This window comes from Halichoerus grypus, chromosome 5, assembly GCF_964656455.1.
Source record: "Halichoerus grypus chromosome 5, mHalGry1.hap1.1, whole genome shotgun sequence".
NCBI classification, from domain to species: domain Eukaryota; kingdom Metazoa; phylum Chordata; class Mammalia; order Carnivora; family Phocidae; genus Halichoerus; species Halichoerus grypus.
The window spans coordinates 168669532-168955413 of NC_135716.1; the positions used below are offsets into that span (position 1 = coordinate 168669532).

General features: G+C 46.5%; 6 protein-coding genes, 2 long non-coding RNA genes and 1 pseudogene across 20 annotated transcripts; 5 read left to right on the top strand and 4 right to left on the bottom strand.

Annotated features, from left to right (window-relative positions):
• Window positions 1-21182: 21182 nt before the first annotated feature.
• Window positions 21183-55549, bottom strand: LDLRAP1 (low density lipoprotein receptor adaptor protein 1). 6 transcript variants are annotated; one of them, XM_036114962.2, is made up of 9 exons: window positions 55381-55549; window positions 46164-46306; window positions 45219-45331; window positions 43282-43396; window positions 37678-37750; window positions 37231-37380; window positions 36516-36646; window positions 35110-35144; window positions 21183-21786 (listed from the first exon to the last, which is right to left on the bottom strand). In XM_036114962.2, exons 1-9 carry the CDS (start codon window positions 55466-55468, stop codon window positions 21741-21743), a joined length of 894 nt encoding a protein of 297 aa, XP_035970855.1. In that variant the 5' UTR covers window positions 55469-55549; the 3' UTR covers window positions 21183-21740. The 6 variants fall into 6 exon arrangements, with proteins under 6 accessions (XP_035970855.1, XP_035970844.1, XP_035970833.2 ...); XM_036114951.2 differs by lacking the exon at window positions 21183-21786 and adding an exon at window positions 21794-22115; XM_036114940.2 differs by lacking the exon at window positions 21183-21786 and adding an exon at window positions 31643-33611 and having other exon boundaries at window positions 37231-37317.
• LOC118549879 (uncharacterized) lies at window positions 52256-64070 on the top strand. The gene is made up of 5 exons (XR_004924281.2): window positions 52256-52357; window positions 62691-62823; window positions 62931-63066; window positions 63267-63447; window positions 63910-64070. It is a non-coding gene; the product is annotated as an uncharacterized LOC118549879 (long non-coding RNA).
• A 24750-nt stretch (window positions 64071-88820) lies between these two features.
• MACO1 (macoilin 1) lies at window positions 88821-146844 on the bottom strand. 2 transcript variants are annotated; one of them, XM_036114981.2, is made up of 11 exons: window positions 146586-146836; window positions 132344-132485; window positions 130823-130949; window positions 125797-125920; window positions 124292-124470; window positions 122535-123036; window positions 102417-102575; window positions 100661-100843; window positions 98187-98307; window positions 93961-94135; window positions 88821-89296 (listed from the first exon to the last, which is right to left on the bottom strand). In XM_036114981.2, exons 1-11 carry the CDS (start codon window positions 146663-146665, stop codon window positions 89094-89096), a joined length of 1995 nt encoding a protein of 664 aa, XP_035970874.1. In that variant the 5' UTR covers window positions 146666-146836; the 3' UTR covers window positions 88821-89093. The 2 variants fall into 2 exon arrangements, with proteins under 2 accessions (XP_035970874.1, XP_077929746.1); XM_078073620.1 differs by lacking the exon at window positions 88821-89296 and having other exon boundaries at window positions 94069-94201; window positions 146586-146844.
• A 1984-nt stretch (window positions 146845-148828) lies between these two features.
• RHCE (Rh blood group CcEe antigens) lies at window positions 148829-191906 on the top strand. Of its 3 annotated transcripts, none has more exons than XM_036115006.2 (10): window positions 148829-148878; window positions 164353-164539; window positions 168224-168374; window positions 172598-172748; window positions 173504-173670; window positions 175174-175311; window positions 177520-177653; window positions 183436-183515; window positions 186609-186682; window positions 191656-191906. In XM_036115006.2, the coding sequence occupies exons 2-10, from the start codon at window positions 164373-164375 to the stop codon at window positions 191680-191682; spliced, it is 1089 nt and encodes a 362-aa protein (XP_035970899.1). In that variant the 5' UTR covers window positions 148829-148878; window positions 164353-164372; the 3' UTR covers window positions 191683-191906. The 3 variants fall into 3 exon arrangements, with proteins under 3 accessions (XP_035970899.1, XP_035970910.1, XP_035970891.1); XM_036114998.2 differs by lacking the exon at window positions 148829-148878 and adding an exon at window positions 155677-155946; XM_036115017.2 differs by lacking the exons at window positions 148829-148878; window positions 172598-172748; window positions 173504-173670 and adding an exon at window positions 155674-155946.
• Window positions 191907-192594: 688 nt separating this feature from the next.
• On the bottom strand, window positions 192595-210149 carry TMEM50A (transmembrane protein 50A). Its single transcript, XM_036115062.2, has 7 exons — window positions 209996-210149; window positions 208409-208516; window positions 205681-205793; window positions 203194-203261; window positions 201275-201367; window positions 197891-197951; window positions 192595-193067 (listed from the first exon to the last, which is right to left on the bottom strand). The coding sequence occupies exons 2-7, from the start codon at window positions 208499-208501 to the stop codon at window positions 193022-193024; spliced, it is 474 nt and encodes a 157-aa protein (XP_035970955.1). The 5' UTR covers window positions 208502-208516; window positions 209996-210149; the 3' UTR covers window positions 192595-193021.
• A 74-nt stretch (window positions 210150-210223) lies between these two features.
• On the top strand, window positions 210224-216939 carry LOC144381968 (uncharacterized). Of its 2 annotated transcripts, none has more exons than XR_013448335.1 (3): window positions 210224-210386; window positions 211762-211887; window positions 213775-216939. It is a non-coding gene; the product is annotated as an uncharacterized LOC144381968 (long non-coding RNA). The 2 variants fall into 2 exon arrangements; XR_013448336.1 differs by lacking the exon at window positions 213775-216939 and adding an exon at window positions 213272-213740.
• A 16116-nt stretch (window positions 216940-233055) lies between these two features.
• RSRP1 (arginine and serine rich protein 1) lies at window positions 233056-237626 on the top strand. Of its 3 annotated transcripts, none has more exons than XR_004924445.2 (5): window positions 233056-233243; window positions 233427-234016; window positions 235108-235678; window positions 235904-236588; window positions 237168-237297. XR_004924445.2 is itself a non-coding variant. In XM_036115032.2 (5 exons), the coding sequence occupies exons 2-5, from the start codon at window positions 233488-233490 to the stop codon at window positions 237285-237287; spliced, it is 885 nt and encodes a 294-aa protein (XP_035970925.2). In that variant the 5' UTR covers window positions 233061-233243; window positions 233427-233487; the 3' UTR covers window positions 237288-237626. The 3 variants fall into 3 exon arrangements, 1 of the variants encoding a protein (XP_035970925.2); XR_004924447.2 differs by having other exon boundaries at window positions 236505-236588; XM_036115032.2 differs by having other exon boundaries at window positions 233061-233243; window positions 235108-235259; window positions 236505-236588; window positions 237168-237626.
• A 4816-nt stretch (window positions 237627-242442) lies between these two features.
• Window positions 242443-249350, bottom strand: LOC118549895 (pre-mRNA-splicing factor SYF2-like; annotated as a pseudogene). Its single transcript, XR_013447619.1, has 7 exons — window positions 249203-249350; window positions 248864-249028; window positions 245749-245873; window positions 244665-244782; window positions 244484-244574; window positions 243479-243577; window positions 242443-242761 (listed from the first exon to the last, which is right to left on the bottom strand). The product of XR_013447619.1 is annotated as a pre-mRNA-splicing factor SYF2-like (transcript).
• Window positions 249351-259652: 10302 nt separating this feature from the next.
• SYF2 (SYF2 pre-mRNA splicing factor) lies at window positions 259653-266221 on the top strand. The gene is made up of 7 exons (XM_036115081.2): window positions 259653-259765; window positions 259978-260091; window positions 262299-262424; window positions 262898-263015; window positions 263388-263478; window positions 264560-264658; window positions 265426-266221. The coding sequence occupies exons 1-7, from the start codon at window positions 259739-259741 to the stop codon at window positions 265589-265591; spliced, it is 741 nt and encodes a 246-aa protein (XP_035970974.1). The 5' UTR covers window positions 259653-259738; the 3' UTR covers window positions 265592-266221.
• The last annotated feature ends 19661 nt before the right edge of the window (window positions 266222-285882 follow it).

The window sequence follows — 285882 nt, forward strand, 5'->3', positions numbered from 1 at the left end:
GACAGGTACTATTATTACTGACATTTTACAGAAGAGGAAACCAAAACACAGATATTAAAGAATTTGCCCGTGTCCCACATCTGGGAAGTGGCAGAGGGAGGATATGAACCCAGTCAGTCAGGCTCCAGAGCCCTTTATGTCTTTCAAGCCTATTGCTCTCCATCTTATAATGACATGAAAGCGGGTACTGTAGGGGGTCAGAGCAGAGCACTGGCCTTAGGTAAAATTCTCACTTGTTGGGAGGATTGTATGAGCTCATTACCATCATTCAACAAGTACCTATAAAGTGCCTGCTATGTTCCAGGCAATATACAAGCCTTCAGGGATATAATGGTGAGCAAAAATAGACACATTGTTCCCATTTGTGGAGCTTCCAGTCTCAAGGGGAAGGGGAGTTTCAACAAATAAGTAATCCCCAAATATGTACACAGGCTGAGATGACAGTGAGGAAAGAGAGAAATGCTGCTGTAGGAACATTGCACATAGACAACATGTGCAAAGGCCCTGGAGTGGAAAGAACATGGTGCTTTTGAGAACAGAAAAGCCAGTAAGTGTGGAGTAGAGTAGAGAGAGTGATGGGGGAAAGACAGGTAGCATCACTGAATGATTTAGGGCAGGAGTAGGAATGTGTGTATAGAGGTAGGTGGGTGGGTAGGTTCAGATTAGCATTTTAAAAAGGCTACTCTAGCTGCTGTGTGGGCAACAGAATGGAAGGCAGGAGTGAACAAAGTGGGTGCCTCTCAGAGGATATTGCAATAGTCTATAATGCCTTGGCCTGGGGAAGTGCGAGTCACCAGGACTGCAGGATCCAAATCATATTTAGAATCCAAAATCGATAGGACTTGGTGAATACTTGAAATAGGACATTGATCGAGAGGGAGACATCTGCACTGATTCCCAGCTCTCTAACTTGCCCCGGAGGTGGGGGCATTTGTTGAGATGGGAGCAGTGAACCAGGCTATGAGGGCTTCCCTTCGGTTCATCAGCAGTTGGTGCAGAATATGAATCTCAAGTGGTCATTAGTCCCATTTAGAATCAAAGACCAGAGATAAAGCCAAGTTCAAGCCAAGAGATAATCATCAGGCAGGTTCCTTAATGGTCCCAGATAAATTGAACCCTGGGCAGGAGAGACACTGATGACTGGAGCCCTGCCCAGTGAGAGCATACCCCGTCAGTCTTGAGATAAAAGGACCTACAGCTGCGCTCACTCCAGCAGGCTACAAGACCTAGTCAATACCTCGCTGTGCAGTGGGGGCTGATTTCAGAGCCACAGAGCCGCGAACACCTGCCCACATGGATTTTTTTTTAAAGATTTTATTTATTTATTTGAGAGAGAGAGAGCACACAGAGGGAGAGGGAGAAGCAGACTCCCTGCTGAGCAGGGAGCCCTATGCGGGGCTCGATCCCAGGCCCCCAAGATCATGACCTGAGCCAAAGGCAGACGCTTAACCAACTAAGCCACCCTGGTGTCCCTGCGCTCATGGATCTTAAAAGAAAGTCATGAGATTCCCTTTCACCTCATCTTACCTGAGTCCCCAACCCTGCATCAGAAGTCACCCGTCAGCCAGGAGCAAGAATTCTCAACTGGGAGCAATGTTGACCCCCGGGAACTTTTGGCAAAGTCTGGAGAGAATTTTGGTTGTCACAATTGGGAGAGGAGTGCTACTGGCATCTAGTGGATAGAGGTCAAGGATGCTATTAAACATCTTACAATGCACAGGGCAGCCCCCCACAATAAAGAACTGTCCAGGGGTGCCTGGGTGGCTTAGTCGGTTAAGCATCTGCCTTCGGCTCAGGTCATGATCCCAGGGTCCTGGGATTGAGCCCCGAGTCGGGCTCCCTGCTCAGCCTGCTTCTCCCTCTCCCGCTCCCCCTGCTTGTGCACGCGCTCTCTCTGTCAAATAAATAAAATCTTAAAAAAAAAGAAGAAGAACTGTCCAGCCACAAATGTCAACAGTGTAAAGGGTGCGAAACCTTGGCTTGATGCCAAGGCTTTGAAGTCAGAGAAGCCTGGCTTTGCCACACATTGACCGGTTGATCTTGGGCAACTTGTCTGACCTCTCTGAGCCTTGATTTTTCCATCTGTCAAAGGGGGTGTCAATAGTAATACATACCTCAGGAAGATGATGTGAGAATTAAATGGGATAGCTGACCATAAAGAGCCTGAAGCAAATGTCAGGCTCATCCTCCAAGTGAGCAGGAACTGAGCTGGACTTGTTCTTGATCTACCTCCCAAACCCAAGTCCTCAGTATGCTGAAGAAGGGAAAGCAGAGTGGTAAGAACAAGAACCCTGGAGTCAGAGTACCAGTTCTGAGTCTGGACTTAGTCTCCTACCAGCATTGAGACCTTGGGCAAATTGCCCACCTCTTGAGTCCCCCGCTTCCTCATCTGTGAAATGGACATTTTCACAGTACCCACCACATATGGTGGTTATGAGGACTACAAGAATTAATCCTTGTAAATGTCTGAGCACGGAGTTTGGCACATAGTGAGCACTTGATCAATGTGAACCAATCTTACAAAAGACAAAAAGAATCACTGCTGCTTCATTTCCTAGTAACAAGCAAGCTAGCAACCCAAACTGAAACTTTGCAACAAAGTTTCCAGGAGGGAAGCTCCATTTTCAAATACTCTGTCCATGGTCCCTATGAGAACTCTGATTTGTCAAGTGAAGATTAAATTAGACAGGGATTTTTCATTTCAGATGAAAGTCCTACTGTGCTAAACACTAGTCAGGCAAGCCCCTCCTCTTTAGGAGTTTCTAGATCATCCATCTCAATAGTAGATGTGGAATCTAAGGATCAAAGCATGTAAGTAAGTAACTTGCAGAGCATGTGCCGGGTCTCAGTACTTGAGAATACCAGTGGAGGCCACTTTCCCAAGCATAGTAAGGGGTCGAGGTTCTTCTCACTCCTGAAATTCAGGGTGACATTTACCTCGTTAACATTGTGAGGATTAATGAAATAATCCACATTAATTCCTTAGCAAAGTGTAGGGCATATAGCAGGAACTAAATGTTAGCTATTATTTATGGTACTGGCACTTTTTAAAGAGCATGTAAAATAAATATCTGAGTCTCATAAAAGTACACTTCCAAAAGCTTACATCAAATCCCATAAAGCTAGAAATGAAATAGTATCTTTAAAATGTAACCCTGGCATAATGTAGTCATCTGGTTCTATTTGCTAATATTAGAGAGTTTTAATTTGTTTGTTTGTCTGTCTGTTTTCTAATGTCCATAGGTTGCTTATTGAGGCTCCAGATTCCAGGCAGGATCTCAAAGTATCTGCTCTTACAGTGTTAGGATGATAAGAAGGGCCCAAGGCATCAGGCAGGTGTTGCTGGGTGAAGACCACATGGACCAAACAATCTTGGGCAGTATCCTCAAGCCTTATCCATGATGCCATTCAAGTGTTTTCTAAAACCAGATCAATAAGGCAGAGCGGCAAAAGAATTGTGGTTACAGCCTTGAATCTTACAGACCCACATCCTAGTCCAGGTCCTGCCTCTTATTGACTATGTAACTTTGAGCAGGTTATCTCATCTATATCTGCCTCAGTTTCCTTGGCTACAAAATAACAGTGATGTTAGTACTAAATTCAGTACATGTTAAACATTTGCATTATTCAAAGAAATAGAAAATAGCAAGTTTAGGATTCAAGGTTGATAAACAAAAAAGAAAGATGGGTTTGAAGATGGAAGCCCACCAGTTATCTTCCTTGTCCCAAGCCCCAGCTCTGCCATTTGATTGGATGAGCTGAGCAAATCACTCACCTCTCTGAACCAGTTTCTTCATCCATAGAGGGGACCCATAACACCCAACTGAGATCACCAGTGGTCAAGCACTTACTTTGTTAGTAAGAAAGCAAAAGGGAGGGGTGTCTGGGTGGCTCAGTCGCTTCGGCTCCGGTCATGATTCCAGGGTCCTGAGATCGAGCCCCACATCGGGCTCCCTGCTCAGCCGGAAGCCTGCTTCTCCCTATCCGGCTCCCCCTGCTTGTGTTCCCTCTCTCACTGTCCCTCTCTCTCTGTCAAATAAATAAATAAAATCTTTAAAAAAAAAAAAGAAAGCAAAAGGGACATGTTTGTTGTGGCTACCATCCCTTTTCAGAAAGAATTTTCACCATTCCGCAAATACTTATGGCCCTCACCATAATTTAAAAGCTTTGCCAGTCCCTCTCTTTCCTATTTTGTTCCATTCTACTTTTTCTAGTATTCTATTCTCTATATTTTAAAAAAATTAAAAAGCTGATAGAAACCGAGAGGGTCATTTGCCCCGATTGCCAATTATTTCTGGATGTCCGCCTTTGGAGCACGTGGTAGAATTGCCCCACCCCCTTGTGGTTGAATGGAGCCACGTGACTAATTCTGGCCAGTGAGCTGTAAGCAGAATGGCAGGTGTCACTTCTAGGCCAGAGCATTTAATTGCCAGAGACGTCTCCTCCAGAGCTACGGCTTTCCCTCTAGCAAGGTGACTTACAGCGCTCCAGCCAGCAGCTGCTCCATCAGCCAGAGTCCCTGCATGATTACGATGAGCAGAACCTTCTGCACATCTGCCTTGGCTGCGTTGGCATGAAGCTTAGATGAAAAATTAATACGTGTTGTATCAAGCCACTGAGTCCACAGGGCTTTAAAAGGGTTTTTAACTTCAATAATCTTTTAAGGTGAAGTTAACTTTAATCATCTATTTTACTTAATCCAAAATAGCTAAAATATTATTTCAATTATTTTAAAATCAGTAATAAGATAAGTTACATTCTTTTTTACATACCAAGTCTTCATGGTCTAGTGTGTTTTTTACATTTACAGCACATTTCAAGTGCGCCACAAGCCCCGTGTGCCTGGTGCTACCAGCCGGGACAGCACAGCCGGAATGGCTAATGATCCTCATTTTGAAGCACACTATTCTAAGGCATCCTGAATACATAAATCTTTATCCTAGTCCAGAGGAGCTTTGGAAAAGGAAATCCAGTGTTTCATAAAGTAGGCTGTGGTTACATTTCTGGTACATTTTTCCTCATTAGTGTGAGGTGGGGTATTTTCCTTCCAGCGTTACAACTCCCTGCCATTTCCCTCTCTTTCACTCATTCAGTCACCCCTACTCTCCCTCAAAGGAAAAAAAAAAAAAAGACAGGGGTGTTTTCAAGTGTCCCAGCTTGATGGTAAAGAGAAAACTTGACTATTTAAAATGTTCTCGGGCGCCTGGGTGGCTCAGTTGGTTAAGCGACTGCCTTCGGCTCAGGTCATGATCCTGGAGTCCCAGGATCGAGTCCCACATCGGGCTCCCTGCTCGGCAGGGAGTCTGCTTCTCCCTCTGACCCTCCCCCCTCTCATGTGCTCTCTCTCTCTCATTCTCGCTCTCTCAAATAAATAAATAAATAAAATCTTAAAAAAAAAAAAAATGTTCTCAGTACCCACGGTATTCCAGGAGTAGAAATTCACTAAGCCCCCGGTAACGGTAAGGGACGGTCAGTGCACTTTCTTCTCCACGGGATGTGAACTGTGGGCTTCAGGATCACGAGGGAGGGGAGGTAGGGGTGCAAGAAGGGTGGAACTAAGGCATTAGGACTTGATCTCATATCCTGGGACAGAGAGAATTCCTTCTGATTTTGGATATTGGCTTGGAACTTATACTCAAGGATCAAGGGTTGCAGGTAAGTGTTAATTGCTTTTTTATTCATTTGTTATGATATGCGTGTGCTATTGTTGCTATACAGTACCTACTTCGTGGAAAATGTGGTTTTTTCGATTTACCAATATGTCAGGAGCATTTTTCCATGAAATTAAATATTCTTCTACCTCATCATTCTGACAGCCAGATAGTATTACTTAAATGGGTATACCGTAATTTATTTACCCAATCTGCTATTGTTGAACATTAAGGTCATTTCCAATTGTTAATTGCGTTCGACAATAGCTTACTGCTCTCATAATGCCTCGGGTCCTGCAGAAGGCACAGGCAGAGGACACATGCAGATGGAGGAAGGCATGATCACTCCAAGTCGTCCTTCTGGCAAACTGGGGTTTTACCACATAGGAGGCCAACTCCTGGGGGATTGGTGAGGAGGGCACGGCCTTCTGGGGACACTGCCAGGAGAGCTGGGTAAGATGAAAAGAGTGTTGGAGACAGAGGGTTGTGGGAGGTCCCAGGTCCTGCCTACTTAGTTGCTCTGTGGACACCGTCACTGAGCCTCAGTTCCCTCATTGGGAAAATGAGGGTAATAAGTGGCCCCCTGGTATTGTTGCAAAGATTAAATCAGACTATGAAATCTGGTGTGAGCATGCGCACACCCAACTCGGCTCCCTCCTGATGCTCCACTAACATGGAGGCAAAAGGGATTTTGTTCAAGGCAAAAAAAAACACAAGGATAATTAGCACAAAGAGATAACATTAACAAAATTTGGAAGGCAGAAAAGCAGATCAATGGATTGTAACTTAGAGGAACCAAGGACCAGTGGGGAAAGCTGGAAGTAACCCCACTTACATGATAGGAGCCCCCAAAGGCTCAGTGGTTACCTACAGAGGCCAACGGAAGGAGGAGCTAAAGACAGGAGAGTGGTCCCTTCCCTTCCTTGCCCTGCCCTGTACCCGGTTCCTGCTTCTGGACAGACAGCCAGGGTCAGGGCCTGAGGACAGGTGGGAGAAAGGCTGTCCCTCCCGTGGGCGTGTGCAGCCCACCCTGGGCCAGGCCCCACGTGCCCGTGGCGGCAGAGGACGGCAGACACAGAAGCAGACTCTCCTGGGAGGGGGGCTCTGCAGGACCTAGCAGAAAGGCCAACTTGCTCTGGCGAGTCAGAGATAGAGATCAAAGGGGGGTGGGACAGGGGTCTGATGGGCTGCTCCAACTGCCCATGTTAAGATGGGGGCTCTGAAGCTCAAGAGGAAGGGCCTTGCCCCAAACCCACACTCTTTAGCCTGTCCCTGGCCACGTCCCCATCCCAGCTCTCCCTGTGCTTCCCTTTTGCCACCCAGGCAGACAGTGGCCTCCTCCAGGCCCTCTCCGGGTGCTTTCTCTTCAACCTGTTGCTCAGATAAGGGTAGGGACTATCCTGCTCAGCCAGTCGCTGGGCCCAGGATCCCCAGTTTGGGTCCCTCTCGCTCCTCCATCAGGCCACTCCCCACCCTCCTGGCAGCACTGCCCCCACCCCTTCTGGGAAATCACCACTGAGTTCTCTTCTCAGAAACCCCTACTCCCAATGCGATGTCACATAAAGTACTAACCAATAGTGCTTTAACCCTCCTGGAGGGAGACGTGCTTTCCTAACCATCTGAAAAGAAACAAGTTTCCAAAGACCAAAGGATTGCAGCTATAATGGTGGAAACCTAGAGGCAGTGGGGCCGATCAGGTGGACAGAGGAGCGCCGCTCAAACCATACTTGTAGATAGTCATGTCAAATGGGCTAAGGGGAAAATAGAGGGAAAGGTATTCCTTGACCTGTCTGCTCACCTCAAGTCAAATGCCTTTGGCAGAGGCAGGGAGGGCTCATACGCCCCCCGGGATAGGGGCAAGGTGGATGAGGGCTGCGATTTAGCAAATAAAAACACAGTAAGTCCAATTACATTGAATTTCCGATAAGCAACCAATGATTCCTTTTTTTTTTTTTAAGTTTATTCATTTAAGTAATCTCTACACCCAACATGGGGCTCAAACTCATGACCTTGAGATCAAGAGCCGCACACTCTTCCGACTGAGCCAGCCAGGTGCCCCTAACAGATAATTTCTACTATAAGTGTGCCCTGTGCAATATTTGGGACATACATATGCTAACAGATTATTCACTAATTATGTCTGGAGTTCACATTTAACGGGGCTTCCTGTATTTGATCTGGCAACTCTACCTGCCCCTAGCACAGGGTCTAGCACATAGTAGTGCTCCGTGAAGGAAGGGTTTGTTTGAGCTTTGAGCTGGATGGGAAATCACAATGTTCTATCTCACTGGGTCAGAGTGGACTTTCCAGTCACTGGAAGTGAGTTTTAATTACCAAAATGAAACTGTTATTTAACCCAAAAAGACCAGAAAGTCATGGATCTGCCTGATTGTCATCAGGAGTCAAGGAAGGAAAAAGTGCCTTTGACAGAAGAAGTTTGCAGGTGGAGAAGAAAAATAAGGCCATTTTTTCCTCGTACCCCATTGGTTCCAGTCTATTACATTCATTCATTCAACAACTATTTATTGCATGCCTACTGTGGGCCCCGCACTGTTCAATAAACCAATGGTATTACTATGATCATCTTATTACCTCCATTTGATTGAAGAGGGAAAGTGAAGTCTAGAGCATTTAGGTGACTTGCCCAAAGTACCACAGCAGGTATGGGGGGAATGGGGGACTCACACCCAATGTATCTGACACCTGAGCCCTTGCTCCTTCCCCTTTATGCCTCCGTAGAGGTATGAGGCACTGAGTAACAGGGGCCCTGAGAGTAGCAGGAACAGATCGGGTAAAGCCCACCTAGATGACCCTGAGCCATCACCCAGCATTACAGTTTTATCTCCTAAGTATCTCTGAACCACCCATTTTGCTCCCTTTGAACTACTACCCCTCTCCCCTAGCCCAAACCACAGCCTCAACAATAGGTGAGTCAGGCTGGCTCACCTCTCCAGTCTGTTCTCCACACATCAGGCAGGGTGGTCCGTATGAAAGGTAAATGCTAACATGTCACTTTTCTGCCTAATACCTTTCCACAGTTTTCCTCTGCTCTGGGATGGCAACAAAACTCCTGATCATGGCCAACCAGGTTCCATGTAATCTACTCCTGCTGACCTGCCCAGCTTCATCTCACTTCCTCTTACTCCCTCTGCCTGCATCAGTTGGTATTTTGGTTATCTGTTGCTGCATAACAAATCACCCTGAAATGTAGAGCCTTAAAACCACACCTGTTTGTTACCTCTCGTGCTTCTTGGGCTTGACTAGGCTCAGCTGTGTGGTTCTTCTGAGACTGACATCATCTGGAGTTATGGCCTCCAAGATGTTCACTCACCAGTCTGGTGATGGATACTGGCTGTTTCCTAGGAGTTTGACTGGCACTGTGGACCAGAAGCTACATATGGCCTCTCCATGTGGCTTGGGATTCTCACAGCATGCCAGCTGGAGTGTCTCAAAAGTGAGCATTCCAGAAGGTAAAAAGCAGAAACGTCTAGCTCTTAACTTCAAGGCTAGGCCTGGAATAGAGTACCACGTGTGCCGCTATCTTTCGGTTAAGAAGTCACAGGTCCAGCCCAGGTTGAAGGGGAGGAAAAGCAGCTCCATTGCTTGATGGGGAAGAATTGGTGGCCCTCTTTGATCCACCGCAGCTGGTCTCAGCTTCTGATCACAGAAACCGCTCCAGTTCATTAAAGCAGAAAGGAATTTAATCCAGGAGAAAGTACCTACAGCACTGTAGGGAGGGCTGGAGAGGCGGGTTCTTGGCTGAGCTTCCAGAAATGATCCCCAGATGACACTGCAGCCTCTGCCATGATCAAGCAGCTGGGAAATCAGGATGCTGGCACCACTGCTGCTGGATCCAGGACTAAACTCTGCCCCGATACCCTCTCTGAGAGAATGGGGGCCCCAAGCTCTTCGCAGACGAGGGTCTAGACACTGAGCCCTGTGCAACAGCTGCTGTAGAAGAACAAAGTCTCCTCACCTCTAGGTCTCCTCGCCCCAGAATCAGAGAGGCATGACTCTGCCCTACAGTGTTATTGTCCGTGGTGCATCCGTGGTGATAGGACCCAATTCACATCTGGAGGCCTGGCTTCAGAAGTCTAGCTTCTTGGTCTTTCTAGTACAGGAAAGCACACTACAAAAGATGCTGATCAAGCCAAGCTACAGTATCTCCACCATCCTGGGCCTTCTTCCAGTCCCTAGGAATCGCTCTACATCCTCTTGCCACAGGGCCTTTGTACATACGGTTCTCTTCTGCCCACCATTCTCTTTCCTCTCCTCTTCTTCTCCTCTTCCTTCACATCTCTGACCTTCTACCTCCTATCTTCTCTGATCTTCCTATTAGTTTATATCTCCATTTTATGGATGAGGAAACTGAGGCCCAGTGAGGTTAAGTAATTTGCCCAAGAACACACTACCAGTAAACAGGACGGCTGGAATTTGAACTCAGGCAGCCTGACTCCAGAGTCTGGTCTTAACAGCTACATTATGTCATGCAAAGACAAGTTCACCTGTGTTAAAAGGCCAGGGGCAGGGCCTACAGCCAACCTATAAATAAACAAGAGGGACGCTTCAGCAAATGTTGATAAGCCTAGAGAACTCTGAGAGTGATAGGCGGTGCAGGTGGAAGGTCTCAGGACAAGGTCAGGTGCTGTGGAGCTTGGCCCCTATCCCCAGAGAACATCGATAGGCTGAGTTTCAAATACAGCTGAGCTAGATTTCCACAGAACCCTGACACTTCTACCCTCCACTAGGGAGCAGAGAGCAATTCACACTGTGTATCAAGGTCGGCCTCTCATACCTCTCCCAAGAGGGATTATCAATTTCAACAGCAAAACCCACAATCACAGTGAACAAAGCGTGTTCAGTTCTCATAACTTTAATAGGCAGAATTTTGTAGAGCAAAGAGACAGCTGTTAAGGAGAGAGAGCCATCATAAAGGAAGGGCTTGGGGTATAATTGGTGCCCCTGCTTGCCTCCCCTTGGCCCAGGGCCCAGTGAAGGGAGTCCAGGAGTCCAGAGGACCACATCTGATTTTTGAAAATGTAGTACGTCCTCAGTCCATAAGCCGTGAATGGGATCGCTTGCCCTCCCTAAGCTAGGTGTGGCATTCCTCAGGGTAAAAGAATGGCATTCCCTCTTCCCCAGCCACCACAACTCAAGTTCCTCTAAGGTCAGCAGATGCTCAGCAGAGGAAAAAGACAAGACCAGAAAACCCTGGTTAGCAAACCAGCTCTGCCACTCACCTCTGTATGACTTTGGGGAAGAACCTTCTCCTCTCTGAAACTAGTCCTTGTCCATGAAATGAGGGCGTTGGATGAGAGCAAAAGATTTAAACTTTGCTTCTTAGCACCAGAAATCTTTGTTCAAAAAAAAAAAAAAATCTTACAGGGCACCTAGGTGGCTCAGTCGGTTAAATGTCCGATTCTTGATCTCAGCTCAGGTCTTGATCTCAGGGTTGTGAGTTCAAGCCCCACTTAAAAAAAAGAAGTCTTACATGTCCCGTCCTCTAGGAAATAGGGATGTAGGGACTAAGAGACCAGACCACTTACAACCCCCTCTTCTGTGAAGCCCATGTCCTTGAGTGAAAAGCCACTCAAGGAAATGATGTCTTAGGATGCCTCAAGCCCTGCCATTTTGGAAATCCATGAGTAGTTTGTGGGGACTAAAGGATTTAGCTTGGGAAAGAGAAGTTTCCTAGTACTGTGACTGGCTCACGCTGTGACTTTGCCCACTCTGGACCCCGGCTTTCCCATCTAGAAGCTGAAAGCTTTGGGCTCAGTGGTCTCTGCAGTCCCTTTCAGTTTTGACAATCCAGGACACTGCCCTGGTAAGATTATGGTAAATAAAACCCATGGTGGGGAGGAGGGTGTGAGGGGAAGAGGTCGGGGACAACAAGAATAAGGTGATTTTCAGAGATTCCATTTAGGCACAAGGGCAGCTCAGGGAGAACTGAAGCTTGTAAGAGGCAATGAACCCCAAGTCAGAGCTCAGTAAAAGAGGTCATGGCCACGGCTTCTATTTTAGGAAGAACAGAACCAGGAGTTAAGACAATAAGTGCGGAATTTAATGTGTGGGATAGATAGATAGATGGAAGGGCGGATGGATGGATGGATGGATGGATAGTAGGTGGATAGGTAGACAAAGGAATGGATGGGGAATGTTCAGTAGAGTATTTGGGTGGAGGGAGTGAGTGCATATATTTGGTAGATGAGACAGGTGCATATATTCAGGTAAATGGAAGGCAGGTGAGCAAATGGGTAAGTAAATGGGATCTGTGAGTGGGCAAGCAGACCTGCAAAAAGGTGGGTGGGCATAGGGACAGGCAGGTAGATGCCCAGGTGGTTGGATGGGTGGGTGGGTTTTCCAGTGTAGGAAAGCTTAGGGGATAAAATTTGATTGATTGGTTTGTTCAGTTTTCTTGGCCATTTACTCCATTTCCTCTTCCATACTCTACTCCCATTCAGTCAAAGACACCTGAAACATTTACAGTGAGTTTCTCAATGTGTGGAAATTGTACCAGTGGTCGTGCATAAAATTATTTTATGTAGTTATAAAATAATCTTAGAAGAAATCCAGACACAGCTTGAAGTAACACTGAATCACATAGCAAGGAAGATATTCCCTTTGACTCCTCTTTCCATCTTTCTGATGATTACGTCAAGGAGAAAGTCCCACCTGGTGCTATTATGTCTTTAGCACCTTGCTGATACTTTAATCTCCCTTTTTAACAAGAAAAGATCAGAGCCTTAGGCAGGCAATGGGATGTAACAATATTTCATTTTCATTAGGTTTCATTTTACTGTCACTTTGTATATTTGACACAAATTAGGATCGTATTACAAAGAGTTTCCCTTTTAAATGAATGCATATACAAAAAGTGAGTCAGTTACATGTAAAATATTCTGTGAACAGTCTTGATCACTGGGACAAGAGATGCTGGATATGGTGAGAAAACACTGGTGTGCAGAAGTGCAATCTGGTTATGTTATTCCAAGCTCAGCGTCTGCTCCAGATCCTTCACGAGGGGACCCCTTCCCAGCCCACCACCCAGCCTGTACTGCATCCCTTCTCCCCTCGCCATTCTGGTCCAGTGCCACACGATTTCTTTACCTTTTTCCAACTTGCCAGGTTCTCTCTTGCTTTCAGGCTTTTGAACCTGTACATCCCTCTGCCCAGAACTCAGTCCTCCCCCGCACTTGGAGGATTCCCACTCAGCGCTCAGGTCTTAATGAGATGCAGCCTCATGCAGGAAGCCTTTGCTCACCCTCCCAGCAGGGTTATATGCTGTCCTCACTGCCCCCGGAGCATCCTGCGTGCCCCCATCGCACCAGCCAGCCTGCAGCGGAGAAACTGCCTGGTTAGCTATCCGCGCTGCCTGTTAGAAGGGGAGCTGGTTGAGGACAGGGACTCTGTCCAGGTCACCCCTCCCTTATTTGTTCGTTTTACCGAGTGCCTACTCAAGTGCCAGGCACTCTTCTAGCAGATACAGCAGTAAATGGGACAGAAAAAGTCCCTGTCCTCATTCTAGAGGGGGAGTTGGACACAAAGAATTGTTTTTTAAAAACCATATCTATTATATATACAATTACAGGTTGTACGAAGTCCCTTCAATAAATTAAAACAGAGTTAGGGAATTAAAAGAGAGAGAGAGAGAGAGAGATGAGCAGTGATAGGGACAGCGACTGCTATTTTAGATTGGGGCCAGGAAAGGCCTGTCTGAGGAGGTGACATTTGTACAGAAACCTGAAGGAAGTGAGGGAAAGACAGACAATGGAAGGGGGGAGGCTTTGAGGTGTGTTCGCCTAAGTTGGCGTGTTTAGGGAACATCTAAGGGGCAGGAGTAGCTGGGAGCAGCGTGAGCTTCCGGGAAGCAGCAAGCCTGGACAGTGGCCCCCACTCTGGGACTCAGGGAGCAGGCTGCCCGAGGAATGAGGCTGCCTTGAGCAAACAGAAGGGAGGATGGCTTCCTTGCCTGCATGCCAGCCTACCCTGAGCCCTGCCGGAGAGACCGCCAACATTTGTAGAGGTACTTCCTGTTAACATTTACCTTGGCTGAATGTTTATTAATCGGGTCTATTAATAGACCTTTTTTTTTTCTTTGCCCTTCCTAAGGAATAACTCCTGGAAGAAGCATTCCCCCCCCCCCCCCCAATTATCCTCTATCTTGAATAATGCTTCAGGTTTGTAAATGGCTTTTCTGTCCCTTATTTACTGATGTGTGTGTTTATTTATCCATATGGCACCCATACAATTTATTGAGCAGGGAACCAGACCCACTCAGCTCCTACCCTCATGAGGTGTGTACCCTTATGAGAGAAAAGCCTGGGGGGCCTCTCACTTTTGGTGGCTCAGCAGAGGGCTGGCTTGGCTGGACCAGGCCAGTCTGCCAGGAGCCGCCCACGTCCGCTTTGGCAAATATTGGTGTTCCTGCATGCCGAGACCTTCGAGGCTCTCCCCAAATCCTTGGGGAGCTGCTCACGGCCACACATTCCTCGATGTATTTCTTATTACTTAGAGAAATTGCGTGTCCCCTCCTCCCTCTTAGCCCAAGAGTGATGGGTAGGTCCTTTCTCCTGGAGACTGTTACACGTCCCGCCCACTGGCTACTGGCGGGCCCCTCTGTGCTGGAACACTGGCCATGTTGAGGACCATGCTGAGGATCTTGAGAGTTCCAGGGGCTGCGGACACTCTACTACTTCTCTGCCTCTCAGTTCCTCCCTGGTGATCTCAACCTGCCCCAAGGGGTGCTAGTGCTGTGTGTGCATGCCCCCTTGCACGAGAACTCTAGTGGAAGTAGACAGGAAATGGGCAAGTGCCCTAAATTATTATGAGTGTTACATAGGAGATGACCAGGCGCCGTGGGAGTGACTTAGGACTTGGACTAGGGGTGTCACAGGCTGGGTTCTCTGGAGGCAGAAGTTTAGGTGGAGGTCAGCATGTAGGTGCTTATTAGGGAGTGTTCTGAGATCAACACCCATGGAAGGGAGGAAACTGGGTGGGAGGAAAGGGGAGACCCTAGTACTGGTCCAGGGACCTCAGCTACCCCTACGGGAGCAGTGGAGTGAGAACAGCCCTTCAGAGTCGTCCTGAGTTGGTTGGGATGTCTGGGAGGAGTTCTTTGATTCTCCCTCCTGCCAGTGGTCACAGCAGTCCCCAGGCACGGGCAGCCCTGAACGGGGTGGGGGCTGAAGGGTGCAGGCTCTCTGCGGGAAGCACCCCGGACCCAGGACACTGGATCTTTCACTGAGGGGCGATCTGCATGGTGCATCTTATGTCCACCACAAGGAGCTTCAGGAAGACTTCCTAGAGGAAGGGGCATTCCACCTCGGGGATGCAGGGGTGAGCAAGGAGAGGAACAGCTGTTCAGGCAAAGGAGACCGTACCTAAGAAAAACCGAAAGGCAGATGGACAACAGTGTTCTCAAGGAGCTACACAACCCATGAGGAAAGCAATCAGTCCATTTTAAGGTGAAGAAACCACCTCACCGAGGCCAGTGGACTCGCCCAAAGTAAGATTACAGGGGCACCTGGGTGGCTCAGTCGTTAAGCACCTGCCTTTGGCTCAGGTCATGATCCCAGGGTCCTGGGATCGAGCCCCACATCAGGCTCCCTGCTCCGCGGGAAGCCTGCTTCTCCCTCTCCCACTCCCCCTGCTTGTGTCCCTCTTTCGCTGTGTGTCTCTCTGTCAAATGAATAAATAAAATCTTTAAAAAAAAAAAAACAAAAAACAAAGCAAGATTACAGCAAATGAGAGAGTCCGGATTAGAATCCGGGCTGCGCATCCCAATTCCAGAGCCCTCCCACACCCCACTCCCATTTGGATGCCAGTCCTCGTCAGTCTCTTCGGTGAGGTGGCCGCTGTCAGTCTCTGGTCTCCCCTGGGCGCCTGCGCACACCGTGCCTACAGCTCTGCCTGGTGAAACTCGAACATTCCTTCTAGTTCCAGCGCCGATTCTGCCGTCTGAAGGGACCCTGGCTCCCGCTTGGGTTAGGTTTCAGATCAAGGGTTGACTTGTGGTTTGGAAATTTGAGATCAGTCTGTGGCCATGGTCACAGTTCAGCCAAGGACAGAGGTCAGGACTGAAGTTAGGGCTGGATAATGATTGAATTTCTGACCAGAGCCAAGATTTAGTTAGGGATTAGGTTTAGAGCTTCATCTATAATAAGGGCTCAACCTGGAACCAGGGTCAGGGAATGGTCTGGAATTGGGTCAGAGCTCAGCCTAGAACTGGGGTCAAAGAACAGTCTGGAAAAAAGATCGGGGCTCAGTCTTAGAATAAGGCCAGGGCCCAGTCTGGAACCAGGACCAGGGCTCAGTCTAGGGACTATGATCAGGGCTTAGCATGGAGGTCGGGGCGAGGCTCTGTCTAGGGGCTGGTTTGGGTCTTGGCCTGGAAACAGAGTCAGGGTTAAGCCTCGGGCTGGGGCTCAGGGATGGGAATCTGTCTGGGATGGACTGAGGACCTGCAGGCCTCTGACTTCCCAGCCTCTCAGCCTGAGACCTGCCCAGGGCGAGAGGAGGCAGGAGAAGCCTGGGGAAGAGAGCCACACCCTGCCCTCAGCCCAGCTGAGGCTCCACCCCAACTGCAGTGCGGTGCTCCCCATCACCTAACTCATGCCCCTCCCTCTCGCCCCCCTCGGCCCAGCATTTGCAAGCACACATGGGTACGCAGTATGTGGAAAGGAGGGAATCCAGGTAGGAGGCCCTTGGGAATGCTGTGGTCCTGCTGAAGTCTGGTGTTTGCAGGGAACGGTCTGCACAGATCAGATGGGACCCCAGGGAAATCAGAGTTAGCTCCCAGGAAGGCACAGAGGTGGGTGCAGGGAAGGGGGGGTGCAGGGTCCACCCCCCCCTCCCGCAGCCTATCATGAGAGCCCCAGGGCCACCAGCCTACGGAAATCTGGGCCTCTGCCTCGACTGCCTACCGTGAGTCCCCCGGGACTGGCCCTGCCCAGACCCCTGGGAGGATGACAACCAGGGTAGAGGAAAGAGCCCTGGGCTGGATCTGGGGGGCCTGGGCACCACTGCCTTGCTTCCTGTCTCTGAGCCATCTGTAAAATGGAGATAAAATAAATGAAGAAGGGTGAGTATTTGACAAAGGAGGAAACTGACAATCAAAGCGCGGGGACTGATCCTGGCTCACAGCCCAGTGAGGGACTGTGTGGGGGCCAGAACCCAGGCCTTCCAGCACCACAGCCCTTAGTGCTCTTGCCAGCCTCTGTCTCTGAGACTGACCAACAGCCTGCTCCTATCCCACCCCACGCAGGCTCCCAGGGAAAGGAAGTATAAGAGAAAGAATGGATAGGGTGCAGGACAGACACCCCACTTGGGTCTCTCTTTTCACACAGGGACCCCTCCTAAGCCTGTGGGAGAGATGCCACATTATCCTGCATTATCTTGGAAGTAAGAAGGTCCCTGCTAGGAGGTGACGTTGGCATCTCCCTCTTGGGAATAGTCGCTGGTGGGGCAGACTTGTTCTGGGCCCACCTGAGCAGTGCGGGAGAGAAGCAGAGAGGAAGAGCAGGTTGGAAAGAACTGGCGGGGGGGGCAGCCTGCATGCCTGCCCCTTGCTGAGGGTCAGTAGATGCTACAGAAAAGAGCCGGGCTTGCACCATTTTTGGTACCCATCCAAGAAGGCATCCCCCCACACAAGGGTCCCAAAACAGGAACCATGGGGCAGACTGCTACAGGCAGGAGCTGGGGAGAGGAGGTGATGGAGGAGCCAGATATCCACATCAGGGGACTGTGGAGGCCGGGGCTCCCAGGACCCCCAAAGAGCACACTCGTGTGCCCAGTAGAGAGCCAGCTTTCAGGCACCTGGCCCGCTGAGGGCACCGACAGCTGGCAGGATCACTCCACAGGGAGGAGCCCGGCCATGGTGGATAACAAGGAGATGTTGTCTCCTGAGCCCTGATTCCTTCAGCCTCTGCATCTGTGCCTTAACAACAGAGAGGGGGGAATGAAGCCCCTGCTACCATGTGGACGCACGTCAGAACCATAGTGCTGAGTGCAAACAGCCAGACGCAAAAGGCCACGTATTGGATGATTCCATATATATGAAATGTCCAGAACAGGCAAATCCACAGACAGAATGTAGATTGGCAGTTGGCTAAGGTGGGGGGCCAGTAGTGGAGGGCTTCCAGTGGAAAGGGGATTTCTTTTTGGGGGGATGAAAAGGTTCAAAAGTGGATTGTGATGCTGATTGCACAACTCTGTGACTATACTAAAATTCATGTGTGCACTTTAAACAGGTGAATTGTACGTTATGTGAATTATATCTCAATACTGCTGTTATTTAAAAATGGAGGTGGATTTCTTTGGGGGTGATGCTAAAGTTCTGGAGATGAACGGGGGTGATGGCTGCACAAGGCCGAGTGTGCTTAATGCTGCAGGGCCGGTACACTTCCACGTGGCTAAAATGATAGATTTTATGTTAGGTACATTTTACCGCAATTTCAAACAAATAAAAATTTAAATTTAAATTTGAAAAAAATGGCAGGGGAGGGAAGTATCCCGGACAAGACTACGTACTCCCAAATACTCCAAGATACTAGGGACCGAAGAAGAACCCATACTGCGTGCACACACACACACACACACACACACACACACACACACACACACTCCAAGTCCCACAAGTCTGTCATCTGGAGACAAAGGAAGGGAAAGCTTTGAATTGCCCCTGGGATGAGGATCTCCGACAGATGGCCGTGAAATAACAGTGTGACCACGACACCCTGGGATCTGCCACTAAATAGTTGGGGCCTGTGACTGGAGAAAAATGAAACTGTTTCCTGTTAATACCCCTATAATCAGGGAGCTCATCAAACTGGCTACAGATGCTCAATGTCAGCTCCCCATGGAGCGTAAACTCCTTGAAGGCAGGGACCACTGGGTCTGGCTCTCGCCTGGGGCCCAGCACAGAGCAGAACACATCGGAGGTCCTCAGTCAACATCTGGGGAAAGAATGACGAGCCTCCCCCATTAGACAGAGAAGAAACTGAGGCCCAGGGAGGCCATGGCCCTGCCCAGGGCCACACAACCAGGGAAAGGGGGCGGCCAGGACCAGAACTCAGATTTCCATCTCCTGTGGCGCAGGCCCCTGACGGGCAGAGCTGGACTCCCCTGACAGCGCTTCTCCAGCTGTGCACATCTGTTGGCCTCAGTGGGAGAAGGCAATCTCCCAGGAGGCTGGCCAAGGACTCAAACCTACAGGACAGAACAACAGAAGGTGCTTCCAATGGGTGGGGTTGGCAGCCCAGCGCTAAGCCTGGGTCCCCATAGGGCTGCCTCCTCCTACCTGGCTCTGGGAGCTGCGTTCCCCAGGCCACACGTCACACTGTCACTCTAATTCCTCTTGGCTGGGAGGCAGGAGCCCTGGGATACCGTCCTGGTCGGCTGCTCTGTGGGGGATGAACTTGGCAGGTCCCTGCCCTCTCTGGGTCTCAACTTCCCCTTCCAGGGGATCAGCTTCCATCCAGTTCTGTTAGTTCCAATCTGGCTTTGCTGACACTGACCTCTTAGGACACTCAGCCCTGCCTAGTCTGAGGGAAGTGACATCCCACCCTTAGATGCCCCAGTCCAACCCTGTGCACATAACCTCCCGAGAGCTGAAAGAGATGTCAGGCCACTTGAAGGATCCCCCAGTCTAAGGAGGGCGAGCAACTCAGGTTCAGGAACTCCCAGTCCAATGGGGGAGACCTGGGCCACCAGCAGGAGGCCCTTGTGTCAATGCTTGGGCTCTGGCTGGCTTCTCTCTATTTTTTTGGAGATTGATTGATTGATTTAGAGTGCAAGTAGGGGGAGGGGTAGAGAGAGAAGGAGAGAGAGAATCTCAAGCAGACTCCACGCTGAGCGCAGAGCCCGACGTGGGGCTCGGTCTCGCGACCCTGAGATCAGGACCTGAGCTGAAATCAAGAGTCAGAGGTTTAACCGACCAAGCCCCCCAGGTGCCCCTTCTCTCTATTTTTCAGATACAGCTCTCCTCTTCCCACTCACAGGCTTAGAAACACCTGTTTCTCAGAAAGCAGCATCTCTCTCAGTTTACACGGCAGTGGGCGCCAGCTTCATGACAGACGGCCTCTGCTGCGGCCTGACAGAAAGCACATGTTCCTGATACACCGTTTGCTTTGGGAGAGAAGCCCTCTGGCTCAGCTGTGTCTGTCACAGTCCCCAAGGTGCCACCTTGGTCCAGGACCTGCCCCAGGCAAGCCAATAGCAGGAGGGTCTAGAATTGGTAAGTGCTCAGACCGGACAGGCTCCTTCTGCCTGTGGGAGACCCAAAGACCCAGGCTGGCCTAAATTCAGGACAACCTCTCCAGGAGCCTGGCTCTGAAACGTCTGGCATCCATGGTGCACAGCCTGGTCCCCACAGGACCCCCCAAAAGTCTGGGTTTCTTACTGATGAAGAAACTCAGAGCTTGCTTCCCCAGCTACAAAATGAGGTTGATAAAAGTAACACCCTTCAAAAGATAATTGTGAAAGATTCCATTGAGGAAAGGCAGGCAAAAATGTTAGTTAGCATGGGGGCACCTGGGTGGCTCAGTCGTTAAGCGTCTGCCTTCGGCTCAGGTCGTGATCCCGGAGTCCTGGGATCGAGTCCCGCATCGGGCGCCCTGTTTGGCGGGAAGCCTGCTTCTCCCTCTCCCACTCCCCTTGCTTGTGTTCCCTCTCTCGCTCTTGCTGTCTCTTTTAAATAAATAAATAAAATATTATTTAAAAAAAAATGTTAGCATGGTGCCTAGCTGAGAGAACATTTGCTGTTTTATGGGGTTCTCCCCCCTTGCTCAGCATTCAAACCCCTTTCTTGTTTGCGGGACTATCTCATGGGGTGAACCTTACAGGGAGGCAGCTGTCCTCCCAGTGCAGAGGCTGAGCCTCGCTGGGTCAGCCAGGAGCAGGCACGGGACTGGACTCCATCAGGCAGGAGCCGGCCCTGAATTCAGGGACCACTAAGGTGGCGCAGAGGACAGTGCAGATCATTCGTGGGGCACGGCAGCCGCGCCCAGGCTGTGACATTCAGCGATCGTGGCCCGGGCCGCAGCACCGGAACCACGCATCTCCTCTCGGGGCCCCTTGGTGCGTCCTGAGCTGCCCGCCTCCTTCCACATCTGCCCTTTCCCTGAGCCGGGTTGGTGTCCTTCCAACAAATTCCTGTCCTGCTTCCATTAGTGAGCGTCAGTCTCCATTGTTTTCCCCCGGGGGAACTTGACGGGTTTGGAAATTGGTCTGAGGGGGTGGGTTTCAGAAAGCACACCCTCAGGGAAATGGGGGAAATAATGATCTGGTCCAGCTGGGACTGAAGGTAGCGAAAATCCAGTTGGTATCCAGGGATGGGAATCTAGCAGGCTGTGGTACGTAGTGGTGAAACAGCTAATTAAATTAAATTAATGAATTACATTATGGCCTGCGGCCATCTGGAAAAAAGTGCCATTGAAGGCAGAGCTTGGAGGGCCTGATTTGCTACTGCCTTTGAGCACATGAATGGCACGAAGATTTTAAAGATCGGTTGGCTGCTTCCATGACACTGGACAATTAAAAGAATAACAGCTTTAATCCCTACATTCTTGGCTCAAGGCATGGACTGGAGCCTAGGAACTTCTTTTACAGCTGGGCTAGGAATTCTCTTATCTTTTACTGCAGCAGGACGAAGTTGGAGGAAAACTACATGCAAACGTGATCCTTTGCATCGCCCAGGTGCATTGTCGGCAGAGTGCCCAGCCTCCTCTTCCTCGGCTGCACGGATGCGGATGGGTCAGGCTGCTCCTGGGACCTCTTCTCTTCCCGCTCCACGTCCTGCAGCGTGTGGGGTGCATTTGGCCGCAAGTGGCTGAACACCCTGGGAAATGGAGGCCCGGGGCAGGTGGGCCCCCGGGCACGGCCCAGCTCCCAGCGGCTCCCAGCGGCTCCCAGCGGCTCCCAGAGCTGTCAGAGGGGCCACTGCTGTTCTCTCAGCTCCGCCTTCCTCGGGGTTGGCTTCATCTGGCAGGGCTGGAGCTCGCTTTCGCTGGCTTGCAGGGCTGATTGCATGCACTCCACGTCTGTGTTAGGTGATGTCCTGTCGCAGCTTGAAAGCGGCCCCGGGGGGGATATTTACACCCTGGAAATCCGCAAACGCCACCCATCAGCACCTTCTTTTCTGTAAGGGGGAGAGGTGGTATAGCAGCCCACGACTGGCTTCCTGCTAGGTCTGGTGGTGCCCTGAGGGGTGGCAAGGGGGCCACTGGCTTCTTTGTGTTTGTACCAAAGAGGGAGAGGGGGAGTGACAGAGGGAGGGAGGGAGGATCTCTCTCCCCTGACCGTGGAACCAGGTCGGCTTTTCGGCCTCACTGAGCACCTGCACCAGGCGGAATGCTATGACCGGGCTGGCTGAGTCTCTCCAGATCCCTCTCTGGAGCTGGAGTGTGGGGTCAGCTGCCCTGAAGAGCACGGGCTGTGTTGAGGGCAGATCTCTGAACAAAATGGGTCCTTCAGGGAAGGAGGAAAAGAGGGAATGGAGAGGATGAGTGGCAGGATGGGTACCCACCACACCCTCTTAGGGTGCCCAGCGGCACCCGCGGCTTCCCTGACCACCACCAGAGCTAGTCCCCGCCCAGCCTCATGTAACTGATCACGACTGGACACGTGCACTCGGGTGGTAAGAACGACAGTGCTAACAGCTACACACAGAGCGTTGGCCATGTACCAGCTGCTGTTCCCAGTGCTTTACACGTATCAGCGCATCTAACCACAGAAGAGCCCGTACGAGGTGGGTGCTGTTGTTGCCCCCATCCACAGATGAGGAAAACGAGGCTCAGAGGGGGAGCATAACTTGCCAGAGGCCACAGTGGTGGCACCGGGATGGGGAACCAACTACCTGGCTCCAGGTCCTGGCTCCGAGACTCCACTCCACCCTGCCCCCACCCCTGCTCCCACAGGAGCCTCAAACTCATTGCCTTCTCTCCAAACCTGCTTAAAGCCCTTCCCTGCCTCGTCAACTCCAAGTCAGCGTTCAGGTGTCACCAAAGGCATCCCTGTTTTCTAACCGCATGCCAGGCTAACGCCCTCTCCATGGCTGGCATAGCACGCTCTGCATCCCCCATCCGAGCCCCGAGCACCGGGCGTTGTAACTGTCTGGCTTCTTGTCTGTTTCCCTGGAGGGCAGGAAATGGGTCCTACTCCCCCCCACATGCCCAGTGTCCTCAGTGCAGACCTGGCACGCAGGGGCCACCTGGTGAGAGCCCAGCCCTGGGCCCTCCGTGCGCTCCCCTCCCCCCCTGCCAGCTCCTGCCCTAGCGGCCCGGCGCGTGCAAACCCCTTCCTCACTTTGCAGGCAAATGTCCCAGCAGCCCCTCCGCCACTCCACCTCCCCAGCTGGGTCTACTTCACACGCTCAGCACGGATTTCCCCACCTCCGCTCCTCAGCCTCCTTCCTGCTTTACTCTTTTATTAAGATTCTAATTAAATAATTCTAATGAAATGTAATGAGCTGAATCGACAAACTTACTGCGATAAAACAGCATTCGAGACATTCTCTCCCCTGCTCTTTCTTCGGCAGTGGAAGCGGGATGGCATGGGGCCTTTACTGCCAGGGAGGGGGTGGGGATCGGCAGGGCTGGGACTGAGCGCCCCGCTCGCAGAACATCACCTGGGGCCAGAACCACTGGCCTGGCACCCCCAGCCCAGCTGAGGCCTCCCCTGACTGAGCCACCCAGGGGCGCCATGCTTAGCGCAGAGGTCTGTCGTTCAGGGAGACCAAGCACCGGCCTGGACCTCACTGTTGGGCCCTCTTCAGGCCTGTGCCTCAGGCCAGCCCCAAGGCCTCTGCCTGATGGCCCTGCATGGCCTTCTCCACACGAGGAGGGGCAGCTGAAGACTCCAGACCTATTTAATTGGGGTTCGCTGCCCTCCAGCCCTGCTCTCTGCAGAGGAAGAAAGGCCTGGACCTGCGTCTGGCCCCCGTCTCCAGCGTGGCCTCAGACAAGTTCCATCCCTCCTCTGGGCCCCAGCCCAGTTTCTGCCAAACATCAGGCTGATCTGGGCACGAGGGAGCTGCTGTGACAAAGAGCCCCGGGATGTTGAGTTGGGCCTGGCCTCAAATCCTGGCCCTGGCCCTTCCTGCCTCTGTGGCCTGGGGCCAGTCACTTCACCTCTCTGAGCCTGTTTCCTCATCTATAAAATGGGACCAACATCACCTGCTCTGCAGAGCCGTCGTGGAAATGACATTCAAACAACAATAAGGCACGGACTAAGTACTCGATAAATTATGACCACGAATTATCCCAATCCCTGTCCCCTTCCCCATGGCAACCCTGGGGACTGAGAGCTGAGGTGGGGGAGTGAACAGCTTTCAGTATCTTCCAGACCGGACGCACCTGCCTTCCCACTCTGGGGTAGACCGGAGCCATCAGCCAGTGTGGGACACAGTGCCCTGGTGGCCTCGGGCAGGACTTTATAGCCTCACTCACGGGCCCTGCCCAGGCAGCAGCCCCCCGTTACAGCCCCTCGGAGCTTCCTCCCATGCCTGATCTCACCACCTCCGTGCAGGGAACGTAGAGATCCATTCGTGGTCCCGTTTCGCAGACCAAGAGACAGGCTCAGAAAGGCAGTGGGGACTTGCCCCAGTCACACAGCCAACAGCAGGAGTCAGGGCTGGAACCCGGGGCCCCCGGCTCCAACACCAGTGAACCACTCACTGCCATCTCCCCCTCCAAGGGCTCACGGCCAGGCTGTGAGACAGACCCAACAGCCCTGGCGGTGGGCAGGGGTACGGAGGATGGGAAGAGTCCACAGAGCAAAGCTGAGGAGCGGGGGTGGGGGGCCCCGGTTCCTGGGCTGCCCCGGGCTCTGGGGCCGGGCGCAGCAACACTGACTTCGGAGTCAGGCAGACCTGGGTTGAAGTGCTGACACTGCACTCACTTGTTGGGCCGTAGGACCACTGACGGCACCTCTGGGAGCCTGGGTCTCTTCACAGGGTTAGTGGAGGTGGGGGGGTAGGGTGTTTGTACCCCCGGAAAAAATGGAGGGCATTGTGGATATTGTCACAGCCTGTGTATTAGCTTCCTGGGGCTGCTGCAGCAAAGCACCACAAACTCAGGTGCTCAGAACGACAGAAATGTATTGTCTCACAGTTCCGGACGCCAGAAGACTGCGCTCCCTCTGTCACCCGCAGGGGAAGGATTGTGCCTGGCCTCTGCCAGCCCCTGACTGCCCCAGAAGTCCCCAGGGTATGGCAGCATCGCTCCCGTCTCCACATGACGCTCTCCCTGCATCTCCTCAGTCCCTCCTTGGTGCGCGTCTGTCCTGTCCAAACTCCCCCTTGTACAAGGCTATCCGTCGCATCCGATTAGAGCCCACCCGAGGGACCTCGTTTAAGCTTGATGACTTCTGTGAAGACCCTATTTCCTAATCCGGCCAGATTCTGAAGTGGGGGTTGGAACTTCCGCATAGCTTTTTGGGAGGACACAAGTCAACTCATAACAGGATGCAAAGCTCTTTTGTGCACGAATGATCCTGATGGGTGGGCCCCTCCTCACTCAGGGAGGGGACGTGACCCGCACGAGGTCACGCAGCAAGGGAGTCACGGAGCCGGGGTTTGAACTTCGGTCCCCCGACTCTGGTGATTTTCCACTACCTTCTTTAAATTTAAAATGAGAGGAGAGCCCAGAGCTATCCTTCAGGGTTAGGAGTTTGACCCTGAGTAGCCATTTGGCATCAGTAACACCACCATGGACCAAACACCGACCAGGAATCAGGCACCCTGCTTTCTATTCACTGTCTCACACTCCTGCTCTTGCAGCCGGACTACCTGGCCCAAACCCAGGCTCTGCCCATTCCCAGCTGAGTGACGGGGCAAGTAACTTCACCTCCCCGGGCCTCACTTTCCCCTTCTGTAAAATGGGGACAGTAGCCATTGCAGAGGGTTAGTGTACAGACCAAATGAGGTGCTCCATATAAAGCCCCTAGCACAGTGCCTGGCACACGGTGAGTGCTCACCTCAGCTCCACGGTAGGTCCCCACTCTGCAGATGGGGAAACTGCAGTCATCACACCGAGGTTAGGAAGGAGGAAGTAGCAGAGATGGGATTTGAACCTGGGTCCCTCCGATCCCTAGCTCTGTGCCCTTTCCACAGTACTAAGGACCTGGCCTTTCCGGAAGGCCCTCTGGTTCAGGAATCTGGCTTTTACTTAAGGCTGGCAGGGCCCAAACGTCAGACAGTCTTCCTACCTGGGTGGAGGGAGCCCTGATCCAACTTGGTCACTGGGGAGGGATGGAGAGTCCTCCCTAAGCTGTCAGAGACCCCCAGGAGGCAGACCGTCCACCCAAGTCCCCAGGAAGCGCACATCAACTCTGCTGGGTCCCAGGGGCCCTCTGTTTTGATTCACTATAAAAACTCTCGAGCTGAGCTCTGTGGAATGTCAAGCAAGCAGGGGCCCCAGTGACTGAGCCAAAATCCAAGACATTCCCCATTGCTGCCCCCTACAGACAAGCAGGGACCCACATGTACGCACAAAGGAATACATATGCCCCCGCACCCCCCGCCCCGAACTCACATGTTCCCAGGCTCACATTCAGGTTTGTGCGCCTGGGACGCCGCACACAGACCCACCCAGCCAACATGGGCTTGCTCCGCACACCCAAAGTGATGACACGGCGTGCCTGGAGATGCCTGGGGCACCACGGCTTGTGGCTGGCAGGCACTCAGAGATGCCAGCCCTGCACACCAGACAAGTTTGCACAAACTCTGGACCCAACCCCACAGAAACCCACAGTGTCCCCGGTGCACAGATTTGGGTCCCTGGCCAGGCACATGGTGTTGTCCTCGGTTGGAAAACAGAGGGAGGAAATGCTGTTCTGCTTTCAAGCTGCTGCTGCCCCTTTCCTAGCCCCAAGCCGGCTTCCTCTAGGGCCGGCCCGTAACCTTGGACCCCCGAGGTCTCTGCATCCACCCTGGCATACCGCCTCTCTGCAATCTTGTCTCTCTCTGCACAGAACCTTCTGATGACCGTCTCACTCAGAAGCCAGCCCAAGGCCCCTGCCATGGCCCGGAGGTCCCACGTGCTTGACCCGCTCTCAGACCCCACTTCTCCTCTCCAGCCACATGGATCTTGCCCCTCCTGTTCCTGCCACATTCTGCTTCTGTCTGCCTGGGGGGCTTTGCATGTGCTCCAGCGCTCTTTCCTCCAATAGCCATGTGTTGGCCTCCCTACTTCCTGTGGGGTCTCTGCTCAAGAGTCCCTGCCCACCCTGGGTAAAACAACACTGCCCACCGGGTGGTCTAGCCTCTTCCCCTGCTTTTTCTCCTTCATGGGACTGAGCACCACAGATGACTGATTCATAATTGGGCGGGGGGGGGGGGGTCTCAGTATCAACCATAGCAGAACGTCAACTCCACGAGGATGGGACTTGGGTCATTTTGTTTCCTGCCATGTTCCAACCACCTGGAACCCTGCCTGGCGTGTGGTGGGTGATCAATCAATGGGTGTTAAAGGAGTGACTCTTGATCCCTGAAAGCATCCAGGAGCAGGCTTATCTCCAGACAGGCCTGGGGTACAGTCCTGGTTCTGTCATTTATCAGGTCACTCTCCTCAGTCTCGGCTCTCACAGGGCTGTCCTGAGGATTAAGATGGGGTGTGAGTCTCAGTGTAGCACCTGACAGGTGGTGGGTGGGGCAGGGAGGTTCGCTCTGGACCACAGACCCCCGCACCGGAGTGCAGGGTGGGGGGTGCCAGGTGGTCTGGTGGCTGCTCGGCACTGCTTCCCTTCCCTTCTAGATGCCCTCTTGTATCTCAGGGCTAGACGCCTATAAACCACTTTCCCACTTCCCTTTGTGGGCAGACTCCGAGCGGCTCCTGCCCGTGAGACCAGATCATGTGAGAGCTGGAGGTGAGGGCGCCCCGGGATCCCTGGCAGCAAATTGCCCCACCCCCGCCTTCCCTGATTCCCTGAACCTTTTCAGGGGCCTCCTTCACTCCCCTAGCCCTGCCAGTGGTTTTGTGAGCTGAATCTCTTTATTAAGAGATTCATTTCCTACTTGAAACAGCTAGGGTAGAATGTTTTCTTAACTGAATCCCAAATGGACAAGAAAGTTTCTCGAGTTTTCCCAGAGGGCATGTTTCGATGGTGGGGACAAGCCAGCATGTGCACTTGAGTGGCATCAGGGTAGAAGCTGGTGGGACATTTGCCACCAGGAAAGGTGGGGGAGGGCCTCTCCCCTGGGGGGAGACTGGTCCCCGCCCTCCCCCTCCCTCCCCGCCCAGAGCAGACCTCACTGCAACAAGGACAGAGGGATAGCCCCAGCGGATGGTGTTTTCAGCACCTTACAAATATGAAGCATTCGTTAACTCATTCTCTCCTCACAACACCCCAACTTGGACAGTACTGCTCTCGTCCCCTTTACCGGAGAGGAGACCCAGACCCAGACTAGGAAGTCATTCGCACAGCTCGGAAGCGGCCAAGCTGAGATCCCGGCCCAGGCTGCTAGAGGGGCTGTGCTCCTCAGCACAACTCTTGGTTCTCTCAGGCCTTCTGCCAGCCCCTCTGGCTGCAGAGCAGACTTCGGGGCTCGAGGAGGGGGCTGAAGAAGCAGATGATGAACTGACGCTCGTTCCATGCCTTGGAGTTCACCAGGCCCTTTCTCCAGCCCTTCTTACAATCCTTTCCAATTCCCCACAAGCCCTTGGACCTCGAGCACAAGTGTGGGGAAGGGACTTCTCCCTCTGGGGTGGAGGACTGAGCATGGGGCTGCGGAAAAATCTATGGCTGGAAGTGCAGCTCTGCATAACTAACTGCCCACACAACCTGGGGGGAGTCCTGTCCCTCTGTGGGCCTCAGTGTCCCAGGTATAAACAAAGGGGGTGGCCCGGAGGACCATTAGGGGCTCTTCTGGCACTGACAATCTAGAATCCTGCTTTAAAGACACTTTGAAAACCAAGATCCTTGGTCAGGGCGGAGGAGGAGACCACACGTTTTACGAAACCAGGCGGGGCTGTGCATGGCGGAGACCTAGAGCGCCTGGCCCAGCGGAACTGGGGGAGCTTGCCATAGGACGGGTCTGCCTCCGGACAGACAGCCTGCGAAGTGGACCATGGTGCCACAGAGGCTGGCCTCGCCCCCTCTCTCAGCGGGTTCTCACAGGAAGCCAGCTGGCCGTCCCTCTTTTGGTCACTGACTGCCACTCGCTGCCAGGTGCTATGCTGGGCCCTGGGGCCACAGGTGTCTCAAACACAGGCCCTGGCTGCGCAGAGCTCAGGGTAACCAAGGCAATCTCCAACCTTTGTACGCTCCTTCAAGGCCCAGTAGGAACACTCCCCTCTTCCAGAAGCCTTTGCTGGCTTCCTCAGCTCTGACTTCCCACGTCCCCGTGGTGGGAGGCAAACCTACATCATGCCCAGCTCTCCAGGGCGCTGTGACCCACAACCCCTGGGCTGCGAAGAGATCAGGGCAGGCCCTGGAAGCCCCACCCCATGCAGGGGCTCAGCAGGTGCAGTCAGAACTGTTGCTTGGCAACCAGGACTTGTGACACAGCTCACATCTGTCCTGGCTGGAAGCAAAGGCACCAACCTGATCCAGCACCTGTGTGGTGGGGGCTCAGCTCAGAAGCTCCTGATAAGCAAGCAGGGTGTTGTCCAAATGTTCCCAGTGACCCACAGAGAGAGGCAGAGCCACACTGGGACAGTAACCTGCCTCTTACCATCTGTGGGAGGCTGGCAGGTCACATAAGCTCTGTGAGCCTCAGTTTCATTGTCTTTAAAATGGGCTTATAAGCTTGCTAGCACAGTCACTGCACAGCAGCTTCGACTAGCTAATGTGTGCAGATGCAGCCGGTGTTCTGGAAAGGTGTTCCCCTCCCCGGCACCTCTGAGGCTGCCGTTCACCACCAGCCACACATGAGTCTGCCCCCAGAGGACACCTTCCCCCTCTGGGGGACCCCAAAGCTCACTCTGGCCAGCCCCCTTCCCTGCCCACCCCAGGCTGGGCAATGCCTACCGGGGGCAATACAAGGTGCCGATGCCAAGTCCTAAACCGGGCATGTCCAGAGCAACAGCCCCGAAGGGCAGCTACCTAGTGAGCAGGAAGGATGTGTTTGGACCCGTCTGGAAGACGGCCCCTGCTTTGGGCGCCTAGCCTGGCCCAGGCCCGCTACCCTGCCCATGGAGACACCCATTGGCCCGCAGCTCCCATCTGCCACATGGGAGAGGCTGCCCATTTCTGGGCATGGGCCGCTCGGCTCGGCTTTGCCCTTCACTCCACGGGGTGGGTAGTGCTGTGGAAATAAGCACTAGTCGGACAGACTCCTTACTGGCTGTGAGACTTTGGTCAATTCACGTATCCTCCCTGAGCCTCCGTTGTCCCATCTTGAAAATGGGACTAGGACCACCCACCTCATAGCACAGTTGTTAGAATTAGTATCACCGATGTTGGTGTAAAGGACCTAACGGGGCCTGGCATGTATAAAGCACTGGAGAAAGGCTCCTGTCCTAACAGGTAAGCAGGCCACCTGTTGTGATCTGTACACACGGGGTGGCAGGAGGAGGAAGGCCAGAGCCAAGGGCACGGAATCTACCCCAATTCCCCATCTGGGCTTGTTGAGAAGTCCTTGGAGAGATTTAACTGGGATGGCATCTCCTCCTGGGAGAGAAGACCTTGACATCCACCCGGCAAAGCTGAAGGTCCCATCAAATCTGAAAGGCGACTTTGTTCTTCCTGGCTTCATCCGTTATGCATGAAAGAGCAGACGGCGGGTGCTCAGGATTCGTAATTTGAGACATCCGGAGACTAAAGACATTGGCCAAATTTAAACCGAAAGATGAACTTGTTGGGTGTCTTTTCAGATTATGGGAGAAGAAAGGAGAGAATTTCTTAGTCATCTATGATCCACTCAGAATTCACAGTGAGTCGGCCTGACATCAGAGGGCCCCGCCTCTGGGTTCCAGACATTTTAAATATCACTGTTTGAAAGGGACAAAGAGATACGTGTTGGAGGAGACCCCCACTGGAGCCCGAAGAGAGGGGCCTTTCTGTGGCCGGCACCGTGGGGCTCACAGGAGGCCACGGGCAGCATGACTACAGGTGTGGCTCCGGGGAGGTCAGGACGTGGTGGGGTCAAGGGTCACACAGATCTGCGTCTGGCCTGGGTGCAGGACCGCCTTCCGCCCTAGCCTGGGTGCTGCAGCAGTAAGGGCAGCTAAAAGCACTGGGCTCGGAGGAGATCAAGTTCAGCACGGCCCCAGGCACACAGGAAGAGCTCAGTGACCCGCAGCTGCCTCTATTGTCCGTTGTACTTTGACTTCCTCAAATGTATTGGGTCCAAATGCCTTTTGCTCTGAGATGAACTTTGAGCCTTCTCAGTAGCCACCAACAACATCATGGTTACCCAAGTCACAGAAACCAGGGAGGTGGGAGGGGTGGAGCTTGCTGCAGCCTTTTCCCAAGTGGGGAAACCGAGGCTTAAGGAAAGAAGTGACCGATCCAGTGTCACAGCCTGAGTGAGGCCTTGGGTCTCCCACGTCGCTAAAACACTTTCCACCATCCCCCACCCCGGTCCCCACTCACACCAAAGCCACAATCTGGAGTCTACTTGGACCCTGTCCGAACTGCCAGCCCCAGCACTTGACCCCCAGGCCCGGGCTGTGTTCAGCACAGAGTTTGCTAAATGAACGCATATCAAGGACCCATGTAAGAATGTGACGGAAATGATGGACATCCTCCCCAAGAAAAACGCACACGTGGACCCACACATGATCATATGCACGTTCCATGGGTTCGCAGACCCCTGGCCAGGAGGCCCCACCCTAGGTTTCCACTGCCCTGGATCGCTGGTGCAGCCCCGAGCTCTCCAGGGATGACCTCGCCGCACACCCACATCTGCTGGGTGCGAAAGGGCCCCGCTGGGCTTCTACCAGGGGAGCACAGACCATCACCCCTGCCATGCCTCGGCCTGTGGTCACTACCACTGCAGTCCCTAAAGGCAGGAGCGCTCCCACCCGGCCACAGGCCACTCCCTCCAAGTGCTCTTTGTCTTTCAAAAAAAGAACCTTTATTACTTAGTCTTTTCCTCATTAGAATGTCTTTTACAGCAACACAAAGCAAAGCACAAGACTCATCTGCAGACACACGGGAGCACAGACAGCTTGTCAGCCAGGGACCCACACAAAGGCCAAGTCCGGTTCTCACACACACACACACACACACACACACACACACTACGGCCTCTCGGGGTTTCTGGACCCTCGTGCCAGGGACAGCCGGTGTCGGGACCTAAACTTGCTGCCTCATAATAAATCCAGGGGCCGGTACCAAGGTCTGGGGTGGGCAGCAAGGTGCAGGCGCTGGGCAGGGAAAGGAACGGATGCCCGTATTCTGATAGACACTCTACAAATGTCACCCCACCCCTCGGCCAGGCACTTCTCTGTGCTCCGATTCAAGTGCTTAGAGAAGTAGATGCTGAGAGATGGTGTGTGTTTCTCCTGGGCTGTGAAACCTGCGACCATCAGCGCCTTGAGCTCAGTAAAGCCATGCCTGGGAGGCACCCCCAGGGGGAGAGGGCACTGGCAGCTTTGCTGGGAGCCCCGGGGTGGGGGGGGGAGCGGGAGGAGGACGGGAGACAGAGGACAGACGCCGCTGCCATGCGCCGACCCAGGGGTGAGGGTCGGGAAAGAAGAGTGTGATGCTTCGGCGTCTAGTTTGGTTTCACCCTCCAAATTAGCATCGACACTTTCATTCCACGCAAATCGGCAGCCAGCCAGCGAGCAGGGCGCGGAAGCTCAAGCCAGTTGTCTGTGGAAAGGCACCAGATGGTTTGTTATGAAACACATTTTGGTCAGAAAAGAGCTGGGGTTTTTGGTTCCTGGGAGGACAACAACGCCAGAAAGAAGGGCGGTGTGAGCTGGGAGAGGCAACTTTGGCATCAGATCTGGTTCTCCTCTGCCCTCCACCCTTTCCACACTCGGGGCCTGTCTCCTCCTCTGTAAAATGGCGACAAAAGAGTCATGACCAAGGCTCGGTGTTCGGCACTACACGCTGTCCCCGGAGGCGTGGGGAATCGAGGCTCAGAGACACCCACGCGGATGAGACAGGAAGAGCGGACACGTGCCCGTCCAACTCGAGAAGAGTGGGTTGGGGGACCCCGGCGGAGGGCAGTCACAGATGATCCCCACTGTTGCAGTCAGACCCTGGGGACCCATGGGCAGCCAGGTACACTGGTTCCGAGCCCCGATGTGAACCATCTTGTGGAAGGGCAGACAGAAAGCTCTATGCAATGCAGCACCTTCGAGGAGCCCCTGGGGGCCACACCTGCCGTGTGCGCTTTAAAGTGCCAGCTACACGTTGTCTTTGGTCAGGGGCTGCCCCTCCGCTGGGAGCCCCGGGGCAGGGGCGCAAGCCCAGCGGGGCCCCGGCCGAAGGCACACTTGAGGACGCAGCGTTCTGCTGAGGCTGCGGGGCCCTCCTGTGCTCAGTAAGGAGTGGGGCCACCGCCAGGGAAATCTGGGTCCTTAGAAAGAGAGAAGGGACAAGAATGCTTTGGTCACCAACACCCGCAGCAGAGCAGAGCTTGCTCAAGAGAGGGCAGAAAGCTGGTTAAAACACGCGCTCGTGCCTGACGCAAATTTGGCTTCCGAGCTGAACCAGGAGTCACTGAATAAATATTCAAGGCATCCTTCAGTTCTTACAGAAAGAGTGGGGCTGAAAGAGAACTTTCTCCTTCCCCCCTGCCTGACTGGATGCAGCTGGGATTCGCAGGCCGCCACCCAGCAGAGGGTGGCTGGGGGTCCTGGCGCTGGCCCTACGCCGCCACCAGAGGCTTTGGTCTGTCACGTGTCCCACCAGCCCCGGGGCGCTCAGAAGCTGAAGAGATCATCCTGCTCGGCGCTGCTGCCATCAGGCTTGTCCCAGTCGACAGGTGAGTGGCACTGGGCGTAATGGATGTCCTGTGCTGTCAATCCAGTGTCCAGGACCTGAGGGTTTGTCCGAGACTGCGCAAGCCTGGAAAGCAGAGCTCTGTGAGCCCGGGGCCCCCGAAGGGGCGGAAGTGAGAGGGCACAGGTGGGAGAAGGCCAGGACTCAGGGGCCAGAGAAGACAGTCCTGGATATCAGGACGGGTGGCGCCTCTGACCGGAGTCTACTCTTGAGGACCAAACGGCTCAGAAAACTGTGGGGCAGGCAAGGGCATTCCCGCCATGGAGAGAGGGGCCAGGGGAGCCACCCCTACCCCGACTCCACCCAGAAAGAGGGGGAAGGGCAGCGCTCGTGCGGGCAGTGAGGGGCACACGCGCGGTGGGGGCAGTGCAACCAGGAGCAGACCACCGACCAGAACTGTTACAGGAAGGAAGATAACCTAAGCATCCAAAACTAGGGGAGAGGTAAGTAAATTACAGCCCAGGTCCTTAGAAGAAGGTGAGGCAGTCAATAAATGAGGTGTTTACAAGGAGTTTTTAACAGGCTGGGGGGAATGCTCCTGATAGGTCAGTGTTCAGTGAAAATCAGGATCCGCAAATGCAAATACCATCTTGAGTGATCAAGGCAAAAAGAAAAAAAAATGTATATGTATAGGATGAGCATGAATTAAGCCCAAAAGTCTGGGCTGTGGGATTATAGGATGCTGTTATTTCCTGTTTAATGCTTTGCTGATTTTCAAAGTTGTTAATAAAGAGCATAGGATACTTAAGTAATCTGGAAAAAGCAAATGGAAGATTTTCTTAAAATGAGGGGGTTGCAGTCAGCAGGAAGACAGTAAAAAGAATGTCTTTGCCTCCCTGAAAGGGCCATCCATGCTGAACCCCCACCTCCCCAGGCTAGGCCCAGGGGTTTCTAGCAGGTTCCGGCACGGAGGGGTTGGGGAGGAAGGAGAGGGCTGCAGGGGGCTGCCCAGGGTCCCCAAGGAGACAGGGGCGCCTGACTGACCAGGCCCAGTGCTCAGAACCCTGGGCTGCCCAGGGCTCTCTCCAGCCCAGCCTTTTCGGGGCCATGTCCCCAAGCTGAAGGTAGCCATGGCTATAGGGCTGGCCCCTGGGAAGATGGGGAGAGGCCACCACCCTCAGACAAGACCAAAATATCTCCTTGCTGTGCCTGACATTCCTCCTCTATGTATCGCTTCATGGGTTTCATTAAGCATTACCTCCTCCCTGCCCCTTTCCACAACTGCAAAGCCTCTGGAGGGAACAAAGCCTGCAAAAAGCCAGGTTTGGAAGGCTCCACCAGGTGTAGGAAGAGGGAATCAACCTGAGCTGCAGAGTGTTTAGTTCATCTCAGATTGTGGTAGAGAAGCCACTAGGAATAGTTTTTGATTCAACAGCAAGAGCCTTTTAGCAGACCTGGCCAACCCCAGATAGTGAGTTCCCCATCCCAGGAGGCATTCAAGTTGACATTTTTTTGCTCTGGGAAAGGTCAGAGTTCATGTTCTCAGATATGGCAAAGGACCCCAGAGACCAGCCCACAAATGCCAGGCCCTCTTCCCCAGCACAAGGAGCCCAGCTAATGTTACCTTGAAAATGCTTCATCCAGGCCGTCATCCAGCTCCTTGGGGAAAACAAAGCAGGAGATAGAACCCTCAGTGGGGGAGCCCGTGCTCACAGCCAGGAGCTAGCCCAGCCCTGGGTAAGCTATGGGGACTCGGGACACAAGCGTAGGAGTCTGGTGAGTGCCTGGGGAACAGGTACACACATCTCAACCCGCGGGCCCAAACCTGGGGTGTGGAACAGGAGAAAGAGGATCTGGGTGGGTAGAATTCCCAGCTCAGCCACCACTCAAGGGACACCTTGGGCAAGTCGCTGCTCCTCTCTGGGACTCAGCTTGTCCTTCCGTAAAATGAGGGGGTTGGACTGGATGAGGTAGATGGCTTTTAGGTTCCAAGAGCAAAGAGGGTAGGGAAGAAGGTTTTCTTGCTTTCATCCACTTCTAAGCTCCTGAGGGATAACCGATGACAGGAACCCCACAGCTTAGGTGGGAAAACAATGGGAGGGGCTCCCTGCAGCCTCCCTGAGCAGACAGGTGGGTGCTAAGGGTGGTTCCCAAGCAGCAGAGAGCGGGCTCCTGATGCCTACTCGAGGGCGCCATATCGAACGGGATTTGAGTTTCCCAAGTCCGTCACCATTCCAGGTATTTTACAATTAGAAACGTGTGATTCTGCAAGTGATCTGAGAGCAGAAAAAGGACGTGCAGTGGACACGTGGGGAAAAACGTGCCTACGGCCTGTGATGATCTACCAGCGTCGGATTGATGGTAATGATTTCCATCACTGTAACGTGCTTGTGTGAGATGCTGATATGTGGACAATTTGGATGAGAGGTGAACAGGAATGCTTTGTACTGTTTTTATAACGTTTTTGTAAGTCTGAAATTATTTTCAAGTGAAAAAATTTTTAAATTTTTAATTAAAAAAAACCCAGTTTCCTCTGGGAGATTCTGCAGGCAGAGGTCATCATCTTTATTGAGGGGATGAAAAAGCTGAGACACAGAGAGGTCGGGGGCTTGCCTCGAGTCACAGAGCGAGTCAGGGCCCAACCGCTGACCGCCAGGCCTCAGCCTCCTCCTTCAGATGGCGGAGCAGGGAGGGGTGTGGGGAGCAAACTGTGCCCACGCCCAGAACAAGGGAGCCTTTGCCTGGTCTGTGGTGGGCCGAGCCATGGGCACTCCGACCAAGAGCCTGTGCATTGTGAGGAGACAGCTGTGCTGGGAGCCAAGCCTGCTGGGGAGGCAGCCCCGAGTTCAAAGGGACATTGTTTGCCCCCCACCCTGGGCCTGGGCGCTGCTGGGCTGAGTCTGGCCCTCCCAAAGGACTGAAGTCATGGGTGCCAAGGCCTGGGCCCTAGAGAAGCCTTAGGCCTCAACCAGGGATCAGGCGGAGGCTTGCCGGATCCCTGTGGGGTCCCCAGGCCACATGACCACTCACCCAGACAACACTGCTATTGTTCAAGGCTTGAGGCCTCGGTGCCTCGTCCATGTTAGTGGTATTAGCGCTGACTGTGGACAGCGGGGCCTTGGCCGTCTCTTCCAAGTCCAGCAGGTTCCCAGTGGCAACCACTATGAGGGGTCCGGTCAGGTGTGTCAGTGGGAAGAGCCTCCTGGTTCCAGGCCTCATCTCCCAGCCCCGTCCCGGAGACTCCCCAGCTAACCTGGTCCTGACTCTGTTCTCAGGTATGGCCTTCCCAGGCCTATCAACCAGACTACCCAGAGCCCCACCGGAGCCCCCCACCCGAGCCCCCCCCCCGAGCACCTCCCGAAGCAGCTGGACGGCTGCCCACAGGGCGAGAATCTCACCCCAACTAATGTTTTAGGCTGAAATTTTTACATTCACAACAGGTGTTAAGTTTTTAAGAGATCACATAAATAAGATGTTAGATGTACAGAAAGAGATGTATACATATATTTATATAGTTGCATAGAGACATATTTGGAAGAACATGCACCAAAACGAGCAGTCTTTCCCTTTATCTACATTTTCTAATTTATCTATGATGAGCATGTATTATTTATTTAACAATAAAACAAAAATAAAAAACCAAGGGTTTGCCCCAGCCCAGGAAGGAGTGAGTAGGGCCCTCTGGATAAAGGGAAGACCCGGATCATGCAGCTGATTCTGGCCCCACCCCCGGCCCAAGACTCACGGCTCTTCAACGTCGGGGTGCTGTCTCGGAGGCCCCCGCCCAGGACGTCCCCTCCCTCTTGGCTGGCTTTGTCCCTCTTCTCCTTCTCTGTGGGACCAAGGCACAGAGCGTTGCAGCCCCCGCCCCCAGCAATCGCTGGACAGGGGCAGCCTGCAGCCAATGTCGGGGGGCAGGCATTAGGTCTCCAGCAGGGAGGAAGGAAACTGCAGATTTGACCCTCACAAGCACCCTGGGGGAGGGAGACAGCTGTTCCCATTTCTTCGCAGGGGGACAATGGGACTCAGGGAGGTGAAGGGAGCTCTCCAAAGTCACACACCAGGTAGGCAAGGAAGAGGAGAGCCGGGCCTGGACTCCAGGGCCTTTACCACCCGCTCCCCACTCCTCTCTCTCTGCCAGCCTTCCCCCGTTTCATCCCCGCCCCCCACAGTGTCCCTGAACAAGACTCACCTTCCTTGGACACCTGCCAAAACTCAAAAGCGACTTTGAAGGCCTGGGCTACTGTGAGGGTGACAGCCTGGGCCTGAAAAACAGGAAACGGGGCGGGGGGGGTGCCTGTCAGGCAGGTAACAGCAAGTCTGAAATGTGGGCCCGAGGCTCTGCTCCACCAAGGCTCCGAACTGGCAGGTGGGTGAAGGCAGAGTCCTGGCCCCTCCCTGGTCGCCAAGCAGCCCTGTGGTGTACCAAGGCCACGCCCTCTCCAGGCAGATGGGGCCGCATCCTCAGCACCGGCAGCCCAGCCAAGGTTCCTGCCTCTGTTCCAGCCCCCACGTTTGCAATGGCTGTTCGCCTCCACTTTTTCCCCTCTCCTTTGGGCTTCTCTATATTCAAATAACTAGGGGCTGGCTTCTTCCAAGAAGCCCTCCTCTAATTACCCGAGGACTTCACACAATAACTTAGCCCTTGGAATGAGAGAGCAGAAAAGCCAGAACTGGAAAGGGCCTGGCTACTGCCTGAATGACCAACAGCCAGAGGCAAAGGTTCGACCTGGTTAGCCCTATGCCGGGTCGGAGGGACTTCTAACTGGATCCACGATGTCAATGCGTGCCCGTGGCAGGGGACCAAAACCATTCAGTGCCATAACTCACTGGGAAGAGGGGGCCACCCCTTGGCCCTTCACCCCTGAGGAACTCCCATGCACCCCTTCACACCCATCTCAGATGTCACCAGCTCTCTCAGGTCACCTGCACTGGGGCCCCACAGGCCCACCTGGCATCATGCCTATCAAAGTGTCACCAGCTCACATGCCTGTGACACCCCATCTGGGTGCTCCCTAAAGGCAAGAACCTAGTCTAAACACCCTGACCCCCCAGAGCAGGCCACGCCCTCCAGAGGTGCAACGCTGCATCCGCCTAAGGGGCCAGCCTCCTGACGCCTCCCTCAGCCAGGACCTACCCCCAGCCCACATTCATCGCAGCCTCTTCCTCTCTCTGCTTCCAGTTCAGGGTTAATCACAGCTCAGCTGCTGGGCTCTGGGAGTCCCAGAGCTCAGCTGTAGCCGGAAGCGACATCCAGCTTCCTTCTGACAGCCCGAGAGTACGGAAGAAAGCACCAGATTCTTCCAAGTGCACAATAAGTTCAGGCCTAACCAGCCTTGGACCCACTCCCTTTCCCTCCACCAGACGACTTGATTTAATTGAGAAATGAATCTGTGGCTACTGCCTTTAAAACTCTTTTTTCTAAAATTTAAAATCCTTAAACAAGCTGACTGATCCATGCCAATTAAACTTCATGAAGTATAAAATCTCATTTGAATCTCTCCGTCATTTACATTTTTGATGCAAGTATGGGTGCTTTATAGCAAAACTTAAATATGGTAATTAAGTATGAAACTCTTCACAGCTGTTTACAATTTAAGCTGTCACGTCTGAATCAAGTTTAATAGACCCAGTTACCATTGAGAATTGCCCATGAACTAAAAATATGGGCTGATTACCAGCCGGAGTCAGCTCACTATACACCCAAGACAGGGTTGGTCACCTAATGTGGCAGGGAGATGGAAACACCATTATTTTTGCCTCCAGGATATCTGGGGCATGAACCTGATACTGTTTTTGCATAAATCTACTTGTTCACTTGCATACATTTCTGCCCTTTCGCCCCGAAATCCCGAGCTGCAAGTAAACCAAATATAACCCAAGATGCACATGTGCGCAGGTGGCTACAAGCCCAGGCTGGGCAGGGACTGGGGGTGGGGTGGGCCCCGCTCTCTGGGGCGGGTGCAGGAATCTGGGCAGCATTACAAGAAAGGATTGCTCGAGCCTGCCCATGGGCAGGTCTTCCTTCCCTGATCCCGCAGGCTAAATGCTTATCCCTCCCAGGAGTGCCTCTGGCCTGTGAGTCTCTCAGCACCTGAACTGGGTTCTACCTCACCCAGTTTTTCATGTCTCTGGCTTGTTCCCAGTAACCAGGCTGTGAGTTCCTTCAAGGGGCCAGGTCTAGCTCAGGACCCCCCAGGATTCCAGATCCCAGCCTAGTACACAGACCAAGTCCGGCCACGGGTCCCTTATGGCCCTGCTGCCCCGGAAGCATAAATCCTGCACAGAAGGATTACCTGAGGAATGCCGACGGCCATGTAAGGGATAACAGCCCTGCCGCAGCGTGCCCGGGGTAGAATCACGGGGGTCACTTTGTTTCCTGTCAGTCCACCTGCACTGCAACCCTGGGCCCCCCATCAAAGCCGGCAACCCCACCTTCACTTCAGAACCCTGAGGCTGCAGTGCTGGTGGAGGCCTCCCCGTTGGGCAGACAGAAGCATTTCTTTCTGGAGGAACTCATCCTGGCCATGCCCAGCAGGAGTCACCAGGGGAGGGAGGCCTGGTGGCTGTGCTGCCCGAGCTGAGCTGAACGGGTGGGCAACCCAGAAAGGAACCCCTTCGCCCCCACCCTGGGTGGTCACCGACTTCTCGCCCAGAGAAAGGGTGGGGATGTGTGGAGACTGTGGGGCCCAAAGGCTAGGGGGCTAGGGCAGCATGCAGGCTGACTCTACTTTGCCACCCAGCCCAGCTCCAGTCACATCTGAGTCCTCGACCACCAACCACACCATTTAATTCTGCACCTTTGTCTTTGCGCGAGCTGACTCCTATGCCGGGGTCCTGCGCTCTTCCACCGCCTCACCCCTTCTCTCGGCCGGCAAACTCTCACTTATTACTCAGCCCTCAAAGCTTGATTCAAAATGTCTCCTTCTCGGGACGCCTGGGTGGCTCAGTTGGTTAAGCATCTGCCTTCAGCTCAGGTCATGATCCCAGGGTCTTGGGATCGAGTCCCGCATCGGGCTCCCTGCTCCGCGGGGAGCCTGTTTCTCCCTCTCCTGCTGCTCCCGCTGCTAGTATTCTCTATCTCTCTGTGTGTCAAATAAATAAATAAAATCTTAAAAAAAAAAAAAGTCTCCTTCTCTGGGAAGACTTACTGACCTCTGGTGAGACTTACTGACCTCCACCCTAGAACTGAGCCCACCGTGTTCCAGTTACCAAATCCTGGCCCTTCTCCCCCACCATCTTGTTGGTATCTCCACGGCCGATTCCCTGGGTCCCCGGTGCCCAACACAGGGCTTAGCCCGGGACAGGCAGCAGCGGACATCTGTGGGGCACCTGGCCGCTGGCGGGTTGCAGAACCTGAGGCCCCCATCTCACCTTCTGCCTCCTTCTCAAAAATGTCCACTAAGCCCTGAGAATCTCAGGATTTCCAACACGGCCAGGATCTCCAACTGCCAACTTGGGCTCAGCGGAGGCCTGGGGGAGGCACGAGAATACCACTCTCACATCGGGTGGCCTATTTACCATGTCCTGCCCTGGGCTGTCGGAAGGGGAAAAGCCGGCTGAGAAAGGGTGGATAAGCCGTAATCGAGCCAGTCAGCTCCTGACACAGAGCAAAGTGTGTGAGGAAAAGTGAAGAGCCCGGGCCCAGGTGCCCAGCAGTAGCCATGCCCCCTGCCGGACCCGGGTGCGGCCGCCAGCACCAAGCGCCAAGCGGCGTGCAGGCTGTTTTCCTCAATAACTGACCTCTCGGCCTGGGCCAGGCTGATTTTGTCCAAGCCTGTCTAAAGTCCACTGGCCCCAGACCAGGCCTCCCTTCAGCCACTGGGCGAGCACCCGCTTTCTTTTACCCCCTAGCTCCCCTTCCCAGAGGAAGCCTCCGGAGCGCGGCGCCCCTCCTGCCCAGGGTCCGCACCCCGCAGAAGTGGCTGTGGGCCACAGCTGCCCCTGCCCAGTGTCTGCTCTGGTCAGTGGGAGGAAGAGACGAACAATGGGGACATAATGAGCCTGTATTTTTAAGTCTCTGTGGCCTCATAAGAGACAAAGCCAAGAGTCACTGTCTGTGAGAACAAAGCCGTCATGGGAGAAGCCACTGCAGCCCGGGGACCCGGGGCATCACGAGGCCTGGGTGAGTGGCTGGTGACACTGAGTCTGCAGGAAAGAAACAAGGTCCACAAAAGAAAGGGGCCTTTCAGAGCAATCCTGGAGGTCACTGAGGTGACCTTCATTCTGCTGATGGGCAAGCAGCCCAGAGAAGGGCAGGGTCTTATCCACAGTCACAGAGCACAGCAGCCAGGACCAGACCCCTAATCTGTCTCGTCCTGCAGTGCTCCCTCCAAAAGACCTGTGGGAGGCTGAACCGTGGCGCCCAAAGATATCCACATCCTAATCCCTGGAACCTGTGAGGGTTAGCTGGAACGGCAAAGGGGACTTCACAGACGTGATTAAGTTAAGGATTTTGAGATGGGGGGTTATCCTGGATTACCCAGGGGGCCGAATCACAACAGGCCTTCTAAGAGGGAGGCAGGAGGGTCAGAGCCAGTGACAATGGACTGGGACAACGGAAGCAGGAGGAAGACTGGGAGGTGCTGCACTGCTGGCCCTCGGGTTGAAGAAGGGGCCAGGAACCAGGGAATGGTGGTCTCTAGAAAGTTTAAAAAGGGCAAGGAAACGTATTCTCCCCTGGAACCTCCAAAAGGATGACAACTCTACTGACCCACTTTAGACTTCTGACCTCCAGAACCGTAAGAGAATAAATCTGGGTTGCTTTAAACCACTAAGTTTCTGGTAACTTCTTACAGCAGCTACTGGAAACTAATACCGTGTCTCGAGCAGGCCCTGATGGGTGGCAGGAAGCCTGGGGGCCACTTAAAGACTGTGCTGTCCTTGATGTGTCCGTGAGGAGAGGAACAGGCGAGAGGATCTTGTCTCCTTGGTTCCAAGGACCACAGGGTATGGGGAGGAGGGCTCTGGGCTCCGTACAGAGGTTAACAGAGGCCAACACTAAACCAATAAACGTCAGAAATCTCCTCACAGAGCAGATGTTCAGATCTCCGGGCCTCCGAAACGAAAGCATCAACACCAAAGGTGGACTCACTCTGCCTGCTTGTCCCAAAGTTCAAGACAAAGCCCAGAGACCACAGAGGTCCCCGCCTCGTCTCAGCTGGATGGGGCGAGGGGGGTAGCCTGGAAATGGGGCAAGGAGCTCGGGGCTCCTCGCGGCCATGCGGTGAGGGGAAGAAACATGGGTTTAAACCCTCGCTCTGCCCAGCTGGCTGTGTCATCTTCAGCAAGACAGCTGACCTCTGTGAATCTGCTTCCTCACTGAAAATAAAAACAGCGAAGCCAGGAGCAGCTGCCGCCTCACAGAGCTATGAGGACTAAAGTCCACCACTGAAAGAGGCGCATGGGAGGTGCCAAAAAATGGCCATTTCCCTCCCCACTCTGGCTACAGCGAGCCAGGTCCCCTTGCCTTTCCCCTGGGCCCTCTGATCACCAGTCTCTGAGGAATAATTCCTACAAGGCCCTGAACCCTCAGACTGTCCTACTGACAGGAGAGCGCCCCCCCCATTCAAATCCAATCAAGCATGTTAGAGAGGAAGGGACCAGGGCACTGACTGGTGACATGGGCTTGTCACTGCCCACAGGCCAGGCTTACTCGGTGCTCTCAGCATCCACGTGGGGTTCCCAGGAATTTCATACTTCATATTAAGTGATGTCACCTCTGGGTCCTGCCTCCCCCCAGGGGCAGGGCTGCCAAGGCCAGAGCCTGCCTGGGCCCCAGCCTCTCCCCACTGACCAGTTTCCGCTTGGTGCAGAGGAAGGCATGGCACTCGAGATTCTCGTTGTGCTGGCTCTGGGCAATGTAGGCAAACACTTTGTCGTGCATCTTGTCTGCTGTGCAATAGGAGATCCTGAAAGGCAAGTGGGAAGTGTCACCAAACCCGGCACAGGGGCCTGCCCACATCTGGGGTGCCCCACAGGGCATCTCCCGAGTCCCCGAGAGCCAGCTATCCTACTCCACCAGGGGGAGACTCTGGCTTTGGCCTCTGGACCTGGCATTCTGGGCCATCGATGGGGGGCACCCAGGCTAGGCAGGAAGGAGTGGAGGGTACTTCCCCCCTCTACTGAGTCATACCCCAAAATGGTAACGGCTATGCCTTTCCTGCACCCCAGGCAACACTCTAGATATGACTTAATTCTCAGAGCTGCCCTGAGATGGGTTCTATTATCATTCCCACTTTTCAGGTGAGAAAACTGAAGCTAACGGTCGGATCACCAAGCAAGTGGCAGAGCTGAGACCTGCACTCACCTGCGGGTTCCAGAGGCTGTAAGCACTGCCATGCTACCCTTCTGGGTGTGTGCTGACCACACGGAATGGGGAGCAGGACACCGCCCCGCGCACCGATGCCCTTCACTGGGCCTTCCCTCCCCGCCCTCCAGTCATGCCCCTGCCCAGAGGTCGGAGGAGCCCCAGGCCCTCTCTCCCGGGGTGTGGTCAGAGGTCGAGGAGCTGGGAGTCAGGTGAGGGTGTGTGAAGATGACCAGCCCGGGAGCCCCAGCGGGTCCAGGAGGAATACACAGCAGCTCCCTCCTCTTGGAATACTTGCCCCCAAACCCCTCCTTGTCTGTTCCCTCCCTGCCAGCTACTCAGCCCGGGAATCTCCATCAGCAGAGGAACTGGGGTGGGAAAGGAGCTCAGCAAACTCCTCCCCCAGTTCTCCCGGCTTCCCTCACAGCCACTGACACAGGGATCGGCACCACTTAGGACCCCCAGGCCAGCAGCTACCTCTTCTCCACCCCAGTGGATCCAGCCTCCTGCCACCTCCCCAGGGAGGCCTTGCCAGGTCTCCCCAGACAGGCCCCTCCTTCTCTGCCCTCCTTGCCGGCAGGGGCTGGGTCTGAGGCCTCCCCTAGTTAAAGGAGGCAGGCAGAATCAGGAAGGTGAGGGGAAGACACCAGCCAGAAACTCTAAAACCAACCCCCCCCCCCCCCCCCAGGACTGGCTTGTGCTCCAGGGGATTGAGCCACGTGCCTGGAGACAAAACAAGAGGGTGGAGGAGCGCCCCGCAGCTGAGTGCCTGCTGGACAGAGCTCCAGCCTCCGTGCCCTGGTCCCAGCTCAGCCACTACCTCACTGTAGGGCCTTGGGCAACTCCCCGGGCCTCAGCTTCTCCATCTGTAAAATGGACTGTCCCTTCCAGCATTGGAATCCTACAACTGACCAGCCAAGAGAGGGAATGGGGAGAGCTTAAGGTTCCAAGGGCTGGGTTCTGCCTCCCTGAGAACAGTGCCCCCCCCGCCCCCCCATACCATCTACGCTCTGGCCTCCGACTCTGCCCTGAGGCCTCCCTGAATGCCTGGCCAGATGTCCAGAGCTGAGCTGCTGCGTTCACAGCTCTCTGCACCGAGCCTGACTCAGCAGCACGCCTGCGGAGGGGCGGCGGGGAGGGGGTCCTAGCCCTGAGTAGGCCTCAGCTGCCTCCTGCAACTCGGAATAATGACAGCAGCAACTGCCCTTTAACCAAATACCCACTGTGAGCCAGGCACCGTGCACTCAGCACTTCCTAACAGCACTGAGAGGCAGGGTCTGTTTCCATCCCCCCCTGCCCCCCACACACGAGGAAACTGAGGCTCCAAGGTCACCCAGACAGAAAGTGGTGGAGCCTGGATTCAGAAGGGGCGCCCCACCCACTGCCCCAAGCGGCAGAGTGAATGTGGGCGACACTGAGCGTACCTGTAAATGGACACATTCTCAATGAGCTGGTTGGTGATGTTGTCAGTCAGGATAATCCCCCGTGGCGACACCTTGAGGGTCACTTTCTGCAGCTTCTTCCCGCTGGCCTTGGCCTTGGGGTAGATGTGGGTCAGAGAACCTGCCTGCCCCACTTGGGACCTACTCTCGTGGGCTACACCTAGCTGGTCTAAGCCCCAGACTCGAGGCCCCCGGGAGGCCTCAGCGTAGAGACGCAGACACGCTGGGGAAGACAGCCGTCAGCCCACTCTTGTGATAAACCCAGGGACAACCGCTGCCCACGGAGCGCCTGCTATCTGCCAGGCCCTGGACCTCGAGTCGTCCTTAGAGGCAACAGAGCTTCTCCCGAGGAGGAAATGGGACTCAGAGGTTAAGGGAGCTGCCCAAGGACACACAGCCAGGAGGGACTGCAGCATCTGAGCACTGAGTGGGCTATCACAACCCAGCAGGGTCACTCCCGGGGACTCTCCACTCCACCCACTATACCTGCGAGGGTCTGAGCTGAGGGGTCCAAAGGCCACCAAGGGAGGTGCATTTATAGGGCCATGCTTACTCAGGATGGCCAGCTGGGGAGGGGGGAGATCTGTCTCTGGTGGGTCACCCTATCCCTCAGACCAGAGGACAAGTGGTTGTGTGACAGCAACCTCCCCACTACTCCTTGGCACTAAGTCACCAACCCTGAGACAGGGGACCTGAGTTGGGGGAGGGGAGACTGGGAGAGGCCATGGCCACAACAGCTGGAGAGGAGGACATTGACCCTGACCCCACAAGCCCAGTGGCTCCCCTCTACCAGAGTCCCTAAGCCGGATGCTAGGGGACGGGAACGGCTCAGCTGCATCCAATCAGGGTAATAAGCAGAGGATGAGTGGTACCCCAAGAAGAAGCTGGCCCTTGGCTCATGGCTCCCCCACCCTGACTGGGGCTCACCGTGGCCACAATCCTCTTGACAGCAGCAGCTGACAGCTCCTCACCCTTGGGCTGCTCCACCAGCGTCATGCCCAGGTACTTGAGGCTGAAGAGCATTCCCTCGAGCAGCGTCTCCCGAGTGTCTGTCCAGTTCTCCGGCAGCTCTGTGCGGAAGGAGAGGCCTTCAGACCCTGTCCTCCCAGCCCCCATTTCCTAGGAAGACCAAGCAAGGGGCATTGGGGTCGTCCATCTACCATTATTTTTACCTATAATAAAGGATCAACATTTTCCAGTACCTACCAAGCACCATGGTAAGAAGCCTTCCATAAAATATTCTCATTAATCCTCATGACAACCTATGAGGTAGACACTTTTATCGCACGCACTTACAAAGACACTGAGGCCCCGGGAGGTGAAATCACACAACCAAGTCCACAGAGCCAGCAAGTATAAGAGCCAAGATCTGAACCCATATTTTCAAGTTCAAAACCCAAACTCTACACTTCAAAACTAATACCTGCTGAGAGCAAACCATGCTATTTTCTTACTGAATCTTCTACACGATCCTGTGAGGTGGATGTTATTCTTACTTTACAGATTAGGAAACAGGCTCAGAGAGGCAAAGTCATCAAAAGGTCACATACAGTGAGTAAAGGGTTGGGAGTCAGAACTCAAACCTGGGCCCCAGCCTGCTCTGCTGGCCTCCATCCGCACAGCCATGGAGAGGAAGAGGCAGGGAGGAGAGGGACCAGGAGAGAGGCAGGGGGCAGGGAATGGGAGAGGTGATTGCTCAAATGACATCCTATGAAGGCCGCTGGAATCCAGGGGGTTCAAGTCCCAGCTCTGCTTCCCACCACCTGCATGTGTTGGGGAAGTCCCCTCTCCTCTCTAAGCCTAGTAATGCTGAGGCCATGGTACGGAGCAAGGGTCCTCTGAAAACTGCCTAAGACTGAGATCAGGAAGGTTGGGAGATGGGGGAAATGAGCCCAGCTCGTTGGGTAGGGAAACAGACCGCAGGAGAGCGAGCTGGAAAGCCCCCACCTCACCCCACCCACGCGAGAGAGGGCCCTGAGCAGGCAGAGGGACAGGAGGGCAAGTGTGGTCTTCATCAGCGGTTTGAACAATCCCAAGGTTCCTCCCCAGATCACTCAGCTGGAAGCAATGAAGCCAGAAAGCGGAGGGAAGGTCTCTAGGGATCCTTCCAAGCCCGATCACCAAGACAAATGAGCACCCCATGCTCCTGCCTGTCAAGGCCCTTTGCCTGTCCCTTATGATCCTTTCTCCGACGATGCTGCAGTGCAGGAGGTTATTATGATTGTAGCCACATTAAAGAGGAGGAAACAGCTCTTCAGCGTCACATACCATTTGGATGGGGCAGGATCCACAGAGGAATCAGTTTCCAGGGGCCAGCATGGAGATGGCCAGGACCACTTCCCTGGACCACTTTCTGGAAGAGGAGCTGGGAGAATCCTGTACTCTCCCTGCTCCTCCAGGGACCCTCGGGGGCTCTAATGGAAGAGCCACAGGAAGAAAGCTTCGGACTGGGCATCACTAGTGCCAGGGCAGCTGAGGCCCCGGCAGGGCTGTGGGCGCCGCCTACAAGGCACAGCCTGGTTTGGGGGTTCCTGCGCTATTGGGCCCAGGTGGCAGTACTGGGCCCTCCACCCTGTCTGGCCCATGCTGCCCCTCCCAGCAACTGTCTTGGAGTTCTACTTCTCCAGGGGCTCTGCCTCCTCCTCCACCAGCCAGAAGGAGCCTTGTACACCCACACCTCTCTGGTTTTGACTTGAGCAAGCCACTGTCCCTCTCTGAGACTGCTTCTTCATCTGAAAAAGAATGCATGTGTGTTGGACAGCAAGGTGTCTTACAAGAACTTACAGGTGTACCCAGTCCCCCTGTCTGATGTCCAGGTGAGCAGGGACGTGTTGGCTGGTTATCCCGAGCCTGGCATGCAGTTGGCACTCAGTATCTGCTGAGTGAAGAAATGACCTGGACAACTCCAAGGCTTCTTTCAGGTCTGCAATGTCTCAAACCCCATCCTCAGCTCCGGTCCCCAGCCCACTGCCCTCCAGCCCTTGCACTTGGGCCACCACCCCAAGAGGAGGCCCAACCCCTGCTGAGAAGACCCCCCCCCCGCCAAGGGACCCTATCCTCTGCTGTATCAATCACGAGCCTGTCTCATTTGATCCCCCAAAAAGAATCAGAAAGTCCCTGAGGTGACCCAGTCCTGGGTTGGGTGATGGAAGCCCCCTCAGACCTGAGCCTTTCTCTCAAAGAAACCAAGAACACCACATCATCAGCGCAGAACAGAGCTATCAAGTAAGAAAGACAACAATAACAACAAAGCAGCTCTGACCATTACTTCTAACATTCACAGCTACCTGGCAGCCAGGCACCCTCATTCCCCTTTCAGAGGAGGGAAGGGAGGCTCAAAGGACACGTGATTTGTCACATTAGTTGTCTATCTGACTCTAAACCCAAGCTCCAAGCTCCTGACCAGTAGCCCATACTATCTTCTCATGAGGCAAACGACCTTGATTTTAGCAAAAGGTCAGGAAGAAGTTCCTAGAGCCAGAGGTATTTCCTCCCACAATTCCTAATTCCTGAGGCTTCCCCTCAGTAGGTACTCAGACTACTGCTTTCAACCTGAGATGCATCTAAGCAAGGATGGCCAACTACATGCTACCATGCCTATCACCGGTGTCCTTGACAGACATTGCTAATCAATTGCAGCTCTATTCCCTCTGATTTATAGGCTTTGGACTGTTTCTCAATACAAGGCTCCATGCAGGCAACACCAATCGATCAGGGGTGGCCTCGTTCATCTCACTATCCATACCTGCCCTATAGCAAACATCCTTCCTCCCCGCCATTTTCATGTCCCCACTATCCCATTTCCTTCGGCTCAGCCTTTCCTGGCCCATCTCCAAAACCACTTCCGCTCTTTCCATTCCAAAGGGCCAAAGCTTGCCAAGGTCACAGATGACCTTTTTGTTGTCAAAACATTCCCCAGTCCTCCCTGACCTCTGAAATGCTTGGCATATTCTGCATTCTTCCTTCCCTGGCCTGACCCTTACCCTACTCCATGGCCTCCTTCATGAGGGCCCTGGTAGACCAGTTGCCACTCATCAGCCTTGGAGACCCTCTGCCCAAACTCCTCACATGACAGATGACGAGGCCCAGAGAGGGATGGGACTTGTGCAAGATCACACAGCAAGTCAGAGCTTCACCCCGCTACCCCGCCCCCACCAGCTCCCAATCCACTACAGGCAATTCCCACAATGACTACTGGGGAATCACAGGTGTCCCAGTGTCCTCTCCCACAATATCGCTACATGCACACACTCATTCACATGCACATGCACACACAACGGAAGCTCCAACCATGCAGAGCTTCTTCCTCGTGATGCAACATTTTCTTTCCCACTTCTATGCTTTTGCTCAAGGAGTTCCTTCTATCAGAAATGCCCTTCCCTTTATTTGATTGGAACCCCTTGCATCCAGCCTCACCCAGGAAGCCTTCTTGACAGCAGGACTGCCTAGCAGTTAAAAACAAAAGCCTTAATCCTAGAAACCCAGTTCTGACATTGTTTGAGTGATCTTGAGCAAATTAATTACCTTCCCTGGGACTCAGTTTTCTCATCCATAAGATGGGGGAAACAACAGTCCCCAGCTCACAGGGCTACTGTTTTGACCCTTTGATGAGATAATAAAATTAGATAATGAGATAATAAACGTAATGTGCTTATTTAGCACGGGACCCCGCCCACGGTCATGCCTCTTGATGGGGCCTCGTCCCTCTGTGAGCGGGTCACCTGTGCCTCTCTTGAGCGTGGATTTCCTTCTCTTCCTTCTCCAACCACATCACTCACAGCCAGCAGCTGTCTACCATGTGTCTTCCTCTTGAAGGACGTCCGTTCCCGTGTGTCTCCCCCAGGAACTGGAGAAGGTGCACCCCTATCCAGTGTTGCAGCTCTGCCTTGTCCTTCTCCCCTTTCCCATTACGCCGTCCTCCCAGGCCCAGCAAGATCCTCCTTCCCCTCGAGGGAGGGAACCCTGCCTCTGCTCCTATACTGTCCTTCTGGGCATGACTCATCTCTTCAATGAGGTGGAAGGTCTCTCAGGCCCCACACCCTCCCTGAAGAAACCCACACCTAAGAGCACTCAATAAGGCAAACGCAGAGTTGGTGCCTACCCAGCAGCCAGCCACCTCAGGCTGGAGGCCACATGCTCCTTCCTAAGAGGAGCCCGGGGCTTCAGGAAGAGCTCCCAGAGGCCCTCAGGCAAATACAGGCCTGAGTCTACAGCCCTGTTCCGGTCCTGGTTATTTTTGGCCCTGTGGTGGATAATGACTGCGCTATTTTAACTTAGCAATTTTACAGATGACCTGCTGTCAGAGTTAGCTGGGGACGGACCATATGCCCAGTTTAACTCACGGCTGCAAACGTGTGCTCTTTCCTCATTAAGCCCCCCGCCCAGGACTCAGAGCTGGGCCGGGGGCCCCTGTACCCCTCTTGCTGCCCAGGAGACCCAGCCTGGCTGGTGTCTGGAACATCAGAGCGATAGCCAAACCCATGGGCCAGGGGGAACCTCTAAGAGCCCTGGCCTCCAGCCTCCTCCAGCCTGGTGGGGAGGTGGCCTCAGGAGTGACAGAGTAACGTCTTGGAAAGGGACTCAAGCTCTGCCATGACCCGGAATGTAGCTGCTTCTCTAAGGCCAGTCTCTTTATCTGACAAATGGGTTCAGTTCCTCAAGAGCATCACCAGAAACAGGTTCAGCATGTAAAAAGTGCCAGCAAATTTCAGAAGTTGTTAAGATTGTCAAAAGAAAATAATTAAAAAATGATCATAGCATAAGCTCTCATTTCCTGGGTACCTACTTACTCTTGTAAGAGAAAAACGTGCTGTCAAGGTTAAAACCATGGGGTCTGGAGATGGGCTGTGCGGTTCAGTCATTCCACCTCCCTGGTCCTCAGTTTCCTCACTTAAAAATTGGGACAAGAAGCATGTCCACCCCATGGGGTTGCTGTGAGGATGAAGTGAGTTCACACACCAGGTGGGCTTAGAACCACGCTTGGCACACGCTGAGGGCCACTGAAGTGTGAGCTCCTGTCCTTACCAAGGGCCCAGGGCTAAGAGCTTGAATGTGCACACAGCCATTTGCAGTATTTTGTGAGGAGAGGCAAGGATATATTAGGATTCCCACTTCACAGGATAGAGGCTCAGAGGAGTCTGGCCATGACTCTTAATTGACAATGCTGGTCTTTGCCTCCCGCAGCCCGTGCTGTTCACCCACCAAGGGTGCCCACCAAGCCCCTTCCCCCGTGAGGCAGGGGTCACGCGCAGGATCACCCAGAGGCGTGAGCATCCTGTCCTGCACGGCTGCCTGAACAGAGTGCCCCTCAGTGAGCAGGGGATGACCTGACTCCTTCAAGGCACATGTGCCTCCCTAAGCCACCAGACCTGTGAGAAGCAGGGCCCCAGCCTCCAGTTAAATGTCCCCTGCACCTGCTGCTCTCTCTGGCTGGAAGGCTGTTCCCAGATTCCTCCCTCCTGTATTCTCACATGTGCTCCAAGTCGCCTCCTTGGAGAGGCCTTCCCTGACTGCCCGCACTGACGCTATCAGAGCCCCACCTTTATCCCCTCACTGGACACCATTTCCACACACGCCACCTGACAAGCCACCTCTCGCCTGCAGCTCTCTGGCTACCGGAGGGGCCGATGCCCATGCACATGGGGTATTCAGGGCTCCCATCCCTGAACCCACCGCTGCCAGGAACTGCCCCTCAAGCAGAATAACTGAAGAGCACATTCTCCACTGCCCCCCCAAAACTCCCCACGGGATGGCGCTCCAGTCACCCACGCTGGTGACTGGCTTCATATTGTCCACGTTTTGGACTTTCTTCCCTTCCCACTTCTGAAGATATTTCCTGGGATCTTTTCCCAAATAGATGACTCGTACTCAGATCCTTCTCTTAGCGTCTGCTTTCTAGAAGAACCCAAAGGAAGATACCACTCTAAGGAAGCGGTCCCCGCCATTTCCTCAGCCCACTTTATCCTTCTTCATGGTGTCACCATTACTTATCACCAAACCATTCATTCGCACCCTGGTCATTCTGCTTCCTCCACCAGACCGTGAGCACTGCTGGGAGACAGACGGACTTGTTCACCAGACTCTCCAGTACCTATCGGGGCATGTCACATAGTCTGTGATCAGTAAGTATTATGACTTGGGGGTTTATTTATAGTATCTTTTATTGTAAATATTATAAGTAAGTACAAATAGATTCTCTGTCCCCCACATACCACCATACTCTAGCTTTTCTGGAACCTGTATCTTGTATTTCTTTACCTGCTCTGAGTTCTCTGACAGCCTGTAGGGAGCCTGAAGATCAAAGGGCCCCCTCTTGGAAAGAAGGGTACTGAGGGGCCAGGGTGAGCCACCTTTCAGGCAGCTAGAAGAAAGGAAAAGCCCTGGCTAGGGACTGAGATAAAATATTTATTTTATGGGAATATTTATTGAGATGGGAAAAAGGCCATGTGTGGGAGAGGGAGATAGTTCTTCAAACTCAGGACCAGCTGGGAGACAGGGGGCCGTGAGGTTCAGTGCCAAAAAGCGTGGGGTTCTAGCCTACTGTGTGACCTCAGGCAAGCTGCCTCCCTTCTCTGGGTTTCAGTTTTTCCACAAATAAAACAATTATCATGCTAATCCCAGCTGAGGATCTTGAGTGGTTTGGTGAGGAGCAAGTCACAGCTGATAGCAGGTGTCAAGTCTAACCTTAACTCCCCTGGCTTCATTTTGGCCGCAAAAGTCAACCACAGGGCTCAGTTCCAGTTGGCCAGAACACCACCTCAGACCAAGCTACCCCAGCACCTCCACCCCAGACACACCCCACAGCGTCCCTCTCTACCTTGTGGCCACCATTGTTCTCAGGGGCTGTCAGCCGTCAGCCCATCCTGGGATGGGGCCTGCCCCAGCTCATCCCGTGGCCAGAGTCCAGGAGGCACGCTGATAAGACCCCTGGGCTGGGGATTCGGAATGCTACCTCTAGGAAGCCGTCCTGGAGCCTGAGCCTCCGGTCTTTTACCTCTGACACGGGTCTGTTAAGAATCCCTGCTCTGTCACCTCACAGGAGCAAATGAAATAACAGAAGCAAAAACTGTGTAAAACATAAAGTGACAAAAGCAGTAGTTACTATTTATTGAATCCCTTTGCTATTCCAGGCAAAACACTATTTCATTTAATCCACACCCCCCCCCACACACACACCGTACTTAATCCACGCCACACACACACACACCACCACCCCCACCACCCCCACTACTGTTATTTACAATTTACAGATAAGGAAACTGACAATAACGAGGGACAGGTGAAGGTTCCACCCAGATCATTCTGGGTCCAGAAGGCTCAGGACAACACTCTGGGGGTCTGCAGGGGAGCGGGGTTCTCTTCTCCTTTTCTCTGCAGGTGTAGATAGGCTCTGAGCCCCCCAAACTTGTTCCCCCACAGGAATAGTCATGTTGAAGGTCCACATGACACGAAGGGGGAGTGGGACAGGAGGAAACCACCAATGAGGTGCCAGGAGGAAGCATTATCAAGAATTTTCTCAACACCTCTATCAGGTTAGAATTTTTATCCCCGTTTTTCTGGTGAGGAAACTGAGGGTCAGAAAGGAAAAGGACTTGTCAAGATCAGAGCAGCACAAGAAACTCTTTTTCACCATCCAAGGTGGCTACCTCTCCCCCTTCCCCAGAATCAAAGAGGCTTCTAAGCTTTCTTCCCTTACCCAGCACCCCCTTCCTCCCCCACCCCAGAAGAACTGCAGGGTTCCACCACTGGAACAAACCATTATTCTCAGAAGTCCCAGTCAAATCCCTTAAGTATTTAAAGGGGCTATTTAGGGGCCAGTAAGTGTGGGAGACAGTGCATCCTGGCCTGGCCCAGACCAGCCCTAATGGGTCTCTGACCCCACCCCCACCAGCAGGCACCAGCCCATGTTCCCAGTGCCAGTCTTGGTTTAGGAGGTGGCCACAGCTGGAACAGCAGAGTGGGGCAAGAGGGAGGGGAAGGGCGGGCTTTCTAGGCCCAGACACGCTGGCACTGGGAACTCAGGCTCCCCTGGCGGAGCCCTGGAAAGAAGGAAGGGGGGGTGGGGTGTGACTGTACTGTCAGGGGTTTCTTGGAGGGGGAGGGGGGCGAGGTAGGGGGGAGGGGAGTCCTCCCCTGGAGGTCCCAGGTGTTTGATAGGAGGGTGGGAGTGTACGAAGTCTTGGCTCGGGCTCCACATCTACCAGGAAGGCCTGTGTGACCCCAGGCAATCCACTCCCTTTCTCCTGCAGAAAAAAGAGGGACTTGGGCTGGGTTTCTCAGGCCTCAGGGGAAGGTGCCAGGTGACGGGTTCCCTGAGAGTAATCTGAGACGGGGAGAGGAGGGGGGGGCCCCCTTCCCAGCCTCCCAGACGCCCCGGGAGAAGGGAGAGGTGGCGGCGAGTCTGCCATTCGCCTGCGCGCCCCGGGACTTCGGAAGCCCGAGGGGAAAAGTGCGAGAGAAAACAGGTTTCAAAATTGGCCAGAACGCCAGCCTCGCCACCTAGACGTGGGGAGAGGAGGGGACGCCAGGGGTCTGGAAGGCTCGGGGTGTGGTACCTTCTGAGACCCCAGGCTGAGCCTCGCCCCGAACCTCAAGTAGGTACCTGCGAAGCCCGCTCACACCTGAGTCGGTTCCTGGACGCCTGGGGGTCAAAAGACGACCTCAAGGGTTGGCGGTGGGGCGGGGGGCACGCGGGCTCCCCCCGGCCGCGGACCTCGCGGCGAGGGCGCAGGGCTGCGGGCATCTCCCCGAACCCCGGTGCCCACTCCTCCTCCCCCGGGCACTGTCTCCCCTCCCGCTGAGCTCCGGGCTCCCCTAAGCTGCCCAGCGCGGCGAGGCGGCCAGGTGCCGGGGTTCGCGCAGGTCTCTTCCCCTCACCTGCGGCCCCTCCGACTGCCGCCTGCACCTGGGGTCCCCGAGCTCCGCTCGCTCCCCCAGCTCCGCCCCTCCTCCCCAGCCGCCCAGAGCCGGGACGGGAGTGGGAGCCCGACTTGACCGCGGGCGACCCCCAACCCCGCAGGACCGGGCAGGGCCGCAGGGCACCGGGCAGACCGCGCCTCTGCCCCCGGCGCCCGCGGGAGGCCGGTCCGCTCCGCCCGACCCCCGCCCGGCCCCCGCCCGGCCCGGCGGACGCGCACACACTCACTCCGATGCCGGCCGCCGCCCCCCCAGCTCTGCTTAGCGAGGCTGGGGCTCCGGATCAGCGCCCGCCCGGCGGACTTGAGCGCGTCCATGGCCGCTCCAGCTGCCGCCGCCAAAACTCCGTCAGGAAAAACTTTCCGCCGGGGCCGCGCGACGCGCGGACTCCGCGCTCCTCCCCCCGCGGCGCGAGCTCCGCGCCGACGTCCGACGGGGCGGGATGATGGCCGGCCAGGCCCCGCCCCCGGGCCCGCCCCCGGGCCCGCCCCCGACCGCCCTGCCTCGCCCCGCCCAGCCCGGGCTCCTGCTCTTGCTCCCCAGGGGGTCCCCACAAAGGGCGCCCCTAAGGTAGAGGGCCGAAAGCCCTAGAAGCCCCTTCTTTTCCTCCCTCTCCCAATCCCCTTATTCCTAGGATTTCTAGACAGCCCAGCTGTAAGGTACTTGGGGGCCATTTTACAGATGGTCAGACTTAGGGTCGGAGAGAAGGGTGCTGCCCAGGGCAATGGGAGGCTTAGAAGGAGAGGTGGGAGTCGTAGAACTTTGCTGGGAACCGGGCAGGACTATAAAAGTTTTCCTTAGTAAGACCGGCTGGGCATTTTACTCACCCAACAGCACCCAGGCTGCTCTCTGGCACCACCTGGGCACCTGGGCTGCCCCACCCCACCCCACTCCCCATGTAGTGATATGGCCTGGGTGTTATGCTCTAACACTGACTTGCTCTGTTACCTTAGGCAATTCCTGCCCCCCACTAGGTCTTAATCTTTATCTGTCAAAGGAGATGGGATCCTATTTCTAGTGATCCTTTCAATCTGCCGCGGCCAGGTGCTGCACGACCTTGACCCAGAGCCTCCCAAGCTTTGTAGGAGGCATTTTGAGGGGGGTCTGGATTCTAGAATTCCTCCAGCACAGATACTCTAAGTCCAGGATTTAGAATTCTCTCTAGGATCCTATACCCTCCCGTTAGGCTTTGCAGTCAAAAGAGCACAAGCCTCCGTGCCACAGTCTGGCTTCTTCTAGATGGGGAGCTTCGGCAAGGTGAACTTCAGCCTCTAGGATTGCTGCTAGCTCAGAAGACAGGAGTCCTGTTCTTGTGTTGGGGGAAAGATGGGGTTGTGCTGTCCCCAGCTGGGTAGTGAGGCCCCACTGACATTCCTTTCTCGGTTTATAAACTAAGTGCTTTTTCGGCCATCTGTCCTTTGCTCCTCCAAAACCCTGCAGCCAGCAATACACCCACTTTACAGATAAGATTCCAAAGTCTGGGAGAGAAGCACTCAAGAAGGGTCTCTGCAAGCCAGCGATTGGGATCAAACTCAAACCCAGGCTTGTAGGCCAGAGTGGAATGCTGGGAATTTGAACCTGACTCCTTTTTTTCGGTGGTTGTGACCTCACCTTTCTGAGCCTCATCTGTAAAAGCAACAACACCTATTCCACCAGGCTGTCTATCAGAATTAAAAACATGAGTTCTTGAGTTGGAAATGCAGAGAGCAGTCCTTGAGAACTCGCCTATGAAGTTGCCTCCTCCAGAAAGCCTTCCCTGACTGCCACCCATCTGTTAGGCTTCTGCCTTTGGGATCTCACAGACCTGAGCTCTCAGCATTGTGAGTGTTGCTGCTGCCTATTTCTACTCTGATTGCCTCCACTAGACTTTAGGTCCTTCAAGGGCAATAAGTTTTTCTGATTCATTTCTGAACACCTAGCAAGGGGTCCAAATGGAGTTGGAATATAGTCAATGTTCCTTTCCTCCCTCCCTCCCTCTCTCTAGCTTTTTACCATATGAGGCTGTCTTCTCCCACAAAGGGCTGTGGTGATGCGTAGGTAGGTCCTCAGGGCTGAGCCCCCCAGCTCTCTTACCCTGAGCCTTCTGGGTCCTGGGGCAGTAGAGAGAGAGCATTCTGGAGCCCGAAGGAAAAGCAATCACCCAGGGCTGGCAGGTGAAGGGCAGCTGGTGGTGTCCGGCTGGCAGGGGGCACCATATGGGCCTAGTGAGCAGGCAGGCCTGGGAACGCTGAGCCTGCAGTGAAGGCTGTTTCCAGGCCCATCACATCGTCCCGGAGGTGACTTGCTGGGAGCTGTCAGCCATGCGTCCCCCACAGAGGGGCAGCCTGCCTGTGCCCCTTCTGCCAATCCAGGAACAGAAGCAGAAACAGAAGGTCAGAGCTGCAAGGGGCCTCCTCTGAGGTCACCATGTGCAAAGCCTCCTTTCACAGGTGAGGAGCCTGAGGCCCAGGGAAGGGCAGGGACTTGCCCAAGGTCACACAGCGAGCCAGGACAGGGAGCCAAATCTCTTGCTTCCATCTTGGATGCTTATAAAAATAGAGAGAGAGCAGAGAAATCTTGAAAATGCACCAGTATTCAAGGAAGAGTTTTAAGGTGATTTTTTTTCTTTTCTCTCTCTTTTTTTCTCTCATCTGATCTAACTTTGTAAAAAAAATTTTGCAATGATCATATAGCCTTTAGTAATCAGAAAGAAAAATAAAAGAGAGGGAGAAGCTACCTCTGGTTATAACTGGCTTTTGTCTTTAGGAAAATGGTGCCAGAATTGTAATTTTACTGTTTTCTCCCCCACGGGACCCTCATGAGACCCCAGTGAGATAGTGGGTGCCAGCAGGTTGGGAGGGCTCTCGGCTTCTCTCCAGCTATCACTTGGGCTTGTAGCGGGACCAAGACAGAAACCTAGCCTAGGACTAAGAGCCCTGATTTCCTCAAGCGATCTGTCCTCCTTACTTGCCTGAGCCAGTCCCTTTACCTGGTTTGGCCTTAGTTTTTCCATCTGTAAAATGGGAGTTTTTACAGCAGAGTGTTTTCTTGCCCCCCACCAGCAGAGCACAGGGCTTAAACACGTGGATACTGGAGCCCGAGATCCTGTCTCCCCTACTCCTTTACTTCATGACCTTAGGTTGGTCACTTAAATTCCACAGACCTCAGTTTCCTCATCTGTAAAATGGGGATTATATGTCATGGATGGTTGCAAGAATTAAAAGAGTTAACGTTTGGAACATGTTTAGAATTATGCCTGGCTTATAATAAGTGCTATATATATATACATATATATATATATATATATATATATATATATAGCATATTTTAATAAAACTAGAATCACTTTTCTGACTGGATGAACAGTAAAGGTGGAATGGCTATTATTATCATAATTCTTGACTGGCCCTCAGGGAAGGGAGCTCTCTTGCGATTGGAACCAGCCTGGCCCAGTCTGAGCTGCAGGTAGTCCAGCCTCTCCCAGAGTTCCCACCCCCACACCCGACTGCTCAGCACTGTCCCAGGGAATCAGAGGGAACCTGGGTTACTGGTGAGTCAGAAGCCCAGGGATTACTGCTTAGACTTGACCTTTTACCTGACCCACAGACCTCTCCTGCCTTCTGTGTCCCATTGATCCAACTGCTCCAACCAGTTGCTTCTGAACCCTTCCCTCCTCAGACCCTTCCCATGCTGCTTCCTCTTCCAGAAACATCCAGCCAGATTGCCTCCTCAGCTTTCCCAGACTACCCACCTTTGCCCCAAAGATCTAGCTGGCTCCTCCCTAATACCCAGTCACAGCTACCTACACAATTATCTTCCCTGGCAAACGATGACAACAACTGTTTGACCTTGGAGTTCTACATATTTGGGCCCTGAAACCAAATGCTCCATCTATATGTATGCAATCTTAGCCAACTGGGCTTCAGTTTCCCCATCTGTACAGTGGGCATAATACCTGCTTTAGAGAGCTTTGTAAGGCTTCTGTTGGATAATACGGGGGGAAATGCTTGACTTAGTGCCTGCCAAGTGGCAAGTGCTCGGTAAATGGTAAGTCTGGCTACATTCATGTTTTATGGTTCTTGGTGAACCCGTTTACCTCCTCCAGCAGCTGAGCATGCCCCAAGCATGGGAGCTGGGAATCATCCTTCACCCCAGGGTTCCCTGGAGCAGCTGACTAGTGCCTGGCAGTGAGGAAGTGCCCAGTACACATCCAAGGACTCCACTTAAGTTCTGTCCTCTGGTTCTCAGCATGTGCCCAGCAAGCAGGCGACCCCTCTGCAGCTGGAGAAGCAGCACCTAAAGGGGCTGGGGAAAGTGCTCCTGAGGGGTCCCTACCCACCCAGACTGCCCACCTGGGTAGGACCAGCAGCTGTCTCCTGCTTCCACAGGGAACTCTCTGCTTATGGAGCTGCTGAGCTAATGAAGAATGACAAAGCACCATGTAATTGCCAGCAATTGATGAGTCCCCTGCCTCTTCCTGCCCCTCCTTCCCTTTGCCCTCCTTGGCCCTGTCTGGCCTGGAGGCCTGGCCCAGAGGCAGGCAGAGTGGCAAAATGGAGCACAGACTAGTATCAGGAGACCTGGAGGCTGGCTGCTTCTGCCCCCCTCTGGTGTGGGACCCTGGCCTCCATTACGTTGGCTCCATTTCCCCATCTGCAGGGCTCCTGACCTTGTGTTAAGAGCAGGGACAAGGCTACGGGGCCAGGCCAAGGGGCTCTGCCGAGGGACTGGGCTGCACCTGCCAGGTGGGTTGAGGCAGACAGGCCTGGGTTTAAGTCTAGCCCCGCCTCTCACCTGCTGTGTGATCCTGGGCAGGCTGCTTACCTTCTCTGAACAACAGATTCCTCATCATCAAAATGGGATTTGTTTGATAGCACTTAGCTCTTACTAGGAGAACCCTCATTTGTCCTAGACATGTGCCTGTAACAGAGACTCTCTGGACAAGCGCATCTCTATCAAAGTGAACACAGAAATTAAGGGTTGAAAACTTGTAGTGCAGTTTGATTGAGCAATTGTGTCTTGAATGTCATAATAAAAAAAAGGCTTGTATTTTTTTCATTTTATTTTTTAAGTAATTAATTTTCCTTGTATTTTATAAAAGTATTGGTCTGTGACAGATTAGAAATTTTTTTAAAAGTGGTCCTTCTCCACGGATGGCTTGAGAAGCATTGCTTTAGAGAACCTTGGAAAACAGACGTGGTTAACAATCTCGCCACATTTTCATAGTTCTAGGGTATAATTTCCAGGGACCTTCCACTTCCGTGGCTCCCAAGCCTTCAGGATCAAGACCAAATCTCTTAGCCTGGCTTTCAAGGTCCTCCTTACTAAAGTCCCAACCTGCCTTCTCATCTTGCCTCCTTCCCCATGACACAACCTTGTAATACAACCCTGTGCTCTCCCCCCGCCTCCTCGCCTCCTGAACCTCTCATGCCTTCTCACTCCTCCATGCCTTTTCCTATGCTTCTCCTTCCATCTGGAATGCCCTTCTTCACTTTGCCCTTAAACTGGCAAACTCCTATTCATCCTTCAAGACCCAGACCAAATGTCCCCACTCTTGGGAAGCCTTTTCCAGTGCCACCCCTGCACCTGCCCCAGGCAGGGCTAGTTGCTCCCTGCCCCGGGCTCTGTAGCGCAGCATGCTACGGGGAGGCAGGACATGCAGCGGTGAAGGCTACATACACGCTCAAGAGTCAGGACAATGTGGGATTTGGACCTGACGGTGCCGGCTGGGTGATCCTGGGCAGGTGCCTTTGTACTGTTGAGCTTCATTTTTCCCATCTATAAGTGGCATCTACTGTGAGGAGTAGAGATGATGTGTGAAAAGTTCCCAGCACCATGACACATGGGAGAGACTCGAGATACAGCAGCTGTTGTTAGCTTTATTTCTCTGGTTGATAACGTCCCAGGTTGTTTTTTCTGTCTCCCAACAGACTGGTTGCTCCTTGAGATCAGGGACACTGAAGAGCATCTGATGTACCTGGATGTTTCCTGGGCTCTGTGCGGGGCTTTTTGCACAGAGGGTGTGTTTTGGAGAAGGGTCTCTGGCTGCTGCCTGCCCCGTGGTGACAGTGGTGTAGGGAAGAGTGAGGGTTCGAAGCCCACGGCCAAGAAAGAATTCTTAAGACGTCATTTGGTGCAAAAAGGTGGTTTTATCAAAGCACGGGGACAGTACCTGTGGGCAGAAAGAGGGGCACTGGGGTCATGAGGACTGGCCCATTATATGCTTTCAAGTTGGGAGGGGGTTAGGGATAGCGTAAGCCTCTAAGGAATGTGGAAGCAAGGTTTCCAGGACCTTGAGGGGGCTAGCTATTGTTGGGGAAAGGTCATTTATTACCGTCTAATAAAACCTGAGTCATGAGACCCCTCAGGTGTATATCGGGGGGCCATATGCTTGGGGGGTGATTGCCAACACGTATCTTGGAGGGTTTAGAGATAAAGGAAGTTTCCAAAGGAATTCTTATACGTTAAAGTAGACTTACAGGATCCTGGGGTGGGGGTGGGGGCAGGGGGGAGGCTAGGATTGCCTTTTGCCCTTAGCAAAGTATTAACATCCAGGCAGCTGAGTCCCTAGAGGAATGTCACCCTGCCTGTTTGAAGGACTTGTTGGTGGGCTGTAGGTGGTAAGGAAACCCAGTTTTTCTTTTGTCTTTAGTTTCCCACATCCCAGTGGCTATGGCTCCTTGTCAGTGGAATGCTGATTCACCAGCTCTGTGGAAGAATTAAAAAAAAAAGACCCTTGATTTTTTATTTTTTGCCAATTTCCATGTAGTAAAAACACCTATCAAGGCCAATTTCAGGTAACCAAAAGTTTAACAACCAGCTTAAAAAGTTCCTGAATATTTTAACAGTCTGCTCCTGTGAGCCACCCAGCTCCAGCACCCAGCTTCAGCACTCAGCTCCAGCACCCAGCTCCAGCACCCAGCTCCAGCACCCAGCTTCAGCACTCAGCTCCAGCACCCAGCTTCAGCACTCAGCTCCAGCACCCAGCTCCAGCACCCAGCTCCAGCACCCAGCTTCAGCACTCAGCTCCAGCACCCAGCTCCAGCACCCAGCTCTAGCACTCAGCTTCAGCACTCAGCTCCAGCACTCAGCTTCAGTACTCAGCTCCAGCACTCAGCTCCAGCACCCAGCCCCAGCACCCAGCTCTAGCACTCAGCTCCAGCACCCAGCTTCAGTACTCAGCTCCAGCAACCAGCTCCAGCACCCAGCTCCAGCACCCAGCTCTGGCACTCAGCTCCAGCACCCAGCTCCAGCACCCAGCTCCAGGACTCAGCTCCAGCACCCAGCTCCAGCACTCAGCTCCAGCACTCAGCTCTAGCACCCAGCTCCAGCACCCCTCTGGCTGTGATTGCTCAGAGCAGAAGGGCAGCCAAAATAGGCTGGGGCCCATAGTTGAAAGACAGGCTGTTTCCTGTGCCCTCTGCCCAGCCAACCCATTGAGGGCCACCCAGGGAAGGGCCATAAGGTCATGAAGCTCCACAGAGGTCCTCATTCATCCCCTCCCCCAGGCCTCCAGCCCCTTTGTTCTCTGTGAAATCGCCCATCCATCTCCTCCCTCAGCAGGAAGAACAGCAGCTGGACCAATGGACCCAGATGATCCATCAGTGACTCCTGGGGGCCTGGGCAAAGGGGGGCTACCTGTACAGCCAACAGGGGCCCCTTTGCAATAATGCTGTCCCCACAGCCGTTGCAGGTAACGCTGATCACCTTGTCCCCTTGGTCACAGTGGGGAGCAAAGAAAACGTGTGCACAACCTCCTCTCACCTTTCCCCCCTCCTCCTCTCCTCTGGTCGTGCCCAGCCTCCAAGTCTTTGCCTCTGCAGTCCCCTCCGTTTGGAATGCCCTCTCCCTCTCCCCCTGCAATGCCCAGCTGCAACAGTCCGTCAAGTACGTCAAGAAGTCATTCACCAGCAGAAGTCTCCAGGCCCCTCTGCAGGTGCAGTTGGTGCCCCTTTTCCAGCTGCTCGCCCAGCTTCCCTGCCCCTCCCCCTGCAGCAGCAGTTCTCCTTGGGATCCTTTTTAAAAATACCCTCTGAGCCCTCCTAGCTACAGGCAGGGCGGGAATCTGTGCCCCAGGACCTTTGGATATAGAGGACTGAGAACCTGACGCTGAGAAACCCTATCCTAACTCACCAGGGCTGTGGCTGATTCACACCGAGGCCTCTAACCCCTCACCAGGACCACCTGCTCAATATGCCTCCGTGGGATGGAATCCAGTGTCTGCTGCCGAGGCCGGCCAGTCTGGAGGGCCCATCCTCCGGGCCCAGCTAAGGGTTGCTCTGTACTCCTCCCCGGGGGGCTGAGCACCTCGCGGCAGGTGAGCTTTGCACTGAATTGTGTCTCCCCACCGCCCCAACAATTCATACGTTGAAGCTCCCCAGTGTGGTTGTGTGTGGAGGTGGGGCTCTCAGGAGGTAATGAGGGTTAAGTGAAGTCAAGAGTGTGGGGGGCCTAATCTGACAGGATTGGTGGCCTCTGTAAGGAGAGGAAAGAGAGCGAGAGATCGCTTGAGGGGCGCTGTGGCAAGGATAGGTGAAGACCGTAACAAAAAAGGTGCCTGTCTGCAAGTCAGGAAGGGAGCTGTCACCAGAACCGAATTGGCGGGCACCTTGATCTTGGACCGCCCAGCCTTCAAATCTGTGAAAAAAACACAGTTGCATTTCAGCCAGCCAGTCTGCAGTATTCTGCTCTGGCAGCCTGAGCCAACTGAGGCCCATGCTGTGCACTGTGCTTGGAATGATTTTCCCCTGATCTCATGGTGGCTCCTTATGTCTCCCAGATTTCAGCTGAAATGACATGTCAGAGGGGCCCTGCTCCCACCTCACCAGAATGTCGGCTCCACCGCAGCTGGAACCTCGGGTCTCCTGCTTAACTCCCTGAGCCTTGAACCCTACGCGGCATCCTGGGGCTTGAATAAATATATGTTAGGTTGTTCCTAAATATCCAGAATCTGACCACGAATCCTTCAAGCCTGGTCCTTGCCACCCTCATCCCTCTCCTGGATGACTGCAGTGGCCCTCTGTTTATCTCCCTGCCTCCTACAGTCTCCTCTTAACCCCTCAGGAGCCCCCCTAAGTCTGACCATGTCACTCCTCTACTGAAAACCCTTCCTTGGCTCCCCCTTTCTCTCAGACCCAAAGCCCCAATCCCTAAACTGTCCCCCAGGGCCTTGCGTACTGGCCCCTTCTCCCTCCACTCCAGCCACACGGGCCTCCTTGCCACCCCATGGATGCATTAGGCACATGCCCAAGCCACAGGGCCTTTGTACGTGCTGTTCCCTCTGCCCATAACACCCTTCCCTCTGGAATCTGAGTGGCCCATTCCTTCTCATTCTTCATCTTTGCTCAAATATCGTCTTCTCACGAAAGCCTTCTCTGAACATTTGTTCGGAATGACAACCGTTCCTCCCTCCGGGGCTGGATTCTGGGAGCGCCATCAGCCCCCTGGCGCAAGACCCTGTGCTCAGAAGGGCCCCGTGCTTTGCACTTTATGTTCCACCATCGCTGTCTTGAGGTTCTTGATAATTTTATCTTCGGATTTGTGTGTTGTAAGTGAAGTCTGGAGGGACAAGGGAGTGTGCGCCAGGAACTTGGCCTCAGCTCCCACACGTTGCCTGCTCCCCTGCCCACTGGTCCCTCTGGCCCCAGTCAGCCTCCTCTCTCTGGCCCCACGCAATGATTGGCTGTCTTGGGTGCCTGGCAGGACCCTGATCACAGGCACAGGACAGGGGTGGGACGGTCAGGGGGCACGCACCCCACAGTGTCTTGGGGTGGGGCATGGCCAACCCCACCCTGCATTGGCAGCTCCAGGGCACATCTGGTAGGTGACTGGCCAGAGGCCACATCTCAGCGGGGTAAGACCCTGATCCAGGTTCTGAGCACATCCTAGAATGGAAGTTTCAAGACCCTTGGGGGTTGCCCATCTGCCAAGGGTTGGAGCAGTGGACGCATGGAGAGGAGTTGAGTTCCACAGGCCCCACCTTCATCTGAGGTGCTATGCATCAGTCCTGCATCTGGTGGGAGGGACGATTTGGTAGGGGAACTTGGCAGCCGGCAGGCTCTGGAGAGTGGGTGTGTCCCCCATAATGGGGCAGGGCCCCTGGGAACCCAGGGATTTTTTACCCTGAGGGTCTCTCTGTGCCCAGGAGAGCTCCCTTACTCTTTGGCTGGGTGGCTGGGTGGATCAGCTCTTCCTCTTTCCAGTCTTTCTGTTTGGCCTCTTCTGGCAGGTTTGGGGCACGCTTGGGGACAAGCCATGAAATAGAAATTGTGTAACTTCTGTGATTCCACATACAAGTTGAATGCTCTAATATTTTCATTTCAAAGCTGGCATTGCACAATATAAAAATGAACGGTAAAACCCATGCTGATAATTTAAATTTAATTTTTTTCTTTACTTCACATGACATTAAATAGCAAATAGAAAACAGTGACAAGTCGAGAGAGAGAGAGAGGAGAGACTGCAGAAAGAAGGAAAAATTTCCTGTGTACCTTTAACAGCTTGTTTTCTCTGCTTTTAGAACAGGGCCCCACATTCTCATTTTGCACTGGGCTCCACAGATCATGTAGTCAGCCTCATCTCCATCACTCCAGGTCCTGTTGTTTTGTTTTGCTTTAATAGCACATGCTGCATCTTGGCACGACAGAACTGACTTATTTCTTGTGGTTGTCTTTTATGGTCTGCTTCCCCCACCAGCATGTGGAGCCCACGGACAGTGGGGGTTTTTTTTCTGTTTGGTTCATGGCTGTATCCCTAGGCTACAGAGGTGCCCAGGACGTGGTCGGAGCTCCAGAAATGTTCAGGGAATGTTGAATGAAAGGATGTTACCTGGGAAGACTGAGGCCCGTCAGGTCTTTCCTCTCCCTCGCGTCTGGGCTCCAGGCCCTCCCCAAGGCCAGTTTTGTCTATTTTGGCTGAGACAATTCACATTAGAACTTTGTGGTTCTGGCATTTCCTTTTCAGAGCTCAGTGCTTGAGCTTTTGAGTCTCCCACCAGCCCCAGCTCTGTCGGCGTGAATGGTGGTGGTTCTGCGGGCTGCGAGGAGCCCGCCAGGTGCCTGGACCAGACGCTTCTCTCCTTCCTGGAATTCCTTAGGTCATTTCCATCCATTGTCTTTGGCTACAGCTTCTTGAGTTAGTCTTTCCACCTCGGCAAGGTTCCCTTGCTGGTTTCCCCATCTGCTTCCAGGTCCAAATCCTTTTTGGCTCCAAATCCTTTCTTGGGGTTTCCTTGGCCCTTCCGCCTCTAATGGCCAGGGTGACCTTGGGCAAGCCTCCCACTGTCCTCTGGGGAGGCCCTTGTGAGATGAGGGGGGCTGCTCTTGCCCTCCCCCCAGGGAAGGACGGCAGGAGCAGAGTCCTTTAGAAGAAGAATGGGGGTTGCTTCTGTTGCGTTTGAATGTCAGCACTGAACCTGGATGCCGGGTGACCCTATTCTTTTCCCTTCCCCTTTAGTTACACAAGAAACTGTCTTGCTTCATTGCCGCTGCGAGCACCCCTGGCCATTCTGTCATGCCACCAACGTGTGAGGCAACAAGAGTCCGACGTGCAGGGGTCCCAGACTCTGCTCCCCCTTTCTCCTAAAGAGAATTCTGGTTGGGGCTCCTCGGCCAGCCTCTCTCCCTTCCTGGCCCTCTTATTTACCAGTAAGACTAAACTGCTCCTTGCGGAGGCAGAGAACCCCTGAAGAGAGCGCCGTAAGGAGGACAGGAGCGTGTTCCCCTCTCACACAGCAGGCCCGGTGAGCGTGCAGGTCTGGAGGCCGCTTGCGCGCTGCCCACTCAGAGAGCCATCTCCTTCCACCGTACAGCCCTTCCATCCCGCGGGCTCCGTCAGCACCTCCCTGGGCTGTGACCATGTCTGGCCTCAGCCAGCGGGGAGGAAGAAGAAGGCACGCGGTGACCGGAGGCCTAGGGCTGAAAGTGGCTTCCATCACTGCAGTGACCTTCCAGGGGCTGCGACTTGGTCCCCAGGGCCCCTCCTGCGAGGGAGGCCGGGAATTGGCACGCCTAGCAGAGCGGCCCTGTGCCCGGGAGCAGGAGGGGCCCAGGGCTGGGAGGACAGCCGGCTCTGTGCCCATAAGGTGACTCTGGCTTTTGGACAATCTGGTTTCCAGGTTTTGTGTTACAGAGTGGGAGAGGAAAAGGGACAGGGACGCGGAGGGAAGAGGATGTTAAGGGTATTAGAGAGACACAAGTCACAGTTGGAATTATTTTTAAATTACTTCTGCTTACTGGGCTGTGTCTTATTAAGTGCTCTGGCCTCGCGGTGCGGAGACTGGGCCCCCAGGGGTCCCCGGAAATGTGGGTGACGCATGCACAGTGCACTTACAATCTCCCAGACCCTGTGCTGAGACTGAGGGCACGGGACACGGTCTCTGGCCTCCAGGAATCTACAGTCCAGTGGGGAAGACAGATGCGGGATTAGAGGCAAGTCCAAGCTGCTGAAAAGACGCAGAGGGAATTAACTCGGGCTTGGCGGGGTGGGGGAGGGGCGGGCAAGAAGGGACACAAAAGGGACATCATGTGCTAGATTTACCTCTGCGTGTGGGAAACACTCCGTCGTCTAACACACTGTACTCGAGCGATGGAAAGTAAAGGATAGAAGATGAAGTAAAGATTCCAGAAACTCAGGTCCTGGCCCTGCTGGTGTCTGTCCTAGGGCGAGTCCCTGTCCCTCTCTAATCACCTGTGCTTCATGCTGTGTGCTGGGCCACCGCGGACACCGTCCCTGCTCTCGGAGGAAGTACTGAAAGGCTCAGTCGCCGATGGACAAAATACAAGAAGGTGACCCCTTCCCCAGGCTGACATGGGCCTCACGCGCTGACACAGGTGGAGACACGTAGATTTCAGCCACACCTCCCCCTTGGCTTCCCACCCTTGTTCAGTGCATAGTCCGCACAGCTGTGCGTCGGCAGCAGCCTTGCAGATCAGCTCCTGAGATGCTATGTGAACCCAAGAGGGTGCTGCTGTGAAAATTCCCCAGAACCCGAGTAATGCCTGGAGCACCCTTCTCACCAGCAGGTTTCCTTCTTCCTGGGCTCTGCAACAGGTGGGGGGGGGGCTCATGTGGGGCAAGCCAGGCGCCTAGAGCACGTGGTTAAGGAGACACTCACCATCGGGGTGACCACTGACAATGGGTGCCTCCATAGATTTTGCACTTGGGGCACCTCACCTGCCTCACCCTAGTCCTAGCCCTGTTCTACAGGATTCCCACAGATCTGAGTGGTGGGGGTGGGGGTAGCGTTTCAAAGGAAGGTGCTAGAAAACCACCTCAGACCCTCTGAGGGCAGCTTCTCTCTGCAGCGGGGAGCCACGGAGGAGACTGCACCCAGAAGAGGAGGCACAGGGAAGGTGGACTATGGTCCAGGGAATGGGGTGCCAGGAGAGGCTCTGTGCCAGGGAACCTCAACTTTACCTAGAACAGTAGGGAGTGAGGGGGAAGGCCAAGTAATCAGACCCCTTGCTTGTGATTTGAGAGGTCTGTAGGAAAAGCTATGGGGAAGGGGTAGGGAAGAGAGGAGGGCGACGCTTCCAGGTCCCGAGTCACAGGTGACACAGCAGCTCCCACACCCACGAGGAGGCAGCCTCCAAGGGAGGGTGGCCTCCACTTAGCCATCTGCCTTCAGGACCTCCAAGGTCCACCCCAGTGTGGCTCTGGAGGCAGGGAGCCTGACACTCAGATGCTTTTTTGCAAGTCACAGACTCGGGCCACCTTGAGTCAGTTAGGACATGTCTGGGCCAGGGTCCCTCCAGCAGGGGAAGCCAGGACAAAGTCAGCCCCACCTCCCAACCCTGGAAAACCTCGGACTGCCTCCCGAACTTCCCAAACATTCAAACCCACTTTCCCTTCCGCCTGTGCTGATAGCTGCTCGGTGTTTTTAGAAAAATCAACTCACCTCCACTTAAATAATTTATTTTCAAAGGAAACTATGTAAACGGGAAACTTGCAGGATCATCATAAATAGAAGCTATGCAATCGCATGAGGACAATGTTAAATCAAGTAGAGTTCTGAAATTCTAGCTGGATTCTGGTGCCCCGACTGTTCTGAATCTGAGGGCCAGTCTTTGTGTTCAAAGGGAGGTTAGCAAAGGTCAGAAAGGTCAGGAAGACGGATAGTATCCACCTGAGACTCCCCTTTCATGTCAGAAATGGAACCATATTCACCCACCGTACGTCTGAGTCCTTTAATGCGGCATCTGTGGCCGCCGACCCCATTTCACGAATGTGTCCCCTCCTTGTAAAAAACGGCTCCTAGGGACATGACAAGAGCGACCTTTCAGAGTTGGGGTGGGAGTTGCTGGGGCCTCTGGTTCTGGGAAAGGGCTGGGCCCTGAGCTATACCCCAGCTCGGCCTGGTTACTCCTGTCTCAATGAGTCTTGCACAGGCTGGTCTCGATACCCTTTAATCTCAGTCATGCAGGAGCTGGTACGCAGTAGTAGGTGCTCAATAATTGCGTGAATGCAGAGCTCTTGGAAGAGGGACGGGTCAGACCCTGGGGGCTGGGCGCCTGGCTATGGTGGGGGCTCCCAGAGCGGCTGGTTCATCTCAGGGTCCAGCCTCATCCCTGACATCGGGGACCCCAGTTGTGTGGGCCTGGAGTGAGGGGGTTGGAGGCAGACATGGTCCCCGAGAGAGGCCACTGAGAGTGATGGGCGTGTGCACAAGGGAAGCCTGTGGGTTTGGTGCTGCAGTTTTGTGGTGACGACTATTTCCCACGACTACAGCGGTGATAAAAACAGGAAGTATCAAGCAGCTGAGACCTTCCTCGCCTGACTTCAGCCTTCCTCCATCCCACCAGCCCTCTGTCTCCTCCACATCCTCACACACCAGGCTGGGCACCTGTCCGGTGTGAGGGCTTCTGAGAAGTCCCAAGAGCCTCCCCGCATTGGACCAGGCCCATGGCCTGCCCTCGGACGCACCAGCACCACGGGGGGTGGGGGGGCACCGGGTCTGCCGTGGGGTGTCCGGGGTGCCTGGCCCAGCCCTGCAATCATCTCAGTGTGGGACATCGGGCAAACCACCCCCCCTGGACCTGGATTTCCGCATTACTGAATGGAAGGGGCTTGGTGTCTGATGGCCAAGGGCTCTTCCCTCCCAGGCATCCCACAGGGTCCTGGGGGCAGCAGGAGGAGCGACTGGGGAGACCGGAGAGGGGTCTCCCTGTGGCAGGAGCAGACACGAGCCCAGTTCCCCGCAGGCTCCAGATCCAAGACATACACAGCCACACACGGACACCCACACACGGACACCCACCCAGACACACAGACACACACACAGCATGGGCACAGCTCCGTCAGTGAGAGAGAGAGCGAGCGCACAGGTCACACAGCGGACGCTGCGGGCCGGGAACAGGGGCCACAGAGAAGAACGAAATAGCCAGGCCCCACCACGGCCTTGAAGGGTCCCCTGGGCCAGGGAGCCAGACCGGCCCGTAGGAACGACAAAACAGACAAAGGCATTATAATGGGGACTTGCGGTTTTGGGGTGGGGGCGAGCAACTCTGCAGGGGGCTGGGGGGGCCCTGACCATTGTTTACCCATTGTTTATTTATCATCATTATTTATTTTATTTATTTTGATTTTTTATAATATTGAGATAGAATGCATATAACATAAACGTCACCATTTTAAAGCGTGCGATTCAGTGGGTTCTTAGTGTAGTCACAATGTCGTGAACGGTCCCCACTAATCCCAGAACATTTCCATCACCCCCAAATGAAACACTGTACCTCTTAGTAGTCGCTCTTAGTTCTTTCGTCCCCCTGCCCCTGGCAGCCACCAATCTACTTTCTGTCTCTCTGGATCTGTCTACTCCGGACAGTTCCTATAAGAGGAATCCTAGAGCCCGAGACCTTTTATGACTGGCTTTTTCACTTGGCATAAGTGTTTTTAAGGTTCATCCATGATCATATATTGGGACTTCACTCTTTTTCACGGCCGGCCAGTACCCCATCATATGAATTCACCACGGGTTGTTTAGCCGTTCATCCACTGATGGATGTTTGCGTGGTTTCCACTTCTTGGCTATTATAACCCATCATTTATCAAGTTCTTCCTCCCTGGTCCCAGGCACTGTTTCAAGAGTTCCTCAGCGTCGTCCCACATCGCTCCAGTCCTTGGAGCTGGGTACTGTTCTAGTCCCCTCTGTGCAGACAGGGGAGGAGCCGGGCGCCAGGATTTGCCTCAGTGTGGTGGCGCTGTCAGCATGCAGACTCGGAGAGGACGTGACTCCCTTCCAGGCCAGAGCGAGACCCCCGGAGCCCTCTTTCCCTTGGCTCCCGGCACAGCAACCATTGAGTCGATTGAGTCGGTGGCTGCTCCTTCAGCCTCTGTGCCCGAGTGCCTAACTGGGGCAGAGCTCCCGCTGAGCCACGAAGGACGGGGACAGTGACTGGGAAAGGAGCCTTTGTTGTTGGAAGGCCCTGAGACTGGGGGTCATTTGTGACTGCAGCAGAGCCCAGCCTTCCCTGACGGACCTGGCGCTTCCATGGGCTGGGACCCACGCCATCCCTGTGCACAGAAGCAACGTCCAGGCTCGCACACACACACGCACAGCTTGGGTATATTTTGAAACAATGAGTTATGCACCAAACTGGATAAAAACCAAGGTCAGGCAGTGTGGCTTGAATTTCCAAAGGCTTGGCAAGTACGTTTGGGAGCTGATTTTCATGAAAATTCTGTCTGCACAGTGGCTGAAACTTTACCCAGATGAGGCTCTCAATTGTGGCTAAGGCTCTCCCTTGAGCTTGTTTCCAGATGCCCCTTGTGCTCTCGAGAACAACAACTCACCACTCACCTTGGCAGATAATCAGAGCCAAAATAAGCACCGACGGAGAATTTACCAGGTACAGCATCGAGCACTATTCATACATGTTAACCTCCTAGCCACCCTCTGGAACAGGTACTATTATCACCCCCATTTTCCAGATGAGGAAACTGAGACTCAGAGAAGTAAAGAGACTTGCCCAAGGTCCCAAAACAAATAGGTGGGAAAGGTAGTTTGAACCTAGGTCTGCCTACTTCTAGAGCTCACATTCAACTCATTGTCTTTGACCACTAAGGTCCTCTTGATGACCTATGAGCAGCTCAGCATCTACCAGTGTCTTGTGCTGGAATTTACCATCAGGTCTTCTAGGGGCAACAACACCATAGTATATAGACAGAGCCCAGGAGCCCTGGGTTCAAGTTTCAGATCCAGCTTTAGCTTACTCCGCGGCTTAGGGCAATTCCCTCCCTCTCCTTGGGCCTCAGTGTTCACATCCATGAAATGGGACATTTTGACTAGATCAGCGGTTCCCATGTTAGCTGTACATCCAAACTACCTAAGCTGGTTAAAAATACTGATTGATGGGCCCTTCCCCAGACCTGCATTATCAGGTCTGGGAACCCCGAATCCATAGGTGATTCACACCCGAAGCAAGCACTGGGAACCCTGCTTCTAGGGACCTTCCATAGCTCAGCCTCTGTGAATTTATGGAGGCAGAAGAGACCAACCCAGTATCCATGCTGGGCAGTCTGAGTCAAAGACCAAAGAAAACACTTTCTGGAAAGTATGTTGTGGAAGATACTAAAGGAAGTCGGTTGGACTGTGGACGTTGGGGTGGGAGGGAAGTAGAAGCAGAAGCTGGCTTTAGTCCGTTTTCATGGTTTCATTTTCTCCTCGGAAAAAAATCACATTTCCAGTGAAATGATCCTTCCTGCCCCCCTTGCAGTTAGGGGGGGCGGTCCCGGCCAACAAAGAGGTAGAAGTGATGGGTGTCAGTTCCAGGCCTGGCCCTAAAACTCACAGGACCCTGCACGCTTCCTCCCCATTCTGTGGTGAACTTGGACATGAAGTGTCAGTGGCGGCGGAAGGAAGCTGGGCTCCAGGGGGAGGAGAAGCGCCCCCAGCCCGCTACGACGTGCAGTGGGCGGCAGGATGAGGCAGGATGAACTCAGGCTGTGCTGAAGGACGGAGGTGACGGGGTTGTTTGTTGTAGCAGCTGGTGGTACTTAGTCTGCTACCGCCTGGAGGAAGTGGGACCAGAGCAGGCTCTTCGAAGGCGAGTAAGGTTTGGACACACGGACCTTCCAGAGGGAAGGAACAGTGGTAGCAAGGGGGTGGGAGCTGGACCAGGGCGACGTGTTTGCACGCTAGAGAGAGATCCGGGATTGGAACTGAGGGCCACCTCGGGAGAGCCGACCATTAGCATCCTTTCCCAGCTCTGTGCTCAGTGACAGCCATCACTTTGGTAGCATGAAATTGGCCATGGTGGGAGTATTCACACCATGGCAACCAGCAAACGCTATAAGCCAAGGCTTTTTTCTCCTATTGTTACACAGTTACCAGCATGCTACTGGTTGCAACCCACATGCAAATGGGTCCTGCCCATCTGAGAGGCAGTAGAAGGACCAGAGACCCTGCAGCCAGGTCTAATCCTTGCCCTGCTGAATTGAGTGGCCTGGGGCAAGTGAATGTCACCTCCGAGTCTCAGATTCCTCATCTGCAGAATGGGGCCCTTTACAAGGCTGCTTGCGGACAACAATGAATGAGATCACCTATGTGGAGTCCTGCCGGCATCTCCTCAGGATCACCATTCCCGTGCACAGGACAGCCTCGGAGAAGTACCTGTGACTCTCTGGGAGCTTTCTCTGGCCCGAGGGCATGCTCGCCAACACAGGGCCGGTTCGCTGACACAGGGCAGGCTGGGAGTGCTGGGACCTTGATGTCTTTGGGAGCAGTCCTCAGCCAAGGGTGGATGGGAGCTGGTGGGCAAAGAGCCCAGCCTTCTCACCTCTTCATTAGGACACATCTGAGGCCCATTCTACCCTGTCTCCTGGAAGTCTCCAGAGGGGCTGAGCCTCATCTGTCCCCCCTGCAGCCTGTTCACTAGCGTATCCTGACTTGGATTCTTCCTTCCCTGCCTCAGTTTCCCTCTTCCCTACCAGTGCTTCTTGGGATCACCGCCCAAAGAAACTTCTCCCATCCTTATCTCAAGGTCTGCTTCTGGGGGAGCCCAATCCAGAGAGCAGCCAAGATGATCAATAACTGGACTCAACTCTCTATGTGCACGGAGGTTTACACAGTGAGATCACATCTGCTGCTGGCTCCGACCCTACAGAAACCCCAAGAGGCAAACAAGGGGGATTATCCACTCCATTTTGCAGATGGAGACACTGAGGCTCAGAGAAGAGAAGAGATTTGCTCAAGGACAGACCACCATCAAGGAGAAGGGCTAAAACGAGGGTGTCCATGTTCAAGTTGTTAGCTTTGAGCTCCTGGAGGGCCCTGAGCTGGCTGGGAGGGCGGTCTCTACCCCTCTGACTCCTCTCCCCTGCGGATGAGGCTGCCTCTGGCCCCTACATGGGCCTGGGACTGTGAAGGGCAAATGGGCAGGCGGTAGGAATGGCCAGTTATTAAATCCATCGATCACTCTGCAGGCCTGACCTCATTCTGTCCTGGGAAAGCCAGTTCTGCCCGGGGGCAGCTGTGAGGGGAGGGTGGGGGGTGGGATGCTGACCCAGCAGGAAAGGGTAGGTGGGGGCCTGCAAGGCCAGAGTAGCCAGGGTAGGAGGAGGTCAGAGACAGCTCCTGGCTGTCTGTGTCCGGACAGTGTGAGGACAGCCAGGGGCCCAGGGACAGGCAGAACCATTGTAATGCAGATGGCCACTGGCAAGCCCCTCAGGCAACGGCCTGAAGAGGGGCCCTTCTTGGGGGTCCCTGCCTCTAATTAATTCCCCGTCACTGCCTGAGCCCCGCAGACCCAGGATCCCAGACCCCAGAAGATAGGAGTCGAGGGCAATACAGCGGCCATGACATGCCATAAATTTGGATGCGCCCACGGGGGCCACTACTTCGCTATCTAGTGAGCACCTGCTGTGAGCAACACACTTGCGCTAGGCCCTCAACACATGACCCGTTTCATCCTCAGGCCACGTGGGGAAGGGTGAGGGGCTTGAGTTCTGGAGGCCGAGGGACCTGGGTCAGAATGCAGGCCCCACCCCGTGGGCGCCCGTGCACCTCCTCCCCTGGCTAACCTTAGCTTCCACGTGGGTGAAATGTGGTTAATAATAACACCCATCTCGTGGGAGCAACGTGGTGAGGATTGGATGGTGGATCCTGTGTAACTTGCTCACCTCAGAGCCGGGCACGTGGATACTTAGTAAGCGGCAGCAACAGCGGGGACATTGGTCCCTCCGCTGTGCAGGGTGCTATCTTGAGCACTTCCCATGCTTGTCTTAACTTACACTTTGCAGTCACACCGAGGGGCAGGGGCTATTGTCAAGCCTCCTCTCATAGGTAAGGAAGCCAGAGCTCAGGGGGTGAGGTCACTGGCCCAAGGTCACACAGCTGCTGGGTGGCAGAGGTGGGATTTGAATCCAAGTCTCTCTGCCTTGAAGGTCTGACTAGCAAGCCCCACCCAGTCATCCCCCCCTTTGTACCCCCACCCGTAACAAGTGAGGTTAATGACCCACTGGCTCCTCTTTGGTCCTTTAAGAGAAGCTTTCCCGGAGGCCCACGGAGGTCAAGGCACCAGCCCGGGGCTGCAGACAAGATGGGACCGGAGCTGGGACTGCCACCCAGGGCCTCTGGCTCTCTGGCCAGGCCTCATTTAGAACCCTGGATGTCATCTGCAGCTCTGCTCTGGCCTCGCAAGGCAGGGTGTCTTATCTGCTAGCCCTGCCCCCACCTCGCTCGCTCTGAAGAAAGGAGGGAGCCCCCACCGGAGCTCCTGGGCTTTTCTTCCCCAGGCCACTGAAGTGTGGTATTGAGGCCCCATTCTTTTCTCTGCCACTGGAAGGTAATTTGCCTGGAACACATTGAGCCCTTAAAATATTTGGTGACATTGCCACCGTCTAGGTTACCATGGTGACCTCACTTTGCATTTGCCTCCCAGGGGGCGTGGGTAATAATTAATACAGCACTTAGCACTGCTGCCCACAGCGAGTGTGGGGAGCATCACAGAGTTGCCCTGGGACTTACTTCCTCAGGGGAACAGCCTCCCCCTCTAAGCAGGGTCCTGGGGCTCCCCAAGGAGGCATGGAGGGGAGAGGACCCCCCACAACCCTGCCCACCTCTTCAGCGGCCCTGGCAGCCACGTTGTGGGAGCTGGAGTGGATTGGAGAGCTCTCTTTTACCAATGGGGGATTCGAAGCTCACGGGAGTAAGCGACTCGTTCAAGGCCACAGGACAGGACCCAGGCAGCATCAGCATCCGGAAGGCCGGTTTCCTAAGCTGCAGGACAGGGCTCTCAGGCTGCCAAGACTGGGGAAGCCCAGCTCCAAACCTCTTCCCTTCCCCAGTGCACTTGAGCCATTTGAGAGGGTGAAACACTGCCCTCTCTGGACGCCAAGGAGGGGCCGATGGCCCTGTGCTCAGTCACTGCCCCTTTAGACCCAAGCGGATTATGAGACGGTGCAGGGCGTCAGGAACCAGGCTTGGGAAGAGGCTGGAGGAGCAGGGGGCTGGACTACGATGGGGAGGAGAGCGGGGGAGGGAGCTCCAGGCAGCGAGGGCTTGGCCATTTTTGGGGGGAGTGCAATGCGGGGGCATTCTGCCTCTCTGCTCCCCTCCACCTGTTCCTCCCCTTCATTTCTTGGTCTCCGCTCACTCCAGCTCTGTATGAGGAGAAGGAGAAAGACATAGAGTAGAAAGAATAAGAAGTCCCTTGAATCCAGACTCCATCCCATTTCTCTGATGGGGAAGTGAGGCTCATAGAGGCCTTAGAGAGGTCCACAGACCCACAACCAGCAAGTGGTCAGCAGGGATGTGGACCCACATCAGTCTGTAAATCTGTACTCCTAACCGGTACCATTGGGCTAGGTTCTCTCCCTATTCCCACTTTCCCCTTGGGGGCAGGGCTGAGGGCTTGGGGAGGTGTTAGCTCCGATGTGCAGCTGAAGGGCATATGGCGGGCCTGAGGCTGCCTAGGGCTGCCCGAGAGCAAGATACAGGGAGGAGGGGCAGGCGGACTTCCTTGCTGGGAAACTGGAGCAGGCACGGCTCGGGCCAAAAGCTGGGAGCTTGGGAGCTTCAACTAGGGAGGCTGGGTTGTAGCAAAAGGGTAGGGAGAAGGGGAGAGTGGGGAATGGCTTTGATATCTCTAGCCAGGTCCAAACATTGAGCTTGCGGTGTTTTGTGCATGGCAAACGAAACAAACCTGGGATTTCAGTATGCTGCCATCAGGTGGCGGTGTAACTTGGCTGCTCATAACATTAACTGCCATTAAAATTAAAATTTCACTCATTTTTCAAAAAAGATAAAAGTCTAAAGAATTAGATTTATAATGATGTCACATAATTTTTAAAAATGAAGATGATATTTTAGGAGAAAAACACCTGAATACAAGTTGGTTCTTTCTTCCTTGACCTTTAACTTTTATCTACCTACCTACTCCAAACCTTCTGTCTGACTTGGGTCAACAACTAGAGCCCACCCCTAATGTTTCCATGCCAACTCAACATACTGGAAAGATCAGAGGGCATGGAGTCAGCTAACATCCCTCACCTCAATTAGCCCAACTCCAGAGGTAGCTGCTTACCACCTTACATCTGTACAGCAGACTTTCCATACACCGTGGCTCTCCTCCCACTGGGTTTTAACCCTTGACTGCCTGCCACATCAGAAGGTGGATTCCTCCAGGCAGAGACCATGGCCCATTCATCTCTGTACTTGCCCCAGATCTTAACCATAATACCTGGCACATGGATGATGACCAGCAGTTCGTTGAATAAACGAATTCCCATTTCACAGATGAGGAAACTGAGGCTCCAGAGGGAAATGATGATGATGATAATTATAACTGATATTTGTTATGTACCTACTATGTGCCAGACATGTATTAATTCGTTTAGTTCCCACAATAATTCTGGAAGGTAGATCCCTGTATTATGCTTATACGTTAGGGAACTGGGGCTTAGAGACATTTGGGAGGGGGAGCTGAGAGCAGGCATCATCCGTCTATCCATCCATTCATTTAGGAAGATTTTGCTGCAGCTAGATGCTGGATGTCTATGGGATCCCTGGTCCATGCTAGGCCCTGTGGTCAGTGAGCACCAGGGAAGCACCGGCCCATGTCCCCTCTTTACCCTGGCCAGCCCTTGCATGAGGCTCTTCACCCAACGCCTGGGGTACAACCTGTGACAGCCTACCAAAAATGGCTCCTGTGGCCTTGAACTTCATATCCTCACACCCAGTGGCAGTTTGGGGGGGGAGGGAGAGGAAGTGCTCTTTCTCAGAAGATGGGTAATGTTTCCTTGCATGTCTTTGGCCTTCCTTGGGTTGAGATTCCGTCCCTGAACCAGTCAGGATGCCATTGGTGGGTTGACTCCACCCCCGGAAGTGGGCAGGTGTTCATTCCAGGCCTGGGTGCAGTTAAGAAGGTGAGAGAGGTGAACCGCCTAAACAAAAGGCAGAGTCCGGCTGGAAGAAGGCAGGTAGATGCCGGGAGGTGGCCACACCTGCCCACTCACTCCTGTTGCCTGAAGCTGAGAACTTGAGGACAGATCCCCACGTCTCTCAAGGGAGCTGCTGGACCCTCCAAGTCAGGGAAAGTGGCCTCCCCGCCCCGTTCCTCCTCTTGTTGGCTGTGGGTGCTCCAGCTCAGACAGGGCCTCAGTGTGCTCACCCGCACAGTGCTGTGGTGAAGGTCCAGTGGAGGCGAGGCCCAGGAAGGCACCTTGCCCACTAGACCCTTCCCTGCAGGTGCATGTTCTGAGAGGGCTGAATCACACTCTCTGTGAATCTGTGCACAAAGCCCCTCGTTCTGACTGCAGGACGAGTCCCAGGTGGGACCCAGAGTGGGGCTCAGGGAGGCTGGGAAATTGGGGGACGAACACTTCTCCACTTCCTGCCTGTGTGACCCTGCCTCCCTGAGCCTCAGTTTCGTCACCCCTGAGGACTGGATACCCACCAACATCCCCAGATTGTTGTGGGAGTAAAGGAGCAGATATGGACATGGGGCCTGGCTCGAGGGAGTCTCTCAGAGAGATTTTCTCTACTTGTTGGGAGGACGTGCAGAATCAGGATGGGAAGAGCATTAGGAGGCTCTCAGTCAGATTCTAGTGCTCATCCTTTGGATGACCAGCAAACATTTATTGAGCACCTACTATGTGCCAAGCATGATACAGAGCACGAGGGATACAGCAGTAAACAAAACAGACAAAAATCCCTTCCTTCATGGAACTGGCATTTCTGTCAGGAGAGACAGACACACCACAAAATCAGTTTAAAAAATTGAAATATGATAGCAATAAATACTGAGAAGAATAAAGCAGAGAAGACAGATAGAGACTACTGGTTAGCTGGTTAGGGAAGGGCTCTTAGAAGGTCATATTTGAGGAAAGATCAGAAGGAGGTAAGAAAACGAGTCTAGAACATTCTAGAAAGAAAAAATAGAACTGTCACAGGCAAGAGTAGTCTAAAGACATGTAATGACTAAACGTAATGTGATATCCTGGATGGGATCCTGGAACAGAAAAAGGACACTGGGTAAAAACTGAGGAAATCTGAACTAAGTATGGATTTAGTTAATAATAATGTATTAATATTGGCTTGTTATTTGTAACACATGTACCATATTAATGTAAGATATTAATGATAGGGAAACTATATGTGGGGTATACAAGAACTTCTGTACTATGAGTTTTTCTGTACTTCTAAAACTATCCCAAAATAAAACGTTGATCAAAAAGGCGGGCAGCAAGTGCAAAGGCCCTGAGGCAGGAGTGTGCCACCTGGTGGGATTAGCAAGGAGGCATTGCTTAAGGGAGAGTGGGAGGTGAGGAGGTCAGAGAGTTAGATGGGGCATGAGTTGTGTGCAGGCTGGTGGGACATTCTAAGGACTCTATCCTTTGCTCTGAGGTGGCTGTAGAACCACTGGAGGGCTCTGACATCTTTGGACTTGTGTTCTAACAGCATCCTTCCAGCTGCTTTGTTGAAAATGGACCATGCAGGGCAGAAGCTGAAGCAGAAAGACCAGTGAGGAGGTTCCTGCAGAAGTCCAGGTCGGAGAGGATGGTGGGTGGAGGAGGTGAGAATGGGTTAAGTCCTGGAAATATTTTGTAGGAGGTAGAGCTGACTGGATGTCAGATGTGGGATGTGAGAGAAAGAGAGGAGTCGAGGAGGATTCCGGGACAGCCTGAGCCACTGGAAGGATGGAGGAAGACAGGTTTGGGTCAAGTTAGGAGCTCAGTTTAAACATACTGAGTCAGAGGTGCCATGAGACATCCCAGAGAGGTCAAGAGGCATCTGGAAATACAAGTCTGGAGCTGAGGAGGGAGGTCTAAGCTGCAGATTATGAATGTGGGAGTCGTCAGCAAATAAACAGAAGGGAAAACTCTGGAAGCCAGGGAGGGGAGATCCCCTGGGGCGAGGCAGGGTGAATGGTGGCACCGCGCACGCACACATGGTCACTTAACACGCTTGGCTGCTCTCATCCTTGCAGCCACCTCCCCAGCCCCCTTCTTGGACGTTCCTCCTGCATCAGTGGTGAGGACTAGGGACGTGACGGGGGAGGTCAAGGGCTAACTAGCGTGCGGCGCCTGGCAGGGGTGGGCCCTCCGAGCTCCCCCAGCAACCCGGTGGCCGGGGCCTTTTTCATCACCCCACATGACGGACAAGGAGAGTGAGGCACAGAGAGTTTAGGGGATGTGGCCCCCCTCTTTCCAGCAGAAAGCATCCTGACCATGGGGGTCACATCGAAGCCCTCGGTTCTCATAAGGAATTCAGTTTATTCGAAGTCAGGGCTGATCAGTGGGCGGAGCAGCCTCACCCACGGGGCCTCCCCAGAGAGGGCCACCAGCACCCGCTGTGCCAGCCTGCGCGGCGCCCGAAATGCCCCCGGGAGCCAGATCCTGTGGTGCTTGGGACATCTGTGGCTTCCAGCGGCAGCGGCTGGAAGGACACACTCTCCGGAGAGGGAGCGGATGAGGCTGCCAGTTGCCACCTGGGGGCCCGGATAGCCAGAGGCCTGGCAAGCTGCAGCATGCGTTCCCGAAGCTAGTTCTGATCGTGCAGAAAGGCGGCACATGGGCCCCGGAAAGGCTGAATCCTCTTGCTTTTCGGCTGCCCTGGAACATCTCCGAGCGGCGGCTTCTGAACTAACCCAACATCGGTAGTAAGGCATTAATACATGTAGTTACTTGTGTTTGCTGGCAAAACCCTTCAAACACGGAGCTCACGGGAGAGGAAGACATCCAAGGGGCCGGGGTGGTGGAAGGCTAGGACTCGCTGCCTTGGGCTTTGGCTACCAGAACGATCGGTGTGGCAGCCATCTGTGGGCTTCCCGCCCTCCAGCCCAGCAGCACGCTGGGTTTCTCTTCCGTAACAATCGGTTCATGCGTGCAGCCTGCGGTGGGCACAAGCTCTGTCTCCCATGTGAAGCTGAGGGCCCAGTGCCTCCTCCCCCAGGCTCTTGCTCTCCATCCCGGGGCTCAGCCAAGGGGAGGGCATAGGACCCAAGCTTGGACCCTTTCTCTGGATCGGTCAGCTTTGCTGTGGTAACAAACAGCCCCCAAATCTCAGGGTTTTGTTTGTTTGTTTGTTTTTAAGATTTATTTCTTTGAAAGAGAGAGCAGGAGCAAGAGGAGGGGCAAAGGGAGAGGGAGAGAGAATCTCAAGCAGACACTCCACTAAGGATGTAGCCTGATACAGGGCTCGATCCCAGGACCCCAAGATCATGACCTGAGCCGAAATCAAGAGTCAGCCGCTTAACTGACCGAGCCACCCAAGCACCCCTGTTTTTGTTTTGTTTTGTTTTTGACTTGTGGGCATGAGGGTTGGCTTTGACCCTGCTCAACTCTCAGCCAGGCATGGTCCCTGTCTGGGAAATACTATTTTCCTGGCAGAGTGAACGAGAAGCTAACCTGAACCACTCAGGTGCATTTACTTCTGCTCAGATTGGGCACATGTGATGTCCACTCACATTCCATAAGCCAATTCTGACACCCGGGAGGGTGGGTATGTAACCCTCTCAGTGGGGATGGAGTGGATCATTGGGAACAATGGTACAAGTCTACCACAGTCTCCTGACTCTTGCTCAAGAGAGGCTGGGTCATGGACTCATTCACCCCAGGGGCAGGGCCCTGGCCCGCTGAGCAGCTTCTGCCTCCGAGAGCCCAAGCTGGCGGACTGCTGTCTCTCCCAGCTGGCTTCTCAGTCTCCAGACAACCCTGTATGTGCTCGCCCCCCTTTCCACTCAATTCCGTTTTGGATTTATACTGGCCTCAATCTGTTTGTATGACATGCAATATAAAATACCTCAGATAAGAAGAGAACACATAATAACAACAAATTTGAAATGATGCTAGCAGAATTTCTTTTTGGAAACCCGAGGGCCAACTATTTAAATTGGTAAAGATCAGTGGGATAAATGTGGGTGGCAAGGGGAATCAGGACAAGGGCCTGGAGGGAAGCCCAGGGGTCACAAGGATGAAGAGAGCTGACAAGGGTCTCCACAGGGGAGGTGGGAAGACAGACCCCCTTCCCTCACATCTCCGTTTGGCCAGTTCAACACCTTAAGTCCTGGCCCACAGATGCTCTCTGAGGCCCCAGGTCCCAGCCAGGACTGAGGCTTCCTCTTACTACACTCCAGTTCCCAGTCTCTCAACCTTGGCTGCATTATTAGAAATCTCTGGGGAGTTCAACCACCACCACCACCACCACCACCACCACCACCACCACCACCACCACCACCACCACCACCACCACCACAACGAAGTTGTTGCTCCCCAGCCCTGTTAAATCAGGCTCCTTGGGGGCCAGCCCTGGAGATGGGCATTTTTAAGAGCTCCAGGTGATTGTCATGAATAACCAGGATTGACACCCGAGGCCTATTTCTCCCAAGCTCCACAGTGCATGGGGAGGGACGCCAGCCCTAGGATTTCAGATCTTCGATATTTCAGCAGAAAACAAAAAAATCTGGATAGTATGAAACCTCCCAATATTTTTAAATGTTAGCTCAAACTTACTCAGTTCTATGCAGGCCAGACAAAATATGTCTTCAGGCCACTAAATAGAAACCCCTGGGCCATAAAGTCTCTATGTTTTAACATCTCTGGCCTGCTCCCATCTGCTCGGCCCCGGGGAGGCCCTGGAGCCTGAGAATAGCAGTACTGAATGGGACCCGGGGCTGTGCTTGGGTTGGGTGTCAGGCCACTACAGAGGTGACAGAGCCCTCACACGTCATCCCTTGGTCCCAGTCGGGTCCCCCTGAGCACATGGCCTCTTGGGTTCCACCCTACCTCCCCCCCCCCCACTCAGGTAGACACCTGGGCAGAACCAACTAGGAGGAGAGGGGAGCAAGTTCCAGTTGGGGGTTCTCTTTACCCTAAGCTGCTCACCCTAAGATCCCCCTTGGGTTGTTGTTGGCTTTTTTTTTTTGAGTTGTTTTTTGGCTTTTAATTACATTTAAAATGTGTTTTTAAAACAAGTATTGTTTTTTATTATAAAAGTAATAATAAATTTATTGTAGAAAATTTGGAATGTAAAGTATAAAGAAGAAAATGAAAATCCCCTATAATCTTAACTGCCCCTTGGGTTCTGAATATGGAATGATTGCAGGATGTTCTGAAAGCAAGTCCGTACGTCAGTGTGCTGAGGAGGGTCCCCTCTCAGGGGCACAGAGCTCCAGTTCTCGAAAACTGGGCTATGCAACACCTTCAAAAGACTTGTCCATCAGACCTTTGATACTTGTCAGACACAGATTTTGAAAACGTTACCTCCTTTTTTGGATCAACATTTCTTCCTCCTAATACATAACAACAAAGATTACAATTAGAAAGAAATCTTTAGCGGAGAACCTCTGCTGTGCAGCGGTGCGGCCGCCGGAGGTGAGAAAGGACCCCTGGTTAAGGCCGCAGGTGCCCTCTGGTGGCAGCTGGAGGGGATGGCTTCAGGCCGGGCTGGGCCCAGGGCAGTGGTTCCCAGAGTGGGGTCCCAGGACCCAGCCTCACTTGGGAACTTGTAAGAAACACATTTTCCCGGGTGCCATCCTAGACTTCCTGAATCAGAGCCACTGGGGGTGGGACCCGGGAATTTGGGTTTTAACAAGCCATTCCGGTGGTTCTGATGAACCCTGAAGTTTGAGAACCATTGTTCTAGGTAAGCACGGGTCTGGTCCCAGGTAGCGTGTCACAACAGCACAGGCCTCCGAGGACAAGAGGGAGGCGAGACGCATCTCATAAAGGTCACTGGCACGCTGTCTGGCCTCCCACTCGACCCTCAGGCTCCTGGCGCTGCAGAGCTAGGGAAGAGGGGTAGGCCGGGTAAACAAACCTGTCAGGCTTCTTGGGTGGGGCTTCAAAGGCCACAGCACATTGGGTGAAGCTATGCCTGGGATTCTTCGGACAAAAGTCAGAGGTACACTGGCAGGGTGATTCCAGAACCCTATGAAGCCCATCCTGCGGGGGATGTAAGATTTGAACCTCGGGCAAAGGCAGTGAAAAGCAAGCACTGAGACAGGAATAAAGCAGGAACAGAGTAAGCCCAAGGAAGGAGGGAGGCAAGAAGAGAAGTGTGGCCTCTGTAGTCAGACGGAAGGAGATCTTCGAGACATTCATTTAACCTTCCTGGAGGAAATGCTTTATAATTCGATTACTGTCAAAATGAAAAATCCCCACACTGACTCAAGATGCAGTGGGGCCAGCACTTGGGGAAATAGGGTCTAAGGCTCCAACTGGGTGATGGGTGGATGGATGGATGGATGGGCCCAGCAGGTTCCCTGCGGTGAGGTTTCCCTGACAGAGAAGTGAGTGTTCTCCGTGCATCCAGCTGTTTAGGAAATCTTTGCACCTGGCTAAGTCAAGCAGGCGTTTGTAGAGAAAATCTGACAAGGAAACAAGGTTTCGGCAGCAACCAGAGACAGGCAGATGGAAGATGTCATGGTAAATATGCCACTTCAAATTTTCCCATCTCCTTCTAGAAACAGTTCTGTGTACAGTGTCATTCTAACAGCACTGTTCCAGAGGCGCTCTGTTAAGACACAGGAGTTCAGATTACATGTCTAACCTAGTAACCTTATTCACTCAGTAAATGTTTCCTGAGCACCTATTATGTAGCAGTCACTGCCCTGGGTTCGAGGGTTCCAGCGGTAAACAAACAGACACCCCTGCCCTCACAGAGCTTGCACTCCAATGGGGGAGGGGGATAATAAACGAAATAAGCAAACTGTATAAAGCTTAGGGCTCTTCATCTCCAGTTTGCCCCTCCACCCTCTACCAAGCTCTTAACTCTGAATTTTCAAAGTCTGAGCGTTGGCTCTTTCTGATCTAGAAGAGAGAGAGTGACAGTGTTTAATCTTCAGGTTAGGAAAGTCAGCTCAGGATGGGGCTTCTAAGCAATTACCACTGCAAAGCAAGGGAATCCTCTGGGGATCCTGTTAAAATGCAGATTCCGATGGGGGGGTGCTGGGGAGAGCTCCCAGGGGAGTCAGGCTGTGGGGGAGGGAGCGAGCCCCGGGAACGGGAATTCAGCCACGTCCCTGCCCCTCCATGGCTCCTTGCTTCTGGACTTGCATCTGGGAGGTCCTGGATAGTTCGCAGAACACTCTTTTGTGTCAGCTCACCCAGTTCTCACAGCAACTCCTTCCAGGAGGCAGGGCAGCAAGGAACAAGGCTCCTTGAAGGTGAGGAAACCACACCCCCGAGACGTTAAGGGAGGTCACGGAGCTGGTGGCTGCAAAGCTGGGAGCAGACTCCCATCTGTGTCTAGAGGGCTTGCCTAAGCCACCAGGCTTCGGGGTGGGCCGGAGCCCTTAGAGCAGGGTGCCCCTGGGCAAGCGCCGCAGGCCCGTGAGGAAGCCCGCTCAGAGGGGTAGGCACTGAGAGGAACAAGGCCGGCACTTACCCGGCTGCCTCTAGCCGTCACAGCCCGGCCCGCCTGACAACACTTTACTAGATGGGCTTCACTGAATTGGCTTCTGGGTAGGCTTCCGGTGTCCCTCTTCGGCTCCGTCTAGTGTGATGTGAATTTCGCAACAAGCCGTCTGATAGCTGCCTTGAGAAGGTTCGGCCCTCCCGGGTGGCTGGCATCACCCCCCTGAACAGAGCCAGGTGAGCACGCGAGCTGCGATGGGAGGAGAGAGGACTAGTCCCTTCCTTTAGGCCCAGAGCCCAGAGGCATTGTTCATTCTCACTTTATAGGAAAGATTACCACAGAGAATGGACACATGACAGCTACTTCCTTGTCAAGTTGGGGGATGTCAATAAAGAGAGGTAATTCAGCCAGTGAAAACACACTCAGCCCGCTCCTTCTGTCAATATTTAACCATACAGAATGGCAAACACGGCTTTATGGCAGGTCATAAATTCTAGTGTACTAAGAAGTGGAACCTCTTCGTCATGGACCTAAAACAACAAAGACAACAGGAGATTTTCTTGGGGGAAAAGAACATGCCAGTGAGAATGCTGTGGGCAGACACGTTCCTCTGGAGAAGGTGAAGGCAAAAGCCAAGCCAAGGTGCTTCCCCCGGGGGGGGGGGGGAGGGGGCTCTGCTCATGGTATTAAGTATTAAGTGTGGCGTGTCTGCGAGAGCCAAAGTGGCTGAGCCGGAGTGGCTGAGACTAGGGAAGGCTATCCAGCAACAGGGACAGAGGGTGAGGTGCCAAGAGCAGAATTTTCCAAAACCGGAGCCAAGATCAATTCTAACAATGGCCAAGAGAGGAAAGCAAGGACCAAGAGAGGCAGCTGCTTCTCAGAAGATGTAAAACAGACAAAGCCTCTAGAAACACAGGAGGACTTATAAGTGGCTATCTTGGAGGTCAGTTCAGGATCTAGAGCAGATAGGAAACCCAACAGGCTACTGGTCACCAAGTGGCCCCAAAAGATTCTGGAAAATGGGAAGGAAATTTGCTCTCAAAAGATTTTCTTGCCAACTACCTTCCAACCCCACCCCTAACTTGCTTTTTCAGGAAAGGAGGGTTGTACCAGAAAACAAGTCAGCCGTGGTTCTAACCATATGTGAGGGAGAAAGAAAGTGGGGGGGGGAGGGAGAGAAAGATGGAGGGAGGGAGGGGAAGAGAGGGAAGCATGAGGGAGACAGAATGAGAATGCATATGTCTTAAGTTGGACTAGAACTAAAAACAACTTGAGACCCTGCATGGATTCATCCCAAATCCTGTTTCTGCCCCCCACATGGGGCACTGCCCCCTAACAGGGCGCCGAGATGAGGAGAGAGCAAGAGCGACCATCGAGGGCCCGTTCAGAACAATCTACCTTGTCCCTCCTGCAAAGTTTAAAAAGGCAGAAAACTAGTTTTATCTGTAAGAAAATGTTTATTCTTTTGAACCCCACAGGAAAAAAAAAAAAAAAGAATGCAGCCAAGACCACGTGTTTAACGAAATAGTGTCCCCAAAGGCAGCAAAATGGGGGAAACCTCAACACAAAGTCAGGGACAATTTTCCATGTTTTTGCACAAAGATGAAAAAAACCTATGACAATTCTGAGTAACACTTCCATGGCAACAATTACACAAGATGATTCAAAAATGCAAAATGGCAGCAACATGCACACCTGGCTAAAGCTAGAAGTTTTTTTAACCCCAAAATAAGATCTGTGATTAAAAGGATGATTCTTTTTAATACTTCTATTTTGCTGACTTGCTTGTCCTACTTAATCTGCTTTAAATATGACGTACATGCCAATTAACAGGAAATTTGAGAAGAACTGTGTCCTTCCAGAATCCATGGCAAGGAAGCCAAACCAATCTATTTGGTTTCTTAATTTTCCTAGTTTCCCAATACAATTTTGCTTTGCCCCTCCCTCTCCCAGCCCCTCCCCCCACCCCCACCCTGATTCTTAAACACTTCCAAAAGTTGCCAAACACTTTTCTCCAAGTGTCTGATATACACTTGATACTGAAATCTTTGTGCAGAGTTTTGAGTTTAAACTCTTAAAAAAAAAACCCTCCTTGGCACAAGAGCTGAGGAATAGTCGTTTCTTTTAAATCATCAAACACAAGATGATGAAGAGAGGAAAGCACAGTTAAATGAAATGAAATTAAAAAAACAAACAAACCCCGAACTTAGAACGGCAGCTTGTTAATTAGCTGTCACCGTAGTCTCTGGCATACAAACACCGCCCAGCTCCCCGCCCCGAGGTGCTTGCCTCAGGACGAGTCCAGAACGCCTTGGTGCCTTCTCTGGAAGGGCACAGGGGCTGGAGCAGCGGCGGTCACGAAGAGCCCCGCTACCCACCAGTTTCCAGCAGGATCCGCAGTGAGCTCGACACAGACAGAAGACAGATGATGGTAAAGGGGGAAAACAGTTTAAAATCAGCAAGTTTCCTCTTGAAATGTCTTTTCCCAAGGCACTGCTAGCAATTTTCTAGGACTGCACCCCCAAGGGGAACAGGAATGTTTCCGACACAACCCCCGGTGACACTCTCACAGCTAGTCTCATCACCTTGCTCCCCTCGGCTTAAATGACACTCCCGGAATTTGTTTGGTCCTTGGAGGGGTAATCAACTTTTGTTTTCTGTAATATCAAGAATCATCTTCTGTGATGCAGCTATAAAATCAAAGCCGTGTGAGGTTATTAACCCTTCTCTAGAAAGGAAACGTTTTCATTAGCATCCCATATGAATCCAATGTGCAGGTTTTGCTTGCTTATTTAAGAACAAAACCAAAAGAAAGGATTGAGAAGCAAAAACCCTGCTTTTTTTTTTTCTTCAAGAGGAAACTGTAAGAATACATAAAAGGCAAAATTGGCTACTTGAAATCCAAGAGTGGTTTTAATGTATTGGTCGAGAAAAATAAACTGCAAAGTTCTGTGAGGTCTTCTAAAAATTTACAAGAAAAACTGATGGGCAGTTCTAATCAGACTTGGATGTTATCTTCCCCCCCTTTTTAAAAACGACAACATATACAGTCCCACAAAATACAATATAAACTTTTTTTTTTTTTTTTTTTTATCTTGACTGCCAGAGACGTTCCTTTGTGGTGCCTTCTGGTAACCAAATGGTTGGGCAAAACCCGCAGCTGGTCTTCATTTCTTCAGGGGCTGGTAAACAGAGGCATTGGGATCGAGTCCAGAGGGGCTGGTCTCCACAAATTTGGAAGAGTAGTGGGGGGAAACGGGGCTCAGGGGGCTGGTGGCGGCACTGTACGTTATGCTGGGCATGACGGCCATGACTTCAGCTATCTTCTGTTTAAGGTCCTTGATTTCCTGGTCTTTCTGAAGAATTTGTCCTGGAAGATCAAAGAGCCACCATTAGTGGGAAGGGAGGGCTCCTCTAACACGATGCCCTTGTCGTGGGCCAGCCCCAAGTGCATTCCGCTCCAGCTCTGGCGGGCTGTAAGGGTAGGAACTTTTCCTGTTAAGGGCCAAATAGTAAATATTTTACGCATTGTGAGCCACAGACTTTGTTGTTTTCTTTTTTTTTAACTTGGAGAAATACAAAAACCATTCTTAGCCCACGGGTGGTGCAAGAACAGGCAGCAGGCCACATTTGGCCTGTGGGCCATGGTTTTGCAGGTTTTTGAAAAGGGACTCTGTTTATGTAGGTGTGACAAGCAAACAGGTCACTTCCAGGAGCCACGTTCTGAGCACGACAGCGGCCTACGGCAGCCTCAGAGGGTGGGGATTTTGCACTAAGGCTGCACCTCTTGAGCTGGACTATTTTTCTGGGAGGCTGGATATCTGAGTGTCAGGCCCCAGGCACAGAGAACAACTGAGGCCGCAGAGTCAGTCCCAGCACCCTCCGCGTCCAGGTGCTCTGACAGAAGATACACGAGGCTCTGCAGCCGCTGCACCGGGGGCCCCCACGTACTCAGCGTGCTCGCCCCTGCCTCTGGGCATCGTGCCCCCGGCTGGACGCTCGCACAACACTGCAGCACACCCTCCCTCGCTATGCTCAGTTTCTAGATCCGACCAACTCTTGCCTGCCTTGGGCCGCTTCCCTTTCCATGCTTCTCCTGCTCTCTCTGTGTTCACTCTTGAGGTTTCCACTTCCTCACATGGCTTTCCCTGACCCTCCCTTCTAAATCAGACCCCACCCTGCCCCCCAGTTCCTAGATTCTCAACACACCCTACACTTGCCTTTTCGTCACTTTCTTCTAATAAGGATAATAATTACAGTAGCTAACACGCATGAAGCCAGGTCCCGTTCTAAGTGTTTACGTAGACTTGTTTATTCAGCACAATGACCCTGTGACATGGGAATTATCATCATCATCATCATCATCATCCATTTTATGGATGAGGAAACTGAGGCAGAGAGAGGTTGAATGACAGAGCCAGGACCCGGCTCCATGCGGTCTGGCTCCAGAGTCCTCACCCCTATGTACGGCCTTCTTCCATCTCTTGTAACTACTCATCTGGTGATGACTCGTGTCCATCATTTCTCCAGTGGTCTATGAGCTCCATGAGGGCAGAAACTGTGTCTACATCTTTATTCACTGCTAGATCCCTAGTGCCCAGCCCAGTAGAAAGCTGAGGCTCTGCAAGTTATGTATCTTGCCCAAAGTCATTTAGTTATTAAGAGGTAGAGCAAGATTTAAACCCAGCACCAGTGTTCCAAAGCCCGTGTCATTTCCATCACGCTTTGAAGTTCCTTGGTCTACTCGGGGAAGAACACTTAGGAGTAGCCCCTCAGAAATTTAAATGCTTAAAAAAAAAAGAGAGAGGTTGCATTTGAGTTGCACTCATTTTGATTCCTACGGAAGACGGTAATGTATCTGAAATGTTAAGAGAGCACGGTGGCACGTTTTTAAAAAGAATGTGAGAGAGATGAAAGTCATTTTGGAACTGGGATGAAGCAAATGATATTGAGAGTAGGAAGCAGAAAAGCAACAAGGGGTTTGATTTGAATTACAAAGTTGGATCCTTATTAGAATATTCTGAGCTTGACAGTGGAGGGAAGTAGTGGGGAAGGCAGCAGAGCCATGGAAAGGAACTGCCCCCTGACTGCCTTCATGTCCCCTCGGCTTCAAGTAAGCATCAAATAGCCTCCTTCCCTTTGAACAAAATAAGCCTCAGATGAATAAAATACCTAACAGCATCTGAGAGATGAGCCACCGTATCTTTTTTTTTTCCAGGCAGATTTAAGTTTGATTTTTTTAATCAGCAACATGCAAACATTCCCAGAGCTTTGGAAAAGGCAGTTCTCTTTGCTTTTTTTGTCGCTTTATAGGAATTCCTGGGCTGACAAGGAAGCTGTGCTGGTGAGCCAAACTCCCCTCGGCTACCCTGCGACCAGGTGCTCCTCACTCCGGGGGCTAGCTCCTCCAAGTGGACAAATCCAAGTCAATGAAACGAGTCAGAGAGGGGTGGCTACTTCTCAGCAAGCTGAGCCAGGAGGGCAAAAAAGCCAGTGTATGGTCAGAAGTTCAGCTTGAAAGCAGAATTCCCAGGAACCTTCTTTTTAAATGCTTTCCCCTGAGTCCACAGTAATCCGCCTGACCCTCAGCCTACTCTTCTTCTTGCTCTACCCCTGTGCCAACCCAAGCCACTCCTACGGTTCTGTTCGCTTCTCACAACTTCTATATTTCTCCCTTCTCCCGGGGTTTGGGCCTCTCTCTGGGTATTAGACCCTAAATTCCCACTGACTGATGACAATCTTCCACCTGGCCGTCAGGAAGCCACTTCAAATCAGAACATCTCCAACCAAACTCATTCTCTCTTTTTATCCTTCGAATCTTTCCTGCTCTTTTTTCCTTTGCTCCTGGGAACTTTATCCTCCCACACCCCTCGGGTGCCTCCACTCTCCTTCACTCCCTGCCTGGACCATCTCCCCCCTCCCCCAAGCCTCACCTCTTAGATGAAAGACAGTGACCGCTTCCTCACAGGCCCCTCTTCGTCCACCCAATCTCACCTTCAAATCCATCTTTCACGTTGCTATTCCAAAATGATGGCCAGAACACGTCACCCCCTTCCTCCTGAAAATCTAGGGAATACATTCTCTAGTATGGCTTCATTTATGGTTCTCCTAATCTCCCATGTCCTCCAGCTGGAAGCCACTGGACTGCTCACCTGGACATTCCCAGCATTTCTTGCCTTGCCTTACACGAGTCCCTCAGGTAACAACGTTCTTCCCTGCCACTCTCTGTTCTCAGAATTCATCCTTCAAAGCCCACTCCATGTCCCCTCCCTCATGAAGCCACCCTTGATCTCTGCTCTGGCTTTTCAAGCCCTCCTACCTCTACCTAAAGGCAGTAGGCCTTTCTGCTTGGCTTGCCCAAGTGCAGTAATTCTCACGGGGTCCACAGGGTCCAAACCAGCTTCGTGATAATACTAACACATCATTTGCCTTCTTCACACTCATTCCCTCCTGGGGTAAGTGGAGTCTTCCAAAAACAACATGCAAGTAAAATTACAACAGACTGAATGTAGAAACAGAGATGAGAAATGAAGTATCTTCTACCGAGTCAGAAATTAAAGAGATTTGCTCAATGTAAAACAATGCCATTTTTCTCAAATTTTTTTGGCTTTGGAAAATATAGTTATTTTTCATAAAAATATGTTGAGTTATGTTTATTATGTTATTTTAAAGATGAATTAATAAATGTTTTAAATTTTTAATTTCTAATAGGTAAGTATTGATAGATATAACCCACTTGGAAAAAAATCTCCTTGGGGAACTCAATAACTTTAACAGTGTAGAGGGGTCCCTGAGACCAAAAAGTTTGAGCCCCACTGCCCTAGTCGATCCCCCCACTAGACTGCGTCTTGTTCATCTTTGTCTCCCCTTTAGCTTCTAGTACAATGCTTCAAATGCTCTTTAAGTACGTGTTGAAATACTCTTCTCCTTCTACTAAGTCCAAGTGTTTGAAAATTTTTTCAGTAATCTGTTGCTGGCTAATCAAATTCTTGGACAAAATCTAAATTGCTTTTCATCAGACTGTGTCATGCCTCTGTTCAGAAACCTTCCAAAGCTTTTCGAGTCCCTCAGAGTAAAGTCCTCCCATGGGCTACCAAGTCTGGCGGAATGTGGTTCCCACCAGTCTTGACTTGCTGACTCCAACAACTCTGCCCATCTCTCAGGCTGCAGCCCCACCGGCTGCCAGGTGCTCCTTCCCCCTGAAGTGCTTTCCCCCCCGCCAGACTGACATGGCTCACGCACTCTCTTACTTTCAGCCTCTGCTCAAATGCTCCCTGTTCAAAGGATCTTCCACCACCACCACGTGGAACCCTTGGCCCCACGGGGACACGCTCACACATCCTGCCTGACACTGTTTCACTTCCATCCCCGCACCCATCAGCATCTGCTCCGCTCTGTGCTTGCTTGTGGCTGCCTGTCCCCTCGGGGGACCTCACAGTGCCTGGCACACAGTAGGCCTCAGGAAAGACCTGCTGAGTGAAGAGCCGGCTCTCTAGAGGCTGCTCGTTTGTAACCACGTGGAACACAGCTTCCCTGGCCTGGCCCAAGCGGTTTCTTCTGTTTCCAGGCCTCTCTGCCCCTTACCCCCCTACACTGCTTCTTCACTGGGCTGACCCTTGCTCATCATTCAAAACCCAGCTCAGACACCAGTTCCCCTGGGAAAGAGCCCTCTCGAACTCCCACACGGGCTTGGTCTCTGCTTCTCCCTCTGTTCCCACCACCTTGTACATACCGCAGCACCAGCACCTTTTGGTGGCTCTGCAGCTCTCTATTTCTTCAACAACACCGTGAGCTCCTTGAGCACAGAAATTCATACTCTTCTCTGGATGCCCTGCACTTGACATATTCTCACCTCAAAATATGTCTGCAGAATGAATTAATGTGATGATTCCTAAATATCAATGTTGGGCACTTCTCAAACCACTTAAAAAGAAAACTGAATGCCTTTGGTTCTGAGCTCTGAGGGACCCTGCTCTCTGCGTCCCTGTGCATTCTTAGCCATACCACTTCATCTGGGGCCCGCTGCTCTCCTACCTTGGGCGATCTCGAGCTGTCGCTTTGCATCCCCCAGTGCAGAGAACAGGTCCAGCTTGATTCTCGTCTCTGCACTCAGACTGTTCTCCAGGTGCTGTGTTTTATCTTGCATGGCCGAGAGGGCTGACATTAACACCTCAGTGTCCTTCTCGTTTTCCTTATACTTCCGAAGCTCCTATCAACATCATCAAAGCAGCAAGATGTTACAAGATAGTTTGGGCATCGATGTCTACAAATTAGCCTGAAATCACAAATAAAATCCCGCTATTACTGACCTGGTCCCTAGAATACAGAATCCTGGTGTTTCATGGGTTAAGACCTCACCACTTAGATCCCTCTAAGTGCAAGATGTATTTATATGATGATAAGACATACAAAAATATTTTAGTAGATAAATTTGACTGTGTTGGGCTGTTTCTAGTAACAAGGGACTGTCTCCAAATGAAACACTTTCTCACAAGCCTAATTCAGAAGAACCACAAAGAACTTGTTCCTTGCTACCAGCTGCAAATGTTGCTGTAATCAAATTTGCCAAAACTCTACTCTCAACCTGCACTAAAAATTACAAAAGTGTTCATTATTTTGACAGGACATACTGCAGAATAAGCCCACTTAAAACATCTGGTAATGTAGCCCATATATATAATATATAATATATATTAATATATATCATATATTTATTTTATATTATATATAATATGTAACATATGATATATAATAATACATTTATTTAATATATAAAATATGTAATATATTCAATATATATTTTAATACATATTATATATGTGTGTGTGCATATATGTATATGTATATATATACACATACAGGTATTTTAATTTTTTAAGAGAGAAATCCAAACATATTATAGAGAATTTAGAAATATATTAAAGTTCAAGGAAGAAAATGAAAATCACTCCATATCCTGACACTGTGAAAAACTATATATTTCCCTTTAATATTTTATAAGCATATGTGTATCTTTTAGCATAAATGAAATCATACTATAGACAGTTTTGTATACAGTTTTTAAAAAACTTATATAATCTCAACTGTTCTTTGGAAATGTAATTTTTAATGGCTGTATAATATTCCTACTTACATGTATCATAATTTATGAAACAAATCTCCCTTTCTTAGTTAAGGTTTTTTTTTTTTTCATTTATATACCATTATGATGAACATCTTCGTATATCAATCATTGACGAGATTTTTAAATATTTATCTTAAGCAGGAGTTGTAAAATGGGAAATACTTAAAAAGTATATGACCCTTTCCAGAAAGTTATACTTCCACCAGCAATTATGAGGCCTGTTTCATTCATCCTCACCCAGGCTGATATTATTATTTAAAAACTCTTTGCTAATTTCACAAGAGATAAGGGAAACAAAAGCAAAAATAAGCTACTGGGACTATACCAAAATAAAAAACTTTTGCAAAATGGAAAGGCAACCTACCGAATGGAAGAAGATATTTGCAAATGATATATTCTGCAAAGGATTAATATCCAAAATATATAAAGAACTTATACAACCCAACACCAAAAAACCCAAATAATCTGATTAAAAATGGGCAGAGGATCTGAACAGACATTTTCCCAAAGAAGACATAAGATGGCCAACACATGAAAAGATGTTCAATAACACTAACCAGAAAAATGCAAATCAAAACCACAAAATCATCTCACACCTGTTAGAATGGCTATTATCAAAAAGACAAGAACTAACAAGTGTTGGTGAGGATGTGGAGAAAAGGGAACCCTTGTGCACTACTGGTGGGAATGCAAACTAGTGCGGCCACAGAGGCTCCTCAAAAAATTAAAAGGAGAAATACCAAATGATCCAGTAATTCCACTACTGGGTATTTACCCAAAGAAAACAAAAACACTAATTCCAAAAGAGATATGCACCCCTATGTCTATTGTAGCATTATTTACAATAACCAAGATATGGAAGCAACCTAAGTGTCCATTGAGAGATGAATGGATAAAGAAGATGAACACACACACACACACACACACACACACACACACACACACACAGAATATTACTCAGCCATAAAAAAGAATAAGATCTTGCTATTTGTGACAACATGGATGGACCTAGAAGATACTATGCTAAGTGAAATAAGCCAGACAGAGAAAAACAAAGATACGATTCACTGATATGAGGAATCTACAAAACAAAACAAAGGAACAAACAAACAAACAAACAAAAGCAGAAACAGACTCAAAGATACAGAGACTTGGTGGGGTGGGCAAAATGGGTGAGGGGGAGTGGGAGGTACAGGCTTCCAGTTACAGAATAAATAAGTCAAGGGGATAAAAGGTACAGAATAGGGCACAGAGTCAACGGTACTGTAACATCATAGGGTTGTAGGGTGACAGACTTGCATGGAGCACAGCATGACATACAGAGTTGTGGAACTACTATGTTGTACATTTGCAACTAATGTAACATTGTGTGCCAAATTTACTGCAATTAAAAAAAAAGAAACAGAAATTTCACAGGAGATAAATGATATCTAATTTTAATCTATAGGTCTTTGGTGATTGATGAGGATATATTCTTATATTCTTATCAGCCATTTATTTTTCTTCTGTGAATTATTTTTTCATATTCTTTACCTATTTTCCTGAATATCTGAGCTTTGCTTAACAAATTTTATGAGCTACCTACATACCAAGATATTAATTCCTTATATTTGTTGCAATATCTGTACTCACTGCAACTGATTTTTTTTTTCTTTTTTTTTTGCTTTATGATTTCTTCCATTATTTTTGTTTAGAAAGTCTTTCCTGGTTGGGGCACCTGGGTGGCTCAGTCGGTTGAGCGTCTGCCTTTGGCTCGGGTCATGATCCCAGGGTCCTGGGATCAAGCCCCACATCGGGCTCCCTTGCTCAGCGGGGAGCCTGCTTCTCCCTCTCCCTCTGCCTGCTACGCCACCTGCTTGTGCTCTCTCTGTCAAATAAATAAATAAAATCTTAAAAAAAAAAAAAAAAGAAAGTCTTTCCTGGTTTCAAGATCAAATTCTGGTTTAAAATAAAATGCTTTTCTTTTCTGCCTTTATTCAACTCCATCTGAAATTTCTTTTTGTATGGTATGAGATGAGCTTTTTTTTTTTTAAGATTTATTTATTTATTTCTTTGAGAGAGGGATAGCGAGAGAGCACGAGCAGGAGGGAGAGGGAGAAGCAGGCTCCCCACTGAGCAGAGAGCCCGACATGGGGCTATCATGATCCCAGGACCCTGGGATCATGACCTGAGCCGAAGGCAGACGCTTAACCAGCTGAGACACCCAGGCGCCCCATGAGATGAGCTTCTAATTTTATTCTTTTTTTCTAGTTATCTAACTGTTCTGAAGCCTTTTTCTCACCAGTCCTCACTGTTCCCCATCCATTTGTGCTGCTACTTTTACTGCAGACTTTAGGCTCTGTCTCTAGGGCATCTATCCTACTCCACCGACTTGCCCATAATTCCCTACCAGTTCCACGTGATTCAAATTACTGTAACTTCACGGTATGTGACATCACTTTTAAATGTCCCTTTGGAGAACCAATGCCAAATACCGGACTAAGATACACACCGCCCAGCGTTTGTGTCCACAGCACTGGCCGCTTTCCCCATCATGCACTGCTCAGAATTGCAATCTACAAGGCTGAGAGCCATTCAGAACAGTCAATTCCCTGGCGATGGACAGAGGGTTAGGGCTAAGAAGAGATGCAAAAGCTCCAAAGCACACTAATCTAGCCTATAACCTGAAAAAGTGAAATGAATCTACAGTAGGACAAATTCCGGTATAAACTGGGTCAAAAGACTGTCAACATTTCCGGTTGTATTAGAATCTGGCTAATTAAATATGACTTGAATGAGCTGGACAAGGCTAGAGCTTTTTTTTTTGTCAGAGATTTTCAGATGCAGTGGGATTTGGCCTATTATCAAAAGGCACCATCTCAAGGCTCCTGGGTGGCTCAGTCGGTTAAGCAAAACCGTCTGCCTTCGGCTCAGGTCATGATCCCAGGGTCCTGGGATCGAGCCCCGTGTCGGGTTCCCTGCTCAGTGGGGAGCCTGCTTCTCCCTCTCCCTCTGTGTACTCGTGTTCTCTCTCTCAAATAAATAAAATAAAATCTTCATAAAACAAAAAGGCACCATCTCCACATTGCAACACTGAGCACACAGCTAACACAGAAGGAGAATCCAAGTAGGAGAAAGTTTTTTGTGCTCCCCATACCTGAACTTTCAGTTCTAGTTCTCTGATCTGGTCTTCTTTCACCTTCATGTCCATCGTGAGCTTCTTGCCCTCTGCTTCTAATTCTCTGATCCGATTCCGTAAGGTTTCGGTGCACTCCCCCCTTTTGCAAAAGAAGAGAAGGAAAGAAAAGGATTTAAAAGACTAGAGGTTTACTTATGCTGCAAGATTGGTATTTCTCTTATACTCCAGAGTCTGTCCGGTTTTAGCTTTTGGCTCAGTCTACTCATTCTCTGTTCTTTGATAATTTCAACAATGATCTGAGACAATTAATTGGGTATCTAATATGAACCAGGCACCAAGTGAGGTACTTTACCCATTCTGCCTTCTTTGCAAGGGTAGGATACATTGTCCCATTTTCCACAGACGAAAACTAAGACTACACAGATATAATACCAGTCCAACCTCACCTAGCTGGTAGGTCACAGAACTCCAGGGATAAGAACTGAGGCTTTCCAGCTTCCCAATGCAGCAAGCTCCCCCCAGGCCACATTGACCTGAGACAGTACCCGGGAGCTGAGCAAGAAACTGGATGTGTACTATCTCCAGCAGGGGGCAGTGAGCTAAAAAATTTTTCACTTTTGAGGGTCTATGCCTTGGAAAGTTCACTTTCTTGAGTCATGAAGTTGCCAGAGCGTTAGGTTGCTTCTCAGGGCTGTAAGAAGAACAAACTAAAAAAGATGATGGCAATAGCCAGTCCAAAGCTGATTAACCGTTTAGGTTTCAGAAACAGCCAGATGGAGAAGGTAGGTGTCTTCTGCCTACCAAAAAGGAAGGTCCAGTGAGGGACTTACACCTTGAGATTTACTTGAGAATAAAAACAGCCTCTACCTAAGTGATGGTAAACGAGGACCATCAAAGGATAAGATCAAAACAAATAAGCTTGACTGGAAGCAAAAGGGAGTCAGGGAAGAGATTAAAACCAATGTACTGATTCTCAGGCATAAGATACTGAACAATACGGTTAAGGAACTGTCATATCCTCCTCAGTGGACTTTTTTTCAGGGTAGGAGGTGCTGGATGAATTAAGGACAGCACAGGCCACATGCATGACTGTTCAGAAAAATCTCCTGCAAGCCTAAGTGCTTCAGAAACGTGTACTTTTTACAGAGGTCTGTGCTTACAAATCTTTAAACGAATGAACAAACAAAACCCCCACATCCTAGGCAGGCTAGTGAGGTGTCTTGTGAGTCTGTCTGGATGCTGATGGGCCAAGTGAGCTCAGCCATCTGCACTACAGAGTTGGCTGGGGGAGGCAGGAGCCCAGAGGAGGAAAGAGTTCTCTCTGGCTATTATTTCCTTAAACGTGAAATGATGATCCATCAGTTCTTCTACCAATGCCAGAACCCAAAAGAAGGCTTTTAACATGCCACATACAAAAAAGAAAAACTTAAGGAAGAATTACAGTAGAATTATACTATATCGAGGGTGCCTGGGTGGCTCAGTTGGTTAAGCGTCTGCCTTCGGCTCGGGTCATGATCCCAAGGTCCTGGGATCGAGTCCCACATTGGGCTCCCTGCTCAGCGGGGAGCCTGCTTCTCCCTCTGCTCATGTGCTCTCTCTCTCAAATAAATAAAAAAAATATTTTTTTAAAAAGAATTATATCAATACAAATTACGATAAAAATTTAAAATGAAATCAATCATAATGTATCCTCACTCTGCAACTATAAACCCATAACTGACCCCCGCCACACAGATGGACTTTGCTAGTCAAAAAAAAAAAAACCAAAGAAAAGAAAAAGCCATAAAGTGAAGGCTCTTAAGGCTCTTAAGGCTCTTCCCTCCTTGCTGGAATTCAGTTTCTGGAATACTTGAATACTTTTCAATAGTTAGAAGTAGTCCCCAATTCTCAACCCTCCACAAGTTCAATGATATCTAATAATGACTTATGGTTTTGTTTTTTTCATCTTTTCCAGCTCATGTGACAGTTTGCTGATACCTGACAAAGACAGGAGCAGTCAGTCAGTCAATACAAAGGACTTGGGCAACCAAGATTTTCCTTTCTTCTATTTTAAGATAAAAACTTCAGAAACACATATACCTGAGAGCAGAGAGTAATGACAGTTCTATAAAGGGCATGGAATTCCAGACTGGAATCTCTCCAAGTGTTTAGTAGTTGTTGGCCACACAGAAAGTGACCGGAAACCCTTTTACAAGCAGCACTTTGCCTCCTGGGTGTGGGAGGCATGGTGACGCCCACATCCCGCTCCCTAGATGAGGTCACTGAGGGATGAAGCTGTTACAAGACCGCGCAAGTTGTACGGATGGGCCCTGGCCATCTCAGGAAACAGTACTTGGTGGCAACCTATCAGTGCGTGATGGTTGTATTTCAACCCTGCCTGAGGCCTCAAACTCCCATGCTGGTCTTGGGTCTTGGTGCAAGGCAGGCCCACCTCAGATGCAGCGCCAGGAGCGGGGTCGGGGGTCGGGGTGGGGGGAGCGGCACGGACATACCTAGACGCGGCAGCAAATGCCACGGCCCGGGCAGCAGTAGCTTCTTCCAACTTCTTCCTTTTTTTCTCCTCCATTAATTGCTTTTCTACAAAACTTCGGGCTTCCTGCTCAGCTTTTAGCTTTTTCTCCAACTGGCTGATATTTTGTTTGTCTTTTTGCTTCATTTGCACAGCATTATGTAATCTATATGGAAATGATTATCATACAGAGTTTCATCATTAGAAATGCCCACTAGAAACCCTGGAGAAACGTGGCTCCTCTTTTGAACAGCAAATCATAAATGTCAGCTTCCAGAGTGCCCGGGAAAAACATTGTCGTTATTCTTTAACAATTCCTAAACACCAACAAACAAGCTGCCTAACAACATACAGAATAAGACCTAGCCTTTGCCCTACTATGGTAAGCGATCTACAGAAGGCAATCCAGGAAAAAGGATAAAACAAGTTTCTATCAGAGGGAAAGACAGCTGTACAACTAATTCTAGTTGTGCCCCAAAGCACCGTGAGAGAACCGGAGTTGATCAAAGAACTACTGATGGAACCAGCCCCACAGAAGCCAAGGTAAAGGGTGGGATGGGGAAGGTTTTTCTCTGCCTGAATACTATCATGCTGCAGGCTTTCCTTTTCCAGCTGTGAGACGTTTTCTCAAAGTATCCCAAAATAGACCCCGGAGTTAGAGTCACAGGGTGCTTAATTTCAGATAGAAATATCAGCCATATTCCCTTCCCTGCCTACTACCACCCCCAGCTCTCTATATCAGTACAAGGTGAGTTCATCTCAGAGTATCAGCGTAAGGTGAGATGCCCTCTGTCAGTGTGAGCCATTAGGTATACGGGTCAGAAGCAATGGAGAAGTTACGTGCTTACAATGCTCTAGCTTTGGGCGCCTGGGTGGCTCAGTTGGTTAAGCGACTGCCTTCGGCTCAGGTCATGGTCCTGGAGTCCCGGGATCGAGTCCCGCATCGGGCTCCCTGCTCAGCGGGGAGTCTGCTTCTCCCTCTGACCCTCCTCCCTCTCATGCTCTCTGTCTCTCGTTCTCTCTCTCAAATAAATAAATAAAATCTTAAAAAAAAAAAAAAAAAAAAAAATGATGCTTTAAAAAAAAAAAAAAAAACAATGCTCTAGCTTTGAGTTGTGTTCCTCAAGAATGTTGAACGACCCCTCTTTCAATGGGGAAAGCCCAGAGCCTATCATAGTAATCATTACCCCAGGCACACACTGCTGAGAGATTAAAAAAGAAAAAAGATCGATATTGAGTCAAGAAGTAATTCCAGGATGAATCAATGGGAAGCATAAACAAATTCACACAGAAGAGCTGGCTTTTGGCTTGCCTCTTCAAATAAAATCAAAGTTCTATGTTATTTTTTAGTTCCAGATATGAATAAATAGAGTCTTTTCCTCTGGAAACTTTCATTCAAAGGAGCAAGATTTTCAAATTGTGGCAGAACGACTGCTCGTCAGTTTTACTTATAGTATCACAAAAGCTCAATGACTATTTTAAACTAAGAGAAGAACTTAATAAATGAAAAGAGAAAGAACAGTAATATTAATAAACTGTTCTGTTGCGATGAAACAAGTTTTTATAGATTTTGTAACATGTTGAATATCTGGTACTACATTAAAGATTTTAAACATTTCATTTAAAACCCCCTCTGCCAGGTCCCTTTGTCATCACACATCTTTTGCTCCAGTCCCTGGAAGCCACAGGAACAGTGAGGTCGCTTGGCTCGTGACCAAAGGCCCACAAGGCGCACGTACTTGTTCTGCAGCAGCTCGTTCTCCTGCCGGAGCTGGCCCATTTCAGAGCGGATCCCCCGCTCGGTGCTGGAGAGGGAGCTGATCTGACTGCGGAGCTCCTGTTCCACTTGTCTGCTGGCCTGCAGGTCGGCCTTTAACTTTTTAATGTCTTGTTCCAGCCTAGGAGAAGGAGAAATGTGGCATTCTCATCATCAGGGAAAGGACACCCACAGGGTTCTGCGGGAGACCCTGGCTGAAGTCCCAGACTCGCCGGTTGCGGGGGGAGGGGGTAGGGGCGGGGGGTGGCAAAAGACCCCTCCGGCAGCTCCGGCGTTCAACACCACGACTCCCTCCCGTCTGCAACTGGCTTTTCACTGAGTGCTTCTTTTGGCCTGGGTCCCCACCTCTTCCCATCCCCGGAGAGTGACCTGATTTCCTCCACATGTTGTGAGCACCGACAGCCGACAGACAGCCGAGGTGCTTGTGAATTCCTGAGCTGCTAATTAAGGGGGAGGGACAAGCAGAGAGGGTGGCTGAAGGTGTGGGAACCCCAACACACACACACACACCCCCACCCCGGTGACTCTCCTACGCCCCTCAGCAAGGGAGATGTATTAGCAACGGCCCGCACATGCCCCACTGGCTCTGAGGTATCCTGATACACCAGAGTTTACCGTCTCAAGATTCCCTTCCGCCGCGGGCCCAGAGAAGAAGCGTGTCTAAGGCAGCCTCGGAAACTGCTAGCATCCTTGCTACACGATGTTCACACCTCTAGTGACTGTGACAGAAGAGCTCATTCGACTCAACAACAGTGCAAATAGGAACAAATGACACGCTCTGAGAATCGTAAGAAAACTCCATCTGTGAACTGAAGCCTATCTTTTCTCTTCAGTTCCTTAACCTCTGTTCCATCTATTTTCTTTTAAGACAGTAACAGCTCCATTTTAAGCGCTATGTTTTGGGGAGTTATTGTATGCGCAGGTAGGACTGAAAAGGGTCAAGAGAAAGTATAAAATCCAGACTCTCTTCATGAGAGGGCTTTATAATTTCACTAGAGGCCCACAAATGGCGACTTAAAGTGGTGAGACAGTAGCACAAGGAAGACCGGATTGAATACATGTGAGAAGGAATAACAACTAATACTTAATGAGAACTTACAGGCCACGTACTGTTTGTTCCACAGGCTTTAATGGTATGAACTCATTTAGTCGGCACAACTGTGGGCCAAGGACAATTGGTTACTCCCGTTCTTACAGATGAAGAGGTCTAGATTCAGGAAAGGCTCCAGCCCCAGGTGACACGGGCTCCAGAGCCCATTCTCTTCCCCAGCAGGCTGAGCCGTGGCTATGTCACCCACAGCCGTGGCTATGTCACCCACAGCGGCAGAGGTGCCAGGGGAGCCCCGACAAGAGAAGGTGGGAATTAGGTTGGGCCTTGAAGGCTGGGCAGGATTTGAAGAAGAAGGGGAGGAGGGGGCAATCTAAACAAGGTGAAAACATGCTCAAAAGCTCAAAAAAGTAAGGACAGCCATAGATATTTGGGCACGGAACAATCAGCCTGGCCTCTGAGGAAGCCGTGCCCTCTGGGAACAGAGTGAGAAAGGTTAGAATGGGTCTTGTGGATGGGACTGTGGACAGCACTGAAGGTCAGGCCAAGGATGGCTGCAGGTGGGCCTGAGGAGGTATGCTTTCTGATAAACAGGCAGCAGGCAAAAGTCAGTAGGCTCTGATGAGACCCTATGCATGTCGTGAATCCAGCATACCAACAGAACCGAGATTTCTGGAGGGCAGTGGTGACCTCTCCTTGGAACTGCCAGCCCCATAGACTTCAGTCCTTACAGACATGTTTTATTAAGCCCTAAGTCCCCAGGGCCCACCACAGTGAACAACACTTACGAAATATATGTTGTCTGGCCTCCCTTGGAAAATCAAAGAGAGGCTTTATTTACTGATCTACCTTTAGTCAACTGAAACAAAATCTCAAAAACAAAAAGTCATAACACATCGATGGTCATTTCCCAGGCACCGTAGCCTGTCCCCCTGTCCAGTGCCCAGGAACAGACAAGAGACCGTATTCCAGAAGCACTGCCATGTCTCCTGACATAGCTCACTCCCCAGGGAAGGGTCACAAGTCGACATCACGCCACACTTTCCCTATTGCCAGGGTTATTCCAGTTGAATGCACTCCCAGAACTGCTCTAAACAATTACAGACTGGCATTTATACTATCCCCACACCATCCCTCATTCACCCGAAGTAACCCAAGGGATATTTTCCAAAGCAGGTCGATGCTGTTAGGTCATCCCCGTTAAGAAGTTTGGCTGAAAAACGTGTTAGGTTATTTATCTTTCTGGAGAAGTTGATTTCACAGTCTGAGGGTCGAATTTTTAGTAGAAAGGGTGAGTTTAAAGATGAGAATAGAGGCTTAGCATGGTTTATAATGGGGTTTAGGACCAGGATTCTAGATTCAGCTCTGGTGCCAAGTCCACGACCCTGGGCAAGGCATGTAACCTTCCAAGACTCAGTTTCCCCATTGTAGGCTAATGACCTCTAAAGTTCCTCCCAGCTCGGTCTAGGGTTTCTAGGCCTGACACACTCACCACTGGCTGCTGATCTGCTTCTTCAGATTAGCAACCTAAGCTGTATCATATGCGGAGGCCCAGGAATCAAGTTCCACACAACGAGCCGACTGGGGCAAAGCACTGCCACAGTTGGGAATGAAAGAAAAATGAAATCTGCAGAGGCTAGATGTCAATAACTTTGCAGTTATTATTTTGCATCTTTAATCTGTAAGGGCCAATTTTCCTACCCTGAACTAAGAATAATGACAATATTCTGAATGAAACTTTAGAGCTCCTTGAAAAATGTAAAAACTCAAAGACTTAATGCAATTATGAGAACAAAAAGTACAAAATATCTTGAGTGTAACTTCTGGAGACCGCAGAACCCTGAACAAAAATGTACTTTCTTATGTAGGATTGTGAAATTTTGTCAAAGACAATACAACAAAAATAGAACGACGTGGTTACCAGGGTTATGAAAATTCGTAAGATTTGTGCCCTTTCATGAATGTGTGTTATACTTCAATAAAAAGCTTATTTTAAAAATAAAATAACCTAATTTCACAAGACAGAGAAGTAAAATTAAAATGCTTCAGGATTTTCATAACTGCCATTAATTTTGTGAAACTCTGAATTACTGTTCCCCAAACAGCTGCGGCAAGCTGGGGAGTAACACCAGCATCCCCAGTTGAGGAAACACCAATCTGGGGGAGCACTGCATGTTGACACACAAGATAACTTCAAGTGCTAAATGGAAAACTCTCAGGAATTTTAAAAACGTGTAAGGGGCAATTATACATTGTCTCTCAGAGAAAGCATTAATTTAACCTTGCATGTTCACTATATTTTAAATCTTTCCTGAGGTAGGTGGTAAAATGATTTACAATCCCTTATTAGATCTATTTTTTATTGCAAAAGTGACACCCAGTCCAGGTTAAACACTGCATACAACAACAGAAACAACAGAAAAGTAAAAATATAGAATGAAAATGTCAGTAATTCGGGGCGCCTGGGTGGCTCAGATGGTTAAGCGTCTGCCTTCGGCTCAGGTCATGGTCCCGGGGTCCTGGGATCGAGCCCCGCATCGGGCTCCCTGCTCGGCGGGAAGCCTGCTTCTCCCTCTCCCACTCCCCCTGCTTGTGTTCCCGCTCTCGCTGTGTCTCTCTCTGTCAAAAAAATAAATAAAATCTCTAAAAAAAGAAAAGAAAATGTCAGTAATTCTTAATCCTCTCATTCAGACAGAAGCACTCACTAGTCACATTTGGTTTACTTCTGTTCTGCCTGCGTCTTCTTTCTCTTTGTTCATATATGTCAATATTTTTTAATACTGATGAGAGAGTACCACATATGCAGTTTGCATATCGTACACACCTTTCTACACCATCAGAAATTGTTCTGTTTTGTTTTTGTTTTGTTTTCTTAAGTAGGCTTCGTGCCCAATGCAGGGCTTGAACTCACAACCCTGAGATCAAGAGCCGCATGCTCTACCAACTGAGCCAGCCAGGCGCCCCTGGAAAATTTTCATAAACAATTTAATCGCTGCATAATATTCCACTGTATGGATGCACTACACAATCCTATTTTCTAAGATATATTTCAATTTTTGCATATGCTCAACAGAAAAATGTACACAAATTTAAAAAAAAAGAATTATGTGAATTAGTAAATTGAATTGAATCAAGCCAGTCAAAGTGCCAGGGACATTTATTAGACAAATAACTACTGCTTGTCTTAATGGTATACTTAACCCTTTGGTGCTGAAGGTCAATACTTCCTAGATAAAATGCAGATATATAATTTATTGGTGTGAGGCACCAAGAAGTACTGATTAAATGGTGTTAGAGGTTAATGCAAAATCTTCAAATGTATTCATGGGATTTTATTAAAATGTCAATAGCTGTAATCTGAATCAGCAGCGAGTGGTCAGGAAGAAAATGAGGCAGAAGTAACAGTTTATAACCCTTAAAACCGATTTCTGTAAATAGGGATCAAAAGGAAGGAGGAAAGAAAATGCATCCACGAGCTCAGACCCCTTTTATCAGAGCTAAATCCTACTCTCTTCCCTACAAAGAAGATGAAGGTATAAAAGGGAACTTTACTCCAGAAGAACTGCACTCTCATCCCCAAAAAAAGAAAAGAAAAGAAATTGGGCCAGACAGATCTTAACAAACTTGGTAAGGCTCAGGCAGGAAGTAAATGCACCTCCTGCTTGCCCAACTCCTGTGGCACCAGTTTTCACGCTTACAAAGCCTGCCCAATGCTGTTACCACTTGGGATCCAGACAGGGCCCCTGGCAAAGCTAGAGTCTGTGTACCTAACCAGCATGTCCACTTGTGCCCAATTAGACAAGCCAAGGCTCTAAGCAACCCAGAATGTTACCTATTAGGTCCAGACACCTTTCCTAGCCACTTTTATTAATAATTTTAAAAGACAGCACCCAACTTGTAACCTGTGAAGCAAGCTCTGACCCCCAGCAGACTACCTCACTCCCGGGGGTGGGGTCATTCAGAGCAGCCCTTCTTCAGGGCGTCACAGCCTTCAAAGCCCAATTAACTGTCAAGGTGAGGATCCCTCTTACCTGCTCCAAACCCGAACTCTATCTCATTTTCTCCCTCATCCCACTCAACTAGGGTAAGTAATCATATGAATGTTTGATAATTATTTAATATTAAGAGGAAAGATTTACATTTTAATAAGGGGTAATCTCCTAGCTGACCAAAAGAATGGAGCTCAAACCTTAGTCTCCCAGGCAGGCTAAGTAGCAAAAGTATCTCTGAATATCTTGAAGTACATACACCTGGTAGTAAAACAAAGTACAGTATTCAACTGTCAGCTTTTAGTTGAAAGGGGTATTGTTTTGAAGTATCTGAAAAGGTAGGGAGATATTTGTGTCTAAATGTTTGTAATCCTTATCTTCTGTGAATTACTTGAATTACAGCCCACAGTACTATGACTTCATTGAAGGTGTACAAATCTCCAATGGGTACTGCCAATAACTTCAGGGTTTTTATAAAGCCTCAGGCTTTATGAGGCTTGACTGACAGCTCAGAAAACTTTAAGGCTTTGGGGCAGTAAATTTCCCTAAGAAGTTAAGTCCTGCAAAAAAGAAGGAGATCTTTTTTCAGCCAGGACTTCACCTAGGGATGACTAGGTTCCCCAAATACTCTATGAGTCACACTCTATACCCACTCCAGAAAACTACCTAAGTGTGTATTTCTAGAGCTGCCGGTTTGACCCCATGAACCCATCAGAAAGATGAGGAGCCTCGGCGCTGCTGGTTATCTCTGAACCCTAAAGAGCTAGTGACCGAGAGGCTATAGGCTCTGCAAGACAACACAGAACTGGAAATAACAAGCGTCAGCAAGGATGTGGAGAAAAGGGAACCCTCATGCACTGTTGCTGGGAATGTAAATTGGTGCAGCCACTCTGGAAAACAGTATGGAGGCTCCTCAAAAAACTAACAACAGAAGTACCGTAGGATCTAGTAATTCCACTTTGGGTATTCATCTGAAGAAAACGAAACACTAATTTGAAAAGATATATGCACCCTATGTTTACTGCAGGGTTATTTACAATAGCCAAAATATGGAAGCAACCTAAATGTCTATCTGACGACAGATGAAACGATAAAGATGTGGTTGGTATATATATACACAATGGAATACTGATCAGCCATAAAAAAAGAATGAGATCTTGCCATTCGCGACAACATGGATAGACCTAGAAGGTATTATGCTAAGTGAAATAAGCCAGACAAAGACAAATACCATATGATTTCACTTATATGTGGAATCTAAAAAAAAAAAACAAAAAACAAATGAACAAACAAACAAAAAACAACAAAAAAGAGAGAAACAGACTCATAATATAGAGCGTAAACTGGTGGTTGCCAAAGGGTAGAAGGTGGGTGAAATAGGTGAAGGGGATTAAGAGGTACACGCTTCCAGTTATAAAATAAATAAGTCACAGGGATAAAAAGTATAGCACAGGGGATATAATCAATAACATCACAATACACTTATCACAGTGAGCATTTCATAATTATGTAATTGTTGAATCACTATGTAGTACACCTGAGACTAATGTCAACTATACTTCAATTAAAAAAAAAATACAACTTGGGACGCCTGGGTGGCTCAGTCCGTTGTCTGCCTTCAGCTCAGGTTATGATCCCAGGGTCCTCGGATGGAGTTCCACATTGGGCTCCTTGCTCAGCGGGGAGTCCGCTTCTCCCTCTTACTATCCCTCTGTTATCTCCCTCTCTCTCTCTCTCTCAAATAAATAAATAAAATCTTTTTTTTAAAAGATTTTATTTATTTATTTGACAGAGAGAGACACAGTGAGAGAGGGAACACAAGCAGGGGGAGTGGGAGAGGGAGAAGCAGGCTTCCCGTGGAGCGGGGAGCCCGATGCGGGGCTCGATCCCAGGACCCTGGGATCATGACGTGAGCCGAAGGCAGACGCTTAACGACTGAGCCACCCAGGCGCCCAAATAAATAAAATCTTAGAAAAAATACAACTTACAACGCTCCTTGCTCTGTAAGAAAAGGGGCTTCGGAAGAAAAGGGGCTTTGGGAGATCATCTCCAAATTATACAGCCAAGTGACTGAAAGATGGATGATTCTAACAAACCCGTCACACCAGCCAAAATTACCTACTCCTTGTTTCGAGACATCTTCTGCCTTTAATTATACCACCCTGTGGGGGAGGAATGGCCTCCAATTTTCAAATTGCACTCTTCAAGGCCCAGTTAAAAAATAAAAACAAAAACTAAACAAACTCTCCACCATGAGGTACTGATCTCCAGGGCCCAAAGTTCTCTCTCCCTCTGAAATATGAAAGCCCTTACTGTTGGTGCTTCTTGTTTGGCACTAAACCACTGCCCTAGGCTGTTTTTTAATTTGTTTTGGTTTTTAATCTTTTCCTGTGTATGTATCTTACTTCTACAACTACTATACATTCTTTGAAGCCAGGGACTGACTGTGCTATAAAATTAGAAGCTGGAACTGTACTTCTGAAGTTTCTTCCAATCCTTACAGGCCACTGTCTCTAACCCTCACTCTCTGTCCATCTCCCTAGTGCTAAGAACAGGGTGAGGTCTACCTACAGCAGACCGTCAGATTCTTAGTTTAATAGTGGCTGAAGGAGACAGGGGTAAATGGGCGTCTGCTTATCAAGAAGGCAGGTGTACATGAAAAGAATGAATGAAGAGCAATTGCTTCATCTTGGTAAGGACCTAATTCCATTAGGAAATCCCCTGGTATACATTAATCATACGAGACAAGACTTGTTTAGGGCCACACAGCTGTCTGTGCAGAACATCGAGCTCATACATTAAAGCTCTGTCCCCAGAAGAAATAGTATTTACCCTCTCCACCAACTCCTTCCCCTCCCCCCTTCCAGGTCGTTCTCACTGGCAGGAAGGGCAGCATGGGACATGCACATAAAAACCCGAATGCATCTCATCTTCAGTAAGGCTTACACTAACTTGAAGCTGCTCCAGCATGTTCTACAGACCACATCTCTGGAAACAGTGAAATGAAGCTGCCTCAGGTCTCACTGTGGTCACTACCCTTGCTTACTAGGCACAAGTATCAAAAAATAAGCAACAAACGACGTGGATGGAACTGGAGGGTATTATGCTGAGCGAAATAAGTCAATCAGAGAAAGACATGTATCATATGACCTCACTGATATGAGGAATCCTTAATCTTAGGAAACAAACTGAGGGTTGCTGGAGTGGGGGGTGGGGTGGGAGGGATGGGGTGACTGGGTGATGGACACTGGGGAGGGTATGTGCTCTGGTAAGCGCTGTGAATTGTGCAAGACTGTTGAATCTCAGATCTGTACCTCTGAAACAAATAATGCAATATATGTTAAGAAAGAAAAAAAGAAGAAGAAGAATGTAGCAGGAGGCGAAGAATGAAGGGGGGGAAATCGGAGGGGGAGAAGAACCATGAGAGACGATGGACTCTGAAAAACAAACTGAGGGTTCTAGAGGGGAGGGGGGTGGGAGGATGGGTTAGCCTGGTGATGGGTATTGGGGAGGGCACGTTCTGCATGGAGCACTGGGTGTTATGCACAAACAATGAATCATGGAACACTATATCTAAAACTAATGATGTAATGTATGGGGATTAAGATAACAATAAAAAAAATTAAAAAAAAATAAGCAACAGCTTGATGATTACTAAGTAAAACCATATTACAAAGTACCTTATGTCTCTGCTCCCTAATCTGTCAAACACAAAAGGTAAACACATTCATTTTCACCGAGAATGCAATGAAAGAAAAGGAATCCTAGAGGGATTCACATAACTGGTCATATAGGGAAATAGGGAAACTGACTTCTTGAAACCCTTCAAGAATAAAGCTATGAGTGCTACGACTAGTATTTTTAATAAGGTCCTTACAGGATGTGGTCAGATTTGATGGTTTGTATCAAAAGTCTTTAAAATGTTCGTATCTATTGATGCAGCATCCCACTCCCCTGACATTCATTCAGGGAACTGGAGACACCCAGAAAGACTTACGTAACAGTGTGTCTGTTGCAGCATTATTTCTAATAAGAAAGAAATCAGAAACACTTAAATATTCAACAGAAGACTGGCTAATTGTATATTCACGTGTCTGACACACAACCATTAAGAAATCATTAAGGGAGAGTATTTGATGACACAGGAGAATGCTCATGATATAGTCAGTGAAAAGGCAAGTTACAAAACATTATACACAGTGTGAGCTCCATTTGTAAAAAGAATATGTATGTACGCAAGAGAAACAGGATATATATTAAGATAGTGGCTATCTCTTCTTGATCTTCAAAACTGGATATAATCAACACGTAGAACTTATTTTTAACATTTTATTATACACACACACACCCAATGGAATATTACTCAGCCACAAAAGAATGAAATCTTGCCATCTGCAACCACATGGATGGAGCTAGAGAGTATGATGCTAAGCAAAATAAGTCAGAGAAAGACAAATACCATATGATTTCACTCATATGTGGAATTTAAGAAACAAAACAAATGAGCAAGGTGGGGGGAATGAGAGAGGGGCAAACCAAGAATCAGACTCTTAACTATAAGAGAAGAAATTGATGGTTACCAGAGGGAAGGGGGTTGGGGGGATGGGTTAAAGACATGATAGGGATCAAGGAGTGCACTAATCATGATGAGCACCGGGTCTTGTATGGATGTGTTGAATCGCTATACTGTACACCTGAAACTAATACTACACTGTATGTTAACTAACTGGAATTTAAATAAAAACTTCAAAAAAATAAAATAAAAGAGGAGGCTGTTAATCTGCTTTCCATGGTTTTTCAATGTTCATTGTTACTCTTAGATTTGCCCATGTCATAGGTCAGTTTCAGAATAATCTGAAAGCCTTAGGGAAAGTCCAACTCTTTCACTTTATAAACTTTTTAGGTCACTCCAGAAAAGGGGGAATTTAACCTTCTGGAGTAGAGAATGCCTCACTTCCTGAATCCACATCAACTACTTCCCATTCATCAGTTCCTATCAAATCAATAGTTTTTCTAAATCTAGACTCTAGAGCTACAATTTATTGCCCCGGTCTGGCTCCCTCTGGAAAGGGGAGAGCAGACATTGTTCTGACATCAGGCTTCACAGTATACACACATCATAAGGGATGGTGCTGGGAGGTCAGACTCAAAACCAGCTGGCCTCTGAAGTCTGAGTAACCAGCATCCAGGTCCTGAATTTTGGTGTATTTTATGCTCCAAAAACACAGTAGAGGAACATCGTGGTGTGGAAGAAGTCACCAGTCGTAGGCACTGGAGGGCTAGACAGCTATCTACTGCATGGTTTGAGGAATACCAGAGATCCGCATCACCCTTCTCACCACAAGGCTTGCTGTCCCTTCTCCTTCTACGTGCTCTGAAAGCCTCACAGTCAGGTGTGAGCATTCAATTACATAGGGGTGGTCTTTGACTGGGGTGGGGGTGAGGGGGACATCGTCAACAGGTGCATGTTTTCCAGGAATGCCACAAACTGAAGGAAAGGAGAAGGCAAAAAGGTCCCATTAATACGTGGCAGATTAGTTCATGGGATTTACTAGATATTTCCTAACAGAAAAGTCCTTCCTCTGGGAGTCAAATTTTGATTGGTGGGGCCAGGAAGTGGGAGGGAACAAGATACAAGAATAACAGGAAGGGTCAGGTGCAGAGGTTCCAAACTGGTAAGTCAATCTGGCCCAGAAACCTGTTTTGTTTGACCCTCCTCGACTTTATAACTGGGAGATTTGACATAGATATCTATCTTTGGCATCTCTTCAAAATCTCAGAAGATTTAGCAACACTAGGCCTGCCATTCCCCACGGCGACGCCTGGCCGTCCCACTGGAAGGGTATGTGCTCCCAGACTCCCAGGGGCCAGGTGCAGACGTGAATGCAAATGATGGCACCCCTGGCCTGCCCCGCTCGTGCCTGTGCCCTGCCCCGCTCCTATAGGCGTCCGTCTGTAACACCAGCTCTTGGGTGGAGGGTGTGGGGGGGGGTCATAAGGGCAACAGTCTTTTCCAGTTCATTATTCTGATCTGTTACAACGCTCTACCAAGAGAGGTGAAATGTACCTTATGAGACAGAAGAGCTGTCATTCTTCCCATAAAAGAGAAACTAAAACTTGTTCTAGTCCTGAGAGTCCCGGCTGGCTAGGAAAAAGGTCTCAGAGATTTGCAAATACTGAATGCCCACACTGGCTGTCAAGGATTCAAACAGCTAGTTTCTAAATGATAGCGTGAGTAACATTTAAAGAATATAGTTCCTTTTCCTTGGAGTACCTCCCCCTTCAGGGAATCCACCGCTAATCCCCTTAGCTGGAAATCTCAATTCATTATGTGCCAGCAGGGATACTGACTCAGAATTTAACACAAGGTTTTATAGTAATTCCTTCTAAATTCTAGAGAGGAAACTTTCCAATTGTCTAACTAGAAATCCCTGTTTTGTTAGAATAAACTCTTAGTACTCAACATAAAAATGTTTCTAACGTGGACTCCCTGCCCCAAATAATTTGTGTTATTTCATAATTTAGTTACCCATACAATATAATTATCTTCTTTGATCACCTGGATATGAAGACATTAGGTAAACTGCTGACTTAAATTCACTGATGCCTAGTTTCTTAAGAGCTACATCGTTTTCAAGTCACAAACTAGCCCTGTTCAAGTATAAAATTATCATGCTTCTATTACCACATTTATATCTCAGAATATTATAGTTTTAAATCACTGCAATGGTTAATATAAACTCTGAATATATTGTGAATTAATATAAACAGAGCCAACCAAGTAAAACCTATAGGTGCCGTACATATTGTAAGCATGGCAGAAATGGAAATAAATCATGTCTGCTCAGAGGCAATGCTATCCAAACATGAATCAAAAACATTTTTTCGGGGCGCCTGGGTGGCTCAGTCGTTAAGCGTCTGCCTTCGGCTCAGGTCATGATCCCAGGGTCCTGGGATCGAGCCCCGCATCGGGCTCCCTGCTCGGCGGGAAGCCTGCTTCTCCCTCTCCCACTCCCCCTGCTTGTGTTCCCTCTCTTGCTGTGTCTCTGTCAAATAAATAAAATCTTTAAAAAAGATGTGGCCAAGGTGTGGATTGTGCCTAGATTCCCTGGCCCTGAAGCACAACCAACCCACTGCCAGAGCAAATGGCTTTTTTCTGAGAGCAGTTCCTCGGAGGAGTTTCCTCTCTTTGTCCCTTGTAACTTCCAGAAATTCTTGAACCTCCTGCACAGCCTTAGAAAATAGTATTGGGTACCTGGGTGGCTCAATCGGTTAAGCGTCCCGACTCTTGATTTTGGCTCAGGTCATGATCTCAGGGTCGTGACATGGAGCCCCACGTGGGGCTTTGCACTCAGTGGGGAGCCTGCTTGAGATTCTCGCTCTCCCTCTGCCCTCCCAACACCCCCCACCCCGTTCTTTCTCTCTATAATAATAAAATACTCAAAAATAATTTAAAAAATAAACTTTTAAAGAAGAGTATTGACAGAGTACTAAATTTCAAAACTTCCTAGGAAATACCAAGGAAAGGGGCTTAGGGTGGAAACTATTCTATTTTTTAGAAATCAGACTGATAACAACCTACTCAGGAGCAACAAATAGTGGGACACTGGATGTTGGTGCCTGGCCTGGTCTGATGTAACATTTAGCTTTTCTAATTTCAAAAGCCTCTCTCAGCTGCACGGCAACTCAACTTGAACTACACTGCACTGCACTTAGTGAGGCTCAGCTTTTTCTCCCCCCTCTCTTTCTAATATTTTCCCTGCACAAAGCTAATACTCATTCAACAAGTATTTATTATCTACTCTGTGTACCATGGCAGATAAGAGAAAAGGAGGTCCCTAACCTCACTGAGCTTACATTCTATTATGGATATAACAAGCCTGTGTAAAAATTCACACTATATAGAAATGGACAATGTAGGAAGTAAATATCCCCTATAATCAACTACAATTGACTGTCTGGTAGATACTATTTCAAATAATTTTTTGTGTACCGAGAACTACATCCACCCTTATTTTGTAATGGCCCCATAATATATAATGTTTTGCTACTTCCTCCCCTTTAACAATCAATCTTGGAGTCTTTCCATTACCTTCTTTTAAGATGGATTTCCATCTTTCAAGAGAATCCTTTGTAACCTTTCCTATTCACACCACTGTGATTCCCCACTAAGGACTCTTCAGGCCTTTGGGGAGGGCTGCAATAGTCCATAAAAATGCCATCTCCCCTGGGGCACCTGTCCCAGGGACTGCTCATAGGCTCTACCTCCTGAATTGACTGCTCTGTCTTGTTTCTTCCCCATAGTCAGGTCTCAGCTTTGGCATGTATTCCTGCTTTGTGCCTACAATCTTGGGTTCCATGCACAGACTCTCTTCCCCACCTTCTGTTGTAACTTGGCACCAGCAAGTTCCTTGCCCTTCCTTGTCCCTGGAGCTAGGAGCTAGCCCTGCCCACTCCTAACCCTGAGATGGGCAAGTACCTGGATAGCTTTCTACAAGGGACAGGAAAGATGGATAGTTGTTAGAAGAACTGGTGTCTCTTTGTTCTTCTGGTGTATAGCATCTGCCCCTAATTTTCCTTGTTGCTTTGAAAAGCTTTTCTAAGATGACAAAATAGGAGTTTCTTGGATTCTCTCTTCGCATAGGTCTTTTTTAGTTATTCACACCAAGTCATACTGAATCCACGGATTATTAAAAATCAGTACCCAAAAATATGGCCCTTTATTTTCAAAGGATATATAATTTTTAGTTGTGCATAGACATCTTGAAATGTAGGGAAATGAAAAATAGGAAGTACTATAAACAGTCTCCTGTTGTCGGTGCACCTGGGTGGCTCAGTGGGTTAAGCGTCTGCCTTGGGCTCAGGTCATGATCCCAGGGTCCTGGGATTGAGCCCCGAGTTGGGCTCCCCGCTTCGTGGGGAGTCTGCTTCTCACTCTCTCTCTCTCTCTGCCCGCTCCTGCTCACTCGCTCTATCTCTCAAATAAATAAATAAAATATTTAAAAAAAAGAACAAACAAAAAACTGTCTTCTGTTGTTTTTTCCCAAAGAGCAAGACCACACTAGGGAGGCTTATATAAGTCAGAGGTTATACAACAATCTCAAATGATAGTATTTGGAAGACAAGATTAAATTCAGAAATACAAAATGCTGTGAACTGCTCGTCAAACCAAATTTGGGCAATCTGTGCCACCAGGAAGTCCAGTCAAAGGGGAAAGCCAGCTGTTTTTAGCTGGCTACTTTTGTCCCCCCTTTTGAAGAGAAATCTAAAATCATAAAAACAAATACAGGTTTATTTGGGCTAGAAAGTGGAATGAAGAGTAACGACATTCTGCTCGCCCACCAGCTTAAACCAGAAAGAGAGGAGTCACAAACACATGACAGCCTGCTAAAACACAATACTAATTGATATACTCATTGATGGACTAGAACATTATATAGCCCATTTAATAAAATACGTTATCATCAATCTATATGTTCCAGAACAATTTCTCTAAGATCCAGATCTGGTCATGTAAGTTAATCCCTGGGCATGAATGTTCAATACTCCTCAGTATAAGTGAATGAATTAGAATTTCTTAAAGTGCTTCTCTATCCCTCCCCTCTCCTCCCTTCCCTCTGAGGCAGGGCCACTACTTGCTTAGAGATTATCTGAAAAATCCTGATAAACATTTTCTCTTCTATCTCCCCCCTCCCCCGGCCCCCGATTTCAAGCCTCCAAATAAGCAGAATTATATGAACAAACTAAAGTATAAGTGACTATATTTTGGGGTGCTTAAAATAACCAAATAAATGTAGAGGAATGAAAGAGTGAGTATTCAATATAGTATAGCTTTTCCCAGATTTCCATGTTTCCCTGAAGAGAAGGCTCTCCCTGGCTCCCTTGCTTCAAATTTTCTCCAGAACTTACTCTCATGGCAATGCCCAAACCCCAGGATCCCAGGCCTCCCAAGCTGTCACTAGTGGCCTCTCCTCAGGGTAAGCTGATGGTTACATCCCTGGTCTCAAGTCTTCCTGTTCAGGGCCCTTAGGTTTGCAGGTGACAAGTTAAGCCTACTCCAGAATTACCCCTCCCGAACAGGCAAATTCCATGCTGGGTGGTTCTGGGCTGTCTGAACCAGAGTAACTCCCAAGCTAGCTCTAATCAGAATTGGAATTCTCAGAGACTCTGTAAGCTTTCAAGGGTATGAGTGGATAGCCCCTTTATGTTCAGAGATTAAGTACGCCCTTGTGTCTTTGGGCAAGAACAAGAATTTTAAAAACACTTTAGAACAGCATCTCTCTATAAAAAAGGAAATGGATGAATTCTGAATAATTCATGAACTAATAATACATGAATTCTGAAGTTCTAGGCATTTCTTCTATAGATTTTGGCCATGAGAGCTTAAAATCTAGGTCTGGTGCCAATCCTTGAGCCAGCTTTAGTTGTATGAAAATTTGAAACAAAAAAAATATAAAGTAGAAAAATAAAGCAGGTTGATAAACCTCTTTAAAGCAGTGTGGTTAGAACAAAAAAGGCAGAAGTCAAGAAGCAACTTCGGGCTGGTCCTGGCACTGCTACTGTAGCTTGGTCACCTGGACTAGCCATTTAATCCTCCAGGGCTCCTTTACTTCACTGATAAAAAGACAAGGTTGGGGAGGCTGGTCTAGATGCCTCTGAGAACTCTTCCATCTCCAAAAAAATAATCACCATTCTAAATCCTACTCAGTTTTGTTAAATGCACCTCTGCTCGGCAAACTGTGGATACTTTTCCTTTGTGAATCTTCATACCAGATACTATGCAACTACATTAAAGTCAAACGTGATCTCTTATTAAGAACAAGTGCTAAAAATAAAAAAGATGAATCTTCTGTCTTGGGTACAAAAAAGAGACTAGAAATGAATCAAGAAGAGACTTTTGTTTCAACATTTCTACAGAATATGGATCACTTTACATCTTGTAGTCAGTTTTAAATTCTCTTCCTTGACCAGGAAACTGAAACAAATAACAATCAGCAAGAACTCCTCCAGTCTTGGGCTGTATCTGAGAGGGAGCTTCATGCCAAGTGCACAGAGCACCGTCGTCTCTTCTGCTTGCAGGCCCTGAAACTGCAGGAAAGCACCTCAGGTGTCACCCTGACCTGCCCCATCTTCCAGTGACGGCTGAAGGAGCTCACGGACCTGCCATGGATTATTCCACATCAAGGGAAAAGAGGGTGAAGCTAAGTTGGCAAAATGATTTCGGTATAATTTTTTTAAGATTTTATTTATTTCTTTGAGAGAAGAGAGCAAGCGCGAACGGGGAGGGGCCGAGGGGGAGGGAGAAAGAATCTGAAGCAGACTCCAAAATGAGTGCACAGCCTGACTGCGGGCTTGACCCCATGACTGCTGTGAATCACGACCTGAGCCGAAACCAAGAGTCAGACGCTTAACCAACCGCGCCACCCAGGCGCCCCTCAATATAATTTAAGTGAAAAAAGCTAGATACAAAAACTATACAAATGCTAGGGCCACAGCGATAGAAGTTTCGTCGGTGAAACGAACATAGAACAAAATTTTAATAGTGATTCGTGTCATGTGGTGGGACTATTCCCCCTTTCCTCTGCCTAAATTTTCTGTAATTTTTTTGATATTTAAAATGTTTTAAAATTGACCACTGAAGAAAAAAAATTTAGCAAATCTCATTCTAATTTACGTTATTCCCAGCACTTAGTAAAATAACTGATCTTCCACACTGCTTTTTCTGTTTTTATCTAGAATTTTCTCAGGTCAGAATTTAAAATATTTTGGCTACCCACATTACACATCTGTTTCTAAATATCTCGGGTAAAGAGCTCAAAAATCAAGCTGGCAGAGATCAGGTCATTTTGTAAGATGTATTTTTCAAACAAAAAGAGGACTTTGGGCTGGCTTTCGCAAGTTCCCAAACTCTCCCTGGGCAGGATCCGACAGGCAACACTTATTCCCGGGTCCCACTTTCCCCCACCTTCCTTAACCTTCGCAGGCTATCAGCATCCTTTTCCGTGCAGGGCTGGAGGGTTAGTATCTTCACCTTTACAGGCCACACGGCCTCTGTCGCCGCTACTCAACTGCAACTGTAGCACAAAAGCAGCCACGGACGCGGGCGCCTGGCTGGCTCAGTGCGGTGAGGCCCCCAACTCTTGGTTTCGGCTCGGGTCGTGAGATCCAGCCCCACTTCGGGCTCAGAGCTCAGTGGGGGGTCAGCTTGACATTGTCTCTCTCCTTCTCCCACTGCTCGCCTCCCCACCTTGCCCCACACGCACGCTCTCTCTCAAGTAAATAAATCTTAAAACAAAAAAACAAAAGCAGCCACAGACGCTACATAAATGAATGAGCGTGGCTGTGTTCCAGTAAAACTATTTTTTACAAAAACAGGCAGGGGGCCAGATTTGGCCTGTGTGCAGTCATTTGCCAACCTGTGGTCTACAGCACACTGGAGAGCATCCATGGGGCTCAGAGGGATGGAGAAAAGACCTGAAGGACTACTTGCTCCTTCTAAGGAATGGCTGTCAAACCTTTTCACAGCCACACCAATCTACCAGAATTCTCTTTGAAAGTGGTACTGATGAATTTTTCCCCCAGAAGTCACAGAATTGGTTCCTCAAATATAGCAGTTCTCAACCACGATACCTACAGAATAATACCTATAGAATGTTTTGCAATTAATTTACTATTAATAATACAGTACTGGTTTTTCAAATGATTTTTTAAAAAACATTTATAAAACAGGAAGCAGTCGATCAGTCTTCTCCCAACAGCCAGCCTGGCCCGTACACAATCCTGGGCGTGTCTGCGGTAGCTAAGGGCTCGCGTACACACTTTTAGCCTGTGTATGTTTGCATCAGAAGGAGCCTTACAGGGCGCTGCATCCAGCCCCTCTCCATCTTAAGATAACCACCCCATTCTCTAGCTAACAACTCAAACAGGTCAGGTTTGGATCAGTTATAGTCTTAACTAATATCCATCAAAGCATACATGAAGTCAAACAAGAGGAAATGGGAGATAGCCAAGAAGGGCAAGAGGAAATGTGATAAGGCCTCCTACAAGCTGAATAATTTGCTCACATACTCTTCTTTTTATAAATTTCCATTGTCATTCATCTTAGAAAAATTGGAAAATGCATGAAAGTAAAAAGAAAAATTAAAGCCCCAATACTATCATGAGGCAATAACTATTGTTATCATTTTAGTTCCTTTCGCTCCAAATTATTTTTCTGTGTCTATTAGGGGAAAAAAAAGATGTTTTTGATAAAACTGCTTTTTACTCTCTTCATTATTATGTCATGAGCTCTTCCCTATATTGTTTAATATGGCTCAAAAATGTGATTTTTGTAATGTCTATATTAAAAGTCCATCAAATGGATGGACCATATTTTATTTAAATTCTCCCCTGTTGTCGGGTATTTATATCATCTCCCTATTTTTTAGAATACATTAGAAGTTGAAAATAATCCTATGGAAGCTTACAACACTATTTACACATAATATTTTCTATTTATGTATTTGACAGCAGATATTCCCTAGAACAGAGTAATGTCTGGGGCCCTCCAGATCAAGGCACATCAGAGTACGTTAGTGACCACAGGAAGAGGCATACAACCCAGGATGAGACATGGGGGCACTGGACCCACGCACAGGAAAACTGGCCACCTGAGTCCTTGCACTTCTTTACTAAAGGCAGGTTAGGTGGTAGAGTCAATCAACGTTGGAACTGTGGTCCACGTGAGATACTGTCACGAGACTGAGCCTTGTCTGCTCTCTCTGCAAAACCCAACAGAGGAAAACTGTTTTGCCTTGACTGCTATTATTAAAACTGTGTAGGAGAAAGGAGGTTAAAAAGCTTGTGGCCCATGTTTTGTTTATAGCATACAGTAAATTTGTGGGACATTTCCTTTGAAATAGAAGGTCAACTAATTGGTCTTGCTCCCATGGGTGCCTGGAGGAGGGCTCTCTGCTGAGTGTTTTCTCTGCAGGGCATCATGGGCAGAATGTCATTAACGAACAGAGGTGGATGTCAGCCTGGCAGCGTCAACAGCATGGAACGCTTCTACAAGTGCTGGGGGCTCGGAAACCTCTGGAGCCTTTAGCGGTAGGTAGAACCCAAATATATTTCCCTTAATCTCGCTGCCAGTCAGAAAATTCAAACAAATGAATAATCTAGTTCATATAATTTATAATGCTGGAAACCTGCCCTCCTAGAATAAATTGTCTGCTCTTAATTAAGCCAAAGGAAGAGGGATATAAGATAACTTAGCGGAGGGAGGGAGTTTTAAGTGTCCTCTCGAGTTACACATAAAAAACACTCCAGTTCAGATCCCACTTTCCATATTGAAAGATGTGAGGTGAAAGGAACACATGTATATTTTAGAAAATATAAAAAACACAGCAAAATTAAGGCTGAGCCAGTCAAGGTAATGCAACAATGTTATTCTTTTACTTAAAGATGGGAAAAGGAACATTTCTGATTAAAATTTAAATCTCACATTGTATTTACCTATGGGATTTTTAGAAATTACTTTTCAAACCTAATTTTCCCAGAATTATCTGGGATATAATTCACATTTTAAGTGGAATAACAAAAGCAAGCACAAGGTGGTAAGGACAACTCTCTCCACACCAGCCCCACCCCATCTTCTGTACCTTTCTGACAAAGAGCTGCGCACGAACAGGACATGGACTCTTCGCTTTGTGTCTATGCCACAAGAACTTTGGTATGCAAACAGAAAAGGACCAGCACTACAGATACGTCTCTCAACACCACAGGAGGAATCAAGTTACATGTGAATTGGTCAAATGCGCACAGAAATCACCGTCACCTCTTACTCCGAACACTGGAAAGAGCTGGAGTCAATGCTTCAGGACAATGGCACCAGGGGGCCAACAAAGCCATGCGAGATAAACACTAAAATGTCAAATCCCACAGAGTTATTAGTCACAGTATCTGATCACAACCAAGGCCTACAGGCCTGTATGGAAGTATCTGGTTTTCAAGACCTAAGTCAACTTTACTGGAAAGTGGTGTGGAGGACACAGCACGCACTTACCTTACCAGTGCATCTGGTTTGCTTAGCTGGTTATTAGGAATACAGTTTTCCATTAAGTCCTTGTGTGTACTTGGGCTCTTGCTCGGGCATTTTTGCTTCTTCTCGTTTTTACTAGATGAGGAAGGAATGCTCCCATTTGTGGCGCTATGACTGCGAGGTGAGGAGTTCACAACTCCACTGGCATTTTTGTAATTTTTTGAGGAAGCAGTGCATGAGTCCTCTTTCAAGAGATTTTCTGTACTTCCCACAAGATCATTATTTAATCTTTTACTATTGATATGGTTTTCCATATACTCAATTTCTTGTATTTTCGAGTCTACAGGTTGTAGAATATTGTTGTTGTTTATTCCAAGGTTGTGTTTTTTGGCATCCTTGTCCTTTTCTTTCCCTTTTTCTCGGTATTCTATCTCTGGCAAAGTTGTGGAGAGTTTTTTGTTGGCTGGGATACCTCCGTTGTGGTGTATAAGGATCGAGGAATCCATATCAGGCAATCCTTTGGCTGCTACAATACCAAAAACAAACCAACAAACAAAAAAACCCACACCGGAATATTTAGTTGTATAAAAACACAGCACAGATTGATTCAACAAACTGCATTATCTACACTTAGAGACTCACTATATCAATTTGCAAACTCATTGAGAAGCAATAACCACACCACATTATGCTAACTTCAAGAAGCAAATCCAGATAAATTTGAGAAGCTGCCCATTTAGAAAATCACCATCATTTATAAACACCAAGCCATTATAGTTTGGACCTTGAAAAAAGATGAGGCTTTTTTATAATTAAATCATACTTATCAGTCAAATCAAACTTGTCTATCACTGGGATGAAGAAAGAGCACACAGGCAGGTCAGACTCTTAAGTGGCCATATTTTAAGAGATGCTAACCAAACTGTTAATAACTTCACTGAAAAAACAGCAATTAAATGAAACAAAAGAAGAGGTGTGATGTTAGGATATAGGGCATTACCCTTTTCTTGACTCTAGCATTAAGGTAATAAGAAGTCTGTGTCATTTACTAGACCACTCGAAAAGAATTTTCTGTATGAGGTCTACACAGTCCAGTTTGTCCAAGTCTACTTGAAGAGATTTTTGAACCATACCAGAAAATAAGATTTTGGTATATATGAACTAAAAACATGACTCCAAACTTCCAACTCTCAAATCAAAGAAAACTGATACTGCTGTCAATTCAGCTACTGAATTGGATATATGCTCATTAGAGAGATCCTGTTAGAAAAAGTTCACTTTAAGATCCACATTGCATTATATGAGCCATTTAAAATGGGACCTACTTACCTTTGCTCTATTCAGAAGAATTTTAACTTATAAAACAATTGTTTCTGTCTACCTCTCGATCTTGCTTATACTTTGGTTCTTGGCTTGCCTCAACTACAAAGTCACAGAGTTATATATACATTGCTACTGAGAACAAATATTTTAAAATATTTATAACAAAGTATTGAAATATAAAATAAGCTATAAAAATAAAATATATAAAAATAATAAAATAAAATAAACATAGTAAATAAAAGCACATGGTCTTCAGACACGAGGTAGAAAACCCCCACACCCTGTATTTCATGACCAAACAAAGCAATGGCCCTGAAAGGGAACACCAGAAAACAGGAAAATCCTTGGTCATCTTCCAAAGTCCTACCAACGCTGCCAGGGGAAAAAAAAATTCTACTGATAGCAACAAAATAATGACTAATCTACCGAGCCAACACAACGTTAGGGTAAAGACCTACCTTCCTCGGCCTCTTTTTCTTGCTTCTGTAGCATCTGTTGCTCAGGGGGGAGAGCTTGTTGAAGAAGCTGCATGTAAAATTCGTTCTCTTTTTGCACTTCCTTCTGCTTCCTTAACCGCATTTTGTAGCTTACATAACTTTTGAAGCCAAAGCCCAAAGTCACCACAGGGTACCCAATGCTAGAAAGAAGAAAATCTAGCCAGTTATTGCCAGTAAAAAACAAACAACACATGCATCAAGCACATGAGGACATCTAGGACTGAAATTAAGAAATAAATTCTAGATGATAATGGTATTAGAGCACTTAGTAAACACATAAATATATGGGATGTCTGCTGTGGAAATGAGAGGCAGCCGGCACACAGAACACCCCCAGGGAGCAGCAGGACTGCTAGACCATGAGAGGCTGCCCACCAGACTCCAGCATTCTTCAAACCAACTCAAGAACTTAACCCAGTGAGTGCTGGATACAGTGGCTAATGTCTTTGATTAACACCGAAGTCCCTTGTGCATTATTAGAACTTGGCCATCTGTATGCTTTTAAGAACTAACAGGGTGGAGATTTTATGAGTGGGTAAAAGTAAACACTGTAAGTGTTAGAAAATCAAAACGGACACATATTCATTTTTAATACCACAGCCAGGGTCAAATTCAGGTGACTACTTTATTCTTGCTGCCTGAGGGGTATTGTCAACCAGCTGTTCCTGAAAAATCAGTTCATAAATACTCTGTCATACATAAATTCAAGAATCATTTAAATGAGGATTGATATTATCAGTGCCAATATTTGTTTTGTAGTACCAAGTTAAACCAGCTGCACTTGTAACTCTAACCTCTGGGATAAAAAGTTGAAATATTTTCATTCAACTCATCAGTCTGTCTAATATCATTTCAAAGCCTCTGCAAACACTGTCAAAACTCATATTCAGCTTCATTAACATTCAAACTTATAAATTATAATTAGTCTAAATGTGATCTCACTACAAATTTAAAGTGACAAGTTTTATTGACCAAGTTTACTTAATTCACTTGCTTGTGAAAAGACTTTAAAATATTGGAAACTATATCTTTTTAGTTGATACCTGTTTATTTTGGTTTCTGCCATAAATATTAGCAAAAATTAAGTCAGTTCATTTAAGCTTCATGAAATAGCCATACATTTCATCAAGGCATTTTAGAATCATTATCTGATTATAATAAAAATAGATAACATTTATCAGACACCTTTGTGCTTGAAATTAAGTTAAATACTTTACATATATCCCCACATTTCCTCTTTCCCATGACCCCACAAGACAGGTCCCTAAAACACAGGTGAGACAGCTAAGGCTTAGAGAGGGTGACAGGCCCAAGGCAACAATGCTGTTAGGGGAAAGAGCTGGGGTTCAAACACTCATCTGCCTGAATAGAGGGCTCATGCAAAATCTCTAAAAAAAAAATTTATAATTGAACTTACCATTCTACATTGAACTGAATTATAGATTAAGAATACACATAATACTCACCAGTGAGCAGCAAATGGACGACAAAGGTCTACATGAAAATTTTTGAGATCTTTAAATCTAATTGCTGCTTCAATATAAACAAAGAGTATCCAGAGGGACACTGTGGGCAAACACACTCCCCTTTCTGTGGGAAAGCAGCAGAGAGACAAGCATCAGTGATACATTAAACTAACATAACAGATGGGTTGTTTGGGAGACTAGTTCAACTACCATAACTTTCTTATTTTTTTTTAAGTATAGTTGACACACAATGTTACATTAGTTTCATGTGTACAACATAGTGATTCAACTTCCCTATATGTTATGTTGTGCTCACCACAAGTGTAGTTACCATCTGTCACCACACAACCCTATTACAATATCACTGACTATATTCCTTATGCTGTGCCTTTTACTCCCGTGACTTACTCATTCCATAACTGGAATCCTGTACCTCCCTCCCCTTCACCCATGTTGCCCCTCCCCCCATGCTCCTTCCCTCTGGCGACCATCACTTTGTTCTCTCAACTACAGCAACTTTCATTAAGACTTCAAACTAATTAAAAAGCAATATGGTTCAGGGGCACGTGGGCAGCTCAGTCAGTTAAGTGTCCGACTCTTGATTTTGGCTCAGGTAATGATCTCAGGGCCGTGAGATCAAACACCATGTCGGGCTCTGCGCTCAGCAGTGTCTGGTTGAGATTCTCTCTCCCTCTCCCTCTACCCCTCCCCACACTCTAGCTCATGCTCTCTCTCTCTCAAAATAAATAAATATATCTTTAAAAATAAAAAGGAATATGATCCAAACTGAAAGCTTTTATATGACAAAAGATGTGATGGAACCATAGACAAAAATAAAAGACAAACATTCTGGCAAAAAATATTTACAATATGTAAAAGAAAGGAGTCAGAGCCCTACCATACAAAGAGCTCCTACAAATCAATAAAAAGACAACTGAAGAAAAGAATTTGCAAATTATAAAAGAAAAATATAGATGGCTAAAAAACATATGAAAAGATGCTCAACTTCACCACTGATTAGGGAGATACAAATGTTTCAAAAATGAGATTCCATTTTTTTTTAACCTACCAGATAAGCAAAATTTAAAAGACAGGTAGTATAGGGAGGGTAAGGCAAAGGGTTCATTCTCATACTTGGCAAAAATATAAATTGGGGCAACATTTTTAGAAGGCAGTTTGTCAGTATAATTAAATTTAAAATATTATACATTTGACCCAGAAATTCCAATTCCAGGAATCTACCCTATAGAAATATTAAAAAAAAGCCCTGGAATAAATGTATAAGAATATTCACTATATTATCATTTGCAATAGCAAAAAATGTAGAATTATTTTAAATGTGTATCAACAGAGAACTGTTTATGATAAATCTGTATAATAAAAGATGCAGCTTTTCAAAAGAATGATCTGTACTAACATGTAAAAAAAAATAAATTCTGAAGAATGAGTTATTGCACAAAGAAATGTTTCTGACATTTAAGTTTTGTTCTACAATTTTTTTTTAAAAGATTTTATTTATTTATTTGAGAGAGAGAGAGACAGAGACAGAGAGAGCACAAGCAGGGAGAGAGGCAGAGGGAGAGGGAGAAGCAGACTCCTCGCTGACCCGGGAGACAGACAGACAGACGAGGGGCTCAATCCCAGGACCTGCAGATCATGATCTGAGCCAAAGGCAGACGCTTAACCATCTGAGCCACCCAGGCACCCCTGTTCTACAAATTTTTTTTCTTAACTACAAGCTTATATTTCTTTTATAATTAAAAACAATTTTGGGGAGTGCCCAGGTGGTTCAGTCAGTTAAGCATCTGCCTTTGGCTCAGGTCATGATCCCAGGGTCCTGGGATGGAGCCCTGCATTAGGCTCCCTGCTCAGTGAGGAGCCTGCTTCTCTCTCTGGCTGCCGCTCCCCCTGGTTGTGCGCATTCTCTCTCTCTCTCTCTGACAAATAAAATCTTTTTAAAAAAATAAAAAATAAAAACAATTTTCAAGGGAGTAAAAAGCAACTTGCAATAGAATAAATAAGATACAAATAACGAGGTAATTTTCATTGATTTTTAGAATCAAAATCTGCAGGCTAGGTTTATCTATGTCAGGACATGATTAATAATGGGATTTTTTTTTTTTTTTAATGAAGATGGACTACATAGGCATGAGGTCCAATAACTCTGGAAAGAGCTCCTTTGAGACTATTTAAGGCAAGCGAGTTACAGAAGAGAGAATAGAGAGGCAGGGGAGGGAAATCAGTGATCTGAAGGACTAAATAGCTTTTTACTAAGGATCTTTGGGATGAAACAAAAGAAAAATCATGGCATCTTGGAACTACAAAGATCATTTAGTCCAACCTCCTTATCATACTGAAGAGTAAAGTAAGGCCCAGAGTTTATACAAATTGGGTCCAAGTTCACAGAGATAATCCTGGGTCTGCTCCTAAGGAGAACTTAAATCCCCTTAGACCTAGTCCATGCAGTAAGAAAACGCTAAAAGCTCTGTGAAGGCAGCGAATGGCCTCAACCATTCTTATAGATTTAACATACAAAAAAAGGGGCATTTTCACAGTGTACGAAGATAAATAGCAACTCTTAGGATAATGCATTTTCAAATTCATTGCAAAATGCATTTTCAAAAATTTATATTCTCTAACTCCCTGTATTAATTTCTGAAGTTATCATATACATAATCACATTACAGAAAAAAATAGAAATTTTTGGACAAAATACCTGTATTTCTACACTTATCAAATAATAAAATTACGTTGAAAATATTTTTGAGCAAGTGAATCATGTTGTACATACAGTTTTGTATTCTGTTTTTTTCCCTCTTAACAGCAAGGAAGTTTATGATATAATCATTCTTTTGTGGCAATATATAATTGCATCAACGATTCCTAATAAACTTAAGAATTTTAAATTTTAACAAATGATAAGAGAAATTATTCCCAAGTTATATAAACTGTACTTAGATCTCTTCGGCCCAATAGGAACACAAAGTTTGCTTTGTTTATTTGAATATTAATCATTCCAAATTAAAACATACTTCACAACTTAGCTATTCCAACATTTCTGAGCCTAGGGCTAAAGAGAGGCCAGTATCACTTATGATATTCGCTTCACTGCTGCTCTGTGGGTCACCCACTGAACTCATTCCCAGTAGGTTCTGTTAATAGTTATAGGAGTTGTTTTTTCCAAACTACTAAGACATTATTAAAGTAATTTAGGAAATCATTATAGTTCATCAGAGTCATGGATTGTTAAGCTGGAAGGCTCCCCTAAACATTATCTAGATTATTCCACCATCTTATGACAAAGAAGAAACTGATGGGGTGCCTGGGTGGCTCAGTAGGTTAGGCAGCCGACTCTTTATTTGGGCTCAGGTCATGATCTCAGGGTCGTGGGATCCAGCCCTGTGTCAGTCTCCTTGCTCAGCAGGGAGTCTGCTGGAGATCCTCTCTCTCCCTCTGCCCCTCCCCCCCAAATAAATAAATAAATCTTAAAAAAAAAGAAGAAACTGAGACCTAGACAGAATGACATGTGTAAATGGCAACTCACTTGAAACTAAGACCCAGGACAAGAAAATACAAGGAAAAACTAAAGTATGAAAAAATCACTTTAATTAGAGGAAAGCAGACTGAGGAACTGTCGTGTTAGCTTTAGGAAGAAGGGAGAGGACTGTGTGGCTCCACTCTAGTCAGAACGTACCAGAAACAGCACATTTTGGTGAAGAGAACCACTAAAGAACTAGGGAGATCAGGATGGTGAAAGTGCTTCAAATAACATATAAGGAAAAGCTGATGAAACCAGAGATGTTGTGCCTACAGACAAGACGGCCTGAGAGGATATGACAGTGTCTTTAAATCTCTACAAAAATGTTAACCATGGATGGGAGACCACACTCCTTTCGTGTGGCTCCAATGCAGGCATGCAGTGTTGGGGCTTGAGGGGATGGTCTGTAGACCCCTTGAATCTGAAGGCAAAGTGTTGTACACTTCCCTATGCTTGTGGGGGAAAGCCTCCTTATATCCTCTAAGAGATAAACAAACCCCAAAACAGTCAAGATGTACTGGGTCAAAAGTGTAAGGAGGATAATTCTGGCTCAGTATCAGGAAGAACTTTCTATTACAGCTGCTCCAAAAGCTGAGTTCCTTGTCACTGTGGCCTTTCAATCAGAGACTAAATCACTATGTGTCAGGGATGCTGTGAGGATTCTTATACCAAATAAGGGTTCAACAAAATGACCTCAGACATTCCTTTCAAAGCTGAAACTCCAGGAACATTTTTCCTATGTGGAACATCGCTGTCTACGAGTCTACCTAAACATAAATCATTTCAACTTAAAAAAAAAAAAAAATCTTCATAATGAGAATAGGTCATTGAGATGCCTACAATTGAGATGTCAAATCATAAAGACTTAAACTTTTCATTTAATAATGAAAAAAATATAAAATATATTTTAGAGGTATAATCTATTAGGAAAAGGCCACTTAAAAATGTCCACATGGGGGGCACCTGGGTGGCTCAGTTGGTTGGGCCTCTGCCTTAAGCTCAAGTCATGATCCTGGAGTCTGGGGATCAGCCCCCGCATTGGGCTCCCTGCTCAGTGGGGAGTCTGCTTCTCCCTCTGACTCTCCCCCCTCTCATACTCTCTTTCCACTCTATCTCTCAAATAAATAAATAAAATCTTTAAAAAAGAAAAAATGTCCACATGAGCACCTGGGTGGCTCAGTCGGTTAAGTGTCTACCTTCAGCTCAGGTCATGATCCCAGGGTCCTGGGATTAAGTCCCGCATCAGGCTCCCAGCTCAGCAGGGAGTTTTAGTCTCCCTCTGCCCCTCCTCCCACCCCGCCCGTGCTCTCTCTCTCTCTCCCTCTCTTTCTCTCTCGTGTGTGCATGCGCACGCAAAAATAAATAAATAAATCTTTTAAAAAATGTCCAAATTAAACTCAACTCTAAATAATGTAGTCAAAGAAATCATTACATTAAAAAAGTTTGAATCCAAGATTTCTATCCATCTAAGAAGCCATTAAGACTTACCTGTGTGCCATACATACTGAACCCATACATATGTGCTAGCAGCAAAAAAAAGCCATTGTATGGGGATGAACAGCAGACATATTATATTTGATGTGAAAGCTACACAAACAAAAAATACTGAGAAGGCCTAAAGGAAAAAACAAAACAAAATTAAAAACTCATCTTAGAACTTGTTATTTTCAAACAGATTATTAAAAGCATGTTGAACAAAATCTCTGAAATTGACATGCAAGAACTATAGAGCAAGTGACAACAGGGAATTTTAAACATATAAAAACCACTATGTAAAAAGTAGAGGTTAATTCAATATTAAAAAGTAATCCTATTTATGTCCTCAAATCAAGAAGAACTGGACCAGAACACGCTGAGTTGGGTCCCAATGAGTTCATTTGGACTCCGCAGGTGGGTTACCTAAAACTAGAATTTTAACACAGAAAAGGTTCCTCTCTCCTCTTAAAACATTCCTAAAGAGCCTCATTCGTGAAGAACCGGCTGTTGGAGCACAAATGAACCATGATAGTAAGAATTATGCTGATGTTAAGGATTTAAATAATGCAGCCTTTCTCTGGACACACCACTAGGTATTCCCAAGAGGACATGAGCCCGAAGCCATCTTTTTGAGGCTCTGGATTTCTGAGTGGAAGAGTTCCAGGTATAAAGTGTAGCCAGAGGACACAAGAGAACTGCAGATCAACCAGGGGAACAAGCCCAGGCCTATGCCCTTGCTCTAACCCAGTAGCTTTCAAAACATAGTTTGGGGATTCCCAGGGTCAGTGGGGCGGTGTGGGGGGGTGTCTCTGAGATCCTTTCAGTGGGTCTTCCAGGTCAACACCATTTTCCTAACAATATTAAGATGGCATCTGCCTTTTTCATGCTCATTCACTTAGGACTAAGGTGGCTTTTTCGAGAAGCTACATGATACGTGATATTGCAATCCACTGAGTTCAGACGCAGATATGAAAATGCAGCTGCCTTCCATTAAGCCAGACATTAAAGACATTTGCAAAAATGTAGTCAATCTTCTAATTTTTTTGTTTTGGAAAATATAGTTATTTTTCATTTAAAAATGTAATTTACATTAACATGTAATGGGCTTGTTATTATTTTTAAGTGAATTAATAAGCATTTAAATTTGTTTTCAGTTTTGATTTCTAATATAGTAAATATGGATAGATCTAACCCAGATAAATAAAAGCTCCTCGGAATCCTCAGTAGTTTTTAAGAGTTTAGCGGGGCCCTGAGACCACAAAGTTTGAGAACCACTGCTCTAACTCTAACCCAATCACTAACATGGTGATAGGGCTCCAGAAATACTTCAGAGTAGGACTGGGTAATTATTGCTTCCTTCACTACTCTGTTTCCCTCCCAAGCTCTTTGTCCCTCCCCTTCTTTTCATTGGAATGGTAGAGAAGGGTGGGTGAGGTATAATGATTTGATAGTGGGTTTTTTTATCATCAGTTACTAAAGATTTTCTTAGAAAATTAAACCCCTTAGACTTGAAAAACATATTAATAAACATACCAGTCCCTGGTATCTGAAGGAATCATAGACGCTCCTGATGAAAAGCCAAAACGGCCACAGGTATTCAAATCTGAACTCCAGGACAAAATCTGCCAGGAGGACAAGTGCCCACACTACCAGGAATTTCAGGTATAAAAATGTACTGCAAAGCATAAAAATAGAGAATTAATTCAAGGTCATTGGTGAAGCACTAGAAAAAGAAAATACACTGCTTTCTTTGAGAGACAAAAATATCTTCACATACCATGAAAATAACGGCGATAAAGGACAGAGGGAGATGTTGCTACAACCCACCTAAATTTTAAAAGCTCTGCCATTCACTCTGAGACCCACAACTATCAAAGTAAGATGATGACCAAAAATGCTTAATTCTATCTAAGATGGAAAAAAATTTTACATTTCACCACTATTTTAAAATGTGCTAAGTGTCTGATTTAAAATACTGCAACACTCTCAAAATTACAGCTTTCCAGCTCTTCTTCATTAGAAGAAAATGTCATGGTTGAAAGCCTTCGAATTTGCTGTTTGCCCACCCCTCTACATCTGTTTGAAGAGTCTTTGAAATTCTTGATGCACATCCCTACATGCTTGAAGGATTCTGTCTTTTTCCCTCTTTTCTCCTCTTGCCTTTCTGTGTGGTATTCACCTGTATTAACCAAAGGACATCCCCAAACAGAAACTAACGTAGGGAGCAGTTGCCAATTACTACTATGGGTTGTGAGAACACAAAATGTACATTAAAGAAAAAAATCCTAAAGTATCCTAGCCTTGCTCTAGCTAAGATGTAAATGTGTGCTTCCAGCTCCCTCTGGATTTATGTTAAGTAGAAGCAGACTTTGATAAGCCAGGCAGGACACATATTTAACCACTGCAGTAGCTCAAAACAAGGTAAGGACATGGATTAAAATCTCAAAGTCCATTCTTCTAGTTCATGAGTTGTACAATTGATAATAGAAGCCTTCAGATTAATAAGCCCCTTACTAATAAGCCCCTAATTCTATGTCCTTAACGCAGTCAATTCTGGAGCAGGTTAAGTTTAGGCATTAAAAAAAAAAAAAAAAAAAGGTTTTCTTAGCTATAGATTGGAAATACCTAAAATTTACTTTGATTTGGGCCAGAGCCTTGTACGCTGCTTTGTAATACAAACATTCCAATATTGATGTGATTACATTAGCTGTTTGAATATACACCATCAACAACAAAATCAAGACTTTAATAAATCATTTTTAAGTATATTAAAATAAGCTACAAAAAAATTATAAACTTGGGGTGGGCGGCAGACAACAAAAGCAAGATCCAGCACTGAGGATTCTTTCTGTGCCCTCTGAAGCCACAAGGGTAAAAAGATGTCAAGAACGGACAGGTATGACCCTCGATGATACAGTAGCATAATGAGACATTATCTGCAGCTAGGGGCAATTTCTAATACTAACTCTTGGTAGAACTTCTTAGGGCTTGATAATAAGTTTCGATTAAGAGGTTTGCTATACAATCAAGGAACCCAAGGCAAACCAGAAGAAAACAGGCAAGTCCCACCTTTTAGTTTCATTTCACTAGAATCATATTAGCCAGATGAAGATGGGGCCCTCATTCTCACCCATCAAAAATCCATCACTGACCCAGTGGAGAGCAAGGCATATTTTACTAGAAGGAACAGCTGAGTCATGTCGGCATTCGGGAACACAAATCTAGTTTCAAACTAGATTTTCAAGCTGCTTGGCTTTAAAACTGAAAGGTTTTTCCTTGTCTCTAGAACTGTTTCTAGGCACATATGGAAATGTTTTTACCTCTCCAATGAACACTTTTCCCCATGGGGCTGCCTCTGGATGAGGTGAATGAGATGCGGGGAGTATATCATCGTGTGCAGTCATCACCACTCCCCAGGTGGAGAAGGTAGAGTACTACCAACTGTCTCTGCCCCAAATGCTTCCAAGGCATGGCAGGATCCCAGTCTAGCAGGCAATGTTCTGTTGCACTATTTAGATAGCATTATCCAAAGAATGACAGCCTACTGAATAGCTTTTAATAGCCCAATCATTTAAACCAAAGGCAATACAGAAATGATCATCTTTGTAACAATGACTACTCTTTTTCAAGTCTGTGACTTCAAGAGAGTTCCTTTTTATATATTTCAGTTCTTTTCAAAAAAACTGCTCTCGTACTTTCATGTTCCTTGACACCCAGCTCTTACTGAGTCACAGTTTAGAAGTACAGATATCTAAGGAAACTTGACCTTTCACAAACATATGCCATACCCTCAACTTTCCTCAGGCTCCCCTTTTAGGTGGCCCTGCCTCTAAAAATCAAGAGGCAACCTAATTAACAAATTAGATTTTACAAGTTTTGCAAAAGGAGTTCTAGAGCTTAGTCGCACAATCATGCGAATATATATATTGTTCCTGAACTGTACACTTAAAAATGGCTAAGATGCTGAATTTTACATTATGTGTTTGCCCACACTTTTAAATGTAAATAAATAAATAATTCTTTACTCATCTTTTAAAAAAAAGTTGATTTTACTTTAGGACTAGTACTGAATTCTATTGATTCATTTCTGCCTTCAGGGTTTTAGAAAGCTTAAGACAGTTGCCTGATTCAGTATTCACTTAGTCCTCTGTATCAGTAACTTATGCTTATTATTCTTCTATAGGTACATGTAAAAAAGTTAAAAGACAAGTAACCTAAAATGACCGCTTATCAGTACCCTAATTCCTTTCCTTCCATGTTCTGAAGGTCATAAGATTTTGCCAAATCCAAAGAGATGACATTCTACTGGGGAGAGAAAGTTAGGTTTTAAGCCATTATAGCATTCCAAAATATTTCTTTTAAACCATGAAGAGAATGTGATCAAATATAAAATATTTTTATACATACAGTTCACAACATGGTTCATAACTTGATGTTACTTTCTCTGATCCAAACACATTTATGAATAACTATAAAATATCTTGAACAAAAATTTAAAGCATAACTACAATGAAAAGATATTTTCCATAGTAATATAATCGAACAAGGGCAGACCAATAATGTCTCTTGATGGTCTTATATGCTTCTGTTCTGGATGCCAGTGAAATTAAGAAGAGACGTGTGATTATTAGGCTTAATGGTGGTGATTCTTTCAAAGGGGTTATTAACTATAAGTTTCTTTCCCCTCCTCCATTCTATTCCTACCCTTGCCATTTACAACCATTTTTAACCTGAATCTATTTGGCAATACTCTTCACCTATGGATTAATGATTAATCATCTATGATTAATGAGAAGTAGTATTGAACATTTTTCTTTTTCCAAGTAAAGTGCACCTTCTTTCTAGTACCACTAGCTGCTATCATGTAGATCATTTTTGGAGCCCACATAATTACCATGAGTGTGGCCATCAATCCTCAGTACCTGACCTTTTCCCTAGGCAGACTAATGGCCATTTAGTTCACTTGGTCCTCACCACAGAAATGACTCTGTAGAAGATTTCACTGGCTGTGCTAGTGGCCATCTATCTCAATCCCTAGCTTTCCTGTCTTCTCTGGAATAGCAACTGTGAATTGCTTTTAGCTTTCAGTATGTGGCATGATACTTCTTAAACCAAACTGCCGTCTTCTCTGTTATCAAATACCTCTCCCTACTCCACATCACCTCTAGAATAGTCATCCAGCCTCTTGTCCAGCCCATACTCCTACTGAAATCAGATGTGTAATTATAGTCCTGCTACTCAAAGTGTGGTCCATGGACCAGCATCATCAGCATCACTATGAGCTTTTTAGAACAACAGTATTTCAGGGCCCATCCCAGACCTATTTCATCTAAGCCTGCATTTTCACCGGATCCCTAGACCATTTGTCTGTACATTAAAACTTGAGAAGTACTGGTCCATGGTATAAACTTCTCATTGTCATGGAACCTCCACTGAATTCCACAGTGTCTCAGAAATTAAACAACTATCTACTTAAATAATCAATACTTATCTCCAAACCCTTAGTTCTCCTTCCCTCAATTGGGAACACTGTTCAGGGTTGATTCTTCCATTTTCTTACTTTTCTATCTGAGTCACAGACAAGATCCCCACCTAAGTACAATTTAACCAAATGAAGCACTTCTGCTACTATACCCATCCTTCAGCACACAACACAGACATCACGTCATTAAAAAAGGCCTCCCTGATCCCAAAGTAAACACTGTTACCCCATTATATGCTCACATAGCATCCCGTACTGTAAGAACATTTAATCACAGTTATAAATAAATAGTATTTTATTTAATTAACTATTTAGATGTAAAGTCCACAAGAACAAAAGAGCTGCCTATTTTGTTCCCTACTTTATCCTCAGTGCCTGGCAGAGCACAAAAACTCAACAAATATTTGTTGAATGAATGGCCTGCAATGCACAAGAGTGTTTAGGATTGACAGTAAGGCCTTTACCAGAGTACACACTTAAAATGAAGGTAGACAGAGAAATCATGCACAGATGACTGGGAAGGGTGTCTGAATAAAGCAACATCAACAAAAGAAACAAATACAGCTTCTGCTCCGAAGATTACCATGTACCTGCTCCCAATCTGTTGTGGTCTTCAATAGGAAGAAATGAATCTAATCAGCCTTGCTCTGTGTACCAGACTATCACTCCATTTGGCCTGCCTGCCACTGGCTCGGCCTGCAGTGGGGGTTCTCAAAGTGTCTTCTATTTAGCCTAACATTAAAGAAATCTGCAAAAATGTAAAGCCACACCACTCTTCTCATGGATTTATTATTTTTATATCAGCTTGTAATTATTATTTAAAATGTGTCTGTCTCAATTTCTAATACAGTAAATATTGATAGATATAACCCATATAAACCCAGAGTGGAAAGAGGTCCCGAGACAAAAATAATTGAGAAATGGTGGACTACAGAAAGTTGTGCACAGCATCAAGATAAAACGGCCTCGCCCCTGCTGCTAGGTTCTGCACCTGCCTCCCAGTGTGCAATCCAGACAGGAGGATGCCTGAGAAGACCTAAGCTACTCCTTATTTCTCTTTTCTATTCTAGGCCTCTTGCAGACTGCCAAGAGAACCTTTCGAGTGTCAATTACACACACACACACACACACACACACACACAGCCACTGCAATGACAAATCTAGCATAAAATATGCCCAATTTAGAAAGCATAAAGAAAACCTAGAATAAGAAATCACTTAAAAAAGCTTTTAAGAATTGTGTGGTGGGGTGCCTGGTGGCGCGGTCCATGAAGCGACCGACTCTTGGACCAACTCTTGGTTTCGGCTGGGGTCATGAGCTGGGGGTGGTAAGATCGAGCTCCGAGCCCCGAGCCCCACGCCCTGCGCAAGGTTCAGTGGAAGGTCTGCTTGGGATTTTCCCTCCCCCTGGCCCTCCCAACCACCCCCCTCCCATGCACACACTCTCTCTCTAAAATAAATAAATAAATCTTTAAAAAAAGAATTGTGTGGTATAGTGTTTTTACAAAGGATCACATAGACTGCAGAGATATCAAGGACAGGTACTGTAACTTAACACAGTTGGAGAATTTAGAGTTTTGGAAATTCTGCTTCAAAAACACTTTCATCTAAAAAAAACAAACAAACCACACCACTTTTGACAGTGTGGACTCTGTGAGGTTTGGGATGGGGGGCTGCAGAAGCACGTGAGGAGAAAGAGAACAACCCACAGGATTACACTTCACATCTTCAGCAGTAGTAATCATCTACCTAATCACACCTTACACTTACATCATATGTGCAATTTTTCCAAATGCTTTCATATTAATTATCTCATTTTAGCCTTACAACGGTGAAATAAGCAGGGCAGTTATTACCCTTTCATAGGAAAGAAACCTGAGGAACCAGGAAGTGAGAGGCTGCGGAGCACTGTTGAAAGAGCACAGAAACAGGAGTCTGGAGACCACAGAGAAGTGAATCCTACGTGGAATGCTGTGCTGCTGCTAAAAAAGTAAATGAATACATTTCCATGGAAAGAAATGGAGAAGAGATTAAGTGAGGAGAAAAGCCAAAAAACTTTTATGTAAACTGGAATCGTACTTTTGTTAAGGGAGAAATACACACGTTTGCTTATATAGAAAAAAAGAAAAAAATGATACTTAAAAATTATATAACAGTGATCATCCCAGAGCAGGAGTACTAAGGTCTGGTGCATTATGCTAATACACTATCACGTTAATTTTTGCATACCAAGTGTGTTACTTTTATTTTTTTTAACTCTTCATTTTGAAATAACTTTGGACTTACAGAAAAGTTGCATGAATAGTACAAAGAGTTCCCTTATATTTTTCACTCAGAATGCACAAATGACATTTTATCATGTTCTTGATATCATTCTCTCCCTATATATGTGTTATTGGTTTTTTTAAAATCAAAGTCAGGAAATTAACATTGATATGTTACTATTATTTGATCTAGACACCTTATTCAAATTTCAGTAATTATTTCACTAACGTCCTTTATTTTTTTAAAAGATTTATTTATTTTGGGGGGGGAGGACAGAGGGGGAGGGAGAGAGAGAATCTCAAGCAGACTCCCCGCTCAGCATGGAGACTGACACGGGGCTTGATCTGAGATCATGACCTGAGCCGAAACCAAGAGTCAGATACTCAACCGACTGAGCCACCCAGGCGCCCCTCACTAATGTCCTTTAAAGCAACAGATAAATAGATAGAGCTCGATCAATCAATAGGACCCTGGTCCGATCACATTTTGCACTGTTGTCATATCTATACTGTTTTTTAAAAATTATTATTTAATAGACATTCCCTTTTTGAGAAGGAAAAAAGGTTCCTGGTACCTGTTGCTTCACCTGGAAAATGAAGACAATGACACTTGCTCTCCGTGTAGCAGGAAGTCTGAGAGTATCATATGAGTTCTTACACATAAACATCACTCAGAAACAATGAAGTGGCACAATACTGTACAACAGAAAGAGGACAGACTCTAGGGTTAGACTCATATGGGCCTCTATCAAGTAACCAAACCTGGGGCAACTGTGGTTTCCTCACATATGAAACTGAAGCTAATACCCTTACTGGAACAAAATAAGACAATGAAGAAAAGATAATAATAGCAGTAACAGCAAATAACTTTATGAGCAATTATCTGTGTCAGGCACGATGCTAAGTTTTTTATGTGACTTATCTCAATTATCCTTATAGCAGTCCTATAAAGTAGGTGGTATTATTTACCATCCTCATTTTACAGATGAGAAAACTGAGGGCTAAAGCAAGTAAGTGACTTGTTCAAAGTGACACAACTAGTGTCAGGGACATTCTTTGAAGTCGAGTTCAAATAACTTTAAAGCCCATATGTTTATCTATCACACTGGACTTTCTCATCTCATATTAGGTATTCAATAAATATTATTTTCCTTCTTTATATGCTTTCCTATATACACATTCAACTTATATAATTCTTTAAATCTACAAGAGAACCAAGTTTTAAAAAAATGAGCAGATGTACTTTATGAAAGAATAAACCCTCAGTATCTCATTCATAAACTATGAATTTATAAACTTAATTTGTAAACACACTATGAAGCTCTACAGAAAAAAGTTTTAAGTCAAATTTTTTTTTTTTTTTTTTTAAGATTTTATTTATTTGAGAGAGAGATAGAGAGAGCAGGAGCGGGGGCGGGGGGAGAGGGAGAAGCAGATTCCATGCAGGACCCTGGGATCATGACCTGAGCCAAAAGCAGATGCTTAATCATCTGAGCCACCCAGGCGCCGCCTAAAGTCAAATATTCTTTACAGAAATAACTATGGCACGAAACATGGGACAACTCAAGACTGCTTTCTAGCGAAATTCACACTCCTAGAATGATCACTGTAATAGAGAAACATGTAATTCAAAAATAAAAAGATAATTCATTTTTTAAAAAAGTCATAATTACAATAAACCATTAGGTATAGCTTGTCAAGCCTAGAGCAAGGCAAGAAAATAATGCTTATTACATCTGAGAAAAAAGATTCTAGCCTTAGTATTTCTCTCATCTGAGACAGGAGTTTTTGTTTGACCATGAACACGGCACTCATTCTCTCTATAACGCAAGTACCCTCACTACAAGATAGGCAAAATACTGACTTTAATACTGAGCAACTTATTTGGTTTTTAGAAGTGCTTTAAAGATGAACAAAGTAATAATATAATTTAAAAACAGAGCTAGACTGTTTCTGGCCACCTCCCCTGTGCTAGGTAAGGAAAGAGATCTCAAATGGTCTAAGTCCACTAGTGATGTCTACAGATATACCTCAAGTGGACTAGCTGCACTATTTCAATCCACTAAAGGCAAAGCCTCTAAAAAAGAAAAGGCAACAGAAGAGATGGATGAGAGAGAAATTATTTCTGATGTCACAATCCCCTGACTCAATGTGAGTACGTTGTCCTTAAAAGCAGCAGAGGAAAACAAAGGAATGAAGGTTAGTGGTATGAAGGGGCTTCCAAGTCTGGGGATGATAGGCATTTTGGAAGGTTGATGAGCAGAGGCCAATTTGGTATTAGTTAAGTTAAATGTCAAAGATATAAAGCCTCAAAGAATACATTCTAACAGTTATTTTTTTTTAAATTTCCATTACCAGGATCCATGTGACTAAAGGTGAGAGACCTTGAGGAAATATTCACTCATTGGGTATTTGAAGAAATTCATGATGGAAAAAAAAACATCTAGCAAAGGATATGTGTTTCTGCTGTTGGTCTGTACCATTATACTTATGTAGCTTGTTGGGCAAACAACTTTTTTCTTCTGGACCTATTTCTTGAAAACGATCCAAGTAAAATAATTACACCCAAATCTAGTAAGCCTAGAGAATAAAAGTAATCAGTATCTTTGAAGAGCACACTAAATTTCATCAAGAAAAGTAACCCAGGGGCGCCTGGCTGGCTCAGTTGGTAGAGCATGCGACCCTTGATCTCAGGGTTATGAGTTTGAGCCCCATGACAGGAAGGAGGGAAGGAAGGAAGGAAGGAAGGAAGGAAGGAAGGAAGGAAGGAAGGAAACCTAATTACAGTATTTCACTTTGAGCTCTTAACCATGTTTAAAATTTCTATCTGACCCTCCAGACTCCACAAGGTATATGTTATATTTTATTATATTCCCTTAAGTATCACCTGGATGGTAGCCTAGAAAACGACAAAACAAAACAAAACACACATATATATACACACAAAACCCCAAAGGGTTAATATCAGTGGGAAGATCTGGGAGAAATGGCCAAAGAAAAAGACTCTAGACATATAAGTGCCTATAGAACAGGAACTGGCTCCAGAATATTTGGCAAATAACTAACAAAAAGTGAAAATAATAAGCTATTAAGTCTACCATTAAAACCAATCTCCAAATCTAGTGAGGTTCAAGAAAGGCCATAAGGAATCAAAGAAAAAGGAGAATATCACTAATGAAACAGGAAGCTTTAAAGCAAATAATCTGAACTAGATCACGTTCCCTCCTTCCCCTGCCTCGACTCGTAGCAGAAATTTAAAGGGATTTTCAAAACATCTAATGAAACTAAACTGCCAAGAGTACTCAGACAAGAAGAATCATAAATGAGAGTTGGAGGAAAGTACCTTTCTTTTAAGGTAACACACTACTGGCAAAAACTAAGTACAAAACTCCATTGTGGCAGATTTGTTCAAATGCATTTCATGCAAACTGTAAATATAAGGATTAGGTAAACACCTCACTGGAAAGGTTAGTCAAAACTTACCCCCTTCCCCAACACCCCTCTAAAACAATACAGAATCTATCACTTTCATGTCAGGTCCAGTGTGGCTGAAAAAGCCTCCCAAGATCACCAAAATGCTTTTAGGCTGTGAGGTTGCAACACTGGGGTGTCTGGGGTTTCGGCAGGACACATGTACAATCAAGGCAGCCAAGGGTCAGGCCAGCCTCTAGTGGCTTTAATAAGCATAGCCCAAAGGAGCTAAAACTAGGCTTAGGAAACATCATTAATTAAAGAGGCAGGAACGGCAGAAAAGTGAAATCTCTGGAGATCAGATTATTTCGACTAGGGTCTGAAAAAGGAAATTAGGAAGCTGAGAAGGATGCAAACTTGGATCATTCCAAAAGTCAGAGGCCAGGAAACTCTTTTCTGAAACAAAGACGGGCCAAGGTATTCTACCTACCAGGGACGTCCGAGTCCTCAGCTCTAGTCTGAAGGTGCGAAGCTGTAAGAATCTACGAGTCAGGCACAGTCCTGCTCGTCCAAGCTGCAGGTGGCGTGCTACACGATGACAGGAAGTATTCATAAATTCACAAGTGAAGGGGCGCTTCCTTCAACCACCAGTAACAAAGATATAGAATAGTTTCCTGAAGCTTAACACATGTGCCTTACTTAAAATGCTTATTATGCCTACTTGGGCAAGTAACAATTTTAACTCCAGAAGCTTTCAACGTAAACGTTTCTGCCCCTGTCTTCTCCCTACCACACACATCATCTCATCTTTCCATTATAAAGTCAGTAATTCTCAGGGGGAAGGAAGTGGGGAACATGGCAAAGTGACAGGTGGCTAAACCACACAGGATCCCCTTAAGGCTTTTCAAAACTACAGAGCACTCCAACCCCACCTCACCTGGAGAATCACCGCATGTAATTAGACGTTACTGCTGGGAGTGTCTGGTGCATGTGTGAAGGAGCAGACATGGACAGAGAATCGCTGCCATAAAACCTGAGGACGTCTGGAATGTCATAGTTAAGTGCAATTATTTATTTTACTTTCTCTTATTAATAACCGTTCCTTATGATTTCCGAAGTTCTTTCACATTTATCTCATTTGAGTTAGAAAATATTCCCTCACTTACTGGCGACTGTCTACTTCATCATAAAATAGCACAGGGCAAAATAAAGCTGTTAATGCATCAGGTGAACAACTAAAATAGCCGGCTAAAATATAATTCAACAAAAATATTTTTCCTTGAACAGAACGCAAAGTTCTTTGGAACCTCAAAACCACTGTACAAATTTAAGAGGGCATTACGATGATCTACTAAACTGTAAACTCCTTGAAGACAAGAAACCATATCTAATTCTGTATCCTCCACGATTCCCTGAACAACACAGGTTCTTAACTAAGTAGGATGAATTAGTTTATATTCATTTATTTATTAACTCACACACTCAACATTTATTGAATACTGAATTTCTACTCTGGATCTATGCTGGCTCGGATTGTTTTTAAATGTGTTTTGAATTTTAGTCCTTAATAACATAAAAGGAAATCATCACCATCCCTGGTTCTTTTCTCTTATTCTTGATTATTAATTTGACTGGAATAAGATATATGTACATTTCAATTTTCAAACAATGGGCACACATATAAATGTAGATAATGCTGATATGTCTAAAATCCATTTTCCTTTTACCTTGCCCCGAAACAATTCTATCATAGTCATTATACTGACAATAAGCATATCATCTGACAATCACCTCAGTCACAGTTGCTGGATTGGAGCCCATGATTAAAAGCATCTCAGCAATAGGATTTTTTTCAGCAAGACCAAGCAGCAACTGACCCTTTGTTTTGACTACTCAACTTCTGTTTATAACTGTAGCAAATCTTATAGTCTCTCTTGCCTCCTTAAAAAATAAACCAAACATGTTAAACTGTGATAACAACAACAGGGTAAATAATATTTGGATAGCCTGCTAGAATTTATAAGAGTTTCACAAACTGAACATGAGCTCCTTTAGTCCTCAAGACTCATTTGACAGATGAGAGAATGGGGCTCAAAGTGGCAGAGCTGGGATTCTGAGTCCGAACCCAGGTCTCCTGATGCCCACAGTCCAGTGCTCTCTTCATCACAGCTGCCTCCTTGCTATGCCCAGATTCAAAAAGTTGTGCAGACTGAGAACATGAAAATAATGTTCATGAAAGGTCATGCTGTGAAACAGTAGACAGTGGTTATCAAAACTGTCAACAGAGCCTCAGGAAAAAAGGTCTCTGTTTAATGAGACCAAAATTGGCCAGGTGTTGAGAAACAAAATGGGTAATAGATGGTATGAAGAACAATTAATACAGAGTTAAATTCGATGATCACAGAAATTTGATATTCACAAATCCTCAAACACCATAATTTATAACTAGCCCACTCATTCTGTTTGTTTTAGGAATAAAGGAAAAATTTCTAAACATATTTTTAAAAACAGAATTGGAAAAAAACAAAACTATGATCTTGTTCTTTAGTCCAATACTCCATATTATAAACTAAGAAACAGGTAAGTGAATTAAAACATTCATTTGATATATGATGCTCCAAAAGGAAAGACAGGTCGAAATATATGTAGGTCTTTGATTAACATCTAACTTAAAGAATGCCAAACAGAGAAGGGCAAACAGATTTGAGAGCTGTTGGGTTTTAAAATTTTACAGCAAAACCCTGAATAACTTGCATAGCATATTTACTTTAGGGTAGGAACATTTGAATTCCAAAAGCTCATCACTAAAATAATAGATCTTCATTAGACAATGAATTCACATTGTTCACATTGATTGAGTGGTTACTATCAGGCAGGTATTAAATTGGGCATCATCTGTTCAAATATAAAGAGATGTCAAAATACAACACATGTAAACAATATGGGATCCTCAGTCTTCTTTCTATAAAGGTATATCATCATATGTTACTGTGACTAGCAGCCATTCAAAGTCCTTGGTCTACAATTCTGTTTAATATGCTTTTTCTATTCTTGTGTCACTATTAAGTTGTTCAAATCTTTTTCAATGGGCAGAAAAAAATCCTTCCTAAAGGATCACAGTGTCTTCAACTTAAAGAGACATTTCTCCCCCACCTATTAAATCTGTAGGAAAACGGTTTTTGCTTTTTCACTTTTAGTTTAAATGGTCAGGTTTGATTAATTCAGCTTGGATTTTGGCCTGTTTTACTGACTGCTGTACCCTCATAGCTAGAACAGGGCCTGGCACATAGTATGTACATTTGTTGAATGAATGAATGAATTATTCCTATGATCTATGGCTCATTACATAAGGATATATCTATAGAGAAGGATAAATATACATAAGAACTTTATACTTTGACTTCTTAATGCTTTTAAACTTGAAATAAAGGAAAGCCCTGATGTTTACATCACTCAGCTGCTTGTGAAAAGCAATCTTCCATATATGTAAACAACAGCATGTGCAAGGTGTACAGTTATGCTAAGACGTGGTCATTAGCTTGGTGACAACTTGGGTGTTATCAGCTACCTCACATATTTCTCTAAGTCCCACAGCTCAAACAGCTAAATCGTAAAATACCACGGAAACTCAATTAAGCCTATATACACATGCTGATAATTCTCCTTTGTAAATTAATGATTTCTCCACCGAAATCATTTATCAAGGCAAGTACCATTCAGAATTAACATTCTAAGAAGAACCAGAAAAATGACAGGTCGTACACAAGTTTTGCTTAGGAAGCTGTGATTGTCACCAAGTTGCCCCATGAACCTGTTGTCCTTCTCCCCCTCAGAGCAGCGAATTCAGTTTCTATTTAAAGGGACACTGCCTTTTTTTTTTTTTTTTCCCCGGAAGAAAAAGAAAATTTTGAGTTTGGAAAAAAATCCCTTTTAAAAGGTTCGAAGAAAACTATCAGCTTAGAATGGTCAAAATAATGTTTGCTAAGAAAATGATCATCAGCTCCTGAGTTTGGAGCGGGGCCACAGGGCATGATTAGGGGGTATCGGCTTCAGCCCTCGGTGCCAAGTCTGAGATCCCGCAAGAGAAGTAGAGGGCGAAAGACCGGGCAACGTGGCCACCTGCCCAGTCTGCCGGGGACCGTGGGGCCACCGTCTGCTCCCAACTTTGTCAGCCTTTCCCCCTAGTGCATATGGTCCACCCGCCTCCCGATTCAGGCCGGCGACTCCCAGGCCAGAGCGGAACTGGGGGGCCAGCGGAGGCCCGGCGGCCCCGGGAGCGGCCCTCGGGGCCCGGCGTCTTGGGCTAGGGGCGCGGGAGGGGAGGGGGCTTGCCGCCCCTCCCCCCGGCGGGCCCAGGGAGCTCCCAACGGCGGCTCGGCGGCTTCCTCCGCCAGCGGCCGCCGCGCCCTCCCCGCCCGGACGGCGGCCCTCGCCACGCCCCGCGCCCCCGGGGCGCACCCCTGCGGGCCGGCCGGAGCCCCCCGGGCCGCGCTCCTCTGGAGAGCCCCCGGCGCGGGCGTGCGGCCTAGTCGGGGTTACATAACGGGGCCGGGCCCCTCCGCAACCGACCGGGGGCCGCGGGGCCCGCGCGGGCGGAGGCGGGGGCGCCGCCGCTCACCTGCCGTAGATGCCCTCGGTGATCCGATTCCGCTTTAGGGGGCGGCGGAGCTTACTGCAGTCGGCGTTCCGCCGCTTCATCCTCCCGCTGGGGGGCCGGGTGCCCGCGCCGCCTCCGCCGCCGTCTCTCACCTCAGCCGCCGCCGCCGCCGCCGCCGCCGGCCCGCCCCGCGTCGGGCCTGGACTCTACCCCTGGGGCCGGTCACACAGACATGGAGCCAGCACCCGGGGGGGAGGGGGTGGGACGGGGAGGGGGGGCTCAGAGCCTCCTCCGCCTTCGGAAACAAAGAAATGACAATTCCGGGGCCCGCCCGCCCCAGCACCAGCCAGCCGCCTGCCCCGCCTCCTCGGCTCCGACGGACGGCCCCCGAGGCCAATCGAAGGCGTCGCTACGCCGCTGCCGGCCAATCCAAGGGCCCGCTGAGGCACAACGGACTCGAGAACCCGCCTCTTTGAAGGACAGAAGAATGCGCCAATCATTATAATGTCTGTGTGCGTGCCTGGGCCTATCAGAAAAGATTTAAATAGAGGCTTATAAATAGGCCCTATAAATATAACATCCTATATTATGCCTTATTGCGAAGGCACACTTCATGACTGTTGGATTGCGCTTCATTGTATTATAATCCATGCTAGAGCATATCGTGCTATATTCATTGCCCGCTATCACTAGCACCGTATGAAATCGGGAGGCCTGGGTTTGCGGCATGTGCTGTTTTCTGCGCTGACATGTGCCCCAGTCAGTCGCGTCATTATGTAAGGGGTTCGCAGCATCCTCCCCCTCCGGGAGCCTCCGGGGTCAGCGCCGGGGGCCCTTTCTGCGGATCCTGGAGCGTTCGGCCAGGCCGGCCGCGTCAGCGCGCGACGGGGGTACGAATGACAAAGCAAACCCCACACACACATACACACACACACCCTGCCAGCTCCCGGCGACGTGGTGACAGCGCGGCGGCCAATCGGAGGAGGCGCGGGGCGGGGCTGCTACGGTCCCGCCCCCTGGAGGCGCGTCACAGGGGGCGGGGCCGTGGGTGCGCGCGACGTCGCGCTGGGCTGCCGGGGGTGTGTGGGGCGGTGCGACCCTCTCTCCACGTCCGCAGGACGGGCTGTGCGGATGGCTCCGCGGGCCCCGCGCCTGCTGGACACGGCGAGCGTCAGCGTCGGGGACGTGTCAGTGCTGTGCGAGGGGTCGATGCCGCGGGGACTAAGGGGAGGCTGCTCGGCGGCGAGGGCCGGGCTTTTCAGATGTTGGGACACCGGCCAACGACCCCTCTCACCGGACCCTCCTAGAGCGCCGATTTTGTGCCAGGCACCGTGCTGAGTGCTTTGCATCTACTTGCTCATTTACTCCTCATTAATTCCTTGCAACGTAGGTCTGGCAAAATCACATTAGAAAAGACAGCAAAGATTCTTTTAAAAAGAATGTCATTAATGAAAACTGGGAAGCTGTCAAAAAGTAGCTGAAGGGAGAAGAAACACCCATGGATCTCATCACCTTAACACGACCACTATTAGCACTCTAAATTTTTTCTTTCTTTCCTATTTTCCCCCATGGGTGATATCATTATTACTATTACTGCTATTATTACTGAAGAGTTGTGATCATACTAGATATTCAACTTTGTATTCTGTTCTTTTGTGTGTGTATGTGTGAGTAAATTGATAGAAGTTTACTAAGTGAAGATACAGAAAAAGCTCTCAAAAGTGAGAGGGGTCCCGACAGGGTTGCCACTGAGGGCCTTTCAGGTTGGTCTTTTTGTATTCTGTTCTTTAATGTAAACATTGTCCCATGTTATTATGCATCCTCCCTAAATATTTCTGATGGCTGCTGAATCTCCCATCACGTGGCCATACCAACTTAACCGCACACCAACAGTGGGACTGTGAGGTGGTCTTCCAGCACATTTTAAAAACTTCCAGGAAGTAGATGGTATCTGGTTTTGTCCTGAGTTGGGTGGACCTCTTCCTGCCCTGTAATCACCCCCTTAATCAACACCTACCCCAAGGAGGAACTTGTAATTTGTATCAAAGTCATCATTCTCATCTGCTGTTCTTCGTTATTTTATCCTGCTCACAAATTTTTAAAGATCCTCCAATGCCTGAAAACCATTCTCTTTGTTACGGCATCCAGAGCTGTCACACTGGAGACCCACTCTCCTTTTCCAGGCCTACCCAGGCCAGCAAGCCTTATCTACTCACTGTCCTAAAACCCACTGCAACCTTATCTTCCCTCCTTTCTGCCTTTGCTCCCACACAGAGCATCTCCAGCAGTGCTGCTCCTCAGTCGGGTTTCTTGGGTGAGTCTTGTTCATCCACCAAGGATGAAAGCTTCTTGGGGGATTGGATCCTTATTCTGAAGAGATGCAGTTTTGAAAAATTGCAAGAGTACCTACCTTTTCAGACCAGGATTGAAATTCCAGCATGGCCACTTACTAGCTTGGGCAAGTTACAGAATCTTAGAACCTCTGTTTCCACTCAGGTATGTTTTAAGGCTTATAGAATAATGAACTTTCAGGGCCAGGCATACAGTAGGTAACGGTAAGCAGTTACCGTTAATAGTATACTTGTTTTTCATCCCTCACTTCTCTCCAGCATGTTGATAAAGTGGCACTGGGTGGCCAAGGATAACAAACTCCGTGAGCTCAAACTTTCACCAAGGCTGCCCATCATTGTGAAAGGGTCTGAATGGAATGCTCTGCTTGGAGCAGCAGAAAAAGGCTTCAGCTGCCAAGGTGAATTGGTTCATGGAGAAGGATACAGGCAGGACCTACATCAATATTCTGGAGGCTTGAATGCATTAGGAAGGTTACATGGTAAGATCCTGGCTCTAGACTCCATGAGGCCCCAGATCTGAATATAGCCATCAACTCCATGACTACAAGGTTCCAGATTACCTGGGCCAGAGACAAACAGCCAACTCAGTAAGGTTATTAACAGGGCCATATCCATGGTCTTTTCCACTCCCCCTTATGTCCCTGTTATCTAGGACAGTGCCATGGCACACTGTGGAACGAATAGGTGAGTAATCCAGGAAAAGATGACAGAGGCGCTGGAGCTCACTGTCTAGCCTACCATCCTTATAAGGACATTCCATGCTGTGGCAGAAGTGTGGAGTGACTGGGAGTTACTCTCAGACATAAGGCTACATGGGGGAAAGAGAAAGAACAGAGAAAATCTGGTGGTCTGGGTTCCAGTCCCAACACCCTGCTGTTGAGTTACCTGCATACATCTGTGCCAAGATCCCCTCTGGAGACTCTTCAAGCCCTGTGTTTAGAAGCAGGTCATTTTAGCTCCATTTTACAGATGGGAAAATTGAGGCTCGGAGAAAATAAAATTATGCATTTGGCTTGGTAGAGCAGTTTAGCTCAAGGAACAGCTGAGTGAGATCAAGCTGTGATGCTATAGGCCAAACCTGGGGCCTAGAGATGGTTATTGATGATTAGGTTTATTGATCTGGTGATGGGCTGGAGTAGGATGACAGGAATTGTCCCCTTGCCAAGAGCCCACAGTAAGACTGCCCTTCTCCATTCCCTCCTTCTGCCCCAGCCAGACCATCTCTTTTCCTGGGCCACCCTAGCCCAAGCTCCTTTGGGTTCTAGTCAAGTGCCAGCCTTTCCCCTCTGAGCCCTCAGATGGCTCTTTGGGACCCTAAGGGCACAGGCGCCTGGGCAGAGGTGGGGTAGCCTCCTGCCTGCCACAGAGCCCCCCCAAGCTCTCCGTACCTCCACCATCAGTCAGGAACCAGGGGAGAGCAGTGGCCATTTTACAGATGAGTAAGACAGGGAAGGGAAATCATCTCTTCGTATTCAAAAGACCAAGGCCCAGCCAAGAATTCAGGGTTGTCCCTCCTCTTCTCCTGGGATGTTCAATGGGCAAGGGGTTGAGATTTGTCCTTGAGCTTCACCTGGCTCAGAATAGCTCAGAAGAGCCTGGAGAGTGATCATCACATCCCGTTTCACAAATAAGAAAACTGCATCCCCCCTTCTTTCAGTAGCTTCAAATCCCCTCAAGCCCTCGAGTCAGCTGCTCAGCTGCCTTGAATTTGGTTCCCATGCCACAGGAGTCACCGAAAAGTCCGGACGCTGGGGTGGCCACCTCTTATACACGTATCTGTGTCCCCCAGAGAACCCTGTTAATGGAGGATATTCATTGTAATGTTTAGAACAGAAACAGTTTAGAAATAACCCAGATAATCCTGCAAAGGGGGCTGGTCAAACATGGTCACACATTCTTACCACGGAAGTCGTGTGGCATGGAGAATGGTGACACGTAGCACTTACCACGTACAGTCACTGCTCTAAGCACCATATGCACTTTGATCTCAACCTCACAACAACCCTGTGAGGTAGAGATGTTACTGGTGCCATATTACAGACGAGAAAACTAGCCCAGAGCAACTCAGTTCTTTGCCTAAGGTCGCACAGTTAAGTGATAGAGCCCGGATTCAAACTCAGAAATTCTGACATCAGAGCCTGGGTTCTTAGCCACCCTGATAGAATGTTGTAGAAAGATATTCCAGGCTTGGAAATGACTTAGGGTATACTGTTCACGGAAACAGCAATTACTCATTTTTGTAGGGGAGAAAACAAGGCCTAAATTCACATGAATAGGAAAAAAAATCTGAAAAATATACAAAAAGAAGAAGAACTGGTTTTTGGAGATATGGAAATCACGGGTGCTTTATGTAAACTTTATGCACGTCTGCATTTTCAGAGTTTTCTACAGTAAATATACCAACCCTGTGCAATAATAATTACTAACATTTATGGAGGATTTTCTACACATCTGACACTTACATGCACTTCCTCATTTACTCTTCATGACCGGGGTTCTCTGGGTGGCTCAGTGGGTTAGGCGTCTGACTCTTGATTTCAGCTCAGATCATGATCTCGTGGGTCGTGGGATCAAGTCCCACGTTAGGCTCTGCACTGGCGGGGAGTCTGCTTGAAGATTCTCTCCCTCTGCCCTCCCTCCACTTGCATGCACTCTCTCTCTCTCAAATAAATAAATCTTAAAAAAAAAAATCTTCACAACCACTCTATGAGATTGACACTGATTTTCCCTACTTTACAGATGAGGAAATAGATATTGATCATCATACCCAAGTTCACACAGCCAATAATTTGTGGAGTCAGGATTTGAACCCAGATTGCCTGACTCCCAAGCTCATGTTTGTTGAATGAATGAATGAATGAATGAATGAATGACTTAGCCACAGTTTCCCCAGGCATGCCCAGAGCAGGATCACAACCTTGGTATGGACAAACTTCCAGAGAGGGAATGGAGGACTTACCTACGTCCTTGCTTGCTGCCCATGACTGAGCCTTACAATGCCTGGTGAGGACGGTATAGTGAGTATTCTTATGGAGTCCTGTTTTTACAGAAAATGCACGATTACATGTGAATTCTGTAGTCTCTCTGACTTGATTCGTCACCCTTGGAGGAAGCCTGGTCACTTAGATCAGAACGTCACAGGCATGGCACCACTTGCCCACCTTCCTTTCTATAACCCAGCCGCCACTCATGCTTATGTATTCATTCTCTCATTTGTAATAATTCTGTGAGGAAAGTAGAGCAGCTCATCTTATTTGACTCATTAAGGAAGTTGAGACTGTGAGTGGTTTACTAAATGGAAGGCAGAATTGCAAAGTAGTTGACAGCATAAGCCGTGGCATCAGAGGGATGTGGGATGGGTCCCACCCCTAGCATTTATTAGCTGTGTGACATTGAGCGCTCACATCACCTCTCTGAGTAGCAGCTTCCTCATCTGTAAGACGGGATGACTGCGCCTGTACTCACAGGCTTGAGGGGAAAAGTAGATGGAATAATGTATGCAAAATGCTTGGTCCAGTGCTTGGCATTCCGGAAATGGCAGTTGTTATTTATTCAACAAATATTTAGGGGCGCCTGGGGGGCTCTGTTGGCTAAGCATCTGCCTTCGGCTCAGGTCATGATCTCATGGGTCCTGGGATCGAGCACCGCGTCGGGCTCCTGGCTTAGCGGGGAGTCTGCTTCTCCCTCTCCCTCTGTGCACTTTCTCTCTCTCTCTCAAATAAATAAATAAAATCTTTCAAAAAACCAAAAATTTATTGATCACCTCTTATGGATGAGCAGTAGGTGCTGAGATACAACAATCAGAAGTCCCTGTGCTTGGCTCTGAGGCGGAGAGGGCAGGGGCAGTTTTCTGACAGGAGGAGGCTTTTAGGCAGAGGGAGAAGCAGGTGCACACAGTGCTTTCCCCAACATTTTATTATGAAAAGTTTCTAACAGACGCCAAAGAAGTTGAAAGAATTATACAGTGAAAAGCCCTTTACCTCCCGCGTAGACTCAACAATGAACATTTAACTATATTTGTTTTGTGACATATCTGCCCTAGATCCCCGTGCTTTCTTTCTTTTTTTTTTTCTAAAGATTTTATTTATTTATTTGACAGAGAGAGAGACAGCAAGAGAGGGAATACAAGCAGGGGGAGTGGGAGAGGGAGAAGCAGGCTTCCTGCAGAGCAGGGAGTCCCATGTGGGGCTCGATCCCAGGACCCTGGGACCATGACCTGAGCCGAAGGCAGACGCTTAACGACTGAACCACCCAGGCGTCCCCCCCTGTGCTTTCTTGGACCAGTTGAGCTGCCTTGATGGTTTGAAGACAGAATGTCTGGAGCAGGAGTGCGAAAACAGGGACCTTTTGCAAGAGTCAGAGGGGAAGAAAGAACATTCCCCTTTTGACAAATCTGTTGGGAGAGGCCAAGTGTGGGGGACACCTCCCTTTACTAAAGAAAGCCTGTTTGGCAAGGAGCTTGGCCCTCTTGTCAAGCAGTCCGTCCCTCACTGGGGTAGGAGCAGGCCGCACAGGGGCTTCCGGGGTGTGGAACCAGCTGCCACCCACACTAAGTTGGCCCGAGGGTGAACACAACCATCAGGGGGCTCCAGGCCCAGGGGCTGGCAGAGACTGAAAATCTTCAGTGTTCATCTGGCTGACCTTTGGTGCCCCTGGGCAGGTGAGCCCAGCTGCCCGGTTTACACGGTGCTGGTACAGGACCCAGGCCAGCTCGGGTCATGTTTATTTGTCCCCCACACAGGGGAGCCCCTCCTTACGGAAACCTAGTTCATAAGAAGAGCTGATGGCCAGAAATCAGAACCAGGGGGTGACCATGAGGGGATGGAGACTTCTATCTCTGATCTCTAGCAGTCAGGGTACCTTCTCTCTATTGCTACTGTTGAGAGGGCAGAGGGCTGGGAATCCCATGTTCCTAGACTCGGAAGAGGACTTAGAAGTCGCCTGGGCCACAGTTGTGTGGTTAAACACCCAGTTGCTCAATCCGGGCTTTGGGTCTGGGTTAAATCCAGGTTCTCCTACTTATTAGTCCTGTCACCTTGGACAAGTCACGTAACCCTTCTGCACCTCGGGTGCCTCATTTGTCATAAAAGGCTAATAGTACCCACCTCCCAGGGTCATTAACTGAGTTCATGCATGTAAAGTGCCTAGAACATTGCCTAGCAATGGTAAGTGCTTGGAAAGTGTTAGCTCCAGACAGCATCTAAAGCAAAAGGAGCTGGTGTTGGTGGTTTGCAGCCATTTTTCCCCTATGCATGCATTAACATATTGGGTTTTTATTATTATTTTTTACAAAAATGGGAACATACTGCACACACTGTACTACAACTTGCTTTTCCACCCAATAGTATATCCTCTGTGTCAATTTTGATAAACCTTAAAAGCATTTTCCTCTGGATTTTTCCCACATATGTTCAGGACCATGATGTTGGTGGCAAGATGTGTGTCCTGTAGCTTATTTGCCAGTCCCCTACTACTGGACATTTAGGTTACTTTCAATTTTTTTTCCTTCTGCCAATAAAGCTGCGCTGAGCAAGAAGTGACTGATGTCAGCTGGCTGTATGACCTTGGGTATGACCTTCTGGTGTGAGTTTCTTCATCTAAAAACAAAATGAAAAGATTCTTCTGGGTGATTAAAATCTCCAGCAAACTGCATATTGAATCACTTCCAAGACATCGCTGACAAGTAACCATCAGCTTCTGTTTGCATTCCGCTAGGGACAGGGTGCTCACTACCTCATGAGCAGCCTGTTGCACTGGACAGCTGTAATGGTCAATAAAGTATCCACCATGCTGGGCCAGAATCTGCCTCCCTGCAACTCCTAGTCTAGTTTTATTATCTGAGGCCCCATAAATTCAGTCTATACCCAGTGGCCAGTGGCTGGGGCCAATCCTTCCCTTCCTTCCTTTCTCCCTCTCTTTCTTTATGCTTATTATAGATCAGACCATCTGCTAGGCACATGGATGGGGCTCCAGAAGTTAGCTGCAGGGTAGGAACTGGAGCCCAGGTGCCCTAAGTCCCATTTCAGGGGACTGCCCCTGCTGTGGGACAGGGGTCCTGAAGCTGGTGGTCTGCCTCATGCCCCAGGCAGAGTCCTGGGTTGCTCTGTGAGGAGGTGACCAGAGCTGGAGACAACTACAGCCTAGGGCTGGAGCAGGACCCCACCAGGTTTTTACTAGAGCTGGACCCAAGCCTCCTTTCTTTTCCCCCACCTACCCTTAAAAGATTTACAAACAAGTAGATTTAAGTACAGATTCAAATATAAATAATTTCAACCATGTAACTCGGAAGAGTTAGTTCCCCAGGGGCTCTGTCTGGATCTCTCTCAGGGCTTAGTGTTGTTCTTTGCTTTCATTCATTCATTCATTCATTCATTCTCATTCAATACATTCTTATTAAGAGCTCACTGGGTATGGTCTTAAAGAGAAATTTTGCCAATCCAAAGCCCCCTCTGAGACTCCATTTCCCCATTTGTAAAATAGGAGTGCTGATCCACTCTCTGCCTTGCAAGGATATGGGGAGGGTAAACTGAAGTCGTGAGCAAAGGAGGGTTCTTATGTGTGGGTGCCCAGTGAACGGATGCCCTCTTTGAAACTGCGCACAGTGCCCGTCCTAGAGTAGGAATGCAGCAACTACTTGTTGAATGAACAAATAAGTGAGGGACTGAATGAATGAGTTAGTGTTGGAATAAATGCATCTCTTCCGCTCCCTGTCACAGTCCCTCTGCTCCTATGTTAACTCCATCAACAGGCCAGCAAAACCAGCCTTGCAGCCGGAGATAAGGCTTTTGGCGGGTGTCTCCCCTATCACTCCTTGGAGTGGGGGTGGGGGCAGAGGGGTGATGCCTGGTGCTGGATGCCACACAGACACAGACAAGGACACAGGATGGGCTCCAAGTACCCACCATCTATGCGGGGCTGCCTGCCTCTGTGGATCCTAGTGCTGGAGGTGGCTCTCATTGTCATCTTCTTCTTTTTCACCTCCTCTGACACTTCCTCACAGGATCCGAAGAAGCTCATGGGGAACTTTCGAGGTGAGTGTCCAGAGGGGGGTGGTCACAGAGGCAAGTAGCAGGAACAAGGGAAGAGGAGGTCTGTGGTCCTCCAGTGGCTGACATGTTCCTTTCCACAAAGTCTCTGAGTAAATGGGTTCCCACACCTTCTCCCATAGGTTGCGCAGAGACCCAGCCAACAATGTAGGCTCCCCCTTTAGGACCAACGTGGACATCTCCTCTTCCATGAAGCCTTCCTTGATTTGTCAGGGCAGTGAGGGGCCTCCTATTCTGTATTTCTAGAATTTCCTTTGCCAAATGGTTTTCATAAGTCTCTGCTTCTCTGTCCTTTCCTCCCCTTTCTCCTGAACAGCAAGGAATTTCACGTTGTTTGGCTTTTAGTTTTTATTTCCTTTTCTTTTTTGGTCTCTCTTGCTCATTTCTGTACCACCCTCCTTTTGGTAGCTTGAGTCTGTTGCCCCTCCCCCACCCCCAGCCTTCTCCTTCTCACTCATTGGCTGGGAAGTCTACATTCTGTCTGCAAATCCAGAGCCATAAGGTATGGCTGAAGAGGAGTGTAGGATGGTTGTGATTTTATATGCAGCTAAAAATATTCACAGACTGTAATGAGAACAACTGTAAACAAGACAGATATCCACAGTGGTGTGGCTTCTGCTTTTTTAAAAAAAAATTGAGATGAGTTTCAAGCATCTCATTGGGCCGATATCTTATCTATGATAATGGATGGGCCTCCTTGAGTGTCCTCCCTGAGACAAAGCTGAAGCTCTAGTCTGGTTGAGTGCCTGCTTCTTCCTGAGTGATATTAACTGACTAGTTAGCTGAGAGCAATGGAAAAGCATCACTGGGCCCTAAGCAGGAGTAAGTAGGACAAAGAGATGACTTGGGGAGGGAAGCGTCTACACCACTTCAGGGGCTGGTCCAGAGAGGGGCCCTTAGTGCCTGACGAGCAAGGCCTAGACAAATTTAAGTTCATTTCAGTTTACTTTAATTCTTTTCAGTCCAATACAATATAATTCAATGCATGCATTCATTTGCGCATGTATTCATTCAACCCTGTATTACATCCAGTGGGGGATCTAGACATGTGCTAATCAGAGCTAATATTTATTTTCTCTTCCTATGTACCAGGCACTATTTAAATGCTTTATATTGAACCCTCACAACAATCCCATGAGTTGGTATGATTATGATCTCTGTTTCTCATATAAGGAAATGAGGCACATGGACGTTGAATAATTTGCACAAAGTCACTCAACCAGTGATAACACAGCAAATTTAAACTCACGCAGCCTGGTTTTAGTTTCCATGCACGTAACCACTATGCTTCACTGCCCCGTTTTACAGTGAGCTTGAGTCACCTGTCATATAACCAGTGGGTATAGGAGCCAGTATTTCAACTCTGTATGTTGGCGCCAGGGTCCACATTCTTCACCCCTCTGCTATGCTGGTAACACAGAAATGAAGTGTCCTCAGACACTCACTTTACATGGAAGCACAGAGGAGGGCCCATAACCCAGGCAGGGGAGATGATGGTGTCAGGGAAGGCTTCTGGAAGGAAGTGACTGACCAGCCACATCTTGGAGGCTTGGTAGGAATTAACCATGTGAAAATGGATCATCAGCCAGAGTGAGAGGACAGCAAGAGCTGGTGTGTGCACTCACTGGAGTGGACCAGGTTAGGGTTTAACATCGCAACATCGGAGCCCAAAGAAGGCAGTAGGGCATGGTGGACCCACTGGGTTGAGTAAGGAGCTGGACCTTCATGCTGCTGAGCTGATAGGAAGAAGCAGGGGTGTGGTGAGTTTGGGTTCAGGTTGTGGAGAAAGCCATTCCAGGGCTAGTGGAGGGGTAGGGGAAAGGGCCATGACTTGAGGTGGGAGACCAGTGTGCGGGCTGGTGTGTAGTATGGACCAGAGGGCTTCAAATGCTTCTGATCACATACACCATTTTTTAAGCACATACCATACCTACATGTCATCATCAAGTACTGTTGCGTGAATATATTTTGTACATTATAATAATACACACAAATTAGAAAATCTGAAAGAGGTCAAAACAAATACATAATATTTTCAAATTATTGATTGTGATGGTGCCAATCAATCTCAAGGCAAGGTCCATTGTTTCCATTACTGAGAGTGGATGTAAATCCATTCCTAGAGTCTTCTTGATAACTTCAAATTCTCCTGGTTGACTTCCTGTCAGATCTAATTAGACTGACTTTTTTAAAACCTCGAATGTGACGGATGAAGAGTTTACACAAGAAATATCACTCTGCCCTTTTTTTTCATACGCTTGGCTGCCATTATGGTTCTGCCTTCATTCTGTGGTTTTAGGCAGGCATTGTTCAAGCCATTAGTCCATTTTGTAAAGGTTAGTTGAGCTAAAACTAGGTTACCTTATCTGTCAATTCACTTAATCTAATCCAGTCCATGTGAACTCAATGTTATTCAAACCAGCCAATTCCAAAAAGACATTTTTGAGGCAATCAGCATGAATCCTGTATGACATACAGGAATTATTGTTAGTTTTGTAAGTCTGATAATAGTATGGTGGGGTTTTTTTTAAGGCCCTGTCTGCTAGAGAGGTATATTGAAATGAAGCAATGTCCAGGGCTTGCTTAATGCCAGTCAAAAAAAAAAGAAAAGGAAAGAAGTGGAAAGGATAATAAAAACCAGATCAGCCCCGTGTGGGACAGTCATCAAAGCTGGGAATGGGGACATGACATTCACCATGCAACTCTCTCTGTTTTTGTATATGCTTAACGTTTTCCATAATAAAGAATTAAATTCAAAATGAAAAGCAAAAAAAAAACCCTGCCATTCACTGCACCATGATGAATTTGGAGAAACACGTCACCCTCTTCCCAGTGGCCCAATATTCCCTCAGGACTCCTTCCAAAGCTAGGAGCCTAGAAACTGTCTGACATCCTGAGCGAGCAGAGGAGGCTCCTGGGTCAATGTGGATCTTAAATACTTGCAGAGCTGCAAACTTCACCAAGGCCCTTTGGAAGTAGGATAGCCTAGATCAGTGGTTCTCGAAGTGTGGTCCCCAGGATACCACCTCAGCCACTAACAGCTCAGGAATGTGTTAGAAATGCAGATTCCCAGGCCCATATCCATACCTACCGATCAGAAATGTTCAGGGTGGGTTTTAGCAAACTGTGTTTAACAAGCCCTCTAAGTGACTCTTAAAACACGAGAGTTTGAGAAGCGTTCAAGGCAGACTGATTCAAACCCTGCCTCTGCCCCTTCTTAGCTGCGAGATCTTGGGCAAATTATTCCACCTCTCTTGCCCTCCATTTCAACCATGTCACGTGACATGGGGCACGTGACATGGGTCACATGACAATAGTACTTTTTCAATTTGTTGTTGAAAGGTTTGAAAGAACGAATACATATACAGACTAAGAGTATTCACTTTCATTATTAATAAACTTCAATTTCTTATATTTTTATAAAATCAAATAAAACTAGAAGGGCTCATATCTTCTTCCAGCAGCCCCTATGGATTGTCTGGAGCATCTTCTGAGGTGTGTGTTCCCTGCGCTGATGACCACTGGTCCGCACGGCCAGTGATGAGGCCATATGGGCAGGGAGAGCGAAGGAGACGCAAAGCGTCAAAATATTCAAGAGACAGCTAGGAGATCAAACGAGCTGTACCTGGTGGAAGTGAAGGAGGGGTTTAAGGATGGCTTCAGACATGAGCTTTGGTATATGGAAGTGCCAATTCCTGAGACAAGAAGCACAAGGGGAGGAGCAGTTTGGGAGGTAAATGAACAACGATATATTCATTCTGGGCTTGGGGCTGAGGCGCCTATGAGATGCTTAGGAGAAGCAGAGTGTAGCAGCTAACTATTGCTGCATAACAAACCACCCCCAAACTTAATGGCTGAAAAAAGCAACCATTTAATTTGCTCATGATTGTGATTAAGTGGTTCAGCAGAAGAGTCATAGCAGTAAAAGAGGATAAGCCCCAATGAGTGGGTGCTTTTCAAACCTCGGCTTGTAACATGTTGACTAATGTCGCATTGGCCCAAGCAAATCACAAGGCCCAACCCAGGCAGGAGGGGTCTATACTGGAAGGCGTGATTCATCGGGAGCCATTACTCTAACAATCTGCACACAGAGCCTGCTCTAGGAATGCCACATTGGGGAAACATCCTGGACCCTGCACTGTGGATACTACCCAGGTCCCCTCCCCTGCTCCCCAAAGGGAGGAGAGCTACCAAAAGACATTTCCATGGATATGTAAATACAGTACCCCCAAATCCTACAATGTTCCAACCCCCTTTGATTGGGACATCCCTTTTTCCATTCCCTGTATGCTGTAGGGGTGAAGGTAGGGTGGGAGTAGAGGCTACTGGGGAACAGAAGTCAGCCTAGGGCTCTATGGTTGGTCCCAGTCTGGGGCTGCAGAGGTCTTCCCAGTCAGCAGTGGGGAGAACAGTGTGGAAGTCGAGCCTAGAGCCTAAGGGCCAGAAGCTGGTTCTGGCTTCAAAGCTGTTCGTGCTGAAGTGTCTGCAGGCCAAAGGAAGGAGGAAAGGTGGGTGGAAACACAGGGGCAGCCAGGCCAGAGGAGGGGGGAACGGTCTTGCCCAAAGTCACACAACCAATAAGTGGCAGACACAGGATAATAGCGTCTAACACTGTGTATCCAATGCCAGGCTAAGTGATTTGCACGAGCCAGTGAAAATGTTCACGGCGATCCTCTGAGCGGGTGCCATTGTTTCATACCCATTTTACAGATTAGGAAGCTGGGACACAGAGGTAGAGCCAGGCTCTAAACCCTGACAACCTGACTCAGAGTCTTCACCATTACACCCTGTGTGCTGTGTGGAAAAGCATGATGCATCGTGGTTAAACCCAGACGGTCAGCATTCAGATCGCTCACCATTTGCTAGCTGTGTGACCTGGGCTAGTTCCGGCGCCTCTCTGGGCCTCCCTTTCCTATCTGTAAAAGGTGGATAGTAAATAGTACCTACTGCATGAAGTTGTTGCAGGTGAAAGCCATAAGGCACTTAGAATGGTGCCTGGTGTGTGGAGGGCATCACGCACGGGCCTGCTGTTGCCAATGCTGGTCATCATTGCCTCCTCTCACACCAGCGGGCTCTCAGCTTAGACCCTTCCTGCAAGTCGTGGGGCTTCCATAAAATTCTCCCGAAGGCCTGTCTTAGACTGTAGAACTCCCCTCTTGGGCACATCCACTCCTTATCACCTCCAAACACCTTAGAGTCCCTTAGCTTATCAGCCCAGCAGCCGATGTGGGGTGCAGCGCAGAATCTGAGAGGGGGAGGCCAGCACCACTGGGGATGCCCTGAGCCGGGACCTGGCCCTGAAGTGGGGGTCCCAGTCCTGAGACCGAGGAGGAGTTGGAGGGGGGCCTAGAGCTCTGGGAGGCCGGGAGAGGAAGCAGGAGGGTGCAGAGAGTGAAGAGAGGCCTGACATCTAATGTTATTGACTCACCCATTTGGGGCGACTGGGCTCTGTCAACAGCTCCAAGAAACTGCCCCCCGACTTCATCCCATGGGGTGGCGTACAAATATCCTCCCTCAGGGAGAGTGTGGGGCCTTGGGGAGGAAGGCCCCGAGCTCCTCCGCCTGACAGCAGTGACAGGCATGACAGCTGTGCCTGATAAAGCCCCCCAGCCCAGATCCTCCGACTCTCTGCCCTATCCTGATTCCCCCCTTTTCCCCACCCATTGATCCTCTCCTCAGAATATGCCAAAGCTGTAAGGGCCTTAGAGAGTACCAAGTCCAACTCCCACATGTTCACAGAGAGAGAAATTGAGGCCCCAAGAGGGTAGGGGACCTGCTTGGGGTCCCTTAGTGAGGTGGGGGCAAATAAGAGCAAGAAACAGCCTAGCCTGGTGGAAGAGCACTGTACCTGGAGTTCAGAGCATGGCTTTGCTGCTAGCGTGCTGTGTGGCCTTGAGGAAGTCACAGGCTCTCTCTGGTCTGCTCCTGTAAAATGGGAGGAAAATGAAAGGCTCTCCCTACTCACGGGATCTTCAATAAGTCCAGACCCTACGCATATGGCGTGGCTGCTAGATGGCAGATGTGTTTGGTTTAACAGCAGGACTTAATATGAGATTGAACTGTAATACCGATTGTTGGGTGTGCGGTCTCCAGTGGGCCACAGGCCTTACCACTCCCAAAGATGCACTGTGCCTTTCACACACATAGTTTCCTGCCTGGCTCCTGAAGGAATTTGAGTGATCCCTATACAAAATGTGCCCTGTCACCCCCACTCCTAAGAGGATGTAAGCAGGAGACAGAAACATTGCCTGCACCTCTCTCACCCCATGGCAGAGAAGGGGCAAGAAGTTGAAATCAATGCCATTTCTCACCTGCTCCCCAAGTTCCCAGACCCTTTGGAGGTCCTCTGGGGTCTCCAACATCCTGGTGTGATCAGATTGTTCCGGAGGCATCAATACCCACCCACATCTCACACGCAAGATCCTGTGCGTTTCTCAATGAAGGTGAATTTAAATGTGACTTGAAGGGGCTTTCTGAGACTTTGGAGCGTTCTGGAAAGGAGTGCTTCCTCATTGTTATCAGAGCCAGGGCTGGAGGGGGAGACCAGGTGGGTTCTTATTACTGTGATGGTGAGGATGGTGGTGGCAGGAGGGGGAGAACCACCATTTCCCGAGCGTCCTCCCTGCGCCAGGCGCCGTGCCAAGCCCTTGAACAAAACCTCACCTCCTTCAGCTCTCCCGGCCCCCTCTGGGGTGGGCACAATTGCCCTTATTTAGCGGATGAGGAAAGTAAGCAACCTACAAGTCCACACAGCTATGAGGTTGAAGCATGTAAAACGCCATTTTTATAGGTCAAAAATGGTCAAATGTTGGCAATTTTAATATGGTTTAACCTGATAGGGAAGGACAGAGCTGGGATCAAACAGAACTGTCTAAACTTGAAGTCTGTGCCATTTTTCGTCTGTGTGTGTGTTTTGTTTTGTTTGTTTTTGTTTACTGTCTGCATGCTGGTTGTAGAAAATTTAAACACCGAGAAAAAACAAGTAAAACACCCCCAAACCCAGAGATAATATCATGGGGGGACAAATTCTTTCAAGTTCTCTCCCCAGGCATTTATACATGGGAAATAGTTGGTGTTTGTTGATTAAACAGTCTTCCTATTCTGAGCAATTGGGTGCATTTTATCGTTGGATTCCGGCCACCAGACGAAGAGTGTGATTATTTTTCCCATTTAACAGATGAGAAGACAAAGAACAGCTAGTGTGGTAGTTGAAGGCACAGGCTTCAGAGCAGATCACTAGGTTTAAATCTGACTGGAAGAGCTGGGGCAAGTTACTTAACTCCTCTGTGGCTCAGTTTTCACATCTGTGAAATGGTGATAATAGCACCCACCTTGAAGGGGGGTTGGGGGAAGGAAGCGGGCTGGTCTGTGTGATGTGATTAAAACCGTGTCGCTGGGGCTCCTGGCTGGCTCAGTCTAGAGAGCATGTGACTCTTGATCTCAGGGTGGTGAGTTCAAGCCCCACGTTGGGCGTAGAGATTATTTAAAAAACAACAACAACAGTGTTGCTACATGAGAAACACTTAATAAATGTAGGCTGTTACTAAAGCTCAGAGACATTAAATAACTAGATGAAGCCACACAGCTAGGAAGTTCCAGATTCCTGATTTTGAACCCACGTTTGTCAAGCCGCTACCCATTTTTCGAACTTGGAATTAAATAAAAGTGGCCACCCTTTTCCTTTCGCTGGACCTCTCCCTGCCATCAGGCAAGTCCCTCGCACTCACCTCCTGCAGCAGCCCCTGAACAGGGTCCGAGGCTGGAAAAGGTGAGGGTCACTCAGATGGCCCTGGTGCTTCCTGCCTGCCCACTGGGTCCCTCCCAGCAAGTGACAAATGGAGAGATCTGCTTTCTGAAAAGATAATTTGGTTCTTACCAACAGAATCTCTGAGCCTCCTTTGGCCCCTCTTTTCTGGGCCAAGTCATTGGCTTCTGTACTCTTACTTTCTCATGCACATGATCAGGTCGAATCTGTTCCTCAGTAGCCACAGTAATTACCTTTACTGGGTGTCAACTGTGAGCCAAGCACTGGTCCAGATGCTTTACACATGTTCATATCATTAAGTTTAATAATAACAATAATTGCCACAGTTACCGAGCACTCACTATGGGCCAAGCCCTGCCTTTGTGCTTCACCAGCATTAGCTCATCGAATCCTAACCCCAACCCTGCCTGGTATGTATTGTCCGCATTATTCAGATGAAAAGACTGAGGCTCAAAGAGGCAAACTAACTTGCCCCAGCACTCTTTAATGATCTCTTCCAGCTGCCATCCCATAAATTCATACAGAATGTATGTAAATTCTAATTCTGTAAGCTCTGTAAATTCTAATTTCTAACTTTCCATCTTGTCTGCTTCTCTTGCTCCTTCTCCATATCTGCTCCTGGGCAGTCCTCCAGGATGTGACCATCATGGCGGCCCTTGGCTTTGGCTTCCTCAACTCATCTTTGCGGAGATATGGCTGGAGCAGTGTGGCCTTCAACCTCTTTTTGCTGGCCCTGGGGGTTCAGTGGGCAGTCTTGATGGATGGCTTCCTGGAATGGTCCTTCCGTAAGAAGGTGGTCATCAAACTGTCCAGGTAACCAGATGACAGCTGTTGTCATTTTTTGGGTCCTTGAGGGTATGGGGCCCAAGAGGGCTGGTTCTAGACGAGCTGGATGTCCCCTTGAAGCCATGAAATATTGAGGATATCCGCTAACAAATTATTTACTGTTTATCTAAAATTCAAATTGCATCAGGATTCCTATATTTTATCTGACAACCCTGAGCCCAGATCTACAGCCCTCCCCAAGTTCTTTCTTTATTATTGAGTATGATTTTATAAAGTTACACAAGCAATATGGGTTCAAAGAAAAGTTAATAGAGATTACAGAAAAGAAATAGAAATGTCACAGTCTCTTGAAAACAAAGGAGTACTCTTAGTCCTCAAATGTCGGTGAACAAGAAATAGCCATGCCTTTAAATTACCTTTGATCCATTTAGATGCATGTATATGAAATTCTAAAAACTAGCAAAATTACCCATGTTGCTAGAAGTCAGAATAATGTTTTCAAGAAGAAGGTGATGGTTATTGATTAGGAAGGAGCGCAAAAGAACCTTATGAGACACAGTAAATGTTCTCTGTGTTATCCCAGGTAATGGTTACACAGGGGGATAGATATATATATCCATCAGGCTGTACACTTTTTTTAAAAAAGGCATTAGCATGGGGCACCTGGCTGGCTCAGTTGGTAGAGCATGCAACCCTTGATCTCAAGGGCGTGAGTTCAAGCCGCATGTTGGGCATGGAGCCTACTTAGGAAAAAAAAAAAAAAAAAAGACAAAAAATTAAAACAAAATAAAAAAGGCATTAGCACTTGACAGGAGAAACTCGGTAAAATTTACATTGTACATTGTTTTTTGCTCTTATCCAACTCTGAATCTCTGTTCTGCCCAGATGATGGTAAATCCCATCTTAGGCATCTTGGGGAACCGGCCACCTCTCTAGGCCACTCCATCCTCCCCTCTGATGAAACCCTGCTAAATCTCTGGGCACTGCTGTTGACCATCTCCCCACAAGCCAGACATGGTACGAGGCAGCACACAAACATTATTTTGTTTAACCCTTCCAGTAGGGGTCTAACTGGGGTCCAGGCTGGGAAATAGAGGCTCAGAGAGCATAAGGCATTTGCCAAGAGTCACAGGGCTAAGTGGTGGTGATGGTTTTAGCTTTTTACTATCTGCAACCCTCCCCACACCCTCCAGGGTGGTTATGACATGAGCCATAGCCCAGTCAGTTCCTTCCCTATTGGCCCTGAAAAAACCCTCCACATTTTTTCTTCCAACAAGTTTTAGAGCTAATCCCCATGGGGATTTGATACCCACCCACCCCCACCCCCACCCCCACCCCCAAGAAACACCTGGGAAGAGGCAAAGGGTACTCTCTGGAAGAATTCTGACAGTGATGGCCCTGGTCTGGCGTTTCTGCTGCCTTGCCTTCAGCCTCCTGCCCCTTAGTGTCCAGGCATCATCTCTGGGCTGTTCCTTCTAAGGTACCGCGCCCACGGAGGCCAGCTTGTTCTTGACTCAATCCAGGAAGACAAGAAGAGGCCATGTGCAGCCTGAGTGAACTCCCCTGCCCCACCTCTGACAGCCTGGATCCTCCCAGCTGTGACCCCTGCTGGGACCGGCTTCACAGATTTGAATAATGAGCTCCATCCTGACCTTTCCAAGGGCCTGGCTGCTTCAGGGGGTGGTGCCCAGGCCTGCCTCCAGGACAGGGTCCTCCCTTCTCCCTTGGCCTCACCCACACTCTGCAGCCTGACTTGGCACTGAATTGCCTTGAGTCACCGATGACCAGTCCCTTTGGGGCAGGGGCCTGTCCTGCTCAGCTTTGTCCTTTGTTTTCCTCCTGTAGTAAAGACTTACTAAATGGTTTTTGGAACCAAAATGAAAATAAAAGCAACCCTGAAAGTTGTGATATATTTAATGCTGTATTTTGAGAGGTTCAGGAGGGCTCCGCTGGAGGATAGTAGCAATAACCAACCCTCTTACTGTGCTTGACACATATTAACTCACTTTACCCTTATGACAGCTTCACAGGCCTGGCCTCCACCTTACAGATGAGGACACTGAGGCACAGAGTGGTTCAGTAATTTTGCCAAGGTCACACAGCCAGGAAGGGGCTGAGCCAGGATTCCAACCTAGGCTGGCTGGACTGGAGACTGCACTCCTGAACACTGCACCTCATTGTCTCAACACCTCCCCAGCACCAACTGGCCCCCGGGGTCTGACATCCCACCACTGGGACACATCCCCTTGAATTAGGCCCTTGCCAATTAAGTGAACACTCACCAAAAAGACATAACATGGCCTAACTTTGAGTAACTCCTATTCTAAATAATTCCCGATCCCTGTGAGACTCCTTCCCCAGGCCCTTGGCCCTCTTCTGATGGTCCCTCTGAAGTCCTTGAGCCTTAAGCAAGGTACTACGTTGGCAGCAAATGCCAGGGAGGCTGTGTCCAGACTTCAGAGCACGGGCTTTAGATCCAGGCCAACTGGGTTTGAACCTCACATTTGTCATTAACTAACTTTATGGCAAAAAGTGTCACCTCTGCTAGTCTCAGTGTCCTCTTCTGTAACGTTAGAGGTACTGAACGAACGGTACCCTAGCCACATTTCTAGAGGGCCATTGAGAAGATTAAAATTTAAATGAGGTGATGTAATCGTTGTAAGCCAATTATACATAATGCTTAATAAATTATTGTTATTTTGTAGTGGTGGCTGTAGCATCAGGGAGGGGAGGTGGTCTCAGAGCAAGGTGCCTGGAGAGGGTGAGTGAGTTGGTTTAACCACCATGGATTATTCTGCTCATTGCCACCTCCCCCAGGAAGCCCTCCCTGATGAGTCCAGTCCACACTGCTCTCTCCCTCCAGTGAACCCCTCTAGCCATGTAATATCATGGATAGTCTTAGTAGACAGACTCACGATGTCAGCCCCGTCTCCCCAGCTGGATCATAAGTGCCTCAAAAACAAATTGTTTTCTCTTCCTGAATCCCTATCCTGAGCTAGCTCATTTCTCAAGGGACGGAAGAAATCAGTAGTAGTGCTAATAATGCGGGCTTCTACTCCTGAGTTAGTTCTTTGTGCCAATCATTGTGCTAGACACACAGGCACAGATATTCCTTCTAATCCCCACAGCACTACCACAAGATAAGTATTATCATCACTCTTATTTTACAGATCAAGAAACAGGCCCAGTGAGATTAAATAGTTGCTCAAGTGGAAAAGCTGGGACTGGAAGCAGGCTTGTCCTACTTCTAAACCGTCTCCATTACCAAGGAGACTGGGGGGGGGCTGCAGAATGGCAGGCAGGCCAGCAGGTGAAGAGCGCCCTCTATTGAGCATCTTTGTGAGATGCAGGCAGAAGAGAAGCCATGGGCAGAACCCCAGTTGTCAGACCTAGAAGGGGGTCCTGAGGGAACAATCAGCCTCTGTAACTCACCATGACATTCTTACGAGAAATTCAGAATGGCCTCAGTAGGAATGAGTATGTGCAGATCAATTTCTCACCCTGATGCCACCCTGATGGGGGAAGGAGCCCACGGAGACAGCAGATGGGGCAGCATCCGTTCCCATGAGGGTGGAATCTTGTTTCCTTGTTCTCCTACTGTGTCCCTAATTTCTTGGACAGCGCCAGGCTTGCCGAATGAGTGAATGAGTGAATAACGAATCAGAGGATCCTTTTCAATCATCCCTGTCTCTCTCTCTCTCTCCCCCCCAGTATTAAGTTGGCCACCATGAGTGCTATGTCTGTGCTCATCTCAGCGGGTGCCGTGCTGGGGAAGGCCAACCTGTTGCAGCTGACATCGATGGCACTGGTGGAGGTGACAGTCTTTGTCACCATGAGGATGATTGACAGGCAGTACCTCAGTGTGAGTCACGATGCTGTGAGCAGGGGACTTTGGGGAGGAGGGGTGTGGAGGTGGAGGGGGGTGGACAGTGCCTCCATTTGGTGGAGTTCCTGGGATTTAAAAATTATAAAGACAGACCCAAATGGGGTTCCAAATTGTGATCTATGCTAAATGTTTAAATATAGCAACCTAATGGTTTTAACTGGAGCTGGCGTAGTCACTGGTGATGACAAGGTCTAAGGTTTGACAGGGGATATGGGTGGCAGAAGTGTAATGTAGGAAAGTTATTAGTAGAGAAGGCATCAAGGAACAGAGAGAGTTGGACGGATCAAGATGATGACCTGGAGGAGTGATAGAAAGATGGTAAGGCAGCTGCTGAAATCCTTAGAGACCAAGAAGCAGGTGGATAATCAGCAAGGAGTGTAGAGTTCACCAGCATGTTCTTCACGGGAGCTGGAGATATTTGGGAGGGAAAATGAACAATGGTCTAGAAGCTTAGATTTTAAGTTCTTATTATTTACTAATTTTTGGTTCTCTTCATCTTTCTATATGACTTTATTTTAACCCCTAACTACTTCGGCGTATATTTCCTATAAACAAGGGCATTCTTTTACATAACCATTGTTCAGTTAACAAATTTTAGAAATTAACGTTGACATAATATTATTATCTAATTCAAATTTCCCTAATAATATCCTGTTACAGCAAAATATATATATGTATTTCTTTCTTTTTGGTCCAGGGTCACACTTTCATTCAGTTCTCATGTCTCCTTAAACTTTTTCAATCTGGAACAGTTTCTTAGTTTTTCTTGATATTTCGTGAACTTGACATGTTTTGAGGTTACAAGCCAGTTATTTTGTAGAATGTGGGTTTGTCTACAGTTTCCTCATGATTAGTTGGAGGGTATGCATTTTTGGCAGGAATTACACAGAAGAAGTGATGTTGTGCCCTTCTCAGTGCATCGTATCAAGAGACACATGCTGTCAATTTGTCCCATTACTGAGGATGTTAACTCTGGTCACCTGTTAAGATTTTGTCTTCCAGGTTCTTCCACTGTAAAGTTACTGTTTTCCCCTTTGTAACTAAAAAGCATCTTGTGGGGGAGATAATATTCTGTAAAATCCTGTTTCTTATCAAACTTTCACCCACTGTCTTTTTTTTAAATATTTTATTTATTTATTTGACAGAGAGAGACACAGTGAGAGAGGGAACACAAGTAGGGGGAGTGGGAGAGGGAGAAGCAGGCTTCCCACTGAGCAGGGAGCCCGATGCAGGGCTTGATCCCAGGACCCCGGGACCATGACCTGAGCCGAAGGCATACACTTAACGACTGAGCCACCCAGGCGCCCCTCACCCACTGTCTTTAGCAACTGCTGATTTTTTTTTTTTTTGCCTGAATCAATTAGCACTCTGATGACTACCAATATTGGTTTTCTTTCTCTTTTTTTTTTCTTAAAGATTTTATTTTGGGGGCGCCTGGGTGGCTCAGTTGGTTAAGCATCTGACTTTGGCTCAATCATGATCACAGGGTCCTGGGATCAAGCCCTGCATTGGGCTCCCACTAAGCAGGGAGTCAGTTTCTCCCTCTGCCCCTCCCCCTGCTTGTGCTCTGTCTCTCTCTCTCTCTCTCTCAAACAAATAAAATCTTTTTTAAAAAAAAGATGTTATTTTTAATTAGTCTCTACACCCAAAATAGGGCTCAAACCTACAACCACCAGATCAACAGTCACGTGCTCTAAGGACTGAGCCAACCAGGCGCCCCCAGTATTGGTTTTCTAATTCCATCTTCCCTTCCACGACCATTAGTTATAACGCATTCCACTGTAAGAAAGAACTTTCTTTTCTCCTCCGTTCAGGCATACACTCATTCATTCATTCATTCATTCATTCAACTATGGGCTCACGGAGTCACCCAGACATACTTTCATTTTTTTTCCTCTCTGCTTACCATAAGAACTAACTGCAACTCCTTGGTTTCAAGGAAGAAAACTGCACTGGAACTTCTTTTAGGCAGAAAGAGGGGACCACCAAGGGCAGGAGTAGCAGTCAGACTCAGGACTGGAATTGTGTATGAGAAGCCTTTAAGATCCTAGGTAGTTCATGCTCTCCATCTGTTGGTTCTGTTCCTCTCTGTACATCTAACTTCTGTGCACATCAGCATTCTCTTCAGTGGAGAACATGTTCTCTCCACCCCTTTTTCCGGGCTTCTAAGTCCCAGATCCTGCAGGATCCTGCCCTCCTCTCTGAGCTGGTCCCAGTTCTAGGGTCCAGTAAGAAAGAACCTGATTGGCTCACGCAGCCACGTGTCTGCTTTGGCCCAATCAGCTGCAGCCAGCGTGGAGGGCGGGTCACGCAGTGAACACGTGGCCAGTCCAGAAAAAGAGGTAAATTCCTAGAGCTGGAAAGCTCCCTGCGGGCCGGGCGTGGTAAATGTTTTCCTACTTTTAAAGGGCTGCAGTGATGCAAAGCCATATGATCTCCTCTCTTTGTGGCTTTGACTCCAGTTTAGTTGGTGCCGGGGAGGATTCAGCACTGATTTTGAGAGTTGGCTGCTTTACCTAAAAGCGTCAGTTCAGCCTGGGTTTATTGAATGGAAAGGCTCGGGGAAAACCAGAGACAGCAACCAGAGCTGCTTCGGTGGCGGCGACTCCAGAAACGAGCGTAGGGTTCCACTCCAGTCATCCCCACGTGTGGTTCCTGGATGCCTGGGAGACCTCAGACATTAAAAACGCAAGACCTCTTTTCATTTCTTCCAGGCGACTTCATTTTCATGTATGCCTGAAATGTGTGAATGTATCCTTCCCATTCACTCATTCCTTTCACAAATATTTATTCCGTGCCTGTTATGTACCAGGCATCTTTTCGGCAGTGGGAAAATGCTACTGTGGTGGACCTTCCATTCCAGAAGGAAAGACTGCCAATAAGCAATCAACGTAGGCAAACGATACGGCATGTTAGATAGAGAGAAAATAAAATGAGAAAGGAGATAATGAAGAATCGAGAGGGGGATAAAATGTTAGATAAGGTGGCCAGGGAAGGCTTCCCCAAGTAATTTTGAGTAGAGACATGAAGGCGGGGAGTGCACAAGCCACGTGGGTGCCTGAGCACAGTGGCAGGTCAAGGGCACGGGTGGGGGGTAGTGGTCTGCCTCTTCCAGGAGTATTTTATCACCCGCACTGTTTAGAATTGTTGGCACGGGGTAATAATAAAAAGCAGACAGCCTTCTAATAGCTTTTATTATCGTTTTAAATTCTCCAATGCACCCCCTTACTGCCTGCACCCAGGGTGGGCCACTCCCTCCACCTTGCATTCCACGCACTGGAAAAGCCAGAGTGAAGTGGGACTGATGTGGGAGCATGCCTGTGGGTTGGAGGAAGAGCGAGGAGAGTGTGTCAGGAGTGGAGCAGGAAATGAAGTCAGGGAGGTTAGGGGAGAGCAGGTCACACAGGGTTCTACAGGTCATAGCCAGAACGTGGACTTTGAATTGAGCGAGAGAGGAACCATTGGGAGATTCTGAGCAGAGATGGCCATGAACTGACTTAGATGTTCGTAGGGTCACTCTGGCGGCTGTGTGGAGGGTAGTCAGTAGAGGGACAAGGGTGGAAATGGGGGGGGGGGGACCAGTTAGAAGGTTACTGCAGTAATTTGGAGGTGGTGGTGATGGTGGGGCTTAAATCAAGGTGGGGTCAGTGAAGCCTGGTGGTAAAAATTCTGCCAATTCTGGATATTTTTTGAAGGCAGAGTTGACAGGACTTACCAGTAGTCCACCAGGTGAGTTATTAAAGATTACTAACTTTGATATTCATAAAGCAAAATTAGCATATGTCTAGAATTTACTAAAGACTTTAGTTTCGTATTATAAAAAGTCTGGCTGCTTCCTGCCGCAGAGTTTATATCACTCATCACTCCACAAATTCTGCTGAAAAGTAGGAAGCAGTGGGGGTGCATGTCCATGTGACTTTTTGCCTCACCTAAGTAGATCTCAGCCAAAAGCATTTAAGAGCTACTGATAAGGCCAAACCAGCAACTTCCCTGGAATAAATCCATGGCTGCTCCTGGGTCTCTCCTGGGTCTTCTCTGAAAGGGGAACTGCTGGGTTGGGGAGGCTCCAAACACCAGTGTCGTGACTCCAAGTCACACCTTCTGAACTTGAGTGAAGTTCGGAACTGTCTCCCGGGAACAGGGGGTTGGTGTGTGGGCAGGGGCTGTGGGCACTCACCGCCCTGCTGGCTTTGTTGCAGCTGGACGGCCACGTAAGCATGATGCACGTCCACGTGTTTGCAACCTATTTTGGGCTGATGGTGGCCTGGTTCCTCTCGAGGTCTCTGAATGACAGAGTGACGGAAGAGAAGAATCAGACAACCAAGAGCTCCAGTTTGTTTACCATGCTGGGTGAGGACAAGGTGGGGTGTGTGTGGAGGGGGGGGTCTCTCCCTTGGAGTGAGCGAGAGGCTCTCTGATGGCTCTGTGGAAAAATCTCCCTCCTTTACCAACCTGCCCAGGGTGCTCAGAGCCCCTCCATGATGACTCAGCTCCCCAACTAGTGTTGGATGGATTCACAATCCCTTTTAGGGCAACGCTCTTCATTAATATCCACAGGAGAGGGGAGACGCGTTACCCTTGAGTTTAAATCAGTTTGCCTAATCCTTTTGTCATCGAGCGAAGGAAGGGAACTGGACAAGTGGAGAAGGGAGAGGCCAGCAGTGGAGAGAGGGAGAGGGTGGGGAAGAGACCAGTAATACTGGCGTATCTGGCAAAGCCCAGCGGAAATGCAGAAGCCTGACTGTGGGAGAAGCCGAGAGGAAATTGGGCAGTGAGCCGGGCGGTAGGTGACCCAACAGCCAGCCGCGAGGCCAAAATCAAAGTGGCACATTACATTTTCAGAATAAGCATTTGGCCATCACAAGCCGGGCTCAGGAGGCCTGGGGGTTGGTGATTTAAACTCTCTGGGCCTTTGGTTTTTTGCCCATGAAGTATGTTAGCTGGGCCCTATCAACTTGAGAATTCGGAGGAGACATGACTTGCCCAAAAAGTCACATAACTAAAAAGGGACAAAGCTGAGACTTGCCTGCTCCAGGAAGCCCCCGCAGGCTCAGGCTTTGGAGTAGCAGTGCTGGCTCTGGCCACTGACCCTCTCTGGCCCCCAGGAACCCTCTTCTTGTGGATATTCTGGCCGAGTTTCAACTCCGCTCTGCTGGATATTCCAAAGGAAAGGAGGAATGCCGTGTTCAACACCTACTATGCTGTCGCGTCCAGCGCGGTGACAGCCATCTCAATGTCGTCCTTGGCTCGCCCCCAAGGGAAGATCAACATGGTGAGGAGGGGGTTGCCCCTCGGGCAGCACTCAGGTCTTCTAGGCTGGACACATATTCATGCCCCCTGTTCCAGAACCAGCCCCACAGGGTGGGAAAAAGTATTCCGGGTGACAGAGACTTGTCTGCAGTGTCCTGGAGCAAGGGGAAGGGCACTGGCTTATCAAAATGGAGGTGGAATTTGGAGACTATGAAATGATCAAAGGCTCTCTGAGGGGAATGATTAAGTCTATCAGTGTTGACACCAAACAGACACGTGGGTGTGAACCCTGTTTCTGCTAGTTACTAAAGCCAGCCACCATGAGCAAGAGTCAGCAGAGAAGAGCTAGAATAGAATCAGCCAGGCTCTCCCTTTCCCCTAAGAAATTTCAAGAATGGGATGAATGGAATTGGAGGTAAAGAAGGATGTTATTACCCTAGCCGTGTGACCCTGGTCAAGCCACTTAAACCTCTGGAGCCACAACTGGCTCATATGTAAGGTGGAAATTAAGAGGCGATGCACATAAAGTGCTCTATGGGGGAAATAGTGCTGGGCAAACATTAGCCATGTTACCGATGTAGCCAGGAGACTGTGTGTGTGAGTTTTGCGGGGGGAGAGAGAGACGGGTGAAAGGGTAGAGCTAAAGATGAAACAAGTTTCCATGACGATCAGGTATGAGGCCAGCCAGCCAGAGGTGGTGGGAAAAAGTCTAGAGAGACAGCAGGGCCTAGAGTGGACAGAATGTGGCCATGCATGATAGGTTAAGCACTAAGGGGAGTGGGTGTCTTTCTGGGGGAGCTCCATGGTGACAGGGAGTCTAGGATCAGACAAGGTAGGGACATCTAGGGAGGCAGGTGTGGCCAGAAGGTCAGGGAAGCCCAGAAGCTGGTCCCAGGCCCCAGAGCTCCAAGACCTGGTTAGAGTTGGGAGGGCAGAGGGAAGTAGCATGAAAGCGAAGCAAGGCCCCAGGTCTAGGGGATCAAAGGACATAGCGGAGATGTGACCCAGGAACGAGAGATAGCTGGTTAAAGCTGGATCCAGTAGTACAGGGTGGCGTAAACACCAAATAGCCAATAATAATGATAAAAATAGTAAAAACAATAATAATGGCTTATATTTCTTGAGCCCTTGGCTCAGAGTCTTCCATGTGGTAACTCGTTTAGTCTTACAATAACCGTATTAAGTAGGTACAATCAAAACCCCGTTCTTCTGGTGCAAAAGTTGAAGCATGAATGGCTCAGTGCCCAAGGACACATCGCTAATAGGTGTGAGGGTGGCTAGGATACACTTTCAAGTTCAACGCCTCCCAGTCAGGGTGACTGCTCACTGAGCCTGAGAAGTGGAGTAAGATAAAACCATTGATGAAGGCCCTGTAGTCTCAGCAGAGAGGAGGGGATGGTTTCAGGGCCAGGGAAGCAGGGAAGACATGACAGTGTTGCTTGCGACCAGCTTACCAAGTAACTCTGGGCAAGATGCTGTCCTCTTTGTACCTCACTTCATTCGTCCACAAGCTCTTTCTTTGCAGACTCATATCCACAATGCGGTACTGGCTGGAGGTGTGGCTGTGGGCCCTTCGTGTCATCTGATCACTTCTCCTTGGCTCGCCATGCTGCTGGGCTTTATGGCTGGACTGATCTCCATCGGGGGAGCCCTGTGCCTGCCGGTAAGGAGCTGGGCTGCTACCACCTGCTTTGGCTTAGACCAGCAGGGCCCTGGGAGCATGGTGGGCCATCGTGTGGTGTCATGGGCTGCACGAGGCAGACCTTGGCACCTTCTCAGGCAGGCTTCAGAGCTTGGGTGAGCGACCCACCCAGGTTGTACTGTGTATTTGTTAGGATCTGGGGGAGCAAGTAACAGAACCCATTCATGTTTGCTCAGGCATGGGGGGAATATTGTAAGGCTACTGGGGTGTCACAGAACCCAAGGACAGGGATGCTGCTGGGAACCCAGGATTGGCTGACACCAGGGACAGGAATCTTGTGAGGAACCCAAGAAGTATCCGCTCTTCTTCTTTCTTTGCTTTTCATGAGTATCTGCTTTATTCTCACTCCGTAGACTTCCTTCCCCTTCTCCTTCTCCTGCTCCACATGGTGGAATGTAGTCTTGCTCTTCAGGAAAGCAGCTGGGTGGAATTTCTCGGCCCCATTCCCAAGTGTTCTGGAGAAGGGACTCATGGGCTTAGTTTGGACAGTGTGCTTATCTTTGGCTGGGAATGTGGGAGACCCGAGCATAACATACGTACACAGCTGCTGCCCATGAGCCATGTGAATGGGGGGGGAGGGGCAGCAGCTGGAAGAGGGATGCTGGGCTAACCCAGGCCATGTCCACTTCTGATTGTTTAGTTCTTCTTCTAAGTGGATGGGCTTTTCTTCCTTCAACATCCAGCAGGTGCTGATAATACCAGCATACCCCATGATAGCCAATTTGTTATAATACACTTCTAAGAGAAATAATTTCAGAGCAGCAACTCTTTGTGGGTTTGAAGCCTTGGTAGAGGAGAAAGGAGTAGACTTTTGGATGGCTCAAGAAGCTGAATTTGGATGAAAAATGGATATTCAGGGAGGCAGTTTCACTCCAGAATAGGGGAAGATGTACCAACAGTCTCGTCTGACCAGCGATGGGGTAGCCTGCTTTTCATCTTTGGAATTGCAATGAATGTCTTTTATCTCCTGTGCTTTGAGGCCCTATGATGAAAGGCCAAAGTGCGCAGGGAAACTGCATAAATTCTCATCAGGCTGGGCGTCCACTCTCTGTGCTTGTTTCCTTGACTCCATCAGTGGGGGAACGATTCAGAGATGATTCACTCATTCATCTCTCCCTTCATTCATTCGGCACATATGTTTTAACATGTGTCCTGCTCCCTGAGCTATAGTGTAGTGAGGGCAATGGACAAATAAACATAGCACAGCACGTCTAAACCAGCCTGAGTTGGATCAGAAAATGCTTCCTGGAGCAGAGGGTGTCTCAGCCGAGTGTTGACAGATGACTAATATTACCCAGGCAAAGTAAAGGGAAATGTATCCCAGACAGAAGGAGCAGTGTGTTCAAAGGCTCAGTGGTGAGAAGAGCAGATGGCCCAGCCAGGAAATAGACGCTGAAGCACTGGGTTCACCTGCGAGTGTGGTGGGACCACAGTCTTGAGAGATGGGAGATACTCAGGTGTGGCTCCTGGGCAGCTTGAGGAGTCTGGGTTTTTATTCTGAAGACAGTGGGGGATCCCAAGGGGGAAACTCACCTGTCCTATTTGCATTCGTATCCACATTTGTTGGCTCATGGTCCCTTGGGAGGCTAAGTGGTGGAGGGGAAGGGGTGCTGAAGGAGAGTCCGGAGTGGGGGGCGGTCAGATTCTTTTCTTCTCATTAGTCATGTTGTCTTTGGGATAGCAATTACATTTGGGCTAGAGCAGCGGGTCTCAATCACCCTCCGGGGACTTTCTGACCATACCTGGAGACATTTTTTTTGGTTAACACATGGTGCGAGGGTTGCTCCTGGCATCTCGAGGGTGGAGCCCAGGGATGCTGCTAAACATCCTAGGGCCTTTGCACAACACAGAAGTATCAGCCCAAAGTGTGAGTAGGGCCTGGGCTAGGCCCTTGCTTCTGGAAGGGTGGTCAGGGGCCAGTAGCATTGACATCACCTGGAACTTTGTGAGAAGTGCAGCATCCCAGGCCCTAGGCCCACTAATCTGACTCTGCAGCTTCGCAAGCTCCCCACGTGATGCAAGTACACATTCAGGTCTGAGGAGCCCTTGCGGAGGTGAGCCCCAAAGCCTACCCACTGTGGGTGGCCCTGGATGCCAAGGATCTGTGGAAAGCCTGGATAGGGGATATCAGTCTTTCATGTACATCTGCTTATCTGACGTTCGTTCCAGGAATACTTTAACCACGTGCTGGGGATCCACGACACCTGCGGCGTGCACTACACCTTTGGCTTGCCAGGTCTGCTCGGGGGAATCGCCTACATTCTGCTGATAATCTATGAGGTCACCTGGACCAAGCAGTCCATGTAAGTGACTTGGCTTATCCCCTTCGCACCCCGTCCAACTCAGGAAGAAACATGCCCAAAGCCCTCAGCTGAGGTGCATGCGTTCAGAGCCAGGCACTCCGCAGGCCTTAACAAATATTTGTTGGCAGATTTATTAATACATTCTGCCTAACCTCTACCTCTCCAGGCCATGTCTTCTTTCCAAAAAGGACAGCTTAGATGCTGGGCAAAGGCAGACAGTTGTGAGTCCTGCCCCCCAAATGTAGACAGAGCAGGTCAATTGGGCCCAAGCCAGCTGAGTCCATTGTTTAACCCCTGGTGGTTTAGGTCATGGTGAAGAGTGTGTCATGGAGTCAGACTCATCTTGACCTCTTACTAGCTGGGTGTGCTACCTCGTCTCTCTGAGCCTCATTGCCTGGTGTAAACGCAGATAATGACAGAGCCTCTCCTCATAGGGTAGTTGGAGGCCAGGTGCTTGCGGCCAGACACCTTGTGGTTAAAAGGATTTAATACTTTAATGTAGGAATATGCTAAGCACAGCCCATCCCTGAGGCCCAGAGAGAGAAGGAGCTTGGCCAAGGTCTTGCTGTGAGGCAGGAACGTGGGCCTTGGGACTAGGGTCAGATTCTATGTTCTCCGGACAATGGACGCCAGTGACTGATTTGACATACCTGAGACCTGGCCATCACCTCCCAGAGGTTGTGTGAGTATCTTCTGGGCGTGGCTCACATAAAATGAAAGAGTGACTTGGGCATGATACAGGGATAGATTTTTCCAGATGGACTGACACAGTGATAACAATAATAATAGTACTGGTGACAATCACCACTGCTTATGGACTGCTCTCTAGGTGCGAATAGGCCTGTGCTAAAAGCATCACATGCATAATCTCATTTAATCCTCGCACCCCCACCCGAGATGTATTATTATCATACACTAAGATACGACACATAGGGGGAGTTACCTGCCCTGAGTCGCTCGGCTGGAATGCAGCTGTACAACTGACGGGCGCCTGAAGTGGGTGATGGGAGCTCATCGCATCTGGAGGCAGCTCAGAGAAACCACGGAGGGCTGGGTCCCTTGTAGCTCGAACAACAGATGGCCACAGCCCCACATTGTAGGAATCACATACAGCATGCGAGACAGCCCTCCTTAAACTGCTTGGGGTAAGGGGGAATCCCACCTCCGGGTGGGGAGGAGATGGTCTGCGTGAAGCAAGACACCACAGGGATGGGCTCCAATGATGTGTCTGCCACTGTTTTAACAGTTGTGCAACTCAGCCTCTCTCTGAGCCCCTGAGTCCCTCTCTGTAAAGCTCAGGTGACTGTAGGGGCCAGGCAGGTAAGGTTACAAAAAGAGAGCAGCGAGAGGAGGCTGGGAAATCGTGGGCAATTGCTCTGAATTCAGCACCAGGCAACCATGACGGTGCCGGGACCCAGGCTCAGTGTCCCCAGGTCTAATGACTTTTTAAGAGAAACCAGAAATCCAGAGTTACGCACCTGCGCTCCCAAGCATTGGCAAAAGATTCAGAGTCATTAGAAACATTGTGTGGGCCAAATTCTGTTCCTGGGTGGCCAACCTGTGATTTCTGAACCACCTACCCTTCTAGCTCCTTAATTCTGTGCTTCTGTGGCTCTCCTAGAGCAGTGGTTCTCAACAGCACTAGCATCACCGGGAACTTGCTAGAAATGCAAATCCTACCCTAACCCAGACCTGCACTGTTAGAAATCTAGTGGTGGGGCCCCAGCAATCTGTGGGTCAGCCAGCCCTCTAGGGGATTCTCCTGCAAACTAGTTTGAGACTACGAGCCTAGAGCAAACAACAACAAACAAAGAACAACAAAACAAAAAACAAACAAAGGCCAGCCAACCAATGGTGTGCTACTAAAGGACTAACAACCTGCTCTCCAGGAAAACAAAGCCCTGATTGCAGAGGTGCAGATACTCCCATCTGTAACCATGGAGGGGCTATCACTGAACTGCGGGTTGGGAACGGTTGAGAACAGGGGTCGGTCAGCCCGCCCCTGGGAGCGGGCTCTTGCACACCTCTGCGAGTCAGGTCTCACCAGGATGGGACAGTGGAGTACCAAGGAGTTGTCCTCTCTCCTCTGCAGGAACCCGGCAAAGGGAAGGACATAGCGACAGCAATGACCTCTCTTAGGGAGGCCTCTGGTCAGCTGGAAGTCAAGGGCACAGGCTTCAGGGAGGGTTCCATTTACCAGCCGTGTGATCTTAGGCACAGTATACTCAAACTCTCTTCAAGTCTCAGCTTTGATCTGCATGATGGGATAATAAGATCTGCGTCCCAGGGCTGCTGTGAAGATTCAGCATGGAGGGAACACCCTCTTGTCTTCATGATGATTCTTGCTACTGCTGCTTCTACAGGAAAAGCACTTCTGTGTATAGAAAGAGGGACAAAGGACTAGCTGGGAGTCAGAACACTTAATGTGACACGTGGAGCAACTGTTTATTAGCTTCGTGTCATTGGGCAACACGGTTGGCTTTTCATTCATTCCACAGTGTTTGCCGAGCTCCTATTCATGGGAGCAAATGTGAACGGGTCACGTGCTTGCCGCTGGGATGGGGCAGGGTTTCACAAACTGTGGGATTTAAGTGGTGTAGAGACACACTTAACATTGAATCATGCAGGGCAGATGCTGTTTTTCAATTATTCCGTCCTTGGATTGCATCAGGGAGAAAGCCTGCACTCAGGTGCTAAGTGCCTCTGTGCTTCTGACGCAAGCTGACGTCAGGTTGGAAGGCCAGCGAGGCAGCCTCCGGCTGAGACACGTGCTCAGGCTGCATCTGGGGGAGATTTTAGCAACACTTTGTTTGCACTGTATCTTTTTACAGTGACCTCCCATTTCTCTACCATTTACACTGGTGACTCAAAGTTTCCTTTTAAATACATTTATTTAAATGTAAAAAAAAAAAAAAGTCCATTTAAAGAAAAATATTTAAAAAAATAGTATCCTTGGAATGTCAATATGGCTAAATTTGTGAAGGTAACTCACAGATGCCGAAATTTGGGAAAGATCTGTCTGGCCTTCGTGGGTAGATGGGGTTTGAATCCCAAGAGCCACCCATGCCAAGCCATGTGACATTGGAGACTCTGGTTCACTTTCCTAACCTGGATCTTCCCATTTGTGGAACAGGGATGCTGACAGCTCGCTCAGAGGGCTGCTCCAGCATCATATGAAATCAGATGGTAAACACGGGGAGCAGAGGGCGTGGTGCAGGGGAGCCCACCCTGCGTGGGGACTGTCATTATGGCTAGCTCTGTGTCATCCATTGCTGCTTTCAGATGGCATCAGGAGAGAGTGAACTGGGGGGTTAGCAGTTAGCAGATTTAGATTTAGCTTCTATGCTCCCACTTAATCTTATTTTTAAAAACAAAACGTTTTTGGGCGCCTGGATGGCTCAGTTGGTTAAGCGACTGCCTTCAGCTCAGGTCATGATCCTGGAGTCCCAGGATCAAGTCCCGCATCGGGCTCCCTGCTCAGCAGGGAGTCTGCTTCTCCCTCTGACCCTCCCCCCCCCATGCTCTCTCTCTCTCTATCTCTCTCTCAAATAAATAATAAATAAAATCTTAAAATATAAAAAAATAAAAAATAAAAACAAAACATTTTTGTAGTATAATCTACATCCAGAGAAGGGCAAATATCCTCAGGGCACCACTTGATGAATTTTCTGACACGCCCATGTAATCAGCACCCAGAACTCCTTCTTGTCCCATCCCAGGGCAACCGTGACCCTGACTTCTAACACCATCAGTCAGTTTTGCCTGCCTTTGTCCTTCATGTACGTGGAATCCTACAGGAAGTCTGTGCTCTTGTGTGCCTGGCTTTGACTCTACATTGTAGGTGTGAGACTCTCCCACATTGTTGAGTATCTCTGTAGATTGTTCATTTTCATTGGGGTAGAGTATAGAATTGTGCTGGGGTTTACTTCATAAAGGTGACTTGAGTGATGACATGGAGAGGTCAATGTCATGGAAGGAAAAGTTTAATGTTACAGTTGTCCTGGAAATGAGAGGCTCAACACACCATGTAGGGCCCCACAAAACCTTATTACACCCAGGGACCAGGCAGCAGAGAGAGAGGGGAACTGAGACTATATGCCTTCAGGTTGATGGCAGTGGGGTAGTGGTGGGGAGGGGCGGGAGTCCCCTCTTGGGCAAGAACTGAAAGCATATGTTAGAGTTTGTGGTCAGGGGGTTTATAATATGAATTTTGCACTCCCATGAAAGCTGACTTGCTGGAGAGAGAGTGGTAAACAATTCCGGCCATTAGTTGGGCCCTGTGATAAATGAGTGCCATGTAGACAAATACAGAATCTAAGAAACACAGTTAAAATAAGTGTTCCATTGTGTGAATACAAAACAATTTCTCCATCACTGATGAACATTTGGGTTCTTTCCGGTTTGGAGCTGTTATGAACATTCTAGTATGGCTGCTATGAACATTCTAGCACTTTTTTTTTTTTTTTAAGTACATACAAATGCTCTTCTGTTGAGTAAATGCCTAGAAGCAGAGCTGTTGGATCATGGCATTCATATGATCCATTTGAGAGGATATTACCAGTTTTCCACTGTGCCAGTCTAATCACCCATGGCACCCAAGAGTTCCCTTTACCCCATATATTCTCCAACACCCCATATTTTCCTTCTCTTTAAGTTTATCCACTTAAGCACCAAACATCAATTTAATTTTAATTTCCCTGATGACCAATTAAGTGCAGCACTTTTCATTGGCTTTCTGGACATTTGAACATCTCCTCTTTTGAAATATCTGTCCAAGTTCTTTTGCCCATCTTTCTGTTGTATTGTTCTGCCTTTTTCTTATAGATTTGTAGGAATTCTGGATATAGAGTCTTTGTTATATAAATGTATCATAAATATCTTCTCCCATTTTGTGGGTTATCTTTCACCTTCTTAATGGTATCTTTTGATGGACAGAAGTTCTTAATTTTAACACAGTTCAATTCATCACTGTTCCCTTCACGTTTGTGAGTCCTGTTTAAGAAATCTTTGCCTACGGGTGCCTGGGTGGCTCAGTTGGTTAAGCGTCTGCCTTCAGCTCAGGTCATGATCTCAGGGTCCTGGGATTGAGCCCCATGTCAGGCTCCCTGCTCAGCGGGGAGCCTGCTTCTCTCTGTCCTTCACCCCCCCGCCCCGATCATGCTCGCTCTGTCTCTTGCTTTCTCTCTCTCTTAAATAAATAAATAAATAAAATCTTTAAAAAAAAGAAAAAAACCGAAATCTTTGCCTACTGCAAGGTCATGTAGATGTCCTCCCAGGCTACTTCATAGTTTAGAGTGAGGTCCTGGGGTCGCCTAGAAGGAGAGAGGACAGGGAAGTATGTTCAACAGGGGTGGGCAGGGGAGATGAGCCTGACAGCCAAGCTCTACTCCACCTTGCCCTGATGGAAATAGAACTTTCATCATTAATTGCCTCATGAGGGAACTTGGGGCTCAGAGAGGTTAAATGACTTGCCCAGGATTATGCAGCTAGTTACAGTCCTTGGACTTGAACCTGGGTTTTCTGCCTCCTGGTCAAGTTCATCATCCATGGTTTCCGAGAATTGAAGGCAGCCAAAGAGGATCTTGGAATCGCCCCTTTCCCTCCTCCATGTCTGTGTGGCTTTGCAGGAACACGGCAGGGGAATGGGTTACCTGGGGAGAGGAATTATTCTTCTGATAGCCCTTCCTGACAGCATCACTGCTGTTGCAAACAGTCCTTCTTGACCCCAATGACCTCTGCAGTCTGATGGTTGAATGTGACTACATCCCGCTTTGTCATCTAGGATCAGCTACCAGGTGTTCATTGGCACTGGGACACTCAGCTTGGCCGTGGCTTCGGGTCTGATAGCTGGTGTTTTGACAGGTAAGTGTGAGACGACCCTCCTTCCCCCATGGCCCAGGGCACAGGTCCTGAGGCCAGAGGGCATCTGGCCCATGGCCACATGTGTCTGTGCCCATCCCCTTCTCCGTGAACCCCCGCAGCTCAAGCTAAATGATGCAAAGGGGCTCAGACCTTGATTAACAACAAAAACAGAATCACATGATTTCAGAATTAGAAGGGCCCTCAGAGGTCACCTGTCAGAGGTGTGGACTCTGAGGGCCAGATAAAGTAAGAGACTTTCTGGAGGTTACAAGTAGCAGTAAGTGGCAACATTACAGTCTCCTGAGCTCAGGGCTGGTGATTTCACCCAATTTTGTACAGCAAGCCCAGGAAACCCGTATGCCAAAAAGTTTACCTTCACCCCTGAGAATACCCATACTATTATTTTGTTCAGCAAGTATTTATTCAATATCTACTATGAGCCAGGGCACTATTCTTAGGCACTAGGGACACAAGAGTGAACAAAACACGTTCCCTGATCTCATGGAGCTGATATTCTAGTGAAGGGGGAGGGGATAATAAATAAACAGATAAGTGGAGTATTTACTATGTCAGAGATGGTAAGTGCTATGAAGAGAAATAACTCAGGGTAGAGGAACACAGAGTCGGGGTGAGGATGGGGTGCTCTTTTAGAATGGTGGGAAGGGAAGGCCTATCTAATAAGTTGACCTTTAAGCAGAAACCTGAAAGGAAAGAGGGAAGGAGACATGCCATGTGTTTATTTGGCAGAAGAGCATTCCATGAAAAGAGATAGCAAGTGCAAAGGCCCCGAGGCGGGAGCAAAGCATGCTCAGTGTGGCTGATATGGACAGAGTGAAAGGGAGAGTGGCAGGGGTTGAGAACAGAGTGGTAACAGGAGCCAGATCATTCTGAGAGATGGGAAGCCATTGGAAATCTTTAAACACAGGATTGAAGTATGCTTTTGCTCCTGCAATATGACAGAACAGCAAGACCCTTAGGGAGTTGCTCATCTGCCAGTCTTATTTATATGCTAGGTGAAAGTATGGATTTCTGTCCAGAACTGCTCACCTTTATTCTACGAGCAAACAGCTTTATTGGTTAGACATTCATATACTGTGTCCCTAAGCAGGGAATGAATGCCAAATAAGAGACCAAATAGCATAAGCAGACATAAAGGAGTTGTATGGCATTGGGCACATCAGTTTACTCTCTCTGGGCCTTGGGTACCTTCTCTGTAAAATGAAAGGACAGTGGTAACTAATCATTTGGCTTCTTTTCTGCTCCAAAATGTAGAAAGATACTTTTTGGAATTGCCTAGGTGATTTTAGAGAGCTAGACTGACTAGAATTACTCTAATATACTCACTGGCCTCAGCTTTCAGCAGAGTTGAGGTGATTAAGTACCAGATAAGACAAATGCCTCCCTCCATAAGTTTACATTCTATTCATGGTGACAGTCTAATCCTGAGTAGGGTTACCAGATTTAGCAAGTGAAAACCCAAGGTGCCCATTTTTTAAGTTCAGCATTAACTGAGCATCCTGTATTTTATCTGGCAACCCTCCCCCCAGACTGTGACACCATTCACCATTGTCACTAGTATTCACAAAGTGACACTGATTTGCACCATCTTGTAAAGCCCCTGGGAGGGCTTTTTTAATGCTTGCCTGGAGTCAAGAAAGAGAATAGAATATTGTTCCTTTAAGAGTTAAGACCAACGAGTGTTCCTCTTTACATGTGGCTTTGAACGTAAGAACACTGGTAAATAAAAAGAACATGAACACGGAAGGGGGAAAGAGGCCACCAAGCAGCCAAGATAGCGCCAAATTGACCCCCTAAAGCTGAGCATTTTGCTTGCCAAGAGCCCCCCCTCCCCCCCGATTTGGGCCTGTCTACACTTACGTAAGAAACAATCCCATCAAGCATGGTTATTGAGTTTCCCAGTTCTGGCAGATCAGAAATGGCAGGTTAGAAATGGGACAGGTTTCTAGAGGTAAGGCACACTGGTAGAAGTGAGAGGTGAAAAAAGACAGCCTAACGGAAGAAAAGAAATTCTTAAAGCTAGATACTAGAACATGAAACTTGGGCTGCTAAGAGAATCCAACAACCCTCAACAGCTACATACTTCCTCTGCATTAGATAGCACATTTCATAAATGGATGTTCCTAGCAACGGTTCCGATTAAAAAAAAAAATCTAAATGTGTTTAGTGTTGTCTCATAAGACAAGAAAATATAATATATTTTGGGTGGATTTTTGTCAGTGGTGAGTAAGCCTCAGCTATGTGGAAAGTTCATGTAGGTGTTAGAGATCATTTCTGAATAATTCCAGCTAAATGAGGTGTGCTGGTTACACCCTACATGTCAATATCAGTTAAAGGTGTGCATTACAAAAGGAAAATGTGAATAAGTACACGCCTACTCTTGTTAATCTTACTACTTAATACATTGGGACCAATCACCATTAAAAATACACATTAAAAAAAATACACAGATAAATCTATCAATGGCATTTCCCTGGTTCATATGAAAGGTGAGCAATCCCTTCACGTATCCTGGGAAATTCGGTTTGCTTTGCATAGCTGGAGGAATACACAGGGCCAAGCTCTCTGGGCAGAGGCTGGATGGGTGAAAAGAAGAATAGCGCAAAAGCAAGTTGGTATAAACTACTTTCCTAACTACACAAGTGGAGTCCTAAGCTGAGGTCACAGAGTTTATTGAAGCCAGTGACGCCGGACTGACAGGAGCACCTAATTGGAGTTGCTGTCCATGGTAGCTCTCGTGTTCCAAATAGATCAGCTTTTAAGTAGGAGCACCGTCTGACAGGGCTCTTCTATTCCACCTTGGGAAGCATGTCAGATAGGTGGCTACTGTACACCTCTCAGTATCATCTAAATCCTTTGGAGATAATTGCTCTTGCCAGTTTCTTTTAAAAGATGTCTATAGAATTAATAAAGCTGGTCCAGGAAGGCCAGTGCTTCAATTTGTCCGTCTCCTGGCTGTAGAAGAAAAAGGGATTTTGTTGAGATAACCATAGCTGGCCTATGATATTTTGATTAATTTGGAGATAACAAATGCTGTGCTCTAAAGGTTTAACACATAATTATGAATTTTAACAGGTTTGGTCTTAAACCTCAAAATATGCAAGGGACCTCATGCAGCTAACTATTTTGATGACCAAGCTTTCTGGGAGGTAAGATTTTTAACCTAAGGTCATAGATCTTGAGTGAATGAACTTAGAACGATATCTGTTATATCTGTATGTATGTTGACTTGGTGTTTGTGAGAACAAACTAAAAACAAAATTGTGTGTGTGTGTGTGTGTGTGTGTGTGTGCTGGTAAAAGCTGGGGAGGGAAGTGGTAAAGGTTACCATTCCCCTGACGCCTCAAAGTCACTGAGGGTCAGAGATGTGAGAACGGCTGCTGGCCACACTTCCCTTATCTGGGGTCATCAACGTGGGCAAAGGGTTTGACGTAAAGGTGATCGAATCCTGCGGTGCATGAGCCAGCAGGTCCAGTCTCATTTGATAGACACACTGAGCGGAGCCGTGACCATCTGGGTTCTCACAATGAGTGTGCGGCAGAGCTGGATCTAGAACACAACTCTTGATAAGCGGTAGCTAGCGGACACAGGACCACGTGTACTGTTGGAGTCTGGGGTCATTTAGCTAAAGGACAGAGAACTCGAACAACGCGGCTGCTGCTGAGGGTCTCTGTGTTCCGTGTAGTGTTTGTTGTCATGACTAGTCTAGAAAGAGGCTCAGGGCTCATTCCCTGTCACCCCACTACACTCCTCCCTTTGGCCAGCACTCATAGTCCACCATGCAGTCTGATGTGTCACCTTAGGTAAATCCCATGTGATGCTGAGGTTGGCTGGGCAAACATTGCAAAATTATAAATGGGAAGTGGAGGCTGACGGAGGCCAGGCTAATGCCCAGCATCATACCTTTGCGAGCAGCAGAGATAAGACCAGGAACTGTACCTCCCGAGTCCCAAGCCAATCCTTTCTCCACCTGGCATGCCTAGATACTGATCACTAAAGGGACAGAGAACCAGCCTCATTATGGGCCTTGGCATTAGTGTTTGTTTTTATTTTATTTTATTTTTTTTAAAGATTTTATTTATTTATTTGAGACAGAGAGAATGAGAGAGAGAGAGAGAGCACATGAGATGGGGGAGGGTCAGAGGGAGAAGCAGGCTCCCTGCCGAGCAGGGAGCCCGATGCGGGACTTGATCCAGGGACTCCAGGATCATGACCTGAGCCGAAGGCAGTCGCTTAACCAACTGAGCCACCCAGGCGCCCGGCATTAGTGTTTGTAGAGAGAACCTGCCTCTTCTTCTCCTTTGCCTCCTTCTTTATCTCTTCTCTTAACTCCGCTTCTTCTTCCTTTTCCTTGTCAAAGAGCTTTACGGAGGTATATTTAAATTGTATATTTCAAATATACAATTTGATGCATTTCAACATATTTATATGCCTATGAAACCATCACTACAGTCAAGATAATGAACATATGCATTGCCACCATGTTTCCTTGTGCCTCTTTGAAACTATTCCCTCCCTAGGCCACCCCGTTCCATCCCCAGGCAACCACTGAACTGCCTTCTGTCCAATAGATTGGTTTACATTTTCTATAATTTTATATAAATGAATCATACAGTACATTCTTTTTCTGGCTTCTTTTACTCAGCATAATTATTCTGAGAGTCATCCATGTTGTTGCTTATAAACGGTCTCATCTGGTACCAGCTTCTCCCTACAGCCAGTCTCTCTCAGTCCCTGCCGAGTGTTCTTGCCCCTTTGGTGGTAGCAGGGTAATCTAGTGAAAGGACTCAGGAAGCTGGTTTAATTCATCCATTCATTCCACAAGTATTTATTGAGCAAGCCCTATATGCCAAGCATTCTGCTATTAATGAGGGATGCCACAAATGGGACCAATATCCAGCTCAGTTATTTGAGTTGCAATAAATATTTGCTGAATGAATGAAGGAAATTTGAGGAACACCCCCACCCCCAACGCTGGGCACTGCAGCAGCAGGTGAAATGAAACCACGGGTATGGACCTGGAATGAGAAGACCTGAATTCCAGTTGCCATTCTGCAAGGTCTCATGGAGGCAAGTTCCTTGACCTCTCTTACTGGTAAAATAAGAATGGTAATCTTTGTTCTACCTCACTGGGTTGTTTTGAAGACCAAACGAGGTAATAATGGCTGTAACTACATTCTGTAAACTGTAAAATGCAAAGCACCACGTGAACAGGAAAGCTTATTACTGGGGGTTTAGCCAACCATGAAGGAATGCATAAGCATAATAGTTATCATTTATCGTAAGACGATGGTTTCCGATTTTGTGCTAGATGCTTTTCAGCATTATCTGACTTTATCCTTACAACAACCCTGCTCAAGAGTAAGCATCCCTGTCTTAAAGATGAAGAATGGGGCGCCTGGATGGCACAGTCAGTGAAGCATCTGACTCTTGGTTTCGGCTCAGGGCATGATCTTGGGGTTGTGAGATCGAGCCACACGTTCGGCTCCGGGCTCAGCACAGAGTCTGCGTAAGACTCTCTCTCTCTCTCCCTCTGCCCCTCCCCACCACACTCTTTCTCTTTCTAAAGTAAATGAGGAGGAAGAAGAGGAAGAGGAAGAAGAGGAAGAAGAAGGAGAAGGAGAAGAAGAAGAGGAGTAACTTGTCCAAAATCATAAAGCTAGTAAATGGAAAAGGAGGAATTTGAACTGGTATCTATTTGGCTTGAAAGACACAGCTGCTCCTGGAGGATAGTTACTACTCCCCCCCACTATTCTGATTTATCCTTTTACAGCTGAGCAGAACATTTATTCAGCAGTAGAACACTGCTTTCATTTGAAAAGCCAAATATCCATTAAAGTGGCAAGAGTTCAGACTTCCAAAGCTGATAAATCCAGGGGTAATTTTTTTTAAACCATCTGAAAAGACATTTTAATCATCATCGAATGTCCTAACGCACTTCAGAGAACCAGACACCTGGGGGTTGGAAAGGACATTCCTTCACTGGTTGCCCAAACCATGTCTGACAGTTCTTGGGATGGGGCATTCACCACTCCCCAAAGGTACCCATGTCATCCTTGGGTGGTTCTATTACTAATTAATCATTCATTCACTAATTAATTCCATTTAATGTATTCCCTAATATATGACAGAACTCTTGTGTGAAGAGCTGGAGAGACAAATCTAAATGTAATGCAGCTCTCGATCTCAAGGAACTGCATCTTCTAATCCTCTGTCTTCCTATAGATTACAATGATCCTACCTCAGATACTGGTTTACAAAAATTCAGTTCCTGACACAATTTTTCATGAATTCCTTCCTTCAATTTTTTATTTCAATTTAATAACCCATGGATTTTATTTCATGCTTTCCAAAGCACAAGGACTCACTGACATCCACTTATTAAAACTAATTCCACAGTTAACCTTTCTGAAGAAAATAGCTTTTTTTGCGAGTCTATCGCAGACAAGGCCCTGTCCTGGGTACTGTGTGGGGGTTCAGAGAAACTAGGACTTTCACCATGTAGAAGGACCGGATCTTTCTATATGCACAGCTCTATCTGTTAAGCACTGAGTGAGTCATCCTGGCAGTAGCTGCTGGACAAATGAGAGAAGGTAGAGTTTGGGGAGGTCAGGAAACATGGAACTTGGAGCTGTGTTGGATTTGGTTAAGTGGCAGGAAGTGAAAGACATTCCAAGCAAGGGGAAGGTTGTGAGCAAGAACTGGAGAAGCAGGAGGCAACCTGGCTCAGATGGTTGGTGAAGGGAAGGATGAAAGGTAGGCGAGAGCCGCTTGACTCATCCTCCAGGCAATTGGAAGCTCCCAAAAGTTTAAGTGGGGAAATGATAGGATAGTTTTAGAGTTGAGTGGAGCAAGACTGAGCTCGTAGGATGGATTCTGAAATGAGTGCCATGTGCTGAAGATCATCCATTGGCTTCTGAACAAGTATTTGCAGTTTATTTTAAAAATGATTTTATTGCCAAGAAACATAAACACCACCGTTTTAGCATATAAATACCTCAGAATCTGTTGAGTCCCTCCTGCTGTGTTAGGCAAAATTCTCAAAACCTAGCCTCATCACACTGGTATTACCCCTGCTTCTGATTTAAGATACACATTGTAGACACACAGTAAGGATCCAACAAACGCTTGTTCAACAAAAATGAGGAGAGCGGGTTTCTAAAGCAAAGTAGGAAGACAGATTAGGAGCCTGCCAACGGACTCCTCCCCTCTTGGAGAGGCCCCTGAAAAGAGCCTTGTTCTGGAAGGCGGATCTGAATTCGAGTCCTAGTTCACCCACTGGCAGTCTAGTAGTGCCTTCAGGCACGTCTCTTTACTTCTCTGGAGCTCAGTTTCTTCATTTGTAAAATGAGACCAAATTCCACATTCCAGAGTCAGACGGATCTGGGTTCTACCACCCCTTGTTCTGTGATCTCTCAGAGCCTCACTGTTCCCATCTCTGTGGAGACAGGAATAGTAATAGCTCACCAGGTCGTTGTAAGGGTTTAAAGGACATAATGTGTGGGAAATGCTAGCACACTGATCCTCAAAAAACACCCCATAAATATTAGCCACTCTGATTCCCACTTCTACAATTCTGTGGTCCATGTTACCGGACACGCAGTGATTTAGGGCAGGGTATGACGTGGCACCACCCCAGGACTTAGGATATGCTCAGCTTGCAGAAGAGAAGACCCAAAGGAGACCTAAGAAAAATCTTCAAACACTTGAAAGATTGTCATGTAGAAAAGGACAAATATTTGTTCCTATGCTTCTCCAAAGAATTTACCTATATCCAGTGGGTGATGCTGTATAAACTGCTAACAACTTGAACTTGTCTGCAAAATTACTACGAAGTAATTCATAGTGCGGTGAATTCACCCATTGAATGAAGTGCGTCCTCTGTCACTGGGGGCAAACAAAAGCCAGATCACTATTTATCAATGATGCATGTAAGGAGCTGTAAGAAATGAGATCTAAGAGTTCTTCCAATTCAGATTTTGTGAAAGACCCTCTAAGACGTCTGTGATAAGACATTTTCGTCAACATGTCAGTTTCCAGAGTTCAAGCCAGAATCAGTATGTGTCCAAATTTTAAGACCATAAGGGTTCATCTGTAATAAAAGTATTTGTTTTGTTTTCAGTTTCCTCATTTGGCTATTGGATTTTAAGCAAAAGCATCCAAGAAAAACAAGGCCTGTCTGAAAATGAGACAACTTCCTTTCACTGTTGCCCCCCTTTTTTTGTGGATGACAGACACTCGTTACAGCAAAGTCTCCTTATATACAATGGAACAAGGTCAGAGATGAATTTGGTATTAAAAAATAAGATTAAAAATTTATTTGAATTGGTAATTTCATAATAGTTTAAAATAAATGTTTGGTTTCATTAAAAATGATGCTATCAGTATTTTTTTGAGTGTGTCTGGATGCCCAGGAGATATTCCATATGTACACAGTGAAGACCACATGGCTGGTGTGGACAAGAGCACCACAAATTTAAATCATCTAGGAGATATTCTGTGTTTGAGGAAGGGCTAACTGTAGCAAATTTTATGAAAGAAAACATTTCAAGCTGTATTTCTAAAGAACAGGTACCCCATAGTTAGCTAGTTCATTTAAAAAAAGATTCCCATTTTGCCAAGGTGGGGGGAAGGGGAGAGCCTGACAAAAGGAACAGACCATGAGAATTCTCAGTAGTTAATGTTTGTAATTTTAATTGACCTTGCTGGTCTATTTTGAGGTTAGTGGTTCAGTACAGAGATACGATGAAACTTGGAATCCAATTCACTGTCAAACCAACAACAAAAAATTTGTCACCTGAGTAAAGCCTAGTGTCAAGTCTCTATCCTTTTCCTCTTTCTTTCAATGGTGGATGTGGAGTGACTGTCAGCATCCCACCAGGACCATGTGTCATGGCTGAGTGATTGCCACTCCCCACCCCCCCCATTAGGGGCACCAACACGGTCACTCACCCCTTGGGAGACCCTCAATGGCTACTTACACTGAAATGTTTCCAGAATTTTTGGCAAAACTGTATAAACCAAACATAAAGTATAGTGAGAAAGAATTCTGACCACTGCATAGATTTAAAAACAAGAAATGTTTGTATTTCATTTAACATTCGACACAGAATAGGCCACATTTAAACAGACACAGTAAATCTTCAGAGCACTTTAATCTGTAGTTTTAGACCTTGGATATGACAAATGCTCATATAAGATGTATCCATAATTCCTTTTGTAATTTATTTTTACAAATTACACCATGATAAAACTTAATAAAAATTACTCATGTGGCATATTTTCAACATTTTATAAGTTAATCCAATGCACACCACAATAGATTTTTGTTGCTGTTTACATAGGAAGTTCTCATGATTTTAGTATTACACAAATTGAAGCTGAGACTACACTCAAAAATGAGTTTAGAAAATGACATTACAAAAAACTGGGGTGTGAGTAGTAAAAAACCCATGCAGGACTGCTGTGCGGAAGCAAACCGGATGTTTTCACTGCCATAAGTCTTCAGTGCGGCCAAACTTAAAAACCAGTCCTCTGCAAATAAAATAAGAAACATCACATCTAGTTGAGTTTGGGGGGAAAAAAAAGAGTATGTGAGACTGGGAGAATGGTGGGAAACTAGCAACAAAGGATTGATGAGTTGTATGAAAAAAACCATGGAATGTATCAGAACAAAAACTGATCATGTGCTTCCCACGTCCTTGACTTCCGGGTAGGTACTGGAGACCTATGCCACTCTTAAAAAGTTAACCGATGTTAAAAAAAAAAAAAAAAAAAGTTAACTGATGTTTAGTATTGTAACCATTATATGTCTAATTTTATCATATTCATTCAACAAACCTTTTTTGAATATAATGTGCTAGGTGCTCAGGCTATAAAAATACAAAAGATATGGTGTCCCTGCCCTCAAGCTGCTCACATTTCACATTCTTGGTGACACAATGTGGTAATGGCAGAGGGAGCGTGGGGGGGGGGCGGGGAAGAGGTGTATTTATCAAATGTTGAGAGAACATGGAAACATATAGAATTTATTCTGCCTGAATGTGTTAGGAAAGAAGTTACAGAGGTGGTAATATTTGGAATGGGCTTTGAAGGATAAGCAGCAGTTTCAATGGGAGACTGGTAGGAACAGGAGCTAGTGTGACGAAGGAAGATGTTTCAGGGAGAGGAAACAACATATCAAAAGGCAAAGAGGAAAAAAAGACCACAGGGCCTCAGGAGAAGCCCGAAAGACTGTTGTGTCAGGAATATACCCACACAGAACTTACCATCCAGGGTTTAGGTGGGCAACTGTCTACAGCTGTCCTCAAGGTTTCAACTTAAAGAGGGGCAAGACGGCAATTATATGCATAAGGAGATTACGGGTCTATGTCGAGATCTAGATCTCTGGATAGACGTAAAGATACCTGAAGTGTAGTAGAGAAGGGAGGAGTGCAATATGGCTGGATTATAGCTTAAGAGATAAGAAAGATAGGGAATGGAGGTGGCCAGGATTTGGTAAACCAACTGACCGTGGTGGCTAATTGCCCACAGGGGCCGCACATGCCTTAAATGAGTCAAGAGGGCAGGTGCCAGCCTGTATGTTCTACTATAGAGGGCGACTGATACTCACTCCCAGGCAATTGATGAAATGGGGTTTTGCAGAGATGCACCCTCTATTTAAAAGGAACAACTATCCACCTCCACCTGATTGTTGCTGTGCAAGGCTCAGGATTGTCAGATCTTCCAGTTTTTGAGAAAAAGCCAAAAATTCGGATTTTAACGTAAAAGTCTCTTGAGTTTTAAATGTTGGCTCAATAAAACAGAAAATACTATATAGGATAAATAAAACAGAACTATGGACAGAATTTGGCTGGATGGCCACTAGTGTTGAGTTCCTCTGTAGACAGCTCCAAGTTTTTAACAAATTTTAAGATGAGAAATGACAGGATTAGAGGCATGTTTTAGAAGAAAAAGTGACACAGGAAAACTGGATCCAAGGGAGGAACCATCAGGGATGTGAAGTGCTCAGGAAGGGATGATGGTGACCCAACAACAGAAACGGACAGGAAGAGAACAAGTCTGAGACCCTTCAGAGGCCGTTCAAGAGGCCTTGGATGTGGGGGGCAAGTGGGAGGAAGAAACTGAAGATGGTGATAGACAGTGGCAGGGCTGGTTTGCATTTGTTTTCTCATGTCTTCCAGGCCCCAGTGTCTACTCAAGGTTAAGCCTGCAATCGTAATGATCAATTTAAAAAGGCTTTCATAAGCCTTTCTAGAGGTAAACACTTGAGTGTTTTTTGAGGAAAATAAAAATGCAGCCAGGAAACTGTCTGTATCCTCTCTTGCAAGTATGTTAATTTCTCTTTATAAAGGATCTCATAAAGCTCCAAAAGGGGATTTGATCTCTGATCTTCTGGTTAATAGCAGGCCTCCACCCTCCAGATAGCTTGGATGAGACATACTTCAGAACACTAGTCAACAGATGTAAACTGTAATCTGAAGAGTTTCTTGGGCAAAACCCAGTCCCGCCTACACTGTCAGATGGTCACCTTTGGTACCGACATCTGTGTCTGATTTCTGGAACAGTAATTTCTCAGCTGCTGCTCAGTATTATTGTTCTGTTACAAATCAGAATGGTAGGCAATCTGCTACAACTATTCTAGTAACAGTGTTTATTAGTTGAATTTAATTTCAATTTGCTTATTTTAAAAAAACACGGTTTTTAGTCTTTATAATAGGGACAATAGTACCAAATAAGAAACTAACCAAACTTGTTTCATATAAAAGGAATTTATCATAATTTGAGACAAGTCAATGATCGGTTTCCAGGGTTTTGTGACATGAAAACTGCTTCGTGAACTCATGTGTTTCTTCCCTCACTGGAAGAGACAACACATTTCCCACAAATCTTCCCCCTCAATCCGCTGTCCCTCCCTCCTGTGACAGTGACTTCTCTGCTACGGCAGCATCTCAAGATGGACCTTGCTTTACCCCTTCTCTCTGCCACAGTAAAGAATGATAAAGAAGGCTGCTGTTTGCCCCTCCCTGGCTGGTTCTCAGTAAATCCCCTCCCCCCAACTCCATCCTGAAGCTTTTCTTCCACACCCTCACACTACCTCCCTTGGCTGAAGTTGTGGGGCCCTGAGTTCCCAAGGGCCTCCCACCCTGTGGAGACATTGGGGTAGTGAGCTCAGGATGCTTGGGGTCCCTCTATACAGATGCCCAAGCCTCAGCCCTGCAGCTTGAAAGGAAAAGAAATCCTACCTACCCACACCGTCCTGCTCATAAACATGCTACACTATCCTACAAAATAACAAACGTACCCGAATTTTATTTCATAAAGCTGAGGAATGAGGTTTACTCGTGCTATATTTTTGAAGTACAGTGTTATACTGCCAAAAAAGGAGGGGAGAGGAGGGAAAGAGAACTCATACTAAACAACTGGCTGAGGACAGCAAAAGGAGAAAACATCAACTGAATTCACCCCCAAATCTGGAACGTCATCCTCCTAGTAGCTAGAGCCTGAACTCTGGAGTCAGACAGCCTCAGTTTTAGCCACATGAGCTCAAACAAGGAGCCTATTTTTTCTGTGCTTCCTTTCTCACATATAATATGGGGATAATAATGGGGCCACCTTCAGAGTTGTTACAGGAATTAACGAGAGCATACAGGTAAAATACTAAGAATGGTGCCTCGCACATAGTAATTGCTCAATAAACTCTGGTCATTATTATGTTCTGCATAAAATCAGTGGCTTAACTTTTTGTTGTTGTTGTTTAAACCCTTTGGGTTTTCTCCACTAGTTTGAGGATCCAAGGAAAGACCCAAAGATGTGCATCTTGCCTATCTAAGTTCATATCTGCATATCTAAGTTCACTTTTTTCTTATTTCCAAACTGATATTATAAAACTGCAAGAATTCCTGGTGGAAAAAAAGTTTGGATACCACTGCTGAACGTTACTGAAGGGCAACTATCAGCATTTCATGAGTGGCTGAAGTAGATATGGGGCTTCAATTTCGTTTTGGGGGGTCAGTAGGAAGGGATAGAAAAGAAGTCCTACAATAGACTGTCCTAGAATACAGATCAGTTTTTTAACCTTTTTTTGGATTAGGGACTTCTTTGAAAATCATGAAAGCCATAGACTCTCTTCCTTTTCTAGGAAGACACCAGTGTCTTGCATACAGAAATGTCTGGCGCTTCCCCCTCTTCAGAACCCTACCCACAGGGTGATGGTTAAGAACCCCGGATGCAGGGGCACCTGGGTGACGCAGTCGGTTACGAGTCCGACTCTTGGTTTCAGCTCAGGTCATGATCTCAGGATCCTGGGCTCGAGCTCCAGGCTCAGGGTGGAGTCTGCTTGAGATTCTCTCTCCCTCTGCCCACCACCCCCCACTTTCTCTCTTTAAATAAATAAATAAATAAAATCTTAAAAAAAAAAAAGAATCCCTGATGCAGAGGATAAAGAGAAGATTTTGGGTGTGGGGTTGGTGGGGGTGGTGGTGGCAAGGGTGGAAGGCTAAAGGTAGGGAAAAGGGCAGGCCCTTAGTATCCAGGAAAGAATGAACATTAGAGAAGATTATTGATAAAAGTATTAAGGTTTTTAGGGGTTTTAGTAATCTTTTAATTTGTCATTGCATCAGAAGGATAAAAAATGTTAAGGCTTCTCCTCCACACCTCAATTCTCATGCATAAGTTCTAATAACACCAAGGATAGAACTAACTATAAAATGCATTCAGAAACAAAATTTTAAGGAGAAAAGGTTTTAAGCAGGCTTTCACTGAAAGCAACTGTTAGAAATACAGATTTAAAATAAACATGGTTACTCTCTCAAATAAATAAAATCTTTAAAAAATAAAATAAAAATAAAATAATATAAACACGGTTAGTATTTTGTAACGAAATCTACACGAATCACAGTTCTTCGTTAAAGGGGAGGTGGTGACACTTTAATAAAGTCAGTGTGTGTTCCTGAGGTTGGTAACAACCAGCCCCTATATTAAAGTATCTTTCTTAGTCTCATTCTTCATACTTTATGACATAACATGGGGGAGGGACACTGGCCAGGGTAAATTAATCAGCTAAATATAGTAACATAAAAGAAACAATTATAAAAAAAGAATTCAGGGGTGCCTGGATGGCTCAGTCGGTTAAGCATCTGCCTTCAGCTCAGGTCATGATCCCAGGGTCCTGGAATCGAGCCCCGCACTGGGTTCCCTGCTCAGTGGGGAGCCTGCTTTTCCCTCTCCATCTGCCCCTCCCCTTATCTGCCCCTCTCCTCCACTCATGTTCTCTCTCTCACTCTCTAATAAATAAAATCTTAAAAAAAAAAAAAAAGAATTACAAAAATAGGATAAAGAATGCAAAAGAAACTTACCCAAAAAAGATGAAGGCATTTTGGAAAAATACAGCAATTCCAGGGTATACGATCGCTTTTTCTGTAAAAATAGTTGTAATATTTAAAGGTTTATGGTCTTAAAACATTTAGTTTCTGATATACTGGTGAACAGCAGGTTTCCTGCCTTACATAATTGAATTTTCTGGTAACCATGGTTGGTTTGAGTATTAAATGACATAATACATGTGACAGAGTCTAGCACTGGTATAGTTAAGTGATAGCTCCCTTCCTTCATTTAACATATATTTAGCGAGTGCATACCATGTTCAGCATTGTAATGTGGAAAGTAAATAAAACAGGCAAAATTTTTTTCATCTTCATGAAGCTAAACAACGTAGAGAATAAGTAAATGAGGAGAAAAAATAAAGTGAGAAAAGGTAAGAGAAGTGCAGTGAATGATGACATTTTATCCAAGTGGCCAGGAAGACCTCATGAGAAGGTGACAGTGGCAAAAGGACAGGAAGTACATGAGGGCAGGACCATGGAGAAGCAGCAGAACAGCAAGCACAGTAAGCCTGGAGGTAGGGGCGGGCTGGCACATGAGAGGAATGGCCGTGTGGGCAAAAGAGAGAAAAGCAGGACACAGATCAGAGAAGAATGAGGGGCGGGTGGGGGGGTGGTGAAGATCATATGGAGCCTTGCAGTCACAGTGAGGGCTTTGATTTTCACTCTGAGGAAGATGAGAAGCCACTGGAGGGTTCTGAGCAGAAAAGTAATGACATATTTTAATAGGATTCCCGTGGCTGCCGAGCTGAGTAGACAAAAGGGGGTAAGAGGAGAAACAGAAACCAGTGAGGAAGCGGTTTCAGGAAATCAGACAGGAGACTAACAGACTGAACCAGGGTGGTAGCAACGGAGATGGTAAAAAGTGGTGGGACTCAGGGGGTGCCTGGCTGGCTCAGTTGGTAGAGCATGTGACCCTTGATCTAGGGGTTTTAAGTTCAAGCCCCACACTGGGTATAGAGATTACTTAAAAAAAAAAAAAAAAATCTATATTAAAAAAAATGGTGGAGGGGCACCTGGGTGGCTCAGTCGGTTAAGCGTCCAACTCTTGATTTCTGCTCAGGTCATGACCTCAGGGTAGTGAGCCAGAACCCCACACTGGAATCTGCACTGAGTGTAGAGCCTGCTTAAGATTCTCTCTGTCCCTCTGCTCCTCCTCCCTGCCCCCTCCCCCGCTCACGCATGCTTGTGCACTCTCTCTCTCTCCCCCTCTCTCTCTCTAAAAGAAAAAAGTGGTAGGATTCAGGATATATTTTAGCAGCAGAATCAGCAGGATTTGCTGATGGACTGGGCTATGAGAGAAAGAGAAGTATCATCTTTGACAGGCCTTCACCACCCAGTTTTTACCTGAACGTTTGGAGGGACAGAGAAGCCATTAGCTAGGATGGGCAAGACTGCCAGAGGAACGTTTTGTTCCAATTTATCCCAGATTGAAGCTGAAATCCTCATAAATTTCTACTATTGGAGCTGTCAATGATTACTCATTAATTGACAAACCAAGCATGGTAAGTAGATGAATTATCAACTTTTTCTCAGAAGAGTTTTAAATTAATCTGATTACCGTGACAGCTGGTTTGCATAGGCTTCACTACTGTAAGGCCAGATCAAATATTCCATAGTAGTTGGAACTACTACCACTAGAATGGCTAGAATGGCTCCTAAGGACCCTACAGAAAGGCAACTTATAAAATTACAGATCTCCTGCTAATAATTCTCAAAGCATAACCTGGCTCCAGAAGTCTTTAGGAAAATGACTAAAAATTCTGTGAGATTGGGGCGCCTGGGTGGCTCAGTCAGTTAAGTGTCTGCCTTCAGCTCAGGTCATGATCCCAGGGTCCTGGGATCGAGCCCCACGTCGGGCTCTCTGCTCAGAAGGGAGTCTGCCTCTCCCTCTGCCCCTCACCCTACTTGTGCTCTCTCTCACTTTATCTCTCAAATAAATAAGTAAAATGTTTAAAAAAAAAATTCTGTGAGATAAACACATTTCTACAAAAAGGGGCTCTGTATTAATAGTTGCATCCGGGAGAGGAAAATTATCAATAATTTTATTTTCTTCTTTGAGCTCTTTTATATTATCAGTATTTTTTTTTTTTAAAGATTTTATTTATTTATTTGACAGAGAGAGACACAGCAAGAGAGGGAACACAAGCAGGGGAACTGGGAGAGGGAGAGGCAGGCTCCCCACAGAGCAGGGAGCCCGATGCGGGGCTCAATCCCAGCACCCTGGGATCATGACCTGAGCCGAAGGCAGACGCTTAACAATTGAGCCACCCAGGCGCCCCTCTTATCAGTATTCTATAATGAACAAGTACTATGGAATTCACATGATAAAAAAGTAACATTTTTGTTTTTTAAAATATGATGGTGATAAAGATTTTGTAGCAGCAAGAGAACTACTGAGGATATCATGTAAAATGCAAAAACCTAGGTTCAAAATTATATTTACACTATGATTATAACTACACAAAAACATAAGAGAAGAGACCAGAGGAAATATACCAAAACATTTAAAAACAGTACATTATTATAGTTTCTTTCTTCTCTACATTTTTGGGAATATGGCTTTAGTAATAAGTTATATAAACAACAACAAAAATACATATTTAAAATGCCTATCATTCCTGTCTATAAGACTTAAATGATGTTAATAAAAAAGTCAGGAAACCCATGATTTTAATCCAAGAATTACATTTTGTTTAAAGAAATAAAGGGTTAAAATATGGGCTAGATTAGATCTCTGCTGGTCCAGTGTTTGCAAATCATTAATATCATATTTTTACTGTGAGAAGCATAGTCAATTTTACCTGGAACAATAAGGGGTGTTCATATTTTTCTGAGGTCCCTCAAGGTAGAATTTCACACAGGGATCTAAGAGCAGGCCTTGTCCTGCGGGCCTTGCTTTCCACTGGCTTTATACAGCAGATGCCCGTGAAGTGTGAGTTTACTTTCTGTCTAAAAGGAGATGATGTCATAGTACCAGGGAGGCTTAGCTCAATAAATTTTAATTCTAGGATGTTAGAGCTTTGCGTGGATATCATTCACCAAGACAAAACTTGCCAAATAGCTACAGAACATATGTATCCCGGTTTTGAGGTTTTTGGAAGCCAAAGAGAAGCAAGGTTTGGAGCTGTGTACCGTTACTTCCAGACACTAGATTAGAAGAAAAAATACAGAAAAGGGAATAGTAAAAACATACCAAATTAACCAAATGCGGATAGGGTGAAGGGAGGTCCCAGGCATAAATGCTAGTAGCTAGGAGCTGAGCCACCTGTATGAAAAATACCTTTACTCTAAAATAACCAGCTCTAATGCACAACTTCAGTATTTCATTGAAGAAAAATGTGAACTGTTTTCTCTTACCTTTAGCAACATAACCTCCAAAGAGAATCCACATAGATGCAATCAGAGATCCAAAGGCCAGCATGAAACCAATGAACAGCCAAATGCGAGCACCTTAAAAGAAATAACATTTTACCAGAATTGCTTCTCCTATGGCAGCAGTCAGTTCAATTAACTTCTCAAAAGGAAAGCAAAAACCAGAACAGAAAAAATGTGTAGTTGCCATTTAAAGTCTAAAATAAGAATGGAAGATGTGTTGAGTATCTTTCATCAGTGCAGACGTTGGCCTTTTTCTTGTTGGCTGGTCTGTATATTCTAAGTGCCTATAATTAATCTCCTTAAATATGTATACTGAGAAAAATTCCTCAACCATCTTATAAAAATCTCACAAAATATGTTTCAACATATTTACAGGCTCATTCTCCATATATTTTTAGAAACTGTATTCCAAAACTTAAACTCCTCCAAGAGAACTTCCAAGCAATAACATAGGTATGCTTAAGAAAAAATCATATTCAGTGATATGTGAATCTAAACACACTACCATACTTCACTTTCAGGTAAGTCAGGCAGCGAAATAAATTCAAACTTACTGTGACTGGCACTTAGGAAAGCTACATTAAAATTATGTTAACAGAGGAGGACAAATTTTAAATCCCATTTATAAAATATTTATGAAGATTTGCTATAAAATACAATCCTTAGACTGTCTAAAATGAATTGAGAGGAGTTTCTTTAATTAGCACAAATACATTTTAATAAAAACACTGCCTTGTTCAATAAAGCAAAGCAAATAGAAGGCTACATTTAATTTCTGATTTCATTTCCAAAACATAAAACCAAATAATAGTTTTGAAATAATAAGCTGACAGTCATAGATGTAGTATTAAATACAACTGGCTCTGGATCCCCAAAGCTGTACTAGCTAACAAATTTTAGTTAGAGATGTGATGGCCATATTCTAGTCCTAGCCCTCGCTATTACTGGCTTATCATTATCAACACCAACTGCTAACATTCATATATTTGTTTATAGTTTATGATTATGGCAGATCAGTGTTTCTGTATCTCTTCTACTTCAGTTCATCTATAAAGAGAGTGAACCAAAGAGTCTGAAAGTGTAGATCAGGGCTGACTCCTGTTTCATTAAAAAAAAAAAAAAAAAAAGGAAGAAAAAGGAAAAAAAGTCACTTGAATTCTGCCTATTTATTTTTTTATGGATATAATGTAAATTTACCATTTAGATTGTTTAATCAGTGTCCCCTCAAGTCTTTGTGTAAGCTGGACTCTCGAGGAAGCTGTGCCACACGCATCCTGTACTCAGCCTGCCTCACTCAGGTGCATGGCAATGGAGGCCAGGGTACGGGAGTTGCTCAGTTGAGGAGGAAGGGACTTGGTGAACCTAAGCACCAAAATTCTATTAATTCTATTCAACTTTGCAAGATGAAAAGAATTCTGGAGGTTGGTCACACAGTAATGTGAATGTATTTAACGCTACTGAACTGTACACTTAAAAATGGTTAAGATGGTAAATTTTATGTTGTATATTTCAAAACACACCCAAATCACTATGATTCTATTTCAAAATGCCAATCCAATCAAATAAAGTTGGCAAAAAAGAGAAGAAAATAATTTATATGGTAAAGCTTAAAGTGCTATAAAGTCTATTTTGCACATGGATTCTTTATTACATACTGTCCTTTATACTGTGTACACTTGTATCTACGTATTACTGCACGGGGCTAGAAATTCAAGACTGCGTACTTGGGCTCTACAGCCAGGCTAGACTAAATGTGACTTGTACCTTATGCTTTGAAATCTATAACCTCTGCTCTAGATACACTTCCATCCTATCTCTGATCTGAAGGACTTAGACACGTGGCCCTTCCATGTATAATTCTATCAAGGGTGTATAGTAAGATGTTGTTTACACCTGTTTACCTGTTTGACCCAGGCAACCTTCACTGTAACTATCACCTCGGACTTGTCCATTTGATACTGCATTAATCCTGTATGAATAAAATAAAGCCAAGATATCACGGTCTTTGACTCCAAGAGAAAATACCCATGACATCAAATTACCAGATACAATAAACTAGAATGCCTCAAATTTAAGATTAGGCCTCATGAGTCTTGAGTAATGGGTTCATGTAAACTTAAGCAAGTCCCTTCAACCAGATACCCTCTAAGCAGTGGTGACAGTCCCCAGACCAGCAGAATCATCACCTGGGAACTGATTAAGAAAGAAAATTCCCTGGCCCCACCCTAGACTTACTAAGGCAGAAACTCTGGGTATGGGGTCCAGCAATCTGACTTTTAACAAGTCCTTCAGGTGATTCTGATGCTTGGTAACATTTGAGAGGTAATTTTTCAAAATGATGTCTCACTTGTTAAAATTTGAGAGTGAAATTCTCAAAATTACGTCTTGCTGAGATGGAACAATCTTTAGCTTGGTGCTACCTAGCTTTCCATTTGTACACATGGGACATACTCAACATGTAATATGCATGCATGACAAAACACAGAGAGAAAAAGGTCCCTAGAATATCCAAAAACTACTTAAAATTGGCTTAGGAATGAATTTTTTGTGATAATTCTGTACTAATGTCCAATATTTGGAGAAATGATTATATATTAAGCAAAACAATAACTTTTTGCTCTGAAGACATTATCAAAGTGATTCAAGTGGTAAAGTCTTGTTTTTCAATCCCCGATACAGGTTCCAAACATAGCAAGTCTTTTGCTGACTCTCACAGAGTACCATTCTAAATTGAGATAGCCTTGCTTTCTTTAGAGGTATCCTTTCAAAAATTTAAATATCATGGGAAAATGTTCACAATATATTAAGTTAAAAAGTTACAGAACTTTATACATACTATGTACATATATGTACACATACATATATGTATATAGTATATATATATTGTGTATGTATGTGTGTGTGTCTACCACTACAATGGAAGCTTCATGAGGGCAAGGGTTGTGTCTATCTTGTTTCCCATTTTTATTTTCGGCGCCTAGCACATAGTAGGTGCCCAATAAACATGTTGACTATATGCACCCTGACTTTTTAAATAATAATATGAAGTCTTACTTTATTCATTCAAATCTAAGTTTTAGAACGATCAAAACACTCTTAATTATGTTCAGTGATCTCTGTACCAACCACATTATTTGGTACACAAAATAAATACATTTTAAAACAAGCTTTGTTTTCAAAAAAAAAAGAAATGCAGATGTTCTTAGGTTAGTGATTCTTTGCTCCTATTTTTTCCTTGCTGAGCCATCTGAATAGACTTTTTAGCCCTCTGTCAAACAGCCATGATCTGCCCTGTCAGTCTCCACTACCAGGCACATTCTAAAATGAACAATCTCTATTTGTTCTCTGGCATTACTAGTTTCGTATATAATCTCAAACTTACAGAAAAGTTATCTAGTTCAAATAATTTTTTTTTCTGAAACATTTGAAAGTTGCCAAACTGATGCCCTGTAACCCTAGAAATGTGTATTTCCTACAAACAAGACAGTTCCACAGAACTCCAATACAACCATTAAAATTGGGAAGTTAACAATGATCCATTACCACCATCTACTCTTCAGACCTCATTCAAGTTCCTCAGTTGGCCCAATACTGCTCTTAACAAAAGCATCTGCTCATGCAAAAAAGCAGAATCATGAGGTACATTTTGTTCTCATGTCTCTTTAGTCTCAGTCTTCTCTGGCTTTTATGACCTTAACCCTTTACTCCAGCCATCCTGGTCTCCTTGTCATGGAGCCTCTGTCCTTGCTGTTCCATAGGTCTGGAATGATCCTCTCTTATATATGCCCATGGTCAGCTCCTTCATTTCTCCAAGTCTTTACTACAACAGCGCCTTCTTCATGAGGCCTTCCTTGACTCTATTTAAAATTTCTGTACCTCCTCCTGACATCAACTTTCTCCCTTCTCTGTAATGCTAGCATTCTATATACATAATTTATTTCTCCTTGCTTACTATCTGTCTCACTCATTTAAGTATAAATTCTGTAAGTGCATGGATGTTTCTCTGTTTTATTCACTACTATATTTCCTATACCTAGAGCAGAGCCTGAGAAGAGAAAAGCGTAATGAATATTTGTTGGATAAATGAATAAACAAACACTTAGACAAAGTACATGGTTTCTGACCTAAAAGTAAAGTTGCAACATGAGCAGTGTAGCAACAAAAGGAGAGCTGAGAGGAGCTGGGGGATGGAAGTGGGAGAGGAGAGCTGGAAGGGAGACTAGAAAAGAGAACTGTTGCTTTTCTTTGTAAGTCCTCTGCAAGCTGACTTTTAAACCATTCCAGTACATTGATGACATTGAAAAATATGAACTCTACTAAACTATATGGAAGACATTTTTATTTTGTGATAATCTATGTTAAGTAGTGTCATGAACAACGATGCTTACATCAGGAAGGCTATGGTTGCTATAACACCACAGGCATGGTATGAGTGGTTGAAGTCTTCCATAGTGGGATAAATGACAGCTGCATCTATGATAATCCACCAGCCTGTAAAAAACTAAAACAGACATTAAAAAGTGATGCTAATGAGAAATTACCGTAATTTCATATCTTACTAGCTAAAAAGAAAGCAACATTTCTAAATGAAAATATCCCTTCTAATGAATTTCAAAAATTTTTAAATATTCTAGCAGTTTCTTGTATATAATTTGAACATGGCTTAATATGTGAATAAATATTAGATACCCTTAAGTCTGCCAGTAATCACTACGTAATACGAATTTCTTTTCTAAGCCTACTTCAATCATTATTTTATATTGTTGTAATAAAGTCTGTCAACTTATTTTGTGAACTAGAAATAAGTTCTATTTTCCCACGGCAGGAGAAAGGAAAAAAGCGATTCAGATTCTGACTGACAGGAGTGGCTTGTTGCTGACATAACCTCCAGAAAGAGGTTATCATTGAAAATGAAAAAAAAAAAAAAGTATTCAAAATAATAGTGGGAATAGTTATTGTTGACAGAATTTTAGCTATTCTCTTGGTGTTGTGAAATAAGTAATGGTTCTGCAGTTCTGCTTTTCCTTTTGATGTATACAGTGCAGTCTACAGATGGTTTTAGGTGTGATGCTAAATTCAATTTAAACACCAAATATAATTTATCTTAATTGAGTTTGGTTTTGGATGTTATCAAGGGTAAATACATAATGAAAAAACATTAAAACTGCACAAATATCAGCTGACCACAAGCTTAGAGTAAGATATTAGCCAAATTCTGGTAAGTAGCTTAGAAAGTTTTAAAAAGTAACCCCCTGGGGATGCCTGGGTGGCTCTTTGGGTTAAGAGTCTGCCTTCGGCTCAGGTCATGATCCCAGGGTCCTGGGATTGAGTCGCTCATCAGGCTCCCTGCTCAGGGGGTAGTCTGCTTCTCCCTCTGCCTGCCACTCCCCCTGCTTGTGCGCGTGCGCGCTCTCTCTCTCTGACAAATAAATAAAATAAAACCTTTAAAAATAAATAAAAGTAACCTCCTGCCCTACCCCCACTCCCAACCATGACCCAGTTAGCTCTGGGAACTGCCATCTTCTGGCAATTCTTTTTTTTTTTTTTTTTAAAGATTTTTATTTATTTATTTGAGAGAGAATGAGAGAGAGAACACGAGATGGGGGAGGATCAGAGGGAGAAGCAGACTCCCCGCTGAGCAGGGAGCCCTATGAGACTCGATCCCAGGACTCCAGGATCATGACCAGAGCCAAAGGCAGTCGCTTAACCAACTGAGCAGCCCAGGCATCCCCTGGCAATTCTTTAAAAATAACTACTGGGGCACCTGGGTGGCTCAAGCCTTAGGCGTCTGCCTTCAGCTCAGGTCATGACCTCAGGGTCCTGGGATTGAGCCCCAGTCGGGCTCCTGGCTCAGCGGGGAGCCTGATTCTCCCTCTCCCTCTCCCCCTGCTCATGCACTCTCTATCTCTGTGTCTCAAATGAATAAAAAAATCTTAAAAAAAAAATAACTACTTTAGGCTAATCAAATTACTTTTATCAGGTTATAGACAGTTCCATACTCTATTAATGACATTTTTTCTGGCTAGCACAAGTACTCTTCCTTTTCTTTCTTTCTTTTTTTTTTTTTAAAAACTCTCACCTCAGTGTATTCAAGATATTTTCTTCATAGACTAAAATTTAAAGCTTTTTTTTTGGGGGGGGGGAGGTTTGTAAGAGCAGAATTTCTATAGCAGTTTTGTTTTTTATTTTTAAGATTTTATTTTTAAGTAATCTCTATGCCCAATGTGGAGCTTGAACTCACAATGCCAAGATCAAGAGTCCCACGCTCTACAGGCAGCCAGCCAAACGCCCCTCTATGGTAGTTTTATATTTTGCCATTACTTTAGGATAATTATTTTTCATAGATTATAAATGTCAGAGAATAAGCAAAAGGAGCAAAAATAAGCAAAGAGGAGATACTTAAACTTAGATTTTTTTTTTAAGATTTTATTTTTAAGTAACCTCTACACCCATCATGGGGCTTGAACTGACAACACAGAGATCAAGAGTCACATGGTCCACTGACTGAGCCAGCCAGGCGCCCCTAAACTTAGATTTTTGTTTATTTAAAATCCACTATTTAGAGCATATGACAACATAAGAGCATAAAACACAAGTATCAGATGCCTTGAGGGATTTGCAATGTAAATAAAAATTTTATACTATAAATTACTTCTAGGCAATATGCTTTAATGAGCTTCCTGTGTGGTTTTTTCTTTTGTTTTGCTTTTTAATGAGATTGAGAAGAAAGCTAACTCTGGATTATGAAAAAATACAATCATATCTCTCCACTGGTTTTGACCTGTTTCTTAAACACTTCCTGGTATCTCAATGTACTCACAAAAAGGAGGCACTATCCATATAATGAATAAATATACAAAGCATACTATCTTATATATCATTTTTAACATGCATTTAAAGAAAACCAATCACTCTACTAATCATTTTTCAAACCATAATTCCAACTCTTAAAATGGAGTAACTCAACTCCCTCGTAAACAAAACATCAACGTTTATTAAAATAAATTCAGTGGTCAAAGATAAATAGTACATATTTAAAAACATCATACAGAATTCAAAACACATAAAAACAAACACAACAAAATAATGAAGGCCCAAATTATCAATGACACTTACTAGAACACCAGCAGCAATGGAAGCAATAGTATTGCGCTTTTCCCCCCAGTCAATGCATTCTGAGCATCTCAAGCCTTCTAGAAATCCAGACATTTTTTTCCCAGGTCACTTAAAAAACAAAAAACAAAAAAATCAACTCCATTAAAGTACTCCTATTTACTTGCTTCAAACATGAGTTATGTTCCTAGAAAATAATTAACAGTTCAGGAATAATTTAATAAAAGTGAAATACTTTATCTTGGCTACATATACTTTTTCAGAATATTTGATTTAATTTTTGATCAATCTCCACATTAAAACCTTGGTAAACAAAATCTGGATTCATTTAGTTTTTTTTTTTTTAATTTAAAAGATAGTTTTGGTATATTTAAGAAATATGAACAAAGGTGGGTATCCAAATATGGAAAAATATTTGTCTTGGGAATTTACACATTTTATCATAGAACATGTGTTTCTTCACACTCAGATTAAGAAATTAAACAATGCACTGCAGGTCTTCTACTCACATCACTTTCACTTCATTATTTTTTCCAGAACCAATCCTGATTTTTGGTGTTATTTCTATGTAAAGAACACCCATTTCATTTTAACATCTGTCTCTGATTCTAAGAGATGCCTTTCCAGCCAAAAGAAAGCATAAAATTGAAGCTAATATTAATTCAGACCCCCCCAAAAAATGCACTGCTGAATTACTATAGATGAATTACCACAGCCGACCTAACAAATTACATAAAACACTCCTCGGAGCCCAGCTATGCAGACCTGGCCTAAGACACATCCGGACTACCGCTATTTCAGAGTACTGAAAAAGCCTGAATTGGGTATAACTTGCTAATTATCAAGACACACCCAAACTCCTACAGAGACTCTGAATCCGTCTGTTTAGCTACTCTGTACAGAGCAATTCTGATTGCCCAAAACCATGATATTCTAAAGAAGAGCAAGGAGTCCAAGCGTAACATCCCTTTTAAGCATTAAATATTAACACCTGTGATTATAACCAGTGCTAATATGCTTTGGAGACAAGCCCAGTTTTGAAAATTCACCTTTCATTTTCCCTGGAAGGAAGTGCAATCCAGGGCGTGTTACTTTCGGTTCATCTCTATGCCCCCGCCCCAACCCATCCGAGCCCATTCTTCTTGGGTTTATTACCCGCACCCTGCTGCGCGTAGCCCGCCCCCAGACCCGGGATTCCAGGTCTGGAGTGGACGCGAGCTGAGAGGATGTGTGAACTCGTTCTAGCTCGGCCACCCCACCCCCACCCCCCCACCCCCCGCCGCGTGAACCCGCGGGTGACACTCGCTCTCGGGGGCTGTTTCTCCAACCCTCAAGGAGGAGACCACGATGATTTCCACGGATCCCGGGACGTCCCGGGGAGGGGCGCTGTCCGGCAGTCCGGCGCGGTCCGCACGCAGCCGTCCGGGAGGAAGCGGCCGGGAAGGGTCCAGGGAGACACAGCCCGAGCCTGCAGCCTTCCAGAAGGTGGAGATAACGACCCCGTCAGCCCCGGCCCGGCAGACAGCCCCGGGCCCGAGTCCTCTCGGCCTGTGGCGGCGACCCCCTCTCTCACTCCTGCCCGGCACTTACGTCCAGCCCCGCCCGTGCAGTCGGTCCCGAGCCCGGTGTCGCGCAGCGCGGGGCCGCCTCACTTTCTCCTAGTTTCCAGCCAAGAAAACAAAACAGCCACCGGCCACCGGGTACCCGGATGAAACAGCACCGCCCCCGGAGCTCGGTCGCGCATGCGGGGAGCGGGGCTGAGGGAGCAGCACGGTGGGGGGGAGGAGGCGGGAGGAGAAGAGCGGAGGGAGGGCCAGAGGGAGCCACGCCCACCGCGCCAAAGTCTGCGGGTGCTCCAGGTGCCGGGGGCTGGGGATTTCCACGGCGCTCAGTTCGCGTCTGCACCTCAGGAGTGGTAGTCTGAGTGCACCTTCCAAAGGAAGGCGTCTGTTGGGCCTTTGTATTCGTCCAGTATGAGGTGGTAAGTTTTCTAGTGCTGCGGTCGGCTCCTCAGTTATCTCAGGGTGACAGGAAAAGTGTCGGGTCCCGCGTGGTGCAAAAATTGGTTCTGGGGGGACGTCTGGGTGGCTCAGTCGTTAAGCGTTTGCCTTCGGCTCAGGTCATGATCCCAGGGTCCTGGGATCCAGTCCCACATCGGGCTCCTTGCTCAGTGAGGAGCCTGCTTCTCCCTCTCCCTCTGCTGCTCCCCCTGCTTGTGCCCTCTCTCTCTCTCTGACAAATAAATAAATAAAAATCTTAAAAAAAAAAAAAAGCGGTTCTGGGTTCGCGGCCCCCCGCTCTAAGTTTTTAAGTCTTGTTTATTTTCTCAGCGCCTGGCCCCGCCCTCACTGTAGCTCCGCCTCCATAAGGGGTGGAGTCACTCCCAGGAGGCGGGGAGGTCCCGGGTGAGCGACCGGGTGCTGTGCCCTCCTAGTCCCCGGCGGGCTGACACTCTTCTGGGACTTGACGTTTTATTCCCGTTGGGGAAAAAGGCACTGCTGACATTTGGGGCCAGATAATTCTGTTTATGAGGGCTTGTCCTGTTGTGCACTGTAGGGTGTTTATCTGCATCCCCGGCCTCTGCCCACTGGATGCCAGGGTCATTCCGGCTGTTGTGACAGCCACATATGTCTCAAGAGGCTAACTATCCCGTTCGCGGGAAAGTCATCCAGGTTGGAGCCGCTGTTAAGGAGACAATGTGGGTTTTGGGGAGGTGACCCTTTTCAAAAGCCAGAAGCAGTGAAGTCTTGCCTACATGAACGACTTGTGGCGGCCGCTCAGAAGCTCTCGGTCCCGCTCCAGCGGCTCGAGTCGGGCGTCGTCCCGGAGTCGGAGCCGGCCCCGGAACCCGAAAGAAAGCGGCGGTTGGAGGAAGAGATCCAGGAAGAGGTCGCAGAGCAGAACCCGTTTTGCTCAAGGGGTTTTGCTAAGTTTGCGTGGGTCATTTGTAGTGAAGAGGGACGCAAGGTTCACCTCTTTTACATGTTGAGGCTACAGTATATGAGTAAGCTAGGAACCAAGGTTATGTCGTTTAATTTCTTTGATTTCCTTTGATGCATAACATCTGTAGCTTTGTGATTTGGGGGGGGCATTAGCTGATTAGTAGGCAAAACTGGACAATACAACCCATTTAGCCTATTTTTAAATGGACATCGTTCTTACCCCTCAGGATTAAAGATTAATTATGACTGTTAAATGGCTGGGGGTGGGTAATATACTGCAGGCAGTTCTTCGTAGAACCTTTTTAATGGTTATTAACGACTTAAGGTTAGTTTTGCAGCTCTGAGCAGCCTATAACAAATCTTGCCTTAAGCTTTTTTTTTTTTTTTTAAGGATTTTATTTATTTATTTGACAGAGAGAGAGAGGGAACACAAGCAGGGGGAGCTGGAGAGGGAGAATCAGGACCCTGGGAACATGACCTGAGCCAGAGGCAGGAGCTTAAGGACTGAGCCACCCAGGCGCCCCTCGACTTCAGCTTTTAGTAAGTTAACTAATAACTGGGGGGAGCGGTATTAACTTTTCCTTTTTCTTTTCTTTTTTTTTGTCTCTGCCCTTTTTTTACATTTACTGGAGTTAACAATAATTGTCAGGTATTTTATAAACATAAGTAAGCACCTTTATGTTGCTTTTATAATAAAGTACATGCTTAATTTGTCATTCTTAGCCTTTTTGGAATACGTTGTAGAATTAATGAGTGCTTGTTTTTGTCTCTTCTGCATATACAGTGGAGCTATTAGAAATAGCAAAAGCCAGCCCCGCTGTCTCTTTGGGAATAGCCAACCTTGACTTGACACCCGTCTCAATATTGTTCTTGCAGCTAAAGAATGGAATTTTGGAACAGCTATACCAAATAATGCAAAGTTCTAGATAAGCCAGATTTATCCAAACAGAACCTTCCAAAAAACAAAAAAAAACTGTTGCCAGAAAGATCTGGTTAACCGTTTTTATTTGATTTACCTTAGAATACACTTCTCAGAAAGTCTAGCTAAATATAATTTGTTAATGTCAAAATAGCAGATCTGAAAATACTAGACAAGCTCTCACTCATGGAAATGGGAGAGTAATCAACTCTATTTTTGGTGACCAACCACACCAGATTGGGACTAGCCCTGAAAGTCCTATGTTCCAAGAAACCCTTCCTGGATGTAAAAAGTCCTGGTTTTAACAATGAGTGCCGTAGATTGGAAGAGGGGAGGAGATACAAAACCCGTATTATGCCCCCCCACCACAAAAGGAAGACAACACCGTTTTTAGTGACACATGAATCGGGTGATTATCTGCCTTCTGTTGACCACTGACACTGGCAGCCATGATTTGTGGTTCACAATAATGTATCTATTGTAGCATTCTCTCAGAGCAACTTAAATTCTAATCATGAGTGTTAACAGTCTAATCATGAGTGTTAACTCTTGTGCTTTGGAGGGAGATAGCGCTAGTTTAATTTTTAATTTTGTGAATATTGTGACTGTGCTTTCTAAGAATTGAGATAATGAAAATGAGAGTGAGTACAATGTCAACGCCAGCATGACCCAGACAATACCAAAAAAAGAAGACTAAATGGCTGTGTTATTTTAATGACAGTTGGAAGGACACATACAACTGGATTAGGGAGGCAAATGATCCAAAGAGAGCATACTGCGCAATTTGTAGAAAAGAATTTGGGGTTGGGCATGGCAGAGAAGGGGATATGAAAACATGAAGAGACTGAGTACCACAAGTCTGGAATGAGACAAGCAAGTACTTTTGAATCAATGAAAAGTGTCTTCATCTCCCAAAAAGACACCAGTGTTCAATCAAAAAATAGCAGCCGCAGGGCACCTGGGTGGCTCAGTCGGTTAAGCATCTGACTCTTGATTTTGACTCAGGTCATGATCTCAGGACCAAGTCACGAGTTGGGTTCTGCGCTGGATGTGGAGCCTGCTTAAGATGATCTCTTTGCCCATCACACCTCCCCACAGGCGCGAGCGCTCTCTCTTAAAAAAAAAAAAAAAGAACAGCTGCTGAATTAGTGTGGGCATACCACACGATTGAACCTACGTTATCTTTTCGCTCCCTTGATTGCTCTTTGAAACTGGGTAAAGTTACATTTCCTGATTCAGAGGTTGCAACTAAAATGTCCTGTGGGCGAACAAAAGGGGAAATTTTGATCACAGTTGTATTGGCCTCTTACAGTGTAGAGCTGATTCTGTCAGATCTTACCAATAATCGTGCTTTCTGCAGTATATCAAGTGATGTGTTGTATTATGGCAATAAAAAATGTTCGCCCTAGCTCTTAAGTACTTTGATCTGAAAAATGAAGTTTCAAATCGTCTTCTTGATGGCTATGAAGATTTTTTTTTTTTAAAGATTTTATTTATTTATTTGACAGAGACAGCGAGAGCAGGAACACAAGCAGGGGGAGTGGGAGAGGGAGAAGCAGGCTTCCCGCTGAGCAGGGAGCCCGATGTGGGGCTCGATCCCAGGACTCTGGGATCATGACCTGAGCTGAAGGCAGCCGCTTAACGACTGAGCCACCCAGGCGTCCCGATGGCTATGAAGATTTTAATGAAACCTTAGAACACATTAAACAAAAGATCAAGCAGACGATGCAATAGCAATACAAACTAGATCTGGCTCACCTATCTGTATATTTGGTGGGTAGTACAGATGTAAATTTCAGCAAATTCCATTCAGTCTATAAACTTCTTACCAAAGAAAATGAAAGCTGCTAAATGTCCAGCACACCTTGCACACCACAGACTGCTAAAAAGGGATGTGATTTGCTTTCTTGGACATTGAGGCTTTCATAATGAAAGTTTTGGTGACTTCAGTTTCCTCAAAACACACAGAAACACTTAATGAGACTTTTGACTTTTAGAAATGGAAGGAGATAGACACCTCAGACATATGCCTACAAGATGGTTGTCACTTGCCAGCCATAGAAAAGATGTTAAAATGTTGGCCAACCATAAAATCCTATTTTCAAAGTGTGGGAAAAGACGAATGTCCTTCTCTAATTTGGAAATACACTGAAGATGAGAATGAAGAAAAGGATTAGACTGCAACAGAAATTTATCTGCTGTTTCTCCAGACCTGCTTGCTGATCTTTGAAGAAACTCTCAGGAGCCTAGAAAAAGATAAACTGCCTGCACCTGAGTTATTTGATGTTATGTATAAGTTGCAACAAAAACTCATACAGTGAAGAAATGACTCTTTTGGAAAGAAGACTGCTTCAGAACGGAATAAAATGTCACCAGAAAAGGGCAACCAAATTAAATTAAACAAGACTTTCTCCATTTCTTTCCTAGAATGATAACTTACTTGGAATCCAGTTTCAATTTCACAATCAAATTATGTCTGTGTTTGAAAACCATTTTCCCTGAGAAAGAGAGGTTTAACTTACAGTGACATCCAGTGTGCTTCAGAATGTTTAAAAATGATGGGCATTTGAGACATGGACAACCTCTCCAATGAATTTATAGATGCAGAGGACCTGATTGACAAACAGCTGGTCTACCAAAAAAAGCCTATAGATAAAGAATGGATGGGCATTTTTGGACAGCTGGAAACAAATTCCTACAAGTCTAAAAACCTGTTGTTGCTCATAAGTAAAATCCAAAGTATTCCATGCTCAAATGTTTGTGTTGAGAGGCTGTTTCAGTTGATGTTATTGCATTGGACTGACACCAGCAATCGATGTAATGCGGGCTTGGTAAGAGCACAGTTTCAAGTCAAAGAGAAATTTATATTTGACTATATTCAGTTTTACTGCTACATAAAAGAAAAGAAGGATGTCCTAAAGGCTGCAGGCAGTTCACAGAAGTATTATTGGAAAAGGAAACAGAAAGAGTAAAAATATCCTGTATTATGAGACAGAAAGAAACATGCCATTGTCATTTTTAATAAATATAGCAACATCTGTTTAGTTCACCTTATTGAATTTATGTTCTTTTAAAAAGTCACATATTTTGTGGGTACCTGGGTGATTCAGTTGGTTAACTGTCCAACTCTTGGTTTCGGCTCTAGTCATGATCTCATGGGTTTTGGGATCAAGTCCAGAGTCGGGCTCCGTGCTCAGTGCGGAGTCTGCTTGGGATTCCCTTTCTCTCTCTTCTCCCTCTACCCCTTCCCCCACTCATACTCTCTCTCTTTCTCTCTAGGATAAATAAATAAATCTTTTTTAAAAGAAAAAAGCCACGTATTTTACATCTTAAGACTAAAGACTAATATAGCCTTTAAAATTTAAATAATTGTTTAAAAAAAGTTAATTATTGTATCAGAGGAGACAAAGGCATAAAAATATTGTTATTTTTCATACATATTTCATACAAAATATGTTTTTCATACATTATTTAATCAGTCCTATTATTACTAACTGTTAATGTTAACTAGTCCTATTTAAATAATGGCATATAGGTAACCTAAAGATAAATAATGGAATATATATTTTCAAGCAGACACCTGTCTTTCATATTTTTATGTTAAATAATACTACTTATGTATAATTATTTTCTATTATATTATGGTCTGTGTGTATGTTTTTTAGTTTGTTTTAGCTTTGTCCTGAATTGGCTGTCCCTACAGTCAGTTCTTTTATCCTTCTTAACTACGGAATTTTGGTTCCTGTTTTAAGTAGATTCTCTTTGAGATTTTCCCCTACTGTGGTACCAGTTATCTTTTGCTAAAGAGAACCACCAAATAATTACTTTTGGCTGAGGGGATAAGGAAGGGCTTTGTAGGTCGAATTGGGTCTGTTAAAATAAAATGGAGACGAGGCTTAAAAATCCCCCAGGCAGATAAAACCAGGTAAGCCATGTAAGCAAAACTTAACCTAGCTTATTTCATGAATGTGAGCAAAATTTAGTTTAGGCTCTGTCTTGTGAATGCCTCTGATAATCATAAACAAAACTTAAATTGTTTTACGAAAATGGTGTAAGATAATCACTTTTTTTTTATTTTAGAGAGAGGGAGTGCACACGTGCAAGCTGGGGGAGGGGGAGAGAGAGAATCCTTTTTTTTTTTTTTAAGATTTTATTTATTTATTCAACAGAGACAGACACAGTGAGAGAGGGAACACAAGCAGAGGGAGTGGGAGAGGGAGAAGCAGGCTGCCCGTTAGGGAGCCTGACACGGGGCTCGATCCCAGGACCCTGGATCATGACGTGAGCCGAAGGCAGACACTTAATGACTGAGCCACCCAGGCACCCCGAGAGAATCCTAAGCAGCCTACAAGCTGAGCACAGAGCCAGATGCAGGGCTCCATCACACAACACTGAGATCATGACCTAAGCCAATATCAAGAGTCAGACATTTAACCAACTGAGCCACCCAGGTGCCCCTAAGATAAACACTTTTAACCAATTCCTGTGAAACACCCATTGTAATAATGCATCATTGCAAAGTTATCAGTCTCATGTTATAAGCCATCTTGTAATGATACGCCTTTGATCTTCTTGCCATTTTTTGTTTGAACTTCTTGCTAGTTTTGGTTTGAAGTCTCCCAGCTTGTGAACTGTTCTTTTGTATGCACAATAAACTCAACATTTTAATTTGATCTGATTTTAGTTTTGACAATTTCTGGTGTCAGAAATGGGATCTGAAGAAGAGCCCTAAAGAGCCCCCAGCTGGGTGAGGAACCAGGTGCAGTACCTAATGAGCCCATTGTGCTCACTGCTTTCTCACTGACTATGGAGTTCCAGGTTAAGTCTCTCCTAAATCAGAGCTCCATTTTCTTTATGTTTTGAGCTCTCTGACTTTATTGTGTATATCTGTGTTTTGTTCAACCTTCTTGGTTACCTTTCTGTTTGTAAGAGGAGAAAAACGCATGATTACCTGTGTTTCTAGGCAGCAGTAAAATTCTCAGGATCCCTATAGATACAGCCATTTTAGAGAATCTAAGGCAAAGATTCATTCCAATTGGTCTAAAACTCTTTACCCACTTCTTTCAAAAACTCCTGCTTTCTATATGTATATCCACTTAACCCCAGGATCTTACCCTTTTTGGAAAAATGGGTGCTCTCTACATAGGATAACTTGGAATTTCAGTGGCCACTTTGGGGAAATTTTAACTTAAATAAGATAGTCCACCTTAGGGGTACCCTGAAAGAGATGATCCTGAACCTTGCCAAAACAATGGAATGTATTCCTTGATTGGTATAAAGGCCTCCAAAAGACAAAACGACTCTAAAATAGACTCTCTAGAGGAATCACTACAAGCCAATGAAAAATTTAAGGCCAAAGCTCTGACTGACATGAGTGACTTGAGCAACCTCCAACTAATCCCTCTGCTCCTCTTTATCCTCCTCTACCTGATTATTCTGAACCCACTAGCCACTTTGATCTTTTGCCCTTTCCCTTCAAACCCCCTAAATATCAGCTGTCCTTTAAGATAAGACCTTCTAGTGAACCAGGGATCCTAGCCTCAGCAGAATTTAAACTCTGGTCTCAAGCCAAACTTTGAGCTATTGTAAGTGATTTTCCAGACCCTAAAAGGACCAAATTAAAATTATAGAAGAACTTAAAACTTTTGTTGGTGCCTATGTTCCTAGACTACCTGATTTTTACCAGTTTGTTAACATGATAGTGAGTCCAGAAGATGCTCAAAAATGGCTTCAAGGGGTGCCTGGGTGGGTCAGTCGGTTGGGCATCTGACTTCAGCTCAGGTCATGATCTCAGGGTCCTGGGATCGGCCCCAGCTTGGGCTCTGTGCTCAGAGGGGTGTCTACTTGTTCCTCTCCTTCTACCACTGCCCCTCCCCCCACTCATGTGCTCTCTCTCTCTCTCTCTCTCTCAAATAAGTAAATAAAAATCTTTAAAAAATGGCTTCAAGAAATATATTGGAAAGTCCCTACCTAAGATTTTGAGAAGCCCACCAAACATGCTTCTAGAGATAAATAAAAAGAGCAAAATAAATAAATAAATACATAAGTCAACTGCTTCTTGCAGCAATTCCTGAAGTTTTTCCTATGAGAATATACTGGGCTGTAATATAACCCTATAAACAAAAATGGGTGAGTCAGTGGCAGATTTCTGAATTCATTTAGAGTTAGTATTTAGACAACACACTGGTCACAAAGACCTGGGACTAGTTTCGCCCTGTGTGCCCATTTTGTTAATGACCAGTACTCCTCAAACCTGTCCATCAAAAACAAGGGAAGTCTGAGAAACTGTCACAGCTACTATATCTCAACCTTATTCTTAGAGTATTTTCACCTGCAGTGAACTCTGTGAAGAGCACTTAAGCTTTCTCTTCTAACTCCAACAAGAGGCAGTGCTTCTCAAAGTCAATTTGTTAAAGAGTCAGAGACCTAGAGCTTGAAAGAAAACTGAGCTGTCATAGTCATCCTCTGAGGGAACAGGCTCCAAGTTTTATGTGATTTGCTTTTGGACATAATGAAGTAAATTGGGAGAACTTGGACTAACCCATATCCAGCTTCCATGTCAATTCTCATTCCATTATCCATATGGATTGAACTTTAAAACATTGCAAACTTAAACTTTAGTAAGATATTAAGAATTTTCTGGATAGCATTGTTGCAAAAGTTGGCTTTGGTATCTACTGGCATGGGTGGTAACCATAGTATAACTACAGAATTGGAAACTTAAACTTTAGGAAGTTATTAGACATTTTCTAGATAGAGGCACAGGGTTTTGTTCGCTTTGCTCCCCTGTAGACAGTGGTGCTAACTGGCAGTATATGGCTAAGTCTTTGTGCAGTTTTCTTTCTACTCCTCCCTCAGCCCCTCCTCTCCCCCATGCTTTATCTCTCTCTCTCTCTCTCTCAAAAAAAAATAACAATCCAGTGAGAAAGACGATTGGATATATGTATAGGTAAAACAAGATTGACCAAGTGTTGGTAGTTGTTGAGGTTACATGATGAGTAGATGAGGGTCTCTTATCCTGCAATATTTACTTCTGTATTTGCCTGAAGTTTTCCATTATCAAAAGTTAAAAATCCTTATTTATATTATAAAAGACAAGAATGATGGGTAATAGGAGCTAGCTAGCAATAAAATAATGATACGATGGGCTGGTGGTACACCTGGTAGATTTTACCTTCTTCTATACTGTCTTTCTTCTATTTTATTGTATATGGACATAGCTGAACTCACTACACTACCACTGGAACCTTCAGTATCACAATCTTACTTATGGCTCTAAGGTCTTATACAAATCTCCATTCCCATCCATGAGGTTTCTTCATAGGCAAGGCAGGAGTATTTCAAGGACTGGTATAGGGAATAAGCCTCTGACTTACTAAATCTTCTGTTATAGGAGTGAGCTCTTTCTGGCCTTGGGCTTTAAGGGGTATGGAGGAAGCAGTTTAGAAAGATCAATCTGAATTTTAATGGGTTTGGTACTTCTGATTTTTTTCCACATCTGTCGAAGAGGCCCACAGAGTATCAAGGATTTCAGAGAGATCTATCACATCTACACTTCCATCGAATTGAATAGTCTCCTCGGGACAATCAATTTGGACTTGGAGAACACATAATGCTTCCGTGTCTGATGAGTCTGAAAACTCTATTTCTCCTGAGGAAAATTTTATGTGGCCTCCTAATATAGAAAGCAGGTCTCTACCTAGGAAATTCACAAGGGCGGTAATCACATAATAGAAAGGTATGACCTTCAGAGAAAGGGCCAAGGGTAACAGTTATGGATTCCAGTAAAGAAACTCTTTGAACTTGACTAGAAACTTCCACTGCTAAGATATTTTTATTACTCCAAGTTCTTCATGTATAATGGTGGGGTTTCATGTATAATGGTGGGGTGTAAAGTAAATAGAGTTGCTCTGCTATCTATCAACACGGTAGAAATTTCCCCATTTAAGTGTAGTTTAATTTTCCTTGTTAATTTAACGAATTATTGGAAGTAGCTTACCAGGCAAATTCTCGGAGCCCTGTCACTGTTGACAGTGATCACCAGAGTCTGGGAGCTGAGGGCTCTCTTTTACATGGCAACTGGATTGTTTAACAGGCCCTCCATTTAAAAGTAGGCAATTCTTTTTCCAGTGTCTCTTTTGAGTACAGTATTGACAGGCATCTCTATCAATTGGGGCAAAACTTGGGGCAGGAGTGGATCTCTTGAAGTTGGGTCAAGGTCCCTAGAATTGTTGCAGCTGTAGGACCATGACTTTATTCATTTGATAGCATTTTTTGCTGTTCTGTTATTCTTTCAAAATGCTCAGCAGGAGGGGCACCTGGGTAGCTCAGTCGGTTAAGTGTCTGCCTTCAGCTCAGGTCATGATCTCTGGATCCTGGGATAGAGCCGCATGTCAGATGCCCAGCTCAGTGGGGAGTCTGCTTCTCTCTCTCCCTCTGCCCCTCCCCCTGCTCATGCACATTCTCTCTCTCTCTCTTTCTCTCTCAAATAAATAAAATCTTTTTAAAAAAATGTTCAGGGGTGCCTGGGTGGCTCAGTTGGTTAAGCGTCTGCCTTCAGCTCAGGTCATGATCCCAGGGTCGTGGGATCCGCATCGGGCTACTTGCTCAGTGGGGAGTTTGCTTCTCCCTCTGTCCATCCCCTGGCTTGTGCTCTCTCTCTCTTGCTCACTCTCTCTCTGTCAAATAAATAAATAAATAAATAAATAAATAAATAAATAAAATCTTTAAAAAAATTGCTAATCAGTTGTGATAATAACACCTGTTGGGCCTGCTTTAAAACACACACACACACCCACAGCCCCCCCCCCACACACACCCAGCATGGCCATGCTATCATTTTAGTGCCATCCAGCCTCGTTTCTCATTTTAATCACTACAGTTGTCTCCCTGCTTCATCTTAGGCCTCCACCCCCCCATCTTTTCTCCACACAGCAGCTTGAGAGGCTTTAAAATATAAATCAGATCCTATTACTTCTGTTCTCCAAATGCTTCAATGTCTTCTCATCTTGTAGAACAAAAGCCTTCATGCTCTAGCTCCTGGCTACCTCATCAGTACCATTACTTGGGCGTTGCTCTGCTCTGTCACAGGCTCTGAAACACACGCTCCTGCCCTCGAGCCTTTGAACTTGGCCTCTCTACTGGGAATGTTCATCCTCCACACACCCACACGAGCTCCTTCACTCCTTTCAAGTCTCTGCTCAGATGTTACCTTTTAAATGAGGCCTTCCCTCACACCCTGTCTTGCATAGCAGCCTCCCCCACAAGTTGTCTTTTCTCCTTAGCCTTGTTTTAATTCAAAGCAGTTATCACTACCTGACATTATAGTCTTTGTTGATTTGCCTATTGTCTGTCTCTTCCATGAAAATACAAGATTCATGACACCAGGCACTTTATCCAATTTATTGCTGTATCTTAGGCTCAAAAATATTGGTTGAATAAGTGAATTAATGCATAAAATACTTTTTTTTTTTTGGAGCAAGTTGAATTGTTAAGTAAGGTGGTTCACAATCTGGGACTCCCAAACTCCTAGATGTCTTTGAAGGTAGCAATTTTCTGAATTTCTAAAGGTCTGGTCAGATATGAGTTAAGAACAGGGGCAATGGTTCTTTCATAGATGTGTCCCCAGAATCTGGGACAATTCCTGGAATACACTGAGCACTCAACAGATCTATCTGTATTATAGTAAATTGGGATGGAATGGCAACATGGGAAATAAGGAATCACATTTTCTCCAAGCAAAGTCTTTGTGATAGCACCATATTTGAAAGACAGAGAAATACCGAGAAAGCTTATGTACAAGGACAGTAACCATAAAATAAAATTATCTTTACATAAAGTCTTCTACTTTTTAAAAAGATTTTATTTATTTATTTGAGAGAGAGAGAGGGTTGAGGGACAGAGGGAGAAGCAGACCCCCTGCTGAGCAAGGAGCCCGATGCAGGGCTCGCTCCTAGGACCCTGGGATCACGACCTGAGCTGAAGGCAGACACCCAACCAGCTGAGCCACCCAGGCACCCTAGTTTACATAAAGTCTGTTAATAAGTGCTGTTATGGACTGAAATGTATCCCCCTTCCCCAATTCATATGTTGAAGCCCTAACCCCGAATGCGATTATATTTGAAGATAGGGACTTCAAAGAAGTTATTAATGTTAAATGAGGTCATATGTGTGGGGCCCCAATCCAATAGGACTTGGTGTCCTCATAAGAAGAGGAAGGAGACACCAGGAACACACATGCACACAGAAAAGGCCATGTGAGTACACAGTAACAAGGTAACTATCTGCATGCTAGGAAGAGGTCTTACCAGAAACTGACCCTGCCAGCACCTTGCGCTTGAACTTCCAGCCTCCAGAACTGTGAAAAAAATAAATTTCTGTGTTTAAGTGACCTAGTCTGATATCAATCACTATGAGTGAAGATATTAATCACCTTAGAATGTGGAGGATAATAAGGAAGGTACACACCCTCTCCCCTATGTTTAGGGGGTGGTGTCAAATTCATTGTTTTATGTACTCTAAGGGAAAAAAAATCCGTGAAATAAATTTCAGTTTTAAATAATGAATAGTTTGGTTCTCTTTCATTCAAAAGAATGGAATTGGATTAGGAGGTGGGGCCTTTGGGAGGTGATGAGGTCATGAGCGGAAAAATAAGTTCACAATCAAATTTTCTATCTGTAATTACAGTTATATAAGTGAAACCTTGGTAATTTGATAGCTTGCTCATCTTTTGTTTTTATTTCTTAAGTATTATGGAACCAAAAAGAACCTTGATCTTTCAGAATTTTCAATGAAGATAATCCTTTGACCAAACTAAGGTTCCCCATAGTAACAACCTACAGACAGCCATGTTCAGGGACTACATTGTGTTTATTCCCTTCTTCAGCAACGGAGTTCCTTTTGACCATTTTTTAAGAATTGTACGAGAAAACTGCCTGTTTGTTTCCTGTGTTCCGTTTGGCAAACAAACTGTGACAGAGCAATAGAAAAATACAATCCTGGGATGCACTTGCAGTCAATGTGTAGAAGGGTGGCAACAGCGTTTAAACACTGCCACACACTGTCCATCTGCGTGTCCTGCAGCCAAAGAACTCGGGCTTCTGCCCTTGAACTCGATGGCCGTCTGAAACACTAGCACTACCAGGTTCACAAAATTGTTAATTCTTTGAAAGACTTCTCAAAAAGGAAAGTATAAAAATCTGAAGACTCTAATAGCATATTCTAATTAAGATTCCATGAAGCACATGATTGATTGTAGTTGGGACAAGTGGTCCTCAGGAGCACACTGGGCACTGTTGAAAGAGTAGAGGCCCCACCAGAAAGATTTTATATGTAATGTATGAAACTTACGAATGTGTCCTAACTTTTCATTTTACAAATTTCATAGCATTCTCTCTTTATCAAAAGTGCTAATTTTATGTGATACGACATAGAACCAGGTTCTCTTGGTTCAAATAAAAGTATATCTGCCTTTTCTAAAAACAGTGTAATATCCAGATGACTGTGATGTATTTCAAGGTAGGAATCATATTTACTTTAGTTTTGCTTTTCCTGTAACTGGTAAAAGAGGAAATACTGAGAAAATGCTTGTTGACTGACTGACTGAATGGATGACTAAGCATAATTCAGAATTCCAGAAATTTCTAGAGAATACCAGATCCTTAAAGAAGCTACTATCTACTTCTAGTCTCCCGCTTTTCTGAAAATAATATGTAGAGGGAAAGACTCAAAACTAGTCAGTTTCACATCCTTTTTTATTCAGCAACATTATCGTCAAGAGAAATAATAGCACTAAAACAAAATCCTTGTTTATTCTAATTACCTTGGACAGAAAAACTGAACCAGGATGTGTTACTCTTTGCTGTTATCTAAAGTCCTTAACTTTAATAAAATCTAGCATGAAGCATTTCCAATTAACATAAAAACAGCAAATTGAAAAATGTCTTTTGTGTATGTAACGTCAACTCAGTATTAACTCCATTCATTGAAAATTGAAAACTTCTAATATGGTAAGAGAAGATCAGATGCTGGAAAAAAATAATACTGACTGGCCTCATTTTAAACTCATGATCACAACCTCAAGTGGCTCTGAGTGATGTCTCGCTGTCCTTCTATGTCTAGTCACTGTCACCCAAGATGACTGTATTGGATCTTCTTCTTTCTCTTCAGACCCCGAATAACTCCTGCCTCTCTTCAATCTCAGCTGCTTATTTCACTGGGGAAAAAAAATAACAAGAGTACTTCCACAGGTGCTCACCACCAAGCTGTCCTACCTCCACCTGGATTCACACTCTGTCTTCCCACTTGTCCTAGTCCATTTGGGCTGCTATAACAAAGTTCCACAGACTCAGTGGCTTATAACAACAAAAATTTCCTTCTTGTGGTTCTGAAGGCTGGAAGTCCAAGATCGGTGCATTATGGTCAGGTTCTGGTGAAGACCATATCATGGGTTGCAGACTGCTGACTTCTCACTGGGTCTTCACATGGTGGAGGGGATGAGGGATCTCTCTGGGGTCTCTTTTAGAAGGGCACTAATCCCAATCAGGAGGGCTCCACGCTCATGACTTCATCACCTCCCAAAGGCCCCACCTCCTAATCCAATCACTTTGGGGGTCACATTTCAGGATATGAATGGAGGGGGCAGGAACATTCAGACCCTAGCATCACCTGTTGTATTGGATAAATTGTCTGTGCTCACATGTAAGGTCAGCTCCTCCCCTTGTTCACTAGACCTATCCTCACTCCTGCTCCTACTACATGGACCCCACAACTGTCCAACAACTCTCCCATGTCATCCATTTTCCCCTTTCTATGAGATTATTTCCATCAGTATACAAATATGCTATGTATAATATAGCCCACCTTCAAACAAAAAAAACAAACCAAAAAAGCTTGATCCAACCACCTTCTCTAGCCACCAGCCCAATTCTTTGCTTTTCTTTTCACCAAAACGCCTTTAAATTCATACCCACTGTCATTAAAAATTAAGAGAGAGAGAAAATAAGGTGTTGGCAAGGATGTAGAGAAATGGGAACCCCCATACATTACTGGTGGGGATGTAAAATGGTGCAATCCCACAGAAAGTTAAACACAGCATTATCAAATGACCCAGCAATTCCACTCTTAAGTATGTACCCAAGAGAACTGAAGACATATGTTCATACAAAAACTTGTACATGGGTGCTCATAGCAGCTTTATTCATAATAGCAAAAAAGTAGAAACAACATAATGTCCACCAACTGATGAAAAATAAACAAAATGTGGTATATCCAAACAATGGACTATTATTCAGCCACAAAAAGGAATGAAGTATGGATATTTGCTACAACATAGACGAACCCTGAAAACATGCTAAGTGACAGAAGCCAGACACAAAAGACCACATATTATATGATTCCTTTTATATGAAATGTCCATAATAGGCAAATCCACACAAACAGAAAGTAGATTTGTGGTTGCAGGGGACTGGGGAGGGAGGGAATGAGGTACGATTGCCAATGGGTAAGGGATTTTTTTGGCGGGGTGATGAAAAGTTCTGGAATTAGTGAATGTCTGGAATCCACAACATTGTAGATACACTAAAAACCATAGGATTATATACTTTAAAAGGATGAATGTTTTGGTAAGTACATTGTATTTCAATTTTTAAAGATTTTATTTATATATTTATTTGAGGGGGAGGGACAGAGAGAATCTCAAGCAGACTCCACAATGAGTGCAGAGCTGGATGCCGGGCTCAATCTCAAGACCCCGAGATCATGACCTGAGCTGAAATCAAAATTTGGGTGCTTAACTGACTGAGCCACCCAGGTGCCCAGTACATTGTATTTCAATTTTAAGACGATTTTAATTGGTCTAAACCTATCTTGACTCCTGTTTTCCTACTGTTTTCTTGGGCCTACTGGTTTTCCTTCCCAGTACCCCATAGAAACTACTATTTTCCAGTGTCATCTATGCCCTGTTGTTTCCTGTAGTTTTAATCGAAATCTTTTCAGCAGAATGTCAAGGAAAAATAGTTTAAAATTCCTTTAGTAAATCCTCATGACAGAGGATTCTGGAAGTTGTAGAAAGGAAGCTAAATATGTTCATTAAGGACAATATTTTATCGTATTCTATAGTGCATGATAAGGTGTGAAATTATGCATTTTTGTACCATAGCTGTTTTAGGTGTCTGTTTAAGGAGAGCATATATTAAAATTAAAAGCCTTTTGAATTTTATTCCTCAAATCCTGCAAGTATTTTCTTCTTTCCAATCCAATTAAGTAAAACTACCATCTCAGTGTATCCAGTTAGCTTTGGAAGGGCAGGCAGTTCAGTATTTCGGACAAACTAGGACCCTGCTGCTTGAGAAGCAGATGTTCACATTTATGTCTCATCATAAGCTGCCCTAATTCTGCATCTCCAGTTTTGTCTCCTCCAAATTCCCCACCCCAAACTCTTTGCTCTAGTCAAGCTCACTTATTTTCTGTCCCCAAATAATAAAATGGGCATTTCCATTTCTAAGATTTTGCTAAGACCTTTGTCCTTCTCTGGAATGTTCCCTTCCTTTCCCTCTGCCCATCCTTCAAGACTTATTTGAGATTCTGTTCATTTGTTTATTCATAAACACTGAGTGTGTACTCTATGCAGTGTACTGTCTGGAATGTTATGCTGGGGTTCAATAAAAACAAGGCTGTCCTTATGTAATTTATGTTCTAGCAGGAAAATGATACAAAATGAATTAAAACTAATTATTACAATTGTGATAAATGCTAATAATATGAGGCACAGGAAAATAAGATAACTTATAATGGGTGAAATGAACTGATCCAGGGCATCAGAAAGGTGTTCTCTCATATATTGTTGTTACAACCTCTTTGGAAATAATACAGCAATATATTCAATCACAAAGACCCTTTTTTGTTTTTTCAAAGATTTTATTTATTTGTCAGAGAGAGAGAGAGAGAGAGTACAAGCAGGGGGAGTGGCAGGCAGAGAGAGAAGCAGGCTCCCAGCTCTATCCCAGGACCCTGGGATCATGACCTGGGCTGAAGGCAGATGCTTAATTGACTGAGCCACCCAGGCATCCCAATCATATAGACCCTTTAACCAAGAAATTCATTCTTTTTCTTTATCCAAGTATAATTAACATATATTCAAGTGTTATACTAGTTTCAGGTGTACAATATAACGATCCAACAATTCTATGTATTTCTCAGTGCCAGCAATTCCACTTTTGAGAGTCTATGATTTAACAGTGAAAGTACCAGTACTTAAAGTGGCATGTGACTGGGGCACCTGGGTGGCTCGGTTGGTGAAGCGTCCCACTCTTGACTCTTGGTTTTGACTCAGGTCATGATCTCAGGGTCGTGAGAAGGAGCCCTGCATCAGGCTCCACATTCAGCAGGGAGTCAGCTTGAGATTCTCTCTCTCCCTCTCCCTTTGCCCCTCCCCTCCTCTGCTCTCTCTTTCTCTCTCTCTCTAAAATAAATAAATAAATCTATTTTTTTAAAAGATTTTATTTATTTATTAGAGAGTGAGTGAGAGAGAAACAGCATGAGAGGGGAGAAGGTCAGAGGGAGAAGCAGGTTCCCCGCTGAGCCGGGAGCCCGATGTGGGACTCGATCCCAGGACCCTGGGATCATGACCTGAGCCAAAGGCAGTTGCTTAACCAACTGAGCCACCCAGGCGCCCTAATAAATAAATCTAAAAAAAATAAAATTGTGTGTGACTTTTGTTCCTAGCAAAGTTGCAAGTCTATAAGGTTTAAAATCTCACCCAGCCAAGCTGCCCATGAGGTTAACTCTCCAAGCCAGTCTTGTGGATGGAGGAAAGTAAATGAAGGCAATCTAATGTGCCATAAAGTACTATTCATGTGGGTGCACTGATCATGCACAAAACATTTCAGAGAGGGGCGCCTGGGTGGCTCAGTCGTTAAGCGTCTGCCTTCGGCTCAGGTCATGATCCCAGGGTCCTGGGATCGAGCCCCGCATCGGGCTCCCTGCTCTGTGGGAAGCCTGCTTCTCCCTCTCCCCTCCCCCTGCTTGTGTTCCCTCTCTCGCTCTGTCTCTCTCTGTCAAATAAATAAATAAAATCTTTAAAAAAAAAAAAAACATTTCAGAGAAATCAGATTTAGGTCTAATTGCATAATACAATGGATCCAGCACGAGAGCTTGCTATAAGATCCTGATGGATGTCTCCCAGTAAAAACTTGCCCATTAATGTGCTTTGACAAAATGGTTGCTGAAAATGAGGGCAATGGTCAGGGTGACTACTCAAGGCACATTTTATTGGTCAGATTAGTTGATATGTATCATCCTTTGCCTCTGGAAGGCAAATTACTATATAAGATCCTGTCCAGCTGGTAAAACACGGCTTCACTGCATTGTACCTTGAAGTAAAGGCTATCTGTTGTTAGGCTGAAGACAGAATAGTTCATCTTTACACAGGCCGGACAAGTGCCCAGTCTCCTGAGACAGTACCTGAGATTGTTTGGTTGCTGAGCGAAGACAGCAAAAATCAAGCACGGTCAAGTGAAGGCTGTGAAAGACTTGAGGGAGCAGGCATGCAGTAGACTACATGCCATCTAATCTTTGAAAAGGAAGTCTTACAGCATCAATAGTGTAGCCTTGTGCAGTACTTCACCTGTTTCCATTCTGGACCAGTTGACATTGTCTAGTTATTTTACCTCCGATTACTGTGCTATCATTGAAGTCAAATTCCTTGTGAAGGTATTTGTAATATGTGTAACATAATCCACATATGGTTAATGACGGTTCCTTTGACATTCAGGTGAGTGTGGCTGAGACAGCTTGTCTGATTGAGTACCCTAGTGAGCAAGGTGTGCACTGAAGAGTTATATTGCTTGCAGGGTTGAGTAATTCTCAAACAAGCGATTTGGGTGGCCATTAGGCAGGGACATGAATGTCACATTCTTTGTTAGGTAGAGGCATGGATCTGTCCTTATACTGTAATACCACCACCAGTAATTGCACCTTTGTGGGTTATTAGGAATGATATTGGCAGATACACATCTGGATCTGTGTGCTGCTCACTTGCTTTCCTGGCTTCTTCAAAGCCAAATGACAGTACAGAATCCCTAACACCTCTCTATGGTGGCTGCAGTGGGGACAGAGGAGAGCAGCTTCCATGGTGATGTTACAGATAACACCCTCATGTGGTAAGTCTTCGTGGCGGGAAACATGTGTTAAGCTTGATATATCGAGGGGTGCCTCTTGAATAGCACTGTGAGCCTGATATTTCCATGCCAGAGCTACCAAACTGAGAAATGGTTATCAGGAGGAGCAGTAGGAATAACAGCCTGGGGGTGCCTGGGTGGCTTAGTCGTTAAGCGTCTGCCTTCAGCTCAGGTCATGATCCCAGGGTCCTGGGATTGAGCCCCGCATTGGGCTCCCTGCTCGGCGGGAAGCCTGCTTCTCCCTGTCCCTCTTCTGCTGCCCCTGCTTGTGCTTTCTCTCTCTCTCTGTATCAAATAAATAAATAAAATCTTAAAAAAAAAAAAAAGGAATAATAGCTCAGCTCAATAACTGTAGGCAGTGGAAGCATGAACCCACATGGGGTGATGATTGAACCAGTGGCAGGAGTTCCTTGGGACATACTGGAACACAGGAATGTCACATCAGACTGGAGTTTATTGATCTTTGTGTTACTTGCCTTGATTGTTGCACTGGTGACTGTAGCTAACGATTCTACAGCCGCTCTAACAACAGAGATGTCTGATGTCAACTTGTCTGTGATATAAGATCGATGAATATGTCTTCTATGTCAGAATCACTCAGAGCTCTTTTTCCTCTTTGTAGCTCACTCTAGATGGGGCCCTTGGTTGAAAGCTCCTCTGATCCTGTCTCTTGGTCTGAGAGAGCTGAACTTACCCCTGAGCTACCATGTCACATATCTTGGAGGTAACTCCTCAGATAGTGCTGGGGTATTAATTGCAATCAGCTGCTCCAGGTTGTATCCTGAACATGGCTCTGTTGACCTTGAAACCATGGATTAGGAGCATTCAGAGGAGCTCTGCAACTGCTGACATTTCCAGAATCCAACACTGGTTCCAAGGCATAGTTTTTAGTGGTGGAAAAACTGGATACCACATGACTGTCCAGGAATAAGCAATAAGGGATAAAAGATTAATTTCTGGTATTTCTACACTATGGAATATTATACAGCTGATAGACATAAATTAGATCTATATGATTTATCTCAAATAATATTGGTTATAAAAGCAAGTTTTAAATCAGTTTTTTTAGAATGAGTCCAAACTCATAAAAATCTACACATGCTTGTATATTTGGAAGAGCTTGGAGAAAGATGACAGGGCACTTGCTAAACTGTTAACATTGGTTACTTCTAATATATGGGCAAAATAACGGGGACCTCTTTTAGAGGATTTCATACCTCCAAGGAATGGATTATTAGCTTTTACTTTGTATATCTTTGGATTTCCTCACTCGTTACAAAATTAGCTGTCATTAAAATTAATGAAAAATTTTAATTTTGTTAGGGGAAAGGGCCACTAAATTTTTCTTAACTTACCCAACAGCATCTAATACAATAAACATTCTATAAATATCTGTGGAAGAAGACAGGAGGAGAGGAGAAACAGACTTAAATATTTGGTAGAGATAAAAAAATAACCATTAAACCACTAATGGCATGATGAAGCATTGTGGAACCTCTAAATGGGCAGTGAGAGAGGGGAAAAAAGAGAAACTTGATCAGGCTGGCAAAATAAAATGGGAAAAAGTGAAAAAAGCAAAGTAAAATAAGATACTATAAGATCAACATTGCAGTTACTCCAATAAATGTAAATGGGTTGAATTTACCTGTCAAGTGAAAAAAATCTTTCATATTGGTTAAAGTCAAGCGTCAGCAGGGCTGTGTTCCTTTTGGAGACTAGGGGAGAATCTCCAACACCTTGCTCATCCAGGTGTTGGCACTATTCAATTCCATGAGGTTATAGGACTGCAATCTCGTTACCTTGGTGACTGTCAGCAAGGAGCAGACCTTAGCTCCTTGAGGCCTCTCAGGCCCTTGCAGATAGCCTTCAACATTTCAGAAGCAGCAACAGGGAGTGGCATCCTTCTCAGGCTTTGAATTTCTCCAGTGATTGGATTGGGCCTACCTCCCCTACCCCTCCATAATTCAGGATAATGTCATCACAAGGTCCTTAATTTTAATCACATCTGCAAAATTCCTTTTGTAAGGTAACATTCCCAGGTTCTGGGAATTAGGGTGTGGACATCTTTGGGGGCCATTAATCTGCCTATCACAGTGAAGGACCTAAACAATTTTAAATAAATGTAGAAAAGGGTCACATTTTTGGATGGGAAGATGTGCTATTTGTAAAGATGTCATTTCTACCTGAATTAGCCTACAAATTCTGTGCAAGATGCTTTAATGATAAGCAAAATTGGATTTTGAATCAAGTGAAGGGATAGATACTCAGAGAAGACTGTATTGCTTAGAAAAAAAGAAACACATTTCTTGCACTTAGGTAGACTTACACATATTCTAGATACAAATATACCAATATCATGCACAAGGGCAAGGTAACATATTCCATTGTTTCCAATATTCTGTTAACATCCAGGATTTTTCTACTCACCTTATTTTAGGAACACATTTAACTGATATTTTGAACCATTTACAGAGACTACCACCCTTTCCTTTTTAATAACCGAAAGCTCCAGACTCCATCATCCTATTTTTCCCCAACACATCCTTTTTACACTTTTCAAATCTGAAACTCATTTTATTTTTCTGTCCACTCATACAGCTTCATGAGAAATTTCAGGAAAAGTTCCTGGCAGTTGTGCACTCTGTCTTCTCAGTTTACTTGTGATACCACTTAGAAAAACGTTTCTAAAGAAACATTTCTTTCCTTAAGAACGATTTCCATCGCGATGTTTCCCTAGAGATGTGGATGGTACTGCGGACTGTGCCAAGGCAGGTTACATGGGTGGGTGCAGATTCTGTGATAAGGTTTTTATCCCCTCCATTTCTTTGCCTGTTTGGGGATGTGGGCTGAAGATGAACAAGAGAAAAATTTATTTGTATCTCCTCCAAAGAAAGTAACTTTAGTAAAACCGCCACTCTTGACTTGCAAAGAAGCTCATATAATGACTATTTACAGATGTGATTAGTTCATTCAAAGAAAAGTTATTTCAAGGCAATTGTCATGCTTTATTAAGCCTAAGTATGTTCGGAATGTATCCCATTTACAAATCCCCGGAAATAAAACAGTCACCATTGTTTAATCCCCAACACCAAACACAGAGTCCTCGGATTTGACTTCTCAGCAGTCATTCTGACCCCCTGGTTATATATAGATCAACTGTGGGTGTCTTGCATTTCTGTATCCAACTTTCTTAACCTTTACTAGGCAAAACATGGGCATAAGCAACCTTTTCTAAGTTAATACTGCACTAACAGAGATCCTGGGAGGTCCGCAGCCCGGCACTGGTCAGGAAGAAGTGGCCGTGAAGGGTCCAGGGAGGTTCAGCCCGATTCTGCAACTTCCCAGAGGGCGGAGGCAACGGCCCAGTCCGCACCCGCCCAGCAGAGGGTCGCGCGAAAATCCCCCACCCTACCAGTTTCAACAATGAACATGCCCACGGATACCCGGATGCAGCAGCTCCGCCCCCGCCCCCCCGGGGGACGATGACGCATGCACATCCAGGGCTTTGCGCAAGGTGGGCGGGGCGGGGCGGGGCGCGGGAAGAGAGGAGAAAGGGCGGCGGTTGGGCGAGAGGGGAGCCACGCCCACCGCGCCAACGTTTCTGCGCATGCTCTGCGCGTCAGCTTCTGGTATTTTAGGCGCGTCTGCGGACGTCGGCGTCCGGAGGTCGGAGGGAGCGGTCGAGGATCTGTCTTTCAAGAGCCGCTTTGAAAGGCCTCTCTTCATCTTCAGCTTCGGAAAGGAAGGCCTCTGTTGGTCCTTTCCTTTGGCCTTCGGTGTGGCGTTGGCGGCCTGTGGTGGTAAGTTTACTGGTGAAGGGGTCGGTCCCAGGTACGTGAGGCGGGGGTGACGCACAAAGGGGACGCGGGCAGGCTGGCCTTTGGGATTGCCACTTCTGGGAGTCGGAGCGGCTCGGTTAGTTTCTTGGCTTGGGGCCCGCCCGCGCGACTCACTTCCGGTCCCCCCCCCCCGGTTGTTCTTAGGCGCCTAGTTTCCGGGTGGGGATCCTGAGAGACGGAGGGAAGTTTGCAGCCTCGGGCCGAGATGTCTCAGTACGTGAACGACCTGTGGCCCGGCTCGCCGCAGGACAAGGAGTCCCCCTCGACGTCTCGGTCGGGCCGGTCCAGCCGCCTGTCCTCGGCGTCCAGGAGCCGCTCGTCTTCTGGGAGCTCTCGGTCCCGCTCCAGCGGCTCGAGCCGGGCGTCGTCGCGGAGTCGGAGCCGGCCCCGAAGGAGGAGCAGGTCCAGGTCCTGGTCCAGGCGGCGCCACCAGAGCAAGTACAGGCGCTACTCGCGCTCCTACTCGCGCAGCCGCTCGCGCTCCCGCGGCCGCCGGTACCGGGACAGGCGCTACGGCGCGTCCAACAGATACCGCCGGTCGCCGTGGCGGCCTCGCTCTCGCAGCCGGTCCGGCTCGCGGGGACGCGCGTATTACCGACGGGCCTACGCGCTGCCGCGGGGGCGGCGCTACTACGGCTTCGGCCGCACCGTGTACCCGGAGGAACGCAGAAGATGGAGGGGCAGCTCCCGGACCAGGTCGCGGAGCCCCACCCCTTTTCGCTTGAGTGAGAAAGGTGAGTCATCTGCCGCGAACCTTTCCAGCGCATCCTTGTAGGTGGCTGGCGACAGCACGAGTACGCGGGCGCACCAGAGTTGCCGTGTAGTGTGGCTATTTCCATTGCTTTTGGTGCCTGTAATCTTCGTAGTTTCGTTGGGAGCAAAGAGGGAAGGGACACATAAGCAGGTTAAGAGCAGTTAAAAGCGCTCTTTTTGGTGCCCAGTTTTAAAGTGGACGTTCTTTTCCCCTGGGGACTAGAAGTCGACTGTGGTATTAAACAGCTCGCGGTGGAGGAAATCCTTTTTCCTAGTGGCTGGCCCTTCTCGGCGGAGCCTTTCTAGGTATTACTAGTGACTCAGTAGTTTATTCCTTAAGCTTTTGTTATCTATTGAGCGGGAAGAAGAGTATCAACTTTTTCCCTCAATACCGTGTTACTGGAACAACTGGATTTTGGTCCAGTATTTTACTTATTAAGATTTTATTTATTTGAGAGAGAGCATGAGTGCGGTGAGGGGGAGAGGGAGAAGCAGACTTCCCACTGAGCAGGGAGCCCTATGGGAGGCTCGTTCTGGGACTCCTGGATCATGACCTGAGCGGAAGGGAGACGCTTAACCGATTGAGCCACCCAGGCGCTGCAGTTCCAGTATTTTAATACAGATGATTTGTTTTAATGCTGGATAAGATCACAGAACAGAAAAAGACATGTAAACTAAAACTCATAGGAGTCTGAAAATGGATTGTATCTGCATTGGTTCATTAGTTGTGATGATTGGGCCATATGTAAAATCTATTACAAAAAAAACTTGATATGTTCAGAGAAACACATTTGAAGAGAAAGGGAAAACAATTAGGAAATTCAGGCCTTTGGTAAGGAAAACTGAAAACCAGTTGTTGAGATTATTTAGGGATGCTTGCTTGCTTTTCTTAGCAAAAGAATGAGGTAGAGAATTTTGTTTTTGTGATTCCAGCTGTATTTTACCCACTAAAATAAAATATTTAAATGTCTTTATTGTTAATCTAAAGAAAATACAAGCTTGTTTTGTGATTGGGCAGTCTTTGGGGGAAATGTACTACAGGATTAACGAATGTCTTGTCTTGTTTTTGTAGATCGAATGGAGCTGTTAGAAATAGCAAAAGCCAATGCAGCAAAAGCTTTAGGGACAGCTAACTTTGACTTGCCGGCTAGTCTCAGAAAAGTTCTTGCATCTAAAGAGACGAACCATGGAACAGCTGTACCAAACAGTGGTGCAACGTTTGAGGTAAGTATTCTAGGTTTATCCAAACAAAATCTTCAGAAAGCTACTGTTGGAAAGATCTAATTGGCCATTTTTCTTTGATTTATTTTAGAGTGCTTCTTGGAAAGCCTAAATATAATTAAGATCAAAATAGCAGCTCTAGAGAAGGTCTCTCCCTCGTGAAAATGGGAGATTAGTGATCTTCATTTTCATGTGACACAGTATTAATTACTTTCATAGTTGTAGGTGGTATTTGGCGATTTCTATGTACCTATCGACTTTTTCTAACTAGCCTTTACAGAGTATTTTATCTGTAGTTTTCATTTGCAGCATTATGTTACCACAAATTCTGTATTCAACATACAGTATAGTTTATCTGCTTTATTTCTGTCTTATAGAAATCATGAATGTGGTCTCCAGACATTGATGAAGAAAATCTGTTGGTAATTGATACATGGGCAAAAACATCAGAGGTTTTACTAATTTGAAGTTTATGTTCACACACTGAAAGTTTAGTTTTTTGTTGGTAGATCCATGTGCATGCTAGAATTTGGGATAGGTACTATTTTGATAAGATACTGAAGACAATTTTTTTTTTTTAAACATTTTGTAATGTGGGACATCTGTGATACAGATGTCCCTTTCATAATATATGCAATATATTCCAGATGTTTTGAGAGATTACAGAAGAAGAGGCCTGCTTCACTTGCAGATAAGTTTATTATAATTTTCCAGAAATGTCCAGGATGTGCATTGGCAAATTGCACTGTGGTCTTAAAGTATAAAATTCATAGCCTTCAAGGTTTAAGGTAGTTATGAGTTTGATAGAATCAGTTAAGATAGGAAAAATGTTCTCTAGATAAACCTATCATTCAAACCCAGGTGTGGGTTTGCTTAAGTATTTAGTAATGAACAAGATCTTAGTCCAGTTGCTTTTTCAGATGATTAGGTTTCCAACTGGCAGACGCCTTAGTTCTTAGAAACTAGGTATTTTCTGGTATGACTTTACTTTCAGAGTTAATTGAATTTGCATCAGGGGAATATAATACTATTTTATTGGGGAAGAGTGTCTTAAGCTGATTATTGAATCAGTTTTGTTAAGGGGAAAGCTGGAATACTAACGTCGTTTAGGCTGTTAAGTATATGATTAGATCCAAGTCGATTTGTGTCTCTACAACTAAATTTATATATGGTTGGGCTGCATTTTATACAGTATGGTAAACCAAGGGTATGGTTTTTTTAAAGTATTTTTTCTCTTACCTGTTCTAGCTGTTGGAAAGACAAGCAGAAGATGGAACTAAAAATCCCAGTGAAAAGCCTTCCCAGCAAAAAAGCATAGCTTTTAGCTCTAACGTAAGTATATCCAGGCATTGACTACTCAAAATTGGACTTAGGGACATAATTCTATTATGTGGGCTTTTATTTTTGTTGGAAGGCTCATTGTTTTTGTGGTGGTACTTTGGGGTATACTAAGCCACTTTAGATAGAATAAACCTTTCATAATTTTTTGTACCATTTTTACAAGTGACCAGTATATGGGCTCCCTCTGTATCTGATACTCACATTTTTGATATCAGTGTTTTACTTTTTTACACATCCCTCCTATACTTGTTGAATTATTTAGAAAGCACATCTCAGAAAACGCTGTAATCAGAATATTTTAAAATCAGCCAAGGGTTTAAACAAAACTGAAAACTCTTTCAATGCATTATTTTGTAATAAACTTTGCACATGTCTGATTTTTCCTAGTAGTTTTTAAAGTAGGCTTTACAATTTGGATCATGTGATAAATATGGGGTCCATTCTTTGCTTTTGGATGGTGTCTCAAGTTTTAATCTTTAATGGAATTATTTAGTATATTTTGTAAAAAGCAAGTATTTTGAGTACAAGTATGTGTTTGCATAGCTGACTTAAGAATTTCTTCTCTTACAGAATTCTGTAGCAAAGCCAATGCTTCAGAAATCCGCTAAAGCTACTGCTGAAGAGACCTCTTCAGGATCCCCCAAAATAGACCAGAAAAAAAGTCCATATGGACTGTGGGTACCTGTCTAAAAAAAGAAAACTAATGTATAAGGTTGGCTGAAATGCACTTTATTGCAAGTGTGTGTTCCTAGCATTATTCCATCTCTGGGAGTCATTTAGTGGTAATTGTTGCAATTACAAACAATGACAAAGAAATATGTAAATCTTTAATATTTAAATATTAACATTTTAGATTTTTCTTATAGATAAGAGATAACACACGTGGACCAGAGGATTCATACAGGTGGGAGTCTTGTACATATACTTGTAAATGTTTTGTATAATATCGATTACTTATGTAAAAGCAAAATTTATAAGAACAGTAATTGATTTGTTTATATTTGTTAATAAATTTCTTGTTTAAATTTGTGTCGCTTTGTTATGTATGTATATATTACATAATCTTAAAGAAGCATAAAGTGTCTCTTGTTTAAAGCCTTGCTAATCCCAAATCCAAATCCATGGACTGACGGCATAGGGTTCACTGACCTTACCCAGTTTGTGAGAAATGCTAAATCTCAAAGTCTCCACCCCAGAGCTGAATCTTAATATTCACCAGTTGATGTGGGTCTTCGTTTAAATTTGAGAAGTTATGCCTAAAATTTATGGAATTCTGGCATAGTATTGTCTTGGACGAGTTAAACTACAAGCTTTAGGGCAGGAGACTCAGCCAGAGAGATAGAAATGGAATGCCTCATTGAGCTCTACAATCTGTGAAGTTTAGCTGCATTTCTTTATTACGCCTTTTTTTTTGAAGTATGTTTTTCTTACTTGCTTTCTCTTTTGCCACCAACTCGTGTAGTCTCAGGAAATAGATTTCCAATAGGGATGATAAGGTAAACAGGACAGGCAGAATATTAGATACGAAACAAATAACTCAGGAAAAGAAACACTCAAATAATATGAATGAGCAGGCAGAAGTCCTGAATTCTTAAGTAGAAGGGACAGTAACAAAGGTTCTCAGGTGGAACTTAATTTGCTGTTAACTAAAGCTGTGCTGTCTAGTATTTTACCTGTACTTTCCAATCAGTACTGGCCACATGTGATTACATGCAGCCTCTCAGTCATACTAGCCACTTCTGAAGTGTTAAGGCTAGTGGCTGTTACTGGAAAGTACAGATAATAGAATATTTGTATCCTAAAACATTGTATGGGGAAGAGCTGCTCTAATAAAATTTGACCTTACGAAAAATTTAAATGGACAACGAACGGAAAATTCCGTGAGAAAGGTTGCTGCTCTGGGTGAACGTGTCCATTTTACATCTAGGTTAACAGTAGTTACCAGGAGGGGGACATGCTTCTAAAGAAGTACGAAAGTTTATGCAGTAGGTTCATTTTTATTCTAAGGAGACCTGAGAACATTGGTAGGCTGGCCTGGTTACAGCCAAATCCAATAAAACATGAGGATTTGAGTTGCAACTGAGAATGTGGCTAATATGAACACCTTGTTAGTATCTTTAGTTGGTATCCTTAGCAAAGTTGCAGAGGGTTTCCTTGTGAGGGAGACTTTGGAAAAGAATTAATGATGTGATAATCTCTCTTACCTTCATTTTGCTGGTAGCAGCATTTGCTGCTCTGATTATGACACGTATTTGAATACTAGCCCTGAACAGCTGAGTGACTGGACAAGTCCCGTAACTCTTCAACCAAACTCCTTCGTTATATAAGAATGGTCTGGGCTAATTACCACTTCTGATACTTCTGCAGTGATTTTTACCTTCGGCATTCTTCACCATTAGCTTTTTCAGTCTATTAGCACGCTTGAGGCTTAGCTATTTCATACTCTTTAATTTTTTGGTCTGTTGGCTCATTTTCTCTTATCTAGTGTCCTGAAAAGAATATGGTTTATATTCTTCATTTTTTTTTTTTCCATAATTGCCCCATCAAGTACTAACAGTGTTCTTGTCTAAGTTCACCTTGTCTGTTGGGTCTGGCCAGGTCTATGGTGGTTAGTTTGTCCTGGGCTTTGTAACACAGAAGATAATGTACTGTGTGTGTAAAGCCAGACTGGCCGTCATTACGTAAGTGGGATGCAGTTGCCCAGGTGTAATACCCTGTTACTGTGTAAGTGGTGGACGGTATAGCAAGATGGCGCCGATGGTGAGAAATTATACCAAGAGACTAGATTCAGTGCTGTCCAGTGAAAATGAGGGAACCACATTGAAAAAGGTAAGAGAATTAGTGAAAGTTTTTTTTACCCTAGTATATCTAAAATGTCATTTCAATATTCTAAGAATTGGTGGCATTTTACTTTTTTTGTAGTAGGTATTGTAATCATGTATTTTACACTTAAAGCACACCTCAGTTTGTCCTAGCCACTTTTAAAGTCACATATGGTGGATGGCCACCATTTTGGAAAGCACATCCCTAGATTGGTTCAGGTGTTAAATCCTTTGCTTTTTTTCTTAAAGTGTGAACTAGAGGAACTGTATTTAAGTCACCATAGCATGCTTCCCTTTCGTTTTCTTTGCTGAAAACCTCTCTTAAGCTTATTTAGTAAAATAAAACTTGGTCTTAACAAGTGCTTTTCACTCTTTCTCTATAGAGTCCTTCGTCAAAATTTTCTTGCAGGGATTTACATGCATTTATTTCCTTTGACCTCTTCCATTTTCTACACGGGCTCTTTGTCCTTTGCCCACTGATGGATTGTATCCTTGGCCTGCTTCTCTCTCTACAAGCTCTTAGCAATTTCCTCCATGCTGCCTTCTACCATCTACTAACTGAGAATTTCCCGAGTTCGTTTCCAGTGCTTACTCCCGCGCTCTTCAAAATGCACCTTTCCTTTGCTGAACTTCTACAATATTGCCTATTTGACCATCCACCCAGTCACCTTCAGAGTAATCCTCAAATCCTACTGACATCTGCTCTTCTGGTTGAAGCAGCAGTGACTGTTGGGGAGTGCTTTTCTCCTCTGGAGAAATCCGTGTTTCCTTTTTTTTTTTTTTTTTTAAGATTTTATTGATTTGAGAGAACACCAGCAGGTCTAGTAGAGGGAGAGGGAGAAGCAGACTACCCCCTGAGCAGGGGGCCCAATGTGGGGCTTGATCCCAGGACTCTGGAATCATAACCTGAGCCAAAGGCAACCCTTAACTGAGCCACCCAGGTGCTCCTGTTTTTCCTTTAAATCCAGATTATGATGTCTATGAAACCTGTCCTTACTAATCTTTCCCTCCTCTTTTCCCTTAGTACGCTGGTACTAAATGTTTTCTTGGTAAATACTGGAGAGCCAAATAAAACAGGTGATTAGTTTTTTTGAGGAGACGGCAGCATAGGTGTGTATTTGTCTTGAATTTTTTTTAAGATTTATTTTGGAGATAGCACTAGCAGGAGGGGCAGAGGGAGAGAGGGAGAGAATCTCGAGCAGACTCCATGCTGAGCAGGGAGCCTGAAATGGGGCTCAATCCCAGGACCCTGAGATCATGGCCTGAGCTGAAACCAAGAGTGGAACACTTAACCAACTGCACCACCCAGGCTTCCTTTCTTGAATTACTATATTTTTTTTTTTTTTAAGATTTTTATTTGTCAGAGAGCACAAGAAGGGGGCACAGGCAGAGGGAGAAGCAGGCTCTTCGCTAAGCAACGAGCCCTACGTGGAGCCTGGGATCATGACCTGAGCCGAAGGCAGATGTCTCTTGAATTATTTTTTTTTTAAACACGTTGTGTGGTTGTTTTTTGTTTTGTTTTTAAAGATTTTATTTTATTTATTCATGAGAGACAGAGAGGCAGAGGGAGAAGCAGGCTCCCAAGGAGCAGGGAGCCAGATGCGGGACTCGATCCCAGGACCCTGGGATCGTGACCTGAGCTGAAGGCAGACGCTTAACTGACTGAGCCACACAGGGGTCCCTCCCTTGCATTATCTTTAAAAGGAAGTCAAAATTACTGCCTCTGTTCTCATTCCCCAGAGGCAATCATATATAGTATGATGTACATGCTGGGTTTTCTTTTTTTTTTTTTAATTTTTTTTTGAAGATTTTATTTATTTATTTGACAGAGAGAGACACAGTGAGAGAGGGAACACAAGCACGGGAAGTGGGAGAGGGAGAAGCAGGCTTCCCGCCGAGCAGGGAACCCGATGCGGGGCTCGATCCCAGGACGCTGGGATCATGACCTGAGCCGAAGGAAGACGCTTAACGACTGAGCCACCCAGGTGCCCCTGGGTTTTCTTTTTTTTTTTAAGGATTTTATTTATTTGACACAGAGAGAGACAGCGAGAGAGGGAACACAAGCAGGGGGAGTGGGAGAGGGAGAAGCAGGCTTCCCGCTGAGCAGGGAGCCCGATGCGGGGCTCGATCCCAGGACCCTGGGATCATGACCTGAGCCGAAGGCAGATGCTTAACGACTGAGCCACCCCGGTGCCACTTTTTTTTTTTTTTTTTTAATGCCTTATACAAACTCTTTGGATATGAGCATATTTTCATGTTAGTATATATAGATCTATCTCATTCTATATTTGAATGTACAACATTAAAGTTTCCCTATTCACAGTACATTGAATATACCATTATTAGTAGCACTTACATTACCATCTTAATCAGCCCATCATTCACTAAATCAGAGCTACTGGTGTGCCCAACTTACTGATACCAGTCCTATTCTTCTTTTCATATAAACTGGAACAAATAACCTCCTTTATTCAGGTTTTCTGTCCTGTATTTCCCATAATTACTACTCAAACTACATGCCCTCATTTTTCAGTTACAGTTGAAATAAGGTTAAAATTTCAATTAGGTTTTTTAAAAAAAATTGTATTATGTAAGTTTTAATAATACTTTGACCAAATGTTTTAATTTACTTTCTTCCATGGGAAATTTGCTTTTGGAAGTGGTGTATTTACAAAATGTCATTAGAGGATCAGTTTCATACCTTCTGGGCTTGCCCCATAAATGTACCTGGGCCCCGGGGTAGAGCATGGGATAGGCTAGCACCTGTTAATTGTGACTACTTCTGGAGAGGGTTGGCCAGGGTGAATTTCCAGGAGCCACTGTTCCCTTCCTTTCACCACCTACCATAGCTTACAAGAAAAATTAGTCCCAATTTAGCATTCTATCTCTGAAGCTCCCAAGTTCAATTCTAGGTCAAGTCCAAACATATGACAAATATAAGGATGATGATGACTCACGTTTGTAGCTAGGAGTTTTAAGCCCAGCAGGGTACACATATGAAGCACACATTCTGAACACATAAATACATGACTTTTTTTTTTCTGAAATGAGTGAATAATAAATATATAAGCATGAAAATACATAGTCATAGAACACTTTACAAATTATAAAAGGAAAGGTAATAGTCCTGGTTTACTGTTACAATTTGGCAGTCAAAACAGTTCCTAAAGGAGATTAGACTGCTGTTCTCTTTCTAAATTCTGTTTAATTTCAGCTGTGTACTTCCCATAGAATCTTTCTGCTTTCTTGTTGAATTTGGCATTCCTTTCATTAATGTAGTCGATGTCTGCATCATCATCATTATAAGGACGTCTCCAGCTATACTTGTCTCGTTTTTCAATTCTGGAGGAAGGAAAAAAAATTGACACAATTCAAAATTGCCTTCTTTTTTTGATTTTAATAACACATGCCCAAATAGTTAACTAAGAGTAGAATCAGTAAGGGAAATATATACAAAATTCTAAGCTGCTTTCTTTTTCTTTTTTTTGTTTTACAGATTTTATTTATTTGACAGAGACAGAGATAGCAAGAGCAGGAACACAAGCAGGGGGAGTGGGAGAGGGAGAAGCAGGCTTCCCGCTGAGCAGGGAGCCCGATGTGGGATTCGATCTCAGGACCCTGGGATCATGACCTGAGCCGAAGGCAGATGCTCAACGACTGAGCCACCCAGGCACCCCTCTTTTTTGGTTTTAAGACTGAAAATCTCTTCAGAAAAAAATTCTTTGAAGAAATATGTTCATTGAACTTTAATGAATTTTATAAGTTAATAGTACTGTCAGACGATTTAGTTTTAAGATTGGGAACACAAGTTCATGTTGAAAATACAAGGGCAGTGACATTACACTACTTTGAGAGAATTTATATATATACTGCTGGTTCTGCCTAATAATTACCCTATTCAAACACAAATATACAAGTAATAGTGATGAGACCACTCTTCAAACTAGTAATTCAGGCATTCCTTAATTTCTACCTTTTGCTACACTTCAAGACCACAGTTAATTTTGTCATGAGGCATGAAATCAGTACTAAAACTTAAGGCTGCATGATAGTACTTACTGCTTTTCCAAGTCTATGACCATCCTATCAGTTTCCTCTGTGGAGGGTACATGTGTTCCATGAAGGAGACTGTTGGATGTCGGGTAAAACTCCTCTCCACTGAGAAAAAGCAAAGTGTAAGTAACACTATAAAGATTCTATACCAGCAGAACTAGACAATGTTTAGTGGTCAAAAATGGAAACCTCTGGGATCATATCTGATTTCAAAGAAATAGAAATCAGACCTGAAAAAAGGTACTTAAGAAATCACCTACTCTAGTGCTCAAGTGAGGCACCAGCTGAGGACCAGAGGCTAATGGACTCACCCAACCAAGTCGTACAGTGAGAGAGCCTGAATGAGAACATGGTGTGCTCTGAATAATTTAGAGCTCTCTCTACTCTACTCCACTATCCCTATTAAAACAGTTGTGATCTTGGGGTGCCTGAGTGGCTCAGTCGTTAAGTGTCTGCCTTCGGCTCAGGTCATGGTCCCAGGGTCCTGGGATTGAGCCCCGCATCGGGCTCCCTGCTCAGCGGGAAGCCTGCTTCTCCCTCTCCCACTCCCCCTGCTTGTGTTCCTGCTCTTGCTCTCTCTCTCTCTGTCAAATAAATAAAATCTTAAAAAAAAACAAAACAAAAGTTGTGATCTTAAGCACATTACCTGTCTTAGGGAAAGAGCAAGTGCAGCTTAGCACTGCTTACTGCACCTGATCAAAGTAGATATCCTGCATAGGTAAGGGACACAGTGACAACAACAGTAATCATGATGATGAGACTGCATACAGCACTATGTGCCAAACATTAAGTACACTGTAGGGATGAATTCATTTAATCTTTACCATAACCCTATGGGGTAAGCACTATTATTCCCTGTATACAGATGAGGAAACAGGGAGAAAAACTGTGACACGTCTAGTAAGTGGTGGAGCCGGAACCCAAGGCCAGGAAGCAAAGCTCCAGAATCAGCACTCTTAAATTCAAGTCCTTCCAGGTGACATGCTAAGAATATACCATTAAATCACTTACAGTTTTTCTCTCAGTCTTTCATAAGTTTCCACGTCAGGTTTGATCTGCTTGGTCAGCCGATGATACTGGTGTAACTGAGCAGCAGCATAATCTAAAAGGAGAATCCAGACTATTTTAGATGTTGGGCATTATTAGACCTGTTATTAAGAGGCCCATTCAATAAAGTAAAAGCCAGTTTTACCTGAGAATCCCAAGTCAGGGTTTTTCCTCCTCTACTTCCTCTCCCATCTTTCTGCATCTTCTGCACTGATCTCCAGCAGCTTCACTTTCTCCTAGTCCTCCCCTCTTGCTGCACATTCCTAAAAAGGGGAAAAAACATTAGTTTTATTCCCTTATATAATTCTTTGATCCCTTTAAAATCAAGAGAGGCCTAAAGACTGCTATCAAGACTGTTTAAGTTGATTAGCTTGAAAAGAAAATTGTGTGCAATTTGCTATGATCTGTAAGAAGTAATACATCTAGGGTTGCCTGGGTGGCTCAGTTGGTTGGGTGTCTGGTCATGATCCCAGAGTCCTGGTATCAAGCACCACATCAGGCTCCCTGCTCAGCGGGAAGTCTGCTTTTCCCTCTCCCTCTCTCAAATAAATAAATAAAATCTTAAAAAAAAAAAACAACCCATCAGAGCTGCATTTCTTATTTAAAAAAAAACCAAAAACCTCTATAACACTGACACCAAAAACAGCCATGGTGGACACATTAGGTATCCATTAAAATCCTTTTTCCCCTCCTTTCCTAGCTCATGGCTGCCCATTTCCCAACCTCCCCTGCAGTTGGATCAGGCCAGATGACTTGGGCTGCTCAACAGGGAGCTGATACATGAAAGACTCATGAGCTTTATAGTTTTGTTTTTTTTTTTTAAGATTTTATTTATTTATTTGACACAGAGAGAGAGAGCACAAGCAGGGAGACCGGCAGGGAGAGGGAAAAGCAGGCTCCCTCTGAGCAGAGCTGGACGTGGGGCTCGATCCCAGGACCCCGGGATCATGACCTGAGCTGAAGGCAGACGCTTAACTGACTGAGCCACCCAGGCGCCCCTATAGTTTGTTATTGGTGGAGCTTTTGTTACTGTAGCTTAGGCTCTTACTCTAATAGCCACTGCTTATGCCACTCTACGTGCCAGGCACTGCTGTTACGTGTTTTACACATTTTAGTCTTCCAACTCTCTCAGAGCCAGAGTGCTCACCTTCCATGCCATATACTGCCTCGACAAAACACAAGAGAATCCTGGAATCCACAGCTTGTGAGGATGGTGGAATTGTACTTACTTTTTTCTCTTCTTCTTCCTGCAGCTCCCATTCCAGACGAGCTTTTTAGCCTCCCAGTTTGCAGGTAATTTAAGTCTTTTATCTTCCTCCACAACTTCCTGGTGATTTAACTTTCGAGCTTCATTCTACCACCAGAACACACAAAGTTTGTCGACACAGGTATGGAAACAAATCTAAATAGACATTACCTGTCTTCTTGTATGGCAGGCATCCAAAGCAGACCTTTGGATTTTATCCTGAACGGCGGAGAGCCACTAGAGAATTTTACGTTTGTATTCGTGTTGGGGGAATTTTATGGAGGGTGAGATGAGGAAGTCAACACCTATTCCTATAACTTTAAATATTCTTTTACTACTTTCAAGGAACCAGGTGGTAGGGATGGAAAGAGCTATGGTTTGGAAGTAAGAAGACCTGAGGGATATATGGACTTGACTACTCTCTGGCTGTGTGATGTAAGCAAGTCTTTTAGGACTGGATTGAAACAGGGCTTCCCACAGCGTGAGTTCCACTGACTGGAGAGACTTGAGAGGATTTTAGATGCTACTGAACGACACTGAGTCACACACTGAGAAGGTGATTCCATTTTCATGTCTCTTTTAATTCAAATTGGGTCCAAGACAAATTCTCAGCAACTAATGGGTTTAACACTTCTGAAAACACCTTTCCTAACACCTCCTTTTAAAAACAAATAGGGTAGGGGCACCTGGGTGGCTCAGTCGTTAAGCGTCTGCCTTCAGCTCAGGTCATGATCCCAGGGTCCTGGGATCGAGCCCCACATCAGGCTCCCTGCTCGGTGGGAAGCCTGCTTCTCCCTCTCCCACTCCCCCTGCTTGTGTTCCCTCTCTCGCGGTGTGTCTCTCTGTCAAATAAATAAAATCTTAAAAAAAAAACACACAAATAGGGTAGGAGACACCATCAGAATGCAACCCACAAAATCCTTCCGACTATGGGAAGCTACAGAAAAAAAACAATCTTTTTTCCCAACCAAATCAAACAAAATGACCTCCCCAACCCAAAACAAATAAAACACAAAAAACTCAAAAAAAACCCAGAAACAGAAAAGATGAAAAGAGAACCTCTAGGGGTGCTTGGGTGGCTCAGTCATTAAGCGTCTGCCTTCGGCTCAGGTCACGAATCCAGAGTCCTGGGATCAAGCCCCACATCAGGCTCCCTGCTCTCTCTCTGTCAAATAAATAAATAAAATCTTTAAAAAAAAAAAAGAAAGAAAGAAAGAAAAGAGAACATGTAAAGACATAAAAATGTAAAATTCCTATCTTAAATAGTAATATTACATTTAAACAGCAATTTAAAGATAAACACTGAGCAAGTGGACAGGTGGTCACATGTATAAACTGTGAAGGTGATGGGAGAGAGACTCCAATCTAATATTTATGAAGTTGAGAAAGTTTTTAGATCACAGAGTTAGTGGCAGAGTTAGATCAAGACCAAATTTCCTGATTTCTGGCTGTTTTTTCCCCCTATCTATGAATATTTTAATATCTCCTTTAAGTAATCTCTACACCCAATGTGGGGCTTGATCACAACCCCAAGATCAAGAGTTGCATACTCCACCAGATGACTTGGGCTGCTCAACAGGGAGCTGATACATGAAAGACTCATGAGCTTTATAGTTTTGGAGTTGCATACTCCAGCCAGGCGCCCCTTTGATACCTTTTTAACAATACCACCATCACATTCCCAAAATAATTAATTCTTATCCTGTAATGTTCACATTTTCCTGATGGTCTCAAGTGTTCATTATTTTTTACAGTTTGAATTCAGACAAGTTCCATATATTGTGATTAGTCAATACATCTCTTAAGTTTTATTTAATCTACAGTTTCCTTCTCCATCTTTTTTACCCTTGCTCTTTTGAGGACTGTGAAAATGATCAGGCTGACTGTCCTATTTCCCAAAGTGCTAGCTGCCTCCCTATGATGTCCTTTAACAGGCTCCGTTGACCCCTGTATTTCTTGTAAATTGGTCATTAGATCTAGTGGTTCCATTCAGTTCAGGTCATATTTAACAAGTCTACTTATATGAAGCTAGTGTTATATACTTCTATCAGGAGACACACAATCTCTGATTTTCTCCCTTTTTGTGATGTTTGCAGTTACTGATTACCTAGATCCAGTGATCTATTAAAGATTACAAAAGCATGATGTTTGAATTATATTATTACTTCTTCACATAACATCCAGCCTACTCTTTACACAGTATTTCAAATTAAGTATGTGTGCCTGACTAGCTTTTAAATTGAGTTTTTCTGGGCAAATACAGATAACTACACTCCTCACACATACCCTGTCCCCCGCTGCCTACAGGCCTCCCACCCTAATGAGGACTCTGCCTTTGCATTTGTTCTTACTGCTTGGATACCTCTTCCCCAACTCCTTTACTTATCTGATAATATCCTACTCATCTTTCAAGCAGCTTAGCTGTCCCATTAGTCTTTTTTTTTTTTTAAGATTTTATTTATTTATTCATGAGAGAGAGAAACAGAGGGAGAAGCAGGCTCCCAAGGAGCAGGAAGCCCGATGTGGGACTCAATCCCCGGACCCTGGGATCATGACCTGAGCCGAAGGCAGACGCTTAACCATCTGAGCCACCCAGGCGCCCTGTCCCATTAGTCTTTAGTTGTCTTTTTCTTCCCTGAATTTCCGAGGCACTTTGTTCCTCCCTCTAACATACAATTACCAAGTCGTGGAGTAATTTTTGCTTATGGACCTGCCTCCATAACCAGACAGGAGTCTTACCACACTTACCACTGTATCCACCCTATCTAGTTGGTTATGGCACACTAGGAGCCCGGGGGTGAGTGGGGAGGAGGGTGTTAGGATGAATGAGTGAGTGGCCAACCTGCTGTGCGACAACAGACAAAACCAGTGTCTGGGTCCAGAAACGGATTAAGTGAGACATTCTAGAAGTGAGACCTAAGCATGAGCATTTTTAAAAAGTTCTAGAGTGATTCCAGTGTGCTACCGGGGTCGAAACCACCGGGAAAGATCTTGCTTCAGCACCGCGGGTCAGGCGCGCTGGTGCGGCTTGCTCGTCCCTCCAGCAACGCGCACGGGCCGCCCGGGTGACAGGTCTCGGCTCCTCCGGGGCTACTCACCCGCTTCAGGGGCAGCGCCCGGAATGCGCAGCCTCTGTTCGTGCTTCTGGGCGGGCAGCTCCCCCTTCTCCGCGCTGTCCACCCGCACCTGCGGCGAGGAGGACCGACTGGAGGCGGGACGGCCGGGGCCGGTTCCCCGCCGGTCCCGCCGGGCCGGGCCGAGCCCTCACCGCCGTCCCGACCCACGGTGTGGGCGCCTCCCTCCCTGGCATCGCCTCTACGTCTAGGCCAAACCTCTAGCCGCAGACGCCCTTATCCCCAACCCCTGGGCAAAGCCTGCCACCCACCCTCTCAACCTCAGCCTCAGCGGCCATCAACCAGCTGCGCTTTAGCCCTTACACTTCCGGCGACAACAAATAACTTTTCCGACTCTCTCGCTCACTTCCGGCAGCCTGCAGCCGCAGGTTTCGGGGGAAAACCCCGCCCCTTTCTGCGTCTCCCGGGAGATGAGGAACCAATCACCGCCCGTCGCAGCCCTGGGCGGCATCCGATTGGGCCAGGCCTGCGCGCAGGGGCGTGGAGTAGCGACACCTGGGCGGCGCGGGTAAAACCGGAGGAGAGACCCGGCGTCAGCGCCGTCGGGACGGCAAAGAGGAGGAAGAGGGGAAAAGGGAGTAAACCACCAAATTTGTGAGAAAGCGACCCAAAGCACAAGTTGTGCCCATTAACCGACGGACCTTATAGTTCAGATTTCTGAATACCAAATACAAAGCAGATTCACGGTTACCATCACGTCACCCTGTTTTAATCCCTGCCTAGCAGTTTATTGTCGCCCCGCTCAGTACAACGTGAGCTCCAAGGGAACAGGTGATTCCTTGTGGCCCCAACGGTATCTGGTGCAGGGTATGAACTAATTTCATACTGTTGAATGAGTGAACAGATTGGTTGGGGATTATTTGGTATCTGGAGCATTTTCGTGATGCAGAAAGATTTCTTGGATTAATTTGAGGCTTTGACTTTCTTCTGAAAATTCTGCACAGAACAGCATTCTTCATATACCTGTCCACTCATTCAATAATGAACTGTATAATCGCTCTTATTTATTTACTAACTATTCTTTGGTTCATCATCTATGAAAAAGACAGTAAAGCAATACCCATGTCACAGAGTAGTTTGAGGACAAATTAGATAATATGGGTGAAGTATCTGTGACTAGTACCTGGCCCATAGCAAATGATGAGTAACTGCTGACTTTTACCGGTTGGCATTAGATGTGCCCCTCTCCTGCCTGCGGTTTTCTTAAATGTCTTTCTTCAGGGAAGCCTTAACCTCCACCACCTGAAGAGTCAGTTTCCCCTCTTATAGCTCTTCATACTTTCTTCTTTGTTGCATTTACATAAATGTAATTAAATACATGTGGAATTTCTTGTTTAATGCCATTAATTTAAATGAGACAAATTTCTTAACTGCTATCAAAGAAGCAAATCTAGGCCTTTATTTTTTCTGTATCATGGATGATTTGACAGAGGAGTCTTACATGTATTTACATTCTTTAGGAATACAGAAATGTCAGTGACAAAATTATTTACAGTAAGATCACATCAGAATTACAGGTTTTACAAAATATTTTGTCAGAACCCTACAAACTGAAACCACATAATTAAGGAGAGTTTAATGAAGGGACTGTTTACAAAGTTGTAGACTGGGTTAAGAGAAACCAGCAAAAGAAAGTGAAGCATTCCAGGGCTAGCAGCAGGGGGAAGCCATTGCTACCCGTAATCCTAAAGAGGTGAGGGAAAGATAGGATAGGAGAAGGTCTTCAGACGGAAGCCATGACTAAAGAAACCAGCCCATAATCCAGGCAGGGAAGAAATATCCTGACCTCATTTCTCCCAGACTTCTTATCTTCTGTAGGTGCCACTCATTGGAAGGATCCAATGAGAAGAGAGCCATAAACAAGAGAGCTTATTGGTGCAGTCCATAGAGGCCAGCACTCGTGGGTGCAGAACAGAGTGGACACTGGTGGAAGGTGGTTCTAAAGGAGCAAACAAAATATCTAGCACAATTCTTTTCACGGGACATGGTAACAATTTCATCATTCTTTGAAGTCTTAGAAGAGCTCTTTGTTCAAGTTATACTTTACATAGATTTATAAGCTTGTAACAAAGAACAGAACAAGTTGTGTGGCCAATTGAATTTCCCAAGATGAAAGATCTTCCATCCTATGTGCTATTCTTACAATGTGACACTGACACACCTCCCAAGGAGATGTAAGATCTATACCCCTAATCCTTGAATATGTGACTGCGGAAGAAGTGACGCTATGTGACTTCTGAGGCTAAGTCATAAAAGGGGAACCAGATTCCACCTGGTTCTTTTGGGATGCTTGTTTTTTGAACCCAGTCACCATTCTTTGAGGAAACCCAGACCAAATGGAGAGGTCATGTAGGACTGAAAATTGGTACAATCCTTAGGGAGGGCAATTTGGCAATATTTATAAAAATTACAAAGGCGTTTACTCTTTGACTCAGCTATTACACTTCTGGGGATTTATGCTACAGGTGCAATTGCACAGATATAAAATGACTTATGTACAAGGATTGCTTAGGGCATCTATTTGTTTTCTCATACGATTTAGTAAAGATGACATGATAGCAGATTCATTGGGTGAGAACACACAATACTCTTTGTTGGCTGTCATTAAAGCTTGTTGGGTAAATTTGGTAAAGCCTCTGTATACATCATAACATCTTGGCCAACACAGAGAACAAAGACAGTGGGATGAATTCTCCCTCATGCCCAGGGAAAGCCAGGGTGCAATGATCTAACCATCCACGTGGAAATCATGGCCTAAGATCCATGCCACATAACCACTGAGCTCCATTCAGGGCTGCTCAGTAAACACCTGGACAGTGTGACCTATCGGTGCCAGACCAGTCACTTTCCTTCAGTATAACAGAATGCTCACAAAGTTCCAGATATCCATCCCACATCTTGGATGTAATTGGGTTGGTTCTGTTTAGAGTGATTTTGTTGTTGTTGTTCCCAACACAGGGGTGCCTGGGTGTTCAAATGTTCATATCCTGGGGTAAACCACATAAATCCATCCCAAATGTGGGTATAGCCAACCATGGTTCTGACAGTCATATTTTTAGGATTCTTTTGGTTAACAAGTTGGTGGGCTGCCTGCATAGTTTGGTTAACAGAAGAAGAATACTTATGTCCTGTGTCATTAATAGTGTGTGCTGTAGGCCAGGCTTCTGGATCAGGATTACTGATGTCAGATGTACTAAGGATACCAATCTCAGCATGTTCTTCCTTAATGTGTTGCATTAGGACCTTCCAACCACCCCCCAGGAAGGGGTAGTATCCACCATGGTAATTCTAACAAGCTAGAGAGAGGAAGCTGTCCACATATTCAACAGTTGGATTGATTTTTATTTTTGGCAAATGAGTGTGTCTACTGCAGAAAGACATTTCCATCAGTTGTCCGTCCATGACTGGACACCATAGGATAGACAGAAACCCAACCAAATGATTTCTAAAAATTATATGATTGTACTTGGGCTATGAATTTTCTGTGGATTTATTGCCCATCTCTATTGGGGAAATTAATATAAGAGCTCCAGGGCTTTGGGAGCAAATGTGAGGCAAACTCACATTTGTATCTGTGTTAACCTAAACCAGTTCTAAAGAACTGGAGTTTATTAAAGAGGGTATTTTACCACCAGCAGAGAAGCCTGACCTTGTGTCAAAGATCAAAAGTCATGAGAATTCCAATCAGAAGGAGGAATATCGCAAATATTTCAACTGGCTTAATCATCCTATAAAATGCTCATATAGCCTTCAAGTTTCCTTAAATATTAAGTATTTAGGCACCTAAGTATTCATAAAACTCCCCAATATAGACAAGTATTTCTACAATCAGAAATGCAAGGATCAGGGTTACATGTGTGAATAAAACTTTGGATAGTAGAGCTGGTATAACAATCATAGGATAAGAGGAATAGGAGAGTATAAAGTATGATGAAAAAAAATTTTTTTTGGTGGGGCGCCTGGGTGGCTCAGTCGTTAAGCGTCTGCCTTCGGCTCAGGTCATGATCCCAGGGTCCTGGGATTGAGCCCCACATCGGGCTCCCTGCTCCGCGGGGGGCCTACTTCTCCCTCTCCCACTCCCCATGCTTGTGTTCCCTCTCTCGCTGTTTCTCTCTCTGTCAAATAAATAAAATCTTTAAAAAAAAATTTTTTTTTTTTGAAATTGTAATATACAGGCCTGGTCCAGAGCCTTGGGATAGCTGTCTACTCAGATGTCACCTGCTTTTGGGATGGCATAAGTTTTAATTTTCTGATAGCGATGGATTGCCCACCAGGTATTAGAGCTTTCTTTAAATGGGAACCATGAACCCAAGAATCAATGCCTTTGAGTTTAACTGCACAAGGATTTGTCCAAGGTAACCTGGTAGGGTCTTTTCCATTGAGGCTATAAAGGATCCTTATGGAGATGTCTTTTCCAGTAGACAGAATCTCCAGGTTGAAGGTGGTCCTGTAGGATGTCTGTCTCCTGGGAGCACTCTGTGGAAGAACTTTTCTACCAAGCATGCATTTTCTTTAAGGCCTCTATCACCCCTTGTAATATTCAAGCATTTATCCTTTAATTAATAAAGGTTCATGAACTCCTGAACTTAATCTCATAGGTCTCCCAGGTACGATCTCAAAGGACAATAATTTATGTTTCTTGAAAGGTGTGCACCTTAAATTTAACAATATAATTGGCAGTAACTTAAGCCAGGGTGAGTTAAAGCCTTCTCTAAATTTAGCTAGTTGGGTTTTAATTATACCATCTGTCCTTTCTGCCAATCCTGACTACTAATGAAAATGTAAAATAGGCCAAATATCAAAATTGTCTTAATTATTTGCCCACTAATGCGTCCGTCGATTGCTGTGCAATTCAGATGGGATTCTCCCATTGGGAGTGATATTTCCTAATTATAACTTGGCTATTGCTGATGCAGTGGCTCTGTGACAGGGGAAGCCTTCTACCCAATGGGCATACATACAAATCATTACCAACCCATATTTACATCCCTGAGAGGGTGGCAGCTGGATAAAATCCAATTGGCATACCTCAAAGGGTCCTGAAGGCAGTGGGAAGTGCCCCATGGAATTGTGAATAGGTTTCTCAGATTTATGTTTTGGACAGATTGGACAATGCTGATAGATTTCAGATGCAGCTTTGTGGGAAGGGTTCCAAAAAGTATTATTTTCCCCAATTTATCATTTTTTCTGTGCTCCAGTGGGTCATTTCATGAACTAATTTTGGAGTAGTTTTCTGTGCACAATCAGGAAGGACAGGCCATGCATCTGACCCAGACCAAAGATGGATAGTCGAGTCAAATTTGCAATTTGATTTGATCGTCTTTTCTTTTCCTTAAAGGTGGCGTTCTGTTGAGCATCCTTAGTTATTTGTTTTAAATCACCAATAGCGGTTGAAGTGAACATTAATTTTAGGGTAGAACAGCTTGGCAAAGCTACAGCTTTTGCGGCAGGGTGTGATACATGGTTGCCTTTGCTTTTCTCCGTGTTTGTTGCAGAGTGGCCAGGACTTTTAATTTTAGCTAATGACTTTGGTAATAGAATAGAGTCTAATAGTTCTAACGCATAAAAGCTATTTTTAATCTTTTGGCCAGAGGAGGTTAAAAATCGTTGTTGTTTCGAAAGCATACCAAAACCATGCGCACCACAAACGCATACCTGCTATCATTATGTCATATCAGACATTTGTCTCTTGCCGGAATGCAAGCTCTAGTTCAGGTCAAAAGTCCAGCCTGTTGAGGTTTCCAGTTATGGAATGAATAAGTCACAGCGATGGAAGGTACAGCATAGGGAATAAATGTAGTCATTGGTCCTGTAATAGGGTTGCGTGGTGACTGATGGTAGATACATTTCTGGGGAGCACAGCAAAACTTATAAACTTGTTGAATCACTATGTTGCGCACCTGAAACTAATCTAACGTTGTGTGTCAACTATACAAAAGAAATGAGAACGGTTCAACATGTTGAGCTGCAGAGGCCTCAGGTAGAGGATGAGCCTCAGTTCTCTCTGTAGCTGGTTACAGAGTATCCTGCTGATATTTTCCTGTTTTAACCCTTAAATAAGAATTGTCAGTGAACCAAATTATTCAGCATTTCTGGTAGGGCTTTCTTGAAGATCTAGTCCACGAGTCCACAGTGGACCAGTTGTAGTAATATAGTCACGAGGAATCTCATCAGAGGCAAGAGGCAAAAAAGTTGCAGGCTTTAAGGGTGCCAGGCTGGCTTGGTCAGTGGAGCGTGGGGCTTGGACTCACAACCCCAAGATCAAGATCTCTTATGAGTCTGAGCCCCACATTGGGTGTAGAGATTACTTAAAAATAAAACCTTAAAAAAAAAAAAGAGTAGCTGGGTTTAAAGAGTGACATCTGGTCACAGAGATGTTTGAAGGTGACAGCAGGAGAATGTCAGAAGAAGTACATTTGCTAGCAGATGAGAGCTTTCACCAAACGTGAAATTTAAATGATCCAGGGGAATTCATGATTGGTTCTTCTGTGTCTTCTGACAAAACAGCAGTGTCTGCTAGAGCTCTCACGCAGGGTGGCAGTCCTTCAGCCGTTGGGTCCAGTTGCTGACTGGAGTACCCTGAAGACCTGTGTTGGTCTCCATGTCTCTCTGTCAAAACTCCTAAAGCATTAGCTTTGTGTTTGTGAACAAAGAGGAAGAAGGGCAATTGATAATTTGGGGTGCCGCAGAGCATGGATTGAGCAAGGTGTTTCACCTCCTCGAAAGCCTGTTGGTTTAATTTAGTCCAATGGAAGGGCTCTGGTTACGGTGCCTTAAGTAAGGAATTTAAGGATTGAGCAATAGCAGAGAAATTAGGAATTCAATTCTGGCAATATCCAGCTGATCTCAGGAATTCCCACAACTGTTGTTTGGTTTGAGGAAGGGGAAGGGAGCCAGTGCTTTTTATTCTTTCAAGATTGAAGAGAAATCCTTATTCACTAGTGACATATCCCAAATATTTAACTTGGGGTATTTTATTTTTTTAATTTATTTTTTTCTCCCCCACCGCCGACTTGGGGTATTTTAAATTGTAATTTTTCTTTTGCTACCTATGTCCTTTTCCAACTAACTGTTTTAACAGTTGGATACTGTCAATTGAACAAGTTCTTTATGAAGGGGAGCAAAGAAGAAAGTGGTCCACATATTGTAATAAGTAGAATTTTGAAGGGAGGTTACATCAGCTATGTCTGCTTTTAAGATTTGGGGTAAATAAGTAGGGCTCTCAGTGTAACCTTGAGATATAACTGCCTATGTATATTATTTTCCTTCCGAGGTGAAGGCAAATAAAAATTGGCTGTGTCCACAGGTATACTGAAGAGGGCACTACATAAATCCACTCCCGTGTAGATTTGCTGTCTGGAGGAATAGTAGAAAGTAAGGTGTGAGGATTAGGCACACGTGGATGTTGTGGAACGGCAACATTATCGGTTGCTGTAAGGGCCTGTACAAACCTCCATTGGCGTTTTATAAATACACACACACACACACACACACACACACACACCTCGATTACAGGTTTAATCCCTTCAATGGCTTCAGAATTTAGAGGATATTGTTTAATATTAGGGAGTGGTTTAATATCAACCTGACCGTTTAGATAGGAGGGGCAGAGTTTATACGTCTGATGTCAGTAGGACTTTTGGACCAGAGTGTCAGGGACAGTGTCCAGGAGGGGGTGCTGTAGGTTTTGAATTACAGGAAAGAATGTAGGCTCCTTTTCTATAGACTTTTCTGTGTGCTGTTATGCTATTTGCGGAAACATTCCTCCCGCCTTTTTAAAGTTATCTCTACACCCAAAATGTGGCTCGTTGCTGCAATGACTGGAGTTATTTATTTATTTATTTAGCATTTTAAAAAAACATTTACCCCTTTTGAGAGAAGGAAAAGTGTGCCTGATAAATCTCAAGAAAATCGCAGCCTAACAGGTAGGAATTGTAGGGATCAGAAGGAATGGATGAGTGCCTTGTAAAGGCCCCAGCTGAAAAAAGGATAGGTAAGAATTTAAAAACTGTCATGAGATATTAGTCACTCCCACCTTTTGCAACGTTTCTGTACTCCGTGGAAGGGAGACAGAGAGCCTGGTGGGGTTGAAAATTGACAGTGTTGCTCCCGTGTCTGTAAGAGCTCCTGTCACCTCATTCCCAATAATAAGATTTATTTCCCCTAAGGTGTCAGTTTGAAGTCATCGGAAGACCCCCCTCCCGGCCTCAGAGCTGCCCTGTTCTGTCATATGAGCATTCTTCCCCAGCTGCTGGTGTCCTTAGAAGGGAAAGGGTTCTGAGGCTCTTGCAGCTGATTTTGTTTTGTCAGTTTGCAGCAAGCCTTCTTCCAATGGCCAGGTTCTTCTGCAGTAATTGCAAACACCTTTGACAGGAAAAAGACCCTGAAGATTTTGGGGATTTCTGGGGGTTGTTAATTGTTGTAATTGTAATTGGAGATGCATGATCTGGGCAGCTTGGACTTGTGAGTCCTTTCTTTTTCGTTGCTCATTCTGTGGTGTGAGATAACTGATCAGCCAAATTAACCAGATCGTGAGGCTCCATGGTGGCCCAGCTGAGTCGCTGTCATTTAACTAAGGGACCAAGTTCACTTTCTAACCCATTAGCAAAGGTGGAGTTAAAGAAAAAGGACATTTCATGTTTAATTTTGTCAATACCAGGGTATTGTTTAAAAGTTTTTTCCAATCTATCATAATAATCAAAACCAGGTTCATCTGGCCTTGGAGTACATTGTTGAATTTTTCTCTAATCTGTGGCCTTTGGAAAAGCTGCCAGAATAGTTTTATGTAATTCTTCAGCTAGCTTAAAAGCATTTTTTTTTCCCCTGTAGCATTTTCGCTTAGAAAAATCATCAAAATGCTATGTCCAGCCTACTTTCCCCATCCAGTCCCTTGCATGACTCTCATTCACAAGCATATGGATAAGTCAATAAAGGTCAGAATAACCAGATTTGCAGATCTGAATAACTAAATTGAATTCCTTAGCAAATCCTAGAGGGTCTTCAAGGGCATTGGGAAAGTCCTTGATAATGGCTTGTAATTCTGCCTTTGTCCAAGGGGTGTAAGTAACTGATAAAGTCCCAGAGCCTCTCTCATTAGGTTTAACTTTAGAAGGAGTCTGGATGACTGGAGGAGCTAGGGGAACCTCCGGGTTGTCATTATGGAATGGAAGTTCGGCTAGACTGGGGTTTTACTGGTGGAGAGCAGAGGGAGAAGATGGAAGAGGATAAGTAGTCACAGCAGTTCGCTCAGAAGACTGCAAACTTTTGTAGTTTAAATACTCTCTCAGTTACAGTTAGCTTGAGAAAGTTTAGAGTTATTTTCTTATAAGGAAGCAGGTTTAGAATTAATTTCTTGGAGGCTCCAAATACCAATTTAAATATACTTCTCACCCCCGGTTGCTTGGTTTTCTTTTCATTTTCCAATTGTGCATGCAAATAAACTAATTTTGGAATCTCAGAAGATCCCCAAAGTGGCCATAGTAAGGACAAGTCATTTTCAGTCAGATTGGTCCGACAAGACAGAAACTTACAAGGAATGGACCCATAATATTTGAACATAAACGCAGCTTGGCTTCCACACAGGGGCTGCTTTCCAGCAGCAATTTTTGAAACCAAACACCCCATTGAGTAATCAGTCACCAGAGAGAAAAGCATCTCTCTCTGTAAGTCACACAGATAGAAGCCTGCACCAGAAGGACACCCAAAGAAATTAGGCCTGAACCTTAACCAAAAAAGGGGAGGTTGGGAACCGAGAGGATTTACCACCAGAACCTGGAGTTGGTTGGGGAGAGGACAGAGCACGATAGGCTCAGGAAGATACCCTGCTCAGATCCAGCGGTGGCTCAGGAGTCAGAGTGGAGTGTTGCTTCTGACACCATTAATGTCAACTGAGAAATGAAGGCAAAACTGAAAAAGAACAAAGGCCTTTATTTGGGGTCTCAGAATTGCAATTCGGGCAGCACAGATTCCAGCAGCAACCAGAAAAATGTGTCACCTGTGTGGGGAAAGCAAGGGGCTTTTGAGAAAGGGGAAGGGGGGCAATTACACGACTTCAGTAAAAGAAAACGAAATTGTCAATTGGTACTACCAGGCTGAACAGCTTTTGGTTACACTTTGACGGACTGATTTACTGTTGCTAACGAACGAAACTATTCCTGATACGCATTAATTCCTCTATCTTCAGCCAGACGCCAGTCCCCCTTTGACTCTAGGTACAACTGTTGGTAAAAAATTGCTGTTTCTGGCCCAGTTCAAAGGTCTTTTTGCCCCGTTCCAGAGTTCATTAGCTATTTGTTTTAAAAAGGAAAATGGCGCTTGTCTCAAAATGGAGCCTCTCCTGTCTGGAAATTTTATACAGTTCTGCGGTGCGGGGAAAGGAAACCGACCAGGCGGGAAAAGTATCTCACACTATCGAAGAGAATTAAAATGGTGCCACTTGACAGTACTGAGGGCCTAGGGGAGACAAGGCAGGCAGGGGAGACCTGCCTCGCAGGAGGTGACACTGAGGCTAAGCGCTGAATGGCAAACACTCTCGCTCCAGGGAGTGGCATGCACTTGGGATGACGTCCTATCCGGCTCCAGGTCCCGCCGGTCCCTCCTAGCTGTCGCCTTCCGAGCGCTTCCCCGCCCTTGCCTCTGAGGCCTCTTGCGGCTGCGCAAGGCCCTACCCAATCGAAAACGTCTCAGTGTTAAAAGTGGCAGGGATTGGTCCCAAGCTCCCGAGACCTCCAGGAAGGGGCGGGGCTTATAGTAGGTTTTTTAATACGTATCGGCTGGGTGGGCCATAGGCAGACGGAAGTGCTCTGTGTTGTTGTCGGAAGTGGCGAGAGAAAGATTGTGATGGCGGCTGCGATTTTAGCCGAGAAGGTAAGTTCCGCCGGCTCTACCCAGGGATTTTTGTGGGGGGAGGCTCCGGGCGGACACAAAAGGCGAGAGGTGGAGGAGATGCCTGGGTGCCGGGCCAGGGAGGCGCAGACGCCATGAAGTCGGGGTCGGTGTGAGGGCTCGGCCCGGCCTGGCGGGACCGGCGGGGAATCAGCCCGGGCCGTCCCGCCTCCAGTCGGTCCTCCTCGCCGCAGGTGCCGGTGGACAGCGCGGAGGAGGGGCGGCAGCCCCTGGCGGAGGCCGCGGAACTGGCCGCCCAGAAGCGCGAACAGAGGCTGCGCAAATTCCGGGAGCTGCACCTGAAGCGGGTGAGTATCCTCCAAGGCAGCTGAGGCTGGTCGTTCTGGCAGGCCCGTGCGCGTTTGTGGAGGGGCGAGGAAGCCGCAAAACCATGCTTGACAGACCCGCAGACCTGGATGAAAGATCTTTCCCGGTGGTTCTCAACCCTGGCAGCAGATTGAAATCACCTTTGAAAATAACACATGCTCTCTCTAACCCTCCTCTCACGCACTTCTGATTTAACTAATCTGGGCTAGGTTTGGGAGTCTCTATTACTAACAGCCTCCCTGCTGTATGAGTCTGACAAACTTCGTTTTACCTAGGGGATGTGTGGAGCTGGAGACTGGAAGAAACTCGTCCGTGTTAATAAGAGAGCTGGTTGCCTGTTCATTAAAAAATAATCAAATCTCTGAAAGTCTATAGTGTCAGTGGTTCACCTAGTTGGTGGGAAACTAGCTGATTATGATATGGCTTTTGCTCTTAAGTAGAAGAGATGATTTTCTAGCCAGAAATATGGCATGCTAGCTTTGAGAACAAAGTGCCCTGGGAGTGTAGAGGAGAGATGAATACAGTGTGAGGGGCTCCAGGGAGTGCCTCATATAAGAGGTGACACCTAAACTACCGTTTGAAAGATGTGTAAGGTATTATCAGACAAAAAAATTGGAGGAAGAAATATCCAAGTAGAGGAACCAAATGCAAATTAAGGGAACTCATATTAGGGATCAGAGTCCAGCAAACAACTGGCTGCAGTTGGAGCTGAGAAAGGAAAAAGCAGCTCTGGTCTATTTCCACTTAAGTGGCTTGACTGACAGCTTGGCTGTGGTTTCACAAACCCCCAACATCACTCTGACTGTTGGAGTGAGACAAAAACAGTACTGTTCAAACCACAGAAATGACCACACATTCCCCTCTTCTGCTAACTCCAGTGACTATTAGGATCAATTACAGCATTAGTCTCACCCCGTTAATCCTGTAGAAAAACAGGGTACCCAGTCATCGAATGCCCTGCCTTTCTGACACTGTCTTATCCAGAGCACCGCCATACTCCCTTGAACCTTACCCCCCCACCCCAGGCACCTGATAAAAACCCAAATCCTGTAACTAGCCTCTCCTAACACGCTCTCACTGAAATGCCTGTAGTTCCCCATGGTTTGCTCTCCTTCAGTGCAGCAAACACAACTTTGACTATAGGTATGTTCTTGGTGTTTTCAGCTGGAGGGCATTGCCAGAGCCAAGAGTACAAGAGTGTAAGAGGGATGGTAGTTGAGAGGAGTATCTCTGTTTGCCCAGAAAAAGTTAATGAAGAATTACACACACTTAAATATTGACTTGGAGGGAATGTGTAAAGTACATGTGGTTGGAAATTAGGAGACATGGCTTCCTGGACTAACTGCCACCAACCTGTGACCTAAGGAACCTCTAACTTAGGTTGTCCTTAAGATGATATACTCATTTTGTTGTGTGCAGTTAAGTTCACTTGATAAGATTTGATTTATTTGAGACAGCACAAGCTGGGGGTGGGAAGGAAAGGGGGGAGGGTCAGGGGGAGAGGGAGAAGCAGACTCCCCGCCGACAGGGCTCCATCTCAGGACCCTGAGATCATGACCTGAGCCGAAGGCAGACGCTTAACCGACTGAGCCACCCAGGCACCCCACTTAAATTCATTTTAAATCACACTTCATGGAGTAATTCAAATGGAAGATACCTTTCCTTTGCCATAAAGTAAAATGTTAAAATATTTAAGAAGGAGGAGAGACTTGGAAAGGGTTAGAGATACTAAGATTAGTGTTAAAGCCTCCAGCCCCAAATTGAAGCTTTTTGCTTGAATTAGGATTAAAAGAGAATTGAGGGGTGCCTGAGTGGCTCAGTCGGTTAAGCATCCAATTCTTGGTTTCAGCTCAGGTCATGATCTCAGGGTACTGAGATCAAGCCCCTCATCGGGCTCTGTGCTCAGTGCAGAATCTGCTTGAGATTCTCTCTCCCTCTCCCCCTCTTGCTCGTGCGTGTGCTCGCTCGTGCTCTCTCTCTCTCTCTCAAATCTTTTAAAAAAAAAAACAAAACAACCCTAATTAGGCCATTCCCTTGCTTAAAATCCTTTGATGGCTATCTGTTGCTTTTAGGATAAAACAGAGTCCCCTTGTTAATGTATCTTACCTGACCCTTTTCAAAGTGGGCAAGATTTTGTTTGGATTTGTTTTCATGTCCCAGCTGACAAATTTTGTGTTAACGGTTTTAGAATGAAGCTCGTAAATTAAATCACCAGGAAGTTGTTGAAGAAGATAAAAGACTTAAGTTACCTGCTAACTGGGAAGCCAGAAAAGCTCGTCTGGAATGGGAGCTGCAGGAAGAAGAAAAGAAGAAGGTTAGGATCTACTCTGCTGGCTTCATAAGTGGTTTATTCAGTCATTCTTGTGTACAGTGACTGTAGTACCTGGTTTGTACACTGGGTCTGGGCCAGACTGCTGGAGTCCATGTGGTGGCCCTGCTCTTGACTAGCAGCAACACTTCGGAGGAGTTATTTCACCTCTCTCTGCCTTTGTTTTCTCATCTGTAAAACGGGGACTATAATAACAATGATTCGAGTTACTGAGGAATTAAACGAGTCAGTGCATGTAAAACATTTCCAAGGGGCCTGGCACCTGCTACCCGCTGAGTATGTGTTTTAAATTGAGGCACGCACTCTTACACACCATAGCAGGTTCCCATATTTCCTCCAAATAATAATCATTAGTTTTAAAGTATTGCCTGATACCTTTGTTCAACCTTGATTTAAAATAGATCCGATACTTGCTTGGATCATCATTGCAGGTATTAGCTTCTTTTCCCTCTTCTTAGGAATGTGCAGCGAGAGGGGAGGACTATGAGAAAGTGAAGTTGCTGGAGATCAGTGCAGAAGACGCAGAAAGATGGGAGAGGAAGAAGAGGAGGAAAAACCCTGACCTGGGATTCTCAGGTAAAGCTTGCCTTTCCTTGACTGAATGGCCCCATTAGATTAGCATTACCCTCAGTGTTTCTGGTTTTAAGAAAGGATAGGCACTCCCCCCCCCCCCCAAATGATATGTCCCTTCGTGGAATAATCTCCAAGAGGCTTAAACCCAAGAAAAATACAAATAATATCTTATGGGCAGAAGTGAAAAAAGCGGTACTTCAGCCAGCTGGATTCTTTTATTCTTTGTGGTAAAAGTAACAAAAGCCTGTATCGTCAGCACCTTCAGGGTAGAAGCTGTTTAGTGTCTTGTGCAGGTAGTACTAATGATTGTGATACTCTGGATCATCATGACAAGACAGGGAAATAGATCTTCTCCGATTCTCCTTTTATCTTTAGATTATGCTGCTGCTCAGTTACGCCAGTATCATCGGCTGACCAAGCAGATCAAACCCGACATGGAAACTTATGAGAGACTGAGAGAAAAACAGTAAGTTGACAGAATTAGTGCAAGTCCTGTTTCATCGCAAAGGGACATAGGTGTGTGTGTGTGTGTGTGGTGTATACATACATACACACATACGTAAATACAAACACTTTAAAGCTTAGGTAATGGTCATTAACAGCTGCCTAAGAATGCTTTCTGGCCTCGACAATACTGTTTATTGCTCACTCCACAGCAGTTCAGCTAACCACCTGGTTATTGTTCTAGCTGGGCATTCTAAGACTAGGTGTTGAGAGTTTAACAACCAGATTATCATAGTTACTCAGATGTTTTAGGAGGCCGGATGCTTTAGTGCCGGGATGGGTGAACATTTTCTGCAAATATTTTAGGCTTTGTGGGCTCTTTGGTCTCCACTCCACTGCTGTGATGTGAAAATAGCCATGGAGGATACGTGAACAAATGGGTGTGGCTGGGACCCAGTCAGATGTTTGCAAAAGCAGGTGGTGTTGTTAACTGACCCCTGCGTTAGTGGGAAGAGAAAGAACCTGAACCTAGAAGCATGTCCCTTAATCTCTGGCCCTTGGCTCTTAAATCTGTAGAATGAAGGTGCTGGGGGAGGGGATATCTTAGGTCCCTTCCAATTCTAGCTTGCTTGCTTGCTTGCTTGCTTTTTATTTATTTATTTATGTATGTATGTATGTATGTATGTATGTATGAATGAATGAATGAGAGAGAATGAGATAGAGCATGAGAGGGGGGAGGGTCAGAGGGAGAAGCAGACTCCCCACTCAGCAGGGAGCCCGATGCGGGACTCGATCCCAGGACTCCAGGATCATGACCTGAGCTGAAGGCAGTCGCTTAACCAACTGAGCCACCCAGGCGCCCCTGCTTGCTTTTTATATATATATATATAATATATAATATATATATAATATATTATATATATATATATATAAGAGTTAAGGTAGGATCCCACAGTCAACACTGTATCTATTATAATATATATAATGTCATGTGTAAAATAATGTATGTATTTTATTGCTCACCAGGAGTGGTAGTTTGGTTTGAAATTTGCAAATGTGGAACTGTCTAGTGTTACTTTAAGTCCGTTTTGCTGTCTTTTCAGTGGAGAAGAGTTTTTCCCAACATCCAACAGTCTTCTTCATGGAACACACGTGCCTTCCACAGAAGAGGTTGATAGGATGGTCATGGATCTGGAAAAACAGTGAGTACTCAGTACAGCAGCCTGAACTTTTAAACATTTAACGACAAAATGGACATAGCGCGCTTAGAGTGAATTGAAAGAGCAGATACTGTTTTTGTTCATTTCTGACTCAGCGTCTGTAGTCGTTTTGGGGACAGACAGTATGTGTGAGTTGAATCCATATGATACGGGAGGGAGGTGCAAAATATTGCTGAAATGGAGTTCTCATAATTGAAGCAGGGAAAGGTCCAAAGAAAATGATTGTTTAAGGGCTTTGACCTTCATAAGCATTCCACTATTTGATTTGTACTATTTGATTTGAAGAAGTACGAATGTTCTAGTAAATGAACCTTTGTTATATTTGTGTTTCTTAATACTGATATGTGAATATTAGGCAGAATTAATTTCTATTTTAGGAGTTAATACATAAAACTATTAATACTAGTATATCGTGTATACTCCATTCATATTAGCTGTGGTTCTTACTAATATAAGTATTGTCATTTTCTTCTAAGTAGAGCTTCATGTGTCCAGTGGCTAACAGTGTATCATTGCTCTTCTAGAAGCATTCTAAGGACGAATTTGTATTTATTGAATTTCAGGGTTCATACCTAGGGTTGTGCTGTCAATTAGCAATTTCAGTTTGATCTTGATGAAAACTTCCCCCACCCTTCAAGGGTGCTATTCTCGGTGCACTGATTCTGTTCTTAACTATTTGGCCATGTTTTATTAAGATTAAAAAAAAAAGGCAATTTTGAATTTTGTAAATTTTTTTCTTCTTCCTTCAGAATTGAAAAACGAGACAAGTATAGCCGGAGACGTCCTTATAATGATGATGCAGACATCGACTACATTAATGAAAGGAATGCCAAATTCAACAAGAAGGCAGAAAGATTCTATGGGAAATACACAGCTGAAATTAAACAGAATTTGGAGAGAGGAACAGCGGTCTAATCCCTTCAGGAACTGTTTTTAGAAGCTTGAGAATGCTGGCAAATTGAGGTTCTCTTCAACCAGCACTCCGTCTACTTTGCCTTTCCACTCAACATTTAGAAATAAATGCTTTTTCTTAAACGTATACTTCCATGTATATTCCCACATTTCTGTGCTTGGATATAAGATGTATTTTACGAAGTAGTGTACTTGTTTTGTAAAAAATCTACTTTGTATAAATACTAATTATTTTTCTATGTATTTTAAATGGGTATGATTATTTAATCTTTGAAGCATTTTGGGCTGAAGATTGTTGCAGGGTACATAAATGCAGTCATTGTTGCTTTGAATGTTATGAATTTGACAAAAGGTAGAGTTGGACTCAGCAACCTTTTGAGGTTGTAGACTTGGAAGCTAAGTACAGCGAGGAGGAAGGTGGCCATGGTTACTGGAGGGCCCTCTCTACCCATGGCCTCTTATGACCAAGTTCAGGAAGCATCATGAATATTGATCATGTACAGTTCCTTTTAGAAAAAGCAAATATCCTGTGGAGTAGGATCCCTACGAAGCACTAGCATTCAAAACTAATATTTGTATATATATGCAAAATTACGTGCTTCCATTGAATAAACATTAAAATCTTTTCTTCAATTATGTGGAATTCAAAACCGTCAAAAGAAGACAGAATAATACAATGAATCCCATGTACCCAATACCTATCTTCAGTAATCAACTCCTGGCCCGTCTTGTTTCAGCTTCATTTCTATCTACTTTCCCCTCTGTGAGTCCCATGTTATTTTGAAGCAAATATTAAATGTATACTTTTGTCTATAAATATTTCAGTATCTGAAAGATAAAGACCACTATCCTATTATCACAACAATAGTTTTATTTTAATAAAAAGTCCAGAGAGAAAGATTGGTAAATAGTTTTTTTCTATGTGTTGTTTAAAATGAGGACATTCCAAATCTGAAAGAAAATTTCAAAATTATATCAGCATTTGTGTTTAAAGACAGCTTAACATTTAATACCACTGGTGATTATTCCCTTTTAAAATTTATGTAGCACTTTCTATTTCTGTACTCCTTTTGTTTCTGCTGCTAGTATTTCTATGTGCAGTTAGGTCTGATCACAGGGCCTTGATGCTGCCTCCCAACATATATTCAGTACGTTTCTATTTCCATTACACTATCTTAGTTCAAGTCTTTGATCCTGAATATTGCAATAGCTTAAAAAAAAAAAAAAATCAAAACATTGTCAAGTGTATTTAAAAGCATAGTCCACGATAAGCTAGCAAGGTTTATTCTAAGAAAGCAAGAGTAGCTTGTAGACCCGTTAGTTGTGTGTCCAATATCAATTCTCAGTTCTTTGTTACCCACCAGAACCCTGATTTTTTTTTGTGGATTTGTGGTAAAATTTCCGGCTAAACATTTGCTTCTCCAGATTGACTTGCTATTATAGGTGGTCACATGTTCACATGCTGGCCAACTGGATACCAACTAATTTATTCTGAGAAACTCTTTGCTTTCTTGGTAAGGGAATTGCTACTCCCTGCTTACCCCTTCCTTCTTCCTGCTTTCATCACAGACATGAGGCCTAGAGTTGTAGCAGCCATGTTGTGCCATGAGGTAACAAGTATGAGGACAAAAGTCAGTGTGCTGAGGAGTGTGGAGCAGAGCTTGAGTCCCTGTTGCCGTTGCTAAGTAGCTACACTAGCTCTAGGTGTCTCTCATCTTCGTTTCTTGCCACTGAATAAATTTATGACCAATGCATTGTTCAATCTCAGGACATCTGTTGATAAATAGTACATACACACAAGTCAATATGCATGTGTAAACATTACATAAACAGCTTATCTAGTCTAGAAGTAGGAATGGAGATGAGAGGAAATAGTTACAATAAAAATTAGATATTTAGACACAAATTTAATGAGAGGGTCTTCATAAGACCTATGTGAAGAAAATTATAAAATCCAATTGAAGGAGTGAACAGGGGACTTCTACTTCCAACCAAGATGGAGTGACAAGAAACAGATTTACCTTGCCACTTGAAACAACCGGAAAAAAAAAAAAGGGATAGTATATATGAAACAAGTTTTTAAGATCGTGGAAATCAGGCAAGGAAGGCCAGTGGACTCTAAGAGGGGAAACAAACATGGGTAGCCGTATGATCACCCAGCTCACTGCCTTTAAAGAACTTCCAGGTTGTGGTGTGCGGAGGGAGAACCCAGGTGATGCCCAGCAGCTCCCTTGGTTGAGGAGATGGAGCTGGAAGTCTGGGGAGACCACAGTGGCAAGGGCTCGCAGTACCTTTCTGGGAGAGGAGGGAGCCGCCTACAGGGAACTCTGCAAGTGCAGAGAGGGCCCCCTCCAGGATGAGGCAGAGTAAGATCAGCATGTGTGTGAGCTGATGATGGGGAGGAAAGACCCACCTGAATGGAGTGGAGGGAGTAGTACCTGGCATTCACGTGTGGCCAGGAATAGTGTTTATCCACCAGCTGGAATGGAAAAGCTCATAATTCATGGGGTGGGATGCTGAAAAGATTTTGCCTCCATAGTGGAGAATAATTAGCTGTAGACTGAATGCTGCTTGGGTCTCATCTAAAAAATTTTTTAAATTAAGACATGACAGAATCAAACTGTTTCCAAGTAATTTAAATGCATTCCAGAATGAAGATCAAGAATAATTGGTTATAAAAAACATAGAAACATCCAGAACCCAACAACATCCAATTCACAATGTTTAGCATCTAATTAGAGAAACTGGAAAATTGGACCCAATGCATGAGGTGATATAGACGTTTGGATTAGGAGACAAAACAGTAATTGTAACTTTACTGCACATGATCAAAAAGGTAGAGACATGAAGAGAGATATATAAAAGACCCATACTGAACTCAACATGAAAACTGCATGTGTGAGGTGAAAAATACACCGGGTGGGTTTAACCACAGATTAGACATCACAGAAGAGAAGATGTGTGAACTTGAAGACAAAGCAACAGGAACCGTCTAAAATGCAATATAGGGACTAAAAAAGAATTAAAAAGCGTGAGCAGGGCATCAGTGAGCTGTGTGACTGTATGTGTCATTTGGAGTTTCCAAAAGGTGGAAACACTGCTTGCTGCCCATGGGAGTCTCTGGATCTGAAGTCTGGTCTCTCTGTTCAAATATGAGCAAACACGAGAGGTGTTATGAAAACACTTTATCACTGTGCTGAGGCTTGCGGGTTGCAAAAGAATTGTCTCACCCGTGCCCACCTGTGGAACACATCTTGCCCTTCGGGAAATGCTATGCCAGCAGAAAGGAGATGCTTTATGCCAGTCCTTCCATCCACAGGACTGATGAAATTGAGCACCTGAACAAGGAAGCAAGGCTTCTTTGGGGGGAGGTAGAGGGCAGTGATGGAAGTGGAAATGGGGGCATTCTTTCTCTCTGGTGGATGTAGTGGGGAACAGGGGCAATATTAAGAATCCCCCTTGGATCCCAACCTGACTGCCGCTGAGTCCCCGTTAGCCGTTGCGTATTCGAAGGGAGCAAGGACAGTGACCCTGTTCATCCACTGCAGTAGTCCTGGCTGGGTCACGTCCCTCTAACAGAGCTCCTCTTTCTCCCCACCCCTGCCCATGAGGGCAGGGCTGCTTCCCCACAGGCCCTTTCTCCTCCAAGGCTGTGATGTCTTAGAGGGAACACCTTCCTCATTGGCTCATTTATTTCAAAGGCCTTCTCAGAGAAGTGGGGGGCTTCATTATTACTCGACTCAACTATGTTATCTCACTTGCAAGGCTGAGTTGAACAGTTTTTGGCCAAGTGGTGGAGCTGACCAAAACAGAATGATCTCTCATGGTTGCAATTACTTATAGAATAGCCTACCGTTCCACGCTGGCTCTGGAGTGTGTTTGCCCCCGTTGGAATGCTCCTACAGCTTTAGGAAATGGGGACAATCATGGCATTAGCCTCCCAGGATTGCTGTTGGTTTTACACGGATAATCCGCGCTAAGCGCATTGGGCTGGTGCAGACTAAGTGCCCATGCGTATTGGTAGTTCTATGACCATCATCCTGCTCCCCAGTGGGGCTCTCTCTCACTCTACCAGGGCAAGAGGCACAGTGCAATAGCCATGGATTAAAGTGGCCTGGGGGGTGCCTGGGAAGCTCAGTCCGTTGAGCGTCTGATTCTTGGTGTAGGGTCAGGTCATGATCTCACGCTTGTGGGGTTGAGCCCTGTGTCGGGTTCCACCCTCAGCACAGAGTCAGCTTCAGATTTCCTCTCCCTCTCCCTCTGCTTTTACCCGCCCCACCCCCTGCCCGCTCGCCTGCACATGCAGGCTTTCTCTCTCTCTAAAATAGATACGTAATTAAAATCTTAAAAAAAAAAAGAAAATGGCCTGGATTAAAATGCCAGGCAAAAGATCCGGGCAAGTGACCTTGTATCAGCCTGCAAGGGCTGCCATAAAGGAATTCCGCAGCCTGGAGTGGGGGGTGGTAAACAACAGAAGTTTATTTTTTCACAGTTCTGGAAGCCGGAAGCCCACGAGCAAGGTGCCGCCGGGGTTGGTGTCCGGTGAGGACACTCTCCCTGGTTTGCAGATGGTCACCTTGCTGTGTCTTCCTTATGTGGCCTTTTCTCCATGTCCACATGTCACTTCCTCTCCTTATAAGGACACCAGTCCTATTGGATTAGGGCCCCACTCTTATGACCTCATTCAACCTTAATGATTTCCTTAAAGATTCCTATCTCCAAATATAAACTCTGGGGCTCAGGGCTTCAGCATATTCATTGGGGGGTGGCACGGTGAGGTCCATAATGGCACCCACCCCCTTTGTGCTTCATTTTCCCCAGCTTCCAGAAAGTGTTCATAATCTCTACCTCAGAGGGTTGTTGGGAGCACTGTGTGCTTAGATCAGTGCCTGGTTCCTAGTGGGATCGATGCGAGTTATAATAGCAATAGCAAAATGAATAAATATTATCGTCTTCATGGACATCTCCTACACGTGGTCTTCTCTCTTTCCTCACCTCTGAATCAAGATAATGCCAACCTGAACGTTCAGAAATCTCGGAGGGAGGTAAGATTTCCATGTGACTTCCACCCTGCCCCCAAAAGCGTTGGCAGCAAGGACTTCCTCTTTTTGCCAGTCTGAAGTTTTGAAGCGATAGGAAGCCCTGAGCTGTGAAGGCCCCCTTCCCCAGCCCTCTCCTCCCCTGCAGCACTCAGCTGGGTAGCAGCTACTGAGCATGCTCTGCACGCACTGGCCTTGCTCCTCTGGGACTCTCTTCAGAAGCTCATCACTTATGCAAGGTTAACTAACTGTGTGCTCTCCCTGGGCTGCTTCTTCAGTCCAAGGCAGTTAGAGTCAAAATCCAGTTTCCGACAAATGACAACTACTCGCAGAACCCAGGGATCTGAGGACCAGAGGTCCCACCTGGCTTTTTGCTACCATAGAACCAGAATATATGGTTGAATCATTAAGAAAAAAACAAAACAAAAAACAAAAACAAACCCAAAACAACTCTTATCTTTAAAAATGTTTACATTTTGGATGAATAGTTAGCTTTGTATCCAGTCTTGTTCCCTTAGATGAGGTTGGAGGATTTTTATTTGGAAACCTACAGGCTGTTGGGAGCTCTACAGGCTGGAGCCCTTAAGAAACTGGAAGATACTGACATCTCACCTTGCTGAAACTGTGTGTGTGTGCGTGTGTGTGTGTGTGTGAGATAGGTTGGGAGGGGCAGGTATGTATTTCTTCAGCTGGAAATGGCCCCCTGGGGAGAGATGTAGAAAATAGCCCCAAATCTCAGAAATACAGTAGAATGCATGAAATCTTCCATACATACGTCATTTATCACATACATGTAATGGTTAAATGTAAAACATCTAAAATACACAGAATTTTTACAAAACCCTGTCTTGGCATTTCTCATTCTTTTTAATATAATAGACGCCCTGAAATAAGGATTGGTCTAGCCCTCTCCTGTTGCTTAGAGGCCGGTGTGCACAGGGACCATTCCAAGCCGAAAGTGGGTGGGGACCGAGAGCCGGGACAGCTGAACACCACCTCTGAGATCATGGCAACCTGTTTAGCGCCCTCTTGTGGGGTTTGCGGAGCATAGCTTCAAGTCCGAGGCGCGGTTATTGCTAATTGAAATCTTTTCGTATTTTTTTTTAAATCCAAGAAGCAAGTGTTTTGTTTCTTCCTAGTTTCATCAATCCATAGTCACTGTAGAAAATTACTTCCTCCAACTGGGGTGTGTGTGTGGAGTTTGATTGGTTTATTAAATCCTTACGTATGGGAACCACGGGACTATCTTAGACCTCTTTTTAAAAATTCTGCCGTTTAACTTACGTATAATAAAGTGCACAATCTTGAGGGCATAAATAGATGAGTCTGTACATATTTATAGACGTGGGCAACCACCAACCAGGTCAAGCCATAGAAGGATCCCTTGTGGCCTCTTGCAGTCAAACTGCCCCCAAGGGTAACGAATATTCTGACTTCTATCACTTCAGAGCAGTTTGCCAGCCTTGGGTCTTCCTATAAATGGCAGCCTACAGTATCTACTCTTTTGGGTCTGACTTTCTTCACCCAACATTGTGTCTAGAGCGAGATCTTTCCAGGTTGTGTGTGGGGCTTAGCTTAACCTTTACATTGCTTTCCAACTTCAACATCATCTAATTCTATGAAGGAGGAAATGAGGGGAGAATAAATTTGAAAGAGATCCTTGATGTCATTTTAGAGATGATGGTTTCAGGCTCTTCAGGAGAGTGAGGATCACTTTGAAAGGAGAAGACTTCTTGTGAAGGTGACCTGTCCCACCACGGCATGTGGTCTCCTTAGCGGACGACTTTTTAGATCAAGAGGAGCTGTGCTCTTTAACTGTGCTCCGGGAGCCTCGATGTTGTCTGGACCTGATTTACATGGAAAGATCCTGGACGGTAAGTTGGTGCTGTAGTAAGGCAAGACTTGGTGGTTTTGTGGGAGAGGATGAGCATGTTTTGCATGTGGGAGGGCTGTAAATTTTTGTTGGCCAGAGGATGGGCTTTGGCAGATTGTAGTTTCCAAAGATGGCCACACCAATGTTTACCCCATCCCACCGGCTCTTCCTACAGTGTGATGTTGATGGTCCTCTATCAAGAGTCGGTGGATTAGTTTCCTAGGGCTTCTGTAGTAAAGTACCACATGCTGGGGTGGAGGGGGGCTTAAACAACAGACATTTATTGTCTCAGGGTTCTGGAGGCTGGATGTCTGAGATCAGAGGGCCAGCAGGGTTGGTTCTTTCTGAAGGCTCTGAAGGAGAATCTGCTCCATGTCTTTTCTCAAGCTTTGGGTGCTTTTCTGGTGATCTTTGGAATTTCTTGGCATGTCGAAGCATCACCCTCATCTCTGCCTTCATCTTCATATGGTGTTTTCCTGGTTAGCAGAGCTGTCTCCAAATTTCCCCACTTGATAAGGATACCACTCATATTGAATTAGGGTCCACCCTAATGACCTCATTTTAACTTGATTAGCTCTATAAACCCCCTATTTCCAAATAAGGTCAAAGTCGAGGTATAGGGGTTAGGACTTCAACATATGAAATTTGGGGGTACATGTATTCGATAAAAAGAGCCCCCCCACACGTATATGTAGTTTAATGTGTGTGTGTCTCTGTGTGTATAATCTATATAAATTTGTACACATATATATCTATGTGTGTATAGATAGAGTTATTATGAGGATCTGGCTCACGTGATTTGGGAGGCTGAGAAGTCTCATAATCTTTCGTTTGTAAGCTGGAGATGCAGGAAAGCCAGTGGTGTAGTTCAGTCTGAGTCTGTGGGCCTGAGAATTAGGGGAGCCGTGGTGTAAATCCCAGCTCAAGGGCAGAGAAGACTGAAGTCCAGGCTCAACAGGCAGGCTGGCCGAGGATGGATTCTCCCTTCCTCTAGTTTTTGTTCTATTCAGGCCCTCAGTGGATTGCATGATGCCCACCCACACTGGGGAGGCGAAGGTACTCTACTGAGTCCACTGATTCAAATGTTAATCTCATCTAGAAACACCCTCACAGGCACACCCCAAAATAATGTTTAATCTGGGCATCCTGTGGCCCAATCAAATTCACCATACGATTAACCATCACAGAGCATAATGCAATCCATAGCAGGGAGGGCTTGTGTTTACTTCCCTTGAACTTGAGTGGACTTTTGTAACTATGATGGGTGATGCCAGAGAGACACCAAGCCTAAGTCCTAGAGGCAATATACAGCTTCCCCCTGGCTCGCTCTCAGATGCTTGGTTTGGAATCAATTCAGCCACCATGTTGTGAAGAACATGGATAAGCCATGTGAAGGTCTCTGTCAAGAGCCAGGACTGACTGCCAGATATTTGAGTGATACTGGATATTTCAGTCCTCGCCTTAGAGTCTTATGATAGAGACGCCAGATTTGTGTAGCAGAGTCAAGCCATCCTGTGTCTTATCCAAATGCTGACCCACAGAAGCTCTGAGAGGTAATGAATTATGGTGGTTGTTTTAAGACACTAAATTTTGGGATGATTTATCGCACGGCATAGATAACTAATATATGCTGCTAACCTCATAGGTAGGGTTCTTGTGAAGTTTAAATGAACTAACTGTTGGAATTAACTTAGTATAACACTTGGCACATAGCAACTCAGGAGAACAAACATTAGTAGATAAATAAAAAAGTGGGAAAAGTTGTAACTAATTTATTTAAAGTAGTCTACATCCAATGTGGGGCTTGAACTCATGCCCCCAAGATCGAGTTGCATGCACTTCAACTGAGCCCTGAAAAGTTATAATTATAAAATAAAAAGTAAGCTATTCCAGTTACTACATGTAATTAAAAGAAGAAAAGGGAATTCTTGGGACACCTGAGTGGCACAGTCAGTTAAGTGTCCAACTCTTGGTTTTGGCTCAGGTTGTGATCTCAGGTCACAGAGCGCAGAGTCTGCTTGGGATTCTCTCTCTCCCTCTCCCTCTGTCCCTCCTCTTCATGCTCTTTCTCTCTCTCTAAAATAGGTAAATAAATCTTTTTAAAAAAATAAAAGGGAATTCTATAAGCCATTTAGAATTTAAACTTTTCACCAATTCTATTTGCACTTTTGCTCAAGTAGACTGAATTTTTTTTTTTTTTTCCTGCCAGACATACTCGGTAATGGGACTTTAGTGGCTGAAAAAACAGAATCATCTTTTCCTTTGTTGTGGATACGGGAAATCTGTGCACACGAGTTAACCAGGTTTTAAGACTACTTTGTTCATTATTAGGGAAAAAATAATTTTGGTTTCATAATGTAGACTTGCAAAAGTTTTCAGCAAAATGAGCCTACACAGATATGATTAACTTTATGTCTATACTTTTCTTTTTTTAAAGATTTTATTTATTTATTTGACATAGAGAGACACAGCGAGAGAGGGAACACAAGCAGGGGGAGTGGGAGAGGGAGAAGCAGGCTTCCCGCCGAGCGGGGAGCCTGATGCAGGGCTCGATCCCAGGACCCTGGAATCATGACCTGAGCCGAAGGCAGACGCTTAATGACTGCGCCACCCAGGCGCCCCTATGTCTATACTTTTTTAAAAGAAGATATATGAATGGCCAATGAACACAAGAGAAGATGCTTAAAACCATTAGCCCTCAGGGAAATGCAAAATAAAACCACAGTGAGATACCACTTCACACCCACTAGGATGGCTCTAACCAAAGAGATAGAGAGCACCAGGTGTTGGTGAGGATGTGGAGAAATTGTAACCCTCCCTACACTGCAGGCGGGAATACGAAACAGTGTGGCGGCTTTGGGACACAGTCTGGTAGTTCCTCAAAAGGTTAAATATAGAGTTACCATGTGACCCAGCAATTCCACTCATTGGTATGTACCCAAGAGAAATGAAGATATATTGCCACGCAAAAACTTTAAGCAGCATTCTTCGTAAGAGCCACAATGTGGAAGCGATCCAAATGTTCATCAGCGTGATGAATGGATAAATAACATACGGTATATCCATATAATAGAATATTACTCAGCAATAAAAAGGAGTGGAGTCCTGATGGCTACAACATGGATGAACCTTGAAAGCATCTTGCGGAGCGACAGAAGTTAGGTGCAAAAGACCACACATATGGTAGGATTCCACTTATACGAGATGTCCAGAATAGGCAAATCCATAGCGACAGAAAGTGGATTAGTGGTTGCCAGGGCTGGGTGGGGTGGGGGAGGGAGGGATGGGGACTGACTGTTAATGGGTATGAGGTTTCCTTTTGGGGTGATGAAAATGTTCGAAAGTTATATTGTGGTGATGGTTGCACAACTCTGTGAATATGCTAAAAACCACTGAACTATGCACTGTAAAAAGTGAATTTTGTGGTATAAGAATTATATCTCTGTTATGGTTTCTGTTTGTAACCGTATCATGAGAAGACTTCCATTGATTTTGGAGGGTCTGTTTGATATGCAGGCTTCACAAAATTCACTTGGGTGTGACTTCCGGGAGTCCCCTTGAGAAGACAAAGCAGCCAAAACAGATTCCCGAGACACACATGTGATTGCCCGTGGAGAGAAATATCAACAACTCAATTACATGATTCATCCAACAAGCTACACTGAGCACTTCTTATATGCTAGGAAGTGTTCTAGAGACATGATTACATCAATGGACAAAAATCAAGGGTTGATTTTAGTTAAGCTGTTTCTCAAATGGACAACTTTAAAATTAGTGGCCCTGGGTGGCTCAGTCAGTTAAGCATGACTTCAGCTCAGGTCATGATCTCAGGGTCCTGGGATCGAGCCCCACGTTGGGCTCCCTGCTCAGCAGGGAGTCTGCTTCTCCCTCTCCCTCTGCCCCTTCCCCTGCTTGTGCTCTCTCTTTCTCTCTCAAGTAAATAAATAAAATCTTAAAAAAAAATTAAACTAATAGTTAGGGTGAGTAGAAACAGTTACTGGTTGACTTACATTAGGAAGGATTGTGACTTCCCTCCTGCTATTCTGGAAAGACCAGACAACTTACAGATAAAAGAGGGAGATGTGAAGATACAGCTTTTGTAACAGGTTTTGCCATACTTTAGAAAGTCAATGGCAGTTAGGAATGGCTTTGGCTGTGATTAATAGAAATCCCAACTAATAATGGCTTGAACAAAGAGGGGATTGCTTTTCGCACTAAAATGTGGAGGTGGGCGATTGCTCAGTGGCTTGATAAGGTCGTCAAGGACCTAGGATTGGTCCCCTTTTCTGCCTGGGCATTCTCCACATATTGGCCTTTTGTCTTCGTGCCTGTTGCCTGTGGTCACCAGATGGTTCCCAGCAGCAGGCAATATGTCCTCATTCCAGTGTCCAGGGAGGAAGAGGGGGGCAAAGTCAAAGAATGTTTCTTCTCTGGAGTCTCCATTTTTTTCTGGAAAGCTTTCCTGGTGTATCATTGACTAGAACATGATCATGATCTATATCGGCACATAATGTGGTGTAGTCAACAACCACTGGGTTGGCTGGAGTTTGCCGATTAAGGCGGGGTTCCGGTGTGTCTGACTTTGGGCTTCAGTCCAGTTTGGGCAGGCTCCACGAATCTCACTCTAGGGCCCAGTAGGACAGGGGCATATGCAGATGGCACAAGCCCATTTCAAGCCCCTGCTTGAAGCACATGGTGAAACATCCCATTGGTCAAAGCAAGTCACATGGCCAAGCCCAAAGTCAGGGGGCAAGGAAATCCACTTAGTCTGCTATGGAGTCGTGGTGAGGGCTGAGGTGTAATTCTACCACAGGGGAGTGAAGACCACACGTGTTGTTCCCAAGACCACTCAACAGGGGGTGGATTGCCAGGGATGACTTAGAGCAAGGCCGATGTCTGAAGTCTTCTGGTGTAGTGGTGAAGAGCATAGTCTTTGGAGAAGGACTTCTAGGATCAAATGCCAGTTTGTCCTACTGTTGACCCGGGGCAATCAGTTTCCTGTCTCGGATTCCTCAGCTCCACAATAAGGGTAATAATGGCACCTTCCAAGCACTTCTGAAACCGCCTAGCGCATAGCAGGGCCCCATTCGTGTTAGCTCTGGGCCTCTGGGGCCGGAGGGGAGGAGGACCCTGATGTCCCTGCTGTCCCCCGGAGCTGTGACATTGGAGTCTGGCCACAAAGAAGAAGACAGGAACTGCGTCCCCGTGTTGCCCTTGTGTCAGCGAAGGCTTCCGTCTGGCTCTGCGCAGTTCTCGTTCTTCCCCAACGGCTCACCAGCTCGAGTACCACAGTTGCTTTTTCATTAGTAGACACAGAATTCACATCCAGTAGCTCTTGACCACTGAAGTTTGCAGTTAATGGTGGCCTCGTACACAGAACCATGAAGCTGAGTGATTGGCTCCAGCTTGTTGGGCTGGAATCAGCCGCTCGAATAAAGAAGGCCACTGCATTCGTGACCTGCTCTGGGGCCAGGCAAGAGGGAAAGACTGTCCCACCAGATGCTCCACGAGCCCAGGCTCCAGAGTTCTCAGGGGTTCCGCGTGTGTACATTCCAGAGAATTCTCAATCAAAGCACAACCCCAGGCAGACACATTTTCACACTAGCATGCCCACAGCATGTGTGGAAAAAGAAGGGAAGATCTGTGTAGATCTAAGTCAAACTAATTAGCTGTCAGCTGCATCACATCTGGAGATCAAATATAAACTGTTGGCATCAAAAACCGTTCCGGTCCCTGTCATTTCCGTTCTCCGGGTACCACGCCATCCTTTGTAGCACGGCCCTAATATGTTTCTCCACGCTGACAAAAACCCAGCAGCTCGTCAAGCATGGAGTCCCATCATCTGCTATCGGTGACTGTAGTGCCCTTTATTTTGTGCCAGGTGCGGTTAGAGACCCAGGTCTTTTGCTGGGATGGGTAGGTGGGAGTGGGTACTTGCATTTTTAGTATGTTGGAGCACAAATATTTACACGGTTGCCCATCACCAGGGTCCTTTCTCATGGCTACTGTTCGGTGTGTGCAAAGATCACAAAGTCCAGGGTCTGAAACACGCTCATTTCGGCCAGTCTCCTGCTGAATTTTATCACTTGCACCAGGTCAAGGCGGTTGGTCAACAGCAGATTGGAAGGCTGGGGCGTGGATTTTCCTTTCAGAAGAGGTATGTGCATCTGGAAAGGAGAGAGTGGCCAGAGAACAGAGCCAGCAGCGTTTTTATTCTATTTAGATATTTAAAGTGTTTTTCCCTGGTGGAAAAGAATCTGTTTCTGGTTTAAGTTGATTTAAAATTGCTGCCATGTTAGTGTAAATAACGTGACACCTTATTTCTTTACAGAAGCTTGGAATATGGTTATGGAATCCCAGTATACAAATGACAAATTTGCTTTATGAATTTGACTCTTCTCCACGACAAAAGATGTTTAATTTTTAGTGCACTTTAAAATCAAATGAATAGTTGGCATTGGGTACTTCTAACGACTATCCACTAGGTGGCAGTATACCTTTACGTTTTTGACATGTAGCGCAGTGATTCTCAAAGCCTGGTCCGCGGACCAGCAGCGTCAGCATTGCCCGGGAGTTTGTTAGCTACTTGAATCCTCTGGCTCCGCCCCAGACCTTCTGCATTAAAACTCTGGGAGTGGGGCCTAGTAAATCTGTGTTGCACTCTCAGGCTTCAGAGCCAGTGATCTAGTCTAGCTTGAGATCTTTCTGTGATCTGAAAATGCCAGCATTCCAGACAACAAGGTGTGGTGGGCTTTAGATACATGTGTTGTGACTTAGAGACACTAAAAGGCACCTATGTCTCAATGTATCTTTTATGTTGGACTTTTCCCAGTGTCTAAGATGTTCCCCATTGATCATGACTTAAAGTATGAAAAGCCCCAGCCAGGAAGTGAGTAAGTAAGCCTCTAGATCCAATATATTAATTATTACGATCCATGAACACCTAAGAACTATTTCGATTCTTGGGCTAAATCTGTCCCATCACCTGTTTTTGTAAATAAAGTTTTATTGGAACACAGCCACACTCATTGGCAAATTTCCATGGCTGCTTCCACACTGCGCAGAGTTGAGTAGTTGTGACATAGACTCTATGGCCTGCAAAGCCTAAAATATTTACTAGCTGGTCTTTAGATGAGGAGTTATCTAGGGGACCTGGGTGGCTCAGTTGTTGGGTGTCTGCCTTCGGCTCAGGTCATGGTCCCAGGATCCTGGGATCGAGCCCCGCATTGGGTTCCCTGCTCAGCAGGAAGCCTACTTCTCCCTCCCCCACTCCCCCTGTTTGTGTTCCCTCTCTCGCTGTGTCTCTTTGTCAAATAAATAAATAAAATCTTAAAAAAAAAAAAAAAAGATGAGTTATCTATCAAGGTCCTGAGGGATTGGGTCCGCAGCACCAGGACAGTTGAGGGACCCAAGGTGGGAGACCTTGAGTGGTGATATGGCCAAGAGCATGGGGGATGGGCAGAAGCAGCAGTGTGGGTAAGCCACAGAGGGGCCCTGAGATGCTTCTGGACCATTCACTAACATGCTAATGTGCACAAATCCAATACTAACCAACAAACCTACTAACTAGAATCACCTTTACTCGTCTGTAAATGATAACCATTTACTCATCTGTAATCAACTAAGATGCTTCTTGTTGGGATTTTCCCTCCACTTACTTTCTAAGGACTTGAGGTGAGTGTGCAGATTCAAAGTGCAATGATAAAGAAGATGCTTGCTGATAAAACAGAATGACCATGTTTGCCAGACCTCTTTCCATTTATTTCCATCCTTAGTACCAGCTATTGTGCTGGAATTTCTTGAGCCATATTTTCCACGCATTTGAAGCCTGTTTTATCCCGGGCAATTTTCATATATTCACCTATTGGATTTCCACAACAGCCCTGACAAATATTCCTCAATCCTTCCATTTATCTGAGGGAGGAAACAGCTCAGAGAAGGCAGCCAACTCTCCGGTTGAAAGTTGGGCTCTGAGTTTGAACCCCTCTGAACTAAGCCTGGCATTAGTCTGAGCTGGGTCCACTCCTCCACACTCCCTTTTCTTGAATGTCTTTTGAATTGTGCTATTCTTGGTATTCTTTTTATAAACCGGCAGCTAGGCCTTGCAGTCTTATTTAAGTTATTATATTATTATCCTCCCTAGTAGGACCCTAATTAATTAATCATATAGAAATTGTTCCCTGTGTAGTCCATTAAGTTAAATTGAGGTCTTACCAAGAGGAGCCAGAAGCCTTGTCTGATGCGTGCCGGTCCCAGGCCGCGGCTCCGACTGCACGTCTGAGAGACACAGGGCAGAGGATCAAAGGCAAGAGGCCGATATTCAGAACAATGTACCTGCAACTTGCCATCCTCGGGAGGTGGGAGGGAAATCAGCCCAAAACCAGCTCCATGGGTCAGGATAATTTGTTAGACCCTATCCTGGGCCTTAACCTTTAATGTCGACCTGTGGAGGAACAAGTTAGCCCAGCCCAGGAGTGGGCTCAAAATCCCCATCCTCAGACCAACTTTGGCAGCTGGAAAAGGTCCCTTTGGTGGACAGAGAAAGGTACAAGGGCATCTGGAAATAAATGCGCCAGGGAACACATTGCTCTTTTATTCCTTGGTATTTTGTTTGTTGTCTTGGGAAGTGTTGACAGGGGCACAAATTAGAAATAATAAGAAAAGTGTGAGTGGATGCTCTTGAAGAAACGCTTGCCCTGAGGGTCTCCAAATCCCCTACCCTCGTTTTCTGTAGGAGGTGCTGGTGGCAGAGTAGGGTCATCGCTGATGTGGCTTCAGGTATTGATAACTGGACCCTTTCATGGCCTAAAATCCTCCTCTCTCCTTCCCAATCATAGGTGGATAACAGGGTGCTTAAGCCCACATTACCTGGTGGGGAAGGCAGCTTCAGAGGACACATTCTCCGTGGATTTCTTTACCTGTTGAATTGACCTCTTGGAAGGTTCTGGAGAACTTGTCCCCAGCAGGTGACATCCAGCTTGTAATGGCGAAGGGTGAACCGGAAGCTGAAGGCCGTGGCTGGTGGGTTACAGCCACCTGAGCCCTTTGATGGAATTACAGCGATTCCTCTGTGCTGTCGCTGTCTCCCTGCCTCTGTCTCCCTCGGCCTCTGTTTCTCTCGACATGGAAAGAGCTGGAAGCAAACCAGAATGTGCGCTTGGGCCACCTCTATCCCCAGTGCCCATGCGCTGGTGAGTCTCGGCAACGGGGACACGGAGCGCCCTGGCGGAGGCAAACTGATGAATGGGTGCTTAAACCGAGCGTTTCCTGACTGAGCCTCATGTCCCTGGTTCCAAATTTATCACTTAATTAAAGGGCGGTCACAGCCTGTCAAGAGATGCTAGATCTTTCTTTCCTTGTGCCAGTGGATAGTTCATCTAATACTCCCTTTTGCCCTTAATTCTGTCTGTCTGTCTGTCTGTCTCTTTCTCTCTCTCTCTCTCTCTCACACACACACAGAGTCTTAGATCAAGTAAGACCATATTTGCCTTTGGTAATATGAGATTACTCCCTGGTTAAGACCACACGCAATACTTCTTTGCCACAGCACAAGGCAAGAGGACTGGTCTAGCTCTTGCTTTCAGTGGCCATTTAATGGGCTTGAGGTAGGGGTCCAGGGGCAGAGGAGTCAAGGGGTTGTGGCTCAGACCACACTGTGGCTGGCAGGGCCGGTGGAGATACGAAGGACCCCAGCTCCCTGCTGGTGGCCTCCAGACCCGCACTGCGCATGGCTTGCTCCCTGTGGTGACCTCGGCTGCCCCCCTCCCGCCCCCTCGTTCCTTATGCTTTGCCTCATCGGAGATGAGCCGGTGTGCTTTGGAGCACAGCAAACTATTGTTCCAAAGACAATTAAAAAAAAGATCGGGAAATGCAGCGGTTGTCACTTCCCTGGGTCCCCAAGTTAGAATTCACTGTGTGTGTTGGGAGCGCCGTGGCCATCTTGCCAACTGAGGTAGAACAAACCAGAAGGAACAAGAGAGAAACATGAGAAGGCTGCAATCAGGCACCCCAAAAAGAAGATGAAAGAGGCAGCTCCTTCCTTAACCTCCTGTGGCAGATTTAAAGCTTCGGTAGCGGCCCACCCGGGGATCTCAAACAGCGACTGCCTCATCCCTGTGGCCATTAAGCAGAGCGCAAATGACCCGCCAGGGCCTTCGACCCGCCACGTAGCTGTCACCAGTGTGGTTTATGGCTTCTGAGCACGAGGTCCCTGATGGGCAACACTATCCCTTTCTTCCCTCGCCGGTGAAGCTGGACTCTGGAGCTCGTAAATTCAGCAGGGTTTCCCAGGGGCGAGCAGACGTCTCGGAGGTGCGGGTGAAGATTGATGGCCGAGCTAGCGGGCGCCACAGGTTACTGGTGGAGGCACTGGAGGGCGCCAAGTTGCCCCGCACAACAAAAGGTGCCCAGGCTGGTGGCTCAGAAAGAGTGGCGCTTTGCTGGCACGAGTGAGGACGTGTGATTCGTTCATGAGCCCCGTGGCAGCTGACACCTAGCGAGGCGCTGGGCTCTCCGTGCACTGCGTTCCTGTTCTCCTCACTTCGGGTCGGGGGGCTGGGGCGGGATGCAATCTCGGCAGAGAGGTGGGTACTTAGTGTTCCTGAAGGGCGGGGCACAGGGCAGGAACAGGGCATTGCCTCTTCTCCACCCAGAATCCCCCTGCTCTATGCAAACGTCTCCAATGCCCCCTGACCGGTCCCTGCCTCAGGCCTCCGAATCCCCAACCTTGCTGGCATCCATCTGCCAGAGCCGGGCTATTGGGCTCAAATCCTCGCTCTGTCACTTACTAGCTGTGCGATCTTGGACACGTTACTTAACCACTCTGGGCCTCAGTTTCTCATCTTAAAATAGGGGTTTTTATGGAGTGCCTCTGTCATTGGGTTGTTGGGAGGACGACATGAATGTGCCTGGCCCATCGTAAATGGTGGATAAATGTTAGCTTTTTATTGATATTAGTATCATCCTCATGCCGACTCATCAAACACAGACCTGCTGGGCTTTGTGGCAAGACAATCTGCCTGGTGTCACACTTTGTGTGTGTGTGTCTGGCTCATTCCTGGAAGCCTCTTGCAGATTCGCTCCCACCTCTGAATTCCCTAGACAGTCATCCCGTGTAGGGGAACCTACGACTGAGAGGCTTAGGCTGGTTTCAGGGTGTGTCGATCTGAGTGTCTCAGGTGATTTAAAGCCACCTCGGAAATGTTTTTCCTGATAATCTTTCAGGGTTGTTTACAGGTGGGAGGGATGTGGTGATCTAAAAGTCTTCTCTGCAGCCTTTCTGTGGGCCTCTGGAGTCCTCCCCAGGGCTGGGTGCCCAGCTCCCCGCCTCTGTGATTTAGCCGTTGGGACCCCCGTGCGTGCACCTGCCCCTGCTCAGCCCCCTGCTGGCTTCCTGGGCTGGAGGGTACCTGCTAGGCCTGGGGTGTGCCAGGCTCTCCTGCCAGGGCGGGGTGAATGGCCTGCTCTCCCTGCCCACCTCTCGCACACATTGTTTGCGCAGACAAAGGAGAATGGAGTTTTGGTTTCAAGGTGTGACCCAGCTGGGCACATCCATCAGGCCCTGCTGTCGTCCTCTTTCTTTTTCTCCCCTTCTAATTTCCGCTTTGGGCTCTGGAGGGGAAATAGCAATTGTGAAAGGGCCACTTGTCAAGATAAAAATCACACTGCTGGACAGCGCTGCTGTGCCCGGGGCTGGGGGTGGGGCGGGGTGGCAGTGCTCAGGGCTGCTGCCTGGGGGGGCAGGGGCAAAGCCCTGCCTGGCTCTAAATCCTAGCCCTGCCTCTTAGGGCTGTGCCACCTCGTTGCTCTGTGCCTCAGTTTCCTCCTCTGTCTAATGGGCTGCAAGGGAGGACTCAGTGAATCCATTTGTGTAAAGTGTCTGGAACATGCCTGGTGACTGACCCGGAGTGAGCTTTCCATACAGGATGACTATTTTATCAGGAATCAGGAAGGGGGCAGATTTTGGGGGGAAGTCCACTGGGGTTTCGGGTGGGATGGATATACTCAAACCCAGCTGTTCATCATAATCACCCAGGGAACTTTAAAAATTCATCCCACCAACATTGAGGGGCTACTGTTTGATTCATCAGCCTGGCCTTGGGGGTCAGCGTGCCTAGGTTCCACTCTGGGCTCCACCAGTCAGAGGCCGATCACTGGACAAGTCATCTGACCTCACTGAGACTCAGTTTTCTCATCTGCAAAATGGGTACTCTTGGTGCTGCTCCAGGACCCAATGGGATGATGGAGCTGAGTTCTGGGGAGACTTAGTTCTTCCGTGAGGTGCTGGGATGCAGCAGGGAGGAGACAGGCACCCTGCACCCTGGGTTAGTGAGTTTGGGCAGCAGGCTTCTCCCGGATGCGGCACTGGTTTTGTGCGGCTGTTGCATTAAGAGCTAAAGAGAAGGGCTGGCGCTTCCCCGCCCGCGGCCACCGCACGTCTCCATACACATGGAGGAGCGGCCCTTCGCCCACGTTTGCTCGCTGATCTCCGCGGCTCGAGGCAGCGCAGGCCCGTGGAGGCACGGCTGTGGACACGCAGGATGGCAGAGGCCCTGGCAGGCCGGCCACAGCTCTGTTCCCTGTTAACTTGCTTTTGTTCCCCAGACAGGCCAGACGCTGGTGAATGATTACAAGTATCAAATCGTCCTCCAGTGTCGTGTTACCCAAGCAGGGTCTGTGTCTGAGTCACAGGAAGGCCAGTTCCCCAGTCCAGATTAGACTGGGGTGGGGCGGCCTGAGGCCCGGCTGGCGTAGCCGTGTGGGGCTGGACACGGGACCTGGCCCCTGGGGGTGTGCTGGGACCGCTGACCCCGTGGTTGAAAGATTATCGCTCCCAGGGACCACTTGTGGAGTGGGATGTGTGAGTGTGTGTGTGTGTGCGCGCGCGCACCTGTGTACGAGTGGATGGGAGAGATTGTGTGTTAGTGTAAGAGGGTGAGTATGCCTCGGTTCTGGCTCAGGGCTCCCTTTTGTCCCTCCTCCTGCCTCTTGCCCTGAGCACTGGGCATCGAGACTCCCATGCCACGCTCTCAGGGCCACCCCCATCCTGCCCTCCTTCTAGGGCTGAAGCCTTATATCTGCTCCCAGGGGCAGGGGCTCCTCCCGGCCAGCCTGTCACCTCTGCCTTAGAGTACACATGAGGAGCAAGGGTTTGTCTGGCAAGTGGGTAAAGACACCAGATCATTTTTGTAAGTGGGCCAGGGGGTGGCTGGGGGTGAAGGTGTTTTTTTCTGGAACTCTTGGGGGAGCCACCCTGAAGTTGAGACAGGAGAGGCAGGTCTCCTCCATGAGGTCATCCCCCTGGGGCAGCACTGAGAAACTCTAGGGGCCGGCAGGAAGGGTCCTGCTGAAGGGGGGACAGCCAAGTCCCCTGGCCCTTGGGC

Coding starts and splice junctions, on each gene's coding strand:
- RSRP1 (XM_036115032.2), top strand. CDS start 233,488: ATGTCTCAGTACGTGAACGACCTGTGGCCCGGCTCGCCGCAGGACAAG. Junction 234,017..235,107: donor TTTTCGCTTGAGTGAGAAAG/GTGAGTCATCTG, acceptor TTGTTTTTGTAG/ATCGAATGGAGCTGTTAGAA. Junction 235,260..236,504: donor ACAGTGGTGCAACGTTTGAG/GTAAGTATTCTA, acceptor TACCTGTTCTAG/CTGTTGGAAAGACAAGCAGA.
- MACO1 (XM_036114981.2), bottom strand. CDS start 146,665: ATGAAGCGGCGGAACGCCGACTGCAGTAAGCTCCGCCGCCCCCTAAAG. Junction 94,136..98,186: donor AACTAGAACTGAAAGTTCAG/GTATGGGGAGCA, acceptor TGATGTTGATAG/GAGCTTCGGAAGTATAAGGA. Junction 89,297..93,960: donor ACAGCTCGAGATCGCCCAAG/GTAGGAGAGCAG, acceptor TTGATCTTCCAG/GACAAATTCTTCAGAAAGAC.
- SYF2 (XM_036115081.2), top strand. CDS start 259,739: ATGGCGGCTGCGATTTTAGCCGAGAAG. Junction 260,092..262,298: donor GGGAGCTGCACCTGAAGCGG/GTGAGTATCCTC, acceptor TAACGGTTTTAG/AATGAAGCTCGTAAATTAAA. Junction 263,016..263,387: donor CCCTGACCTGGGATTCTCAG/GTAAAGCTTGCC, acceptor TTTTATCTTTAG/ATTATGCTGCTGCTCAGTTA.
- LDLRAP1 (XM_036114918.2), bottom strand. CDS start 55,468: ATGGACGCGCTCAAGTCCGCCGGGCGGGCGCTGATCCGGAGCCCCAGC. Junction 37,751..43,281: donor TCTGCACCAAGCGGAAACTG/GTCAGTGGGGAG, acceptor CCTGTTTTTCAG/GCCCAGGCTGTCACCCTCAC. Junction 36,647..37,230: donor CACCCCGACGTTGAAGAGCC/GTGAGTCTTGGG, acceptor GACCCCTCATAG/TGGTTGCCACTGGGAACCTG.
- RHCE (XM_036114998.2), top strand. CDS start 155,769: ATGCCACACAGACACAGACAAGGACACAGGATGGGCTCCAAGTACCCA. Junction 164,540..168,223: donor GTGGTCATCAAACTGTCCAG/GTAACCAGATGA, acceptor TCTCCCCCCCAG/TATTAAGTTGGCCACCATGA. Junction 186,683..191,655: donor ATGACCAAGCTTTCTGGGAG/GTAAGATTTTTA, acceptor TTTTGTTTTCAG/TTTCCTCATTTGGCTATTGG.
- TMEM50A (XM_036115062.2), bottom strand. CDS start 208,501: ATGTCTGGATTTCTAGAAGGCTTGAGATGCTCAGAATGCATTGACTGG. Junction 203,262..205,680: donor GCAACCATAGCCTTCCTGAT/GTAAGCATCGTT, acceptor TTATTCATACAG/GATTAATGCAGTATCAAATG. Junction 193,068..197,890: donor AATGCCTTCATCTTTTTTGG/GTAAGTTTCTTT, acceptor TTTTATTTGCAG/AGGACTGGTTTTTAAGTTTG.